The 260623-nt window shown below is 41.0% G+C and overlaps 9 protein-coding genes across 14 annotated transcripts; 7 read left to right on the top strand and 2 right to left on the bottom strand.

Annotated features, from left to right (window-relative positions):
* Positions 1 to 1310: 1310 nt before the first annotated feature.
* LOC311255735 (olfactory receptor 2AT4-like) lies at positions 1311 to 2276 on the top strand (the record flags this gene model as incomplete). The annotated part of the gene is made up of 1 exon (XM_084350383.1): positions 1311 to 2276. One exon carries the CDS (start codon positions 1311 to 1313, stop codon positions 2274 to 2276), a length of 966 nt encoding a protein of 321 aa, XP_084206509.1.
* Positions 2277 to 4666: 2390 nt separating this feature from the next.
* On the top strand, positions 4667 to 5629 carry LOC311255734 (olfactory receptor 52E8-like; the record flags this gene model as incomplete). Its single annotated transcript, XM_084350382.1, has 1 exon — positions 4667 to 5629. The coding sequence occupies one exon, from the start codon at positions 4667 to 4669 to the stop codon at positions 5627 to 5629; it is 963 nt and encodes a 320-aa protein (XP_084206508.1).
* Positions 5630 to 6980: 1351 nt separating this feature from the next.
* LOC311255733 (olfactory receptor 52Z1P-like) lies at positions 6981 to 7964 on the top strand (the record flags this gene model as incomplete). The annotated part of the gene is made up of 1 exon (XM_084350381.1): positions 6981 to 7964. One exon carries the CDS (start codon positions 6981 to 6983, stop codon positions 7962 to 7964), a length of 984 nt encoding a protein of 327 aa, XP_084206507.1.
* Positions 7965 to 8842: 878 nt separating this feature from the next.
* On the bottom strand, positions 8843 to 23173 carry LOC311255557 (protocadherin Fat 4). 2 transcript variants are annotated; one of them, XM_084350130.1, is made up of 15 exons: positions 23094 to 23173; positions 22517 to 22858; positions 20684 to 21597; positions 19791 to 19965; positions 19522 to 19702; positions 18488 to 18738; positions 14064 to 18380; positions 13873 to 13974; positions 13453 to 13754; positions 13256 to 13341; positions 12971 to 13147; positions 11372 to 11499; positions 11056 to 11267; positions 10709 to 10967; positions 8843 to 10602 (listed from the first exon to the last, which is right to left on the bottom strand). In XM_084350130.1, exons 1-15 carry the CDS (start codon positions 23146 to 23148, stop codon positions 9236 to 9238), a joined length of 8868 nt encoding a protein of 2955 aa, XP_084206256.1. In that variant the 5' UTR covers positions 23149 to 23173; the 3' UTR covers positions 8843 to 9235. The 2 variants fall into 2 exon arrangements, with proteins under 2 accessions (XP_084206256.1, XP_084206257.1); XM_084350131.1 differs by having other exon boundaries at positions 11056 to 11264.
* Positions 23174 to 26164: 2991 nt separating this feature from the next.
* Positions 26165 to 29041, bottom strand: hmgb1b (high mobility group box 1b). Of its 2 annotated transcripts, none has more exons than XM_084351721.1 (5): positions 28765 to 29041; positions 27428 to 27583; positions 27154 to 27299; positions 26871 to 27045; positions 26165 to 26735 (listed from the first exon to the last, which is right to left on the bottom strand). In XM_084351721.1, the coding sequence occupies exons 2-5, from the start codon at positions 27572 to 27574 to the stop codon at positions 26601 to 26603; spliced, it is 603 nt and encodes a 200-aa protein (XP_084207847.1). In that variant the 5' UTR covers positions 27575 to 27583; positions 28765 to 29041; the 3' UTR covers positions 26165 to 26600. The 2 variants fall into 2 exon arrangements, with proteins under 2 accessions (XP_084207847.1, XP_084207846.1); XM_084351720.1 differs by lacking the exon at positions 28765 to 29041 and adding an exon at positions 28488 to 28633.
* On the top strand, positions 27644 to 32494 carry tex26 (testis expressed 26). Its single transcript, XM_084351719.1, has 8 exons — positions 27644 to 28438; positions 30401 to 30548; positions 31037 to 31121; positions 31204 to 31366; positions 31466 to 31622; positions 31767 to 31940; positions 32034 to 32174; positions 32283 to 32494. Exons 2-8 carry the CDS (start codon positions 30536 to 30538, stop codon positions 32393 to 32395), a joined length of 846 nt encoding a protein of 281 aa, XP_084207845.1. The 5' UTR covers positions 27644 to 28438; positions 30401 to 30535; the 3' UTR covers positions 32396 to 32494.
* Positions 32495 to 32975: 481 nt separating this feature from the next.
* Positions 32976 to 54945, top strand: wdr95 (WD40 repeat domain 95). Its single transcript, XM_084350675.1, has 30 exons — positions 32976 to 33137; positions 34268 to 34511; positions 35653 to 35706; positions 35794 to 35877; positions 36021 to 36086; positions 37315 to 37545; positions 39028 to 39113; positions 39213 to 39305; positions 39393 to 39438; positions 39544 to 39590; positions 41101 to 41218; positions 41397 to 41466; positions 41917 to 42157; positions 42248 to 42353; positions 42968 to 43119; positions 43403 to 43505; positions 43644 to 43750; positions 43851 to 43930; positions 44322 to 44376; positions 44464 to 44509; positions 44901 to 44960; positions 49695 to 49857; positions 49946 to 50041; positions 50143 to 50201; positions 50919 to 51051; positions 51185 to 51224; positions 52405 to 52493; positions 54110 to 54294; positions 54422 to 54521; positions 54700 to 54945. Exons 1-29 carry the CDS (start codon positions 33070 to 33072, stop codon positions 54485 to 54487), a joined length of 2988 nt encoding a protein of 995 aa, XP_084206801.1. The 5' UTR covers positions 32976 to 33069; the 3' UTR covers positions 54488 to 54521; positions 54700 to 54945.
* Positions 54946 to 60820: 5875 nt separating this feature from the next.
* On the top strand, positions 60821 to 130377 carry b3glcta (beta 3-glucosyltransferase a). Its single transcript, XM_084351511.1, has 15 exons — positions 60821 to 61072; positions 72909 to 72952; positions 86922 to 86961; positions 97603 to 97712; positions 104598 to 104674; positions 105377 to 105488; positions 107509 to 107645; positions 107744 to 107807; positions 108753 to 108884; positions 114571 to 114640; positions 117636 to 117749; positions 126561 to 126660; positions 127109 to 127228; positions 128541 to 128685; positions 129779 to 130377. Exons 1-15 carry the CDS (start codon positions 61009 to 61011, stop codon positions 129944 to 129946), a joined length of 1497 nt encoding a protein of 498 aa, XP_084207637.1. The 5' UTR covers positions 60821 to 61008; the 3' UTR covers positions 129947 to 130377.
* Positions 130378 to 151481: 21104 nt separating this feature from the next.
* Positions 151482 to 212537, top strand: frya (furry homolog a). 4 transcript variants are annotated; one of them, XM_084350857.1, is made up of 62 exons: positions 151482 to 151557; positions 171014 to 171213; positions 175231 to 175284; positions 176114 to 176253; positions 176378 to 176468; positions 177679 to 177758; positions 177852 to 177932; positions 178821 to 178989; positions 180333 to 180425; positions 180520 to 180618; positions 181256 to 181357; positions 181663 to 181766; positions 182475 to 182583; positions 182686 to 182772; positions 182973 to 183144; positions 183244 to 183376; positions 183594 to 183701; positions 184561 to 184816; positions 185037 to 185219; positions 185316 to 185402; positions 185885 to 186144; positions 186600 to 186789; positions 187050 to 187174; positions 187607 to 187664; positions 187846 to 187937; positions 188539 to 188711; positions 189187 to 189347; positions 190867 to 190977; positions 191464 to 191618; positions 191964 to 192066; positions 192736 to 192907; positions 193248 to 193504; positions 193590 to 193736; positions 193850 to 194021; positions 195050 to 195140; positions 195233 to 195315; positions 195759 to 195909; positions 196352 to 196455; positions 196663 to 196848; positions 197636 to 197837; positions 198338 to 198459; positions 198560 to 198747; positions 199166 to 199260; positions 199351 to 199931; positions 200108 to 200205; positions 200631 to 200801; positions 200883 to 201023; positions 201532 to 201711; positions 202416 to 202580; positions 202885 to 202959; positions 203059 to 203229; positions 205476 to 205676; positions 206432 to 206572; positions 207412 to 207575; positions 207779 to 207986; positions 208610 to 208759; positions 208847 to 208945; positions 209044 to 209127; positions 210298 to 210315; positions 210592 to 210702; positions 210786 to 210991; positions 211087 to 212537. In XM_084350857.1, the coding sequence occupies exons 2-62, from the start codon at positions 171094 to 171096 to the stop codon at positions 211343 to 211345; spliced, it is 8889 nt and encodes a 2962-aa protein (XP_084206983.1). In that variant the 5' UTR covers positions 151482 to 151557; positions 171014 to 171093; the 3' UTR covers positions 211346 to 212537. The 4 variants fall into 4 exon arrangements, with proteins under 4 accessions (XP_084206983.1, XP_084206980.1, XP_084206982.1 ...); XM_084350854.1 differs by lacking the exon at positions 151482 to 151557 and adding an exon at positions 164524 to 164853; XM_084350855.1 differs by lacking the exon at positions 151482 to 151557 and adding an exon at positions 168927 to 169575.
* The last annotated feature ends 48086 nt before the right edge of the window (positions 212538 to 260623 follow it).

The following is a 260623-nucleotide window of genomic DNA, read 5'->3' as shown; positions in this document are numbered from 1 at the left end:
TATAGTATATACACCGATCAGCCACAACATTAAAACCACTGACAGGTGACGTGAATAACATTGATCATCTCATCACAATGCGATGTTCTGCTGGGAAACCTTGGGTGCTGGCATTCATGTGAATGCCACTCGACATGCACCACCCCAAGTCCATGTCTTGACAGGTCAGAGCTGTTTTGGCTGGACAAGGGGAACCTTCACAATATTAGGCAGGTGGTCAGGTCATAATGTTATGCCTGATCGGTGTAAGATGCTGTATAGAGTTGTGTTTGGATGAGGATGTAGTGCCACTTTGATTCTCAGGTTTGTCATTTGCTTCCAAGCTCTTTAACTAAAAAATTACCCTTCAAAAGGCAACAGGAAAGAAACTGGATGTCTTAATAATGTCTGAATGATGACGATGACCATTTACAATCTTGTACATTTTTTCCACTATTTTGACACATATACTATAATGATTGATATGAACATAACAACAGTCAAAGACTTCACGATACTTGGATTCCCAGGACTTAATCAGAGCTTTGAGTTAGATAATCATAACTATAAAAAATAATGCTTTATGTTGAAAAATGAAATATGTTGACAGAGAACATCTGCCACATACTTTCAATACAATAGTTTCCTCATTATGTTTATAAAAAAGAATGTAATCCAGGCATGATTGCATTTGCTACAGAATGTACTTGCTTGTGCAAAGCACAGTAGTCGAATACGAACATACTTTTGATGGCATTTGTTTAAATGCATTTTCTGGCTGAAACACAAGCTAACTTGTAACGATGACTTATGTCTTTTTAATGATGTGCAGATCAAAACTAAAATAAATGATGCAAATGAGTGTTGGTGTGTCCTCTATTGATATCACTTTCCTAATTTTTTTCTTTACCAATATTTTTTACTTTACCTACACATTCATATATTAGAAGTTCATGCATGCGTTGTTTTCATGCTGTTTTGATGTGTTCCTCAAGTTGCACTCATGATTGGAAAGATAAAAAACAACACGTGACTCTTTGAATCGCATCATGATCCGTTGAGGATATGATGAACTTGATAAAAGGCTGATATTGCCTGGCATCCATTCATTGCAGTGGGAAAACAAGACCTGTATTCAAACTGCATATAGCAGAGCACAACAGTCATGAGATATACTGCTTTTAGATATACTGTATGTGTCTGTTCAGTGATGTGGTATGTTAATGTTACATTCTGCAATTAACATCTTCTAAGGTCTAATCATTGTTTGTGCCTTGCAGGTCTTTATTTCATGTTTTGCATCTGACAGATTCTCATTGTAAACTCAAATTATGATCACCAATTTTACAAGGATGAGAAGTTTCTCCATCCTTGGATTTCCAGGACTTTTACCTCATTATTATGGACCTGTGTCAGCTCTCCTTTTATTCATCTACCTGTCTATTGTAGTAGGAAATATTTTCATTTTAGCATTTGTTGCCTATGAGAAGTCCCTGCAAAAACCGACGTATCTGGTCTTCTGTCACCTGGCACTGAACGACTTAACATTTGGCACTGTGACTCTCCCGAAGATCATATCAAAATACTGGTTTGATCACAGCTTTATTTCATTTTATGGGTGCTTTACACAGATGTTCTTTGTTCATTATTTGGGATCAGTGACCTCTTTCATCTTGCTGGTGATGGCTCTTGATCGATTTATTGCGATATGTATTCCACTACGTTATCCGGTCCTAATCACAAACGACACCATATCTGTGCTCTGTGGGTTTGCTTGGTTCATACCTCTGCCTGTGATGGTAGCTATTGTTCTCCACGCTCTCACTCTGCCTTTCTGTAAATCAAATGTCATCGCCCAGTGCTACTGTGACCACATTTCTATCACGAGTCAGGCATGTGGTGAGGACGTCAGAGTAGTCACAGTCACTTCTCTGTGCTTGGCCATGTTTTGTCTTTTGCTTCCACTTGCGTTTATTATTTTTTCCTACACCTCCATTATTGTAGTTATTATGAAAATGGCCAATGTTGCAGGGCGCAAAAAAACCTTATCAACTTGTACGCCACAAATATTCATTACATGTCTTTTTTACCTACCCAGGTGTTTTGTTTATGTAGCAAATACTGTTGGTTTTTCTTTCAGTTTAGATGTTCGGATTTTGTTGATACTGCTGTATAGTCTTCTTCCTCCTGCTGTTAATCCAATCATATATTGCTTCAAGACTCACGACATTAAGCAGATGTTGATGAAGAGGCTGAGGAGAACTAAAATCGGCATAGAGATCAAGCTTTCATACTGATGTGAAGCTGACAGATGCAGCTGAATGCATCGAACCTCAACTTTTAACCGTTGCCATTTCCTCAGATTTGAGTAGTGCAAAAGAATCAGTCAATGTCCATCTAGTGCACTGAGAAACGACACCTGTGTGAAAAAGAATGTGATTTAACATCTTTAGAAAGTTGTAATGAACCTATTGCATTTAAAATGAGAGCATAGTTTTTTTTTTTAAATAAACAAAACTTGTAATTGAAGTCCATAGAATTGCGAGCCATGTTCGACCCAGTGATTTAATGTCAACTCTGACAAAAATGTTTTGACACTTTCTGTATCTTTGTGTTAATAGTCAATTAAGATATAATTATATTATTATACTTGTCTTTTAATGTTTAAAAATATGTCTCAACCAGTGTTTTTTTATTCCGTTTAAATATATGTTTTATAATCTCAAAATGTAAGATGATCTCATCGACGTGGGCGAACGTGGACAGACTGATCAGATGAGCATCGTGTCTTAATATGTTGATATGGTATTTGTGTGTAGGTTAATGTGAGAAGAGGAGAAACAGACAAAAAGAAATGTTATGGTGTGTGTGTTTGTGTGTGTGTTGGTGTAGCAATGCAGAAGAAATCGATAACAATTCCTAAATAACCAGTCTCTTTGTCATTAATTAAAATGTTCTACTGTAACAAAGTCAAGGCTCGCTTTTTTATTCATTTAATCTGTATGAACTTGTATGCATCCAGTGTGATTATAACTGACTCAACTGCCTCAAAGTTAAGATGACACAAAGCAAAAACAGCGCCTTACATCCCACCGTTATGAACAGCGATCGCTTACTGATGTACATACTTAAGTTTATGTGGCTGATGTTACCACTTAACTTAGGAAAAAAACACAACAGCATAGTCAGTAATTACAAAAAACATTCAAATCAGCAAATTCATTCATCATTTCTACCCCTACAATCGTCATCAAACTCTCTAGAGAAGCAGCAGGTGTTTCACATTTTTAAGCAGAACTTCCTCCGTCTGTACTGTGTTTCTGATCTGTTTTACAAGTATTGATTAAAGTAGCTGCAAACTCTCAAGTCAGTCCTTGTAAACAATTTCTCAGCTGTCTAAGTTTAAATTTTCTTGAACGCTGCAATTCAGTGGTCGCTAAGCTGAAGTCTTAAATCTCTCTCAGGCGCTCAGGTTTTCTCATCTTTATATTATCTATATAGGAGGTTATGGTTAAGTGCACATTAACCATTGATTGAAACTGTCAGTCATCACTTCCCTTATATCAACACAACCCTATTTGAGAAAAGATAACCATTTTAGAATTAGTTCTAACATTTGCTTGTACTCAGCGAACAGAAACCAGGACATAGATGACAATGCCAGTGGTAGTGCATTACAATTTCTATTATGTTAATGTCCATTTTTTGGCACCTGTGCAGTGGCACAGCTATGGTGTTTCACACAGGCAGCACAGTGCAACTTTGGGAATGACTTTGGCATGAAATTCCACTTCTTTGTGTTTTTTCAACTTCCTGCACTGGCACGATATTTCCCTATTAGACATATTAACATAAATACATGACACTGCTAAATTAAAATGTGCTAACAGTTACACTATTGCTTTTTCTGCAATTTTTAAAAAATGTTTTACCTCTGAGGGTTTTGAGTCAGAGCTTTTCAAACTGTACACATGGCAGCATTAAAAGACAACTCCAACAGCTATACACGTTAAAGGATATTTAAAGGTCTTGGGGAGTACCACTGAATACATGGACAAAGAGGTGTAAAGCCTTTTGTGGCTCCAGAGCAAGCTGCATGTAATCAGATAAATTGCCTCCAGTGATGTCACTCAGTGGTTGCGTTGCATTGTGGGTAATGTAGGTGTCTAACTTACCAAAATGTTTTGAGGGCCTTAACAAAACCACGAAACATTTAAAAGTTCTCAAGACAGAGATTTCAACAGCTCAACAGCTTTTCAATTATTTTTTATGAAACATACTTCCTTATCAAGTTGATTTAAAACATAACTGGGGTTGAATTAAGTCTGTTTTACTGGAACTGCACACTGGAACTGAGCCTCTGGGGATCTGCCTGTTTACATAAAGTGTAGTATCCAAACAAGGCGTTCAACAGATATTAGGTGGCAGTGCTCCCATGAGTGGAGATCCGCTTGTGGAGGCAGAGTTGTGTTGAGTTTCACAAGGTGAGATTTACACTTCAGGAAACTTGTAATCACACTGTGGTGGCTTTTGCTTTGTTTGCTTTTTGTTGCATAGCCATCAGATTTGAAGTAGTTTGGTCTCTTGTTAATGCCTCCATGTTATTTTTCCTTTTTGTAAACTTGTAAAATGCTCTAATTGCTGTGTTTTTTTATTTGACAGGTGTTTTTTGGGAATTCAACTGATTATGTTTGACACTAATGTAACGAGGATAAATGATTTCTTCATCCTTGGATTTCCTGGACTTTTACCGAAGTATTATGGACCTGCGTCAGCCCTGCTTTTTATACTCTTCCTGGCTATAGGTGTAGGAAATATATTTATTTTAGCGATTGTTAAATGTGAAAAGTCTCTTCACAAACCTACATATCTGATCTTTTGTCACTTGGCATTAACTGACTTACTGTTTGGAACTGTTACTCTGCCAAAAGTCATTTCAAAATATTGGTTTGATGACAGCATTATTTCATTTTATGGATGCTTTGCACAAATGTATTTTGTTCATTTCTTAGGAGCGACTCATTCTTTCATCCTGATGGTGATGGCCCTTGATCGTTTTATTGCAATCATATCTCCACTCCGTTACCCAGTTCTTTTCACAAACGGCACTGCCTCTGTGCTTTGTGGAATATCCTGGCTGATGCCATCATCATGGATGGTGGGCATAGTTTTTGATGCTCTCACGTTGCCTTTCTGCAATTCAAACATAATTGTACAGTGCTATTGTGACCATATAGCAATAACAGTGCTCGGATGTGAGAACGTACGAGGAGTTCAGCTGGTTGCATTCGGTCTCGCCATGTTCAGTTTGTTGGTGCCACTGGCTTTTATTATCTTCTCTTATTTTGTCATCGTTGGTGTTGTTATGAGCCTGTCCAGCTCAGAGGGACGCATCAAGACTCTGTCTACGTGTTCGCCGCAGATTCTCATCACATGTCTGTATTATATGCCCAGGTGCTTTGTGTACATGGCAAATAATGTAGGATTTAGTTTCAGTGTTCCTGTTCGCATAGTTGTTGTGATGCTGTACAGTCTTTTACCTGCTGCTGTCAACCCCATAATATACTGCTTCAAAACCAAGGACATCAAAGAACACTTGAAAAGGAAATTCTTCATGAGGAAGATAAATATGAGCACAAAAACTGGATAAAATACAGCACGGCAATGTGCAGTTGATAAAATAATAAAGCAGAGGCATGTGCAATAATGAATCATGTAATAAATAGTTTTCTACTGCTGACTGACTAAATTGTAATTTAAATATTTATCACTGCAGTTGATACAAAATGTGCTTTTAATTTATGTTTTAAATATAAAGTTATTTGCAACTTTGTTTTTGACAGGTGCAATAATAATATTTTCATACAATCCTCTCTGAGCCACAACACAGGGGTCCTGATTCTTCCAGCTACATGCAGCATTGGTAAGGGTGACTGAGCCTTTTCTCTTTGGGTCTCTCAGCTCTGGATCTATTAGCAGAGGGAGGCAAATCAGAAAATCTCATTTGTTCTTTCCAGGTAACTATGTTGCTTTATTGTAAAGCACTTTGTTTGAAAAATTGCAGAAATAACATTTGTTACAATTTTGCATTTTTGTGAACATGTTTTCGATAAGAATCTTGTGTTTAAAAAACTTTCAAATAATGGAAAGGGCTAAGCTATTATTGTTTATAGGGGTTATGTGCGAGACATTTTCTTTGCTTGAAACAGGGTCTTCCTGGAGTTGCAAGGCAACTGGCAGAGACTCCAGGACAACAACAACATGCTGAATATACACTTGGACTTTTTTAAAAAATGTTTTATTTTATAGATTAAACAATTAAACAAAAAACTACAAGTAACATGTGCAGAGGCCTTTACCAGGTCAGGTTTATACAGTCTGTATATATGAACTGATTTCTGCTTCTGTAAGATGCATTTAACACTTAGTAACCATCATTAATAAATGATACATTTATAGTAAATAAAACTTTAGTTAATAGTTATTTAACTTTTAACAAACAATGAAATGAGCAGTCATTTATTGTTAAGTTGCTACTAATGTTGATATTACATTGTAAATGTTTAATAAATACTGTGTAATTCATCTATGAACATAATGTGGATGTTCTTTATGGAGTTGCAACAGATGTTAGTTTTTTAACAGAGAAATAGCTATTAACTGAAGTTTCATTAACTTTAAATTTAGTGTCACTACAACTTTTCCAAAATATCAGTCAACAGCACAGGATAGAGACATTGAGGTCACATGGGTGCAGGGTCCTCTGAGTGTTAATCTCCTCTTACATCATCAGATCAGACCCTGCAGATGGTCTTTACAATATAAAGTGACACGTTAGTGGAGCCAGACTGTCGTGTTCAGAGTTACAGTAAGGGTATCATGCAGAGCAAAGTAATCATAGCATCAGCAATGACACTAGAGTGCTATTAACTCCATCTCTCTTCTCTTATTTAATTTCGAGGCTTCATTGTTTTATTTGATTTTCATTGACTTGTTTCACTATGAAATATACCAATGTTACAACCATCAAAGACTTCATCATCACTGGATTCCCTGGACTTCCGTCTGAGTACTATGGACCAGTGTCTGTTCTTCTTCTTCTCCTCTTCCTCGCTATTGTGATTGGAAATGCCTTCATTTCAGCTGTAATTATGTTTGAGAGGACTCTTCACAAACCAACATATCTGATCTTTTTCCACCTTGCGATGACAGACATTGTGTTCAGCACTGTGACTCTCCCAAAAGTCATTGCCAGATATTGGTGGAATGACATGATAACTTCATTCGGCACCTGCTTTGCACAAATGTATTTTGTTCATGCTTTGGGAGCGATTCATTCTTTAATTTTGTTGATTATGGCTTTGGATCGCTTTGTTGCTATATGGCTGCCTTTTCGATATCCTGTTACATTTACAAACAAAACAGTTTCTATTGCTTGTAGCACGTGCTGGGTTGTAACCTTCATACGGATGTTGGGCGTTGTGCTTCATGCCTTGACTTTGCCCTACTGTGACAAAAATATCATCACACAGTGCTACTGTGATCATATATCAATAACTAAGCTGGGATGTGGTGAAAATGTTGCATATGTTAAGAATGTTGCACTCGGAATGGCCCTGTTAGGTCTGTTGGGTCCTTTGACATTCATCATCTTTTCTTACTTTTCTATAATTGTAGCTGTTCTGAAAATGTCTCATACGGAGGGGCGATACAAAGTCCTGTCCACCTGCGCTCCTCAGATCTTTATCACCTGCCTTTATTATGTGCCCAGATGTTTCGTCTATATCGCCAACAATTTGGGATACAGATTTGGCACAGATGCTCGTGTTGTTATCACCATGATGTACAGCCTCATACCTGCTGTAGTCAATCCAATCATCTACTGTTTCAAGACTAAGGACATTAAAGAGGCTTTGATACGGAGGTTTAAAACAAGAAAAGTAAACATTGCAATTGCAGTTAATCATAAAGAATATATCATGTGATTTCTAGTTTCAAATGGAAAATAGTGTAGTATGTGTTGGTTGTCATAAAAGTGCCATAACATGTAAGATGGTTGACAGAAATTATGTTATTACCATTTGTTTTATTTCTACAATGAGTTTTGTTCATGTTTATTCCATCATTTTCTTGGCCAAGGTAGCAGTTGTACAAAATCTCAACATAGCATATTGCAACATTAAATTAAAAAAACAATACAAAAATTCACAATAAAACAGAAGAACAGCTATTCAACAACCACATGCCTCCTTCACCAACTCCTTCTCTATGATGCCCTTAAATTCATCAATGGATATAAATGTACTGTAGTTATTTTTATTTTAAATGTTCTTTTAATCCCATGTTTTTTTCCTATAATCATTTATGTATCTGATGAAGATCTTTAGCAAGTCAAACTGAGACAGAATGACAAGTGCTAAAAGTAGAATCCTCCTGTTCATAAATTGATTCAGATGAATATAAAATCAACTTTCTTCTGATATAAATCCATCTTGACTCTGAATCTAAATCTGTGATTGTCCGCACACTTAAACGCAATATAAAACCCCCCGTACTGAGAACATCATGTTGACGCATAACAATTGATTAAAAATCTCAGTTTTTACAAAAATGCATCTGATAATTTTTTTACATGATTATTGATTATATCAGAGAAATCATTCTGCAGGCTAATATCATGGACACTGTGCAGAGTATCTGAGTGCTTTTGACGCTTCACCACAACACTGCACTCCACTGATGTACGTGTGCTTCTGTAAATAAACACAATCTATACAGAGTGCCTCTGGATGTAGGCTTGAGTTTCTCCACTAGATAGAGCCAAAGTATCAGGACATGTTCAAATAAAGTGAGCACAGAAGAGTACAATCACATCTTTAATTTTAAATCAGAAGATGAACAAATCTGGAGGTGGGTGGCAATAAGGGAGGTTTTGATAAAAGCTTTTGAATGTTATTGAGTCAGTATTTCACCACCATTGTAGCCACTAATGAATCTAAAAACTAATGATAATTACATATTTTTGGTATTTCAGTAAATCTAACCAGGCCACAGGCACATCACTGTCACAACATTGCACAGAAAATCAAACCTAAACAAACACAAAGTTGCAACCAAAAAAAAGTACATTTGCAACATATGGTGGTGGTTTACGGAAACGTCCATTGCCAACATTTATTCTGGCGATTAGACTGCAAGTAACAGACTGCATATATATTTAGTATTTTTCCAACTGACTACACAGAGAAGAAAAACATCAAATAATTTCCTCTATGTCACTTTGCATATCATAGCTATGACTGGGTTCAATGGGAAGACGTGCAATATCCTCAAATACTGGAGCATAGCAGCAAAAAGGAAGGTGCATGCTTGAAATATTCTCCCATTGTTCAAACATACTGGAGGGAGGACCCTCAGCGTCCTGCTGACCAGCAGCAGACTGAGAGGTGTGTTTGAAGAATGAGCTGACAGGCAAGATGCCTTGTTGTCTGAAGGGTGACTGCTCATGTATGTATTTCCTGGCACGGATGATTGAAAACTGTCCGCACTCGGACACTGTGCCGGTTATTGTGCTGTCTGTTTCACTGTCAGATGAAACATCATTGATCATCGCGGTGCACCGATGAGGGGATACTCGATGCGACATTGTTTGTTTCAGAGGAGTGTTCAGTTTACTAATTTCTTCAAAAGTCAGGGATTGTACAGGTTCCAGGTACTCTGGTTGTAGGAACATCTTCATGTGACAAGGCTCTGTATGGTGAGACGGCTCTGCATCAATCTTATTCAACAACTGCTTGTTTAGAGAGGCCACATTTTGAGGCTTTGATGCCCTCTCTTCACTGGAACGTTCTTTCTTAAATCCTGCTAACAGCATCCTCAAATCTCCCCACCGTCTAGGTTCAGCTTTCACACGCTTTGTGCTGTAAGCATGCTTGTGCCAGCTGAGCTGCAGTGAGGCAGTGTCTGAGTGAAGTGCACTAGAGATGCTGCCGATTTCATAATACTCCAGCTCACCATTGGGCACTGGCTGAATGCTTGACAGACTGGCATCACAGTAAAACTCCACACTTTCTCTCTGCTCATCAGCACTCACTCGGTCATGTTGTTTCTGTTGTTCTGCAGCACCTGTGAGCGTTCTGTTGTCATCAAAGCAAAACCCCACGTTGTCTGCGCCTTGTTCTGTTTTCTCTGGCGGGCTCTCGCTCTGACGCTTTGCGTTCCATCGCCTCACTCTGTAAAGAGCAACAAACATTCCTATGATCACCAGGATGGAGATTAGAGGAAGGATCACAGCTATGAGCCACAGCGGCACGCTGCTCTGCGCCTCAGAGCATTGATCGCGGCTCTCATTTGCAGAGACGCAGATGTCACAGGAGTGGTCAGAGACATTATGCAAACAGATGCAGGAGGAGCTGTTCTGCACAGCACGTCCACAACTCCACCGCTTTTGACTTCTCCTCGGTGTGTCCTCCTCAGAGCAGGGCGAGGGGAGGCAGACGCCCGGAGAGCTGCAGCTCGACTGGATGAGAGTCGAGCTCGGCCAGACGTCCATCATCACACTGTGTCCACTGACAGGCAGAGTGTAACCGGTCATGTTGAAATACTGCACACATCCAGTGAATCCTGTCATAAAGAGTAATTACGTATTATTTATTTATTAATTACTTTAAGAAAGAATTCTTACTCCAAAACATATTTAAGTCATCAGCAAAGATTCCTGTATGTTTACCTGACTGCTGGAGCTTTAAATCACCCTTCAGAGCTGCACCAATAATAATCTTCTCCACACTAACAGGCGTGAGATCCAGACTCCGGTCAGTGATGTTCAAGGCTGGTTTACCATCCAGAAGAAGAAACGTTTTCTGTCCATTGCTGAACAAGGAGAGGACATGCCAGACCCCGTCAGCCACAGGAGAGTGCACAGTGAACTCTGACACGCGTCCTGATAATGTGTCTTCGGAAATGTACACAGGCTTTCTGTCTTTTATCTAAATTACACAGAAAATAAACAATTTTACATTCCAGACATAAATGCAAGGTGAATAAATATTTGGATTAAAAGAATTTCATACAAACCTTAAGCATAGCATATCCTGTCTGTCCAACAACAAACATCAACACACCATTATTTTGGGTCATGAACTTGATGCTAATTGCTGTTTGGTTTTCCTCTTTTTCATCTCCCAGCAGGTCTTTTAGCTGGTAGTCTCTCTTGAATCGCTCCTTGATGACGTACTCAATGTAGTCATTCCCATTTAATCGCAACACAAGGTCCTCTGACATTTCTACTTAAAGAGAAAGAACATGGAAAACAGAGTATTAAAGTTAAAATGCAAACTAATCAAAACTCAACCCATCACAAATACACAATACAAAAGAAAGTATTTTTTACCTTTGGCACAGTTGCTTCCAGTAAAAGGGCTTTTGCACTCACAAAGATAGTCAGACCAAAGGTCATGGCACATGCCGCCGTTCTTACATGGGCTGCTGTGACATGGTGATGGTGTTGCCCGAGGACACCTTGATAGAATAAAAATGAGTCACAAAGGCAAATTGGTGATATCTAGATACGTATATACAAAAGTAAGAGAGACATTTTGGTCACACTTAATGATAAGGGTACAAATCACATACTTAAGTAGTGATTAACTAATGCATGATTGACATGATTGGCAAAAGTTATACTAGCAATAAATACTGATTTTACAGTGCAATGGCTGTAGAAAAATAACATTATCGCATAATATATTGATTGGTTCCCTTGTTTTTTAAATCTTCCTTTCACTTTGTTATTCGTCCTGCTACTGGACTGGACTTGTTCCGGAAAATGAAGGTTAAATTATGTGTATCTGCCATTGTGCAACCAAAAGAGGAAGAGGCATGGCTTTCCCTGTCTGCCACCTCCAGATAACGGTGGAACAACTGGACTAACTGGGGAAAAATGGCCCTGCCAATGGAGGAGGCAAAGAAGGTTGTGGCGGTTCTGGCAGTAAAATGCTTACAGGCCAGCCCAACCTATATAAAAATATAAACAAAAACATGTAAATCTAGGGGGAATGCCCAATGTCCGCTACTTGGACAATAAACCAATAAACAAATGGTATAATAAACAAATGTGCTCCTACAAGCCCCAAGGGAATAAAATATCAAACTGAAGGTGAAAGTGGTTTCCTCACTAGAATAACGTGGGGCAGCCAAGGAAACACAATAAGGCCTTAACAGACCAGAGTTTCTGGCTGACAAACTAAGGGGAATGAGGTTCTCAGTGAGTCAGGGACCAATTCAGAATGGTCAGGGACCAATTCTGAATGAGTGTGAGAGCCCCATGGGTGCCATTCCCCACCTCTTTTAAGCCTTCACAAAAGGGCGTTGTCACACCATCATTGGCTTGGAGGGAAATGCCCCAAGCTGTTTCCACTCCTGAATCAGTCTCTCCACCCTGCACACAGGTGATCTGAATCCCCTGCAATTAGTCCAGAGGGATTTAGGAAAATCAGCCCAACACAAAGAAAGACAGCAAGTCTCAAACAATGGGACTGCTACAAGGTGAAGAGGGAGAGTGATAGAAACCGCGATAAAACAAGAATGAACGGATGAGCATTCACGTTGTGTTAAAGTCTGTTCTTTCACTGAAATGTGTTCCCCCTAACCAGTGATGGTTTAAAATGAGCATTATTTCCAATAGATCTATAGTAACAAAACCTGCCTACTTACCTACGACCGGGTGTTTTACTCTGCCTTTTCATGGCACTGAGATCAGGGTTTCTAGGTTTATTTGGGATTCCCACGTTTGTCTTTTGCTTTGGACAGTAGCCAGGCTGCTAGTGGTAGCCATGTTGCCAACACTGTCTTTGTGACAGTGACACCAACAGTAATACCATAGGAAAAGACTTCGAGGGGGGAATTGAAAAGTTGTCTCCTTTATTATTAAGTGCTGCCATCATTTTCTTTGTCATCTTGTGTATATTGCAAAATGATTTAAAATACATACGTATCAAGGATGTTATATGTTGCTAGGGCCATCGAAGGTCTCAGCAGGATGCCATTCACATGAATGTTGTGAATGCATCCAACGAAGTCATGGGTTTTAATCTGAGCGGGATGCAATAAAATGGATTCAAAAGTCCTCAGCCCTCCAAACGTCATATTACTGCCAACATCCAATGTCCTGGTTGTGGATAAAGACAGAGACAGACAATCAATGAAGGTTAAACAAAAGGTTGAAAAACAGAAATGTTGAATTATGGGAAAGTAGTAATCATTAGTTCACAGCTACCTCTCTAAGCTTCTGCCATCACTCTGTGAAAAACAAAGTCCATTGTTCTCAACATCTGTGCAGTTGTCCACGTGTAGAGAACCCATCTGTTAAATGCAAATAATAAATCAGTCTTTTCAGGTTCACTTCTCTAATTTCCAACATAGAAATCCCTTCTTATTTAACCTTGTTTATGTGCTGACATATTTAAAACTCACATTTCCAATCCTCCTGGCTGTGACACTGTGAAAATATCCATCTGCCACTTGCTTGTTTGTCTGCAGCCTCACAGGTCCGGAGCCCAGGTCGTAAGAGAGGCGCATGGCCCCGTCCAGTATCTCCAGCGCGAAGAACTCCCTGCTGGATGATCCTCCAGGATTGTACAGGAGCAGGGAGTTCCTCTGCACTGTTGCAAACTTTAGAGAGATTAAATTAGTCCTGCGATCCAATGGGGGAAACTCCATGAAGGACAGCTCCTCAAAGCCATAACTGTGCTCCTCACAGTGGACTCCACCGACTCCTGAAATAACACATTTGAATAAATAAACTGTTTTCTGTTGTAGCTTATATGTCATGAAGTTTAAAGTAATAGCACAAATTTAGCTTATTTGCTACTTAAGGTAGATGAGAGCTCTTACCAAAGGGACAGTTACAAGAGAAGCCTGCCTGTGAATTGATGCAGCTGCCTTGAACACAGGGGGTCGATCTACAGTGGTCTGTGAACTGTTCACACATTTCTCCTGGAAAAAGCAAATAAAAGCCAAACTTTACAAAGACTCTGGAATCTAGTTAAGCAGAATAATGTGAAAAAAAAAAATCCAAAGTCTACCTTCAAATCCAGGCACACACTGACAGTGATGTCTGCCTTGTGTGGGAACACAGTTTCCTCCATTTTGACACTTCAGCTTCAGGCATTCATCTACATCAGTAGAGCAGACAGATCCAGAGAAGCCACTCTGACAGTGACAGTAGAAACTTCCTAAAGCATTCACGCATGTGCCGTTATTCTCACAGGGATTCACTTCACATTCATCAATGTCATCTTCGCACAATGACCCGGTGAAGCCGGCTGGGCAGGTACAATTAAAGACCTCTTTCTGCGGTGACACAAAAATGACCGCCATGCTCTCCAGAACAGCGACATCCTGGCTGATGTAAATGTTTTTGTTGCACGTTGCCCCATTTTGACAGGGGCTGGTGAGACACGGGTCGCTGGTGATGTGAGAAATGGTCACGTTGCTCTGAGCCTCCAGTAATTTCTTGTGGCCTGCAGAGATACCACTGGCTACCTCTCTGCTGAGATATTGGCCATTGTAAGTTTTAACTGCAGCCAAAAGAAGGATTTCACTGCCTATATGCTTTATTCCAAACACATGAGTCTTAGACGCCTGAAGGTTAAAGAGACTGTCCAGAGCCTTCACAAATCTCACGTATTTACTAGACAAAAACTCTTCCATTGAGGATGTTGACACGTCAAAGAATATGCAGCTGTCAATAGAAGCGTTTGTGAAACCTTTGTAGTTTACATAGATGCTGTTGTTGACTGGGAAGTGAAGATGGTCTGTAGCTTCGATAGTGACGTTAAACGTCGCCTCACCTTGAAAAGGAGACGACCACAGCTCACATGATCCATTAGCTATTGTAAACATATTAAGCGCTCCATTTTTGATGGCGCAGGTGAATGTATCCGACTCATCCGGATCCTCAGGATGGACGCTACCAATCATGCCTCCTTGGAAAGAACTGCCGAAATATTTCACCTCGATGAAGATATTTCTCGGCAATGATGGGTTGTCGTTTTCATCCACAATCTTAATGTGGATCATTGTTGTTGAAGACAGCAGAGGAATCCCTGCATCGCGAACAGCAACCGGGACTCGATATGCAGAGATTTGCTCTCGATCAATAGTCCGTGTGGTGAATAACACTCCATCAGGAGTCAGGGAAAAATCTGCTGAGGGATTTACCAACCAGTAAGTGAAAGGTCCCTGGTTTGGCGGCAAATCAGAATCGGATGCAGTTAGTCTGGCGACTATGGTGCCTTGAGGCTGATTTTCCTGCACTTGAGCCTCAGTGAAAGTGAGTGTGGGAGCGTTGTCGTTAATGTCATCAATGGTCACAATGACATTAGTAGTCCCAGTGGCTGGTGGAGAGCCATTATCAGTGGCTGTAACAGTCAGATTGTAAACTGCCAATAGTTCTCTGTCTAGTGGAGCGTTTACTGAGATAACACCACTGGATGGATCAACAGCAAAAGAGATGTTTGCATTTCCGTTTTCAATACTGAAGAAGAAACGATTCCAGTCCAAGATGGAGTCCTGATCCAGAGCACTCACAGTAATCACAGACGTCCCAACCTGGCTGTTCTCTGTTACATTGGCCAAATAAAGTGTAGAGGTGAATGACGGTGCATCGTTTGTGTCGATCACACTGACGTGGACCAAAGTCTCATCCACATCCATTCCAGTAACAACACCTACGTTCCTCGCCAGAACTTTTAAAGCCACCTGACTGTTGCCTTGTTTCCTCAAACTGCCTGTTGTGTATATCTCCCCAGATAGTTTGTTGATTTCAAAACCCATATATTTGTTTTGACCGAACATCAGGTACAACACCTGACCTTCAGAGCCTTGATCATCATCTGTCGCTGTTACTTTTCCAATCCCCGTTCCAACAGGCACATTTTTAAACACTGAAAAGTTAAATTGTTTTTCCCTGAAGGCTGGTCTGAACTCATTGACATCTGAGATTTGGATGACAACATGTGCCAAACTGAATAAACCTTTGTTTGAAGCTTTGATTGTTATATCAAAGGTCTGCTCTTGCTCATAATCAAAGATGTCCAAGGTGGTGATTGTGCCGTTGCTTGAATCAATAGCAAATTTATTCACATGGCCAGCGACAAGAGAGTAGGAAATGTGTGCATTTGTGCCTGAATCAGCATCAGCAGCCTTCAAATCAAGGACACTCGTTCCCATTTCTGAGTTTTCAGGCACTGAGGTGATATACTCAGAGGATGAAAAGACTGGAGGATTGTCATTCACATCCATAACTACTACTGTAACATTTAACATGCCAGTTTTAGAGACCCAGCCACCATCCGTGGCTTTGATCTGGAGCTGATAAATGCCTTCTGTTTCAAAGTCAAGCTCTCCGATCAGAGTTAGCAGCCCAGAAGCTTCTCCCACAGAGAATGGTAAATGTTTATTTTCTGGGGTAATGCTGTACATGATGGCACCATTGGGACCATAATCTCTATCTTCTGCTTGAATTTTCCTGATTACTGATCCAACTGACAAGTCCTCAGGGACAGAGAAAGTGATGTCTGACTCTCTGAAGCTTGGAGAGAATTGATTCCTTCCAGTAATTTCAAAAGTGATTTCAGTCTGTGATGACAAAGAAGGGAAGCCCTGATCTTTTGCCATAACTGATAGAGTGAGAAACAAAAGTACGCTCTCCACAAGACTTTGATTTAACATCAGTTTCCCATTGTCCACTTGGATCCAGAAGAAATCAGACGCATTACCTCCATTTGAAACATACTCAATACCAGCGCTGCTGTTATTGACATCCTGATCTATGGCTGTGAACTGGACTACCTCAGTACCAACAGCCATGTGATACGGGATAGCAATCAGAGGCTGAAAAGGTAAAAACATCGGTGGGTAGTAGTTGTATGGTTCTAGTCTCACTGTGACAGTGGTGTTACTGGACATAGGAACAATGCCACAATCAAACGCAATGACTGTTAATTGATAGATTTCAAAAGCAGAATTCAATAACATCAGTGGCTGCTTGGTATAGATTTCACCAGAGGAGGTGTTCACCCAAAACTCCTCATTTGGAGGTTCGATAACATACAAAATCTCACAGTTGTGTCCCAAGTCTGCATCTGTAGCATGAACTTGCACAACAAACACCTCTTTATCTTTCATTTCAGACAGGACAACAGTGTATAAACGATCAGAAAATACTGGTCTATTATCATTGACATCTGTGATGTCTATAATGACGTCAGTGCTGATGCTCCAAGCTGAATCATTTGCGTTTACTTTCAAGATGTAACGATCGTGCATCTCCCTGTCCAGAGGTCTCTCAACAGTGATGTAACCAGTGGTGAAGTCAATATTAAATGGCATATCATCACTTTGGTCGATTATGGAGTAGTTAATCATTGCGTTTGCACCTGTATCATCGTCACTTGAGGTGACTTGTATAACTGTGTGCCCGACAGGAGAATCCTCAGGTACCTCTGTGAGAAAAACCCGTGAAAAACGAGGTGCGTTGTCATTTCTGTCTAAAACAACGACAATAACAGTAGCTCTGTCTTTATGAAGAGGGTCGTTCAGCTCTGTAGCTTCGACTGTTAAATTGAATTCGGGGATGTTTTCTCTGTCTAAACTTGCAGTGGTGCTCAATAAGCCACTTTCAGGGTCAACTGTGAAAAAATTATAATCGTTTCCTTCTGTTATGTTGTACTGCACTGTGCCGTAGCTGCCTGAATCAGCATCAATCGCGAGAACATCACAAACCCAGGATGGCGGGGAGTTCTCAAAAATCTCACATCTGTACTCAGCTTGGGTGAACTGAGGGAAGTTATCATTTACATCGCTGATGTTTATGTGAATTTCTGCAAATGAAGAGAAAGGAGGCGAGCCGGAGTCTCTGGCTTCCATCAACAAAGTAAACTCCTTTTTGGTCTCATAATCCAGAGGGTTCTCCACTGTCAACCCTCCACTTAATTGCTCCACATGAAACACGTCTTCAAAGTTTCCAGAAGCCAGATAAAAAGAGACGGGTTCAGCTCTGATGCTCGCTGCAGAGACAACTGCCACTAATGTTCCCACAGGCTCGTCCTCGGAGAGGGAACTCCTCAGAACATCCACATTCATCTCTGGAAACTCAGACATGTTCTGAAACCTGATGCTGATGGTGGTGAAGTGAAATTTTGGACTTTCTCCAGCATCTTCCACATGTACATTGACAACAATATCCTCTGTTCTCCAGAGAGCACTTGAAGTAAATACGGTGCCACTGTATGGATGGATGAAAAACAGATCTGAATTTTGTCCATATAATGAATATTGTAGTTCTGCATTCATCTCAGCATCTCCATCTGTGGCTCTCACTGCACAAACAACTGAGCCTGTGAGAAAAAAAAACAAAACACAAAACACAGACAAAATGAAACTCCCAATCCTTTCAAGTCTGCATTATCCAGGATGAAATATATAAGCGGAAGTTAAAACTCACCTGCAGCCAACTCAGTGGGCACATATGCCACATATGGGCTGTTCATAAACTGGGGCCAGTGGTCGTTGATATCTCCGATGAGCACCGTAACAAGCACTGAGCTTGACAGAGGCTGAGTAGGATGTTTATCTGTGCCAATCACCACCAACCTGTAGATGGCTACTGTCTCCCTGTCCAGGACATCGGTGGTAAACAGCTCTCCGGATGTTTCGTCAATGGCAATAGGCACATCGAGGTTCTCCATGGAATACCTAAAGGACAGTTGAAAGATGAAAGTGCCTTTCAGTTTATTATGATGATGATGCATCCAAGAGTTTTTCCAGCAGCTCTCATGCAGCATATTCAGGAAATACTCAAGGAAGACTATTGGGTAGGAAATATTTATCTGATGTTCAGCTACTCAAGAAACATGACAACAAAGAAGACTAAAAATTAGTAACTTTAGCAGCAATTTCTTAAGTATAAATTATACATAGCAGCTCCCAACACTGCTCTCAAATTGAGATATTTCTGTAGGTTTGGAAACCATTTATTTCTCACATTTTAATCCAAGCTGTTGGGATATTTTTCTTTCTTCTATTTTTCTCTCTTTCTCCAATCTTTTTATTTTTATCTACTTACATTTGTATCATCAACAATGTCTATGATTATTGCTGATATTAATTTAAGTTAATTTTGGTTTTTTTTTCATTTAAATTTTTGTTAATTTCTCAGACAAAAATGCCGATGGAAAAAATCAGGCACATTTAGGTGGCTGGTATCTACAATGTCATGCAGATCGAAATAAAAAAAACAGATCTAGAATGGGCCATAATATGTTTCATTTGATATTGAATGAGACATTATTGAATTAAAGGGGACTATTGGGCCTTGGTGGAGGTACCAGAGATGATACCGTTGTTCTTTTCTTGGTGGAAAAGTATAGTTTTGTGTATATGGGTAACAGTAATGTCTGTTGTGCATGTAGTTTAATCAAAAAGCAAAAAATGAAGTTCTATTAAACTCTTGAGTGACTTTTTGCTGTGACATTTTACCTTACTTCCCCACTGACACCCTCATCAGCATCAGATGCCGTCATCATGGCGAACACAGTGCCTGTAGGACTGTCCTCAGATACTATGGTGTTGTAGGCCTCCTCTGTAAACTCTGGACGGTTATCATTAATATCATCCACCGTGACATGCATGGTTAGAGTTCCTGTTAGAGATGGCAATCCTTCAAATGACAAAAAGAAATAATGACTTATCAAACAGTTTGAAGTGACATTAAAGAGCAGCATATTGTAAGGTTTGTTCAATTTTACCAGAATCAACAGCAATGATGGTCAGTGAGTACACCGATTCCCTCTCTCTGTCCAGGCTGTGTAAAATATGAAACATGCCACTGGGAGCGATGGAGAACAAACCATCACTGTTTCCTGTCTGTATAAAATATGTAAGCTGGCTGTTGACGCCTAAATCTTCATCCAAAGCTGACACCTGGTAAAAAATAAAAAGAAAGAAAATAAATGTGAACTAGTGATTAACATCAAAACATTCTGCAATCAACATTTGGAAGCACTTTACATTACAGCTCTGTAATGGTATGGTAATAGTTGGATAATAAAGAGGTAATTAAGTCATTAATAATAATTGTACAATCTGGGTAATATAATGCTGACATTTTGTAAAATAAAAGCAAAAACAAAACAAAGGTAATGGAGCAACCCATTTAAAGATAGCATTTATAAGTAGTTTATTAATAGCATTTAGTAATAGTATAGTAACATTTTGGTAACCTGCTAACAATAAAATTGTTATCAGTGGAGGTTTGTTGTAACCAGTATTACCTCATTATTATCACCATATTACCACTTTTTTAATCCAAATGTTGGACTGATCATTGAGCACTGAACATTATATTGTTAGCAGGTTTTTGTATTGTTACCAAAACATTACTAGACTATTACTAAACAGTTTTGCCTCTGTGCCATCGAGATGTTTCCTCATTATTACCCTTTGTTTTAGGCCCCTTGTTACCCTTCTGCATAAATTTCATTCCAACATTACTCTATCAAGCTAATACCTGGTCATAAGTTTGGTAATTACATGGTATTACTTAATTACTACCTTGACTATTACCCAACGATTACCATGTTATTACCAAGCTGTAATGTGAAGTGTTACTCAACATTCAGTGAACTCTTCGAAGCAGTACCTGATGTGTTAACTGAGATGGATCCTCCTCATTCTCCATTACATGTATGGTGAGTGTTTCTGGAGTAAAGATGGGAACAAAGTCATTAACATCCAACACTGCGACACTGATAGCAGCAGTAGCAGATCTGGGTGTATCCCCCTGATCCACAGCTGTTATGATTAAGGTGTAGTTTGAATCCTTCTCCCTGTCCAGTTTATCCATGACTGTGACGACACCTCGAACAGTGTCCACCACGAACGGACTCGCCGGGGTCAATATGTACCGCACTTGTCCATTCGTCCCGATGTCTCGATCAAGAGTCTGAACCTGAAACAGGCTCGTTCCTCTGGGGATGTCCTCTCTGACAGTCAGGCTGTAGGCCCTCTGTGAGAACTCGGGGTCATGGTCGTTTGCATCCTCAACGTGCACTGTGAGATTCATAGTGGTTGCCATCCTTGGTGAGCCTTTATCAGTGGCAGTTACAGTTACAGTCAGGGTATCTTCCTGTTCTCTGTCTAATTCCTCCTCCAGGTATATGTTTCCACTTGTGTTATTGATGCTAAACACGCCACCAGACGTGTTGTTCAAATAATATAACATTTCCCCATTGGATCCAATGTCTTCATCCTCAGCGCGTACAGTCATTACAACAGAATGAAGAGCAGCGTCCTCTGGTACACTGACTATTTTGGCTGACACAAACAATGGCGCGTTGTCGTTGACATCATCAACCATCACGATAACATGCGCCGAGCTGGTGAACCGTAAAGACACAGGCTGGACGCAGTCATTGGCTGTCACAGTCAGGTTGTAGAGGGGTTGTCTCTCTCTGTCTAACTCTGTTTTCAGGCACAAAATACCAGCTGGGTTTATGAAGAAGACTTTGTCTTCATCTCCTCTGACCACCTTCAGTTTCAAGTGTCCGTTGTCACCTGGCAAAGAGGAAAACAATACATGACGTTATCACAAGTGACGGCTCATAATGGCTTTATGTCCTACATATAAACCAGTGAGGAAAACCTTACACTTTGCTCATGACGCAGTGATATTAAGATCTGTTTGTTGCTATGTGCATATGCTAATTATATGATTTAATCAAGTATTTATTAGCAATGAACAAAAGAGGCCACAAATAGGAATTCACTGGCAAATTCTTCAACCACACGAGATTTTCAGGCAAAACACAATCAAATAAACACATGAAAATAAAGATAAACAAGATTCATGTCTCGATTTGCCAACTGTGGCATGTGTAGCCAAGAAATGTGTGAATGTTAATTATGCCTTCTCACACTCATAACTTGGAAAATGTAATTTTCACAGTCGCCCATGCTTTCCTTCGCACTGGACATGCAGACTGAGCTCGACAATTACAGGTCAATCAAATTAACGGGGCGTCGTCTTCTGCAGCTCTCAATTTTATTGTTGTGATAAGATGAAAAATGTGGATGAGTATGATTGTATAAAACTTTTGAAAAAAAGAAACTTTGCTATCGTAGATGGATTGTAGCTTTTCATTAGCTTTGTCTGAACTGTGCAATGCAATAAGGATTTGACCCCTATTAATTGCATAGACGTGTAAATCCCCAGCTGGAGGGAGATGTGAAAAAGAGGAGAGAGATCATAAAGCTTGTGTTTGTAAAATATGTACAGTGTAGACTTCAAACTATACATGCAAAAATAATATTTAAATCTTGATCTAAATGTGACTTCCTGTTTAAAATAAAGTGTAATTATGGGCGCAAAGAAGTGTTCAGATTTAACGCCCTTAAATGCCACAGGAGCCATAAAAATGTGAAATCTGCTGAAATTAGGATGAATGCTTTATTCCAGCGTTACTTCTGCACTTACCATCATCTTCATCTGACACATTCAAGGACAGGAAGCAAGTGCCAGCTCGTGCATCTTCCAGCAATGACGCAGAAAAGGTATCCCGGCTGAAAACAGGGGGGTTGTCATTCACATCCAACACATTGAAGTACACCCTGACACTGGACACCTGTGAATCCCCCTGCTGCACCACCACAGTGAGTACGTAGAGGCTTTGTGCCTCAAAATCCAGGCTGCGGGATAATAGGAAGTCCCCTGAGAGGGGGCTGAGGAGGAACAGGTTCTCTCCGTCATCCTCCTGCACTGAGTATGTGATAGGCGTGAGAGTCTCAAACACTGCTTCCACCTTTCCCACAACTGTTCCTGTCAACACAAAATGAAAATGTATATTCACTGGCTGACATGGTGGAACGAAAAGAAAAACTTTTTCGGCAACATTATCGTCCTTAGCTATTCTAAATGAGGATAGTTTGGATGGAAAATCACAAATGAGATGATATTTAAAACTGTGTTAATTAAATTAACTGTTTTTAGCAAATATTATGCATTTGTGCCTAATTAACTCGAGGGGAAAGGCTTTGCTGCACAGATGACTAACCTGGTACTGTGTCTTCTTTCACTTCAAATGAATAAACAGTTTTGGAGAAAGCCATCTGTGTTCGCCATCTGTTATGAGACTGTAAGCTGACCGAGCCATGCTTGGGCACAGCATCAATAGATGTATAATACCAGGAGGGGAGCGTATGCTGCCCTAAGACGATATCTGCAAACTGCCTCTCGCTGCTCACATTCACTAAGTTTTCAGACGAAGGTTCATGAGAGGACACGGGATGAAACACCTGAGGAACCAAAGATAAAAGAAAGAAATTACTCTTAAGATTTTGTTCAAGTGAAATGTGCATAAATAGACGTTTTAAGCATTTAAATGATAGTTTGTACTGCCCTGCAACCACATACACATTTTGTAAATGATTAAAATTGATCCCTTTAAATATAAGTTGGAAAAACTGCTCTTGCTGCTGCAACATCTAACTAACAGGCCCACTTACCAGCAAATTAAACAATAAAATTGCATATTTCCTCCATCGTCCAGTAGATTCCATCATAAAGTTCACTTCTGAAGTGCCTCTTACTTGGTCATAGTTGCAAAATCAAGTGAGAGAATAAGATCTTAAGCAAAAACAAAACAGAGTCGGCAGTAAAAAAGTGAAGTCCAGGAAACTGCACAGCATTACCTCCACACAAGAGCAACAAATGGAAAACTATAAAAGCTGTATCCATAGTGATTACTCAATCTTCTCAGCTTGTAATCCTGACTGACACGCCCCTTTGACATCACTCTATGCAAATCCAGCAGCGGAGAAGAAAAAAAGCTCTTTGGGGGCCTAAAAAATGCAGCAGAATGAAAGTTTGTTGTTGTTTTTGTTATTTCAAAAGAAACATGCCTCATACTGGATAAAATAATTAGTCTGCATATCCTCGCTTTCTTGAGGAAATAAAACAAAAATTCAAAAAAGGGGTAACCTGCTTTATATTCTCTCGGTGGATTTTGCTGCTGAGGTTCCTCAGTGTAGACATGAAACAGACTCTTTGAACGGCTGCCTGCAGTAAGGTGGCCTCGAGGAAGCCTTTCTTGCTGCATGTCAGACGGAGGGGATTCATTCAGAGACTGCGAGGCGTTCGTTCAATCGGTGAAAGGAAAGAAAAAAAAATCCTGTCGCCCTGAATCACAGGTTTCCAAAGAGAGCTGACATGACACTGTAGCACTGAACGTTCAAACTGAATCCAGATTAACAGATTGTTGGTGTACAGAATCTTTGATATTCCAAATTAAATTACTGCCTCTTATGTGATTATATTTATAGTTTGATTAATTATCGTTGCCATAGTACACAAGGGGGAAAAACCTACTGTTGTAACACTAATGCAGGAACACTGAGGATGAAAGCCTGTTTCTGTGGCACATTGAAAGGAGACCAGTGTGCCTTCATTCATATTTGCAAACACTTTAGAGTGCAGGGCCGCTCTTTGTGTGGCAAAGGGCAATGCTGCTGAGAAAAGGCCGATAAATGGACATGTGAACCCCCTTTAAGTGACTGTGAGGCCACCGTGACTGTGGGACAGTCTCCAATTACACGCAGGGGGAACTCTATCCCAGCAAAGGATCACAAAAGGTCTCCGCCAGGACTCACTGGGGCAAAACACAAAAGCACTTTTCTCTGGACTCTAAAATCGACATGTAACACTTCATTTTGAGTTTTGGAGATTCAGTGTGTCCGTGTCATGGATTGAATTATACCCCTTCAATAACACAACATGGTGACATTAGGAGACAAACAATACGGTAGGAACAGGAAGGCTCGCTGTTCGTCTGCTCTGTGATTCAGCTGAGACTGAAAATGAAGTCATGTCTGATAAATTAAGGGCTGTCTCTTTTTATCTCTAATTTCTGATTGGTTTTTCTGGATGAATGATTATAAGAAACTTCAGCTGTGTTTTAGGAAGGCATAGTTTTGTTATTTGGCTGATTTCATTCATTTCTTTGCAATGGTATGCATGAAGTCGTGATGTGTGTCAAAAGCTGCAGTGTTTTGATGTCTTACACGTCCATGTGGGAATAACTGACTAATTACACAGTACTAGAAGCTTTTAACTTCATTTCCTGTGCAGTTTAACTCATTTTGGCGCCACCTGCTGGAGTTATGTTGCTCAAACTACAGTCCATAAAGTCAACCAGGGATTACACTCATTTTTCAAGGAAATTTGTGTAAAAGTGATTGTGTAAACCTCGCCCAAGCTGGGATACAAATTACACAATTAGATAACACAACCACACGCGTATTCCCAGTTAAATATGCAACAGCCCTGCAGGGCACTGATTCATTAACACTTTTGAAATAACAGCCCTCAGGCCATTATGTTTCAGACCCAACAATCTTTGCTAAAGCTCATAATTTAAGCTTCTAATAAAACAAAAAACATTTAATTGTGTTCACATTTTTTTGGTGTTGTTGCCAATTTTATGTTCTGATGGTAAAACGTTTCCCTGAAGTCATCTAGTTTTTTCTAGGGAAGCACGATATGGTAGGGAAATATATACATATATATATATATATATAGATAGATATATATAGATTATTTTTAGATATTTCATTATATTACCAATCATGTGCTGAGGGAATACACATTTTTGTATCACAATTTTGATTTTCACTGAAAAAAACTACTAAAATCATGATGCTGTGACATTTGTTTGGGTTTATACCAAACATGTGGAGAACATCTGTAGGCCAGGACACCTCTGCAGCCTCACAGTACTTCATTATAATGCTATTTGTCTTCATCAAACAATGTATTACATTTATTTCAATTCATTTAAATCCAGAGGCTGTTTCACTGCAGACTTACAACACGTCAGAAACTCTGTCTAATCGTCATTGACTCATTCTGAAACAGTTAACAGAGCGAGCTACGTATAACCTCACAGCAGAAACAAGAACAAAGAGCTGTCGTGCACTTATTCACCGTGCAGCCATCAGCTATAGTCTTTAAATGAAGCGTGCTTAAATTATTCATGTACATACTTGATATGCTACACGTTCCACACGTCAAGTCTTTGATAACAGACCGGGTGCCTTGGAGATGTTGAGATAAGAACACACAAACGTCTTAAGAAAAACGACCTTTATTGAAGACATTCTTGAATGTCGACAGCTGCATTTGATATTAGAGTGGTATTCAAAGAATAAAAAGACATTGGGACATCACATAAAAAAATATTTTTCAAAACAAAGAAAAATACACTACCAACCCAGAAATCTCATTTTTGAGTTGAAACACCTAAAGACTAGTTACCTTCGTACTGATTTGCAGTCCTTCTAAATTGTTACGTTGTATGGCGAGGATAAAGAACTACCACTAGAAAATCTCAAACTTAAGATATGTAGTGTTAACTTTACAAAAAAAGGAGAATAACACTGTACATCTTAAAAACATTAAATATACACATGTTCTTGTTCAGTCTGACTTCTGTTTCAAGATGGTGAATTGAGTATATTAGGATTATATGGCATAAACAAAACTTCAGGTCCAGTCCCGATGCAGTCTACTCATCATCATCATCGTCGTCTTCCTCCTCGTCCTCTCCCTCTTCTTCATCTTCTTCCTCTTCATCGTCGTCATCTGCTGTCGCAGCGGATTCTGAATCCACTTTGCCCTTTGTGCGGTAGGCGACGATATCCTGCGGAAAGCACGACAACACGTGTTTTTAGTGCTTCGGGTAAAATGAAACCAAAATCATTCTACTTTGGACCTCAAAAACAACAAAATAAGATCATCAAATTTGACAAAAACAAGTCGAGGTTGGCTTATTTACCTTGTCGTACTTCTCCTTCAGCTTGGCAGCCTTCTTCTCATAAGGCTGCTTCTCCTCTGCAGACGATCTGTTCCACATCTCACCCAACTTCTTTGCCGTGTCCCCGATGGAGAGTCCGGGATAATCTCCTTTTACCTTGGGGCGAAAGTCAGCACAGAAGAGGAAGAATGCAGACCTGTGGGGGGGAAGAAAATATGTCAGTGATTCATGTATTATGATCTACCTTGTACTTAATGTCAGAAAAAATAAAAACAGTGTGGAGCGGGTCGATAATGGCACTCACGGTGGTCTCTTGGGGGCATTGGGGTCCTTGAATCGCTTCTTCTTGTGGCCCTTGGGGGGAATGTAATTCTTCATTTCCCTCTCATAACGCACCTTGTCTAGTTTGGCCATATCTTCGAACTTGCCTTTCTCTTTTGGTGACATCGTCTTTGGAAAAACACAATCAATTTCAAGCGATTCAGAAGATTTACACTGCTTAAAAGAAAATTTGGGATTTTGAGAATTAAGATTAACAAAAAAATAAAAAAAATTAAATTGACAGCAATTAATTTTACCCTCCAACGCTCGGAGCATTTCTTGGAGAACTCTGCGAAGTTGACAGACGCCTCGGGATGCTTCTTCTTATGCTCCTCTCGGCATGTCTGCACAAAGTACGCATAAGAGGACATTTTGCCTCTCGGCTTCTTTGGATCCTTTCCCATCTTGGATTTCTAAATGGAGAGAAAATATATATATATATATATATATATATGTTATGAGAGAAATCCATTCAAGTCTAATCATGCAGAGGCAATATCTAAATATCCCCCAAATTGTCTGCCTCTTGCTTTGTCAGGTCCATCTATTGTTTCAAATGGGGAGGTGGGAGGAGGAGGAGGGAGTCTGGGGTGACTGATGAGCCATTGTATGCAGAGGCCAACATGATGCTTCTTTTAATACTGCACGTTTGTCAACTGCTGCTTCACATCCACCATTCATTCACAGTGATACAGTGCAGAGCATGTAAAAAAACAGCGCAGTGCGTTATAGTATCTTGAAACGTTAGCCTCTCATTGATGTGACATGTAGTCAGCCGGCTTGGGGTTGTAATAAAGCCCAGATGAATACATTAGCATTAGCCTCCAGCGCCTTTGATTGTTCGCTAACTGTTAGCCATCTTGCTTTGTGTCGCCTTGCCTTTACCGTTAGCCTTTTAGCTGGTGGCTAGGCTAGCTGCACAGTGCTCATTTCATGATGACGATTATTAAAATGGCTGATTTGATTGCTAACAATGGCTAGCGGAGTGCTTTCACACACCAGCCTTTCTTCTAGCACATTACCCGGCCTGGTTTTTAACACCAACAGCCTGTGTGGATAACTCAGACTGTCGGATTTGAAGCCTCAGTGACAGTGAGAGTGATCTGAGGGAAAGATGCTCCGCCTGTATCACCTCACACGGGCTGCCTCAGCACCACTTCGCGGTGTTAACCTACGTTCACCTTCTAGCTAGCTGGCTAGCGCTAGCATTGTGATAGCACCACGGCCAGAGCAAGCAGCCACCATTGTCAGATTTACATAGACGGCTGGTGAGTGAAGTAGCTGGAAACACATCAGGCGTCCTCACGTTAACCCTACCGTAGACATTAGCTTGGACATTGGGGGGAGTTGTCCGTTGTTTTGGACGTTATTCACGACCGCGGACTAATTTCCCTCTTCGCTAAGTTAGCAAGACAGCGTTAGCGTAAACAGCAGGAGCTTCGTCCCGTGTTAGCATCCCATCCAGCTCAGTCACGCAACTGAACCCGCACAACGCCGATGCATACCGTGCGAAACGCATCCCGAACCCCCGTTTCATTCATAACATAGCGCTACAAGTCAGCTTTGTCAGTAAGTTACCATTTGGGATGCTTACCCCTACTGCGCTACAGGAGGCCAGCTGAACGTCGGTACGTCTCAAACAATGGGACGAGGGGGCTCCGTCAGTGCGCGGTCTCTCGGCTGTGAGGATCCCTCTGTGTTTACACCGAGTGTCGGGCTCCGGCTGGCGGACATTGGCTGCCGTCAGCTCCGTGGAGGATCTTATTGGACACTCGGTGTCTCAGTCATGCATGTTGTGCAGTTGGTTGTCCAAAACACGACGGAGCGATGGCGCTAAACTTGAATCGCAGACGGGATGGGAGACAAGTGCAGAGACTCCCTGAGCTCAGCAGCAGCTCGCATCCTGTACCTGGTGCAGTGCGACGTTACTGCATCAAGTACACTGAAGTTAAAGTGGAGAGGAGCCTGTGATCAACTATTATAGGACTGCATGTTGACATTAAAACTGTATTATCTTATTAAAGGACAACACAACTTCATCCTGTTTCAGTCTGTTTATATGTGGCGGACCCTGCCACCTTTCTAGCTTCAAACAGTGATCTTATTTTCCTCCAAGAACAGCTTGTTTATTCAGTTATATATGTCTGAGTTTGTATTATTATCTCATTAATATTATGATTTTTTAAAATTTTGAGTTTGAATTTCCTCTTCCAAAACTACATAGTGCGGCTTTAAGTACAAATGAGTCTGTAAATTACTGAAGATAAGACTTAAATACATTATTTTTCTGTGAAGCTACATAAAAATTATTATTATTATTATTATTATTATTATTGTTATTATTATTAAATTATCTGGAGCATTACCTTCTCTTGATTCTGCAAACACTTCCATATCTGAAAGATATACAGTATTAATATCATAAATTGTATAAAATCATTCCTTGTTTTTGTTAACATGTAGGCGACTGTAGGCCTATTTCTCTCTTAGCTGTGCATTGAAGATTATTGCATAGAATACATGAGTACACTTCTGTTATTATACCATGCACATTTGCTTATCTTGAGTATTTTTTTTCTTTAATTAATAAATATATTTTAAGATTATATCAAGTTTCTTGTCTGTCAGGACATAAGACTTATGAAGGGGAATGATGAAGCAAAAGCCCTTCTGTTTTCGTTCCTTTAAAGGTCACTGATATTATTAATAATAATAATATTAATAATCAATTAATTAAAAAATAATAAGGTAAACATGTACAGAAGATGTACAAATGTAAGAGTGCAGATAAACAGTATAATACAGCATCATAAACACATGTACAGTATCATTGTAGTATACATTTATTAGTGTAGTATGCAGTGTCCTTTAAGAAGTAGAAACACACAGTGTGATTATCAGTGTGCCAGTGATTAATAATAATTTTAATCATGATACCTTTAAACTAATATTTCCTGAGATGGTTCTCGTGGTGAAAATGTCATACTGTTGCAACCGTAGTCAGCAACAGACATCAATAAGGCATCTCTGGTAATGTTGAATTTTTTAAAGCCACATCTCCCCTGCTGAGCAGCTTCACTGTGGCCATTCAACACTGGCCATTGTTGTAGGTCTCCATAACCACAGCACCTGGAGACATCCTGCAGGGAGCAGCTCTGCCTCTGGACAGACAGACGAAGCCAGCACCCGAAACTAAAACAACTTTTTTTTTTTTTTTGTTAAACACACAGGCTCAACTTTAGGATCCGGAGATGTCAGTTACACTTTTCAGCAAGCCGTCCCAGAGTGAACTTTATACTGGAGATGGAAAAGTTTTCATTACACAGAAAACAACTAGCCTGTAACACAAGGGACTGTGGTCACCGATGGCAACCAAAGGTAATGTTAAATATGTAAATAGATCTATTAATGAATTTGAAAGTTTTGGGTGGTACAAAATGTGATATTCAATGTAACAAGCATCATATCATTAGACTGTATGATAGACTGTGGTAAATTACTGTATATTTTTAGGAGAAATAATTCCACAGTTTTGTTTTCGACTGTTGCGGGGTCAATTTTTTATTATAATTACTCCTGTAGTTCTACATAAAATTGGCACATTTAATTTCCCTAGTCGTGCCTTGTTGGTACCTGCCTTCTGATGTGAATGTGTGTGTAAGCAAAAGCAAAAATTTCCTGTGGGGATGACTTTCCAAAATCTTCTCTTTTATAGTTTCGGGTTGGCTTCCTGTCTGAAGTCTCTCTGACACTCTCCTACTGAAAAAAACACAGAGAGAGTGCACCCTGCTTATTATCTGTAACCTGCAGTGACTGGTGTACACAACATATCAAGAATTCAGGGTGGTTGTTTTTGTTTTCTTTAGAGGGCAAACAGTGGTGGGATCCTTACGAAACATCCAATAGACGACAATTCATCTACCGGCCAAACTCAGCTGCAGAAATTCTGCTGTAAGTTTAATTAAAGGGCTTCTGATTAGCATAATTTGTGTTTGTTTATGTGTAATTCTTTAATATGTTGGTGCATATGCAGGTGCCCGAGGTCCACTTCATTTATAGACTCCTATTCGCAGTCTGAACCTTTCGGTTCAACTGTGTACAATAAAGATTTTGACTGGAAACCAGCCTGTAGACCTGAATGCATTCGTACAGGGACAGCCTCGGGCCAGAGGAGAAACAACCCGCATCCCGGTCAGGTTGGTATTCTGGTTGCTTGAATATAACATTTATAGTTGAATCCCATGCTTGACCTCTCACAGTGTTTCGTAACCTTTAAGTCAAACCATATTTTCAAGTCTTTCATGATGTGGAGGCTGCCGAGGGACGCTGCTCGAAGCTCCGAGTATGTCGCCGTCCCTTGGAAATGTCTCCCGTCTGAGGGGGAGATCCGAAAGGCCTTGACAGCACAGTACCGCTCCACCTACAGATGTGACTTCATGGGTATGCCTCAAGGTAGGACGGGTCTGTCGTTTCAGTCTCGTGTTTGTGAAAGCATGTACTGAACTCATGACATGCAAGCACGTTGGCTCGTCCGCATCGAACCATCACCTTAATATTTCTCTCCACAACTTGTTTTCCTTTTGTTGTGTCTGACAGGATGTGAGCGTACTAATAGTGCAGAAAGAAGACTTACAGCTAAGCACAGCAGGCGTGAGGTGCCGCCCTCTGCTGACACAGAGATGAGGGACAATTACCGCCAGCCGAAGCAGAAACCTGAGCTGCTGCACTACAGACACGACACAGTCCCTAACGTGACCTGTCGTGGTATAGGTACTGTATTACTGCTATAAAAATACTGTAAAGTGCTTGCAATTCATCAAGCGTGATGCTTTCTATCTCCCTGCTATCCTCTGTGTGTTGCAGTTCCAACTGTTGTGCAAAGACACATCCACAGATCAGATCTGACAAACTGCGACAGGTTTTGTGGGAAGACAGTCACACGTGTGAGAAGCTCTCTGCTGCCCCGGGAGCTGCAGCAGCCACACAGAACATCACCAGAGGAGGGTTAGCATCAACTCATGCCTCTCAGTGTTTGAGCATTTTAACAGGTTGTTTACTGATTTAGATTTTGACTGACAGCTCATTCGTCCGTCATGTCTTCTGGCTTTGCAGGAAGGGACGCTTTAAAAACGACAAACAAAGAGGAGAAGGTAGATAAACTTCCGGCAGTCGTGGTTAACTCCTGCACGCCAGAGAGGATATCAGGCTGGCCAGGACCTACCTGAACCTCACTGCTTGTGTTTGTTCATCTGTGTTTGTATTTGTGGGTTAGGAGATGAAATAAATGAAACATCATAATATAACAAAATACATTGTAGCTTAAAAGTGTCTCGCTGAATTCGTTTACTGTCATTATTTTGTGTGGTAATTAAACACCTCCTGATGAAAAAGGTATTTGTCTGCCTTCATGTTTCATCTCCCACACATTCTGCTATCTGACATTGTGCGCTCTGTTTGCAGCATGCTCCTTTGCATTTTGAAATTTCCCAAGTCTACCCAGCTGGAATATTAATCATCTTTTTGTTTAATTTATTCCCTCCCTTGGTAGCTGCAATGAAAATGTAAATATGCGTCAACATTGATGAAATTAATTAAACTTTGATTACCTTGAAAATTGCTACAGCGGTTAACTGATTAAAGTACAACTTAAGCAGTGCAATTTTTAAAACGTGGCGACAAAGCTGTTTGTCAGCTCGCAAGGTCTTGTCTTTAGTTTCTCAGTTGTCACTCTTGGTTTCTTAGTTACCATGGGTCCACCTGCTCTGCTCAGGTGTAATGTTAGAGTGAGTGTCAGGTAGGCTAATGTAACATTTGTGTGGAGGCCAGGCTGAGGAAATGTGCTGCACTAAAGTCTGCTTTTTGCACCATATCAACCTTTAAGATACACCATCTAACCAGGATGCCACTGGGGAAAAAGACTCGCTCCTCTTCAGCTTCAGGGAGATTAGAAACCCAACATGTGAGCAGGTAATCTGCTGTGTTGTTGCTCTGCTTACTTTCACTGTAAGACGTGTTTTTGTTGAATTAGATTTCTATTCAATACCACGTTTATCTTTATTTCACACTAAGTGTTTAATGTCTTGACCGAGACTGAGGCTGTTTCTCTGTCATGTTCAGAACATGTTTACTGTTGTCATGGCACTTGAGTTGCTACCTGAGGCAGCACTGAGCAGTTACCATGAATCACAGGAAGTCAGGTCACCTGGATCATAGTGTCGTAAAAAAAGTTACCCAAAAGTCATACTTGAGTAAAATTAAAAATATTGAACTGAAATATTACTCAGATAAAAGTGAAGGTCACCCAAACAAATATGACTAAAGTCTTAAAGTTTCCGATGTTGCTGCACTTAAGTATCAAAGGCAATTTTCTGAGAATAAATGTTAAGTATCAAAAGTACAAGTTAAACTATAAATGTAATCACATGCATGCATATATTATGTACTATGTATTGTCAGAATCAGTGTTTTTCTTTTCTTTTCTTTTTTTTATGTTTGCTGTATAACTGTATAGCTCTACTTTGGCTCTGATGCACCATGCAATCTGCAAAGTAACTAGTAACTAAGGTTAGCAAATGTAGTAGAGTGGAAGTTTAAAGTAACAGAAAGTGGAAACACCCAAATAAAGTACAAGTAACTCAAAATTGTACTTAAGTACTGTACCTGAGTTAATGTACTTACATGCATATCCACCTTAATCCACCTAAGTGAAATTTGTTGCATTATGCTTTCCAAATTGAGTGTAGTCGAACAAAAAATAGAAATGCTGTGTAATTGTTGTATTATTACTTGTTACTTACTAAAATCACATTTTCATCCCTGCATTCATAATGATTTTTGTAAGAAATATAACAATGTCGGCTACTCAAATAATGTCCTTCTAATGTACTTTAAATGAGAGATCAAACAATATCTATGGAAAAATTTGCGAAATCAAAACAATGGCAAGTGCAATGTCCCCATCCCATGTTGTTTTCAGTAAAAATCAAAATTTGTCAAAAATAATTGCAATATGATTTGTTTTTACCATAGCATGCAGGTCTAATAATAACAATACTCTATCAGAACATCCAATTAAAATAACATATCAAATCCTCCAGCATCCTCTCTGACCTGGGGGGTCCAGGGGAGAGGATGAGAAGCAGTTCTGGGGCAGGTAAAGTCACGGACGACTTCCCAGCGCTGAGACGAGAGGGTGTCAGCGAGGACAGGAAAGAGCAGCCTGAATGGTTGGTTCGAGAGCTGCTGAAACAGAACAGGAGAAGACACTCTGTCACACTCGGAGACCAGGCTCAAATCACGAAACGACAACAGCACAGTATTGATTCAACTTGCAGCCTTCAGGTACGGTCTTCAAAACATCTTTGTTTCAAATCAGAGAAGTAAATGTGACCTTAATGACCCCATCTGCATCTTAAAGGGATTATCTTAGTGCCATGGTAGATTGTCACCCTTTCCCAGTAGGTCTACTTTCTGCTTTTCGCCTCAAGGTGTCACTAGAGTGCCTCATTGTTACTCTTCTCAGCCTATAGACTATTTCAAAGTCCTGAAACTCAACTACAGCTGACGGTATCTCAGGAGCAGCAGAATGAATGAGAGCTAATGCCGAAAAATGCCGTTTTAAATCAAGTTGATGATCAATTTGCTGTCAGCCTGACAGTGCATGAGGCCGAACAATCTGTCCCGGAGCTCAGGACGGCCATGTTTCAGGCCACAGTAAAACAAGCATATAGATGCTGACTATTTTAAAGGACCATAGTCGACTCAGATTCAAGAACTCAGGCTGACAGCGATGATGGCTGAAGTTTGTGGGATTCAGCTGAAGTTGTCAGTCGCACTCCTCGTGCTGAATGTAATTACCGATGTGCCATAACGGATGAGGTGGAACAGGCTCAGGAGTTTAAAGTTATGCAGCTCTAATAAAAGGATTCGGAGAGCGGTCGAGGTTATGTGAACACTTTCAGTACTTCCATCACTCTGACTGATTAAACTATTATCTCAGCATTTCAGGAGATACCGTGGGGGAAACCTCGACCCTACTTACACCCTCCAGGCATTAGGCCTGTTTATCCCTGTTATTTATTAATGATAGATCAAAGAGTGTCATGGATCGAGGACCTGTTGCTAGGAGACCGTGGCAAATTGACGAGTGCCCATTAACACGAGGGCCACGTGCGAGCATCTCGGAGACAAGTCCTGGCTGGTGGTGGGTGGCCATCACAGATTGTCAGTATTACTCAGAGGTGGAGCCCTAATCATGTGTGCTGATAATTAATCAGTGTTCAGTGTTAGCATGCGCTGTTCACTCTGCTCTCTAACCTTGATTTGTATTTTTAGCACTCAGACTTTATGAACTGCCTGGTGAGTGGAATGAAAAAAGAAAAGAAGTTTCAAGTCCAACTGGTTTAATTGTCCATGTGCTCTCTTATTAAGTCTATAATCAACCTGCAACGGGCTCATGTTATGACAAATTCTTTCCAATAAGATCGATGAGACGATAACGCTCGACAACCTCCAGAAATTGAAACTAGCATTTGAGGTAGAGTATAAAGTGCACCTTTTGAAAGCACGCTGACAGCCTCGATATTCATTTCTGGATGATTTGACTGTATTTTTCTTTGCAAAGGAATTTGAAACGGGTGGCTTGAGATCCATTGATGCGAAGAATTTTGGACGTATAGTGAAGAAGTGTTTGGCCTTGCCTCAGACAGTAAGACAGTGTGACATTTCTCTTTATATCTTACTCTCGCTCAGATTCTCTCATCTGTGTCTCACTTCTTTTTCAAGCCTTTGCAATTACCTGACTAATTTACCCTAAGTGTGATTATGCTTTTCTCTTTTGTTCTTTCCCAGAGCAATGCCCAGACTCAAGGGTTATTCAAGAAGATTGATTACTCAGACCGAGGAAGGATTTCATGGGTGAGATGAAATTCATATTTGTTTCTCATGGAGCGTACAGCCTTTATATTCAGTGTAAGGAGACATTTTCTATGCATGCTAACCAGGGATCTGCAATAAAAAAAATAAATAAATAAAAGTCAGGCCACTGTGATATATGACAGGATTATTCCCACAACTGAAATTCAATCAGGATTTGTGGAGCAAGTGTAACTGAACACGATGATTCAAGCTAAATCAGTTTTCAACTGCCACGGTGACTGTACACTAACACATTTGTCTTGTGCCGACTCCAAGGTGAAGGTAATAGCTTACGCTGGTATTGACTCTTGATGCTTGACTTAATTCTTATTAGCTTTTCAGTGTTTTGTTCCTCGGCTGGATAGTTAGTCGATTTATACAGGCCGTGTGGATTGTGCTGCTGCAAACGTTGCTCTGGTTTGTTTGTAATAAAATTATTAGAATATATTTCTAGATACCTGATGTAACTCTGGAGTAGGATTTTATTTTTAACAGCAAGACTTATTTTGATTTTGCAATATAATGCAATACAAGAGTATCATTTTCACAGGGGATTGGGAAGGCATGTAAGGTTAGGGTTACTTTCTTAAGTCCTCTGCACATTTTTCAGACAAAATAACAATTAATAAATTTTTTAGATTCAGTATTATTCCAGAAATATGCTATAATCAGGCAGTCATATTAGCTGACTCTGCCCGGACTGTGAGCTCAGAGCACTGGAGAAGCATGGGTGTTAACTACTATCACTTCTTGAAGCGGCTAGGGGCTAGCTGGTTAGCATGCTAACTTCAAAAGATATCTCTGCAACACAATACATATACATAATGTCAAAACATGTCATTTCTTCACATTCTGTTGAAAATTTCAGTTCATTGTTGTAATGTTTTAAACTAATATTCGTACATATTGCACCTTAAAAACAATAATCTAATAAAAAAATATAAAAAATGTGATTTAAATGAGGTACTAAGTTATATTACAACAATTACACAGCATGATGTAACAAATCTAGGTTGATATGCATACATGTATGTAAAAATGTAGAAAATAGCAGTCATCACCTGCACACTTTTTTGTTGTCTTTTTTCGTTTTCCACTTCTGAAACCAAACATTCGCACTTGCTCACACCCCATTTCTAAAAATAGTTGGGAAGCTGTGTAAAACATAAATAAAAACAGAGTGTGAACCTGTACAATAACAGTCCTAACACTAACTGATGTGATACAGGGGGACTTCTGCACACATGTGCTGCAGGAATACAACGAGAGGCAGGAAACTGTAAGACGCAGTAAGCAGGTGGCTTTCACTCTGCCGGCCACTATGAAGACGTTGTCTCACGGCATTCCCATCATCAACATCCACTCCACCCACGATGGCACCATCGTCACTGTGCGGGAAGACGGGGTTGTTTGCTACTGGAGCCCTGAACTTAAACCACTGAAGACCAAACCCATGTTTGTATGTTCAAACTTTTGTACATTTACTTTATTAATCTGGCGTCAGTCTATATTCTTCTTATTGTCAACAACTCCCACATATAAGTCTAGCTGTCAACACTTCAATACTGTCTGTGGTTTCTCTTTTTTTTTAATACAATCAGTAATTTCCTAAAATAACAAGCCTGGATTTGTCGGGGACTATTTTAAGCTTCTAATTAATACCCCAGGTGCTCTAGGCAGTATTTACAGCAGGAGCACGTGCACTCTATGTGACAGTGACTCAAAATAAATAACAGTGTCCATAATGTTCTTTGTGATAAAGGAACATGTCATTCAGCGCTCACTGATGAGTTTTTAATAGTCTTTGGACCTAAATGGAGGTCTGTGGACGAGTAAAATCAGACATATTATTTGTTTGTTTGATGCTGATTCTGATGACACTGTCGCCGCTGGATGATTTTGGTGATGTATTTTTATTGGAGTGCTATTCTGGTCACAGTTTAAGTAGAGAGATAACAGTATAGTCATCAGTGTAATGTTGTTATTGCTGTCCTAATGATAATGTGTGTTCACTGATGCACTGCTTCTAAGTCCATGTTATTTCATGTTTGTTTTTTATGTTGCACTTTATGCTGCAAAACCAACTGCACTTAGGGGACAAATGAGTTTCTATTGCTATGCAGGCAACACTTGTCCTTGATCAATTAACTGTTGGTTTGCTTCTTTTCAGTGGATTTTTTGATGATAAGAAAAGTTTGGAATATCACCAGATTTTAAGGCTAACTAACTCCACCAGTTTTACACAGTAAAGTGTGTTTACAGGTCTTGGGGGGTAGCTACTACTGCATGTGTGAAGAAATAGTATAACGTTTTTTGTGGCTTCAGAGGAAGCTGCATGTAATCTGATAATTGTTGCACTCTTGGTAATGTAGTCGTCAAGTTTTTTTAAAAAAGGAAGAAGAATGCATGACATTAGAAGTTGATATCTCTGGTTCTGCTGTATCATTTGTTTTTACTGCCCATGAGTCCAACAGTGTTGTAGGAGTGCAATGCTAGACCAGCGACTGCTTTTCAAAACCTGTAACCTACATTACCCACAATGCAATTTAGCCCCTGACTCGCATCACTGGATGCTGTTCAGCAGATTGAATGGAGCTTCCTCTGGTGCCACAAATGGCTTCATTTTCACATATACAGTAATTCTCCCTGTAAAATTGCTGGAGTTACCCTTTAATATTATCCATATGCACAAAAGGGATTAAGATGTTTGTGTTGCTTTGACACTCCTCTATATGTAACGTAAGGACAAAATATAAAAAATATAGTAAATGTAACACTTTATGCTTGATAAAATACGACAGGATAATCTTCACATATATTTATTTCAGGTCTGTTGTATCAGATGGCATCAGTTTATACAGCTATCATACCATCTGTAGTTACATATTGAATTTGGTGAAGGTTTTTAACATTTTATTTATTTATTTATTTATTTTTGCAGAATGACGGTCCTGCAAACAGGAAGTCAAAGTGGGCGAGTGATTTTACTGTGATGACAGAGTACAACAAGCTGATGATCGCAACTGGGTAATATGAGAAAAGTTGTTTTTTAAAAATGACCAAATGATTTATTCAGTGTAACGATTACTCTCTTTGTTTATCGTGCACGTCTCCTTTATCTTGCAGGGACAGAGAGATCCAGCTTTATGAGCTCTCCACTCTGGATCCTTATTGCCAGATCAATGCACTGGACACAGTGCCTTTGACATTAGACTACGGGTGAGCAACAAAACTGCATGTAAACACGTCCTCCAAATGTATTGAATAAGTCAACAACATGTGCTGGTTTGTGTGTTTCCTCTATAGCTACACTGGCCCTGATAAATGCTGTATTCTGTATGGAGACACTGAGGTGAAACCTTTTGTTTGAATCTGATCTACGTATAGAACATAAATCATTCATTACATGCCACTTGATTACCACTGCGAGAGGTTAATTATTGTGTTTGTGTTTCAGGGATGCGTGACTATCATTTTAATATCCTCTGTCGGAGATACCCTCAGGTAATCGTGCCTTTTCTAAAGACTTGCTACACATATTCATTCATACTCATACTCACTCACTTCAACAATCATACACACATAATCAGGGTATATAGGCTTCCGTTGTGCAGGCACAATCGATACAAACACTCTTTTGTTCCTGTATCAACTAAGCTTCGTAACAGCCTGAAATGAATGCGATGGTTCTGCATATGGAAATGAATGTACATCATGACGCCAGCTAGTGTATGGATGTATGCGAGTGAATGGATCAATGAATGTAGGCTGTGATAGAGTGCTGGGATGTGTGACTGAACCTATATTTATGACAGAATGAATGTTTTGGTAGGTTGACATGGTGTTATGGTGAGGCGATGTGAGGCGAATGCTTATGTGAATGCTGGTGTGGATGTATATTTACGGCAGTATATGTGTCGGTTCATCCAGTGTTTGTCCGTGTCTATTCCACCACTGTCTTAACCTGATGTACGTTGTACTGCATGTTGTTTTTTATGTATTTTATGTATTTTTATGTCCGTTTTTGTGCTGCAACTTCTCCCTATCTCCGAGACAAATTTCTCCCTGGTGGAGACCAATAAAGTAACCTTAACCTTATTTGAACAAGAATTGGAGGACGGCATAGCAAGGTATCATAAACACATTGCAAGGGTGTAATTAGTACAATATACACTATTTTTACTAGATCAATCATGACTAAAGAAAACTCAACTGAGTCTGAGGGAGACATCAACTTTTAACAGCCAATCAGATTTGTGTACTTCCTTCTTTCCATCCAAAATCATGTTCTTGGCTGAGTGTTATTACCGATGGGAGTCAAGGTCAAGGCTTATTTTTAATGTTCATTCACATTTGAAGTGAATGAAGCTTCTCTGGTCCTCCAAAGATAATGCTGTTTTTAAAATCTTTTCTTTTCAATATAATACTCTCTTGAATATGTCAACAACTTATGAAATATTGAGATATTCAGAGCAGTTTAAAGAAATATGTTATGTCATATCATATTGAGGATCAAAATCTTTGGTCTTCAGTTCAGTAAGAGTTTTTATCTTTTATTTTCGATTTTATTATTTTTCCAGGTTGTAAAAACCTTGTCTTTGTCATATTGTATATTAGCTGTTCAGGTGAGTCAGTACTTCATTGATTAATTAACTTGCAGGTCATTGTATTGCTGCCGTATTGTGGCGAACACCATTGAAAAAGCTCCCTTTTGTGTTCCTCCTTTTTCATTTAAATGTAGCACTTTCACTGCATTCATGATGAAAGCACACGTATGTGTATGTGTGTAAGTCGTGGTTATGCAGTCATTTTATCCTGCTTCTACTGGAACAGAGTGCACGGACTCGAGTTGCATTAGCACAGTGAAAGATGTGGAAGAAAATTATACCTTCTGCTTCCTATAGGTTCCGAGGCAATCATATAAATTATACGGTCGTTATGTATGTGCGGCTGTGTCTCCGAAAATGACACCAGTTTCTGCTTTGATTGTACAGCTCTTCTTTTCATTTCATAGGTTGTGGAATAAATTACCAAAGATTGAAAATGTTCCCAGCATAGCAGTTGACAATGCAGTGCTCTCTCCGAATGTGACATTTGTCAGATGGAAGGTTCATCAGGACTGGGTGACACAGGTGACATTTTACCTCTCTATGTCTATGTATACTCACCTTTTAAAGAACTATATTTAAGTTTGGCTAAGTGACAACTCACATTGTCTGCAGACGCCGCGTAGCATTAAATATTCCTCCTTCACTATGAACAGATAATCCTGAAATAGAGTGAGAAACTAACTCTCATCTCAATATTTAGGCGAAATATTTTCAAAGTTTTCAAGCTGTTGTCTCCTCATCAAATGAAGAATCTTCGTCTCTTGTTGTCGGTAAGTTGTGTGTCCCTTTTTATTTTTATTGGTTATTTTCTTTGCCCATCCCCGTCTTCTTCAGTTGTTTAGGAGAATGCTCCTGACTTTCCACCAGCATGAGAATAATGACTGACTTTTTATTTCTGGGCGAACTGTTCCTTTAACTCCTTTTACTCTACGACAGTAATTGAACTTGGTGTTGAACAGCAGCAGCCTGGTAGGGAGCTGTGAAGGATGACTCTTGATGACTCATCTTTCACAAATTCACCAATCAGTGCCAGCATGTCTATATGTGTGTGTGTGTGTGTGTGTGTGTGTGTGTGTGTGTGTGTGTGTTTGTGACCGCCCCTGTCCATTTGCTGCCATGGTCATTTATTCTGATAATGACGAACCATTGCTTCAAAGGCATGTTTTGATCGATGCTCGTGGCCTTGTGATGAAGAGCTTTGTGTTTTTCCCCCTCTTGAGGTTGCGTGCTGCCTCTGACAGATGCCGAGCAGCAGTTGAGTGAGATCAGAGAGGCCTGCTACGAAGGCAAGACCAAGAAGGTCCAACTGAGCTGGACTCCACAGCTCCGGGCATCATTTGACCAGACAGTTTTTAGCATCCACAAAGGCGTCAAGACGTTCGACCTCAGTCAGAAGCACAGCCTGCTGGTCACTGGAGGCATGGACAGACTCATACGCATGTGGAACCCACATTTTTCTGGGTGAGGAACCAGAACTCAATGGGCTTTAATTTGAGACGGGTAACATCATTTTAAAAAAGCAACTTCCTCTTGGTTTGTTTTCTTTTTTAGGAAACCAACTGGTGTTTTGAGGGGCCATTGTGCTCCTATTGTCTACCTCTGCGTCACCACAGAGGACAGTCAGATCTTCTCAGTCTCCATAGACGGCACTGCGAAAGTGATTCATGACTCGTTTTTTTATGTCTCACTTCTGGTTTTGTTTCTTCTAAATATCCAAATGACTGTATATGCAGTGCATTAAATGTACAGTGTGTAGGATATTCGAGGCTTTAGAGACATTAATGGAATATAATGTATATAATTTTGTTTTCATTAATGATTTCCGTTCCTGCAACACATTTCTCTGACTGAATGAAACACTACATTTATGAACCGGGATGGAGTCGCTGTACAGTGTTCAGGACTGTAACACCAGAATCCATAGTTCACATCTAGCATGTCATTAGGTTTCGGCGATAAAAACAGTTTGGTTAAGGTTAGAAAGAAGTCATTTCAGTCATATGTTGATATTTTACATTAGTGAAATTCTGATGTAATCCAACCTTCGGGTTTTGTCGACATGGAAACAAAATTTCTATTTTGAACTCATGCGTCATGAAAAAATGGGCGAATCCTGCTACCGCACTCGAATCCTTTAAATTAAATCTTGTCAGTATTTCACCAACTGCTGTGAAACTGGGTTGGTAATAGAGCACTCAGTGTGATATTTATTTTCCTTGAATAAATTATGTGACTACTTCTTCCATCACTGTTCACCTGTTCCCATTTCAGATCTGGCATATTCAAGATCAGTGTTGCCTGTTTACAGCAGAGCCCAAAGCAAGTGGGATTCATGGTGACATATGTGCATGCTCGTATTCCTCTGCGATGAAATCCCTGTACGTCGCGGCAGACTCTATGGCTGTGCTCTCCCTGAAGATAAGGTTGGCTGTCATGCCTTTGTGCTTTATTCATCATAGAATCCAAAGTGCTCTGAAGATATTTTGGAAATATTCCTCCGCTGAGCTAATTTATGGATGTTGGTTTGTGAAGTTCTGTGACTGAAGAAAGACGGATGATGATTTTGAAGACTTCCTTTTAAAGGATTAAATATCCCACTTTCACCCAAAAGATATAGAATTTGCAATTTGTTCTTCTTCAGGGATGACTGTGGCTCCTTAATATTCATCTCCCTGTTACTCTTCTTGTTATCTTTCCCTCTGTAAGGCCACGGCTTCACAGCCGTCTGACTGTTTCACATAATGAGCCTGTAATGTGCTGCGGCTACAGTGAGGAGTTTCGTCAAGTTGTCAGCTGCACCGATGGATCTGTGAGTCAATTAGTCTCTTACAACGCCGTAGACACGGATGACCACCTTCACATTCCCACTGACAAATTAATACAGTATGTATAAAGACAGGAACATGACCATGACACATATCAGCTGGTAAAATGTGACTGCTTTCAGGTGGTGAAAGTCTGGGATTTTGACTCAGGGCGACTGGTTTTTGAGTTTGGTGGCACACCTGACTCATCTGTCATCACCTGCATGACTTTTGACCACAAAGGGAGGAGGTACAGTACATGAGGCAGCATGTGAAATGTTTTCTCTTTTCATCATAACATATATTTAGACACAACTTCGTCTCACTGCAGTATGTTCTTGTGTTTGCAGACTCATCACAGGTGGGACGGATGGTTGTTTAAAGATCTGGAACTTCAACAACGGTCAGTGCCTGAAGACACTTAAGAAGGGTATGTATTGTAAATGTCCATTTCTCCCTCAAAACATGACGTTTGAAATAAATAGCCAAGTCGCAGAATAAAATTTGTTTTTCTGTAGAGCTCAGAACATCTCCAGTTGTGTTTGTGGTAAGAAAAACAGATATTTTTGACGAGACGTTGGAACTGGTTTTGTCACCAAAATCACAGCTGGAGATGTACATGTAGGAACTTAAAGCCACAACTTCAAAATCTTTATTTTTAACCCTAACTAAAGAAATGAAAAGTCGCAACATCAATACATGTGAAATGTTGATATATCAGCGGTTTTGCAGAAATGCACATTGCCATCAATTATTCTGCTGACTGGGTTGAAATAATGTATTCTCAGTAATTGTGAAAAATCCATTTAATCTTCCTGCAGATGGTGAATGTCACGAGGTTTGTGATTGTATCTTCCTGAAAGTTCACAGGAATTTGTGAGTAATGATGTGACGTCTGGCAAGTTTTTTTCTGCTCAGTATAAATTTTAATCCATGTTGAGTCTGTGCTATTTATGTTTGAAGCTATGTGATGTCTGTCGGCCGGGACCGGAAGATTGACATTTACTCAGTGAGTACAAAAGAGGAGACATGAGCTCTGGGTATTATATGAGTTTCAGAAATCCCATTCCAATTATTTCTCCAGTTCCTCCATCCTTCCAAGGTAGTGCATCCATTTGCATTTGTTTACATTGTTATTACCAGCATAAAAAAAAAAGAAGATAGTTCTCGTCACATACAGTATAGACCGCTTTGAATTTCATTAGAAATCCAGATGATTGAGAAAGGAGTGTGCACATTTTTTGCTGCATGGCAGGTGTCCTCATCCTTGCCTGGTTAATAAGCATTTTAATGTGCTAATAGGATTTCCCACCAGCCATTATTTTTATTATCCGCACATAAAACAATGTTGATGTACAAAATGTCTCCTGTTTGCTGACTGTGAATCTCTGTTCTGTCAGGACATACCTGAGGACCTCCATCACGTCCAGAGGCCGCAGCCTTCGTGGCAGGATGATCTGGTGATTAATGAACAGAAAACTGTCTTGACAATAACTCGGAGAGAGAAGACAGACCAAAATAATCAGTAGTTCAGTGAGCTCTGACTGAGAGTTTCTTTTCCCCCTGTGACATTTATTTCAGGCAGACTAGATGACAGCGATAGAAACATTGGATGGATTCCATCATTATTCTTCCATTTCTAAAAAGCACAGCGTTCTGTGTTGAAAGTGACGAAAAGACAAATTGGATCTTTTTTTGGTTGTGAACTGAATGCATGATCAAATACACATCAGGCGAATGCACACTGTGTTGTAGCTCTGTAGTTTTATTTACCACTTTGTTTATCTATTTATAATCATCATGGTGAATACAGATGCTCTTTTGTAGCTTCAGTTTCTTTCTTTTTTTTTCTAAAAAAAATGAAATTCTGTATTTCCCAGTGGTGGAAAGTCACATATGATAAAGTATATCATATTATACGTGCTATTAAATGCTGTTTTTAAGTATAATTTCAAGGTACTGCAAATTAACGTTTAATGTCACTAAATAGTTCTACTCCACTATTTTTCAGAGACAAATATTGTGCTTTTTACCGCACTACATTTATGTGACAGCCCTGTTTACAGTAACCTGACGTGCCGTGCCAGATGGTTTACTTACACAGAACCATCTGGAAAGGCTCTGCTACAAACTGTTTGGAAAAGGACGGCACTTTATAAAAAAATACGTGGCAGATTACTGGACAAACCATCTGTCTATTACTATCAGGCTAACTTCAACCAATCAGATCTACAATAGGACAGTGCTGCACCACCAGAGCCAGTCGAGAGAAAAGTGAAACCATCTTTCAATGATCCTTCAATGTCGTTCTTTGCTCTTCTTTCAATGAAATACACTCTGCAGTTCGGATATAGCTGACGGTATAGCAGCACCTGCGCTAACCTCTCGAGGAGCCGCCATTAATGTTTTAAATGAACAGCTGCTTCTCTCGCTGGTCGTCACACCTGAAACACACCTGTAGCTGCCGGTAGTTCCTCATAGGATGCTGACTTGGTTGAACCGCTGTGTGTTCTGCCACCAGCTTGAAGCCGTGGAGCTGCGTAATGGTTACAAGCTACTTACAAAATGTGTGATCATCATTTTTTAAATAGAAAGCAGCCAGCAGAATATTAAATAGTTAAATTAGCTTCACACTGACTTGAATTATGCAGTGGGTGTCCGTGGCCAGTGAGTCCATGCTCAGCCTCGGTCAGTGGTGCACCTGCCGGCCTCTGAATATAAAGCTTCACTGCTGCTTCTGTGTTCATATCAGATGGACACACGGAGGACACCGTAGTCTTTGGTCCTCACAATTGTTTTTGCTGACTGGCTGAAAAGAGATAGAGAGAGATGTGCAACAAAGCCTCCCTGATCTCTGCCCCACTGTGCTGCATCGCCTGCAGAAAAAATCTGAACTCAAGCAGCGAGTTACCCCAACCCCCATCTCCCTTTTGTTCTTCCTCTTTCCTTGTTCAGCTTTTCTCAGTTTAGAGGTTTTCTTTCACATATTTTGAAACGCTTTCTTTTTTTAAATGTGCTATCTTCCTGTATGCATATTGTATATACAGGATACTAATTTATATTTTATTGATTATTTTTTAGTAAAGTTTTCTCTGGATGTCCTCACATCACACAGATCCCCTTTGTCTAAGTCCCGGAGCAGCCAAGCTTTGACCTGTCAGTATACCTGTAGTTTATGACAGGCTCTGCTCCTGAGCTGTCACTGAAATGATGGCACGGTTTTATCACTGACTGAGTTCAGAACACAAGGTGTGCACCAAATGCCCTAAGCACCCCCACTACTCTGTCATATAGGGTCACATCAGTATTTTATCCCCTGCGATTTTTTCTTTGCACATGTTTTTGTTTGCACATAAAATGATTTCAGGATTAGTTTTGGAACAGAAGTTCAGCCACATGATTATTAAATACTCAAAAAAGCTGTTCGATTATTTCAGGAGAAACTGTTCAATCCTCTGAAATGTCAAAGTTTTCTAATCCGAGGCACTTAGCTGCCAACACGATTGATGTTCCTGAGGGATTTCTATTTCTCATCATCGATCATCTTGTCAGAGTAGGTTTTAGATTTAATGATTTGTGAAAGAAGCCACTGGCTTGATTTGACTGCTTAATTGTTGCACTACAATATCTGTAAAATCAGGCTAAATGCAATATGTTTCAAGTGAGGCTGAGGCTGTAGTCAGGCAGAGTGATGGATGGAGCTGAATGCTAACATCTGCACGCTAACAAGCTCACAATGACAACTCTTATGTTGCTACCAGCGCACGCTTCGGTGAGCTCCTTGACCGTCTCAGCCCGTGCTCTGACGGCACGCTGTTTTTCCAATCATAGACCTTGTCTATGTGCTTGGAAAGTGAGAGTCTGCCTTGTAAGACCTTTTGGGCGGTTATATGAGAAGTTTTTCTGCTGGAAAGCCTTTAAGAAGTCAGGTGATATATAAAGATGGATAAACACAAAGACACAGCAAGTTGTGTTGGATTCATTGATTTTGTTGTGTTTTTTTATTTTGAATGTCATGTTGGCAATCAGGGTTTGTGTCCTGTGAGTGGTTAGAGGTTTCTATTGACCTGGCTTTTTATGTTTTTTTAGTACCAGTGTGGTTAGGATCAGCATCAAAAATACCTGGTTAGGCTGAGGAAAATAATGAAAATAATCCTTGAAAATACAAATCAAACATCAGACACAGAACATTTTGTGTGACACAGGACGAAGGATGCCAGCCGGCCGAAATACCAAGTTTTTAGGAAGTCCCATGTTTAACTAAACGAAGAATTTTGTTTCTCCCAAAACAACAAATATCACCAATCCCAAAACAACTTGGCTGTAGCAGCATGACAGCTCTAACAGCGTAACATGCACTACTAGGAAAACAATGTCTCTCTTCCAGGTTAGGTTGAGAAAAAAACCCATCATTGTCCATGAAAAACGGTCTACTGAATTAGAGTCCTGTCCTTGTTCGACACATCCACCACCCACGACCCTTTTCCAGCGTGGAGTTGTCGCTCCTTCTACTACTTCTTTTCACTTCCTCCTCCACAGCTTTAATACCTGCTATAGCCTCGAGCGGTTGCCATCTCTTAACATCTAACAACACACGTCGATATGGGTTGTAATGACCTGCTTGATTATACACCATCTTATTTTAGCATGTGAGCATGCTAACATTTGTTAATTAGCACTAAACACAAAGTACAGCTGAGGCTGACGGGATTGTAATTGGTTTTGCAGGTATGTGTTCATAAACGTTGGTGGTGGCGCTAGATGAAATGTCAGGAGATCACCAAAAATCAGTAGGATTTATTGTATGCGCGCAAAATTTCATGGCAATCAGTCAAATCGCTGTCAGGATATTTCAACGTAAAAATTAATTTTCCGAAGACATATCTGCAATTTATATGATGTAGTATAACATACAGTACATCACTCAAAGCAAAACTCAACATTCAATAACCATCACAGATCATTATCAGGCAAACTCATCAACTGCAATAATGAATGCAGCCTCATGCTGTCAAAGCTGTACAATCAGTCCCCAGTAATATCACACAGTATATTCCACTTCCTTTATCAGATCCTGCCTGTATAATGTGGTCACGTTACCTTTAAAGGCTGGGAATCTCTGTATTTACACGAGCTGTAGGAGGGAAAATGGATTCTCACTAATGCTGTATGATCCATTGGAGGAGGTGACGCTGAGTCCCCCTCCATCTCTTTCATTATGGCGGGTGGTTCCACTGACCCCCAAAGAGGCCCATTAACAGAGCAGAAAGATTGAATTACACTGGCCAGTAAGAAAAGTGACCCCTTTGATTATCTACAAAGCCCTTTCTCGAAATTGTTTTCCATTAATGGCCTGCAGGAGGAAGATCAATGGGTTGCTCTATATATATTGGTCTCTTTCCTTTATCTGCTGAGCCTCGGGTTCACTCTGAATTTGTCTGTTCCTCCAGATGGTCAGTGTTGTGTTGCATCTCATAAAACATTGAAAACATGGCCCAGTTCAGCTAAATATTTCGCTTTGCCTTGGAATACAATTTGTATTAAGTTGCACTAATCAGCGCCTAAGTCGAAAATGCCATCTGCTTTTTTCCGGAGTTGTGTGCAGTCTTGTTGGCAGCATCGCTCCGAGCAAAATATTCCTGTTGAGTTCAGTGAGAAATAAGCACATGAAGCACAGGATGAATTGCTTTGTCTCAGCGTGAAGTACAGAGGCAGGAGTAATGTTATGTCCGCTCGTTCAGGGGTTTGACATCAATTCAGTCGTTGATCCATAATGTGTGACACACTTGGACAGTACTGTGGGCAAAATCAAGACTTCAGTGGAAACTCACACATGACTTCAGACAGCCACAGGTTCTTTTCATTGTTTAATGAGACCCCTTAGGTTTTTGGTTAACAGACTGCTGATCTTTAAAGATGTTCTGTGAGGTGTGAAAAGTCCATGATCGTTTCCCAGCTGATAAGGTGACTTGTATAAAATTCCATATTTCTCTGGGCTTGAACACTGTTGCAAATACACAACAAAGGTCCAGTCTTTTTAAAAAAAAAAAAAAACATGCTGAAGTGATGGGAAATCCTTCAGAGTACCCTTGTCATGGCGGAAATGGAAGTGAAACTACTTTGGCCTGTTGAGCTGCAAATTCATCATTTATCCTGAAGTTGATAAAAGAGACTCACACTTTGTCTTTCCTCAGAAAAATGGCCATAAGGAGGACATCCTTTGTGCGGCGCAGTGTCCCCCATCTCTCCTCGCCACCAGCAGCTATGATGGAGAGATAATAGTGTGGAACGTGGTTTCTGGACGTATACAGTGTCGGTTTGTCAGCCCACTTCTAGCTGAGCAGCAAAATGTTGAAGGTGATTTGGGAGCCTCAATGTAAATGATGAATGTATTCAATAAAACCTCTGATGTGATTAGATCATTGCATTTTTTTCTGTCACACAGGACTGGATGTGAGTGTCCCCTGCCTCATTTTCCTGAAGAACTCCAAGTTACAGCAGTTTGCCTCGGCTACAGCCCTCCTGTCATCTGGGGTCATGGGTCAGTGTTATGAAAGCATTAATTACAGCTCACAGTTGCATTTTACAGCTTGCAACAATGTCTGTCAATGCACTGTTAATTATGTATCTTCTCTTTCAAAGGTTGTTTAAATCTCTGGAGTGTGCTCAGTGGAGGAAAGTTTGTGGGCAGCTTCAAAGCTGTAAGATATCTAACTCATTTCTTGGTTTCACTTTTGGATATCAAGGGATTAGATTCTAGTATTTCTTTACTTTCTCTTACCTTCAGACTTGCTGATTTAACAGGAAGAACATTTTGTGGTGCACTGTTTCTTTGCTTAGTTCTCGTTTTTGGACAACCAGCAGGTATTTTCCTTGCAGCCATGTAATGCAAAGCAGAGATAGGGAGGTGGGTGAACATAGCATGAAGCTGAAATAAAACATGTGCATATATAATCTTCCTAAAGAGGGTAGAAAGGATCTTTTTAGGCTATACGACTGTTAATATTTTACACACAAAGCTCTAAGAACAACACTTTTTTTTTTATCAATCCCCACTTTTCTTTTGTTACATAGCAACAATGGCTTAACTACTTTTGGACTCTTTTATCATCATGTGCTTTTATTTCTTCATTATTAGTTTCTATAATTTGTTTCCTGGCACGTTTTGCATAACATTACATATCGGATTGTTTGGAGGGGACTGTTATCTAAGGGAATGTATTAAGTCCGTCTGCAGGGAGGGTAACGTTTGCTCACCACAGGGGAGATAACTATTTGGTGTTAATGTTTGATTCTGCCTCTTTTATTCTGCTAGTTTGAGTGGAGCCATTGCCAAATAATGAATATGAGTTGCTGATATTTCAGTGCTATGATTGAAAATTACATTTGCACATTCAATTTTATTTTTCATTGTGCAGTCTAGATTCCATCAAAAGATTACAAAACTGGCTAAAACAAACAAGACGACGTTGCTGTATGCTGCTGACCGAATTGGTTACATCTATGTTTACAACATGGAAAAGTTTGCCCCTGAGATCAAATCACCTCAAGGTTAGCTGAATTATTTTTCTTGTTATTGGCTTTCATTTAACATACAATAAATATATGAAGAAGTACTGTCTATCAGAACATGTAAAATCACCTTAATGATGCTGTCCCTGTTTGTTTTTTCACATTCATTCAGCTGAAAACTTCTGGCGTGCCCATACCAGCAGGATCACTGGGTATGTAAATACACAGCATGCTTTGTCACTTTCAGTAACAAATTCATTGTGTTTTGAAGGAACACTACGCAGGATTTTCCATTTAAAAAATATGTGCGTTGGTGGCTGTATCTGGAAAGAACCTGCCTGTATTTTCTTATTTGCTTAGCATTTTGCTGTGTTCGGGGTGTTTCAGGCAGTTCAGAGTAGTCATGTGTAGCTCCCAGCCAATAAGGTCGGGGCTCTACAAAAACACAGCCAGGTTACATCACTGTCTCCACCTCTCTTATCTGCTCTTGGTCTGTGTGTCTGTTTGACTGTGGGCGGGGCTGAGCTACACACACACACACACACACACACACACACACAGGCAGAGCAGAGGCAAACAGCGGACAGGATGACGTGTGCACTCTGGCTGTATTCTCACAACATCTGGAGGGTTGTGCAGAGGTGTGGCCCTGTTTTTGTGCAGAAGTGTATTTAGAAGTTAACCGCTGTAAAAATCAGAAAATAACATATATTTCTCTGATTCACTGCTTTGTGTTCTCTTAAGCTGCTCCCTCTCTTCATTCACTCAGCCAATAACAATGTTCAGGGTGTGAGGTTGGGACTCTACAAAAACATAGCAACAAGGTTATGTCACTGTCTCAGTCTCTCTTGTCTGCTCTCAGTATGTTAGTCTGCTTGACTGAGGGTGGGCAGGGCTCAGCTACACAAATGCAGGCAGAGCAGAGAGGAATATTGCAGACTGGAGTAAGCACGTACCTCGTCTGTATTTGCACAAATATCTGGAGGGTTGTGCCGAGGTGTTGGCGTGTTTATTATGTGTTTATCTGTGTTTACATACAACAGGCATATCATGCCTTTAAGTTTCAAATTACTGGGCAACTACAGTGCAACAGAAGTAGGACTTTGGGTTGTGTCCTTAACTTTTAGCAAGTTACTGTATGTACTTAAACTCCCTGTGAGTACATCCTTACTGGAACTAATCATCCTCAGTCTGGGGCATTCTGCTGCAGTAAAACGTGGAAAAAGTGTAAAAGCGACTGTGTGTGGGAAGGTCTTACACAGACGATCAGCATAGGTGAGATGCTGCCTGGGGTGCATCTGCCATCAGACGTACAAACACAGTGGATGATTTAGAGCGTTCTGCCAGAAATGTCTTCTCTTATTTCATCTCGTCCCCTTTATTCTGGCCCAGCCTGCAGATTGTTGACAATGATCAAGTGGTACTTACTTCATCTACGGACTGCACTGTGCGCCTTTGGAGTGCACATGGAGAATTCATTGGTGAGTGTCACCATGCATCTGTCAATCTTCTCTTTCCGGACATTATTGATGTTCATGCAAATAACATTAATCTTTATCGTGGTGCAGCGATTAAGGTGGAAATGCTGTTATTCATGGGCATGTTCAATTCAGTGAGACAGTAGACGTGGATGGATTAACCTTCTATGAGACTCCCCCTGACGTCCTTCCACTCTTCATGTGTTTTGCATGTGCCCTGTCACCTTCAAGTACCTGTCAAGTACAGTGCACAAAGCAAACTACATGAAAGCTTAATTACGTTTTGCTTAGAGAACCAGTAAACAACCAATACTCCCACGCTGCATCACTACCTGGCCCCAGGTTAACAATGTATTAATTACATTTTGTGAACAGCAGATTCATTTGGGAATATTCACCATGTGAGCACAATATTACTTAAATACACCTTTAAAGCAGATTCAGAGTAGAGTATGGACATTCAGTCAGGTCGTGATGCAGGAGCTGCAAACAGGCCATAACATTTTGGTGAAAATTGTGATTTTTCTCAGTGCATTTTTGCAAACAAAATAATTACCACAGACCAACTGACACATAGTGAACCTGGGGCTTTCAGGAGCTAGTGCCCTTAAGAGAATTTTTAAACGGTAAGTTCCACTGAGCCATGTCAAGAAATAGATAACTCCGTAAAACCACACACTTTCATTTAATAGTTTGGTGATTCTACAGATTAAAAGACGGAGATATGACATATTGACTGGTAATCTGATAAACTGTCTGAAGTGCTGTCATTAGTGGCTAAGTTGCATTGTGGGTAATGTCGGTGCCAGGTTTGAAAAGCAGTCCACTGGTCGTGCATTGCACTCCTACAACACTGTTGGACAGTTTAAAAACAAATGATCAAAAGTGACTCAGCAGAACCAGAGATATCACCTTTTTTTTTTTATTCCACACAGTCTTCTTCCTTTTCAAAACCAGACACCTACATTACCCACAATGCAACTTAGCCACAGAGTGACATCACTGGAGGCAATTAATCAGATTGCATGCATCTTCCTCTGGTTTTATACTACTTTTTGTACATTGGTACTCCCCAAGACCTGTAGACACACCTTAAAACTGGTGGAGTTACCCTTTAAGCCAAGCTAACTGGCTGCTGGCTATAGCTTCACGTTTACCGCACAGAGATAAAAGTGACATCAATCTTCTCATCTAACTTTTGTATTTCCCAAAATGCTGAGTTATTCCTTGTAACAGCTGTCACCTTTGTCAAATGGTTGTTTTGTTTTGATGTGCATTCACTGCAAAAGTAGACAGAAAAAAGAAAAAATGAAATCTATCTTTGTACACCTTTATGAAAAATAGTCGCACTTGACATAATGTCAGTAAAACGTTCATGTATTGAAAAGCAATAATTTGACATTTATTCTTCCACTTTGGAGATATGGATTTGATTTTTTTCTGTGGGTCTGTAGGAGGTGTGCTGCACAGTGGAGCCCTGCTGCAGAGAAATGATTTCAAATGGATTCAGACATTGTGACATTTTAAGCAGCCACAGTTTTCACTGTGTCACATTCTTTCAGCACCATGTCTTGCAGTTCGGCAAAACATTAAAATGGAGATGTGGTGTTTATCCACAGGGACCTTTGGACAGTCTGAGAGCTGGAGCGTCCACATCTCCTCCTCTTGGAAACATCCTGCTGTCCCCTATGAAGTCCTGATTGATCCACTGAGCATGCCACATCATGAAATTCTGAATTCAAAAACACAATTTTCAGAAGCCATCAATCCTGACAAGACTGGGGCAGACAGAGGGGAACTAAAGGTGAGCTGCTTTACTTCACAAATGATTGTCTGAGCTGTGTAAGGTTTGTTTTTTCTCTCTTTCTCTCCCTGCTCCAAATGTTGAACCGAACTGAACCTTGCCTGCACTTCTTGCAACATAATTGCAGTCAGAGACACACAGTCGGCTGAGACTTCCTCCAACACCCGGTGATACTGACGTTGAGGAAGATTAAAAAGCCCATTTTACTCAGAGGAACACAAGAGTGGGTGAGTTACAACCATTACAGCAAAGACAACTGTACACACAAATGCAATGCAAGTCTTACACCAGACCCAGCTTAAAAAGTGACACATTTATATTTCGAGTGTCCTCTTTTGCATTTCATTCTCTGTCGTGAGATTGTCAGGCACACTAACAAGCTATCGAACCACTGCGCTTTGAAAGGTTTGGATTCTGTGGAGATACCAAGCAGCAGTGGAAGACCTGACCTCTCCCTCGCTTGTATTGATCCCTTCATAAGCAGCACTGAGGAACTGGAGTCAACTGAATAAGATGAAACTGTATTGATCACAATATGGAAACTGGGTCATGGCGACAGCAAACGCTTTAGCGACAGAGCGAGGAAAAATTAGAATAGAATGAAATATTAGTGAGAATTAGGACTGTATGCAACCCAACTTTTTTTTTTCAATGAAATGGATGAATGAAAGTGTTGAAACAGAAAATGTGACCAAGACTGAACTGATTTCAGGAGCTCCCTGGGAAAGTTCACAGGATCCACAGCTGCTCGTGTTAAAAAAAGAAGCTGAGCTCCGGCTTTCCAGAGCGCTGCTGTGCAAAATTGCTCTCTTATGCATTTTGAAGCGCACACAAGTAGAAAGGCAACAGTGATAATTTTGACATAAGAGGACACTGAGAAAGAGCACATTTTCATCAGTATCCAAAAGACTTAATATTACCAATTTGTGAGTGAAGCACTATAAAGAGTTTGATCTTAAATTATTACGACCATGCAAAATATTTAAACCACGCATGTAATTATTTCTGCAGATGCTGATTTTGAGTTTGTCTTCTATTTTTATGTTAACAATGGTTAATAGGTCAACGGCTTTCCTTTCAGCTCCACACAGACACTTACAGAATCTTTAAGCTCGGTGTTTTGGTTCAGTCTCAGCTCCCATAGCATCGCAGCTCTTTTCAGTGACAAAGCTCTAAAAACCTACTGCAGACTACCTGCTCAGCACCAAACAACAGACAGACAAAGTTAGTGACTAGCTGGTGAACATGGTTGAGCATTTAGTGAGAAGGCAAATATTTCCCTCAGGAGCTGGTGAGTTGAAAGGAAAGTGAATATTAGAGTTACAGTCACAGGTTCGATTCCTGGCTGTGTGGAGGTTGAATGTTCTCCCTCAGCTTTTAGGAATATTCAAACTCACTTGAGCTGGAGTTTGTCCCCTCAGGCACCGTGTGATGGCTGCCCACTGCTCCTCAAGGGTGACTTAAATGCAGAAAACACACTGAGTATTACTGAATGTGACAAATAAAGATTCTTCTCCTCTCAGAGTGTGATGTTACTGAGCCAGCTGTCCAGACCAGATGCTGAAAGAGAGAGAGAATAAGAAGAGAGTGATGATTGTTGGTGTATTTATCTTCAAGATATGATGAATTATCTTTGTTATAATGGATTGTTATATATGTCAACCATATACTTTATAAATAAATCATGTTCAAACACTACAATGTAATTATCTTGTTTTTGCTGTTCTCTGTCTGCTCTAAAACTATAATCCGGTTTTAACAGGATTTAACAAAGAGATATCGAGCTGAAGCTGGAGAGTGCCACATTGTAAAGGCTGTAAGGAGAGGATAGAGACTATCATGGTGACTAATAATACCACATATTCAATAGTAGGGGCAGTAGCATGTGACAGTGGAGATTAGAAGGCTGTTAGCTCAACATTTTAGGCATTAGAAAGGGGAAGATGAGACATGAGTTCAGACACAGCGAGGCCGGTGATAGCGATGTGCAGGGGTGTGCTGTCAGAGAGCATAGCCCTGATATAATGGACAAATTTCAGCATATCTGGTTAAAAACATCACAGGGCTTACCTGTTGTGATGACATTAGAGAGCAGTGTGAATTTCACAGACGTGTGAGCTTATTTTACTAGTAAACTTAGAGGGAACAGTGTCTGACAATCACATTTTCAGCGGTCAGGAAGTGTTCTCCCTGATATATTGGACACATTTTAGCATAGCTGGCTCAAAATCACAGGGCTTACCTGTTGTGATGACATTAGAGAGCAGTTATTATTTCTAAGAGCCCACACTAAAAAAGCGGGTGAAAACCAGCACTGAGACACAACCATGTTCAGGCAAGCAAATGAAAGTGTAACAAAATATTTTTCGCAGTCAATCAAGGAAACTATCACTGTTCTATCTGAATATTGTTGAGCCACCGGTCACAGAAATCACATGGAGCTCTTGAAAACCTGCAGTTCATCATCCCGTGAACACTCACACACACTCACCCGAACACTGCGCCTCCTTCTCATACTGGGAAATATGAGGCCATGCAATTAAATGTTTGTAATAATAATTACAGCAATAACTCAGGGGAGGTTATACACACCACATGTATTTTTTTTTGATTACACTAACTATTAGCACTTGGCCCTCCCCTGTAACCTAATTACTCACACAGTTTCCAAAGCAGTGGGACCTCTGAATTATTCAGAAAAGCTCAGTGAATATAAGCACCTCTAAGAGAGAGAAGGAGTAATTTTGAACGTGAAAGCCAGAAATATTCTGGGTGGGAAGCATCATAATTATAGCTCACAACTTCCCACAAAGTCATGTGCTCCAGTTCCACCCAGGCTGGAGGAAAACAATGTGATGTCGAAGTGAAAAAATCCATCTTAGAACACTGAAATCTGATGTTAATTACACTGTGATTCTTACAGTTCGAGGCAGATTATCAATATTTATGGACATGAACAACTCTCCGAAGGCTACAGAGCCAAGGCTTTCATCACACAAAACATGTAGCTGTGTCAGTGACAGTGAACTGCAGACACTCTGCTTCTTTTGCCAGCAGACATGAAGCAGAAAATGTGACTGTGTCTCTGTGAGATCAAGTAACCGTCACTGTCCACAAATCTGCTCTTTCATTTACTGTCTGGAGAAACATTCAGGGTGACGCTGTCTTGGTTTTTCCTTGTTTCTAGCTGTGAGAGAGACTTGTTCATAGTCACAAGTCTGGACTGATCTGTCAAAGCACGTTTGAATGAATGCTGCATTCACAGGATGTCAGAAATACTGTTGCTGCAACTGCACATAAGCTGTGATGTTGCAAAAATGTGTGAGTTCTGCCAGAATTAGACCATGCTTTCATTTTCTCAAACTTTAATTGCTGCATGTTGTCCTGCTGTTTTCAATAAATTACAGTCAGTAAAGCGTTCTTACACACCTTCCTTTTGACCATTTAAGGCTGAAAAAGGGATTGAGTCCTGAAACCCAGAAATAAATTTACATTTTTACACTTCCTGTTCCCTCGTTTCAAAGTCGATTGGTTTTTTGAAGAGGTTTTCGGTTAGATGAGTGAAATAAGGTCTGTTATTCACGCAAGTTTAAGAGATTTTCACGTTTAGTTTTTTTTATGACATAAAATACATCAGTTAATACCCCACTTGTAAATTTTTAAGCTTTTAAGCTTTTAACCCACATTTGATGCTAATGCTAGCTGTTGTGGCTGAGACCTGATTCATAAGGTTTTCTCCCATTTTGACATGGACATCAACTGAAACGATGTATTTCTTTGGTCAAACAGACATTTTCACAGGCGGAAGATTAGTTTTTCGAAATTTCTGTGCACATTTTTCAGCCAAAAAAATTGGTGCTTGGTTCTGAAAACGCCTTAAATGAGACCACAGAGGCTGTCGGGGACATTAAATGTCATCAGGCTGAACATGGAAATTCATCTAGTCGCTAGTCCGACTTTACAGATGGACTCAAGTTGCAAACTATTCTAACTCTAACTTTCCAACTTGCAGATTGAGCTGTGTTTATAGTACAGTGTAGTAGAAAGCTAAGTAGTGGTGATGATGGAGTCATGCAGCCGTGTTGTAGTTTGTTTATAGCCTAACGTTAGCATTGTACTTCTGGCAATTCCATTTACGCTTCAAAAATCATAAAAGTGGTGTTTTGTGAAGATTATCTTACTGAACAAAACATGTAAGTTTCATAAACTTGTGTTTGCCCCACGTGCCCCCACATCATCTCTTCAGTGCTCACTGTACAAATGAAAGAAATGATGGTGTATATATGACAGACGATGTGCACGATTTAAGTATAAAAAATAACTTGTATTTCCTTCACTGAGTTGTGAAATAAGAATTTAATGGACTGGTTTTCTGTGGGCAGTAGAGCTTAATGATCCTGTAGAAATGAGGTGTCAAAGTTTAACCAGCAGTGGCCTGATTTTGCTTTTAAATGACGGAGAATGAATATTAATTTTCATGCCTTAGCGGAATATCTTTGCATAGGTCAGGTAGCAGAAAACACACAGGTGCAACTTAAACCACAAATGAGGCTAAATTTAGGTGTACCACTGAGCCAGCATGCAAAACAGCCCAGCAACACCTGAATGCAATGCAGCCATTATTAATACCAATTACTGGTGCACTAATGCAAGCAGCTGTTGTTCTGGGATCACACGTATCCCAACATTAACATATTCTCCAGATAACAAAATAATGCAATTATGCAACTTGTAACTAAGTAACTAAGTGCATTCACAGTCCCAGTACACCTACACAGATGTTTTCAGTTATTGTGGGAATAAAGGCTGAGAATAAATGATGTAACCAGTCTAATAAGATGATAAATGTGTAGGCTGTCTAACTCTAACAAGTTCCACTGAACTCAAAGCAAAGAGAGACGGATGTCAGCGCACACACCTACACAGTCCAGCAAAGAGGTCTAAGAAACCTGTGTGGGTGTATCGAGGATGTTACAGGGGATTTAATGAATAATTTGAATAAGACTTCCAAAAAGAACTGTAACAAAATATGTGGGTCTTTAAAATCAACAAAAAAGGAGTCGGGGGGGAAAGGAGTTTTGATAGATTGTTCCCTGTGGCTTCTCCAATTGCAAGTGTAGCATCCAACTGAGTGCGTTTCTAACGTGAAGACACCGAGGTTAAATCATTAAAACTGTTCAGGGACAACCACTGGTGTGTTCTGACTGGATTTTTTTCTAGACAGACATTTTGATTTAATGTTTTGAAAAAGAAAAAAAAGCATGAATAAATGCAACTAGTTACACCTGTGATAAAATGTCTGGTATGTCAGGGCTTAAAGTAACAACTAAGAAAAATGCACATGGTGTTTCTGAGGCTGATTCAAGGATTTATTTATATCTATTAAATTATTGAAATGTGAAGAAAACAGTACAATTATCTAAACATTTCAGAGACTCTTCGGTGGCAAGTCAAGAAAGATTTAGGGAGTGGACTCTTGTGTGGGAATTTTGATTTCTGACTAGAACTTGAAAAAATAATCAATTAGTTCTTAATCAATTTTTATGGTTTTAAGTTATTTTTCAGCGATAGGCCAAACATGGCTGGTTCCAGCTGCTTTGCTCTGTTTTATATCATTATAAATCGAATAGGCTCTATGTGGGTATATCTGTATGGAAGAGAACATCCATGCTTGCAATAATGTTTTTAATGCCTTTATCTCTAAATCACAAGTTAAAGGCACAGTAGCTACACTCAAAAATTAACTACACCTCCTACACAACTGAAGTACATGGGGACTTAAAACGTAAAAAAAAAAAAAAACACCCAAAAAATACATAAAAACACAAAATGGATCCTTACTGCCTGTCAAAGTCTCGAGATTGACCCCCAAGATCAGAAATTGATTTCGACTTCATTTACATTCTCAGGGCGCGGTCGAGATTTTGCACCCACTTCAGACGAGGTGCGCACTAATGTTTTTTAGCTTAGCAGCAACCGTAAAGATATTGTCTTAAAAGAAAGCTGTAAATAAATCTTTTCAAATCAATTTTGGATCTTGCTTCTAGAGCATCAGATTACGCTGGACAAGCTGCACAAAGCAGCTGTATTTTATTTATTTTTTCTTCAGTTGCGTTGTACATTTTAAAACAAGTCCCCATCTACTTCAGTTGTTTCTGAGAATTCTGCGACACTGTTTTGCTGTGAAGCTCCAGAAACGTTAAGTGGACGACGAAACTTTGCTTGACTTTTGCATCAGCAAGGCGGGTGAGTGGATAATGACTGAATGTTCATTTTTGGGTGAACTCTCCCTTTAAGAATCTCTCAACTATAGAGCTACAGCTTGATTTTTTTTTTTTTTTAAAACAAAATGCCAATAAATAAATAAATCTGTCCATTTTGTCATTATTTTCTCCCAAAAATTAAAGTGCTCAGTAACAGGACTGTCACAAGAGCACTTGAAGGCAGCAGCAGCAGCAGCAGCAGCAGCCTCCCTCTGGCCCGCCTGTGTGCCTGTAGGCTGGGCTCAGTGAACTCATCCCGCCAGCAGAGCGCGTCCCTGCGCCTCGGACAGAAAATGGGGAAGCCTCCTACCGGAGCACAAACCCACTCCCCGTTTTTTCTCTGAGAAACTGTGAAAAGGAAAAGCCCTGTTGTTTTTTTCTAACACTGTCAGAAAGCCCATGCACTGCGAGCTTTCTCCACCACCTCCACAGCTCACAGGACTCTCCCAGGATGCTGTCGAACAACCCTCACATCGGGCACAAAGTGGCAGGCTGTTGGATTTTCCTCTCCCTCTGTAAGTACTCACTTTACTTTCTAATCTTCTCGTCGGGGGAGGGGGGGGCTCGGACCGGGCCAGCTGTGAGGGGACGTAACGATCCTCCACAGTAAACAGTTTGTGCGGCGTTCAAAGGTGAAGCTTGTGTTTGGAGAGACGCGACAGTTGTGGCGCTGAACTCGGTGTTTGCAGCGTTCAGGGGAGACGAGCTGCGAGTGTTATTTCCAGAAGTGTTGGAGAAGTGCGGAGCCATGATTCAACCTCAACTTCCTGAGGAGTTGGAGGGCGATTTTTTTTTTCTTTTCCTTTTTTTCTCCTTCTGGTTGCCATGTGGGTTTATGCAGACTAACAGCTGCAAGTTTTACATGAGAGTTAATCGCAGGGAAAAAAGGGGTTTGAATCAGCTCTGGCATTCCTGCTGAAATCTGTTCCGCGCCGCGTTAAGTAGCTTCTTCCTGACACATCGACGTTGCGCTGGTGGGAGTCAAGGAAGCCCGAGGATGAATGCACCTCAGGCTACAGCTACTGTAAGCTTCAACCAAGTCAGAATTCCCTCTGTTGCTCTGGGATGTGCTCAACACAAGTAGAGGATCACACCACAGACATGCAGAGATGTTATTCCTCTTCATGTTGGCATAGGAGGAGGAAAAATCATATCCAGTCTTAACAGTGTCATGTACTTTAATTTTTTAAAAATCAATTAAGTTTGCTGATGAAAAGTAACATTTTTACTTCCTGGGGTGGACTTGATTGGTTAATTAGACGAACACTCAATGGCTTAAATATCAGATATGTCAGGTGAAGCACCAGGAGCCTGCAGCTGTGCATACAGTACGTCCATGCATATGATCTGCACATACAGAGTGTACTCAGTGATGTGTCACGTCCATTGGGTGGGGTGCAGCACACAATATGTGGCTGCAGCTGTGGAGAGAATTACAGTGAGTGGCCAATATTGCATCGGCCCAGCGTACCATGTGGACGTCCTCCTGCACAGGATGAGATAAACGCTGAGCGCAGGAGAAAATTGTCACAATTTATGAAAAAAAAAAGAGAGAAAGGGGCCAGAATAGACAGATGGATCTGCAAATATTTCAGTACTGCAGGACAGAAAGGGCAAAGGAGGAGCTGGGTCGTGTTTATGACCACAGACCAAGCACAGGTTACAGGCTAACAGAGTATCTATGAATGTTAATGCTGCAAGAAATTGCCTCCGGTCACACTGATTTATTATTAATTGGATTCGACCTAGGGTGATCAGTTCTTAACCCGCAGTTCTCTGCTTGCTTTACACCTCACCATGCTTGTGTCATGTAATAAAAAATCTTTTTATCTGACAGACTTTCATTTCTAAATTCTCTCAAAAAGCAAGAAAGCTTGTCATGTATCGTTTAAAGATCGCCTCCCTCTCTCTCACAATTTCTGGTTTGGGATCAAAAAAATTCAGGCTTGTCTCAGTTTGATCCATGGGGAAGTTCATTCTAGCTCTCCTGGAAAAAAACATATACCTCAGAGCTACTACACAAGGTTCACGGATACGTCAAAAATACATCACAGAGCGGGCAGTATGTGGAGCCAGGGTCACTGCTGCAATCCACCGCTACGTGCACAGAGTACAGCTTATTTGGCAGCGAGTCAAGCACGTTTAGTTCGGGCATCAGACTCTGACAAGGCTGCTTGTCTGCTCTCCCTGTATGTAATATTCATGGACCCAACATCAAGGCGCAGCTGAGCTCTGGAGGGTGTCCAGTTCGGTGACATTAGGGTGCCACCTCTGCTGTTTTTTCAATGATTTCATCCATCAACAGACTCCCATCTCTGATGTGCACTGGAGCGGTTTTGCAGCTGAAGGTGATACTGTCGAGATGAGCGGCTGCACCTCCAAGTCCAAGTCTGAGGCTTTCGAGTCCACACGGGCTGCATCACAAGTGTGGAGCGATATCGGTCGCTCCACAAAGCCTCCATTTGATTGATTATAAATGGATACAATAGTGACATACAATATTTGGGGTAGAAAGTGTATTGTGCAGAAACTGTGGGTTAGATTTTTAAACTGAAAAAAAGCACTGACATGCTGTTATTATGAGAGTGGTGAAACACTAGAAATGGCACATTTGCTGCTGTTGGAGATCTTCTCTGCTACCGAGAAATCTCAAAAGTTATTGCTGCTTTGTGGTTTGAGCTTTCCAAAAGTTACAGATAATCATTTTCTCTCCAAAATACAAGAAACGTTTGCTTTCCCTGTCTGCGCACCCAAGAGACGCCTCAGCTCAGGTGTCCTGGGGCTTAACTCGGAAGCGACAGTCAAGAGGATGTTGAGATTGATAAGCTCAGCCGAAACCTCTCAAACAGCTGTCTTTGTTCCGACCGTCAGCTGTGGTCACACGTTTCGGCTGTTGACTGAGGGAATGAAATCGCAAACAGGAGCCGCCACGTCGAGTTTTCTCCGCAGGCTGGATGGCCTCACTGTGGTTGAGAGCCTGAGGAGGTCTGTGCGAGAGCTCTTAGTGAGGCTCCCACATATTGAGAGGAGCCAGATTAAGTGGATCAGGCACCTGGTAAAGATGCCATCCAGAGAGGCCAAACTCTTTCTGATCTAGGATGTGCTGAAGAGATTAGTGTGTATCTGGTCCGGGAGTGCTTGAGGATCCTGCAGGGAGAACTGAAAGGAGCCCTGAATGAGCAGCTATCGGTGGAGGGATGAGCGATGGATGGAGGTTGTAGTCTACTATCCAAATGAGTTATGATCGGAAAACTTGAATTTAATTTCATTAAAAAAAAGTTTAGTGGTTCAAGGATGCAACATTGACTTCCCTGTATCCCTCCCTTTAAGTCGGTGTGGACAGTGCTGCAAATCGCGTTTTTATTCAAATCGGCGAAAAGTCATTCAGTCTATGAAAAATCAGAAAATTATGAAAACTAAATTAACCTCCAAAAACCCAAGGTAACATCCTCAAGTTATGTTTTTTGTCAGCAGTCCAGAATTCAAGGAGATTTAGTGTATTATCAGGTAAGATAAGAAAAAATATCAAATCTTCACATTAAAAGAGTGTGAAGAATGTCAGAAGAACTCAAACAAGAAAATCGGTGCTCTGACATTCACATTTAAAGTGAAATTTCAAACCTTTATGTAAAAGCATAATAACAACGAAAAAGCCACTTTTAAGATTTACCGTATTTTCGTTTTCGGGTCAAAATCATTTTCAGTGGCGTGCTAGGAGCAACATTACGGTAGCATCAGGAGAAGAGTCGATCCCTGAGTGCGGCGCTTTAGGAGCTTTCCACCTTTACTCTCCTCCATGTTATGTACACAAACAATGTTCTCAATGCTCGTGTTCATGTGCACAGACCCTGGTGATACTACGAGCAAAGTTTCATGTTGTGTCAAGGCTTCTTAGTGTTTTAAAAAGAGCGATTTTGCCCCTAGCACGCCATTGAAAATGATTTTGACCCGAAAACGAAAATACGTTAAATCTTAAAAGTGGCTTTTTCGTCGTAATTATGCTTTTACACGAAGGTTTGACTCGGGTTCCTTCACAAAAAAAGCCTAGGTTGCATTTTGGCGAGAGTTTCACTTTAAGCTCCGCTCTAACAAGCAGGACTTGTTATGTTTCGTCCCCATCAAGTTACTCACCTGTCGAGAAGAGGAAAAACCAGCTCCGAGTCAAGTTGAAGCCCTTTAGCCGCTTGTAACACATAACTCACGTGCACTAACGTGCCCACATGGCCAGCCCGGCCACCAAAACCACTGAGAACCTCGGCTCCCAACGGACAATTAGGAAGTGTGACTTTATTCTCTGGTCAAGATGCCTTTACTCCACCATATCTTTATCTTTATGTAACAAAACTGTAAATGTAAATTACAAAACAAAAATGTACATAATAAGTGAGTATTCAGTCACTGACAGTAACTGAGTAAGTAATGTGCAACGCTGGGTATCGAACTTTCATACTACAGCGACCGAATGAATACTATCGAGTATATTATATATGTTATATATGTACATATATTGTAATTCAATACATAAGTAGTTAATCTCGTCAGCGTCAGTGAGCCAGTAAGCATGCAGCATGCCAAGATCTAACATTGCTGATGATTGCAGGATGCAGGACAAACACTGTGTTATGCATAGAGACGGGGCTCACCACATGTATGTGTAATGTAATCTTTTGATGATACGGATTTCATGAAATTGATATAGAAACGTGTTGTTCAGTATTCAGTATACTGTATTTAAATCAAAAGATATTCTTTTGAGACAGAGCTCCAACCAGAAGCTCTGACTGGGGAAGAAGTTGCCAGTGTGGGTCCTAGATGGCTGCTGGCGCTGCTCGAGTGTGAAAAAAAAAGTTTAAATTCAATATGACACAATGCCAGATGAAGCCTGCGCTTCCTGCATGCCGAACAGTTCGCAGAGCAGTTTTCATAAAACACAAATCAGATGCATTATTACAACTGTATGTGCAGCGCAAACTGTGTGCCATCTGTGCCAGCTCTTTGAGGAGCCACTTTCATTATAATAGTGTTTACTGCTTCTGTCCACACAATGTGTTTGGTTTTTTTGGTTTTTTTTTTTCCATTATAGAAAGAAACAGAGGCATTTTGCAATGGAAAATGACTTAAAGCTGCCTAAAGTGGTTTTTGATTAGTGACCAGAGAGTGAAATCTGAAGTCAGAATAACAAACCTTGATGTACAATATCATCTCATCGTCTCCTTCAACACAAAGCTTATTTTAAAGGGAGAGTGATTACACTCACAGAAAGAAGCAAATAGACATAGGTTTGTCCGAGGCACGACACAAATTGAGGTCAAGATCGGTCTGCATGAGTCTAAGATGTTTCTGATGGAGCTGTGTGACTCTACTTCTCGAATGCACAGAGAGAGGAGTAAAACTAAGAGGGGGGTAGAGGACAGCCATCACCTGCTTGAAGGGTGGACTTGCTACTCATCCGGCCACCACCCCAACCTCCACAGTCAACCCAATCATCAGAACAAATGTCAGCTAAGTACATTTCCCAAAGCTACAGTTAAGTTAAAACTGAACGTTTCAGGTTGAATTTTCTGTTTCTCTCTTGTCGCAATGCTGTACTAAAACCCACTTGGTTAGGGTCCGGAAAGCATCATGGTTTGGCTTAAAAACATCAATTTTGGTTGCCACGATCAGTCCAACTTCCTGCTCGCTAGTTTTGGTCACCACAAAAAATGGAAAATATCCCCTGGTCTCCTTCAAAATAATACATGCTTTAGACACAACAAAAACAGATCGATATATCCCCAGGCAGCCTTAAAAATATCCACTGGTGTGACTTGAATTGCGGTCAGCTGTTCGGCTGCCTTGTTGGCACAAAATGTCTCTATAAAAGTGTCATATTTAATGTTTATTACAGTCATTGTGCTGTTCTGTCTGAAGCCAAGGAAAGAGAAGTTGTCTCTCATCATGTTGAGCTTTGTTATATTTATCCTTATTAAAGGCCCTCAATGTTGTGTCAGTTTTTCCCCGTGGTATCCATAACTGTTTTTTATGGGTGTTAAGTCATGGTGACCACACTAATCTGCACACACACTGACTGTGCTAGCAGCTAACCTTTTGTGCAGTTGGTGCATGTTGGCTGCTGTGAATGTTGGACTGTAAAAAGCTCATCAAATTTGCATGAGTAAGGCAAATTAACTCTGTGTTAAATTTTAACAAACCTTAATGGCAGGAACACAGCAACATGAGAATCCCATTTGAGTCCTTTTTGTCACCTCAAGTAGAATTTAAGTCCACTATCCACTGGCCTTTTATCTCTCATTTTCCCGCTCCAGAGGAAAAGTATGAGTCTATGTGGCTTGCTGAATGTTCGATTGTCCTCACCAGCCACTCTACGCCATTTTTGTGCCATGCAGATGGCGTTCTCTTTTGAACTCGAGTGCTGGGAGCTGCTGTGTGGTTTGAGAAGGGCTTGGTAAGAGGTGAATCCAGGTTGAATGGTCCTTAGCTTGTGGATGTTTGTGCACTGGTCTCAGAAGAGTTTGTGGATAGCAGCCGCTCCGTAAATATCAGCACTGCGAAGCTAACGTGATTTTAGATCTTATTGCCTTGGCCAGATTGAATAACTTTGTTTTTTGGGACCGCTGCAGCTGCAGCAGCCACTCTTCAGCCTCTTTTGAAGCCTTTAGTTGTCTCGTTTCGCTTTGAACCATCACACATGGACGCAGTGATTATCAGAGCTCTTTTAAAGCTGACACTGACTGCTAATTAGCATTCAAGTTAATATAATACACCTGCGTAGCTGCCTTTCCTAATGTGATTTACTTCAAAGTACTTTCATGTGGTCTCTCGATTTATTTCTGCTCCCTCTGTGCACATTAAATCCTGAATGAAGTGGGAAGTTAAGTAAGACACCAACCAACAGTGGAACAAGCAAATTGTTGCTTAATTACTATGAATTCATCAGGATTTTCATATTTAAGACAAGAAGTTTCCCTTGAGGAAATGTTGGAAGAAGTATTCAGGTCCTTTGCTTTTTGATCTTATGCTTGCTCGTGCTTATTTTTGTGGATTGCAGGACTTTTGTGTTTGCTTGTAATGCGTATTGAGGTGAGGTTCCTTCTATAAGCTCTTATAGGAAATTTTTACATCTCACATGCACAGTCTGCTTCTTTGTCTTTTGTTATTGTGTTACAGCGTCTTTGTTTGACCTTGCAGAAGAAATAAATTAATGAATCGCTAAATTAAACTGAGGGATCATGAGATGATTAATGGCGGAGAGAAGGAAAAACAAAGTCCTGATCTACAAATGTCTTTTTAGTTTATGGACACGTGACAAGAAAAACAATTTTATCATATTAAGTTTATCAAATGTGTTTTACCTGACTTTTTTATTTAAAAAGTAACTATGAAAACTGTCACCAAAGACAGGGTTTGATGATGTGGCGATCAAGAGAGTTGTCACCATTGCCATTTATATTTTTAAGTTAGTATTCCTTTAGTGTTCATTGTCCGGGAGGTTTTTTACCAGGAGTCGAATTATCTGCAGAGGTTTTCTCTTTCTGTAGAAAGCTTTGATTAAAACCAGTACAAACACTAAATAAAGCAGATTTATGTTAAAACCAGTGTTTCTTGATGCTGTTGAGTGGACACAGGATGTCAGGATCGGCTGCAAGCTGTTATCTTCTGCTCAGCTTGTTTTTAAGTGAGGATGTCTTGAGTGTTCATTTTCAAGGTTTTTACTGGGAGCCAAATTATCTGCAGATGTTTCCCACTCTCCAAAACAAAGGGAGTAATTAAAACCAGTAAAAAATACAGCATAAATCAGTTTCATGAGCCGAGCTGCTGCTGATGTTAGCTTGACTTGTTTCTCTAAAAACTCTAAGATCCAGACTTCTGAAGAGTAAAATCCTTAATCCGGTTAAAGTGATGTAACAGAGTCCAACATACCCCTCGCTTGCCGGGGTCCTGCGCTCTGGTGGCTTGGAAAAACGGCACCTCCCATCAAGTGCGACAGCTCGACCCGGGATGCTGTGGTGGAGACCAATCTCTGCACAACAGTGTCTGACTTCATGCTTTTGTCCATTTCATTTTCCTGCGACCAGACATTAGCCAGGAGCAGGCTGGTCTGGCTGAACGGTCGAAAGTTGCCGTGGGCAGTGATCATTTCAAAGTCCATTTCAAAGCTTTTAATCCTAAACATAAGTGAAGTACAAGTACCTCAAAACTGTACTTAAGTGCAGTACTTGAGTAGTACTCTCTTTCTACCACTGCTCCTTGGATAATCGTACACCTTGAACAAATGGGAACTGTGCATGTTTTCTTTGTCAGATTCTTTGAATTCTGCTAAGATACCAACCTGACTCCCTCCCATTGTAATGAGCACAGTGTTTCCCGGCTAATTGCATTGGACGTCTGCTTTGATTACAATGACAATGTAAATTTAGACTCTTGTTGAAAAGCGTTCAGCTAAACCATTCAGAGCTTTCAGCATGTAGAGTGATTCCCAGAGTTTCTAAAATCAAAGCAAACAAGTTCCCTTCGGTACGGCTCAATTGAAAACATGGTTGGAAACAACAGACTTGATTATGCAGGCAGAGGAGGCGATGAGATGGAGGTGCTCCCATCAGCACTCCTGACATTATGTAGGGAGTTATTCCCACCCACTGTCTTCCTCCCCCCCTCCGAGTGTCTCTGCCTCTCCCTCTCCAGAGTGAGCCATGAAAAGATTGGAAGTTTGAGCAGCTGTAGCAGAATGTATCGTGAACTTGAATGTATTCCTGTAGGAGGCTTCATTTCACGCCAAGTGTTGCATTTTTAATACTGACAGAAATTGCAAGGCCAGATGACAATGTAGTCGTTTAACTCGCTCTACAGAGCTCGTGATTGGCCCGATCGGATTTTATAGTTGTGACCTTTGTGAACGTTTGTGAGTTAATAGGGTTCATTGACATTATCTGAAATGTGCTAAGTCGGAATTTAGTTGAGTTGGCTTTTTGTTGATGATTAACAAAAAATGGTTGCAAATGGTTATTGCATTTCCCACTTTGTACAGTTTAGTTGCTCCGTTTATCAGCAAGCACCGGCTTTTTTTTTTTTACTTCATCCTGCAAATGTGGAAAAAGTTGTTTCATACAGACAAATGGCATGCACTACCATCCTCTCCACCTCCCATCATGAAAGTCAGCTCATACGCATGTAATGTGAACGTGATATGACACGTATTATAGGAATGTAGATATGATAGATATGAACCATACAAATGTTATTTTGGCGACTAGGCTGAGAACACTTGTACTCTAGGAGCGTTCAGGTCCACACTTAAGGTCTACTAGTAGACTCACTGTGGGTATAATCTTGCCATTGGCCAATTTTTTGTCAGCATCCTCTTCCCTTTCTGCCATCTGCGTTTTAGCATTTTTCGAATCTCTGTCTCTACGGGAAACGACAACAGCTCCCAAGTTGGCAACCTATACATGCTGAAAATGGAAATGCACACTAACCATAACCTTGTTGTGAACAGTACGGCCGTAAACAAGCAAGCAGTTGTTTCCTTTTCTGATGTGGGGATTTAGCCATTTTAATGCACATATTCCACCAAAACAGGTCCCCTGGCGCTAGTTTGCAGGGGCACGGTTGCTGCATCCTGGGTTTAGCGGCACCCCAAGACGATTGTGATTGATTTAAAGACATACAAACAAGCCAGATGTTTTTTTCTCCTATAGCAGAATGATAATGGGTGCAGAGCTGTGTAGAGCTCTGGTATAGTTTTGCAGTTGATTCAATTATTGATATTGTCAATATTATTTTTATTCTTACTCCCCTGTAAAACATGTTACACTAGTTCAAAATGTAATTTACAGTGCTAGCTCAAACAAGTTCAATAAACTTATGATATTAAGTTGAATCACCATTCACCAGCTGATTTTCTGTCAGACTGGCTCTTTTTGCTGCTTTTCTCAGTCTCGGCTGCTGTTGTTCGAACCGACCTCCGTCTGAAACAGAGTGCCACAATGTGAGGCTGCTCCCAGTGACCTTGTTATATTATAAGAGGAAGAATTATAAGAATTCAACACTAACCTTTGTCCATAGTTCACATTGTTTTCATTATAGTAAGAAGAAACCACCTTGACTTCACACATACTTAGGACCCAGAGTTCTCCAGAGAGTTTTTACTCTCTTTTCAACTTGTGTTACGTTCTGAAGCAGTCTGAGAATAGAAAAGGGATAGAGATAAAAGAACAAAAACTCAAAATTTTAGGTTAACAACTTACTGACAAAAATGTCAGAAAAAATTACAAAATGCCAATATCACAGCTGAAACATAGTTTTTACTCTCTTTTTCTTATTTTTCAAGTGACTTTTTGTCTGCAGGGTAACCAGGAGTTTTTTTTTCCTGTTTTCTTCCTATTTTCTCTCATTACTTCTCTTATTGGAAGCACTAATGCAGTGCTCATTCAAACGTGCCTGTTCGGGCCGATTGCTTGGCCTCCAGTATTGCTGCTTGTGGCTTTCTCAATATCATCGACCCGCAGTGCCGGAGAACCCCCGCAGCTCCAGACACAGCAGTTTCAGACCCAGTTCCAGATTTAGATGTTTATGTGTGCCGCCATTTTTATTTATTTATTTATTTTTACCTTTGTTCAACTTAACAACACAGTAATATCACAATATGCCACCAGTGAGACAGATCTTTTGAGGTGTTCCCAAAACATTAGCCTACATTCTTAATAACAATCATCACTTACGTTATCTTACCATGTGAGGCAGCTGGATTCACATCATCTCCTGAATCCATCTTGTGAAACACACAGTGGTTGAATCAATCAGTTCGCAGCTAGTGGCGTTGCGACCAGCGAGAGGTGCCACTGTTCGTCTGAAGGCAACAGTGGCAGCCTCTTAAGATGCTAGCGTAGATGCTGCTATAGCATCTGTCATATCAAAACTGGAGGGAAGGCTTTTTCTTTAGTGAAAGAAGAGCAAAGAAGCACACTAAAGGTCCTGCTGTTGATCTGTTAGTCCTCGATAGACTGTAGTAGACAGATGGTTTGGATGTTCCTGCCCCTTTCCAGATGTTTCTGTGGGTCTGGAACTGCAAGGGCTCTCCAGCTCTGCAGGGTGTTGTCAGCTGATGTTTGTCAACTTCACTGAGAGCTGCACTTCAACACTGCACTTCCTCGGGTCCTCAGTGAAACACCTGCCAATTATGAAGTCGATCGGATGAATGGTAGTTGAGAAAATTATAGGGACAGACAGATGACAGAGATTCCTCATCACTAAAAGACTCTCAGCTGCACATCAGCGTCCTTGGTGCATCCTTCTTAGACGGTCGGTTTGAATGCGACCTTAATGAGGATATTTTCTGCTCTTTAAATGACGAATGTCTTCTTTTGAAACGAAACGTCGAAACATAGTGTTTCTTTGGCTTAGTTGGCAAGTTTTGGACTTTTTCAAAACTGTCTTGGCTCCATTGTTTATCGGGGGCTTTCAGGACTAACATAATTAGGCTCATTACATTGTTCGTTTGTTCTGAACCGGTGGCTTCACTCCAGGCTTTACACAGTGAAGTGTTTTGAAGTTAACTCAGCGCTTTGAATAATTTAAGAAATGGGTTCCTTTGCATGGATGGAATTAATATCTGACCAAATTACTGCAGATTGGGTCATTAAAGCAAAGTCACAGAGATCATATCTATCTTATGAAATATGCACCTTTTTATATTGGATCTGTGTGTGTGTGTGTGTGTGTGTACTGTATATATATATCTTGGATATTGGATATTACACCGTAGCAGTAATTTTAGTGGCTTGTTCCTAGAAAACAAATATGCTGCTTTTTAGGGTTTAATCAACACTCTCGTTGCCCTTTAATAGCTGCTGCAGAGTCAGGAGTGTACTTTAACTCTTTCTTTTCGGCTCTATCACCTAATTAAAGTCAGATTTAACGCTGACCGATGTTGGAGTGCAGGCAGCCTGATTTAATATAAACTGCTTTATAGATTCATTCTCAGCGACACTGCTGTTTTTGATGTATTGATTTGAAATCCTGGGAATCTCTCAGCGAAGATTTTCTTGTCTCGGAATCGATAGCAATGTGATTGGATAGAAGCTCTCCTGGCTCTAATTAAAACCTTGGATGGATGAATGGTGCTCTTACAGACTCGGCTCGGAGGAATTAGGCTCTGAGTTATCGTTATAATATTTAATTAAATATTGATAAAATATAATATCAGATAAAATAACATAAAGAAGGTTGTTTTGTCTAACCTTGTCTGTGTTCGGCAGCTTTTGGAAGGATAATTGACTCATCCTGAAGGAAAAGGGGGGACTAATGATTAACTGCTGTTTGAATTAATATATTTTTCTCTTTCTGTTCTTACAGTTCACATCAACTTTTCTGCTGGCAGCTCAGGAAAAGGCTCACAGGTAAGAAAAACACGTGTGTGTGTGATTCTGTATTTCCTGTCTGCAAATGAGTCTGAAACCTGCTGCTGGTTTCTTGATAATTAGTGTTAATCATTCGCTTCCTGATCTCCTCACCTCCATTTAAACCCTTAATCACCTGACCAACCTAAAACAAATGACCGTGTTTTTTTATTTAAATGGATTGATCATTTGGCCTCCAGATAGGAACTATCAATTTGCTCTTCCACACAAATCTATTCACTCTTTTCCTCAAGTGCAAGATGATTTTCTTGCTGTTGCATTTTCTACATAAGTCTGCAGTTGCTGCGCGATAAATAATTAACATGTTCAGTTGCTCTACTTCTCCTTGGTGTGAGGAGATGTTGACAGTAAGCCTCCTGGCAGAGGTGCTTAGCATCACAGAAATGGGAAATTACTGTCTTGCCTTTTACTGATGTCAACCGCCTCTTTCCCTGCGAGAGGATATTTAAAGTCTTCGCTTTGTCACTTTTTCATTTTTTTCTCACATTGTTGTAAATGATGTTTGGCAGAAATTGCATTCGTCTGAACTTCCCAGTGTAATGTAGGTGGATATTGAAACATCTCGAGTCTCTGGCCTCTAATTTGAACAGAATCAAGTTTGCTTAAGTCAGTTTTCTTCCCTGAAATAATTGTATCACATCATGAGTGTTCCTTCAATAGCAGATACTCAGTCAAAGCGCTTCTCTTTCTTTTTCTTTTTTTTTCCTTTTTTTTTTTTTTACATTTTTTATATAAAAGAGCGATTAGGGACAGCTGCCTGTCAGAGTTATAAAGCAAAGATTTAAATGACATCCATTCAGGAGAAGAAACTCTTTAAGGGAATGAAAAGAGTCGTGTTTTCGCAACAATGGGAACATAATCGGGAATAAAAGTCATGTTTAATGTGCTGGAAAAAAGATATTAAGAAAGCAGAGAATGTTTTATGAAGTTCATTTTTGTCTAAACTGTTACATTACATCTATTTTTAGATTTAAGTGTCTCCTACAAGCTTCAGAAAAACATATCTTCTGATTTCTCCTCCTTTTTTGACCCTGACATGTGGCTTCTAGTGCTTCTGAGAGCTCGTGGGGGGGTTGTTGCCTAGTTACCGCGGGACCACGGCGGTGCTTGTGCCCTGTGTTTTTTAAAATGTTCACATCGCATTTGAATTTTTTAATGTCACCAACTTCTGACAGGTGTTTCTCAGACAGAGTGGAGCCCAGATGTGCTCTACACCTTGCGTCAGACGTGCGTTGTGTGCTGCAAAGTGGAAACCAGGTTAATGCCCCCTTTTTAGATCTCCTGAGCTGAAGAACAACATTAACAAATTAGAAAGGAATGCAAATTTTTAGGTCATGGAAGCGCTCCAGTTCAGTTATAGAAAGTCGTTGAATTTACATCGGGGCCATAGCGGGAGGCCTGGCGCTGGTTTACACGCTGAATACAACATTTTACAACACATGCTCATACATCTGTGAGCACACTTGATTTATTATTTAAGAAGTAAACCAGTCGCTGAATAAAGCAATTAATTATTGGTCTTCCCACAGAGGATTATTGACTTTCTAACAAAGTTGCGATGCAGAAAGACCTTTTTGTCAGCGTAGCAGTTTTGTAGCCAAGAATCAAGAACTATAACGTCAAACACGGTACAATACATGCATATATTAGCAAATCAAATATCTAAATTATTTTTGTCCTTCCTGTCTTTCCAAATCATGTTAACAAAGATACTTTCCTCAAGAGGGCTTGGCGTCCGATATGTCTGAGCTTTGATTCTCGAGAACTTCAGTGTGCAACGGCCAGAGCTTAGTTGTTGAGCATGATTGATATTCCTCTCAATTATACAGACTCACCACACTCACGTTGGGTTAAACACAGGGTATGCCACGCATGTTACAAAGGTATAATATGTGACATTTCTGCATTGAAAAAATGACAAAACCTTTGTTATTTAATGAGTTGAGTTGTTCTCACATTATCCTCAATGTTTCCATCAAATGTCAAACCCAGTGAACTCTATAATTTCACATAATGTAATTGTGCATTTCATTTGGCCGCGTGCCGCTCTAAGAACCCATTAATAATCACAAGCATGTGGTTTATCTACCTGCCTTCTGAGAATGTCAGAAAGTATATTCATGTGCCTCAGGCAGGACTCACAATATGGGAGTTTTAAAATCTTAATCAATTTTGAAACTGGGTTCCATCATGCACACAAGTATGATCTTCACAGATGTTTTCTCACACGTGCACACGATACAAGATTTGAAAAATAATGGCGCATCTTTAAGATTATCATGCCAGAGGGAGCGATGCACCGGCTCACGTGATCTCGTGGGGGAGCAGACATAAACAAATGGCGACCGCACCGTACTTGCTGCGGTACCGTATATACTTTTGCAGTGAGGAAAAACAAAAGCAGAACAAATGATGTGGTCGACATGGGTCGTCTATTCTACAGCGAGAAAGTTTAACTGTAAACTGAGTGCGTGCCATTGATTGGCAACACTGTCAGCTGCTTCAGAAAGCACTGATAATCATCCAGATTCTAAATCCTAGATATCAAACACTTCTGATATTTATCTGGACAGCCACCATGAGTCTGCGAGCAGTGGGGAGGTTTAAGAATGGATCTGTAAACCCCTCACATCACCATATAATCTGTGCCAAACTCCCAGGCCAGATTTCTCCTCTGATTGTCGGGAGGGGCAAATCAGGATCAAACAGCCCAAAACTCCTGTAGTAGTGTGATCCCAACCTGAAAAATTATAGTGTATACAGTGCTTTGAAGAACGGTGACGGGGATTAAATTGCATTCAATGGAGTCAAACAGTCAATCCAAACCTTTTAAAGTAGTGTTTCATCAGAGCGTATTTCACATGATTTTTGTGCCAGTGGTCAGAATAGAAGATCTGGCACTGAATAAAAGAGGGTTCACCATCTGACTTCAAACAGCTGTGCTCATCCCATCACCATTAAAATCTGGCTAAATCTGCAGGGGCTCCTGTAGCGTGTGATATGGGTAACGCTGATCTCAGAATGCAAAGTAGCAACTGTCGAGTCACATTAAACTTCCAGCAACAGATTCATAAGAGTGTGGGGGGGGGAAGCATATTGAGTGTGATTCTGCATCCCGTGGCTTATTGTTTGTTCCCTTACAGCGGAGGAAAAGACCATCTGTTCCAATTTTTAGTCGGGATTTGAAAAGTTTCACCCTCTTTGATCAATATTGTTGCATATAACACTGATTACACAAAAAGGCTCATGAAGTGTAAAGCAGGAAATATGGCTGTAAGTTTCAGTGGCTGTCTTTGAGCACAGTCCGTGGCTCGCATACGAAAAACTGTCAGCGTCTCCCCCCTCCTTTGAAGACGGCCTGAAGCCTGTGATGACTGGCATCAGTTTGAACTCGGAATGACTTGGAGAAGTTGGTGAAGGCAGGCGCAGGTACTGTGATTATTCGCCGCTTCAGGGCTTCATAAACAGCCTAAACAACAAGTGTGCTCCAAGTTTGCTAATGTAAGCAGAAGTGCCTTGATCTCATGCACTCAGAGGACTCAGAACAGCGAGATGATGCATGAGCACTACACAGTGTGAGAAATTATTTACAAACTTCCTGCTGAAGGTCTTGCAAAGCCAATGAGTAACTTCAACTTGTTAAGAGCACACCTGACAGTTCCTGTCACTTTGCCACCATTCTGGTCCTCTCAAGATACATGAGGGAACTTTTAAAAGACATTTCAGGGCTCAGGCTTTATTCTGAAAGTGGCAGCTGGCTTCACCTTCAGGCGATGTTCCTAGATGTTGGAAAACGCAACAAACAGTGCTAGGACACACACAAGAACACAACCAGGAGAGCAGAAGTAATTAAAAGTGCTGATCTTTGTGAGTCACCTGAGTTCTTTCATGTGTTTTCAAGGCTAAATGGTTGCTTTACAATGTTATGTAATGCCAACATTCTCTTAGGTTCGTCCTCAGGCTGTGCAGTGTCCTTGTAAACTTGTAACCCAGATAGGAACCTGAACGCTTCTCTTTTGCCATCATAGCCATCTTTGTTCAGTTCCCTTGACCATTGAAGGATATAGATCTTCATCTCTGTGGAGGCACTCAAGTGCCAATCAGTGAATGACAAAATAACCAGTCTTCAAGGAAAAGTGCTCTTGCCTTCCTTAACAACACACTCTGATCAAGTCATTCATCTCTAACTGGAGGACAAAATCATCTATGTTGCTTGAAGGTTGCAGAACTTTCTGCAAAACATCGTTTTGCAAAGATTTTGTGTTTAAGCTCACATCAGTGCTGCCTAAATGGCTTTAACTACAAGCAAGAAGATCTACTTGGGCTACCTTGGGTTGTTGAAAATCAAACTGAAGCGGACAAGTGTGAGACTGACGTCTGAATCATTGCTTTAACTCCTCTGCAGTGACCTTATCTCAGCAGGAAAGATTATTTTTCTGAAATTGCAAACGTGCATGAATGCTGCTGCCAATGTGCACCTGAAGATCCGATTTGACCAAAACTGTGAATATCAACAGGTGACCAGGTGGCGCACACTCATCCTCCATCCCAACATGGATTCTTAAAATGATCTCGTTTAGCTCACAGCATTACAACAGTTTCATATTTGTCTCCGTTTTGGTTTCTGATTCTGAACAACCAAACGTAAAGATGTGATTACAGAGCAGAGCGTGGGCTGTGAAAAAAGAAAGAAACACGGAAAGAAAAGAAACACAAATTGGGAAATCAATTGGTTTTCAAACTTAAATATTTCTTAGATCCTGACAACTCTTTAGTTAAAAAAAGGTTCTTTGAAACTTCTGTCTTCACCTTGTTATATTTATAAAAAACAACGCTAGTCTGTTTCTTTTGAGTTGGAGTGATGATAAGATACAGATTTGAATTGCACATAACACTTGGCAGCAATCTTTTTTCCTTTTGTAACTCGAACAATACAAGAACATTATTTCTGTGTGAACAAACTCTTGTTTTCCAAAGTGTTCTGGTCAAAAATATCTATCAGCCATCTCATGTAGAGACAAGGGAGCAGCAAACTGTGACCCTAAATAACTTACACAGCAGGGCTTGACAGTAACGGTTGCCCCGTTGCCCAAGGCAACCAGATTTGGACCACTGTCAACAATTTTGTGCTGTCTGGTCGCCTCTGTTGGCAACAGTTGTTCCTGTGCTAAGAAAAACAGAGCCGAATCCCTCTGTATACAGTCTTCTTACTAAGTGAGAGTGCCCTCGTTGAACTGTTTCACTGTGTGAGAAATGATAAAAATATGGATGAAAAATGCTAAATATTACCCCAACAGATTGTTAGTATAACAGAGTGTTACTGATACTGAAATATGTGGACCTGAAGAAAGGGGAAAGGCAATGAGTTTATTTCTTTTCTTTTACAAATAGAAAAATGTGCCACAACATAATTCGAAAAACAAGTTTGCTCTTTCAGGTAAACACAACATTTAGTGTCACAGGGCTGATGAATAAAACAGGGCAGATAAAACATGTTGGAAGAGTAGGTGCACAAGAACTATCACAAACTGTGGGAATATGAGCGGAGAAAATCAATCCAAGAAATACTTTCTACATCCTGTGTGGAAAAGAGCCTTTCTCAGACTCTCCTATCATCTCGAGATCAAAAACAACTCAGATTTTCGAGCTGTAGATTAAACCAGGCTTGCAGGATTTAAATATTCAGCGTATTATATAATTTTTCCTGCTAATTATGTTACCTTGCTAATGTGAAATTTAAATGCAGTGACATTAGCCGCTCACTCTCACTGCCGTTGTGGATTAGTAATGAACCTGTAAGCCACTTGTTCTTAATCAAATCCATTTTAGGTGCTGGTGTGTCTGTTACACGAAGAGAGAGACAAATGTTGTCATTTAAAGTTGAACCCACAGATATAACATGATTTAAATAGTGCCTTCAGTACTTCAGGGTTCACTGCTACCTATTCCACTGGGGGGGGGGCAGGATGATGCTTGTTGCTATGGTTACCATCCAGAGCTGTACACACTGCATCTTATGCCAGTTTAATTACATATTGGCGTAACCTTGGCTGGATGCATATAATTACTGGGTGTCAATTGCTTTGGTCATCTGCACGGTAAAACTGATTACCAGCAGCTGCGGTGATAGCCTAGCATAAACTAATACCGCTTTTCCACCAAAATTAGCAAAATTAGTCTACACAGGTTTTTCAAACACAGGTCAACCTGCTAAAATTACCTATTGATCCCATTCCCACTTCCTGCAGGCAAACAGAAGAGAAAACAACAATAAACCCATTGTTAAAGAAGTGTCTGTAAAACAGGGGAAAATTATTTTGAGCGTCACAACCCCTGCAAAATGACTCATTTCACGGCCATAATTTGAGCCATTCCATCCAATGACATTGGGAAAGTCTAGAAGAGCAGCACAATTACATTATTTTGTCCCCATTCTGGTAGTCGGGCTTTTAGTTGGCAGGTATTTTGATAGCCGGGAAGTCGAGCTTTTTTGGCTTCAAAACACCAGTGAGCAGCTTTCATAGGAATGAACAGGACTCCGCCTCCAACACTATGTCAAGTAATAAAACGTCCTTTAATAGACTGCATCCCAAATTCCCTCCTTATTTACGCGCCACCACCGGATGTTGATAATGCATCATCACTTTGCGCTGCGGAGTTTAGCTAATGGCTTTCTCGCTAGATTGAGCAACCTTGTCTTAGGGTGACTAGTGTTTCGGATCATCTCTTTTAAAGTCCATACAGCCCTCATGAAAAGTAAGAAAAAAAAAAGTTTGTTAGTAGTTTGTTGACCCCTCCCCTAAATTGTGGTTGCCCAATTATAGCTCAGCAACCATGCACAGCAAGTTTGTTTAGTTACGCCGTGTGCACGGTTCTGTTGTGAAAGCAACAGTCAGCATTTATAGGGCTTAGGAGGTGGGTTTCTTTATTTAGCCTTTCCAAAACCAAAAACACAAGAGTGTAAGGAATGGATTCAACAGTGTTTTTATCTGCTCAAATGTGCATGCAGTAGCAGCCCAAGTGAGCATTGCTTTCATAGTTAACTATGCAGTGTGTATTATTTCCCCACTGTGTGGAAACCAGTCCTGGATGCTGTCAAAGTTTAGGGCTGCCTTTCATACCCTGCCAAACACATCTATTGGTCCAAATTGTAAAAGCTTTTTCTCTCGTGATATAAAAAATTGAAAACATAGCCTGTTGCTTGGAAATAAAAAGTAAATAGGATAGCTTTCCACCCTGAGCTTGACATCAGAGGAAAATGGCCACTGTGTGAATGAGAATCAGTGACAATATAACCATGTTTACCTTTGTAACATTTACTTGAGTCTCTCTTTCAAACTCTCAATTGAAGAGAGTCAATTGAACACTGTTCGATTGTTGCTTGCATGGAGACAGATGATAAGCTATAACATCACACTGAAAAATGGATGGAAACTAGGTTGTCCACCACGAGGTCATGTCTCCGTCACTCTGCCAATCGGAGCCAGAGACGATTATTGCCGTTGACTACTGCAGAATCTTTTGAATGAATGCTAATTGTACCCTGTCCCACTGACGAAAAAAAGCCAGATGTGAGTGTCTGTTAGTGGGTGTCTTTTTTTTTATCCAGTGTAAAAGGGGCATAACTAGGCAGCATTGTTCCATGCAGGCACATGCAGCTTTAACCTCAATCAGTGTCAACTAAAACCAAAAGATAATGTTTAGTCGCCAGGTTGGCAGTCAGTTCTACTGTCAGGCCCATCATGGTGCACGTCATGGGGAAAATTGCTCCTGTTGTATCATTAACAGCAAGTTAATAGAGTAGTTTTACTTGTCAGTTTTGAGACTTTCTGCCCTACGGTGTGTTGGTGTGTTATCAACAGGTTTTTCCCCATAATTTCCGATTGAAGTCAACAATTTGCAGAAAGAAGGTATGAATACAGCTTGACAAGAATAACCTGCTGATTTTCATAGGCAGCAGACCTTTTAAGTCATTAAGTCATTACACATTAAGAGCTTTCGCTTGTGAATGAAAAACGGCTATTGAGTAAAATTTTTAATCTGTCAGTTCTTCTGGCACCCTGACAGGGAGGAGGGACAGAAAAGGCTTTTTAAGTCTTAAAGTGCTCAGTAGATCTGAAAGCGTCGTCAAAATGAAGCGGTTGATTTGCACTTTACTAAGAAGTAATTTTACTCCTTCAATATAAAGTAAACCCATGAATAATAGAGATGAACTCAGGTATTTGAGGTGCTCAGAGTCCTTCCAGACAGCCAGCTTCTGTAAACATCACACATTTTTCTCCAACATGTCAAAATTCATAAAACCACGGCAACCTTGAATCATTCTTGCCATCAGTGAACAGAGAGCTAATGTGACCTGACGGGTCACTCACATCAGTGGAGCGTCTGTGCCCTCGGGGACTGAGAGATGCAGCAGAGGGCCGGGGCTCCGGCGTGTTTGTATGTGAAGAGCTTCCAAATGAAAGGCAGGGATCAAAGGGTTGTCTTTGCGGGTGTCCTTGATTACATAACGGTCACATCATGTGGGTTGAGCATCGTTCTCAAGGAGTTTACACATGTACACCTCAGCGGGGAAAACCTTTGGCGCGGTGCTGCCGTTGTTCTGCGGTCAAACTACACGAGGCACAATCTTCCTGTCTGTCTGCATCAGCGCCGTGGTGCCACAGATCAAACCCACTCAAGGGATGGTGAAACTAACCCCTTCAGATGGACAGTGTAGACTCAAAGCAATTCCTTTTTAACACCTATGGGTGTCTGATTCCTGCTGCAAATGGCTGACAGCCTGCTGTCAGATGGGATTAAGGAGAGCTTTACCTGCGCGTAGTAAGCATTGAGGGCCAAGAAGAGCCGAGTCCTATGCGAGCTGGGAATAATTCATTGCACAGTAATGGCAAAAATGATGTTAGACCTGTTCTGAGTTCACTCTGCCGCAGAATATTAGATCATTTACCAGGGAAAGATAGCCCTCCTGCTACCCAACTGCAAGATAGTGCAACCAAGGAACATGATTTAAAAGGGTATTTGTTAAATGTCCAATGAGTCACCTTTTGACTACAAAAATCTGAGGAACAGATGGACGACAGAAGACTAACATAAAGTGTTTTAGTAAGATTGTGGGCCACCAGAACAGCGTCAGCGCTTCTTCAGATTTATCCTACAAGTCTCTGAACTCTGCTGGAGGGATTGAACACCAGCGATCTGAAATCAGACACATTTCTATCCATTGAATTGAATTGAATTTAAAGGCACCACTTGGAATGTAGTGAAGGAGGCAAGTTGTTGTGTTTCTTGTGTTTGAAAACCTGTTCTCCTGTTTTATTGTGGATGTCTGTATATCAAGTTTTATATGTTGCATTTTATGATGTTGTGACTTTGATACGGTGGCTACCTTGGCCAGGTGTTTCTTGTAAAAACGATCTTGATCTCAATGGGACTTCCTAGTAAAATGAAGGTGAAATAAAATAAAATAAAATAATGAATAAATGTAGCTGTCTGCTCGTTTTCAGGTTCAGCAAGGACACAGCTTGTGTGCGTCTATACTGATAGAAAATATATTATTGTACGCCTCCATAAAAATAGATGTATGAGTTCAGAGAGCTCCTGCGGATGGTAGTAGAGGGAGAGGAGGAGAGGGAGAGAAAGGAGTGTCGGCTTTCATTGGTTGCAGCTCATTCAAGGCTCCCCGACCCGTCGGCGACACACAACCAGATATTTAGCCTGTTAGATATCCAGCAGGCGTAAGCTCTGATATGCTCTGATCTGGGGCTTTATGTTGGCGATCTCCAAAAAACGTTGGCGAGTGGAAAATCAGAACAAAAATCCTGTAGTGTGAACTGAGCTTAAGGGGACAAGTGGACCCAAACCCGCCAGTGAAGTGCCAACCACAGCATGACAAATCCATCAGATACCCCTCTGTTGGGGTCAAGCATTCAGGCCTGTACCGTTGTCTTGGAGCTGGCCACACATGCACTCGCCCACTTGTCTGGAATATCATGAAAGATGACTCATCTGACCACTTTCTTCCACATCTCTGTAGACCCCTGCCGATGGTTCTTGCGCCACTGGACTCTTAAATGTGCATTCATCTTCGTAATGAGGGGTTCATGCACTGCCACCCGACTATAATATCCCTCTCTGTGTAATTGTTGATGGATTGTTCCCACTGACAGTCTGCACATCCTGCACCGACACTCTCAGTCACCTGAGAGTCACTTTTCTGCTTTTCCTAGATATCACACTAATGCACAAGCATCGCTGTCGTCAAATGTGTGCTGTCGACCACAATATCCAACCCTATTTGCTGATGTCTTTCCCACAGATCCCACTTTAGTTCCTCTTGAAACATGAGCCAGCCGAGCAGTGTTTATGATTACAGCTCCTGCCATCCATGCCCTACGATGAGCCCTCTTTCAAAGTCACCATCTTGACACAGAAGTCGTCTTCAGCATTTTTAGACTTGCCACAGAGAATGATTGGTTGTTAATTCCTTAAATATTATGCTTATGATTGCTTAATTGTACCATGCAGTGCACCTCCGAGGAAGCATTTGCATGCGTTATGTTTCTGCACTCAACACCAAGGGCAATAGAAAGAAGTCTGTTTTTCCATAATTAAGTTTGACAGTTAGTATTTTATAAATATGTTCCTAAACCCTTTTTGTCGTTTAATGTTGTTATTTTGGGTTTTACTTCTATTGGTAACAGGCTCAATGAAGATGAAATGACATATTTCAATCTCTCCTACAGCACACTGGAGTAGGGATCGACCAATGTTTTTTTCAGGGCCGATACCGATAACTATTATTGATAAAAGGAGACCAATAACTAATAATTGGAACCGATATACATTGGCAGTAATTCAAGTCTTGGTGTCAAAGTTTAAATACTGTACTTAAGTGCAATTTTGAGCTACTTTACTTGAGTATTTCCATCTTCCGCTCCTGAGTACTTCCACTCCACTAAATGTATTTGACAACTTAAAGTAGTAGTTCGGGTCTTTTGATGTTTGGTTGCAGGAGGTACTTATCCTGAGTCGGTGTATTACCTGCAGCAGATGACTGTCAGCTCTCCCCCTGTCAGACAGCCACGTAATACAGTGCGCGTCAGGCAAAGCTGTGCTTGTGCGTAGGAATACGAACGTTGTGCGGTTGATGGCATGTAGTCCCAATGGAAAGAGCTGTGTGACGGCAAAGTAAAGCACCAAAAATGTTCAAAATACATCCTACACTTAAAGGGATAGATTTTTTTTTTAGGTGTGCCTTCTTTTAGGTGGCTAAAATATGTCTTTCTGTCGATACCCCTCGGTGCTGTACACTGCTTCTCCACACAGGGGGAGAGCTGATGGTCATCTACTGCAGGTAATACACTGATTATGGATAAGTGCCTCATACACTCTACATCAAAAGCCCGGCACTATCACTTTAAGTTACTAGTTATTTTGCAGATTTAAATTATTCAGTGTCGATAGGCTGTTACTCATGACTTGGAACCAATCAGATAGTGTTGTGGGTGGGACATTTTATTGGCAATCAGACACATAAAAATCACAGATACAGATAATCGGAAAAATGCTGAATATCGTCCCCGATAATCGGCCGTGCAGATAATCGGTCTACGTCTACACTGGAGGTTGAGAGCTCTTTCATGTAAAATATCACTGGTAAATGTAAATGCAGTCTGAAAAATGTAAGAACGCATTAGAATGAGTTCATCATCCAAGTATGTAGAGGTGTTCAGACACAACAGTAGAAATGCATTAAGAAACACAAAGATCTGCATCGGTGGGGGCGTGTTGCTACAGCTACAGGTGAGAGGAAGAAATACGGTCCCTGAAGTCCAGGTTGAGTAATGCATCACTGAGTTTGAAGGCTAAACAGACAGCAAAACACTGCTTTCAATACTGCAAGACGGGGTTTCAGGGCTCCCAATCGCCAGGCAGACATTAATCAGTGAGAATAAAAAGTGATCTGCAGTACAAAGAATGTGCACTCGCATGTGATTGATTGTTCAGAGTAGCGCCTCGCTGGATGATGATGTGTTGTGGAGAAGCTTTTTTTTTGCCCAGATGACCCTGTGTTTTTGGCCGGAGGCAGCTGCGTCGGAACCTCCGCTGTGCCAAAATAGTGAACTAATTGAAATGAATGAGGAGGCTGGATTTTTCTGGACTCCTTACAGCCTGTAAAACAAAAGCTCATTAGAAAGGAGCTCTTGAAACACACTGAACATCGCAAACCGCTGTACAGCAGCGTAGGTTAGATTCAGAGATCTCATTAAAGCCTTGTTAAAGTCTGTCAAAAAACGTTAGGTCTTATTTAGAGTGATGTGAACTAGTAGACACACATGCACGCATTACAAAGGCACACCCAGTTGCACACAATCAATTTAATTGGTAACATTTCCTGACCACTTAATTCATCACACCGGAGGTCCTGATTTATTTTGTTTGACAGTGACGGTGCAGTGATTTACTGTCAGGGCACTTTCCTCTCTGAGAGTTGAGTCGTGTTGAAGGAGACAGTGAGGAACTTTTCACCTGCCACTCCTCTGTCATCCAGAGAAACTTCCACTTTCCTTCATTTGTTTTATGATTATTTTCATCCTCTTCCTAGATTAGTTTTCCCTCTATATTAACCTGTTGTCCTACAACATATTCTCCGAGTTGGAAGGTTTTTATACAAGTCATTATCTGATAACGAGTCTGATTCTCCTGGCTTGTGAGATGCATGTTTTCCTTGAGGCACCTTCTCTCTTCAGCTAAGGAAATGATTTCAGAGGAGCGGTGTGTGATAAGATGAGACAGAAACCTTTTGGGCATGACTAATGCTACTGAGTCCAATTAAGCTGATGTCTTGTACCCACTGAATTAAATCACCCTGATATGATCTTGTCTGCCTGTGCATATATTTGCTTCTAACTCTGATCACCTGGAAAAATAAGAGAAGACAGTCAGCCTCACATATACATGAATCATCGCTGCACATATCTTTATAATTGGTGAACTTTCTACTATTATTTCTACATCTGAAAGTGTGCTCGCTCGATGCTTGTCAAAGCGCTCGATTCGGGATTTGATGAATATAATAAGAAAGACAGGAAGTGCGGAAAACGAGCCCTGCGAGCAATAAATGATGTTCAGTCGTGACAGTTGCAGGATGGCATTCATGGGAGGGGAAATGACTAAATTTATAGTTTATTCTGTATTTCTAAAATTGCGAGTCCTTCAAATTTGCTGAGATAGCGAGATACGTATAGGCAGGTTCACACAACTGCCACCAAACTCCTGTGATTCCCTGTAACCACTGCACCACACCCGCTGAGAGTGAATTTATGACTTAGTTAAGCTCTCTGAAGGCTGCAACAGCTTGCCAGAGAAATGATTGTTAGTCTAGAGGAAGTCATAAATCAAAACAGGCCTCGGTTTGTCATTATCTATTAATACTCTGCCGCTCTAGAGCTCTGGAAACAGCCAGAACTCGCACATTCTTGCCTTTTCCTCCAAGACTGAAAGATTTCCTCTGAAAGATGGAGGTGAAAGACAGCTCTTCAAAGTTTGCTCAGCTTGTGATTGATTTACTCATCCCTCCATGGTCTGCCGCGTGCACTGACAGCTCTGGAGGTGGAACAGTGTTGAACGCCTTAATTGAGCCGAATGCGCAGAGCTTAAATGCTGCAGGCACAAAACCCACACAATTAGGGAGGACTAATGACGTGGGGTATCACCCATTATTTCTCCAAATAACCCACAGGGCTTTCCATATTTAGCATCACTAAGTCTTAATTAGTGATTAGGAAGAGGAAATAAAGTATTTAGTCGAAACTGTGCGTCTTCACATGAGCAAGTTTTGACAGTTTCTGTCGCTTGTTTAAACAAAACAGTGGATGTATATAGGTCATTATTTGAAGACCTTTTTTGTTGCTGCTGTTATTAAAAAGTTTCTCTGTCTTTTCAGAGCCAAGATGATATGCACGTCATCCACAACAATCAACTGGGTAAGTCTTGTTTTTGTAATTACAGTAGAGGCAAGAGTAAGAAAGTCAGACGTCAGCTAACTGTTGTGTCTTTTTTCAGAAAGATGTTTCACATTAAAGATGAGATTTTTAAGACTAGTCCACTAATCTCAGCCTGAACTTGCGCTTAAACATCAGGAAAATGTCACCTACAGTTATTAAGTAGTTGTAAATAATCTCAGTGTAAGTTTTTTCAAACTGGGAAGCTACAATTCAGAGCTTCATCTTTGACAAACTGTCATGGCCGTCTCACGGGGATGACAGTGCTGCATTACGTTTTTTAAATCTGCACAATCTAGCAGTCAAACCTTATTAAACGATCGTCACGTTCTTCCACAGAGCCAGACCAATAGACTTAATGATTTTAATACTTCTGCTATGAAGGGACTTATGATTGAGAGAGTCACAGGGTATAACTATCTATCATCATGATTGGACAGATTTGGATGAAAAACTTCAAATTTAATTTAGATTTCACGTCGATAATCTTGCATGCCAACTCAGCCAAATTGTTGGCTCTTTCTCCAGAAATAAAATCATCCGCCCCATGTTGTGTTGTGTGGAGAGTTAGGAGTTTGATGTATTATTGTTAAGGCAGTTTTCACATCAGTCTTGAACTGCTGTTATTTATAAGCATGCTTCCTCTTTTGCTCTTAAACTTCTGGACTTTTCTGTCTTTCACTCTGCCTTGAGATTTATTACCAGTGATGTTTATGGTACACATCACTGTATTTTATTTGACAAGGTTGGGTGGTCTTCTCTCGAGGAGAGACGTGATACTCACTGGTATCTTTTTATCTATAAAGACCTTCCGGGAAAATTACCATATTACCCTTTCAGAATTGCTTCACCACTCAGATGGGCTTTATCAGACCCGCTCTACTGACTGGCTGTCGCTTCATGTTCCAAGAGTAAGCTGTGAACTTGCAAAGACTGCTTTTAATTTAAGTGCACTTGACTCATGGAACAGAGTATAGCAGAGACGTTATAGGAGAGGAGACAAAGCGCCTAAAGCATTTTGATTAGAAAAGTCGATTACACTATAGATGAGAGAGAAGGGAGATGACATGCAGTGAAGGGCTGCAGGTGGGTCTTAAACCCTGGGCCACTGCAGCGAGGACAAGGCCTCTGTATCAGCTGAGCACCCTGTGACGTGTTTTTGACCTGATTCGACTGATGACTCTGACCCAGTGACCATTAAAAGTGTAGTTATGCCTCTCTTCCATTCATTCAGAGAGGGACATGGTCTTGTTAGTCTGAAATAACTGCCCCAGGGTGTTGCCAAGATGGCTGCCAAGGACTTCCAATATAGCGCCTCCTTAAGATTAACACTTTATATGTTTTGGCCACTTTAGAAATTTAAACCTCACAAACTCTACTTGCGAATGTGTCATATAACTGTATTTTATTTGACATTTCAATTAATCTATCAAATGATGTGCCCTAATCTGAAAGCTTTAATGGCTTTTTATTAGTTAATTCTGGTACCGCCTCTTCTTTATTCATCTCTTTCTTTAGTTTTTACCTCCACCGAGGAGGTTGGGGATGGATCCAGGAATGTTTTTCTCACTTTCTTTAACATTGTGAGATATTGATGGAAAAAATGTATTTAGGTGGCTGGTATCTATGAGTGAGTGCAATTTGATGCGGATAAAGGGGACTGTTGTGCCTGTTGGGATGCACTCTTTAACCAGTATTGTTAACAAGTAACAATAAGAATGTATCCTATTATTATTAAGTAGCAGTAGTTGTAAATAATTTCAGTGTAAGTCATTTCCAAGTCTCTCTCAGACACAAAGTTGTTATCCTCTTGTTTGATAAACTCTGTAATTATTTGCTGCATCGCCCATTCATACTAAATAATTGAATTGTTAGTCGCAGGCTGTAATCTCAGAATAACCAAAGACCGTTGTATGTGTGTTCATATTTGTATCCATTTATATGCAGCTGTATTTGATAGTTCCAGTGTTCAAAGCTGCTATTCAGGATACGGGTCATCCTTTGGACACTTTTGTTGTTTGATATTTGGATCAGTCTGCTTCAGTGGAACTAATTTGTAACGCTGGATGACATTCAAAGGGATGAACTATTAGTGAGTATTTTGGAGAACTGCGTGCTCAAAGGATAGAACGCATTATCAGTCGATATAATCATGTATAGTAAATTAAAAATGTCGGACAGTGTGAAATCTAAATAGCAAAAGCTTATTAAATGAAAAGCCTGGTGAAAAGGGCTTTTGTCTGACGCCTGCCTTGAAATTTTAATCGTCAGAGTTCCTAAGATTTTTTTTCATAAATATAGTCCCATCTCTTTATTGATTTGAGAGCCAGCAGATTCATAAGTAGAGCAAATAAAAAGATCCCATGCATGCCTTTCATGCTTCAGGGGGCTCACACAATCACCATCTGAAAGTGATTTTCGGGAGCCTGCAGAGGAGTTTGCAGCCAGTTTTCTGGACCTCTGCCTGTTGTTCATTCAACTGGGTCACCGCAGACGCAAAAGCACACAAAAGCAACTTCATAATGCTCTCATTTGGCACCTCTGCACAGAGAGGAAATACAAACAGACAGCTATCTGAAAAATGGAGCTTCGCTATCTGGCACCGCCGCAGTAATTCCCTTTGTCACACCAGAAAAAGCTACGCTCGCCTGCAGAGAATATTGTTTGTGGGCAGAAATTCAGAAGATGAATAAAGGATGTCGGACGTTCTTTTGTCTTAACAACACAGCAAACATCAAAAGATATAACTGGCTTGTTTATTTTAAAGGAGCGGGTGACCTTTGAGGAGGTTTTGGAGGTAATCATTCAAATGATGTTTCTTTAGAGGGAACACAGGGTGACTAATCTAAATCGAACGATGTCTCATTTAAGTCTGAATAAAATGAGCCACTAAATGCGCTGTCCATACTGCAGATATACATTATTACTTCTTATGAGCAAACAAAAGCAGTGTGAGTCCTCGGGCCATATTTTGCTGCACATAGTGTTTTTAAAAATGCAACATGCTGCATCTGAAAGACATTGAAACCTTGGAGAACATCACGTGTACCAAACTGCCTCAAGAGAAGACATCACTCAAACCAGCCACAATATAAAAAATCGTAAGTGCATTGTTAAAAAAGTGAAGTCACAGAATAATCAACAGCAAAATGCTCAACATTTTTATTTTTAAGATATTGTTTGTTCTTTCGTTGTACAACCCCAATTCCCAAAAAGTTTGGACGCTGTATAAAACATAAATAAAACTCAATGTGATGGTTTGCTAATCCTTTTTGACATACATACTTTAACGTTTAAACTTATCAGCTTCATTGTTTTTTGTAAATATATGCTTATTTTGAATTTGATGTCAGCAACACATGGCGGCAAGGCTTAATGAATGATGTATGGTTTTGCGCCGGCAGCAAAGTGTGGACAAGGACTCCCAAAGTGTAAACATAAAGCAGACGATGACTCTACACCAAATGTGACAACTACCAAAACAAAGACAACAAATCTATATCTGGTGGGTAATAAAGAGAGATTTTCATGTCTTTTTCAGCCAAGCTCAGATTTTTAAGTGGGTGAATCCAAAGCAATAATGTCCTTAGTCAGTGCAGATACACATTTTGATCTGAGATATTCTTTAAAAAATTTCACAACTTGGTCCTAAAGGATTTTGTTTTAAGACCCACTGAGACCTGCTGAGGAAATCACATGAAAAGGCACAAAAATTCCACTTTTCTATTGTGTTTTGTGGGTCAGCTGCGTCTTCATCTACCGATAAGCAGCCAGTTATTGGAATATAAATTAGATAGTAGAAAGTAGACATGAGGTTAAAATCAGATTCTTATGCTACACACTTAAGTACTTAAGAGTACACTTGCCAGAGTTTTGTGCAAACTTTTTTCTCTGTTTCCAGCTGTTAGTTGTATGTGTAGGTGGAGAGAATCCTTAATACAGAGATCATGCAGCAAGATTTGATCTCTTGATTTACAAACTTGGCTACATTACATTATGGTCTGCTTTTTTCTACAGTTTCTTTCAGTCACGGCCAGCTTTTCTTTAAAGCTTTTCGTAAAAATGCAAATGTAGAAACAAACCCTTGCTCTCTGGCTTTAAGGGAACAGCAGTAAAAACAGATGTTTATTGTTCATGTTGTAGAAAAATAAATGACCAAAAGATTTGGTTCTTTAGCCGTGGGAGAAGGAGAAATGTTGCAGCAAACAGCAGATGCTACAGTAGGTACAATCCCAAAAGCTGCTCTTTTTTGGTGGATTTCATTTTTCAATGAATAGCTTTTGGTAGTTGAGGGTAGAGGGCAACTCCGTACCTCCAGAATTGAAATCAGATTATCGCTGTAACAATAATTAAGCCCAGAAAAGCAGTGCTACTGTCCCCTCTGCACCTGTATTATATTCATGAAGTGTCTCGGAGCCAGCTTCTTGAGACCAGAGGGATACGCATTGTATCTTCAAGAAGGTACAATACTCAAGATGTTGAAGTATTCCTGTATAGCATCTAAAATTCCCTCTGTATCTACTTTCCCTTGCCCTCTCATGTTTCCAAGCGCCTGGCTGCATGCCAACTCTATTGTCCTCGCTCTTCTCTATTTTTTTATTCCAGACACGTCTGATGACTTTATATTCCAAATTAAAAGCACACCGCGCATTAATCCTCAGTAATGTCACAATGCTGGCATATATTGCCTTTTGGGGTATGAAATCTTTCAAATAAAAAAAAAAAATAAAAAAAAAACCTTTTCAGAAATTAGGGAAAAACAAGTGGTTTATCATCCATTTTCCAAATACTATTATGGCTAATGAATGGAGTTCATAAGCAAAACCAGGAATCTGCTCTGCATTAATTGCCTGAGCTTCCTGAATTATTGATGCTAAGTGAGGTTTAAGGGTTGAGCTCAGCACTCATTAGTCTTCAGCAGAGTCGTCCGTGGAGTCGTGAACTCTAGAGAACCTCTAATGAGTGTGATTATCACAGGTTGGAGACCCTTTTCTCCAACCTTTACGTGTTGCATCTGCTGTGTGATTGTTTTGTGTTTTTCTGTGTTAGTACTTGGAAACGACTGTAATGAGCTAATTTATACAGGAGAGCGACTTTTCCCCTTGTGCATACCACCCCTTTTCACACACAAACACACACACACACACACACACACACACACACACACACACACTCATCCTCGTTTTCTTCTTTTGTAATCAAAGTGTGTCTTTCTTTCTCTCTCCGCTGGTTTGCTTCCTCATTTCCCCTCCTTTCCGTCAGCCCCCTCTCTGCTGTTTTCCTCTCTGTTTTACTGAGAGATATTTATGACACTGACCTTTTCAGCGGTAAGCTGAAAGTTAAATACACCATGCTCACTATTGATCTTGTGCAAGGCAATTAAAAGTCTGTATTAATATGAGATGCCAGCTGAGAGAAAATCGTTCCACTTGCTGCATGACACATAGGCCTGTGCCACACTCGATGATTGCCTATAGGGAAGGTGAATTATTTTTATATGGTGAAATCAAACTCTCCACAGCCGTTAAAAAGTTGGCTATATTGAATTTGGGCTTCCCAGATTGAATATCACCGGATGTCTGTGGATTGGCTATTAAATCCTGGTGCTGTGTGGTGTGACGGTCATGCCTAGTTTGGTCTGGAAACTGCAGCCCAATTCTCTTGGGGGGAGTGTGTCTCTCGGATGCACCGTTTTGGACGTGGGGAAGAGAGATGGAGGTGAATTTTTAGGGAGAAGGGTAATTCTGGGCCATCTTGTCTCGGGGAGTCCAATGATGTGAGTCATTGGAGTGGAGCAGGTTTTACACCGGCACAATCAGCTGCTGGATGGGGAGCCAGCGCTGCCGATGATGGAGACGTGCTATTGACATCCTCTGTCATCTCTGAATGTGTGCCGGCGATGAAGAGCTCTGGATCTGGATCTGTCGTGACAGCTTCATTGTTCCCACAACAGCCTAATGGCCCCACTTGCAGAATTGGATCCCTCTAGACTTTCACAGACATTTATCATTGAAATTGGGCTATTGATCTGCTTTCCATCCGTATTCTCCTCCTGTTTCCTTCAGAAAACGTATTCACACATTCATTCGTGCACTTGCCACGGACGTGTGTTTATTTAACTGCGGGGAATGAGACACTCTAGGCTGAAATGAACTGTTGCTGTGACAGCTCCGGTGACGACACACACCTGCTCTGTCACACTGATGGAGATGACAGAGCTGCAGGAGTGCCTAGAGGTCAGCGTGCTCTCAGTTCCTCTGCCACTTGGCAACGTCTGCAATCCCGCTCTAAGGAAGTGTCACTATTGATTTGTGTCAATGAGGTGACAACACTGCAGGGCCAGGCCACTCCGAGAGCACACAAGCTATATTCAGAAGCAGATATTTACTACAGCCTCATGTATCTGTGCACATACCTCGAAACACAAATACGTTTCAGCGCTTTGATTCTTTGATCAGTCTGGTCCTCTGCCCTCGGCTTTCGGTGAAGGCGATGAAGTGAGTACATAACAGTCAAAGCCTTCACAGCCTTCACACAGAGTTTGCAATAGACCAGATGGCGATGGCCTTTAAACAATGACTCCATGCATTGAGAAAAGCATCAGATCAGAGAGAGAAGGAGGCACAATTCTCCTGTGTCTCATTCTATCCAATACATTTCAAGGCTGATACAGTCTTTTTTTTCCCCTTTGGAGTGGCCTCTGTGGAATACTGAATGAGTGAGGGGGGATAAACGAACACTAGACTGGTGATTTCTACTTCCATCAGCCTGGCAAAATAAAATCATCTGTTCCGAGGTGACCGGGGCTTTGGCTTCATCTCCGCGGGAACCTTGACTCTCTTTCATTAGAGGATTACTATTATCCAAGAGGCATCCATTGATAATTTGACTTTAGCACTGAAAAAGAATGTGTTTTGCTGTGTGTTTGGCATCAGGGTGCTACTTCACATCTTTACCCTGTTATTAAATAGATTAATCGATTGCAACTTTCACCTCTGGGAATAGAGGTGCAGCTGCAATCTGTGATACAAAATCACCTCTGTGACAACTGTGAAAATAGACCATCCAAACAAACATTAAATACACATATTCAAGCCCCAAGAGTCACACTAACAAACACTGCAGTGACCACAGACTCCCTAGCAGACACCTAGAAACTGCCAAGTAAAAAATAAGCAAGCAAGCTAGTTTTATGTATATAGCACTTTGTAAAACAGAAGTTAGAAAGTAATTAGAAAGGAAATAGAAAGAGGGAAACAGCCACACTAGCAGCTCTGTGAGGCGGTTATTTGTCACAGTGGCGCTAAAAAATGCTAATGTGAGGATGCTAACTTAATGTTGTTAAGCAGTATAATGCTAAATATTTGTCGAGACCATATTCGACGTCACCCATCGTTTTTTGTTTTTTTTTGGAGTTTTGCATTACAACCGGCGCCATCTTTCTTTGATGACCATATTTGGACGAGTGGGTGGAGCTGGGGAGGATATCTTGAATGGAATTGGCCCAAGAACCCGTGGACACGGTGTGATAGCAACTTGGCAATCACAACATCGCCACGCCCTAGCGCATACCCTACATCATCCTCTATTTTTCACTAAATCTAACCATCATTTACAAAATGGATATGATGCTGTACTGAGATGGAGACTTGAAACTAGCGGCTCAGAGCAAACCCCATGAGGTCACTGAAGACGTAGGGTCATTTACTCATAAGCTTACATAGAACTGGCCTTTTTTTTTAAACCAGTGGCATCATCCCCTGATAGCCATCGGAAAGAATGCAGGCTCAGGGCTGTTCCTCATTGACTTCACTTTTTAGACCTGGAGGCTTGGTCCATATTTTATATTTCCAGTCAATGTTTTCAATGTTTTAATTTATTGTGTTAGCAGGCTAACATTTGCTGATTTACACTGAACACAGCTAAGGCTAATAGGAATGTATGTTGGCCACAAACCGAAGCATTGCACAAATTAAACTTGGTCAGGGGATCACCAAAGTTATTACCATTTATCCTGAGGTGGACATTAATGTCTGTACCAAATTTAATAGCAATCCATCCAATGCTGCTGTTGGGACACATGAATTAAAACCATGAATTGCAGACCTTGTCATTGACGGAAGAGCAAAGAACAGCACTGAAGGCTTTTCTCAATGGATTCGGTCAAGGTTTGACCAAATCGGCCTCTGCTGGTGATAGTGCTCTGCTACTCATGATGTGTGATGTGATTGGTGGAAGTTAACCGGTGATAGACGTGATAGACCAGTCTTTCCTGTTTCCACGACAACTTCCCAGATGGTTCATTGTAACAAACAACCTGGTGCGTCAGGTTACAACAACAAAGACCTACAGGTAGCAGCCAGCCACAGTAGTTACACCCTAGCAACGCACATTTTCAGAGCAAATAATGTCGCAAAATATGTAGCAAGCACCTAACGACCATTCAGAACATGCTAGCAACCATTGACCCAGCACCCTAGCGACCATATGATAATCCTGAGGAATGCAAGGACAAGCTACATATTTTATTTTTCATATTCTTCTCAGCCTTGAGGCATCCTTGGATAATCTCATCTATTGTCTAAAAAAGTCCTTTGTGGCATCCTTGGCACTTCAGGCGTTACTTTAAATCTTTGCACTATTAAATACAGGTAGATATATTGATTCTACATTTTCAATCTGGTATGTGCTGCCATGAGTGTCAAGATACAGCACAAAGGTGATTTTTACCTGAATGGCGAAGGACACAGGAATGATGGAGGTGAAGGAAGAAGGGCGCTGTAACAGGATTCTTCCTCTTCCCCTTTTCTCCCCGTTGTTTGATGATTAATCGAAACCCATTAGTGTGGAGCCAAGGCCAGTGAATTCAGTCTTAATTAGTTTCTTTTTTTACCCCTCATCCTGCTTTGCTTTGACATGGGCTACGCGTTATCTACACAATGAGGGATTGGCAAACTGCTTATCTGATTCTGCTGTTAGTCTCATGCAGCTGGCATTATTGCTGTACGGTGCAGTATCAGGAGGCGGGTACCTCACCTGGGGCTTTAAAATGCACCGCTTTATGTGAAACCAGATGCACACACACGCGCACTCACGTAGTCATTCATTTAGCAAACTCAGCAGAAGGACGTTTAGAGGTGGCGTAGTGGTATTCACTCGCTAAGCTTGGCTCTCGGCGGAGGGTTAGATCTGTTGGGAGATGGACATGCTGAGATTTAGCAAGTAAATCCCCCCCACACTGGGGCTCGAGGATCAATGGGATCTTTGTTATGAGCGGCGCAGAAAGGAGCGACACACCCACCAACACTTAATTAAAAAGATCTGACACAGATACTGTACACTGACATAGCGTCTACCCCTGACCCTCGCTGCTAATATCTGAACCGAGGGTGGGAACAGGTTCGAGTAGTGTAATTGAGGAGGAGGCAATCCATCTAATCCTGCCATTGTCAGCACTCGCCCTTCCCCTCTTTCCTTGCTCTATTCCAATGGGGAGATTATAGACCTGCTAGCAGCGGCTGGTACTTTATTTATGTTTTGAAACGCCAAAATACACTTACTCAGCAAATTTTGAAACACTTCATGGGAAAAACACTCCCTCTGGTAATCATTATTTATGGCATGTTATACCCTTTATGACTATATTCTGTACAAATACTTAAATAGCTAATTAAAATGTCAAAAGCAAGTGTAAATTATCTGTCACAAAGCCGGTTATGTTCGTTAGAGCTCAAATTAAGAGTAAAAGAAAAACCTGCACGTTTCATTACTAGAAAGCATCCTGTCATAGCAGGTAAATTCGAACATTGCTCCTGCTTTTCGTTTTTATCTCTCAGCTCTAAATCCTTGAAAAGCCTTTCTGTTGTCACAGTCGCTCCAGCCAGGAGCTGCAGACTTCATTTTGATGTGAGGGACAGCTTACAGGATTTAGGAGTTGTCAAATGTAATTGTACCGAGCGAAAGACAAAATGACAGATTTTTTTTTTTTCTAGTCCCTGCCCCCTCTGGTCCGTTGGTCTGGTTTTGATTGTGCTGGCCGTGAGAGCCACAGGGTTTATGTTGACATTTCGTTACAGCCAATGTCATTCTTCACTGAGCTGCGTCACTATTACTGCCCTGCAAATGGATTTCACATGAAGAGGAACTGCAGCAAGCCGAGTCAATGACAAAGACGGCATCTAAGCATGTTGAAGTCGCAGGTTTTAAAGCGGCTTTATTGAGCGGGTGGCTGCCTGTTAACCTTGGTCTTAATATGCAGCAACAATACCGAGTTTTACTGACGAAGCAGTTGTGTCATTTAGCCTGAAGTGGACAGCTGGGCCGTGTCAACCTTTTGGGTGTTATGCTACCTCAGAGAAACACTCTTCTGACTGATAATCTTTTATTAAGTCACACAATCTGTCCTTTGACATTTACATACTCTCTTCCCAAGCCAATTAAGCTCTTGATGTGCCTGTTATCATCGCCAGGCCAGTAATGGAGATAAGTAAAAAAAAATTCACCTCAGCCATCCCGACAGTTGCTCTTATCTTGTTTTGCTCTCAGAAGGTCATCGATTGCCATGATCCTCTTTTCACAGTATGTGAGCCGCCTCACATCTCTTTGTCCTTTGTGTTCCTCCAGACCTTCGGGAGATAGTGTTCGTCCTCCAGAGTCAAAGCAACTCCTACCATGAGAGGCAGGCAGAGAGACGGAGAGCAGATTTACTGAAGCAGGCACACGGCCTCACTGAGGTAAGATTCAAGATTTCCTCTCACACACAAGGTCTTATTTTGCCGCATGGAAGCTCAGATAGATCGCAGAGGAAATATGCGTAGATGACGATCATCACCAGCAGCAAGCGTTGGAGCTGAATATGAGTCGTTGTAAGCTGTATGTGTTGCCACATGGTGTCAGCACTGATTTTTAAAAACGATTAAAAACCAATTTTTTTTTTTTTTTTTTATCCATTAGGGAGAAAGTACACATTTCACTGCATAGACAAACAGCTGTGCCAAGTGTTTGCCATTTGTTACGCTATTACTCAATTCTCCTCATTGTAAATATTGAATGATAGTGAGAAGAATTATTCATGCTGCCCTTCAGATTAAACCTCTGAAGTACATCTAAGTCCGAAATATGAAAGTGTAGCTTAAAATATGCAGCGTTCTCAGCTCCTTGCGACAGTAAATCATGTGCTTGCTCATCATTTTATGTATTTAGAAAAATCCAGACGTTTGCGCAGCTTTGATGTTCAGATACACAACAGATCAACCTTGCATTTCTGGCCTTTTGTCCGTAAATGTATAATGAGAAGTGATGATGTGCTCACCGTAATGAATATTGTTATTCCTGATTATGATTCCCGTTTCAAAACAAAAAATCAAACAGATGACATGTACTGCAATAAATGTGGTTGTAGTCCATTAATGCAGCATAACTAATGACAACATTACAGTAAGTCAGCGGAGGAAACTGCTCGTTGTGCCTCCTGTATCAACAGACCTATTGAGATCTCCTGTTTGGGTTTATATTTCTATCATCCTGGATTTGTCTTCGCTGTTGTTGTTGTTGTCTTTCTTTGCCACTGCTGGATGTCACGTCCCTTTTATCCACAGTATTGACTGCCTGTACCAAACTGACAGAGAAGAATATATAAATAATCATCATTTGCCTTTATAGTGGTTGAAAGTAATATCCAAATATTTAGTGTGGTTGAATACCATGCTCTTGGAAAAGTACCAGACCCCATGTTATCTATTTTTGCCTACAACAATCAAAAAAACTCCACCTGAAGCAAAACAAAGTCCAAAATAAGAATGATTTAAATCTGATTTGTTAAATTTCATCCACAATTGAAGGATTGTTCCATGTCTCCTGAAATGAATAGTGGCGTCAGGTCGAGCCAGTAGATGAGATTTGTCATGCACAGATTTAGTTACACTAATGGACATCAAGATTTATAAGATGAGACAGACATTATGAACGTCACATCATGTCTTGTTTGCATTTATGATCTCAGAGATGTCTGCCGTTTTTAGTACATGTTGCATGCAATTACACAAAATAGATCCAGGGAGAATTTTAATCAGCGACTTCTCAGAGAGGCAGGCAGCAGTAAAGGTTTGACAGCTTTTTAAAGAGATATACAACCCAAAGACTTGTGATTAAAATGATTTATCTTCACAGAATCACAGTGAAAACACTTTTCGCCTCAGGTGTGGGTACAGCCTTCAGAGAGTACACGCTGTACCTCCAACCAAGGCTGCAGAGTCCTCACAATTATTATTTGCTGAATAATAGAACAAGTTAAAATCTTGTATTGAATCTGAATCCATTTCTTCAAAGAGGATAATGTGCCTTGAACACAACTTCAGAAATAAAAAAAAGCTCCTTCAATACAGAGAACGTCTTTATCGTTGTGTGTCTGGATGAAAACTGACTATGATGTAAGAGAACACATATTAACCATTGACTATTGGCAGCATATTGGCTGCTTATTACTCATCATAAACCACTTATGGATACCTTGTTCTCCACGACAATATTCTACAACTGATAATAAGTTAACTAGTAGATCTAATACAGACTGAGGTTGGACACTATTTGTAGTTTTATTAAGTGTTGAAGTAATGCCCGTGCTGAGCAAACCAACAACTGACTTACTATTATCAATAAGTGGTATTTAAGACTTTAGTATTTGCATTTACATTCAAGAGCTTAATTTTTTATCTTTTCACTTTCAAATCGACTCTTCACAATATCCATGTGTAAATATCTAATTTGATTTTAAATTATGGGCCGATTGTCATGAGTAGTATAAGTTGTTTGGGGTTTTTTCTTTCTTTTCTTTCATATATCTGATCTAGTGAAGAATAACTGCTCCAACTCTCAACTCTTTTAAATCAAGGCTGAAGACCTTTTTGTTGGCCACTGCCTTTCACTGAAGCAATTTCAAGGCTTTGAACTGCACTGTGACTTTTATTCTTTAGTCTTGTCTCTTTTAAACCTACTCTATGTATGCTTATTTTCCTATTTTCATAACTTGTTTTGATGTTTTGTTTCTTGATGTCTTCCTACTTGTTTTTAATGTATTTTAAATGTAATTTTTATGCCCTTTGAGTTGCCTTGTGTCTGAATTGTGCTACACAAATAAACTTGCCTTGCCTGATTTTTTTTTTTTTTTTATTCGAGTAAGAGCAGCAGTTGAAAAACATGATAGAAACGTTGTGTCAGACAATGTTAAACAATCAAAGATCTACAGCAAGAACTGAATGGCTGTATTTTTATACCATGTCCCAAGTGTACACAACACTTTATTGAAATTGCTTTTTGAGATATCCTGCAGAAACAAAAAAAACTTCAGTTGCAACTCCAGCCAGAAAAGCAGCTCTGGAACTGAAATTAGTAATTACCAGCTGTTGTGAGAACTGTCTGAGTTGTGGCAGAGTGCTGGTGGTGTTATATTTCACAGAATGAAAATCCAGCAAACAATATAGCAAAAGCAAAAAAACTGTGATTACTTTAGTAACATTTGAGTTTAAAGTATGAAACTCTCCAGGTCATCGTATTTACTTCCACCCCCACCTTTACAACCAGCCATCCAACACTTCATCCCACCTCGGAGGCACAACAAGCTCATAATTCTGCTATTTAACAGTCTTACAGGGTGTTCCTGGTATGCTGGAGGAATAACATCAAAGCCAAAACACATACGAGATTTATTTAGTTTGCAGCTGTTAAACATGTTTGATGTACAGTATGTTGTGGTGTTTTTGCCACTGAAAGTCTTGTGAACAGCTCTGTAATGTTTTGAAATCAATTTCAGACATGAGAACTGAAATAACTTTTGATTCTCAGGGAAGAAGGTTTAAGGAATAAACCATTGGACTTCATATGATTGAAAAATTGCTTCTTAAATTATTTATTGCTGTATTAGTAACTAAATATGCGAGATTTCAGCTCAACATCAGTGATAAGATGAAGATTTGTGGTGTGATCGTTGCACATCCGAGATGGGGAACACATGTAGTATCGCTATTTGTGTCTCGGAGCCTTTTTTCGTCCTGATAGCAGATATTTGTGTTTTATCCCCGCCTGACTGTGATATCCGCAGATTCACAAAGACAGGAATTTGTGTATTCCATGTGGCGACTCGCGGTGCATTTTCCTGCAGCTTGACATTCTGCCTTCTGGGAGGAATTCACATTACATTCATATAGTATTTTTGTCGTTTAGCCGATGCTCATATCCACAGAGACGCGCAAGTGCAACAGAATGAGATTAAACTCGGAAACCTCCAACAGCAGCAGTGACATGCACTGTTTTTTAAATGATTTCACATGCATCATCTGACAGTTTCTGCATTTAAGAAGGCACGGTGATGAAAATGTTCTGCTATAGAGGTTTGGCTCTCATTGGCTCGCCTTGCTTGACCATCAGAAAATGTCAATGTTGACTGCAGCTCATCACTGGAGCGCCTCTGACAGGCTCTATATCCAGCCTCCCCTCTAGCCTCTCCTCTGGTTAAAAGCATAGCTTCCTGTCCCTCCATGACAACCAGGTCTCAGTGACCCCCATCTTCTCCCAAGTCACCAAGCAATCAGTGTCCTATTCGTTGCGAGCGTGTCCACACGAGCACCAGCTCTTATCTGTTGATTAGGAGTCTGCCGCTGGCTCACAATCGCCATAAAAGAATCAGCCTCTTCTTCTGCCTCCTTTATCGCAGGAATGTCAATAGCTCTTTGAAGCAAAAGCTCTGTTTTTTAAGATTGCATTATTATCTGAAGACTGCGTGTCTCTCTTTTTCTTTTCAACTTTTCTCTCAAGTTAAATGGAATAGGAGTTATTCTTTTCATATCACAATGCTGGTGTGAATGTCAAGTAGAGAGCCGTCTGATGAAACACCGTACGTGTCATTATTAGCTTTAAGATAAGGCTCATATTAGAGCAGAGCTAACAAACCTCGACAGACTAATACGGTTTAATACGTGTAAACAGCGTCAGACTCATCGCCTAAATCAAACAGGCTGCCGTTAGACAGAATGGCTCAGAGGAGACTGTTCCCCCTGACTTCCTGCATGATGAGTGGACCGTGCAGTAATGAACCACAGGGTCTCACGCTCTGCTGCTTTGTTTTCCTCGCAGTGTGAAACATCGGCTCACTCAGACAATCTTCACACACCTTCTACTCTCCGTCCTCAATACGGAGAATTTTGCTGAAACAGATTCCTCTCGTTTTGAAGTGATTGTGTGCACTGTCCGTGCCCTCAAATACCCTGCGCTTGTTTCCAGCGATATTTCTGTCTCACTAGCAGTTTATTTCTTAGTTTAAGGACCAGCAAGAGCACAAACCCTGAAGGCAAAATGGGTTTTTTGAAGGATCATACCAGTTTGTTTACAAGTTTTTATCTCCTTACAGGATAAGACTGCCATTATTCTGGCTTGTTCTTATTGTCAACTCTTCACATGAAAAGATCCAAACCACAGCACCTAAAGCTCAACAATACGAGCTATGATAATGGTCGAACCCGACAGATGTTGGGAGCCAGAATGAGCCAAATTTGGAATATTGTAATTTATGATTGACCAGATGACACACAAGCTCTCCAAAAGTGAAGACTAAACATCTCAATTGCTCACTGATGGCAGGCTGCAGTACAGCTCATAAATCCCTCCTGCTTCATGTTGGCAGGTGGGACATGGACCAAACTTAAAACTCAAAGAACACATCAACGAAATCTTGCTCATGACTGAGTCAGGCAGGTGTATGGGAGGGAAATGGAGACTAGTGTTGTCAAAAATGTTGATTTTTCATCACGTACTGATTTTGAATATGTGAAACGGTTTCAATACTGATTTTCTGCTGTATCGGTACACCCATACCAGCTGCACTTAATCCCTCGCTCTTCTCAATTACTGCGAGTTGTCGCACACACACAAATTATTGTATCAAAGTTAAAAATTCCAGTTTTGTGACAAGACTAATGGAGACTTGTTGCCCATCTTTAAGTAAATTAAATGTGCTTTGCAAGTAAAATTGACTTAACTTGAAATGAGTGTCATGTGCAGCAATTGCTCATTTTATCTTATGAAGTGTGATAAAGTGGAAAACCAGCATTCTGCTCTTTAAACGTCTACCTGTTCCATGACATTGCCCTGTAGGCGAAAATAATTACATTTTATTTCATTTTAGTGAACCTTCAGCCACATAAATATCACCCTCTGGTCTGGAGAATTATACCAAATTAATCATGCCACGCAAGTGCAAGTCAGATCGCAGACACCTTCTGTATTTATGCTTCACTGAGTGGAAAGAAGAAAAGAAAGAGCCCAGGTTTACTTTCATGCATTAAAGTGTCTTTACAAATGTCAACATTCATCGTAGTCGCTGTCAGGTGGAAGAGTAAAGTCAATTCCTGGCACTTTAACGATGATCGTTTGTCATGTCCTCCAGCCAGACCACAGCAAGTATTTATGAGACAGAAATGTTCTGTTGTCTGACCCATTGATCCTAAAAAGTGAAGAAGAAAACTGCTAATGAATTAAAAGAGCATTATTATCCCGCTTAGGATTCATTGTAATAACTTTAGTGATCTCCCTGACAAAGTTTAATTTAATACTTGGGTTTAACCTCCCAAACTAACTGACATTCCCATCAGCCTCAGCTGTGTTTAGTGCGTAATTACAAATGTTAGCACCACTGGTTTCAAATTGAAGTCTGATTGCATTTAAGCTTATGAGAAAATACTTAGCACTTAATTTATTACCTCAGTGAACAGTTTCCTCATGAATTTATGGACTCAATCACTAGTTTCAAGTCTTCTTCAACACAGCATGATAATCATTTTGTGAATTATGGTCCTGTTAAGAGGTAAAGAGAGACGCTAAAGCAGGGTAGGTTTTAGGGCGTGGCTACATTGTGATTGACAAGTCGCTACCCAGGTGTGTCAGGTTCTCAGTCAGATCCAATCAGGAGATCCTCCCCAGAGACGTTGATGGCTGTTATGCTAAACTTGACATTTCAAAACGAGAGTTCACAAATCAATAGGTGAGGTGACGATGGGTTTACAGTTGGTCTGATTCAACATCATTCCATCTCAGTTTGTTCTCCACCAATTCTGTGGCACTCTGGACGATGTAAATCCTTTAAAAACAGGTCACAAATATGTAGCCATTTCTTTAAAAAGGCTAAATAATGTCTTCATAATGTGTCGTCTCTTGTAGCAAATTTTAATTATACACTTAACAACTCCTTTTTGCTGCAGTTTAAAACACACTTGGTGCTCTAGTGAGTATTTAAGGAAACAAGAAAAGTGTGGGGCATCAAAATAAATTACAGTGCTCATCTGTGGCACATCGGACTTTGGCAACACAGGCAGTGCTCGTAGGATACATTTACTGTTTATTTTGGTCTATTCATCGGATTTGTTGACACTTAAATGAACACAGTCTGTGTTCATTTTTGTCAGCGTTGCGCAGTTTTGCTGTGAGGTCAAGCAGCGCAGCCTTCTTCCAATTTCCCCCTCGGGTTCACTCTTGCAGAAAAGTTCCTTTTATTGTCTGTAGCTGCTTTGTGCAGCTGTTGTGCAGTTAATAAACATGTCTTTATCTCTGGTTTGTGTGGTCTTTTCTTTCAGAAAACACCGGTGGTTTTGCTTCTTCATAGTTTATCAGATAATGAGGGAGACTGGAGCATCCTTCCTCTGCTGCCTTAGTAAGTATCCCAGAACTCTCACAGTTGAACGAGCATGTGATTAACCAAAGATTTAAAACGTCAGAAACATTTTGTCTTCCTACAGTTGAGATATTGAAGGTTATATTTTGGTTGTGAGGATATTTCCTTAGCCTCTTTTTAGGGCTACAGATTGCTCGGAAGCTATTTCTAGCACAATATCTTTGATCGATTGCCCCACATTCTAATAAAAGCCGTCCGAATGTGTCTATAACTGTGACAATAAGCCTATTACCGCAGTTATTCAGTGGTCTGAACAGCTTGATAATGACATTAGCTGCAGTCGGCGTCATGACTGGGCCTCCTGAAAAAAATCCAATATGTGTTCCATAATTGTTTTGGTGGGATGTGAAGTAACATCTGAATCTGTTTTCTTCTTCCACTGTAAAGATTTAGGGACCTGGATCAGAGAAAGCAGCCCATATCATTACAGAGCCGCCCTCCCTGAAAGAAGCCTTTGTGCTTGTGATGTGTTTTTTTTTTTGTCTTTGTGCCCTCAAGGGAAAAACTGTGTGGCTGCCTTGATCTGACTGGGTCAGGAGCCTCAGTTAGATAGTTCCTCACACTGGACTGGAATAAAAAAACTGTTTTATGTAGTTTCTGTGCATGGCAATGTTCCATTTATTCTTATTTCATTATTCAACTCCAGTTTTGATGTTACTTTTTCTTTTTGTCTTTTCTCAGCTTATCGTACTCCTTCGGGAAAAACTCATCCTGGATTGTATTTCTCGAAGAGGAAACAAATGTGAGGATGTCTAAGCTCGTTCAAGTGCTTGCAAAATTTGACAAGAATAAAGTGAGTATATTTCCTCTGAACCTCCGTTTCTCTTCATCTATCTATTTTAAATTCATCAGTGAGATTACAGCTTCCTGTTTGCAGCTCCGGCTCAGCTGATCATCGCTTCAATTAAGAGATATAGTATCAGGTTGGCTCCGGCTCTGCTGCACTGAGCCCTGCCAGCTCACAGTGAAACCTGTCAGACATGTCACTCCGTTCTCTGCTGTAGATATAATTTAATCTCTCCACTCATGAAATTATATTCTTGTATATGGGTCGGTGAGGTAGGTCAAATATAAATATGAGATAAATGCTGCAGTCTTAAAATAATACTCTGGGGTTGTTATAAAAAGATTTTTTCCTACTCAAGCTTTCTCCATCGATAATGTGTTTGTTTATTCATTTTTAAAATAATCCATTGTTATGGTTCTTGTTGCCATGTGCACCTGTTGTCAAGCATTCACAACACAAGTTTGGCTTTCAAGTTAATCAGGGCCAAAAACATTGTTAATTCCACTTTGACGTTAAGCCGACAAGAAAGAAAAGCTTATTTTTATCAGCTGAAGTTTGCTTTGGTCTGAGAAAAACTCTGCACAACAATTACAGAAACCCCTTTTATTCATCTAGGACTATTAAGACCCTGCGTGGTATTTCAATTCCAAGTCAGAGATTGAAGTCATTATTGTGTGGATATGAACGGCCTCATCCCGAGGAAGAGACGACCCTGGACACATCACCATTCATTACAACACACCCTGAAGCACAGACTTCTCTCTCAGGTGTTACAGTGATGTGGTCAGCTTCATATTGTGATAAGCGAGACCAAATTAGATTTTTTTTTCAGAAGTGATGGCCCTTTACAGGAACTGGCTGCCACTGTCCAATTTAAGTTTTACCAATTAGACACTGAGGCACTAAAGCGTGACAGTAATTAAACGTAGTATGACGTGTGATACATTAATGATGTGTTGATTTATTGGCAGATATCATTCATGAAGGGGAAGAAAGGGTCTTTCTTTCATACCTCAGCATTTAAACGGCAATCAACACTTAATACAAATACATGTACACAGATTTTCAAACGCCTCCTGCTATAACACAATACAATTGAACAGCGTTGCAAAAACTTTCTGAAAATCAAAGCTAAAAGTTTGTATTTTGTTCGCCTGTTGCTTGTTTTTGTTCCAGAAAGTCTTTAGCCTGACTGACAGCAGCCGCGCTGTCCGGTTAGCTAACTGTTTGTTACTGTCTCATCCACATTTTCAACGCCCATCATGCTTAGATGCATCGTGACTCTCTTGAAAGATGATGTCTCCATGCAGGAAAGTCAATAATCAGAAATGTGAAACCCAATTCTCAACATTAAGATCACCTGTAACAGTTTTGTAAGACTGAGCTGTTTCTTAAAGCTGAACCAACTGGATAGTGAAACATAACGAATGTAGACATGTCGTGTTTACTCTCTAAGCTGGGCTAATTCTAGTAGAAATAAATAAAGCAAAAGTTTTGATGTATGGCATTAATTATGGCATTGTAACCCTCTGAATCATAATTTAAACCTTGAGACAGCTAGAGACTGCTACTCCTGGCTGCAGCCTTTTATTTACCATACACAGACACCAGATTGTGGTATCTGTCTTCTCATCTGAGACAAGAAGCATATTTTGCAAAATAAAACTGTTGGAGTTCTCCACGGTAAGATATGTTTTACTCCAGATATATCAGGAGTTATGATGAGAGCCTTTTTGGCTACAATTTGTGGTATTTTTAAAAACTTTGTTCTATAAAGAGATCTCATTATTTCCCAGACAGTGAGGAACTTAATCACCAGAGAGAATTACAAAGATTTTCTGCCAAGTGCAGTGTCAAAACTCCCAAATTAGGCCAGATGCCTGAATGTGCCTTTTTTTACAGTAATATATTAACGGTAAAAAAGAAATATTAAGTGCAATATCTTTCTGAAGTGTAACATTGTAAAAATAAAGAGAAGTAACCTGCACTTGTGCTGACAGCCTGTCACTTACTTCTCTTTTATCAGGAGTGGTTTCTTGGTAAGCCCCTTCATGACGAGGAGTCCACCATCATCCATCACTACGCCTTTGCCGAGAACCCCTCCGTCTTTAAATATCCTGACTTTGCTGCTGCCTGGGCCTTAAGCATCCCCCTTGTTGTTCGGTGAGTTTGTGCAGTAAAAATTGAGTTGTTCAGTTCTTCTCACGACAGTATTCCCAAGGTTTGAAAGGTCGTATATGTATTTATATTTCATATTTTAGGCTCGCAAACAAAGTGAGAGATGAGCCACTTAAGTCTGACTTCACCATTGACCTGAAACATGAGGTAAGATAACGCGCAAGCCGCTCGGTTACCTTCAGACCTGTTTTGTTTGGAAAAGTGATGATGAGGCTGCTAGTTTTCAGCCATTTTCCGACAATTTTCCTGTTCGTCACACTCAAGCCACACCGACCTACTATAAGTTATTTGCACAAAGAGAGCGAGGCATGAAATCCATCTGAGCTTGAAGTGAAATCTCATTACTTTGGAGAATTGTCATGGCGCGGCGTTGAGGTTCTTATTTTTATCACTGAAATTCAGTCAGGGAGGCATCGAGGGATTTTTGTTCAGTAAACACGGCATCAGACTTATCAGACTCAGTCTGGTAAAGTGGTTCAGTTAACGGCATGTGCTCAGTCCGAGAGAATTAATTATAATACCGTGTATTATTATAATGCTATGTTTCAAATACAGTTGAGGGATTTTAAGCGTTTTGTATTTTCAATTCACTTGACAAACGTGCACTTCCGACCTCACGCAGACGAAAATAAAGATCACAGATATGCAAAAACACAGACGGAGCGCATGAATGCTCAACGTCAATCTAGTTCACCGTCAGTTGATTACCTCCAGGCTGCAAGTCACAAAAACATCACAGTTTACAGTTTCTGTCGATCCTGATTCTTCGGGACAGTCCTCATCACGTATTCTTTTACTGTAACGTCTCGATCTCCCCCCTGTAGAATAGTTAAACTAAACCCTAGATTTGCTGAGGTACAGCAAAATACGCCAGCTCTGAGTTTCTCCTTCTCTGTCATCCCCTTTATCTCTTTTGTTAGCAACCTAAATATTAAATATGTCCTCTGGAGTTTAGTTGTGGGAACAAAATTGTGGTATTTACTATAAACGGAAACATCTCCTCTGTTAAGTTGCTAATAAAACATTAATGTCTGAAAGATTGCATCTCGACTGTAGCTTGTAAACTCCAAAGATCAATCTGTGTTATTGCAGGTTGCCTTGTATATCTGGGACAACGGGAACGGTCCTCATCTCACTGCTGTTCCTGAGCTGTGCACTGAGCCAGACGACTCTCCTCAGTCCCTCAGCCACTGTGCTACCTCTGTCAGCGAGCCTCCACTGTGTGTGAGTATCTGCCCCGTGCGCTGCCTCAATTTGATCGTCCACACTTGCCAGGAAACGATAAGGGGACCAAAATTAAACAACAGCATAAAACAGAAGGTGCTTCACAGTGAGCTGTCGCCACTTCTGTTCAGCCTCTGTGCCCACGGTCACGTGAAAGCAGCAGCCGGTGCAGCACAACCTTGAACGTTATTGCCTTCATACGCCATGAGATACAACATTGTGTATCAACCTAAAAGGATAGACGTTCGGGTTTGTTTTACTAAATTTAATTTAGTCTCCCGCCAAGGAGGAAATACTCCTCCATTGCTCAGCAACACCCTTTTGAGTCCTCTCACAGTCTAGAGTTACATCTGACAGTCATGTCATCTATATGTGTCCAGGTTGGTCCGTCTCAAACACTGACTGAGTGTGAACCTGTACTGACATTACAAGTGTTTTGGCTCATCCTCTGCATGTGAATTCACATTGATGACTAACCTTCTTCTTTATCCTCTTTATCTCTTTTGTCAGCCATCTTACACACATTGTCTGGTTTTTGTTACATGAGCATAATGCCAAATATTTTGGGATGGATTTAAAGTAAAACACATGAGTGTCTAAAGCGCTTTTCACACAGCATATTCTTAGCCCGGGGCTATCCTTAATGCTGAATCAAGAGTCAAGAGTTGACCCTTTTCACACACATTGTTTACCAAAGGTTAACCTAAGCCCGGGGCTGTATGATTCACATTGCATTTCTAGCAGCTATGGGTTAAATGTCTGTTTGAACACGCAGCTAATATTCATTATTTAGCATGACACATTACTACTCTAGTTTAATTTAGCCCCATGTTCTTTAATCTTTTCATTTTTCTCGCTGCTTACGGCCCCTGGGTACCTCACATTTTTCGATGCCCGGAGTGGCTGCCGTGTTTGCAGGAGCGCTCGCAACACCTCAAGTTGAAAAAACTTAAACTTAGAGCAGAACAGTGCCTGACATCATTGTCCAACTGTTCCCAACTTACCCTAAAATCAATATAATAACAATAGCTTCATAGCTTTGAACTGAACATTACTCCCTGTGATCTCTCCTCGGATCTTCGATTCCCTGTGTCCAGTTCAGAGAACAGCTTCTCATCCTAAATCAGAGCCAGAGCTTTTTGCTGCGGATGTTTTTTATTTATTTACAAGGTGGATAACTATCGAACTAGGAAGTGAAGTTCTTTCAGCTAGCCAACATAAAAGGGACAGATCAGCAGGTTTATGTCAAGGGAAAATCACCTTCATGCTAAGAACAGGTGATTCAGTGGTTGCCTAGCAATAATTTTTTTTTAAAAATGTACTGCACTGCTCTTTCTTTGTGCGTTTCAGCAAGAAAAAGATGAGTGAGAAGACAGTACGGTGCACGCCCAGTCTGATCAGCCCTAAGGAAGCAGTTAGCGCAAGTTTAATCCAAAGGAGGTTCATCAGCCGATGCCATAGGAGGGTTAGCCAAGAGTTTATGGGCTTATCTCCTGAATATCAACTAAACACGGGGCTTAAAGGTGCCAGCATGAAAAAGCTGAAGTAAACAGAGTAATCATGTGTCATTCTCGACTGAAAACATTAGTAGAAACATAGTATAAATCTTGCAGCCCTGGGTTTAGGTTAACCCGGGGGTAACAATTTGTGTGTGACAAGGGGCAAAGTTATCCCGGGGTCAACTCTCAGCTCAGGGCTCACAATATGAATATCATGAAAGCTTTCTTGACCCGGGGCTAAGAAGGTTCTGAGGTTCTGGAATGGTTGTAGCCGTGGGCTAAGTGCAGTGTGAGAAGTCAGTTTGTTGCTCCTGAATAAACTGCCTGTGTTGCTTCTCAGAAAATGTGGAGCACAAGTGTTTGCTTAGTTAAATGAGACTAAGGGGAGTAACAGCACTCACACTGGTGCTACGCTGCAATATTAACAATACAATGAAGGTCTTCTCTTGTGGTATAATGAAGGCTTCATTATAAAATTAGTATTGATCTCCAGTAATTGATCTCATGTGGAGTTGCCTATTTAGTAGATAATACAGAGAAATGATATTACAGTCGGTTTTATGTGCATGGGAGAAATATCTAGCAGGAGAAAACACCTTAATTGGTTGACAAAGTAAAATCAGAACAGTGTCATGTGAAAAAAAACACTTCAAGTCTGTTTTAATCCTGGTTGCTGGTCGACATTTTGCGTTGTGTATAATTTTTCGGACCGTGTCGGTGTGTTGAATTATTAGCATGCTCTGCCACACAATACCTGATATGTAATGTTTGCTCAAGCAGAAAGAAGTTTGTTTTCTGAGCCGATGAGCAGGGTCAGTCAACCTTTAGCCAGCAGTTGTCGACCCTGCGTGCAGCCTGAGACAATCAATAATGCTGAGAGGAAGTGATGTGTGTGCTACTATATGTGTGAGTTGAATTTTGGATGCAAGAGCTGCAGCTGAAAGTGTCCCAGTTCTGTTTTTCTTCCCTCTCAGTTTTGACAGAAGAAATCTTAATCTCATCTTTTCATTTGGGATTCAAATCACATCCTTGCGTGTGCACGTGCGGTCTGTAGATTGTTCTACATGTTCGTCGCAGTCTGAACCGTCAGATTTATATTCGTGTGGTTTTTACCTCCCTCTCGACGAAAATCACTACGCTCATAAAACTGCAGTCATTTGACAAACAACAACCGGAGCAGCCAGCTGAGAAACGCGAAGGTCGCAGGTTTAATAAGTATTCAGGGAGAAGTTTCCATTCAGAACAAACAAGAGGGGACGTATCGTAATCCTCCAGTGGTCAAAACAGTTGCAAGACAAATTGCCAAGCGGGGCCACAACAGCACTTGGCTGCACTGTCAACAAGGAATCAAGAGCCTCAAGAGGCAGATTCAAGGAGGCGAAGGACGATGATCAACAAAGTGGCCGCGGCAGCAAAACATGTCCTTTTCATTTGAGGCAATAAACTTGCTGTGGAGTTGCTACTCTCTGCATGTCGGACATTTGAGGACAGAGGCTTAAATAAGTAAAACAGACAGAACAGAAGACAATGAGCGCCGTGGAGACAAGTGTGAGTGAGCAGCACAGCTAATGATAAAAATGTATTCTGAGCCATCTTGAGGTTTTCGGGGTCAACAAAGAGTGAGTGTGCTTACATGCTCAGTCCTGTCAGATTGGTGGGCTGCTGTCTGTCTGTCTGTCTGACAGTCCTGTAGATGACTGTCGGCGCCGCCTGATGTTCTGAAGTGGTTGACATTTTTAGGTTTCACTAGCGCTGAATTGATTAGTCAGAAATGTATTGTTCATTCATTATTTATCAAACAACCTAAATATGCTCGTTCCCAATTCTCAAACATGAAAGAGCTTTTTTTCTTTCCTCTTTTTAATCATTATAAATGTAATACTTTTTGTTATTGGACTGTTGGTTTGATTAAAAAAGCAATTTCAGACATTACTCTGGATTCTCTGAGATTGTGATGAACATATCCGACTATTTTCTGCCATTAAAGCGGCTGTAACCTACAATAACAATTATTCAAACAGTGTAAGGGTATAAAAGGGGTTACTGGTAATGATGAGCCGACAGATAAATATCAGCTGAATCTGCAGCTCCCCTCAGCTTTATAAAGCTGTGTAGTGAGTTTCAGCTCATTGTTTGGCTTCACTGTTTTGGTTCACTCTCGCTGCTCTCATGGCATCATTTTCTGCTGAAAACCTCTTCAACCCCCTCTGTGCACTATCTGCTCAGCTCATTCAAATAGCAAACAGACACACTCACTGACCAGGGCCACGGTAGCTGCTGGATACCAAAAGCTAACAGTCACAAAAACAGTAAAACAGCATCTACAATATTCAAACAGTATACTTTTTAAACATTTTATAAGGTAAGTATTTAAACAACATACTGACATTCACCCTCTCTCTCATCCACACACACGCACTGTCTCAACACACACATCTTATGCTCATCTGGAACATCTTCCGGCTGGTTAGTGCCTTCGTGGCAGTCGTATCCTCGGGGGCTGATTTTCTCTGTGCCATCTTTCTAAAATGGATGTGGCATTTGGACAATTTGCGGTCTTTTATGGCTTCCAATCTTAGGTTTGTAGTCTCAATAATGAAACTATTAATTCTCTTACTGGCATCGTGTTGACGACGTACCGAACAGAACATTGTCTGGCTTGTCTCCTCTGGCTTGGAGAGCAAAAATAGCACAAGAAAAGAGTCAATTTTAGCCTCACATTCATCAGGTGGAGAAGGAAACACAACTCCAGCACTGCTGAATCTGTAAATAAACCTCTGTTAGCTCACATTTTTTTTATATCAACTTAAAGGAGACATATTGTGCTCATTTTCAGTTTCATAATTTGACTACTAAAATAGGTTTACATGTTTTAATGTTAAAAAAAACACACATTTCCTCATATTGTCGAGTGCTGCAGCACTTTATTTCCCCTCTGTCTGGCACACTCTCTTTGCGCTTCTGTCTCTTTAAGGCCCCCCTTCTGAATACCCAGTCTGCTCTGATTGGTCGGCCCACACGCGCCTGAGCCAGCACCACTTACAGTTTCTTTGGCCGGCTCTGTCGTGGTTTTAGTTTCCAGTTAGATTCACTTCTACCGTGAATGTAGGCAAAACTTATGCACATGTGTGACGTGGTGACGCAGTGTGATGTCAGGAAGACACAGAATTAAAGGCGCTTCAGGAGATTCAGGAGCTTCAGTAGCTTCAGGAGCTTCAGTAGCTTCAGGAGCTTCAGGAGCTTCAGGAGCTTCAGGAGTAGTGTTTTCTGTGCGAGAGAGGAGCTCCCATTGGTGTGGACTTGGGGTTTTTTAAACTTCAAGACCTTTTACACACACGAGAATCTATAAAAACACACTGAAGAGGAAAACACAGAGAAGCATAAAAAGTCTCCTTTAAAAGATCATGATATGTTCGTGTTTTGTTCACTGCTTGTTTCCACCTCACCAAAGTGGCCAAAACAAAATCAGTTCATGCAGGATTAAACAATTCATGGAAAATGTATTCTAACTTAAATGATTGTTTAAATGTCCAGCTTTTGGTGTCTGTGTGATGTCCAGGTTTGATCATAGCACCAGAGATTGTCACTGCACATCACATCCTGTCTAAAAATGTTGTGTTGTGATGGTTTTTGCAGCCGCTGATGACATTTTAATGGAGCGCACACTCTTAATGCATTCTGTCTGTTGTTGATTTAGTGAATCTTTTTGTGTGATTGTTGAAGCACAAGAAAAAAATAATTTGAGCCTTCCTTTTTGGACTGAATGTCATTATAAGGGGTGCGGAGACGCACACGGAGATGTTCCATTTTCATTTATTATCCCGTCTCACTTGTTGCTCGTCTTTTTTATCTCCGAGGCTTTTAAATTTGTCAAATGCACACCTCATTCAGTCCTGAGAATCCTAAATGTGCTGCAGTGTTATCAGCTGCTGTATGTCTTTCATTTCAGAAGGAGAGCCAGAGGGCCAAATGATCTCAGACCATTAGCAGAAATATCCATTTCTAATTTTACTTTGAAGATAACAACTCCCACTGATCACTCTGACACTTAATATCGCCTGAAAAACTCCATCACAACCATTTGTCTGCATCTAATATAGATTCGGTTTTAATTACGATGATTTATGATTTATGCTGTGTGATCCTGTGAGCATTTCTTTGATTCATGTCTCCTGTTTTCATCAAAGGGGGAGCCTGTAAATAAAGAAGATATATTTGTTGCTGTGAAAACGTGTAGGAAGTTTCACAGTGAAAGAGGTGAGTCACACTCCCACTCTTACAGAATCTGCCAAAGATACACAATTTCTTTCTGAGTGCCAAGTGCTTTTTCTCCCGTTGTTTTCTCGTCCTGGGATTCATTTTACCTTTGACACGTGTGACTGGATAAGAGCTTTACCTGATTATCATGATAAAGTCTTTCTCCTGATAATTCCGTCGTCTCGTCGGAAAGGATTTAATGGCATTGTGTCAAAAAAAACTACTTCAGAGTGCTTAATTGCGAACCCCCCTCGATGCTGGAAATGTTAAATCATCCAACAATAATGCAGATGTTAAGAAAATCACTTAACGGTGCTTAGCGGTTTATTTGCAAAGTCAGCCTGACATTAAGCGTGTCCTGTAAATCCACTTCTCTTTTTAACCTGATAAAAATGAAGCGGGTTCAGTCAACGGATCAGATTGCAGAATCATCTCAGAGCGATCAAACAAATTGTACAGCGCGCTCAAAGAGTGTTACTCCAAAGTAATTCCACTAATTACCTTAATTACCATCTCCACTGCCAAGCTGCCATTATTTCAAATGAATATTAGATTTATATATCAAAGGTTAGCTCAGATCAATAAGCAGTCGACATGAAAGAGCCTCACATTTAATTTATGATGTCACTAAGTGTTTAATCTTCTTATCTGCAGTGATTATCAAGCGCAAAAACAATTATATGAACATGCAGTATGCACAGTCATCAGTTCAGAAATTAGAGTTGATATAAAAATAGTGTGACTAATACTGTGTAGTAGAGTCGCAGTGTTTTTTATTTGTTATGGTAGCTCAATGTAGTTTTATTGCTGTAACGGTGTTTTTGTTTGAAGCTGTGCTACTGCAGCGCTGGGAGAACTACTCTGCACGAACACAAATAGAAATGTGAAGCACAGGTTTCCAATATTACTTGTTGTGTTGGAAAATTATTAATAACACTCGCAGAGAGTTTTATTCAGAGTTTTTATTTACTGGTGCGAGCGGAGCCACGCATGGATACAGTTCACAGATGAATGTTTAAAATCAACTAGTGCGCTTCTTCTGTTTATGATTAAGTCGTAGCCGAGGAGGGAGGGCAGCCAATAGGCACGGAGGCAGCTTACGAATTAAACAGAAAACATCAAAAATCATAGAGGCGCTGCTCCTCTACTGTGCTCATCATCAAGTGAGATACAACTTAATGATATTCGCTCTTGATAAGCGAGCCTCACCGGGTCAGGCTGAACTTTTCCCGCTCACAATATGCAAGTACAGGTTGTGTCTTCTTCCCATCACACTTGTGTTTGAGTTTTCATGACTCGTTTAACATTTTTGCATATTTGAAACACAAAAAATGAAAATTGTGGAAAGTTTTCTCAACTCATTTGTGTGTTTGTTCTGGGTTGAAAAAAAGCTACAAGTGGCAACGTTTTCCAAATCATTGTGTTCTGCACACCTCACCTCAGAGTGCTGTGCCTCTGCTACATTAGATTTAATGCAGATTTAATTGTATTGTATCATGTTGTGTAGCGTGGTCTGCAGGAGTAATGTAGTGTAGTCTTTGAGTAGCTATTACTCATTATGCAAATGGTGCTTTTTTACTGAAATGTTACCTTTTAATAGATTTAAATAATAGGTCTTCCCTTTTCAGCTTCTTTAATAAGAAAGTTTTACATTTACACCAGTCGACACTGAGAAAATAAAAGATAATTGCACATTTCTATATTTTAATAAGAAGTTCCTAACCTGTGGTTTATTCACACTTTTCTTCCTCCTCCTTCTCTATATTTTGGCTAGAATATCACTGATATGGTTAAATAGTCAATAATATAAATGTCACAACATCGAGTGGATAATTACGCGGTTTAATATCCTTGTCATCCTAAATGGATCTCATCTTGTAACGTAGTGTTTGCTGTATCCGTAATCTGCGATAAAGTTTTACTTGGATGTTTAAATGGTATTCGGTTAACGCAATCACATTTTATATACTTAACATTGAAGCTACAGTCGTCTTTCTCACTAACTCTTATCTGTAGGCTGCTCTTCTGTTTTAGTATCCGTCTTCAAACTGTTATCTACTGATTGTCTGCTGCGGTACGGCAGGAAATCAACATCTGACCTGCATGATGCATTTGGAGCTTAATTGTATTTCCTCTCTGGTCGTCAGTTTCTAAGAGCCCTGTAGAGGCGGTGCAGGCCAGCCAACTCAACTGTTTTGCTTTTTGGTTCATTCTTCCAGGGTTAAACAAGCCACTCTGATTCACTATTGTTGATTTATGAGAGCTGAACACAGCCTGGAGCTACGGCTGCTGCAGATCTCTGGATATTTGGCGCCTCTCAGCCCTCGAACGTGCTCGCCTCGACAACCCAGAAACTCATCACAAAAACCTCTATAAGTCATCAGTCAGAAAGCAATTAAGTCTATAGGAAAACTTCAAAACTTTGATGCAGAGGATTAGGTCACTGACTGGAAGACTGTGTATAAATAGAAGGAAAAAGTACACGCTGGCACAGTAATGTGATAACCTACAATACTTATCTGCTGTTTTCCCACAGAGGACAGAATCCCTGACAGAAATCTGAGGATTCAAAGCTCTGAAGTTTAACTGCTTTTTGTTTTACATTATTTAAAAGGTTTTGTGATATTTATTTGATGAAACCATTTCCTCAAATGACAGGTGTACACATGAAAGGTTTGTACACTACTTTGTATGTGAGTCATACAGTCTACCTAGTTCTGCTCAGTGGGAGGATTAAAGAAACATTTTATCTTATTTTCCTCTTTTATTTTTGTATTTTCCATCTCGTCTCCACTGATTATTTATTTCTTTAAAAAACTCCTCTTTTATAGAATATTTGACTAAAAAGAAGATGAGAACATCAGAGAAACCACTTATCGCATTCAATCTGAAATACTCATTTGCTAGGGGAGCAAGTCTACATCACACAGAACCAGATGTCTGCTTGTTGTGAAACTTGGTTAACAGAGTATTGATTTTCTTCCCTGTGTACTAGTTCCAGTGATAAAGAAGACCTGGGAGAAGGATGCCTTATTTCTCGAGTACTATAGTGACCATGCTGATCCTTCAATACCCACCATTGATATAGGAGTACCAAATACTGAAAGAGGTAAGTGCTTGTTTTGTCGTCTAAACTCCCTCAGCTTCAGGGTCAGCCGCATGCTGCACACGAAAAAGACAAACACAGTGTGAAGGGGCCGGTAGTGTATATGATAGTTATTTCAAAGCCTGTGATTTGCAGGAGAATTTGAACGTAAGCGAGTAGGTGACGCCGTTGTTCGGTCCCCTGTGCTAAAAGCAAATTGCAGTCAATTATGTTTTTTAATGAATATGTTTGAGTTAATGTTTTTTGTAATATTTGCATACTTTCTTATATTTGTTCTGAGAGTAATTCTGCTGCGATAAATGTGTCTGTACCCTCTTTTGTCCTTGAATTTGAGCAGCTTCGCTCTGACTGAGAGCTATAAACTGAACATTTCCCCACATCACCTGCTGATCTCCACAGACTCTGACATTTTATCGCTTGTTATAGTTTATTTTTAACCATGGCTTGCTTGGTGAGAGTTAGACAGAAAATTAGCACTCTTATGTCTGTACATTAGATGTCTAGCTGCAGTGAGGAGCTTGCTGGCTTAGTGTGATCACTGGAAGCCTGTAGTAAGTAGTAAATAGATCAGGATACAGTGCTGCTCAGCCTTGCTCCCAATTTACCCCTGTGGCCACCCACGGTATTGCAGGGAAGAAGCCGTTGACAGCGCACCTCAAACTGCAAATAAGGTGTTAAGATGATCTATTACGAATTTTTGACCCAAGAAGGTTTTATATTTGTAAAACTTTCCTGAAGACGAGGAAGCAATTTAAAAATCTGTGACTTCATCACAATGTAAAGTTTAGTTGGCTGCAGAAACCTGAAACTAGAACATTTTTTTGCCGTAATCAGCAGGCGAACAATTCTCATTATCCTGAATAGGCGCCAACCTTATGTCTGGTATGTAGTTCTGTTATAAATCTATGCTGGAAACAGCAGGACGGAGACAGTCTAGCTGTTTCCCTCTGTCTTCAGTCTCGAGCTAAGTTATGCCAATTGGCTCCTGGCTGTATCTTTATTTTTAACAGATATGAGAGTTGTATTTATTTTTCTCGTTTAACTTTCTCTCCCAAAATGTCAAACTTCAAATCCACAGGAACTCATTTAAAGTCCCAAATGTTATCAAAGATATCAGAATCTGAGTTTGAATAAATGTGATTTTCATGTGTGTAAGAAAAAGCAGAGCATGTTTTTTTTAACGCAGTATAGAAACACAACGTTTACAACCACTGTTGCTCTGCATTAAGAGGCTGCACATGTATCAAAGCCCAGAGGTGGCTCTTTCTGTCTGAATGGGCGCTGACCCTGGGACAGACGAGGCTTCCCTCTACCGAAGCAAATTCTATGTATGTGAAAACCAACTTGGTAAGAAACCTTATTCTGATTCTGGAAGGAAACACATCTCCCAGCTGGTCTGAGATCCTGCTGATCCCTCAGGAGAAACTTTAACCCGACAACATCCTCCAGCTTCTCCTGAGGAAAAACACTGGAAACGCATAATGTATGATAATCAGAAGCAAGTACAACAACGTGTACACAGAGCGTAAGACCCCTTAAAGCAAACCAGGGTACTTTGTAAAGAAGCAGCCGCTCTTTGCTTCACCACCCTCCTGGTTGCCTGAGGCAGAGGCCGTTTGGGCGCGAATTATTTTACAGTCTGATGGCTGTTGGCATAAAGCGGCACCTAAGCCCTCTCATGTTGCACCTTAATGGGATGATGCATCAGCTGTAGCCACTTTCAGCCCGCTGTAGGAGGGCTGAGGGATGTTGCTGGAAAGAGTCTGGTTTAGTCTCCAGCCTCCCTTCGCTTACTGTCTCCGGGTCTGCTGCAGATTTGAGCCTCGTCAAGAATAAAAGTCGGCCTCCTCTTTAGAAGTTACCTTGTTATCAGTCCACTTTGTTGTTGATATGCAACCCTCGTACTTGAGGGTAGCCTCATCTCCTCCTCCTCGTTGTGGATAGTGACAGGTCTCCGCGGCTTCTCGCTCTCTAACAAATCCACTACCAGCTCCTCTGCCATCCTGACACTGAACTACACGGTTCTTCTTGCACCGACTGTCAGTGCTCTCAGATGTCAGACATACTGTATCCTTACTGGACCATCACATTGGATCTTTTTAATCAAATGTTAAATAGGAAGTATCATATATCATATATGTAAGGCGAGACATGTCTGTTGGACATGTTCAATATCTGAACGTCGGATTAGGACTCTTTTTTTAATCTCTGTGGATGTGCAAGAAAAGCTAAATATCTTGACATCTAGCTAGGACCCCTTCTGGACATCTAGGGACATTTAAGACTAATGAATGCAAGACATTTTTTGACAAATAGTCATGTGAAATAGCTTCCTGTTACATAAATAAAATAATTAAATTATAATGAAAAAATTTAACAAAACTGCTATTTGATATTATGTAATTATTTCAAAACTAATCAGTTATTTGCAGGTAGATGTGGGTTGCAAAGGGACAGACGTTCTGGAAATGTTCTATGAAATCACGTACTTTGCCGAATTTCAATAAAAATCTTACCTCAATTGTAAAAAGTGTTGGGACGCTGAGTAAAACATCAATAAAACAGAATGTAATAATTTGTCAAATCACAAGCAATCGCGAGTTGCCTTCACAAGATGAGTTTTATTGAGCACCCTGTTTTGTCCATCCAACCTTGGAACATCGCCTACCTGACAATGGTTTGATGATTAAAAGAAAACAAAAAACATTTTTTCAATAAAACCAATTTTATGAAGACAGAGTAAGACTCAGTTAATCATTGTGGATTGTTTGAATCAAATCATTGCAATCAAAGAAACCCCAAGTACCTGAGCATCCAGATGGCTCAGCTCACAACAAGGATGTCTGAAGTCCAAGAAACAAGCAATGAAACCTTTTATTTTGCACCACGAGAAGCCGTTCTATGGATGGCTTTGAAAAGCTGTCTAAAAATGGCTTTCATTTTGAAGCCTGTAAGAATAGCACAGTGAAGACGGTGCAGAAACTTTCATTCTGGCTCCTCAGTGGACATATTTTGAAGGTTCCACAAAGACGTTGAAGTGAATCTCTTTTGGACGTGTCTTTACTCATCATTCACAGCCGGATGTATGGTCTTTTTTATAAAGGCTGTTGACGGTATTTTCTGATTCATGGAGTGATAAAAGAAATATCCCAGATTCACTTTTTGATTCACAAGAATTCTGAACCTGGTATTAACTTATGTTCAGATTTCTGTGTCTGTAGTGTCTGCCCTTAAGACAATTTCATCTGGTTTAAGAAAGTTTGATGACATTTCTGAAGTTATGTCTCAGCCCAGCTTCTCAAATCAGATTTCAAACTGACACAGGCAGATTGATGTCACAGCTAACCTCATGGCAGCAGCAGGAACCAGCAGTGATGGAGGAGTTTCACGCTGCGATGAGATATTGTTGATCTGTGACTATCCGATACATCTGTTTTTTTCATCCAGCCTATTGCTTGTTAATTCCCTTCCGCATTGATAAAAGTGTAGAGTTTACACTTAACAACAACAAACTAGTATATCCTGACCTCACTGATCATAAAACTGGAGCCAAACTGCAGAAGTGGTGTAAAGTTGTAGGTCTGATATTTGGAGAGAAAGGAGGAAGGTGACAGTGGTGTCCCCGAGGCCGCCGCAGTGCCGCTCTGCAGCTTATATTTCATCACCGATGTGTAATTGTTTGGAGTCGGGCCATGTTTGACTGAAACCGGCCTGCTTTTCATTTTTTTTTTTTACAAAACATTAAAATCCACAAGAAAGGGCCTGATTGCATCATCAGTTAATGACTGCTTCGGGTTCAGTGTGAATGGAGAAGTGTTCACATTCTGCAGGGATAGTTTTAAAAGCCTTGTCGAAATTACCTTAATAGAGCCCCTTGGTTTAAATAAGGAATTAAACTCTGGCTGCTTCTTTGTTTACCTTTTCTAATTCTCTCATTAATCCGTAGCTACACTATTATATTGACTTGAGTGACTGCGTGGTTTTTCTTCTCACTGGTGGTGTTGCACTAGATTTCATTATGCAGAAATAGTTTCCACCTGCATTTACACACATGAGGATATTAGAAATGCCACTGAACATAATGGAGTCCACTTCATCATCACTGCCTGCAGCCTAAAAACTGGCCAAACATGCAGGTATGGTAGAGTTTGGAAAAGAAACATAACCTTCACAAGGTTTATAGCAGAGCTCTTCAAGTGGATTTGCATTCGATCACATGTAATTACAGGTAAAAGAGCAACCAAATGATGTTTTTACAGTCAGTAAATATGCTGAATATTTTTGCACTTAGTCATCGGGTCCATGACATCGCAGAAAGTAATTAAAAGTGTTAACATTTTTCCGCAGCCTACAGAGATCTGTTCAGATGGCTTTTTGTACTCGCCCATCAATCAAAAATATATGAATAAAGATGTAAATATATTAAGTTTACTGCTTGTGTTGAAATGTTTATGCCTCTTAAATTATTTCCTTTTCTTTCGGTTCTCACTTTGTCATAGAAGGTGAATTAGCAAATGTTTGGCATTTTTCTTGAAATATCAATCGATTAATTGACTAGTTATCTTGGCTTTAGTAGTTAAGTTAAAAACACTAATTGGCAGCACAAAGTCCTGCATATTTATGATACATCATGTTTTTCTGAATAAATTCCTGACAGTGTTGATCAGCCACACTGTTTGCCAAATGTTTTTTGACAGATTGATTTTGTGTTTAAACTAAATGAAGCTCTTGCTTCAATGAAACAATGACGTATGACTATCGTAGAATCTGCGAGTCATCCACCAAGCTTGTGCAAGCGCACTGAAAGGAGAGTTTGAGCTAATGTGAGCACAATGTGAGCTGTTAACTCAAGTGAATGGCTTATAAAGGTAGTGTCGCTCCTTTAAGAAGAGGGCAGGGCGTAGTATCTGTGTGTGGTCGAGTGTGAGAGACCTTATGTTAGAGTGACGGCTATCACTATCCCTGCTAATGATGATCATCTTGCAAGAACAGCAATTTATTTGCGATGGCTTGCGATGGATTACATCCAACTTTTAGCCATGATCTCATTAACGCTAACCGCTAAACAATTAGTTGCACTGGCTGGAGTGGTGCTCTAAATGGCCTTCTAATGAGTCATTTCCACTGAGCAGAACAACATTAATGTTCCAGATTTGTAAATGATGTTTGTCAAGTTATTCTCCTTCCACACGACAGATACTTGGGTCCGGGCACAAGATGATGTGTGCTCCCAGTCACAGTTTGCATATTGCCAAGCTGACAGGCTGGCAGCTGGTTATGCCACGACAAAAAAAAAATCAAGTAGACTTGCTTCACAAACTCGACACACTCCCTAACTCGGGGTACCGAGAGTTTTGCTGACTTGCTCATGATTTTGACGTCTTACTCCAGAGAAAGCCACGGCCCCGCTGCTCTCAAGCGATTAATGATGTTAGTATTTTTTCAAACCAGTGTTGGACAAGTTTGTCTCATAGATCATCCAGGAGAAAGTGTCTCCCTCCCTTTAATTTTGCCTGCTTCTGCATGCCAGGATTTTTTACTTTCAGGAGACAACAATTAAGTGTTGTAAGTTTGGCAGCGATCCACAGTCGTCATCAAGGCAGGGGGATTTTCTCTAGTTTGGTCAGCAGCCAAACACTGAAGGTACTCTCAGTTTAGTAACTGTGCACACTGTCAATCAGACAGCAGCCATAATTCCTCCTGCATACAGTAAATTGGAAATTCTTTACAGTGGTTTGAGTCTGATGGTGCAGAAAAGGGGAGATCTTAAACAGCGCCATGGCAAGATAAAGTAAAATGTTATACTGCATCTTTAAACGGAAATATGCAATGGAGGCAGTCACATAAGGGCATACAGTTAATCAGATAAACTACTTATTTTTCATTTGACCTCAATCATATTTCAGTGCGTGCTTATCTGTTCCTCAGCACTAAATGCCCACATGATACTCAATCAGTTATAGGACTTATATTGAGTTTAAGTCAGGCCGTGCATAATTTCTTTCTCTTTTTTTCACCTCTTTCTGTTCTTTTTCCAAGACTTCAGGCTTTATGCTAATGACTGCTGAGAGCAGCCTTTGAGTTCATCAAGGGTCGACAGGCGTCAATATGTCAGGAATCTGTAGTGACCTTCATGATTCTTTTATTGTTCACCTTTCACTGACTTCATTGACTTACAACACACTCACTGATGTATATTATTTATATTATAAAATACAGCATTTTAGGTATATTTTGAGGAGAAAGTTCAGAATTTCAAGCTGCCAAATCAGTTTTAAACAGCTGGATAGATTGATAAATAATTCTAGCGAGAAAACCAACACTGAAGCTTATTTAAACATAAAAAAGATTCACTTTGTTGCCTCGAAAACCTTCTGATGGGGTTATCATGCTGCCATCTGTAGTCCCAAATAAATGTTAAGCCTGCTGAAAACACACTCGAGCTTTATAGTAAATATGTAGTTTGACAATGGAAAAATAAAACTCAACAGTCTGAGGTTAAAAGTTTTCGAAGGGTGATGCAAGACCTTGAAATGGAAAAAATTGCAGTAACTATCAAGTAAATAAACTATTCGCGGTCAAGTGTGGAGCATGTCGGAGGACAACGACGTGATGACAGGAGACGTTTCTGAGGCCAAAGAGGACCTTTCTGTCACATTATGTAGCAGTGCTAGGTAGGACGCTGTAATGATGGATACTGCATGAGACGTGAAGCCTCCTCCGACTAGAAATAAGATTACCGGCTTGTCTGGAGACCCGCCTCTAAAAAGTGTGATTTTGGATTTTATTCTTGTCAGCAGTTCAAGGTGTCCTTACTTATTCTATATTCAGATACTAGTAAAAAAAACACCTTGGGTGCCTTTATAAATAAAACAATAGGGCTTCAGTATTCTTGTGATGCTTGCCACCAGGGATTTCCATGTCTCAGCTCTCAGTCCTGATGGTGTGCAGATATTTGATGGGTATATTTCTTTGGGTTCCTTGTATTTGTTCTGTGCTACCACATCACCGTTTCTGTTTTCGGGAGTTGGCAGAACATTTTGTTCCGCCTGGCAGCCATGTCAAACATGCCAGAGTAAAAGTTTGATCTTCCTCGCCCATCATGCCAAGCATACCTTATTATTTGTTTGGGATGCCCGAATATAGACAGCAGCTTTCTTCCTGCTCGAAAACATCTATAGGACACGTCCCCACGCTGAAAAGTTTGCCTTCAATGCTGTACAATACAAATCAAAAAGGTGGCAATAAGGTTGTTTGTTTGATCACTGCAGTGACTGATGTGTCCGCCTACAGCCTCGTGTGCTTTTGAGGCATCCTTGAGCAGCACGTGGAGCCACTTGTTCACTCTTTGTATGATGCACACAACAGTCGAGTTAATGCTGCAATGAAAAATGAAATTTGCAAATGTATTGCAAGGTTATTGTTCAGTCTCAATAGTGCCACTCATTCTTATTGCTTCATCAAAGGCTCCTATCAAGAGAATTAAAGTTTCATTAAAAATGTTTGGTTGCAATGGGTTTCATACTGTTTGCCACATCTAATGATTCCTTATCGTATCGTTCAACCCAGTCGGAAGAATAAATGTTGGCAATGTACATTTTCTCATTTCTTAATGCTGTTTCTTGTTTTTTTCGATTATATTATAATTGTTATGTGGTGACAATACTGTTCTTATGGTCTTGCAAAGCACTTGGCACAGGTTGGAAAAAGATTTTGTTCTGGCTTACCTGGATCCGTTGCCACCAACACGGCTGGAAATTGTCCCGACATCCAGTTACAAATACCTGGTTTTTCAGCTGGAAATTGTCCCAACGCTCCATCGATAGCGTTTGTTGCCTCTAACACAGCTGGAAAATGTCCCGACATCTCATTAAAAAATATGCAGTGAAATGTTGAAATGTCGTCCTTAACAGTGGTCTCTAGTTAAAAATATCCTCTAGTTGCTTACAATGATAAAAACGCAGTCTCGACAGCAGCCTCACTGAGTCATCAGGTCACCAATATCCCCTCTTCCTCCTGGCATGAAATTCACCACAAACTGTCTCAGCATCGCTTCAAAATTGCCACTAAAACAGCTTGAAAATGTCCTAACATCTCATTTTAAAAATATATCCAGTGGTTTCATACCTACAAATGTTTAAAAACCATCTCGAACAGTGGTCTCTGGCTTGACAGATCAACATCTGTTGCGTTATCCTTCCAACATCCCCTCCTCCTCCTCCTCTTCCTCCTCCTCCTGACAACAAAGTCAGCTCATAACATGTAATCTGAAAGTGACATGGCATGTATTGCAAAAATGTTTATTTGACACATATGACGGGTAATAATTTAACATATCTGTGGTTTTGCAGAAATTTCAAATGCCAGCATTTTATCTTGGCGACTGGGCTGTTACATTTGGGCACATTGCCCGGGCTGGATTTCCAGGAGCCAGTCATGCTGAAAAATGTATTCACTCATTGTTCTGAGTGGAGCTGTGGCATCTAACTTCAAACTGAGGCCTTATGTCGTCTCCTAATAAAGTGTTGCTGTTTTTATAGTCTCTTCTTGTGACTTTCGGTTAGCCTGCTACCTTTTAAATCCTTCAGTGTTAGCATAATTTATGACTGTAATGTTGTCTTTTTGTGGCAGAGCTGTTATGTATGCATTTATGTGTATGCAGGCGTGTGTGCGCATGTAAATACCGGCTTATGCTAAGTGTGTGTTTCTCCGTTCAACAGGGTCATTTATCTTTGTAAAGCAGAATACAGCACACGGTCAATAGGTGATTAAGTCGTACAGGCCAGTCTATTGATACCATGTCTCTATTTGCAGGCCACTGCGGGAAAACGTTCGCAATCCTTCAAAGATTTCTGAACAGCTCTGTCCCAAAAACCAAGTGGCTCATTGTTGTGGATGATGACACACTTATCAGGTAAAGTTCCATGATCTGGAAATGTTTTTTTTTAACTGGGACACAGTGTCTCGTTTTTAAATGCCAGGCTTTCATCTTGCTCAAAGTTTGACTGACATTTGTTCATAAATGCTCTAATAGATTCTGTCTGACAGCCGAGAAAAGGTTTGAACAGTGGAAGAGAGAAATGCTTGGAATGAAGTCATTTTGGGGAAATGAGCTCCAGAGATATTACCATCCTGTCGGACATCTAAAAAAACTCAGTACATAAATTCAAGTCCAGCTGGCTTCACTTTATATCTGTCAGGTTGCCCCTTCATGTGGAAATCTCTGGATGTGTAATAGTGCCTGAGGGGGAGCAGTTACTTCAGCCCCTAAATGGACAGTTTCATATGTATGTATGCACAGGCAAGTGTGTGTGTGATGATGATGATGAGGGTGTGATGAGTTTGATCTGTGCTTTCTGCAGCATCCCCAGACTGCAAGTCTTGCTGAGCTGTTACAACCCCTCTGAACCAGTGTGTCTTGGAGAGAGGTACGGCTACGGCCTGAGCCAAGGCGGCTACAGCTACATCACGGGAGGTGGAGGGTGAGTCTCACAGCGAAGATGCTCGGGGAATAATGATGAAAGATACAGACGCAGCGGAGGGACTATAAAAGCTGTAATGGAAAACCTGTAATCTGTAATTTACGGATAAACTGTTTAAAGTCAGTATTAAAGCATGTCACTCCCTTCAGTGGAATTGTGTTTTGCAGTAAAGGTACTTCATAAAAAATGGAATAAATCACAACGTAAAACAACAGGTGATCATTAGATCATTAGATTCAACTTCTTTACTCAAGTAAAAAGTAATAAGTGTCCCTCTGAAGGACATTTCTACCAGCCATTTCTGTGCAAAGCTAACTGAACCTCACATCCAAGCTGCACCACAAAGATTGTCGATTGTTGAGTCTCGGGGTCTCTGCAGCTAAGAGACACTGACACGACTTTTTTTCACGCCTGTTTCCATCTTGTTACGTTGCTTCGTCTCGCCACATCTGCTTTGCGTAATATGCACTGATAGGTTGAAATCAGTCTTGTTGATAATCGATAATTCCCCTCAAAGACCGTTTTGAAAATTATTGGAGTAGAAAGTATAGGTATTTGTGTTAAATTGCAGGGAGTTGTGTGACACCTGAAAAATATACTTTAGTACAGTAACAAAGTATTTGTTCTTTACTTCCCACCTCTGAATATTATAGTAAGAAAATATTCTTGTTCTAACGTGAAAGCATCTTGTAATAACATACTTTTTTTCTAGCATGGCAGCAATAGGTGTCCGTAGGTCACCGCAAATAAACACATAGCACAAAAATAATTGTAATCCACAGTATCCACATTTTAAAGCCCTCGTATTATATACAACTAAAAGTGGGCAATAAGCACAAGTCATGTGTCAGCTGTCAGTGCTGGGGGAAAGCTGCACCGGAGATAAATCTCGAGCTGTGAGTGAGCTGTGTGAGAAACTCTATTTAGGGACACTTCAGTTGCTGTGACACTTTACAGCACTGCAACTGCCAGTTTTCTCAAAAGAGACATCTCCTAAAACCTGTTTTGAGTGGCAATGAGCGATTTCTTTGGCGGCTTGAGATTTGTTTTTTCATGTGTAATTGCCTCTTTTCTCAGAGAGATGTCACATCATTGTTGTGCAGAAAAACCACATCTGCCTCTCAGCTTGATTTGCAGTTTCACTCTCTGCTCTGTCGCCCTCTCACCATAAAATAAGCGTGGCGGACTTTACGGTGATCGCTGAAAGACAGCTTGTTTTCTGGCCATTTCTATCATTTGCTTCTAAGATTCAACTCAGCTAAATTGACTGTGTTGTGCGTCTATTTTGTGTCTTGTGTGTCGGTTGCTGCAGGATGGTGTTCAGCAGGGAGGCTGTGGTGCGACTTCTTGACAGCGGCTGTAAGTGCTACAGTAATGACGCTCCGGATGACATGGTGCTGGGAATGTGCCTCAACGCTCTCGGACTTCCTGTGACACACAGTCCACTCTTCCATCAGGTCTTACTCACAGTCTTACAATACATCCATGTGTGTCTCTCTCTCTGTGTATTTGTACCTCTGGTGAAAAATACCATCCAAATATTTTCTTGCCATAGGAAAAATCATTTGAAATCTCTTCAGCCCACTTTTCAATGAAGGGGGAAGTTATTCAGTTTGATACATGGTGCCTTTAAACTAATAAACTGTGCAGAAAGTCAGATGTAATCACAGATTTTACAAACCCTTCATCAGACAAATATAAACTTTTATCTTATTGGTAGTCGAGAGCACAACTGGCCGACCTAGGTGCTCATTAGACCGCCGCTTACATCACATTTAAGTCATGTCTTGGATTCCATAATTACAAGCAGCTGAGCACGAAATCCCCATTTCTCTCTGCAACTGTAGCAAGATATGAAGAATCTCTGTCAGACACAATATCTCCCATCGGGGAAAAAAAGATCTACATAAGAAAAATGGACACAAATTGGCTGTCATGTGGGTATTTCCCATTCTGCTGACATGATGTAAATGCACCATCATGTCACATTCACGTCATGTGGGATGGATCGTAAAGATGACAAAGATACCCGTGGGTGTGACTTGCTCCTGTACAGCTCACGATGACTGCAGAATTTGTTTTGTGAAGGTTGGAAATACTGTGCAGTGACATTAAAGCATCAATGAAATATTACCTGGAATGATGGATTTGATACGTCGTATTCTGAAGTCGGGGCTGAGCTCTAAGTTAATGTGTAATTATGACTTGAATGTTTATGTGAACAGTATTTACCATCAGAGACTGGTAATTATGTGGCTTATGATGTTTGTGAACGCACTCTGTTTCAACTGACCTCAGACTGAGACCAGACTCCCTTAAAAAAATGTGCGATTTTGAGATTTGTCGGAGGAGGAACTTAAAAAACTTTGCAACACAGCTACGAGTAAAAAACAGCCTCCGAGGATCAGCCAATAAAACAAACAAATTGTTACAACTTAATAATTGAATTTTTTAAAAGTATGCAGTGACATAAACTTAATGCAGCACTCGCACGTAGTCTCCTGTGACGGCTTCCACATTGAAACGACTGTACTTAATCTTATCTTTCAGGCACGCCCAGAGGACTACTCCAGAGACCTCTTAGCTCACCAGGTGCCCATCTCTTTCCACAAACACTGGAACATCGACCCGGTCGCTGTTTTCGACAAATGGCTCAGAGATGACTTGGTGGCAAAAGCTTCAGATGGGCTCGATAAGAGTGCTAAGACGGAGTTATAATAATTTTAAGCACACAACTGGATAGATATGTATGTATGTACGTGTGTGTGTGTGTGTGTGTGTGTGTGTGTGTGTGTGTGTGTGTGTGTGTGTGTGTGTGTGCGTGTGTGTGTGTGTGTGTGTGTGTGTATTATGGAGTCATGGAGCTGAGTCCTTCACAGATGTAAATGTTTTTGTATTGCTGATGTTGAGCTGTCATTAAGAGGGACCATGCGAGCGTGTGTCCATGACTGAATGTTTTCATGACTGATCTGCATGTTGGGGTTTCTGGCATTTTGGAAATCTGGATGTAATATGTCATATTTATATCATATGAATAATCTGAACCTTACAGAGGAGAATCTTCCTCTGTGGGAGTTACTGTATCTTTCAAAAAGTATTGCTTATGCTGTACATTGTGCTCTATTTTGACATAAAATTATTTGAGAATGTTTTGCTTTATTATTTCTTCAGAGGCCTATTAGTTTAAATCAATGATGTGCTGTTGAAGGTTAATTGGGGATAAAAGCACAGGCTGTTTGGCTTTGCTAAAAGGAAGAATTAAAGCTCTCTAAAGCATGCTGAAAGTTTGTAATTACTCCCAAAATGTACCCAACATTCAGTCTTTAAAAGGGTCCAACTTTTAACTTTAAACTCACCTAAACACCTCATTACATTTTGGGAAAAAACATCAGTTTCTCAAGGCTCGCTTTGACCTCAGTCACAGGAGAAAAACGAGCAAAATTTGATCAGACTTTTTTTTGTAAAACATTAGCTGATATCCCGAGGTATAAGATGGGAATTAGTTTTATCAACATCAGTAGCAATTTTTCATTTTCACTTTTTCCCCTCACGAAAATCAACTGTCTCAGATAATTAACTGGCAGACGCAATGATTTGCTGACCATCATTAAAGGTCTTTCAAAGACCTTGAGCCTCTGGTGAAGAATGATTTCTTTCTCCTGGCTGTATGCCATTCTAAAAAATTAATTTGCGGCTGCAATTCTTCATTCTCCAAAAAAAAAAAAAAAAAAGCTGGAAGTGACTGCTGCCTGGTAATGGCCACAAAAGCTTTAGAAAACCTGAGGATTATGAAGGGCTTGATATTAATTGAAACGAATGTTAATATGGGAAAACTCATTACTGCCTGTCTGAAATGCACTCTGTAATACAGAGATGTTCCTCCACTCGCTGATTCTGTCGGTATTGTGGTGCTAAATTTACACTGTCCTTATAGCACACCAGGCCAGCTCGAGTTCATGAAAAGTCTATTAGCCTCAGGCATCTGGAGCAGTGCAATAAGTCAAATAGACATCTTCTAACACACCTATGAATTGTAACCTATTTGCAGGAAACAAGTTAAAATCCTGGTGGGACTCACCCACACATGAAGTAAGTGATGAGTGGTGGTAAGACAGTGCTTTACACTGAGGGAGATCCTTGATTCAAAGTAGGTCCACACAGCATGCTTGTTCTGCCAATATTTCCAGCGTGTCAGCAGCAACGTCCCAGCGGGGCTGGACTGTGTCTGGTGTTGAATTTCATTCTTTAATCCGTGTCCAGAACATTAAAAGGAAGGAAGATGAGCGCATTTCCCTCAAAAATAGAAAGATACATTGTCCATATCCTAAAAAAATATATATGTTTGTATAAATTAGGCAAAATGCATGGTTACATTATTTATTTCCCGACATGATTGTGTGAAGTCAGATTCAAAGCCTCTCCACACTGCCTGCCAGGTATAAAAACTGAATGCTGAATATTTTATTGGCCTCAAGATATGGAATATATAACTGTTTAAAAAAAAACACAATGTGTAACTTTGAACTGTAAACTCCCCTGCAGAGAAATTCAAATTTTGACTCAAAAAAGACTTCAGAGCGGCACCCAAACCTTCCTAAAACAACTGCTATGTAAATGGCTTTGATGAACATTTAAGGGGATTTTGCATCATGTGCTCCAAAAAACCTTCACAGATGCCAGCACTACCTAATTCCAGTCATTTATATTGCTATGTGAAGTGTTTTTAGGCTTCATAACTCACACATTTCATCAAGTTAGGGGTTTGTGATTTATTTATTATTGACTCAAAATAATAGATGTTTGAAAAATGTAAGAGTTGGTCCAATTGTGGAGAAGAGGCAAAATCTCTTATAGGTCTGTAAAGCTTAACATGACAATAATCTTCCTCTGTTACACTTTGTGTGTGACTGTTTTTTACTCAAAAATACCAAAACAAAACAGTTTTCGATTCATGTCTCCTCAGATGTCTTCCTTTATACCCCAGTATAGTGGACGTTAACTAAATCTTATTTGTGTGGGCTTAAAGCTCTGACAAATTACACTGGAAAGAAAATTAAACTTCAAACTCTCTCTCCAGTGTCCTGGTTTTTATTGGAACTCTACCAAAGCAATATCCCCGATGAAAACTGTTGTCAGCATGTTTTGTAATTTGAGTGACCTAGCCCTTTAGTAATGCAGCGGGTTAAGTTGAGAAAAGGGGGCTCCTCTTTACCTTTATTTCTCCCTTTTAAGCAGTTAATTAGAAAAATTACCTCCTTACCATCATCTTTCAAATCCCTCCTTTACCTTTGTAGCTAAAGATGTGGGCCCACATGGCTGGATTATTATTCATAAAGCTGTGTTTGAATAAAAGCATGTGTGAGCCGTGGCCAGTCCTGGCTGGAGAGCAGCTGGAGGGTTTTGAATTTTCAGTTGGGGCTGTTTGAACACGAGTGCGTTCTCCACAGAGGATTCACTGTGATCTGCGAGGCCGCCAAAATGAAGCAGATGAGAAGAGCTGCCGCACTCAGTGCCATCTCAAATCTCTGTCACAGTCGGCTGAGCTGAGGCTTTTATCATCACTCAGTTTTCTCACTTGTTGCCAATCTGTTTTCCGTCCCTTCAGGGGAACAACAGAGAAGGCAAGGATCCTCAGCTAAATAATTATGAGACTTAGTTTTCCCCTGCTACCATAGGTGATCTCAATAGGTAAAGATAAAAGCTGTTCTGTGCAACACAATGACCTTGTTTTTGTTGTAGCATTTTAGCTTGATTCTGTGATTCAGTCTCTTCGTCTGGTCCAGTCTAAAATATCTTAAAGCTGCTGTTGGTAAGACAGTTGATTTTGAGTCTCATTACCAACTCTTTTTTATTTATTTCTGTTTTTAAGTGTAGCGCTAATTAGCAAGTGTTAGCATGCTGACACCCTAAAATGAGACGAGAACATGGTAAACATCACTGTGGTAGCATTGTAATTGTGAGCATTTTGCTAACATTAGCATTTACCTCAAAAGCACCGCAGCCCAACATAAAAGCATATTGACTTATATCCTTTTCTCTGGTTCCATTCATTTTAATCAAATCATAAACCAATTTTGGCAGTTTGTGACATTTTAGAAACAGTATTTTGTAAATGAGAACAAAAAATACACACAAAAAAAAGCCATAATTTAAACTTTATGGCCACACGGATTTCTATGTTACCTTGTGAGGCAGTTGGACTCACAAGATCACATGATCATGTGATATCGCAAATCTGTCTTGCCAGACTTCAAGCTGTGTGTTTTAGGTGTGACAACCGGTGAGAGGAGCAACTGTTAATTTGAAAACAACAATGGCGGCTCCTCATGAGGTTAGCATAGATGCTACATCAGTTATATCAGAACTGGAGAGTATATTTCATTGAAAGAAGAGCAAAGAACGATAGCAAAGGCTTTTCTGGATGAAAAAAATGTTTTCGCTCTTCCTTCGACTGGCAAGAGTTTGACTTTCCAACTGGCTCCACTGGTGGTAGTGCTCTCCTACTGTTGATCTGATTGGTTGAAGGTTGCCCATGGTAGACAGATGGTTCATCCAATCCCCTGTCAAGTATTTTTTGCAGGCGCCTGTCCTTTTCCAAAAACTTTCTCACGGTCTCTTTCAAACAGGCATGTCAGGTTAATATCTATGTCTACAGAAATGTTTTTCTGTGAATAATTGTCATCGTCCTCCTGTTTTGATTCATACTTGTAGGTCATTCTAGAGTCGTGTTAATATCATGATTTATGCCAAATGAAATCTTTGAGTAATGAACAAAAAGGAAGCAGTGAAGGGTCATTGTTTGCATAATTTCAGGTGAGTCGTCGGGTTCAGAGTGCCAACAGATTCATTCATAACTAATGACATTTTAATGTTTTCTCTTTAACGTGAGACTACTGACAATTACACTCCCACCTTAACTTTACACACAGGGCCTGAAATTAGCCACACACTGTCTGATGTGCAACACTGCTTGTAAATCAACAGTGTGATATAGATGCAGACACAGAGGCTTCGAAGGTGTCTGAAATCTTGTTTCGCCCAGGGGAAATTTCACTGATACTGAACGATTTTGCGCTGATTTTGAACATTATGCATTCAAAAGGTGTTCCCCAGCAGGAGCCATCTCTGTGCTTGTCTATTTGAAATAAGAAAATCATGATAATGAATGCTGGCAAGGCTGGTGAATTAATTATTTTCAATTATATGTTTAATTCAGCAGTGTCCTGTAAGGATAATATGATTGTGCCTGCGATACTTAGCCCCCCAGAATAAACTCTGTGTCAAATAGAGGCTGAAGGTGTTAAACTTGTGCAGATTTACTGGTGAATGGGCGGGCTGCTGTTGAAGCCAGGCCAAGGACAAGTGTTGAAAGTCAAAATGCTTGCAGGTCTTTAACCACAGGTTACACAAGATTGGTTTTATAGCTAGTTCAGTGCTAAAATAAATAGTATGCTGTCATAGTGTCAGGCTACCGATAGTGATTAAAATATTTCTGAATACCTACCCTCCGCCAGCTGCTTATTCCAAGAGAAGATTAGATTAGATCAAAATATATTTTATTGCTCTTGCAGGGAAATTTGTCTTGGACATGGAAGTCACAGCGGCAAGGACACGAAAACAACCAAAGGAAACATAACAAACGGCACAAAAACACGATATATCATAGGGAAACTGCAATTAATGACATACACTATGGCAACAGATCTTTTCCAATTACTGCACATAACCAGTCACCGTAAATAAATAATAGGAAGTAAGGAAAGGAAGGACAGAACAGGAATGTGAAGCAGTGTGTGTTTGTGCAGTGGGGACCAGGACTATCATTCTGAGTTAATCAGTTTTATTGGCAGGGGAACAACGGGCTGCTTGTATCTGTTCAGGCTGCTGCACGGGAGGCTATCATCTGCCTGATGGGGAGAGATGGTATTAGCTGTCCAAGATGTGAGCAGAGTCGACTGATTTATACACGTCACAGCAACTGTTACAATACAAGTAAGTACAGACAAGATAGAAACATCAGCAACATCCAACAAACGAACAAAACGGGAACTTTCAGATGTTTGCGGCATGATCTTAAAAGGGACATTTCACCCCAAAATTAAAAAAAAAAAAAAAAAAAAGTTTTCCTCTTGCCTGTAGCAATGATGATTCATCCACCTATATTATTTTCATGTGCGTTGCCGAGTCTTGGAGACATTGGACTTATGGATGTCTGCCTTCTCTTGAATGTAAGGAAACTAGATGGCACTCGGCTTGCAGTGCTGCAGTGTCTTTTTCCACGGTTATATAATCCACAAACCTTGTGAGCACTTTAATTCAGGGACAGTTTTCTTTTAACTGAATTACACTGTATCCCACTGTCAAAGAAAGAATGCATCTACTCGTGAAAGAGAGGCTAGGATGTAAATATAAATGGCCTCTTCCATGGATGAGCTGTATTGTTAGCTAGCTAGTTATCTTGCCTCTTGTCTGTTAGTAGATGTATGTGTCCTTCTATGTAGTGATAAGGTTTGTGCGTGTAGTTCAATGGGAAGGAAACAGTTCCACCACGAAACGAAAATTAGTTGATAAAAACAGAGGTAATGAAAATGCATGAGAAATTAAAAAAATAGAGGGGTAAATATGAATTTGAAATGAACAATGGAGCGATAAATTATCAAGTGATTTACATTCGTCAGCCATCATTCACTGAATAAAAAGTGCCATTCATCATTTAAGTCAGGTTGCCTCAAGGGTGAAAGAAACAAGTAAAAATGGAGGTGATTATTTTTTTAAATCAAATCAGCTTTAACTTAATCAAATCACTCTATTTTTCAATTCACATGCATTTTAATCACCTCCATTTTTATCATTTAATTGTTTTTCTTCCACTGCTCGTTTCTACAGCTGATATCTCCGAAACTCTACAACTCACATCAGAACCATCAAGAGAGGAAAATAGCACTATAGAAACAAGGACAAATATATTTTTTCTTGTTTTTTACTTTGGGGTTAAATATCCCTTTAGGTTGCTGAATGAACTGAATTACTTTTTGGCCTTCTACACTATAACAGCAGTTGTCGGTTTATTGAAAGCAGTACAGACCGACCTTGAATGTCTTTACCTGCTCTTCTGCTGCAGAACATTTCATTCGGTTGGTGGTCTTTACTTAGGAGCACTTAAGGGTTACTCCCATGATTTAGTATAGCACTTCAACCCACCAGAATAAATGTTGACTTCATTTAACATAATGTAACTCAATTGGATCTTTCAGTACACCTTCCCTGCCTGCCTCTTCTTTGTAACTCAATGCCTCCAGTTTATAATGCAGGTCAAATACAGTATTTGAAGTCTTAAGCCTGACCAAAAAAAATTACAAAAACCTATTGACATCATCAGTTATTTTTTCAAACTTCAGAAAATGCCCCCAGACCCACAGAGCATATTATGCAACTGTTTTTTTACATGATGAGGGGAACTCAAGAAATGGTCTTCACAGTCCGGAGCAGTCGGTCGGACATGTATAGAACCTGAGGCTTTAACGACCAAGATGTTGGGAGTGTTGGCTTTTATTATTTTTTACAGGCATTAGTGTAAAAAGGAACACAGATGGGGGAGAGGCTGACAGCAGCTCTGTTGATAGTCATGGACTCAGGGAAAGTATTAACTTTAACAAGCTTAGTTTGTTAAGTGGGAAAGGAGTGGGAGTACTTGATTATGGGAGCCTTCACCTCCAGCTCCCTGAAACTGTATGTGCTGCACGTCTGGAGGTGTGTCATCGCTGCAGGATTAGTGGAGAGTTTTGTATTACTGTCATAGTGTGCACTGTCTGAATTTGCTAGCAGTATCACCCTACAAGTAACGACCATGTCTGTCATCTTTTACTGCAGCATGAGGCCTGTAATGCATGTTGTCTGTGACAGTAATGTACAGCCTTTGCTCTTAAATTAATATATGGTGTATGTACGGTATGGCTCTGTTATTGTTCAGCGGTTCTGTATTCATGCCTGAGGGTTATTTTGTCCTTCCAAATGTGACCCGACCTCAATTTTAAGGGGCAGTGGGCAGCCACTCTGCTGCACCTGGGGAGCAACTCCAGTTCTGAGGCCACTGTCCTTGACTGAGGCACACAATGTATTCAGGCAATGCATGCGAGAATAATACTGTTCAACGCAGGTCTTTCTATAGAAGCCCATGGAAAGAAAATAATATGAACAGGATGAAAATTCAGCTTGACGACAAAAATATTCCTATGGTATGTCACTATAATGACATAAAATGTCCAATATAACATATTAGTTAAATTAAAAAGGTAGAAATTCTGAGCTGAAAGGTCATAATTATTAAATAAAAAGTAATAATCATGAGATAAAAAGTCCAAACTATAACATAAAAAGCAAAATTATGAAAAAGAAAGTCAAAAATAGGAGATATAAAGTCAGAATAGTTAGATAAAGTTTCAAAATGATATAAAAAGTCAGTATAATAAGATATAACGTGAAAATTATGATAAAAGGTCATACATATGAAATAAAAAGTCATAATTATAAGATAAAAGCCAACATTATGTAATAGAGTCAAAAACAGGAGATATAAAGTCAGAATAATGAGATATAAAGTCAACATTTATCTCTTTTGTCTCATAATTGTAATTTACCGTGGGAATATATAATTATACATTTTATTTTATCAAGGCTACGTAGTCAGTTATTTCATTTCTACTACTGGCAGATATGGGTTTTCAAAAGCTTTCATATTCTGTAAGTTAAAGTACCACCATTATAACGATGGCGAGCATTAAATGACCAGGAAATAAGGAGTGCAAAGCAGCTCGGCGTGCAGGTGCCTTGATGCTGTAACTGTGCAACGAAACAACACACTGTGATGAAAGTAGTCAGAATTCCTCCCACACATGTTAACCCTCATTTATCTTGGAGACACAGAAAGCGGAGAAAAATGGCCACCTGTTCACTTTCATCTCCGCATGAAATGTAATTATTTGGAGAGATGTGGGTAAGTCTGAGCAGAACCAGCGCCGTGTTCAGCAGCTATAGTCTCTGATATGTGAAGAGAAGTCTCGAAATACTGCGCCAGCCAATTTTACATTTTTGGATTCAGAAATGGGAGGAAGCTATTTGAACTTCTCACTCCAAGTATTTCATTACCTAGAGAGCAACATGGTGTGAGCGTCACTCAACCAGACTTCCTTTTTAATCATTAGTAAGGTGACAGGGCTGACAAAAATGATTCATTTCTTTCACAGGGAGCTCATTCAAGGCTGTTTAATAGAAGTTTTGTAGAAGCCTTTCACATAAGCGTACTTCCTGTGCACTTATGTGACCCCGCATTCTTTATACAATGATGCGTGCTTAAGGTCAATTTATTTATGCTTTCAGAATAATGATCGTAATTATGTACGCTTGTTTAAATCTCCACGGTTGAATTCAAAACATGAAAGTCTCTTTACTTTGATGTCAGAGGTGAAAAATAAAATTGGAATCGTTTCAGAGGAGCTCATAATCCTCTTATGACATATAGATGGTGGCAGGGTTTTTTTAATATGATATGCAGAATTAAATAAGGAGAAGAGAACAGGTACAAAAATGGGACGGAGTAACCAAAATGCTCAAAAACCCAGATGAAGTTTGTCTTTTGTGATAGAAAAATAAATACAAATAATCCCACTGGAAACCAATAACATCAGCTTTGCTTTCAGCACAATACTCATTCAGTCTGAGCCTTTATATCACCTTCTGCTGCCTTGATCACCTGTTGATAATCTATTGATATTTGTTGTTGCAACCAGAATGCACAGTAAATATATAAAAATACTATTTTCGATTAAAGGAGAGTAGCGCATAATAATGACTTTATTGATATTTGTGAGGCTGTTCGCAGTGAATGTGTTGGACATGATGAATAATAATACGTTGAACTTCTGACCTGAAGGCTGGAGGCCAGAATAATGTGTTGTGGAGGAGGAGGAGGGGAACATAAGGTGTAATATGCATTATAATGAAGTGCAGAATTAAATGTGAGCAACCTGACTACCGAGGAAGAATTCTAAGGATAAACTGGAATAATTGTGTTTTGTGACCAGCAATTAGTATGGGTCTGTTGTTGCTGTTGGTTCGTTGTCTTTCTTGTGCATTTTGGCTTTTCACAAAGCTCGCCAGACTAGACTCTTTAATCAGTTGTTAATTTGTGAATCTGCGCTGTGATGGTGGCACCATGCAGTGAAAGCAAACCTCATGAATACACCCGCTCCCACTCTCCATGTTGACAGCTGTTGGCAAATATCAAACAGCATGGTAGCTACAACTGAATAGCAATGTCTTTCGTGCACAGTTGATCTAGATTTTCTGGCTGCTCTGGTCCTAGTACCATCCTATTATGAGTTACGTACGTGTTTTAAGTTTGTTTTATGTTAATCTGGTTAAGTTTATGGGAAAGGTGCAGTGAGATCTGGTAAAGCAAGGTTTCCTATTTAACTCTGAGCAAATCTATGTTTTTAATATATGAAATTTTATGGGCTCTTTTATCCAAAGTGCTCATGAGTATATATTTTTTCTAGCATGGGTACAGCCAGTGGGAATTAAACCCCTAAATATTGCACTAACAATATCATGCTGGAGAAGAACAGATCCAACAATGCTGTACTGAAACATAAAAGCAGCAAACAAACGTGAATAATCAAGCACAATAAAGGGAAAACATTAATTGCTGGATCCATATAAGTGCCGACTCAGCCAAACTAAAATAGCGAAGTACAAATATACAAAGAATGCTGCACATCAGGGGTTCAGGGGTTGATTAAAAACAGCTTCCCATCCGAGAATGACTAAAATTGCCTAAAACCATAGATTTTATAAACAAAAACAGTCATGACTCTGTAGAAGCTGGGTTTTCTAGGTCTGAACGCCTACCTTAGAGGAGCTCTGTGGATCTTCTGTGTTGTTCTTTTAAGACGGTTGTTAGTCTGCGTTAGCAGACTCCGTTTATAAACTAATGCTCAATGCTTTTGCTCTCTGTTAGTATTTTAGGTTTGGGGTGTGATAGAAACATATTTCCTAACTGCAGTGGGAAAAAATCAATGCTTATCTTCGGATAGGAAGCTTCTTCAACAAGCCAAAATCCGATTCTCCAACAGTTAGGCTAAAACTTGACTAGTATTCGGGCAAAATGTATTTCTTTATCTTAGGATAGAAGTGTATTAAGCTGTCCTAACTGTAAGATTTCCTTTCTAAGAACTACTTATAAGGTCAGTGTTAGCTCCTCCAACAGGCTAACAGTAATGCTAGCTCCTCCAACAGGCTAACATTGGTGTTAGCCTCTCCTTAAGGCTAACATCTATGTTAGCTTCTCCAACAGGCTAAAACAATGTTATCTTCTCCAACAGTTAGCCTACCATTTGAGTAGCACTTCAATCATTTCAGTGTTAATGATGTTCCCCATCTTCATTGATAATGCTATGTATACATAGCAGTGCTGCCATTGTTTGTCAGTATTTTAGGATTGGGTCTACGCCATGCTTACTTTACAGTTCTGTATCGCAAAATGGGAATTTGTTATGTAATATTTTCTCCCAGGAAGCATGTTTTTGTTTTAGTCTCAGATGACTTTTGGGATTTTTGACAGTCTGAGTTGAGATAGGATTTCAAACTTTGGGAAGTTCCTGTGATGAAGCCCCAGTTTCCAATTGTTTTCATTTCCCGAGTATGTAGGAACATACTGTAGATGTAACAGCTGTAGGCCTATTTGTGCTTCAACAGTATGAAGAAAATATGATCAAGCACCTGTTCTTTTCAAAGGAGATGCCTGTCAGCTGTGCTATGAACCTGAACCTGTTCTATTTTATTTTTTATACCACGTCAGTTTTTAACCTTCACAATCCTCTCATACCAGTGAACTGAGTCCGTGTGACAGAAACAAGTGGTTGAAATTGTTTGGCGTGAAAGCATTATTTCCCTTGAGTGTTTGCATCTCCAGTTTCACCATATGATGAATGTGAAAGATTAATTATGGTGAATCCTCAAGCGTGTTTGAAATTTTAATCAAAGCAATGAAACTGTCAGTGGCTGCCGTGGATGTAACTCTTGTAGCTATATTTCTTTTTTAGGCAGCCAGCCAACATGTTGGTAGAGAAAACACAGATGACAGTATGCTATACACTAACAGTTTATGTCCCATGTCTGTGTTGAAATAATTCAGGAAGCTGTGGGATAAATCTACCCCGTCATTCAGTTTAAATCTTCTTATATTAGTCCAGCAGGAGAATTTCTACAGTAATGTGTCCCAGTGGTCATTAATAATAACTTAAATTGCTGTCGGTATTACATTATCTTTACTGTCTCCATTATTATTGCTCCAGCCTCATGAAAGTCAGGCCTCATGTAAATTTAGCAGCGGAGAGCGCACAGCTCAAACTTTCAGCAGATCGGTAGAAAAAAGGAAAAGATGTAATCAAGCGTGACATTTAAAGCCGAATGAAGCTCTGTTGTTTCCTCTGTCCGCTCCGCTCAGGGGCTTTGAAGGCAGTCAGACACAGACTCTCTCCACTTCTGCTTTATATAGTTATCTCACTGTGCTCAGTTCAGCTTACATTCCTGTTACAAATCAAAGATGTGTTAGCAGTGTGTGACTCCTTGTGTGGCACTTTGAAATGCTTTTTAAAAAATACAAAACTAAGAATCTGCTGCTATGGTGCCTGCTCTGCTAGGCTTAACGTAAGCACAGCAGTACTTTGTGCTAAGTACAGCTCAATAATTTAAAGATGGAGTGTGTTGTTGTTTTCAGCCATTTTGATGCAGAATTTCGACACCTTTCTTGTGTATTTTGCAAAGTTGTGTACTTACACCATGACAGTTACCTTGAGTAAAATTGTGGATTTGAACATTGTTAGAAACATTTGGGATCATGTCCTGTCTATTTAAGCATCAGCATAGTCTGCTGATCTGCTGATTTCTTCTTTAGTTCTCGGACTTTGCCCCTGCCTGCTTCTGGTGTTTTTTTGCCTTAACTTAAGGGATCCCTTAAGTTAAGGGATCCTAGCACTTAAGGGATCCTAGCACAATTAGGCCAAAAGCAAGCACCTATTGTATTGTATTCCTGAGACATTTCACTAAGAAACAGAAATGTCACTGTCATAGTAGTGCTAGAGCATCATCAAAGTAAGTAGCATTCATGAATGTCTGTACCCAATTTAATCTTGTAAATAGTTGAGATAATTCTGTCTGGACGAAAGTGGTGGATGGACCGACGGATTGCCATCCACGCCTCTAGCAATGCAAAGAATCATATACCATTCAGTGAAAGGCAAACAAAGTTCAGATGCAAGTAAGCAAGTCCTTATTGCTTGTGTTAACCTCCTCACCCAGACATGATTGCTTTGCCAAAGTTGTAATGGACTTTTATTGTATTTCAGTCACCTCTGGACTGAAAGGCTTCGCAGTCTGCTGGTTGTTTACACTACTTATCTGAAGCAAAAGTAAAAAAACAAACAAACATCACAAATGTAATTAGCAATGCATTCGGTTGTGTTAATGGGAAAGGATATTGCACCGTTAGAAATATGAGACAACTGATTCTCCAAGATACATGAAGATTAGAAACACTGTTCAGCTGTTTGGTTTCCTGAATTTCACATCATGTTATGAGTTATAGCTACACTATAAGCACTGTAAGGACATTGAGAACGTATTGTCTGTGATGTAGAGTAATTTGTCTGCATTTGCTCCCCTGCAACTGTACTCTGTGTGGGAGAATGTCTCTCTCAATAACATAACTTTCAGCTTGGCTTCTGTTGGAGATGTATAGTCGCTGATAGAGGCTCTGATTGAAGTTATCCAATCCAGTTATGTGAAGCAAATTGGTGTAAAACACAAAAGGCTGATGCACATTCCTGCAGTTAATGATTTGAAATCACTGCCCTTTATCCTTTAGATCCGGACACACTAATCAAATTAGGAGAAAGCCAGAGGATACATTTCACGCTTTATGCTAACAAATTTTCAGAGAGTAGCTTATGCACAGCAAAACGTGAAGATACTGAGACTGATGTTTGCGCTCTTTCAGTAGCCTGTCAATCAATGGAGTGACGAGTTAGATTAAAGATTCATTTTAATGTTATCTGAGGCAGTCTGCAACATAAAATCATTTAGAGTAATAAACCAGCAGCTGTGGTTGCCAGAATTTCACCATAAAAATATGGTGACAATGTAGAAGATAATAGGCTATGTTTTTTTTTGGCGACCATCAATTACACAGTTTCTCAACTGTTTTGTTTACAGTTGATTACTGTGAAAAAACAATTTGCTTTAAAAATAATGACGATAATTAAACTTGTTTACGGTAAACCATTTTAAACTCACAGTGCAACTGTATTATATATTTTGGTATTTTCCCGTGAATTTAACCAGAATTTTGTAAATCTGTGTGTATTCTACATATAATGACAGTAAAAATTTAAGCTAAATACTGTTTCTTGATTAAGGGTAATTAAATCTATCTGTTAAAGTGACTGTTATTTACTGTTATTTCTAAAGGCACATTTATCAACAGTTTGTGACATTTCTGGTGTTGTGTTGTTTTTGTCTGTGATGCCTTTCAGATAACATGCCTGTCTACATTTGAGAGGCATATATGGTGTTCAGGCAGATTTGATCACCTGTTTGCAATCTTCTGCTTCTGGGGATGCATCACACTTATTTTGAGTTGTACCATGCCCGCGAGTAACCTCCTTCGAAAATGGTTTGATAAGCCCATCTGCGCGTCCTCTTCTTTTTTTAATCTTGCAATTTCGAGTGGTATTTCTTACAGCCGACTCATAACTTGAAGCCGTGTCATCCTTTGGTGTGTTATATATCCAGAGGAGCAGATTGTTGATAAAATCAAAGATAAACAAGCGGCCTTCGCTCGTGCTTTTGTGCCAGGCCCAGGCCTGCTATCACTCCTGGGGGAGATTAGCAGGTAGAGGACAGATTGAAACCAGACAGAGAGAGGATGATAAATTGGAGCAGGAGCTCCAGGAAAATGATACACAGTACTCATTTCTGTTCTCCCATAGAGTCCTAACAGCGAGACTGATGCTGTTCATACACACACAGATGTCGCAGCTGCTTTCACATCCATATAGTCTCTCTGTAAACTCGTGCTCATTTAGTATAATTTGATTCATTTTTGCTGCCTCACATGTGGAGCAGTCAAACAGAATAACAGTGCCATCATAACAACAACAGAAACATCAAGGTCAGAGGCAATAATCACAGATTGTGCAAAATAAGACAGAATCAGACACAGAGAGATAAAGGTCATTATATTTATTATATAATAATATGAGCCCAACAGCAGTGAGGCAGCAACACTCAATCATCTTTAAAGTTTACACAACAGTGATGTTCAGGGTAAGATGATACAGAACAGACCAGCTTGATTTGTTTTTGTAATGTTTGTAATCAATCATGTAAATAACATTACATTAGCAGTTTGACAACCCTGCCTTATACATTGCTAATAAACAATGACAATGTCCAGATTGGCCACCAATGGAAAACATGCAAATTGAACGGATCCATCATAAGTTTACAGACATGAAGTTAATGTGTCCCTGGAAGCCCGCATAATGACCTCGCCTCTTTCCAAACCATTGGGATGCTGGCATAATCGCAGCTTATTATTAATAACAGTGCCTCTGTAGATTCACTTAAAGTAATGAATGTGACTTACTCGTGTCTTTTTCACAATCATCTGCGACAAATCGTTTTAATGTGTATGTTTGCAGGAAAAGCGCACAATTAAAAGTAAGTGCAGCAGAGTTTCTAGCAGCTAATTACTATCTGTTGTTCCGAGGCAAGTAGACAAAAAACCACAAAACAGGAAATACACTTCATAAAACAGCACATTAATTAAAAAAGAATCAGTATGAAAGATACAATAAATACAAGGCAAGGAAAAGCCCAGTCTCCTCTAATTGGTCAGCTGTCGCAGGCCTGAGCAGACACCACCCACTGTGTTTTTTGCAACCATGGCCGTGCTAGGGCCACAGCTGAGGGTGTTGACTGTGTAGTTGTGACATCACAACCTTACGGCAGTCCTGACAGCTCGTTTGAAGGCACAGTTTCTGAATATTAGCTGTTTGTATTTCTCTGTCGTTTGAGCATTTTGATACTTTCACAGTATTTACAGTATATAGCACCTAGACCTGCTTTATAATTTTAAAAAAGGGAGAGTCTCCAATGTTCTTGCTTCAATTGAGAAAGCAGATTCACCAAAGGCTGTCTCTCTGAAGTCCGGTACCCGCTCACCCCTTGTAGATGCTCTAGTCCTACTGACTCTATGATGGGATGAGCCAGGCGTTCTCAAAGGAGATGGTGCAAGATTATGAGTGATTTTAAACATAAGGCAGGCTATCAAAATTGAGGAAACAATATTTTTTACAGTACTGATGATCTCCTGGATTTTTATCTAGTACTTTTTGACTACAGGCCCAACAGCTATGAAAAAGCCTAAACAACTAAATAAGCAGATAGACAGAAGTTCACAAGTAATCACTACCTCTTCAATGCCAACGCTCAGGGTGTAAAGCTACAAGTTGCGTGTTAATCGCTGACCATGCAAAAAGCATTTAAACGAGGCAGGTGTGACTCCACTGATGTCCTGACCAGCAAGTGGCAGTAGGTTTTGTTGCTAAACCTAAAGTGGAAAGAAAAACCCATTAAAGTCCTCTTAGCTGTGCAGAGCATTGGGGCTGCAGTGTGCCGTGCACAGTGTGCCAAGTGGCTAGCTGTGCATAAAAGGAAATCGTGGCAGTGGCTGAAGCTGCCAGCTCCTGATTTGCACTTACGTCAATTGTAACTAGTCTATCTGAATAACATAAAAAACTGTCTTTTGATTTCTTACTGGCTCTTGTCCTTCCTTGACCTCTCTATGTAAATTTCAGGCTCTTCATGAGAGAGAGTTTGTCTCTGACCACTGTTGTGAGGGAGAACGCTATAATGTGGAGGACAACTGGTGTTTTTCAAGGTCTGGTTGCTACTGAATGCATTTTAAATTCACTGTTTTTTGCATTGATCATCGCTCTTGAAACATGCCTCTGCTGTGATGCCTTTAGACCCCATAATGAGGGTGGCAGACCAGCTTTAATGCCACACTAAGATATTAATGGGAAAATGCACATGTTTTAGCAGCCCGGATTAAAAAATAGGGCTGTGCGGTGGAGAGAGGCCTCCCACCCCTGCTAAGTGAAACCTGCGCCCAAATTTAAAAACAAAACACAAAACAACAAGCAAAGTGACTGCTCCATTCAGTCTCGGCCTCATTAGATCTTTTCCCTCTCTCATCCCTTTGGTATCCTTTGGCATAAAGCGATCACAGCCCTGGTTAGTAAACATGTGCGTGCTGTGTGCAGTTTACTGATGATACATGAATTGTGGGTATAAACAGTTACTCCTTGCTGCCATTTGGAGCTGACAGCTTGCCAAGAGAGGCTTTGGAGAGGGTTCAAAAATCAGCAATTGAAAGGCCTGTTTGAGTTTTTAGCCTTTAAGATTTTAGTATAAACACATCAGTGGTGGAAGGTCTCTGCAGCTCCCAGGGTCCTGTATGCAAATCATATGAGTCACTTTATACACTTTATACCTGTCTGATAACCATTAGTCGCATCGACCAGCTGTTTATCACACTTTAAACCAGACATTAATCTCTGGCTTTTCCAAGTAGCCTTGAAGTTGTGGCTCAGTGTTTATAAATATCCACTCTCACTCTGGGCAAAACCTGTTCCAACTTCTCCCCTGGGTGCTACAGAAAGCAATAAGCCAATACGACCAGACACAAGAACAGTTTCTTCCCTAAGTCTGACAGACAGTTAAAGGAAAAGATCACCCAAAAATGAAAATTCTGTCATTATCTATTATCGATGGAAAGCACAAAACATTTCTGGAGTTTCACAACAAAATAGTGTTGCAGCATTCTCCTAAACAGCTGTAATAGATGGGGACTCCATACAGCTTGTCCAGATGTTATTTTTACCCTTTTTTTAAACCAAACTCTTCACTGGAGCTGCTTATCTAAAAGCGTTAGCGTGCACCTCGTCTGAAGAAGTGGGTGCACAAGTTAGACTGCACATCATGGGTGTGAATAACGTACTTTCCAAATGAATTTTGGCCGGACGGAGACTTGTAGTACACCAGATGAGCTGTATGGAGCCATTCAAAGTCCCAATCTACTTCCGAATGCTGAAACGTTGTTTGCTGTGAAGCTCCAGAAATGTTTTTGTGGACTACAAAACTTCACCCAACTTTCCATTGGCATCAGGGTGAGTAGAGATCATTTCTGGATGAACTTTTTTATTTAAATCATCAAGTTCCAATTAACCTCTGACAGCAAAACATCCACTTCCTGCCACTACAGATAAAAAATACAAGGTTTTTATAATGTACATATCTTCATGCAGGGTCAATGTCAATATTTTGCGCACTATACATCATTTTTCAATAGAAATCCTGCATGCTGCACATAATGTATGTATACATGTATAAATGTATGTAGTAACCTTCCACCCCATGTACGCTTATTTGTCAAGTGTTTATTTCTTTATATCTCTGCACTACTTGTGCTGTTTACAACATACAGAACATTGACTTGCATACAGACTTCGAGGTCGTTGACCATGATGCTCTTTGTATACCGAATACACATCTGCTTTCCTTTCACATGCTACACTTCTAACCATAATTGGCAAATAAAGCATATTCAGATTCACCTTATTTCTCATTCTTCCTCTTCTCCATTAACAAGAAGAATCACATGCTGCTTTCAAGCGTCTCTCCACAAAACCTTTGTTATTCTTGCCGAAGAGAAACTTGGCACAGTTAACAAATACCTCAGTCGACTCGCATTATCTGAACATGCGTGTTAATGATGTGTTTTGTTACCGATTCAAATTATGAGGCTGTAACTGCTGGTGGAAACCAGTATGTTCTAAAAGACAAACCTGACACATCAACCATCTGTTCTAACAGCGTACATCCATTACAGGACGTCTCAGTGTGTCCTTGTTCAAATACTTAACAGAGCTCAACCACACAGCTCATCTGTGGCCTCATCGATATTGTTTGTGCAACCGTGCAGTGCAGCCCGATCCGTGCAGTCAAAGCATCCCTGCAAGACATGAGAGCTTTGATCCAGCCTCCTGACCTGCCGCTTCAATGACTTCGCCCTCTGCAGCTGCCTCTCTCTGTGGTGGACCGATCTTTTCTGCTCTCACTCAAAGGGTTCAATTCTCCATTAAAAGAGCCAAAGTATAAATCAAGAGTCATCATGCCTCAGACTCTGAGCTGTGGGGCAGGTCCCAAAACTTTGACATTATAGCAAGAAATTCACCCAACATGGAGTTGCCGCAGGAGTATCGGCATCCACATAATTCTTTCCTGAATAATGTCAAGACTGCATTGAACCTACAGCCCGCAAGTGGAAAGCAAAAGATGACTCACTTTGAAGAAGATGGGGCTAATGTGATTTTATGCATGTCTGTGTGGGTCATGGCTTTCACAAGCGGTTTATGGAATCTCTTTTTAATTGGCTTGCAGACTTTCATCTGAGCTGAAAACTACCTGCATGTGCATCCAGGCGCTGCGCCGTGACAATCATCCACATCCTCCTTTATCCTGGGTTTTCTCTTTTCCTTGAAGAAATGAGAAAGGGGCACTCGGATCAGGTCGGAGCTGCCGTGCTGAGTTTTGCAACTGTCTCTCTTTTGTGCTGAGGCACTGATGTGTTATTTCATCGTTGGGTAGCCTTGCAGAATTATCACCACAGCCAATATGCTGCAGTCAAGCACACCTGGCTCACTTTAGGAGGAAAAAAAACACATTTTCCAAAGCTTATTACAATTTAGATCTCATTGCACCAGGGATACTATTTATTCAAAATGCTGGGTTTATCAGGACAGCGCAGCATGCACATGTCTGTTTATTTCCTGGTTATTATCAAAAATATCTTTTTTAATGTCCTGCCTTGTGGTGCACCTGGTGCTCGATAACTCAGCAGCACTGTGGAGCTCTGCTGTCATTGTGACAAGCCCTAGTGTGCATACAGTTGACAAAGCAATTTTGTTGTTCTGGTTTGGACAGAGCTCTTGGGCATGCTATCATCTTGAATCAGTAGCATTCCTCTCCTTGAGTGCTATCTGAGAGGTTGATGGCCAGCCATTGAACTCTGTCCATCCTTGTCAGGGTTTCTGCTACCATCAACAACAGCTGTGTCTCTCTGAGGCGTTCGCCTCGCACATCACAAAGATATTTTTCAAGTAGCAACACAGACCTTTAATTTTATCTTCTGACACATCCCCTAGAGCCGAAAGATATTTGTGGATGGCATTTTCTAAAAAGTGTAGCCGTTTGATGCTCTATTGTAAACTAAAGAAACATCGAGTTTTTTCAGACTGTAAAATGTGCTCTTTGAGAATGATTCTCTCACACTTCTCAATCTTGTTCTTTTCCAGAGGTACGTTCAGGTGGTGCTGCTTTTCACCGCCTCTTCTTCAAAAGATATTTTCACTCTTATCATGTTCTTTGACGCCATCTGCTGGATCCTCATTAAACTAATTTCACTGAGAGTTCAAAGTGGCCTTCACACACACATCAATGCAATACACATCCTACTGTACTTGCATATTGTATTGTTTGAGGCAAAGTAATAGTGGAGCAAATTCCCTGAATTATGTCACCTAAATGATTTTGTATTATTTCATGTTACTTTCTTTTGTTGAACTCAACTGTGGAGTTGAAAAGCCCACAGGAAGCCAGGAAGCTCATTATTAAGTCTATCAACCAAAACTAATGTATATATATATATATATATATATATATATATATATATATATATATATATATATATATAGGATTCACTCATAGTCATGAATCAGGTGTTTTCTGAGCTTTTATAATAACTTCAACTTTCCATTGACCCAATAACTTGTACTCCCTTTCTTAAGCATTGTGATATCAGGAAAAGCCTATTTTTATGGCAGAGTGCAAGAGGAAGCTGCTGTGAAATCTGGTGGTACAGCACTAAAACAAAGTAGACTTTGTTTCACCATTGTCACCTCACATAGCCACATCACCTGGGCAGGGACCTGTTTTTCCAGTTCTCTCTTTTATTTCCCCCATATTTTTGTACTTATTCTTATTTCTGTATTTATCAAAGTAGGAACTTATTATTTTTGTTTTTCTCATAATTCTATTCAAGAATCTCCCTTGGGGTTGATGAAGTTATGTCTGATTTTATATCATCTCATGTTATCTTCAAATACATACATTACATCATTACCATGCATCCTGCAAAACAGCTGTGTTCAAAACCAAGAATAGTAGGCCTATTAAAAAAATATGTTGCCTTTTTCTTTCACCCGATGTCAAAATAAATGCACACTTAGGAAGATCAAGATCTTTAACACAAGGCGATGACAACACTACCGCTTTTGTCCACAGGGGGTGCCAGAATCAAACAAATAAAAGCTCCTAGGCACAACTTTAAGATTTTACATATTTCATGTTTACAAGTTAATTCTTGTTGGAATTCATATACATGATACTGGGCATATTAAAGGGGCACTGTGTAGTTTTGGAGAAGAAATTCAAACTCAGAATGTTAATGAGCTAATAATACAAACTCACAATCACAATCACTGTATAACCATGCTGTTCTCAGTGGAAAATAAGGTCCCCAGAATGCTGTTTGAAGCTGGAAAGGTGGCAGGGTCCGCCACATAAAATTAATAATAAAGTAAATTTGCTTTTCGGTCATTATAAAGAAAAGAGTTTTGTTTTTTTAGGCATAAAAATTCAGCCAATAAAGATCTTTCTCTTCTGATTAAAATGTGCTCGCTAAGACTACATAATGCTCCTTTAATGTTCCATATGAACATAGATCATACTTGATGATATTTTTAACCCTATGTATCGTTGCTGTAGCCTCCACTGTAACATACCGGGGTCTAAGTGTGTGTGCTTGCATGCGTGCGTATGCGTGCACGTGTGTTTCCCTGTAAAACTAACCGCAGGGCAGCAGGTGTGTTTGGAAGCGTGCAGCCTGCAGAAAGCCAATGCTTCGCATGTTTTTCATTATTCAGGAGGACAGGAGGATGAGGTGGTGGAGGAGGGGGAGGAGAGGGGTGAGGGGGCTGCTGGGGGCGGAGTCTGTCTCTGCAGAGCTGATGGAGGGAGACCGAGAGGGGGAAGAAGTGCATCCGAACAAGTGGATCGCCTGGAGGGACGCTGGGACTGAAACTTGGACTCACTTCACAAGTGCAGATGGAGAAAGAGAAATAAAAACGCACCTGCAGTAGTGGAAGGTATTTATCATCTTTTCACATGTTGACACGTCTCCTGCAGCTGCTGCTTCTTCTGCACTTCATCTTTCTCTTGTTTGTTTTTTTCAAGCTGGAAGAAAACTGTGAGCCAAACTTAGTGTTTGTGCTTCTCGGTGTTGTTTTTCAGTAACCCGAGGCCTTTCATAACCTTGCAATTACACCACAGTCGCTATAAAGTGCTTTAAATTGGACCTGGCTATTAAACTCCTGGTAAAATCGCGTTTTGAGGAGTTTTAAATGAAACAGTTATCACTCGAGAAAACGTCGCCAAATTTAGTTTTGACATCTTTTTTTTTTTCTGATAGAAAACACAACTTTTGTTCCAAAGTCCATTTTTGTGGCAGGTGCTGTCTGAAAACTGAAAAGTTACAGTGAGGTTAGTATTAAAGCATCAAGAGTTTGGCTGTAATAGTGCGTGTTGTTCTGTAAAAGTGGCCTAATTACCCATAGAGGGCGATGTGTCACATTGATCCAAACAGGAGCCTATGTAGCACTAGGAGGTTCATTTATTGTCTGTATTTGAAGCTAATGGAGTAAGATCAAACCTTGATTTCTTATATAAATAATCAAATAAAATAATAGAATAAAACCCCATCATTAGTCATTATGAAGAAGCACCTGGTTTAAACCTGGCCGCCTCTTAGAAGTCTGTCTGTGTGTAGTTTACTTGTTTCCCCATGTGTTTGTGTTTTCTCCAGGTTTTTCAACCTGCTGTCCAAACACTTGCAGCTACTATAAATTGAGATTTTTTTCCCCCTGGCGTGTCCATAGGTGTGAAGTCAGGTCAAGTCAATTTTATTTATACAACCCAAAATCACAAATCAAACTGCCTCAGGATGGTTTATAATCTTTAAAGTGTAATCCATGACTTATAACTTTAGCTCTGCTGGGGAACTGTCCCAGGATGTCCCCTCTGGCCTCATGCATGCTGGGATAGGCTCCAGCCCTCTGGCGACCCGTAATGGATGTTTGGATGGTGTTACGTTTTCTTATTTCTGTTGTAAGAGCAACATTTTGCAATGGTGGAGTGTCTGATATGTGCACTCATGGCTCGGTGATATGGCCTTCATTTGCAATGTTGGTTGGCTGATTTTATTGACCGATATTGGCCTCTCACAGATATCCTGTTGATGCACTATACGCAACATAAGAACATAACATTAAGTATATATCTTTGTGAGTTTTGATAGCCACGTTTGAGGGATCATTGCCAAAAAAAAAAAAAAAAAATTACGTGTATATGCAAGAATATCAGCCGATACATCATTATCAGAATTTTTTACACACTAAAATCAGTATCGGGATCGGACCCAAAAATCCAGTATCAGTCAGGCTCTATTTTAAGCTATATTGCAATCGACAATACGTATATGGATATTTTAAAATAAGCATTTCATAAATAACTGGGTGACAAAATCTATCCAATAAAAATCAGAGGTGACCGTCTGTATGCGCTCTCAAAATCAACATTTTAAAAAAGGGACACTTTGAATCAATAAGAATGAAAGCATCAAACAAATATATATAACACAGTGGTTACATTTTTAACCTATGGCAGATACATTTTCTGCTCATTACATAATTGAGATTATCCAACACATTTCCAGAATTGTCTCCTTTACATTAGAATGAACTTTGCATTAAACCAAAAAACAGAGGAACTTCTCTGCTCTTTGGAATAAAGTGACAAAAATTCAAGCCGTGCTGTACCCCACATGTGTTACATTAGTCAGTCAGAAGTGTGAAGACCCATATCTATTTGTGTATCTCTACAGATCCATCATCACAAGAATAATGTCACAGAGTCACTTCTATTCTCAAACTGCGATTCTCGGATGAATAAATGAGGGCTTTCCCACTTCGTTCTGCACGCAGATTTAGTTGACACTGTTATTTTGGTTAGCTCCGATTTCTGCAAAACAAACAGAACTTGTTTGTGCAGTTCTCCATAAATAATGTTGACTTGAACTGACTTGACACTGTTGTCACTCCAGTGAAACTCGTACTCCGTAATTTAATGTGAACCAAAAGCGTCCCTCACATAGTATTATTTTTGTAAGTAAAGATGGAGTTTCTATCACTGCGGCGAATGCTGACATCTAAAATAAATAAGACGGAAGATTTTCATTTAGAATTCAGTGTCGGTAGTTAGATGTGATCGTTTCATAAAAAGTGACCAGAAATAGATTTTTTAGTTTCATATTGAACCACCTCCAAGAGTTGCTGGCACAAGAATTATCGAGAGTAGAAGAGCAGTTTTAAAAGATTTTCAGCCCTCCCTCGTGAGAGAGGCTGTGAAAGCCTGTAGGCAGCAGATGTAATAAAAGCTTTAACAACTCAACACAGTGTTTCTTTGCTTTTTCATATTTATAATCCATGAGTTAGTCAGATAAGCCCCTGGGCTATCCACCTGGCAAAAAAGGCTGAATCGATAAAGAACGGACACAAGATTCAAGATTCCCACATTGTCAGAAATTTGGAACAGGTGTCCAACCGTGCTGCATCCATAAAAACAATCCACATGTATTTATAAAAACATGGCAAGACAGCGACAGAGAACAGGAAACATATCTAAAGATATAATGTTGTGTTAATGTTAAGGGGCAATATGTAAGATATGGAGAGAATTTTAGTTTAAAACATAAAAAATAGAATTAGAAGAAACAGCGTTGATGTTATGTCAAAGACGTCTCTGTATTGTGTTGCAGAGATACCTACTGAGGTTAGCATGCTAACCAGCTAGCCCTGGCCCGTCCTGTCTTGTAATACCATGTTGTACCGGCAAGAGGCAATAGTTCAATAGCCCCTGTACAGTAGTTTCAGCTGGGAGGTGTAAAAGAAAATGTTAAAAAAGGAGATTTTTCTTCTATTTTCCTTAATAATAATAAAAAAATACAACCTTACACCGTCTGAATTTAAGTTTCTCTCTTTTACTGAACTAAGATGGGATAAATTGCCTCGTTAACTCGTTAACAAGTAGAGTAAGATGTGAAAATATACCAGCACTATACAACGTTTTCACCTGCTGCTGATGCCGTACTCTCTCTCTCTCGGCCCTCTGCAGCTTAACGCCCCTCATGTTCCTGCCTGTCGTGTCTTCATGTCCCCGATCATCTCTTCAGAGCCACTGTAAATCACCTCTGTACTGTATCCCCTCTGTTGGTGGTCTCGGAGGCTGTGTTCAGTCCCGGTCTGGTGTCCAGCTGTGTGAGCCGGGTTGAGCTGAGCTCCATTGTGGTGTGGGCCACTTAGCACCACAGCTACTTACTAACAGCAGCCAGGAGCTACAGCAACGATTATATTCAGCAGCAGGAAGTGGTTTTGCAGCTCCCTATAGTTTTGGAGCTACCTTTGAATTCTGGCCATTTCTTACAAATTACACCTTTAGATAAAAGACGCTACAACTGTATCATTAATAAATAAGTAAAATAAAGCCTTTAAAAATCCATTGGGACAAATAAATAAGTAATGTTTCCCCAAAATCCACAATACATAAGAACATACTGTAACTGGATATGCGTGGCGCTCACCCCACCTGGACTCTGTGTTCAGTTTGAAGCCCCTCCCTCCTCAGGTTGATAATAGGCAGGCAGAGGGAACAGGTGCAGGTGCAGGCTTTTTTCACAGCCCTTGAATGGCCCTTGTGTGTGTTGACCCAACCAGGAACTGTAGAAAACAGGTGACCCGTTGAGTAATTACTCACTGCGGATGCTTTGTCTGTTTTTATCTGTCATGTGACATTAATATATAAAATGTGCCTGACCTGGAAGAGTGGTTGTAACGGCTGTAAAAGGTTGAAAGTCTTGACCCCATGTGGTATCACGTTGTCATTATGCAAAGTCTGTCCACTTAATATTCAAGGAAAATGTAAATTTTTAAACAGCAATCTGTACAGTATGTTCAGACTATGTTCGTACTTCCTCTCTGAGCATCCTGAGAAAACACCGATATGTAAAAACTTAAAGTTGTTAGATAACAGTCGTCTGTGTCCAGGTTCCCACGGTGCGCTGTGTGTGTGTTTGTCTGCCTGTTGCAGGAGAGTCCATGAGCAGAGCAGGAATTAACCTTCAGCTGGTTAGTGCTAACATTAGGGTCTGATATCTATCAATTATTCATCACGTTCTGCTCTGCCTGTGCGAATCTAAATGTGTCTCACCATGGAAACAGCCTTCTGTGTCGGCCGCAGGGTGTTGGTTTCAGCGGCTGACTCCAACCTCGATTCTCGGCCGGGCGGTCTGTCCCACATTCTGATACTGGACATTGCCTTGTGTCGTTTTTGGTTCAGTTTGTTTTCAGAAAAGTTGATGAAGGAGTATGGCTATAGTAGCTGATTTCTGTTCACCTTCAGAACTCTGCAGAGAGTTTTAGCTGCAGTTTCGTATTCACTTACATTTACAAAGTGCCGAAGGTCAAGAGGATGTAATGTTGTAAATCTACTTTTTGTTTTTACATATATTTTATAGATTGACATAAACTTGTAAGTTGCTATAACAACCATTATCACATTATAAAATCTGCAAAATCCTTGTTTAATATAGTTCAGACAATTCAAAAGGTAAGTTCAACACCTTACACAAAAGCAGGAATGTTCTCTCAAAAGGTCAGATTGTTGTTGTGTCTTTTGAAAAGCTAAACATCCAGACTTGGGATGTGTGCAACTAGTCAGCTAGTGGATTACATGCTGCTACCTTGACTAGTCAGCACCAGAAAAACTAATAATAAATAAAAATGTATCATTACATAATTTGCTCTGAAAATGTCATGTCCTCTCAATCAGATTTTGCAGTATAAAAGTTTACTGTTGTCTAAAATTTTACTCGGTCACCCATCACTGCCAGCTGCATTTAAAATACTACTTCAGTTATTACCTCCTGTTTGTTGCTGCTTGGTTGGTTGGTTTGTCAGCAGGATTACACAAACACTACTGAATGGATTTGGAAAACTTGGATGGAGGATGTGTCTCGGCTCAGAATAGACCCCATTAACATTTGGTAAAGATCTGGATAAAGGCACAGATCCAGGAATTTTGTTTTCACTTTCTTTAACATAGAGAGATATTTCGACATTTCCATTAATTTCTCAGGAAATAATGCATGGATCTTGATGAAAAAAATCCTGCCTATTTAGATGGCTATGAGTGAGTATAATTTGATCCTAACCATATATCTGTTGTGCTTACATTATGGTGAGGCAGTTATAGATGGGTTTTAAATTGAGAGTGATAAAGGCCTATTGAGTTTGATATTGGATTAGGCTTTATTGAGATGAAGGGGCTGTAGGGCCTTGGTGGAGTACTAAAACATGTTTTGGATAATACCTACCCTTTTTTTTTCACTTCAAGACAAAGCGACTAGTCTAAGTTTAAGGATTCAGAAAATTGTGTCATCTTCAGTTGCATCAGTCAATAATCAGAAAGGCCAACTATTACTTGTAATAGGGAATTCATTAAACTAAAATAGACGTTTGTCTTCTGTTATCATGGTGGCAGAATGCAGATTTTCTTTAGCCAGATTCAGGTCAGTAACTGACTCAACGATCAAGTGACAGTGCACATTTTGTGTGTGTGTGCATGTGTGTAAACTGCAGGACTGGTTGTGAAGCAAGAACTCTTATAGTGACTCACACTATCAGAAGCTCTGTCTCAGATACAGTGAAGTGAACTGAAATGATGATATTACATGTCGGTGTGTTTTTTGTTTAACACTAGAGGGTGCACTATTACTACAACATCCTTTGGTAGTTCAAGTCATTTAGAGTAATACTATATTATAGTAGCCTCTGTGTCAGGTCCTTAGAATCTTTGAATTTTCAGATTTGTCATTATATACATTTTTTTATTGTTGTTGAGGCTTTACATACAAACCAAACATGAATATGCAGAAGAATAAACAATAAGTGGCACATGATGTAGCACTTAATGGAGCCCTTAGAGAGAGAGGGCGATCATTTCTGATAAAAGGGAAAGTTCAATTATAAAGTCAACGCACAAACATAATCATAACATTAAATGTGCATATTTGGACACAGAACAGAGCAGGCTCATTTGTAACTGGACTTTACTGAGCGTAGGCGGCTGTGACTCCACATTTGTTTATGTCTGAGTGAATAAAGCCCACATATGTGTATAGTGTTAATAATTTGATCATTTACTGACTCAGGTTCCTGCAGTTTAACTCCAAACAGAGAGCACATCTTCAGCTGTGGTGATGACATGTATTTGCCTTGCCTGTTATTTACTGTGACAACATGATGATTCTTGTCCTGCAGGATGTTTTAAAGTAGGTCAGGACGGTGCTCATAGGAGATTGTTGAAACACGATGATGTCCTCTGTTGTTTTTGACAGTTTTCTCGTGTGTGTGCTGCTGCAGAAGCATTCCTCTCAAACGGTTTTCTTTAGGCTACCTTTTTCTCTGACAGGTGGATGAAAAGTGAAATTACTGTTGGACTCTTTGGATGAGTAAAAACTCGTTGCCAGGGGCTCCCTGTTGTGCAGGGTTTGTCATGTTTGGTGTGATGCTTGACATTTTGATTTTGGCCACATTGTTCCTTGAGAAAATACATGAATGACATAAAGAACAGGGTGTATAGGCTGGTTGTTCCATGTGCTAACTGTGGTTTCTTCCTAAAACAGAAAACGCCTTCACTTCACGTACATACACAGGCTGTTTGTATTGCTCATGTAGGTCAGACTAGGAAAAACTGGTTCATGTGGTAGGTGTGTCCAGTTAGTGTTCACTTCAGTGGTTGAAAAAGACTCAATAGAGCATGAGCTGAGAGCTGTGTGAAAGTTTCTGTGGATTTTAACGTCTTGAGTTGATGGTTTCACACCTTTCACTCATTTCCTGTACGACGCCAGCCGTGGAAATAATGCAGCGGGAGGACAACACGGGCCTCCACACAGAGGAGTGGTTGTAGAAGAAAGTGTGCAGCGTTGAACTGATGAGGATGTATTTCTATGTCAGACATCTCTAAAGTCTGCAGTTTTTAAAAGGCTCTCATCACGGTAATGAGTACACGATCATTTAAGTAATTAGTTTGCGTCTCATTAACGCCGCCAGAGGCAAGACACGTCTGTTTAGACTTTGATGTGTAGACTCCAAGACAAATACAGGATATTTATACAGGAATGCCTCGTGGGCATTCAGTAGGCGGGGATGTTGTAGCTGTCAGAGTGGCCTCTCTCCCCCCTCTCCTCCTCCCTCTGCAGTTATGACTTTGCCCCTCTCTTCTCTGCCTCTTGCCTTTTTGCTGAAAAGAGGAGGGGCTGTCTAAGTAATCCAATACCTGCCCAATTCATGAATGTTACTGTAACTTGCTGAACTGCCCTGACAAGTGCAGGGGTTAAAACACATTAGCAGGAGCGGAGCTCTGGCTGCATCTCCTTGAGACAGAGTTTATAAGGAAGGAAAAGGAAGAGAGAAATTAAATACTACACTTAAAAAAAGAGAGAGGAAAACCTGGCAGAGCTTCAAATGACTCCTTTGGAAGAATGATAGAAGTAGCTGTGGGCTCCCTGCCATCCAACATGTCTTCAGAGGAGAGTGCTGTGAGAGACATGGCTGAGAGTGAGACGGATTGCTCTGAGGGACGGGATGAGGTTGTCCTGGGGCGCATTGCCAGCTTACCTCTGGATCCATTCCCACCCAGGGACTTCAGAGGGAAGTTTAAAAAGATGCGCCACAAGAAGAGGCCCACCATTCTTGAAAGTAGGTACTGCTTGTGGTAATCACCTCGAGAATTCAGTTTTTCAGCTGGGAGAAATGTGATTTTGGAACGACGTGGTGCAGACCCAGTACCAGCACTTCAGCTACTACCATCAGCACTTTGTGAAATGCCTCACCTTCCCACTGCATCTGTCAGAGTCACCACAGAATCTGATGGCATGTTTTCTGTTTTTTTGATATGATGTAGTCGAGCTCACTTACCCAAGATCCCTGCACTGCGTGTGTGTGGAGAAAATTGAGTATATAATAATGGAAACAAATAATGACTTGAAATAAAAAGTTTAAGACCAGAATATGAGAGGAGAAAAGAGCTGGAGCTGAAGAAAGTTGGGGGCACCGGGGTGCAGTGAGAAGAGGGAGTCAAGTGTTTGAGCTTGATAACCACAAAGATGGCTGAACTGGACAGGCATACCTCACATTCCTAACCTTCATCAGAGCCTGATAATGCTCTTAATAAGTGCTTAATGTGTCAGAGAGGCTTCGCCCAGCAAAAGCCTCATTAAGGAGAAATGTTTACAATCATTTGCGATTTGTTTCTGGTTTACTCTTCTTTCGCTTTGAGACTTCTGCTGAAGCTGCCGATAAACAGACCTGCAAACCTGCTAATAATGAGAGTATAACTGAAGTCATCAGAAGTGACACTGATCCTATCCAGGCTGCCAGCAGACTGTCAGAGCTTTACGTCTGAATGTTTTGGCAAGACAAGATTTAAGATATCCAGATCAAGTGTTATGCCGTAAACATCGTATTTTCGTCAGATTGACATCAGGTCTGATTCTTTCCACTCCTGGCTGTTATAATGCGCTGCGATACAAACATCAAGGTGTCTTCTCTGGCACATTCATTACACATTCTTCTGATCGGCTGCGACAGTTTAGATATCTGTAAAAGCGTGCAGTCTGTTTCATGGCTTTAACCTCACCCCTCTCTGAGAGACAGGTCCATTAGACGAGTTATTACTGCGAGAGGAAGTCCGGCCGGTCGGGACGGGAGCCACCTGTAAACCTCACCGCTTTGGATTAGTGGTATTTTTGTAACAAGGAGCCTCATGTAAACTATTTTACTGCTGTCTATGCAAGTTTTATAGAGTTTGACACCAAAAGGTTAACTTTGCTTCAGCTGCACAGTGTTGCGATTTTAGACTCATAACACTGCTGCGGTTTCATATTTTAGCATCATAAAAGCAGCCAGCGGTGGTGTTGGTGTTCGAGACGTCTCCATCGCTCTACTGTACTTTGACTCTTTCCTGTTTAGCAGCCTTGTCCAAAAAAAAAAAAATCTACAATTATTCAACTGGGGGATTACATAACTGTTTGCCCTTCAGAGGGGCCTCTTACTGGACAAGTCAGGCCAACTAGATTATAACTGATGGGTAAGTCAGGGACGTAAAAGATGTTTGTTTAAAGAATCCATTTGGGCTAATCTCTGTTTTCGGTAATTAAGTGTTTTGCTGTAACCATAATAGGCCAAGCAATTACCCATAATTAGTCAAATTAGACTGTCTTGTTCCTTACGGCTGTTTGTGTTAAGTTGGTGGTTAGTTCAGGGTGAGGAGATGTTTGCTGATAGGACAAAGGCTCTGGCAGCATCTCATTTACTTATTAACAAAATATTTAGGCAAAACTAGAGGAAACTATTATGCTAATCAAGCGCCTGTGCAGCTCTTCACTCCCTTCCCTTTAAAAAGGCGTGTTAAAACACACCACAGATGTATTAAACAATAATAGAAGAAGCATCAAGATTTGTGTGAAAGCAAAAATATAAGTGTAAAATATCTTCACATGAGAAGTGTGATAGCACCACTTTACATAAGCTGTGACAGCTGCTTTCTTAATGTAACATTTAAAGTATCTGTGGTAACGTGTCCATATACTGTCCCGCCTACGTCCTTTATTACACTATCACACTACACTGTGCTAATTGTTGCATTGAACAACAGATATCGAAACAAGCGCTAAACAAATGGTTGCTACCAAGTGAACTTGCAATCATTCCCCTTTAATGCAGATTTCACAGATGCAGAGTACACTTACTCAAGAAGTATGTGAGGTATTTTTCTCGAGTACACAGTATTTCCATTAAATGATACATTCTGCTCCCACCCCACTTCATCTTGGAAGCAACTGTTGACTTCACTACATTTAGTCATAAGTTACTTTGCAGATTCAGATTTTTAATACAAAATATAAAACATGATGTGCAACTATAAATTCATCAACACAGAAGTATAGAAAGTAGCTGGAATTAGCTCCACCTTTATTAATGCATCATGAAATATAGTACACATAATTCTGAACAATAATAATAATAATAATAATAATAATAATAATGTATATGTTATGAATCTAAATGTACTTTTGGCACTTTATTTCAATGATAATGCGTACTATGTACTACAAGATTTTGAATGCGGGGGCCTTATTTATAAAAATGTTTTTATAGATTTATACTTGAACTGAAACGTGCTTATGTTCAATTCATAAAAGATGCTGAGCATAAAAAAACCTTGTAACTTACTCACCTGTGATCTATGCAAACAAGTTTAATCAGGAAAAATCAAACTTTTTGGATGCAAAGAAGATACAAAGTTCACAACAGGCTCGGACACATACAGTATGCATCCCAAACCGTAATACCCCTTCATAACCAGCAGAAAAATCACTTAAAGTCTGGACTTTGCTTAGAGATCATTGCCACGTCACAGTATGGTTATTGAAATAACTACTTAGGTGTGGTTTTATGCTAAAGTCATACTTCAGATCAAAAGTGATCACAAGCCCATTTTATAAATGGAGGCCTCAGGACTTTAACAAAATATTAACACACTGTGTTATTGCTACTCAAAATATCTGAGTAGCCTCCTTCTCCCACCACTGCAGATGCAACATCTTTATGAGTATAACCAGCAGAGCTGCTCTGCAAACTGTCCACATTATCACTAGTTGGGTTCTTCGCATATTTAAAAAAAAGAAAAAAAAACAAAGCTCTCCATTCCCTGGAGTGTTCATCTGTGATGGTGGGACAAAATGAACGAGTGTGTTGGAAACCAGACCCTCATAAATGATGGCACAAGTCACAAGAGCGCCTTTGTACGAGGTGGTTTATTTATCTGCTGTGAGAAGAAGGGAGGGATTATACACAAACATACTGTCTGCTATGCAGTGTTTGTAACTAGTTACATTTGAAAGCCTAATGTTAATACATTAGAGTCAATGGAATTGTAATCTGTTACAGAGAAATACTTAATTTCCCTTAATTTCCAGTTACAAATGAAAATGTTGGTTGCTTCAAATCTTCAAAGTGGGTGAGCTGAAGCTTAAACTTTTATGGCCTAGTTTAAAGCATAGGGTTTATTATGAAGTAAAAAAGTTTGATTACTTGTCACTTTTTTAACAGGGTAACATTTCAAACGTCACTTCTGCTACAGTATGTTCCAGTGCTCAGAACCAAAACGTCCCGTATGACTCTACTGCACAGACTCCAGATCAGTGCAGGAGCAGCCAGGCGGGACTGTCCTGGGTATACTCAGGACACCTGAGCCCCTGAAATGTGTGTTTACCAAACAGTGCGAGCAGCGATGGCTCCTCCATCACAGAGTGTATTATGTAATGAAGGTCAAGTAGCTGTCGCTTGATGGACAGACAGAGTTCTGATAGGATTATACTAAGAGCGCTGAGAGGCAGCAGAGGAACGGGGGATTGAACGATGTGTTTTATCGTCCATATGGTTGACGACACGCATCTGCTTTTTACATTGCAAATGTTGTAAATACTGGATTTAAATTTTAAATCACATGTCCGGTAAATGCAGCAGGATTAAAAAAAAATAGTTTCACGTATATATTGATTATCTACTCAAGTTCTGACGTTTGAGGCTTATAGGCTGAAAATACAGATGTTGAAGTGCTTTCTTTCCCATTTTCAGCATGTCTGCAATACATATTTCTTAATTTTTTCTTTATATGTTGTGCAAACAAAAGTAATGAGGAGTACACTGCTGCATGATTTAACAGATAATGAATGATAATAGTTCTGAAATGTATAAATATGTAATTGTATTAGTTATTTAGTTTTAAGTGAGTTAAAAGTAGACAATAAGCAGAAATTCCGTCTTTTGGTAAAGGGTAAGTTCACCTAAAAATTTAAATTCTGTCATTATCTACTCACTCTCATCCCAATGGAAACAGAATAAACAAACAAAAACCAAAAAAAACACACAAAACAGTGTTGCAGCATTCTCCTTAACAACTGAAGGTTTTAAAACAGCTCGTCTGGCGTAATCCAAGTCTTTGGAAGCCACGACATCCCAAATTGATTTAAAAAGATGTTATTCGCACCTGTTTCAAAGCTGAAGTCTTCAATGTAGCCGCTAAGCTAAAAGCATTAGCCCAACCCTGTCAGAAGTAGGTACAAGTTCGACCGTGCATCTAGGGTGTAAATAACGTCTTTTCAAATCAATTTGGGTTTAGATTATGCCGGATGAGCTGTACGGAGCCATTTCAAGGTTTTATTTTTGATATTTTAGAACAAGTCCCAAGCTACTTCAGTTGTTTAGTGTAGAGTAGATAATGACTGAATTTTAACTTTTCCTTAAAGTTTCTAGCATTTTGCATGGTTACTTTTGAGTTTGGACCGATTTTTAGACAAAATCAGCACTCTGATTATCTCAGTTTGTGCTGTGGGAACTTGTGACTGACCCTTATTTGACCCTTTATCAGATAAACAGATTAATTTAGTAATTTTATGATAAAATTACGGTTAGATTATTAGAATATAAGCCCCTTTATGTATGAAAATTTAGATGAATGCAAGTTTTTATATGACAGCTGTTTGAAGTCGGTGAATTTAAGAAATAAACGGGTTAAAAGCCAGCCGTCAGCCCCCGCTGCCATGCAGATCCCCTGTGTGCAGTTAATCCCGTCTGCCTGCTGATCACTTTAGTGTCCTCTTCTTTCCACTGCTGTCCCAGATGTTCCCTGTAATATGTCATACTTCCCGCCCTCTCCATCTCCTCTGTCAGTGGTGGTGAACTGTCAGATGCTCCCAGTCACGCTGAAAGACGCACAGGCTCGGCGCTGTCATCATTATCAGGCCCTGCACGCAGACAAACAGTAGTTATTATTAACTGCGCTCCGCTAAGAGGATTGCTTCCTGCACTCTCAGCCTCCGCGCAGTTATTTAAAGGGAGCTTGCATTGCCGCCCACTGGCTACCAGAGCTTTAGAGAGGGAGAGAGAGAGCGAGAGATGTTAAGAGAGTGTGAAGGGAGGGAGAGAGAAAGAGAGAGAGGGCTGATAGCCAAGGACAGGACACAAGAGGAGGGGTAGAGCGGTGCTAGTGTGGTCTAGGGTCTCGTCAGCACAGCATTGTGTGCGTCACAGAGAAGTGACAGCAGGCACTACCTGCTGGTCCCGGCTCAGCTGCTGCTGCTGCTACTGGAGGGAAACACAACTCGAGGGGGGACACTCAACAGGAAGCTGCAGCCATGACCAGCCAGCAGGACTCAGGCTTCTTCGAAATCAGCATCAAGTCGCTGCTGAAATCGTGGAGCGGCAGTGAGTAGCAGTTTGTCTGTTGTTGTTGTTGTCGTTGTTGTTGTTGTGGTGGTTTCTGTCCTCAGCTGACTGAGGCTGCAGCTCGCCTCTTGTTCCTGTTGTGGTCAGTGACGAGGATGTGCTGTTGCTTATTGGGTGAGATTGTATTGTTCAGTCAGCTACTGCAAACTTGGAAGCATCATACTTTTAGCAACACACTCAAAAAGGTCTCAGCTGTCTCATAGCAACAGTCAGGGACATAACTCCAAGTATCTGGCGAGAGTTATGCAGGCACACAGTTAACATTATGTGTACTATAACTTCTGCTGATGGTGATTCAGCAGCTCTGCTTCTCTTTAAGGTCCAGCCTTATTTCACTTCAGTCTGTGAGCCTCTGACAGAGTCTAAATAGCTCTTGTTAAGTGCGAGGACACAGTAATAGGATTAGTGGAGGTTGAGCTCAGTTGCAGGGCTGTCCAGAGCTCACAGCTCTGGGCCCATGAGGATCATGGGATAGGATGCCTTTTTTGTATCTGATCGCGGTATTATTCTGTTTTATGTGAGATATGAGAGGTGGACTGTGCAGAAGGACTTCCTTTGGATGTAAAACAAACAGAAAAGTTAAGTAATAGGCAGCAGCCACACCAGGAAATTGCATCTTAGCCGATGAAACACTTGCAGTATAGATCCTGAATTACTATTTCAGGATCTATACTGCATTTAAAGCCTTAAATCTGATGCCAAATACTCAGCTGCACCTCCCAGGCAGTGCAGTAGCATGTGTATATTTATTGAATGTGAATGTAAAGAGATGCCACGGAACATGCTGTCCCTGTCCACACGCTCAATATTGAGCCATCTCCTGATGATGTTGCATAATTCTCAGAGTGGATCACTTTGCTGATAAAGGCACAGGCGGACATTGTACTGTATCAGCAGCGGCAGCAACCCAAGGCTATGCATTTAACATTTTCATTAAATATGTGATCTCCTAATCTCATCTCTCCGCTCCCGTTTACATGAGCTGTTATGTAATGAATCGCAGGAGCAGCAGAGACAGTGAGGTTAATGAAAAGCAATATAGAAACACCAGGATCTCACACATAATGTTGTTGGTATTGGGATTTATTGACAACATACATATTAGTTTTTAATCTTTGAATATTTAAGAACTGATCAGTTGAATGTGTTTCTGTCAGATAGTGTTTGCACATACTATTACCACAAGGTAAACAAAGTCAAGGCCCTTTAGACAGTGGTCCCTCAATTAAGTCAGTGTGTCCAGCTCTAATAAAACAGCGACATACAGCAGCACAGAACTGGCATTGTGCAGCAGCGGCGTCAGGTCTGGCGTTCAAATTGCCTGAAGGCCGGTCCGCCATCAGCCAATCAGAGCAGGGGCTGAGCTGCAGAGAGCCAAGCACAGCGCTGCTCCTCTGATGAGCAGTCAAACACGTTGTTTACCTTAGCTGCCATTTATTTTCTGTTATGAATTGCAGTTATGATTATTTTCTGTTAGGTTTGGTCGTTTTCTGTGTCACATTTGCTATGATTTTTAAATAATTTGTCCTCCATGATTCAGCTTTACACTGTAACACTTCTGCGCTATTTTGGAGGAGCTAAACGTAGTATTTCAACAGTCAGTAAAATTGCAGAAGTTAAAGTCGAATCTCTTCCATTTAGCAGGAAGAGACAGCAGGCGTTTTAACAGGGTTTTATATAAATGGCCTGAAACGCTCTCTCACAGCAGGCGACCGTTTCCAGCATGATGTCAGCTCGCTAAAACAGGGCTGATGGTCAATAGTTCGAGACCGACATTTTAATCTGCTTTTCACAGAGGTCTGTAATCACTCTCTCACTCCACTCTCCCCTATTTTTTTTGGAGACACTCAAACTGTGAACTTGTGTTAATGTAACAGCATTAGGATGTTGTTGCTCCATTAACTCCAGCTGTTGCCTCCCTTTTTACAAAAAATGTTTCAGCAAAAAGTAGTTCAGCTTCAGCTCCAGCAGGCTTTCCATGAGATTTGCAGCAGTTATTGTGGAAATGTTCAGGGTTTTTTTTTTTTACTGTAGGTATGAGGTCATAGATTAAATGCAAGCTCTGGTGACTTATTTTCATATAGTCAGTGTGACACATCTGGCTTTTAACAGAGAGACTGTTTGTTTTCCTTTGACCTTAAAATTTATGATCCAAACCAGGCGACAAAACTTTCCCACTTATTACGTCACATGACGCAAACTTTTTTATTAACTCCCACCTGAGAACAGTGTGCCTTTATTCCCAGCCTGGACATATGACACACATGTACATTCAGTATATGTTTATATAGTTTATTTGAATCAGAGATACATTGAGATCTTTGAGAATCTGATAGTAGGACGTAGTGTTTTAGTACTCAAACTCCGTCTTGTTCTCAAGACCATTTTTGGAAGTCTCGGTCTCGTCTAGGACTTGATCACATTTTTACTCTGACTTTTTTTGGTCTCAGATTCTGGATTTTATTTCAAGACCAGTCAAAACCATGACTGCAGGGGCATCACTGTATTATGTAATTGTTTGATATCTTCTGGTTTCTATGAGACATGAGTCACCTGGAAAACCTGAAGCTTACACAAAAAAAAATGTGTTATGTTAGGTGGAAGGTAAATCTATCCATCTCTCTATCGTCAATTTTTGGGGCCCATACCAATGCTGATATAAGGGTGTAAGGAATTGTTGTATTGATATATCGGCCAATAGACATTTTTGCAATGATCCCTCAAATGTGGTCATCAAACACCCAATATATGTAACAGAAACAGGATATTTTACAGATTAAACAATAAACTTTATTAGAGTTAAATGACATCAACGCACTGAAACGGTAAACTTCACTGGAAATTTAATAATTATAAATGATCTCAAGCAACTTCTTCTGGATTATAATCCATTAAAATAAAGTTAATATTGGTGCATATTGGAAATATTATTTCTAAAAACAATAATGTAAATGGTAATGACAGAATATAGACATACAGGAGCATGACAAAATACATTCTAAAATGTCCTTGGTGTAGGTATAAAATTTAATATAAAAATACAAGAATATCCTGTAAAAGAAAATGTATGGAAACTGTCCAAAACATGGCCAAAACACTCAACTCAGATTTTCACTCAAACAGAAAACACAGAAAGCCAACTGATGGTGTTGACTCCCTGAAGACACATAACCAACCGATCAGGGGAACTGCATCCCCGTTACATAGTCTCCTGATTGCAGTCAGCTGAGGGAGAACATCACAGGTGCACCCAATAGCTCCTGATGACCTGTGACCTAGATCTTGAGAAATCTCTATTCATAACAGGACCTTGGGGAAACTCTGATCTCTGTCCATAACAATATGTAAATAAAAAAAAAAAAAAAGAAGAGAGTATAAAGAGTGTAATGTCTTAGGCACAGGAGGGATGATAAGTTGGGTTAGGGTTAATTTCTGCAGTAGTCCCTGATGAATAGATATAAATACTGTACGCGGTGGTCTGGAGGAGAGGATTAAATAGTAACTTCTGCTATTTCAAAGCCTGCGTTGCCCACCACTCTCTCACAGAAATGCAGAGTCAATGTTTCTCACAGCAGCTGGACAAAGTGCTCCCAAAGGTCTCTGTTGACATTAGAATTTCTGGTCCAGTTAAAGAGGTCAGTGGTATCTAAATATCCACCCACTCTGTTCACAAACGCCTGCTAAAGTGGTTGTTTACTCAGTGGTCTCTGTGGATGCATATAGGGAGCTGAATTCTTTGTGTGTGCGTGTGCGTGTGTGTGTGTGTGTGTGTGTAAGAGGGACACTTGTTAGGCTGTTTGCATTGTCCTCCAGGGAGCACCACCATGCTCAGGGTGTTTCCAGTGTGGCGATGATGTAATGTGCCCGAGCTCGTTGTTTGCAGAGTCACATGTCGCGCCTGAGTCTTCGTACAGCGCCCAGAGCACCAGAATGGGCTTGAGATGCACACTGGGTGCCTTCTTCACCTCCAATCTCCATTTTAAGTCACTGACATGGCAGAATTTACATAAAGTGATGTGTTGTTTGCATCCAGATTCTGGGAAGTTGCCTAAAAATCAGGTGTTTTCCTTCATGATAGTGCTTAAAAAAACTCTTTTATAAGCCTTCTTGTCTTTGGGAACCTGTCTGAAGTGAAGTGAACCGAAGCAGTGCCTGATCAAGAACGGTGTTTACACTCTGGTGGTCTGAGCCTCGTGCCGTAGGATCACAGAGGTGGAGGAAAGGGGAGGGCTGCTCTGTCAGTATAGTGTGTACCCCGGGACAAATATAGTCACACAACTATGCCACCGTAGCATGTTGGACCTCATCACTGTGCTGTGCCTCAGCTAAAAATTCCTGCCTGACCTTCACTCTTGGACGGCACCGGTTGGTCACAAGGGTAGAGGAAGCCATAGCAGGAGCAGCTCATAGAGAGAGAGAAAGAGAGGGAGAGTGAGATCTAGAGATTGCGTGGTCTCCCGTACCAAACACTACTCCCACTTTTTAAAACACACCCGCCGTTTGGCTCTGTGCGCCATGGAAACTATGCCCAGCAGGACAGAGCTAGCTGACAAACAAGACATGGACATTGGTGGATTTTACTAGCAAAGCTCTTGTCTTGATTGAGGACAACCCTGGATACCATATCCTCCTTCCCCACTATGGACGGGACGGCTGTGTGCTGGAGTAAGGCCAGCGTCATCAGCTTCATCAAGGGCCTGGGTAGGTGCTGAGTCGCCACGAGTGAGGGAAGCATGTTCCACACGAGATCGTCACACATGCTGGGCGTTCCTCGAAGGATATCCAGACCTGTTTACTCACACCTCGGCATTGCATGTGCAGCTTTGTCGAAATGCATACGCTTAATGTACAGAGAAACTGTCTTTTCCTGCTTTGCACGTGTGTTAATGTGTAAAATCTCCATTCCTCATCCACCTGTGTGAATTTGTTTCTTATAAAGAGGTCATAGCTTTGAGTAAAGCAGTTAATTAGAGCTGTTTTTATCCTCTTCACCTTTGATCTGCAAGAAAATTGATGTTTTTGCTTGTGATTCTTCGTCTGACAGATCACAGAAGTCATTAAATTAAATTACCACTTGTCTGCTCCCTCTGCTTAATACACGCTGTGGGTTTTTGTCTAGTCACAGCTTGACTACATGAACATAAATTACTTTAGTCCAAAGGAAATATCTCAATATGACAACTGCACCATGCACAAATATTTAGCAGACTGAGGTGTTATTATAGACTGTGTTTTGTTAGAATAATCTCTAACCTAACTGGTTCTTTAATGAGGATTTTAAGCTGTTTTCGATCCCGAATTTACAGCTAAGAAAACAAGACTCGTGCTGAGCACAAAGTCTGGTGTTTGATATGTGATGCTGACAGATATAATGTGTTCCTGATACAGTGCATGTGATTTCTGTCCAGTCATTTTTATTTATTACATGCACACACACAGAATGCAGTAGCTGAGGAAAATGTGGTTCTCGCTGTGAGGCAGTAAGTCTTTTCTGTCCTCTCTGAATATTTTACACTTCAGATTTATGACACTTCCCTGAGGTGGACGTGCAGTTTGAGGCTGCAGAGTTTCAGGCTAAATAAAAATCTCACAGTTCTAATGAGATGTTTGTATGCACTTCTTTACTATATTTAGCACTTTTGTGTCTGGAGGCAGCCGAGTGTAACGCCGAGGTAAATTTTAACTTGTGTGTTAGTTTCGAGGGTTTTTATGGCCTCGGCCTGGCCGTCCGTAATTAAACGTGGGCCACATCATAACACTGGCTGGAGGACGGTCACATGCACAAGATTTCTGCTTCCCTCAAAAGGGCAATGACATCTTTGGTACGAAATGAAAACACCAGCTGCTGGCCACGGTGTTTTAATTTCCATACGCGCTCAGTTCACTGTAGCAGTAGGAAAGAAAGAGCAGACTCGGGGCAAGCCGGTGCCCTCTGGACAGTCTCCCTCAGGAATGTTCAACATGTTGGGAACTTTATGTCCATGTTTGGAAACTTCTCAGTAATACTCTATTCGGTGATCTCTTTTTGTAAACACATCCGCTGACAGCTGATCCTGTCCCGCTTATTTGTGCTTGAATTGCCAATGTTTGACATAACAGAACCGTTTCCCATCTCGTGCTTTTTGTGTTGTTTCCGCAGCCTCGCCCGTGGGGAACGGATACAGTAAACCCCCCATTCCTCCAGTCTGCTGTCCTCAGGGAGAGAAGGGTCCGCCGGCCATGATGCCCATCAGCATCGACCCGGAGAGCAAGCCGGGCGAGTACGTCCTCAAGAGCCTGTTCGCCAACTTCACCACCGTGTCAGAGCGCAAGATCCGCATCATCATGGCTGAGCCGCTGGTGAGTTGACGGAAAGTGACAGACTGAAGGGTGACTGCTCTTTGTGTGTCTAGTTGTGATTGGTTGGTTTTTTGGTCAGTTTCTCTTTGTAACGACGTGTGGAGATTGTTTCGAGTAATTTGCTTCAGAAGTTCACACAAAATCGAAAAGTAGGCTGTTGGTATTATCAGGGGGAAGTCAGGTCATGACCTCAAGTCTACTGGACATGCAACCACTCATTAAAGTGTGCATGTTTATGAGTTGTTTGCAGTTTAATCAAAGCTTGAGTCTAGTTGAATGATCATAGAGGCTGATTAAAAAAAAAGCAAAGATTAGAGAAAAGTCCCCAAAATAGTCGTCATTTTCTGTGGGAGATTTCTTTTTCGTGTTTGCTGCTGTTAATCATCCTGCGACCCCTTGTGGGTGTCCTGACCCAGAGGTTGTGATCCACTGAAGCGAGGTCAGACAGGAAGCCTGACAGACAGGCCCACAATAGCTGGTCTGACAGTAATGAATTACAAAGAATGGTGCAATAAGTATTTCCATTCTTTCTTGAGTAAAGGTAGAAGTAAAGGTAATCAAATCTGACTGTTGAGTTAAGTTTGCCATAGCTTTCTTTGTCAGCTACATTAAGACGTGTAAAATGTCATGTCGGCATTTGACATGAATCATCAGGGAACTTGGAAGGCTGACAGTATCTAGCACAGATTTGTTTGGACAGTCAACAGATAACGTACCTGTTGACCAACACGTTGGCTTGAACTCGCTGTAGATGGAACAGCATCAGGCTCCACTGTTTTCTGTGTCTGAGTCTGTTTTTATGTGAAAACAGTGTTATGGGAAATGACTCCTGCAAATCTGAGTTTTCTCTAGAGGTTTGGCTCACAGATTTTCAGATCCTTTGATAATACATGAAGGCTCACCATTTCCCCTTCTCTAACTTTGGAACCAACATCAGAACATGTTTCTGCCATTATTTTGAAAGTTTCAAACTTATGGTAGAGTGAAACATACTGATATGTAGCTACACCTGGCTTCTGTTGTGATACACCTCGTTTCACCGACGGTGAGGAAGCTGACATGATTGGTTCCTTAGATATGTGACGTGTTGTTGTCTGAATACATGTTTCTGAGACTGTCATTGGTACACTAAGGAGGAAATGCTCAGCTTAGGCTGCTTATTTTTCTCATTCTATATCCGTAATATACATTACAATATTAGATTGTTATTACATGTGGTATTATCCTGTTGTAGCCGCTTGAGATGGAGCTGGCTTTACTACTTGTGTAAACTTATGGAGTTTAGTCCAGTGGTTCTACCTACAGCAGAGATCGGGCCCTTTCACAGGGTCACAACACAAATCTGAGGGGTCATAAGGTTATTAAAGGGTAAAAAAGAGGCATGTTATTTGAATAAAACTTTGTAAGGAAGTTTAACTCTTTGGTGCAACAGCTAACAGCTGACAGACATCTGAAACTAGATGCTGTGATTTGTAAGTGATCGCAAGCCATTAAGGACGAGCTGGTTTATATTTTAACAAGTAACCACATTTTATAAGCTGAGGGTAATAATGAAATTCTTAAACAGTCTCTCACTTAGGCTCAGGCACACAAAAGGAGGGGTGTTAATTAGCTTGTCCTGTTTGATGGCTGTCAGCTGAAGGACTGGTGATTTTTGTGTGAAGCAGCAGCTCCATCAGCACAAAGAGGGAGGAAGCCTTGCAGTTTTTATACCACTTGTAAACTGATTAACTTTAAGTTCTGGTCTTTGGGTCGGACAAACATTTTAAGATTTCACCTTTGACTCACATTTTTCACTCTAATCTGACCTTTTATTGATCAAATGATTCATTAATTAATTGAGAAAATAATCAACAGATTTATCACTATCATTAATAATGAAAACAATCACTAGTTGTAGCCCTGATCACAATTGAATAGACACAGTTATGAGCTTTTCAGGCTGGAATATGAATCTCTGACCAGTAACCCGATAGTCTTTTCTATCTGCTGTTTCTTGCCCTTGCATTTATATTGAGATATTGACTATTTGAAAATGAGTTGAAGCTAAAAGCTGCCATTAAAATCTCTGAGAGACGTTTTGTCCAGTGGAGGTTGAGGCCGACCGGTAGAGCCAACAGCAGCTGTCATAAATAATTCTGTTGACAGACAGTCAGGCAGACGGGGAAGAGCCACTGTGTGTTAATGTGGACACCACTCACCACCTGCTCCCAGCACCACATTAATATCTTAGAAGTGAAAGTCAACTAAAAATGACCCACTGATCCACATTACTAAGAAGAGAGCTGTAGTGTTTGTAGGCTCTTTGGTACACCCATGCAGAGGTGAACTCCAGACGAGCTAAAACCACCAGCAACCCGTGACTACAGCCCAAATCTCTTACCTATAACTCCTGACTTAGAAGAACAGGAGAAAACAGAACCCAGGGCTGTTAAAGATACTTGCACAATATTGTTTACAATAAGTTTATGTAGGTTGTTGGTCTGATTCACTGTCCGTTTACTGTTTGCTGCTACGGACAGGCGGCCTCCAGCTTTCGGGAGTGTGATTTATAGGAAGCTGTTAGTCATTGGGCCGGTCTGCAGGGAAGTGTTAATTACCAGAGGGAAAGTGTGCAACCCTTCGTTTTAGTGTAACTCCCTCCAGAGAGCTGCAGGGAGGATGTGTCTCTCTTTGTTTTTCCTCTCAGTGAAGAGCTGGCTGAGTAATTTGTTGTAGCCCTGTCGTTTAGGTATTGGCATTCGGTTGTCCCTCCTCATCATCTCGGTGAATTTTCTCAACTGAATCCATCCTGTTCAGCGATATGTAGTCAGTATTAATTACTCAGTGGCTAAATAAAGAACAGAGACATGGTGTGTAAGATACAGAAAATAAATAAAAGCCTGCAACAAAGGGCAGCAAATTTTGACTTTCCTCTCGCTCCAGCACAGATGGGCTACTCAGGTGCAAGCATTTGTCCAAAAACTAAAAGGTCGAGCAGAACTCAGGGCTTAGCCCGCGTCCCAGCTGCAGGAGGGAGAGCGAACATCAGCCCACGCAATGTCAATGTCAGACACATCAGACAGTGAGTGTTTTAGATTAATCATCAAGTAAGTGATGTGCTGTGATTTGCTGTCTGGCTAACGAAGCAGCAGAGGGACGTATCTGGCAGAGCAGAGTAGCAAAAAGGTAAACAACAGCAGATGCTTTGATTTGTGCGAGGACAGATAAGGTCAGCTGTTCCCATCATCAGCAGCCCCGGTTGTGCTCCAAATTTCTATGTTTAAATTGATTTCAAACTGGATGTTATTTTGCTGTTTATCATATAAAAGTGGATAGTGGATGTGAGCATATTTTTCATACAGGTGAACTTTCACTTTTTACTTCAGTTTAGTCAAGTACATTTTCGCATGGAGGGGTTTTGTTTACTGTCCAACCATCACCTCTAAAGGTACAAGGTGGCGAGTGGCTGGCTGGTTAGCATGCTAACTTTAATGTTTGAATGTTTTAAACTAAAATTCTTACATATTGCGCCTTTTAATTGACCGTTAAAAGGAATGCATCATTGAGCCAGTTGAAAATATCTTAAGGCTCAGGTAGGCAGTGTTTAATATTCAAACTTCAACTTCAACAACAACCTTCATTTACTGACAAAAAGGATGTGCTGCTATGAAAAGGTGAACAGGAGTCAAGAAACCATCTACTGTACTGGACGGTCTTACAGCAGGAGTAAAGACACTACTCCACCAAAATCTCCCCATGAAGGCCGATATCTCAGATGATAGAGGACTGTAATAATGGGAGCTGTCATGAATGTACCATCTCTAAAATCTGACCCTGCCTGGCGTCAGACTGATTGATGGCTCTCTCATTAGCCGGGATGTAATGAGTTCAGAAATACTCCACACGCTCCTCTGACAGGGCCGACAGAGTTATGAGCTGTGGGGGAAACTTCAGAGAACTTTTGCCAGTTTGAATTTGTGGAAATAGGAAAACATATTGAAATTGTAAAATGACAACTCTTTCTTGTGTTTTCAGGAAAAGCCATTGACAAAGTCACTGCAGAGGGGAGAAGATCCTCAGTTTGACCAAGTAAGTACTGTGAAAGCTGTGTATTGAGCTGATATTTGCTAAATATTCATGTTCAGTACATGTTTTACATTATAATCTGCAAGTGATTATGTGAAAGACAAACATTTAACTGTTTGGCTTCTCCCCGTGAGCACCTACGCAAGTTTTCATATCTTGAATACTGCTCTAATGCACTGCAGCATGAAAGAGCTGATGGGTGAAAACCCTGCTCACATCCCAAAAAGGCCTTTCAGCTCCAGTCAAGGGCAGGAGTGTTTACCTTGAGAGCTGGCACCGGCTCTGCGCTAGGTGTGTCCAGCAGGTCTGTGGCTCTGCAGAGAAGGCCCTTTCACAGCCACAGGGGTGTGTTTGTGCTGCTGCGTGAGGCCATTCAGCAGCCACACAGAGCCAGGATTATTCTCCAGCCTCGTGCTGAATGAAGGGCTCGCTGTGTTCCCCCGGTCCGACCAGACTCTCCTCCCTTCCTGTGTGCCCAACCCATCCCACCCGTTCCTTCCTTTCCCCTCACCCTCCCCCTCCCCCCAAGACCGAGGGAGGCTGCCCCCATGGGCACCTCGTCTCTATGAGGACCAGCTCACCCTTCAGTCTCACCTCTCTCCCTTAATGTAGCTTTTTACTTAAAAGCTGCCTCATTTAATTCAGCCCTGTTTTCTGTTCAAATGTAGAAAATGTGATGAAATGTTAATGAATTCTTCTTTGCTGTTTGATTTTTTTTGTTTAAATTGCCTCACAAATAAACAAAGGAAACGCTGATTGCTATCTCTCACTTTGGTATGTTAACTGCCAAACATAAACATGCATTTGCACGATGTATGTCTCCTTCTTGCAGCTGATAAGCACCATGAGCTCTCTGGCTGAGTACTGTCTCCCCTCCATCCTGCGCACTTTGTTTGACTGGTACAAGCGACAAAATGGACTCGAGGAGGAGCTGCACGAGTACCGGCCGCGAGCCAACACCAAGTCCAAAAAGTGAGAGTCGTTAACTTGATTTCTGCGTGCAACAGTGTGTCACCTATGGAAAATGTGTTAAAAAAACAATGATGTTCTGTGTGATTGTAACAAACCTGTTTCTCTTGTTGTCTCTTTCTAATAGCGACGAGCAGCAGAAAGATTACCTACTTGAAAGGAGGGATTTGGCCATTGACTTCATCTTCTCTCTTGTACTTATAGAAGTTTTGAAACAGGTGACCTGACTTGACTGTTGTGCACATAAGCTCTGAGTTTATCTTAGTAGTTTATGATATAAATCACAATTAAAGGGACAGTTCCCCCCAAAATCAGAAATAGATATTTTTCCTCTTACCTCTAGTGCTGTATTAACATCTAGATTGTTTTGGTGTGAGTTGCAGAGTTTTGGAGATATCTGCCTTCTCTCCGACAACAGTGTCTCTTTCCAGAAATAATGACCAGGTTACTCGAGATAATCAAAAGATTTTGTTGTACCCAGTTTGGTGTAGGAACTATTTTCTGTCTGTAATTAATGCGCAGAAGAAGCTGCATCTACTCGTGGACCAGAGGCTGCAGCTGACTAACATAACAAGCTCACATGAATTAATTCAAGAAGGAGAGGTACGACTCCACCCGACGCACCGCAGCTGGTGCTTTTTAGTTTCCTGTTTGTTGTTCGGTTTCCCACAATTATTTTTATCCATCAATAATTTATCCTCCCTGCCCTCAAGGGTTGCAGCGATGCACTGTTTTCAAGGTATACTGTGAAATGAAAGTTGGGATTAAAAAAGAGTATCATACGTGTAAATTTGCTTGTGCATGATACATGATATACTGTTTATATCAAGTTTCATGTCTGTCAGGACATAATATTTTGAGAAACTCCAACAGATTTGAATAAAACAAGGAAAATCACTGAGCTAAGCCAGCATAGAGAACTCTATGTTTATACATACTGTGTGCATTTTTATAGGAGTCATTCAAGTTTTTGAATCTAGAAATCTTAAGCTAGCTACTGTGACAGCTCAGCCAAGGAGGACGCCATTAATGTTTACATCCCACGCTGCCATGAGCACGAGCCTCTTGTCCATGAGTAGCTGCACGCTTCCTTCGGCACAGTGATACGGTTGATGGATGTAGTTCGGCAGAAAGAAAATAGTTCCTACATGAAACTGCTCACAACAAGATCTGTGAATTATCTTGAGTAACATTGCTGTTGAGTGTTTCAAATGTATATTTTGGCGCTTTGGGCTCCAGAAAGAGAGAAGGCAGACATCTCTTTAGCCGATATCTCCAAAAGAATCAGATAACAGGCACTACAGGTAAAGGGAAAAAAGTATTTCGCCTTTTGGCTGAAGCGTCCCTTTACTTCGACCTAAAGTAACTTTGTTCCCAAAGTTTGTGGATATTATGTATTGAACATTTATTCTCCTGATTCTTAACTAGATGCCGCTCCACCCGGTCCTTGACAACCTGGTCAATGAAATCATTAACTTAGCCTTTAAGCACTTTAGATACAAAGAAGGGTAAGAGATTGTCTTTTTCCACCACTGTTCCTTTTTTCTGTCATATTTTGAATGTCTCCAAGGTTTGATTTCTTTGTCTCATGTTTCCTGCAGGTATCACGGTCCTAACACTGGCAACATGCACACTGTAGCAGACCTCTATGCTGAAATCATCGGAGTACTAGCTCAGTCCAAGTAAGTAGCGAAGACAGAACTGTGATTACGTAATTGAACATCATTGTTTTTCTCTTAAACTCTCAGTCTCTGCTCTGTTGGCTTTTGGTTTCATGCCACATTATAATGGTGTGTTACCATTCCTGATGCCTTCCTGCAAAACATCTCGCGGTTCAGGAGACTGGAACATACTGTAGAGACGACACACTTTTGGACAGGTCCCTTTCACACCAAACTAGGACTGGAAATTGATGTCTGTTTATTTGAAGTTTTCAGATTATTGCAGCAAGGAACAAACCCTTTAAATAGAGATATGGCTGGTGAGCACACTGCATACCTCTGTTCCAGAGTGCGCTCTGCTTAATTTCCTCCACTGAGCGGCTTTTTATAGCGGTCTTTACTTTTCTCTGAGGTCAAGAAAGAAAGAAAAGAGGTCAAGATTGTTACGGTAAACAGAAATTATTCAGATAAAGATGTGGTTTCTCAATCATTAGTTGTGTCTGTAGAGATAATAAACAACACATGAACAAGCAGCAGAAACAGCTGTTTTCAGTGGCTGGAGTACTCTCCTAGCCAAAAGTGAAGAGGTTAAGGGATGAGCTTCCATGATGAATTGTCTTCTAAATTTAGACCAGCTGAAGAATCCCATCTCTGGTTCAATTTGGGCGAGGGATCAGGTGCTGGATGAGGGGTTCATCTTGGGGCACAGACTCGCAGTCCGCATTTTTGAGGATAAGGCGAGGGGATGATATTTTAGGAGGCGTGCTTTCTGAATATTGTCACCATATTCTCGGCGTCACGACTCCGAGTCGAGGAACTTTTTTGTGAAAGTGCTGATTTAGGACTTGTCTGACTGAGCTGTGCAGGCATGTCTTTATATAGAATCTCATTTTGGGTTTTTTCTCTCAGGTTTCCTGCTGTGAAGAAGAAGTTTATGACTGAGCTGAAGGAGCTGCGGCAGAAAGAGCAGAGTCCATATGTAGTCCAGAGCACCATCAGCCTCATCATGGGGGTCAAGTTCTTCCGAATTAAAATGTATCCTGTCGAGGATTTTGAAGCCTCTTTTCAGTTCATGCAGGTACATCAGATTCCTTTGAATGGGTCCCAGATGTTTATCATAAACCAGCTGCAGTATAAGCTGATTATATGTCATAAACTACACATTCACTTTGCACTTTCTTTACTCATTTACTGGCTGTCTTTTGATTTGTGTATTTCAAGATGAGACCTCAATATAGGCTTCTGTCAACATTGTGCATACATGCTACCTAGGGATGGAAATTATTGGTTTATCATTAATAATATATGAAACATGATGGACGTATTTCCATCACCAAACTGTTCCAACCACAGCATCTGTGTTCGTGCAAAATCAGAATAGGCTCATTAGGAGTTAAAAGGACACATAAACTAAACCCCAAGTCACTCGAATGATAAACTGAATAACAAAATAATGACTTGAGCTTAATTGCAGATCTCCCGTCTGTCTATTCAACAACTGGCCCAACAAAATCCAGCCTATATTGAGGCTACTGAATGGCTCAAATGTAATAATATCAGTTTGTATAGAGTCTTTTTGTATTTTTTAAATTGCAAATTACTTTTATAGTTATTAAACATTTTCTCAAGTATTTGTAATGTGTGACAAGATACTTTTTTGTGTATTTGTGCCCATCGCTGTATGTCGATTAATACATTTGTAAATTCTTAATGGCAATTTATCAATTAATGATTAATCATTAACATGCCTATTGCCAGCTTTGAGACCTCAAAACTAGGAAGGAGTTTGAAACCAACCTCCCCTCAGAGGAGATTTTACTTTAAATTCTCTGGAAAGAATGCAGAATATTTCTCCCCTCTGGTGTGAACTTACTTGAATCTCTGGCATTACACTAATATTTCATTCATTCATTCATTTTTTGTGAATTTAGACTGTGATTTTACCAATTGCACTCCTCTTTCCTTTAAAGCTTTGCTTAAGAAACTGGGATTCTTCTTTCCAGCATTAGCTCGAGTATTTCTTTGACTTCTCCATCTTTCACTTACTGAGGAGGATGAGGCACAACAGCAGGCTACAGTGGGGGTGAAAATTTGTCATAAACTGGGAGAAATACTGGAGAATTATGACTTCGGGAGGAAACTGTTTGAGGGCAATGAAAAACAGGAGTGTTGGCAAGTTTGCCATCGTGTATAGAAATTGTACAAAACATTCTCAGGATTGTCAGGATATGCTGCCCTTTCACTTTGACTATGTTTCCTATTAGCTTTGGCATGCAGTTTGTGGATTACATTCAATTCTGACCATACACTATACAGAAGTCTGTTTATCTCTTGGCTAACTCTTTTCACTCTCTTAGATTTGTAGCAGATTTAAAGTGACAGGTTTTTTTATTGTACCCTTCACTTTTCTCTTTTCTGCAGGAGTGTGCCCAGTATTTCCTGGAAGTCAAGGACAAGGACATCAAACATGCCTTGGCTGGACTCTTTGTGGAAATTTTGGTTCCTGTTGCAGCAGTAAGTCTTTTTTCCTCTAGTATGTGTTGCATGCATGACAAAATATTTGATTTAAATAAGAAACAAGCACCACTTGTGTGTGATGTTGTCCTAGGCTGTGAAGAATGAGGTGAACGTTCCCTGCCTGAGGAACTTTGTGGACAGCTTGTACGACACAACCCTGGACTTGTCCTCCAGGAAGAAGCACTCGCTGGTTAGTTATCCTGCAGAAAACAAACTGACACTGATTGTTGGCCCTGTCTGACAACCTCTGCCGCATGCTTAGATTGCCTGGATGCCTGTGGTCTCTGTGAATCCTCAAGCATTTCAAGGTCACTCTTGTGTAATGTTCTCTTGCGACGTCACTGTCTGCACTAGAAATAATTTATGACGGAAGACAAGCTGCCTTTTCAGAGGATAAAATATGAGCATGAAAGCTGCGCAGGATAAAGAAGAGTGTGTAATGGACCTTACCTCTTGTGTGTCTTCAAAAAAGCATTTCAGCACAGCACTCCACGGTGAAATAGAAAGACAACAACCCTTATAGAACAGCAGTTGGCTCTTAAAGAAGGTCTACATTCCCCTGAGGCAGCGATTATGCCTCAAAGCCACATTTTATGAGCGATGCGTCGTCAGCGAAAAGCATAAGAAAAGGAAAAAAATCTTCAAAGGGAAACGGGTTTACATCTTGAATTGCACTTATGCAGATATGGTTCAGAGATAATGCATAATTCCTGAAATTATCCACTCAAAGGACAACCTCAAATATTAGATGTGGAAACTATAAGTGTTCAGCCTATTTTTAAATCAATGTGAAGCTGTTGAAACAATAAGATCTGTTCTCTACGCAGGCGTTTTACCCGTTGGTGACGTGCCTGCTGTGTGTCAGCCAGAAGCAGTTCTTCCTCAACAGATGGCACGTCTTCCTTAACAACTGCCTCTCAAATCTCAAGGTAATGTAACCTGGAAACCATCAACCTTTCATTCAGACTACAGCGGTCTTTGTGTTTAGGAGTATCTGGATACACAAAGGCTCAAGGTTGCAGCTCTGTAGCACCAACTATTTATCACCACTTCAGTAATTAAACAGAACCCTGATAATCTACCTGTTTTTTTGGTATTTGATTATATGCAATAAATTAAATAAATGACATAAGCAACATGTATGACAGTATTTTTTTTTTTATCTATGATAATCTACTCACTTTTAGGCTGCCACTTGTCATTAATTTCCTTTTAAATTTAAATTTCATTGCAGAGTCGAGACCCTAAAATGGCGCGTGTTGCGCTGGAGTCCCTGTATCGACTGCTGTGGGTCTACATGATCAGAATCAAGTGTGAGAGCAACACTGCAACACAGGGGTAAATATCACTGACTGTGTAAAAGATTGACATTGTCTCCGTGATGTCACCCACAGGTTTCTGAAGAGCCGTTGTGAAGCTCAGTATTTTGGCTCCGGCTGGTGTGATCTTAGCGATGCCTGATTCCACTTAACTCCCGGCTAATTCAAAAATGGGCAGAAAAGTGTAGAGTGGTGGCGCTGACGCAGGCTGAGTGAAGCATGGCGACAGCTAGCTAGATGTTGCTAGATGTTTTTACGGTCTTGTTATGGTGTTTTTGTAAATAACTTTGAGAAGCTGATGAAGGTCATGACCTGAATCACATTTCACATGAAAAATATTTGTGAAAATACTTTGGAACGAAAAGGTTAATTGAACTAGCAGTTTTACGCAAACCTTCCATCCGTCTTATTGATCTTAGTGGATAATAAGTGACAGGAATGCAGGCCTGGGGTCAGGACTACACCAGACTGTCAGTGCTGGTGGGCCACAGGTTTATCAGCAGCTTACAGCCGTTATTATGAGGCTGAGCCCACATGAGAAATCCCAAACAGGTCAAGCCAGGCTTTTTAAACCTGTTTATTAGGCCCAAAATAAACTCGTCCTAACAATAAACCTCCTTCGAGACAGAGGAATACTACACAAAGAAATTTAACACAGTTTTCTGTGTAATTTTACGCAAACTTATAAAACTTTCCTCATAATGGTTTCTCTTCTCTGTGTCCACAGTCGCCTCAACACCATAGTCACAACACTATTCCCCAAAGGATCCCGCAGTGTTGTACCGAGAGACATGCCCCTCAATATCTTTGTCAAGATCATCCAGTTTATTGCACAGGTGAACACACTATATTTTTCATGCAATCCTCAATTAAAACCACTAATCTCAAGTCATTCGTAATATCATATTAAACACACTTGTCTTCTTATTTCTTTACAGGAAAGACTTGATTTCGCCATGAAAGAGATTATATTTGACCTTCTTTGTGTTGGAAAACCTGCAAAAGCCTTCAGTCTTAATCCAGAGGTGCTCATTCATCATTCACTTAAATTATGCATTTCTAGAAAACTATTGAAAGTATGCATTTGCTATGTAACTTTTTGTAACAGCTGGTTGAATTGTTTTGTCCTCTGCTGAAGTGGTGTTTCAGCTTTCCTGGAGGACTAACAATGCAGTATTGGAAATTGATAACAAACATCTGAACTTGAAGTTTCTTCTCTGTGCAGAGAATGAATATTGGTCTGAGAGCATTCCTGGTCATAGCCGATAAACTGCAGCAGAAGGACGGCGAGCCTCCCATGCCTAACACTGGTTGCACTTTACCCTCTGGGCACACACTCCGAGTGAAGAAGACGTACCTGAGCAAGACTCTGACAGATGACGAGGCCAAAGTCATTGGTGAGTGAGACACACTCTGGTCAGGGATGTTGGAAATCACTCACAGAGCATTATTTTTGAAGAGTAACGGCGACACTTTCCCTTTCTCATCTCCTCCAGGGATGTCACAGTATTATTTTCATGTGAGGAAAGCTATTGACAACATCCTCAGACACCTTGACAAGGAGGTGGGGCGCTGCATGATGATGACTAACGCTCAGATGTTGAACAAGGAGCCGGAGGACATGATTACGTACGTGCTCACAGCACTTTGTCATCCCAACTGTCAAAACATTTCAAGTTGGCAATAATCCCGAATGACTCAGCAGAGGAATGTTAAATGTGTTCCCAGCCCCGTCATTAACTCATCCTTACCTTAATTAACTCTTCACGACCATTTATCACAATACCCGATCTCTTTTCACTTGAAAGCAGCTTTTGCAGTTAAACTTGAAATCTGACCTTTCCAGAGGTGAAAGGAAGCCCAAGATCGACTTGTTCAGGACGTGTGTCGCTGCCATTCCCCGCATCCTGCCCGACGGGATGTCTAAGCCAGAGCTAATAGACCTGCTCTCCCGGTGAGTCATTTCTTTAGAAATCCACTCAAGTGTTAAATTAATGTTTGTTTGGAGAAAGGAGAAGGTGAACCTGAATTTCCTGCTTCCCAAGTTTGTGTGACAAACTTTTTTTTTTTTTTACTGTTTACTGCCCAATAAAGGTGCAAAATGTAAGAATTCTAGTGGAAACATGAAAAAATAAATCAAAACTATCAACAGAATGTAAAGAAATAACAGTTTTGACGTCAGCTTAGGACTGCTAACTGCACAGCTAACTGAGCTTACTCACTAATAGCAGTTCTTACATATTGCTCCTTTAATATGCAGTATGTTTTAAAAACAATGTCTAAAACAGTGGTCACTGGACAATCAATCATGCTCATTATCTTGAGAAGTGGTTATTTTATTGTTTTCTTTTGTTTTTGTACTTAAGTGCTAATGTTTATTAAATCAGTGTTTATTAATGTGCACTATCCCCTCTTAAATGAATAAAACATAACAAACATAAATATAAGAACTGAAGTTTAAATTTGAATTATTCTGTGTTTGAAGACTTTATTAAATCTCTATCTAAATAGCATTTGACAAACCCTTTGTCTGACAAAAAATGTGCTTTCAAACTCTAAAACACCATAGCTTAAATATTGATCAGGTCTTTTAGTTCATTTTCTTACACTAAATGATTGTTTCTGATGTGAGAAAGCTTGACAGTTTATCTTGCTTTTTGCAGCCGACAGATTTAATTCTTGTTTCTGCGCGTCAGATTTGTATCACAGATGAGACCGATAAGATTTTTGCACTGTAAAAGTCCAGTCTAAGGGGGAGTAGATAAGTTTTGTTCCTATAAACATGCCTGTTACATTTATGTTTTCTCTGTCAGATTAACGATCCACATGGACGACGAGCTGCGACTCATTGCCCAGAACTCCTTGCAAAGCCTGTTGGTGGATTTCTCCGACTGGCGTGACGACGTTCTGTTCGGATTTACCAACTTCTTGTTACGGGAGGTCCAAGACACTCACCAGGGACTGTTAGACACATCCCTCAAATTACTACTGCAACTGCTCACACAGTGGAAACTAACCCTGGCTGCCCCAGGGAAGAGCTATGACACCGCTAAAGTACACACTGCAGAGGTACACAGCTGTGACATGTTTGTGTGCCTATTAACGTGGGAAAGCCCAATTATGATGTGACTCATTTGTGTTTTGTTTCTGCTATCTGCTCTTCTGATTGCTGCTGCTATCAACTGCTTTCACGCCCGCTGTAGAAATAGAAATGTAATGTACTTCGGTGTCATTTTAATCACGCAACCGCGAAACCAGCTTCTGTCTTATTTTGATGTTTATGTCACAGCTGCTGCAGACCGGCTCGAGTCTGAAGATACCTGCAGAGCGCGGTCCTCACTCCACCGTGCTGCATGCCGTGGAGGGACTGGCGCTCGTGCTGCTCTGCTCCTGTCAGCTGAGCACCCGCAGACTCGCTGTCGCCATCCTCAAAGAGATACGGAGTCTCTTCATGACCATCGGGCAGTCTGAGGTAATAAAATGAGATGAGAGTTAAACTCGGCTGACAGAATACAGGAAAGATTGATGACTGTGTTTACAGACTGCGATTTTCTGCATTCACCTGCAGGATGATGACAAACCAATGATAGAGATTATGGACCAGCTCAGCCCTGTAATCCTGGAGAGTTTCGTCAACGTTGCCGTCTCTGACACAGTGAGTTGTTTGGAGCTTAACTTTGTGATTCAGTCTCACTTGAGATGTGTCTACAGTTGATTTGCTTTTGTTTTTATTAACACTTTATTCACAGGATATGCTTGATAGCTACTTTTATGAAAAGACCAAGGGTCGTTTAAACATGACAGAACAGCAAATGCTTGTTACGTCGACTGCAAGACAGAAGCTCAGTTTAGTTACGTGATGTAAAAACTGAAAGAACATCTGGAACTGAGCAGCTGTTGGCCTTTTGACTCTCATTTATGTAATCATCAAGCTGTCATCATGACGCTAGGAATACAGATTTATTGAGAATGGGATAATAGTGTCCTGACATGCATTATTGAACTGTGTTTCTAAATATACTTTTAATACCCTCCTCATTCACATTTAAATAATTATTCTTAAGCATGCGGATGAAGAGTCTAATTCAGTCATGACCCCTGACCTTTGACCCTGCTGTGCCACTTGCTTGTTCGCAGGCCGCCCTGCCAGCTGGCCACCACGTCGACCTCCAGTGGCTGGTGGAGTGGAACGCGCTGCTCGTCAACAGTCATTATGACATCAGGAGCCCCTCACACGTGTGGATCTTTGCCCAGTCTGTGAAGGACCCCTGGGTGCTGTGTGTGTACAGCCTCCTCCGACAGGACAACCTGCCTAAGCACTGCCCCACAGCTCTCAGCTATGCCTGGCCCTACGCCTTCACTCGGATGCAGATGCTCATGCCCCTGGTAGACCCAAAGTAAGTGTCAACACTGCGGTCTGCCATCACAACTTCTATAACATTGTGATGTCTATACAGTCACCACCGTCAGCCATGCCCCCAGCAGAAACAGCGGCAGAGCTCATGCAGAAACATGGTGGGCAGTGCCCGCTCAGGCCTGTGAGAGCTGACCAATCAGAGCAGACTGGTTTTGGGAAGGGGGCAGGCAGTATAACAGACAGGGGGGTGAATGGAGGTGCTGCAGCAATGGACACTATGAGCAAAACACCCAAAATAAAAAGCATGAACCTGAAAATGATAATATGGGACCTTTTTTCCAGTGATGAAACACTTCTTCCATTTTCTATTTTCTGTACATCCATACTTGACCTGACCACCTGACCCCAGTTCCTCATTGCGTATGAAAAAGACACCCCCTGTTAAAAACAGCTCAGATAAAAATAATCTTCTTTTCTTTCTGTGTGATTCACCAGTAACCCAGTGTATGCAAAGAAGACCAACACGTCGGGCGGCGGGGACAATTACGTAACCCTGTGGAGAAACTACCTGATCCTTTGCTTCGGGGTGGCCAAGCCCAGTATCATGAGCTCCGGCCATTTGAGAGCATCGACACCTGAGATCTCCGCCGCCACACCTGACAGCGGCGTCAGCTACGATAACAAGGTACCTACCTCCTCGCCCTCTGGCCTTATTAATTCTCCCCAGTGCTTTGTCTCTCCAGGATCAGGTGTTCATATGGAGCTTGTTGACATTCAACCTCAAAGCATCACATTTCACAGCAGCTACCTTACATGAATAGAACAGGAAGCTGATATATTCTCAACTGTACACACTTATCTCCATGCAGCCCTGTGTAATTAGCGTGTTCAAGCAGCGTTAGAGGTTTATTTGTGTGACTGAACCGTCAGTGTTTGATGTTTCAGGTTATCGGGAGCCCATCTGTGGCTTGGCTTCTGAAGCAGTTGGTTCCACTGATGAGGGCAGAGAGCATCGAGTTGACAGAGTCTTTAGTTCTGGGCTTTGGTCGCACCAATTCCCTTGTGTTCAGGTATATCAAGAACCCTGTTTTATCTAATCTGGGGAAGTTCAATTCAAATTTTCCTCTCACAAATATGTTTTTCTTCCTAAAATGTTTGCATATGATTGACTTCTTGGTTTCAAGATGGAGATTGTGTTGTTTTTGTCTCATTTAATGGGGCAAGACCAGTCAAATGAAAGTTAAGAGGACAATCCATTATTAAGTGCGTGTTGACCTGTATCTGTGTGGATTTAAAGTGGAGAGAGATAAACAGGGGATTATACTTGAGTGGTGCCTTGTTGCCATTTACAGCTTCATCTAAATTGTTCCCTAAAAAAAATCTGATTTTATTTTAAGCTCAAATCTCTTTTTCCTGAAAAAGTAGCAATAATCTCATTGCAATTAAATTTTGTCCATTTACCTCAGCGTTAACTTGTTTGTATTTTCACCGTCTGCACACAGGGAACTTGTGGAGGAGCTGCATCCCCTCATGAAAGAAGCGTTAGAAAGAAGACCTGAGGTTGGTTCATTGCAATTGCAGCATTTACAATATTTCCGTTTGTTTTAATTTGTTAATGAACGAGATAGCAGGCTGTAATTCTACCAGAGAGCTGACGCATATCTCAGTCGCTAAATATAGATTAATGATATTGTTACCAGGAATTCTGTCGTGAAAGATTCTCCGTAATGATTTTTCGCAGAACAAGAAGCGGCGTGAGCGACGGGACCTGCTGAGACTGCAGCTGCTGCGGATCTTTGAGCTGCTGGCTGATGCAGGTGTCATTAGTGACAGGTCAGTATGGCATTAGTTGACGTATTACAGATCCACACTGCACAGTATCACACTCATAGTTCACTGAGGGGGGAGAGTGAGTAAAGCTGTTTCCACCGGAGGGACCAGGGTCTGAATTAAGTTGTTATAATTCCCCCTAAAAGGTTCCTGTAGTTCTGGAAAGTACTTTCTAAAAGTACAGGAACTTTTGGGGTCTGGCTTGCAGCACTCAACATTTCTGATTGATTGTGTACTTGCAGCTTTTTAGTATATTTTTTTTAACAATTTTTTAAAAATCTGCAGCTGCAAACCAGTTTTTTTTTTTTGTTTATTGTACTTTGACTCATAAACACGGAGCTGGCAGAAGGAGCTTTTACTTCCTTAAAAATAAGTTGCTCCTGGTGCTAAAAGTTCCAGGTATTTTGGTTGAAAACGTAGTTTAAAATGACAAAATATGATCATCAGGATATAACCTTGATATAACCCCTTATGATGAATGGCTGTAGTATTATTTGCATGTTGACAGATGTTGAAAAAGCAGCTGAAATATTACTCTTACCTACTGTTTGGTCTGTGATTTCTTTTCATTGGGCGTCTCCGTGTTTTCTCTGTGATCCTACAGTACAAACGGAGCTCTGGAACGTGACACCCTCGCTCTGGGCGCTCTGTTCCTGGAGTATGTGGATCTAACCCGGATGCTCCTGGAAGCTGAGAATGACAAAGATGCAGAGATCCTCAAGGACATCCGAGCTCACTTCAGCGCCATGGTGGCCAACCTCATCCAATGTGTACCAGGTAGACTCAGCTCGAAAGGGCTCTCTTGTCACTAAAATGCTCTGCAGGTCAGATTGAAACATATTGAATACAGTTCTTTTATTTCAATAACTAAAACAATCCATCCGTCCTTGTCATCAATTTGTGGATTGTGAGTTATATAACAGGCTTCCATTTGGCCTCTGTTAGCTCAGCACATGGAGCACGAGACACTTGACATTGATCTTGATTTGGACGTCGCCCAAACAGAGCTGCAAAAGTAGTGCTGCTTAAGGACATAGCAGGCCACGACATGTGATGAGTCATGGGTTGCCAAGCATTCACAAGTCCCCACTGAATGGCTAATGATCCGTCGAGGGACAACAACACCTTATTATCATACTGGAAAATGCACTTTTAGTAGTTAGTTAAGAGTTAAGATGCTTCAATATTTTTGCTGACTTGTCACTCTCTCAATGAGCAGACCTGTAACAGGTTTTCTTGTCTCCCTCCCCAGTGCACCACAGGCGCTTCCTGTTTCCACAGCAGAGCCTGCGGCATCACCTCTTCATCCTCTTCAGTCAGTGGGCCGGCCCTTTCAGCATCATGTTCACCCCTCTGGACCGCTACAGTGACAGGAATCACCAGATAACAAGATATCAATACTGTGCCCTGAAGGTAAACACACTTTCTGCAATGTACTGCCTTCCACAAACTTTTTTTTTTACTCCAAAATAAGCACTTATCTGCTGTTTTATTACACCTGCTAAAAATGTAAGATTGACTCCTCTCCCATTGCAAGTAGTTTAACTTCACAAATTTGCAGAGGACAGGGGACAGCAGAAAGTAACAAGGAGGCGAGTTGACAATAGTTCAATGGTTTATTTTAACATATTTTACTTGAGTCTCTCGTTCAAACTCAATGTAGAACTGAGCGATGTTCAAACTGCTGCTACGTGCCAACGTCCGTAACCTCAACATGCATCATAGCATCATGCCAGAAAAGGGACAATTAGCGTGTACACCTGGGCGTCATGTTTCCATTACAGCCAATTAGAGCCGATAAAAATACCCATGACTACCGCAGAACCATTTGACCCAAGAATTAATGCCAATTATAACCTTTTGCACTGAACACAAAAAGCCAGATTTTAGTGTGTGTTACATGAACTTAGCAGTGGATTGTTCTGGATTTGTTTATGAAATTACAACGCATGCATTTGAGAAAGAAACTGCAGAATAAGTCCACATATTTCTTGTGTCTATTGTAAAAATGAAATATGCTTTTTGTGTCTTAAGATTTAACTTATTTCGTTGAGCATAAATCTTTTGTGAAACGAGCCCCCGGATCACCAACAATCTGCTGCATTAGAGAAAATCCCTCCCATCCTATCTCTGCTAGCCAAGATATTTCTTCAAATGTAATTCTCTTGTTTGGTGTGGACTCTTCTCCACCCACAAGACAAATACAAACTTGCATGAGAAAGTGCTCCACCCAGACAATCCTGGTTTCACCAACATTAGGTTTTTGCATTTCTCAGTTCTATCTTTAGTTCTGAAGAAACAACAGACTTAGGTTAATCTCACATAATATGAGTAACCATCCTGAGCTGTGTGCAGTGTAAACAACACAGTTGCCAGTCAGATATTCAAGAAAACTTTGAGGCAGCCACTTTGGCTTGGCCAGAGATGGAATGTAACTAAGTACATTTACTCAAGTACTATACTTGAGCACAATTTTTAAGTTATTTGTATTTTTCATTTTCTGCTACTCTATTTCACTGCACTACTTTTTTGAGGCGAATTTTGTACTTTTTCCTCCACTAAATGTATTTTTATAACTTTAGTTTGCAGATTGCTTGCTGCATCAGAGCCATGCTAGCACATACTTAATTAAATTAATTTTATTGCAATAGGATAATAAAAAACACTGATTTATATTTTCCAAATTTATATTTTCTCTCCATACTTTTACTTTTTCATATTTGATTCTTTTGTTTACAACACTCTGCTTGGCCAGTGTTGTGTTGAAAGACCACATTGGGATAAAATATGTGTTATTTTGCAATGATTTACAACATTTTTTCTGGGGGTGGACCAGTGTAAGATGAATGGAAAAAGTAGGACTGTGAATATGTTTCTCTTGGGTATTAAAATCTATAACAGAGTGAGTGATGTTGACTGTTTGCTCTTTCAGGCCATGTCTGCTGTGCTGTGCTGCGGGCCTGTGTTTGATAACGTTGGCCTCTCTCCAGACGGATACCTCTATAAGTGGCTGGATAATATACTAGCCTGCCAGGATCAGCGGGTATGTGGCCAATACTTTACCACTGCACTGCATTGAAACAAAGAGCTGACCCAGAAAGCCCCTCTGATAGCTTGCTGAAGCCGGCTTTGTAAAAGCCCAACACTCGACTTTGCCAAGTGCTCACCATTATCTTGCAGGAGCACTGGCAAGTAGTGAAAGAGAGTTTTGTTTCAAAATAAATTTGTCTAATATTGTCTTTACTTCAGTTTACTGTGATACAAGATAAAGTACCTGCTTGTTTATTTTACACATTCGCCCTCATGCTATCAGTACATGCTTTGAGTAGTAGCATTACCTGGGCAGGTTGCCCAGAAAATGCAATTTATTGCCTTTTTTGTATGATGGAAGTGGAGCTACTGGAATCATTTTACACTCAATCCCTGAATCTGTCAAAAATAGGTCATGATAAAATCAGGTCTACAGGGAATCCTTAAAAAAAGACATGAAATTCAAGAGAGTCTGTGTTGTTGTCTGCTCCTGGCTCAGGTCCACCAGCTTGGCTGTGAAGTGGTCATCCTGCTCCTGGAGCTCAATGCCGACCAGGTCAACCTATTCAACTGGGCTGTGGATCGCTGCTACACAGGCTCCTACCAGCTCGCCTCAGGCTGCTTCAAAGCCATCGCTACAGTCTGTGGCAGCAGGTACAAAACCTCACAATCTCCCTGTCATCTGTTCAGCTAGTAGAGGTCAGCTGCCTGTGAACATGGTTTTTAAAAAGCACAGTTTTGTTCTCATCTTCATTTCTTTTTGTGGAGTCCTATTTAGTTCAGATACTGTATTCTCAGGATCACGCAGATTTCTTGTCTAAGTGAGGAAACCACTTAGACTCTAAAGCCTCACCTCAGCTAATCCTCCTAAAGAGCTCCCTGTTTGTCTGAAGTTCTCTTGCTTTATCTCAGAAACATGAACTCAAGCACTCAGCACTGATTTCTTAATGCAGAAACATTACTTCATAGTTATTTTTGCCCTCTCTCCTTCCTTACTAGCCGAAACTACCCAAGTGATATAGTCACTCTGCTGAATCTGGTCCTCTTCAAGGCGTCAGACACCAACAGAGAAATCTATGAGATTTCAATGCAGCTGATGCAGGTGAGAAACACAAGCACTGTTGCCCAATGTCCTGTGTAGATTTCTGTGATGAAAGTGGCAATGTGTAAAATATGACCAGGATTTTAGCTTAAAACATGCACATTTGTATGGAAGCTGCTCAGCACCTGGCTAACTTGAATGGGGACAAAATAATTCAATCATGCAGCTCTTCTAGACTTTTCCAAATTTTATTGGACAGAATGGCTTAAATTATGATAGTGAACAACATTATCGCACGGTTTGGCCACTACAAAAACTGGCTTCAAAGCCTGCCGTGCTTCCTGGAGCATGGTCCTGTCTCGTAAAACCACTTTGTACCTCAAGAAGCGATAGTACTAAATGAACTTTCAAAATGTCAAGAAAGGAATTATTTGTTCATCTGTTTTTCTTACTAAAAAAAGAAAAACATTCAAACTCGACATAAACAAAAGAAAACTCACCACTGGTTTGTCTCATCCACAATAACTTAAGCTAATATGGCCACTAGCTTCATGGACAACCAAGGTAATAACCTGATGGAAGGTGGCTACAGCAAAGAGTATACTGAGCTGCAGCTCTGGGGTTATGCTGCCCCCTATATTTTTGCAGCTACTTTCAAATTCTGGCCATATTTTACAAAAGACACCTTCAGATGGATAAATCGCATGTTTCTCCTCTTTCTTCGAACAGATTCTGGAGGCTAAGTTGTTTGTGTACTCTAAGAGGATCGCAGAGCCGAAACCAAACAGCATCCTCTATGGCACCCACGGCCCACTGCCGCCTCTGTACAGTGTCTCCCTGCCTCAGCTCTCCAGCCAGCTGGCCAGGATGTACCCTGAACTCACACTTCCTCTATTCTCAGGTTTGTGTCACATGTGTGCTGCGCGCGTGCGCATGTGTGTGTGTGTGTATGTTGTGTGTGTGTGTTTGGCCACGGGGTATTTCAGCGTGCAGGCTTGTCATCTTCTTATGGCTTGCCACTAAATGCTGGTTGTTCATTTTCTAAAGATACTGTATCTATGGACGCTCCACTAACCACAGAAACACTGAGAGTTTAAGTCGATTAAGGGACGCTCAGATTTAAGTTGAAATCATATGTGGATCACGATCAAACTGGCAATTATGGTTAAAACTGAGTATGCAGTATGTATTTATTTCCATGCAGGATATAAACACTGATGTTTTTTTTGATATTGTTCCAGAGGTTAGCCAGAGGTTCCCCACCACTCATCCCAATGGGAGGCAGATCATGCTAACCTACCTCCTGCCTTGGCTCGGTAACATCGAGCTGGTGGATAGCGGCCTGCTGCTCCCGGTCTTTACACCCTGCACCTCAGATTATGACGCTTCAAGCCGCACGATCAGCACCAGTTCATCCCATCAACTGAAGGGCACAGGCTGGGGCTCCTTGCAGGCCACATCCATGGTGCTCAATAACCTCATGTTCATGACCGCCAAGGTAAAGCCACCTCAGGGAAATGTAAGCAAATCTAGGATATCGGTAATTTATGGTCAATGCAACTAACATGTTCTTTTCTGGTCAGTATGGAGATGATCTACCTGGACCGGAGATGGAAAACGCATGGAATGCTTTAGTCAGCAACGAGAAGTGGAGCAACAATCTGAGAACCACACTGCAGTTTCTCATCAGCCTATGTGGTGTGAGCAGTGACACCACCCTCCTGCCATATGTAAGATATCTTTCCTATATAATTTCGGCCAACCGGAAAATGTTATGTAGCTGTCTTTTATGTTTAGCTTTTTCTAGTTTCTCACGAATATATCCTGTGACATATTTGTTCAGATCAAGAAGGTGGTGATCTATCTGTGCCGGAACAACACCATGCAAACTATGGAGGAGCTGATATTTGAGTTACAACAAACAGATCCAGTCAACCCGGTGGTGCAGCACTGTGACAGCCCTCCCTTCTATCGTTTCACCGCCACGAGCCACAAAGTCTCCACAGCAGCTTCAGGTACATTTTAACGACTCTGTCTCTCTGAACAGAATGAACACCAGTTGAATTTGTTTTAATGGGAAACTCGACCAACCAGGAAATCCCAACTGATCCAGTGGAACCACTTAGTAGCCAACCGTAGAAAAGTGTGTTTGCTCTGGATCCCAGTAGTGATTGTGAAGCAGCGTTCATGTTAAAATTCATTGTCGTCTTTTTGACATTAATTGGCGCAGGCACTGATGAAGTGGTTGCTTCCAGCTCACTTCTCGTCACTTCAAAAATCAGATTTATTTATTTAATTCACTCAAAAGGGCTTTTCATACGGTGTATTCTTGGCCCAGGGCTGCAAAAGAGCTGACCCCAGGATAACCGAGGTTAAGCTGAGGCCAGCGCTACATGATTCACACCACATTTCTACTAGCTCAGGGTTAAATGTCTGTTGAAACATGTGACTAATGTTCACATTCTATAATGATGTGTGATGATGAATGATTTTCAGGGGAAAACCCCCCAAACTCAGGAATAACCCTGCAATGGAACAAGGCTGGCAAGCAGAGACTAAAGTCGGGTTTAGCCCAGTTTAGGCACAATTCTTGTAGCCCAAGTGCAGTGTGAGAAGAAATGAAATGAATGAATGAAAGAAAGAGCTTAAATAGTGAGCAAAACACTGTCTCAACCACAAATTGAGTTCCCAACATTCACCAAAAACCCTCCCACGTTACCTGCGCCCAGATAGCAAAAGGAGGGCCGGTACCTGACCAGCGCCCCAAATCTATAATAAAAGAAACAAATGCAACTTAAAGCTATAACAAACATATAATAACAATACAATACAAACAGTAATAATTAGCAGAAGCTGGTATTAGTCACAAACAAGACGTGATCTCATTAAACATTGTCAACTTAATTGAATCCAGTCTGAGCTGTTTGATTGGTCCATAAGGTTCAAAAAGGAAAACTTACAATGCAACTTTCCAAATGAAAATGTTCAAGTTCATCAGACGACCATTTGACTTTAAAATGCTCTTCTTTGGTCTCATTTCTAGGCACCACATCGAGCAGCAATACTGTCGTCCCAGGCCAGGAGAGCTTTCCTGACACAGATGATGCCAAGACTGTAAAGGAGAATGAAGAGAGGTAGACCTAAGTATCTTAGAGCTTATCATTAGATTAATTACAGTCCCAGTGAGACTCATCATTAATTTTTTTTTTTTTTTCTCTGACCTCAGGCTAAGCCACATAATGCGAGCCCACAACCGCCTGGAATCACGCTACAGCAACAGCTCAGGAGGATCGTACGATGAAGATAAGAGTGAGTTTATTTCTGCTCCAGACACCCTGTTAAAAAATGTGGCTGTCATGGTCTGGTGAGTGTGGAATACACAGGCTGTGGGGCTGGAGGGTAAGATGGTGAGCGGCATGGTGTCATTGATAATGCATGAGCAGTGCAGAGTCGCCTGGGGTTCTTAAAAGGCTTCTGTGAGAACTGGCACTGAAATAAAAGTAGTCAGGCCCAGGGCCTCTTCACTGCTGCCAGTGACCCAAAAACAGCTTTGTTACACTCTGTTGGTCTGAATTAGTGACTGACTATTGTGAGTCAGAATAATTAAGTAATTAAGGAATAATTAAGAATAAAAAGTAGTTTTAAATGCAACTCTTGTCTTTCATTTGCTACAGAGCGTCCACACACTCTTATTTTTTAATGAAATGTGTGTTTGTGTTCGTTAAATGTCATCGGTCTCTCTAACCATTTAGGTGAACCTCTGCCCCCCTATGCTGATTGGCTGATGGTTGTCATTGAGACCAACCAGCCTCATCCTCTGCCCATGCCTCTGAATGGAGGATGTTGGGCTCCGCTGGTGGACTTCTTGCCAGAGACCATCACTCCCAGAGGACCACTGCACAGGTTAGACTGCTGCACACATCCGTGCAAAATTTGGTAGTCGAATATAAGATGTCAAGACAAAACTACTGCTGGTCAGCATGAATGCATTATTTAGACCTGGATAAGGTGGCGCTGCTCAGCCTTGCGAAAGATTCCCCTGTGGTCCAAAAAGGACAACTTGAACTGGTTTCATCTTTGAATCCGGTATCCTTTGTTACCTTTGGTTTATACACACACTCACACACTAGGAGCGATTTGGGCTTCAGCATCTTGCCCAAGGACACTTTGACATGTAGTCTGCAGGGGATGGGAATCAAACCATAGACCCTGTAATTGGTGGATAATGGCTCTACCTCCAAAGCCGCTGCAATCATACTGATCGTTGATCTTTAATAACCTCCAAAGGCCTGCAGATAAAACCAGCACCCCTCAACTCGTCAGTACATGTTTTTTTTTGTTATAGGTGTAATATAGCAGTCATCTTCATGACGGAGATGGTTGTGGACCACAGTGTGAGGGAGGACTGGGCCATGCACTTGCCTTTACTGCTTCATGCCTTGTTTTTGGGTGAGTTAACGCTATGATCAGTTACCCTGTAAAACCATCTGTACAATATGAATATCATGACTGAGATAAAGTTAGGACTGTGAGATAAAGGTTGTGAAATCAGGAGAAGAAACTTCAGCGTCAGTAGTCCCCGCTATAACAAAGAGCAGCTTGTCTTTGAGTTCCCAGTGATCTGAAACAGGCCGACTGCTCTGTTCCTCTCTTCAGGCATGGATCACTACCGTCCGGAGGTGTTTGAGCACAGCAAACGTCTCCTCCTCCACCTGCTCATCACGTTGTCCTGCAACAACAACTTCCAGGCCATCGCCTCAGTCCTGCTGCAGACGCGTGAGATCAACGGCACCAAGACCCTGACCTGCAAACCAAGTCTGCAGCCAGAGTATTTACCTTCAGGTAAAAATTCACCTGTTTGTGTTTCAACTACAAATACTTTCACACTTTGCCAAAAGGTTGGAGTAGTTCTCGGTCCAGCTGACAGAGCAGCCTGGCATTTGACACATTGCTCATCTCTCTGGCTAATATAAACTCGAACATCAGGGGGGAATGACTAACATTCTTGTCAGAGGATGGATAGGTTTCTTATCTGTGGAGAAAATATTTGGACACCGTGCCAAAAGCAATATTGAGCACAGAGGACATCAAAGGTCTTGATTAAAGCATTCCTTTCTGCTATTTTTATCCTCTTGCCCAAATTGGGGCCATCTGCTCAGGGCTCAGATACGCTGGTTCGGCTCCCCTCCTCCCCCTGCAGATAATTTGTTTTGCAAACGTCTAGACGTTTTGAAATGTGAGTGTCCTTTGTCCGTTTGACCATTTGAATACAACTTCCGTGCTAAAAATAGTGAATAACGCTGCCACTGACATCCAAAGAAAACATCTAAGTTCTTCTCAGTGTTCGCAACAGCTTCACTCCCATGTTTAATGTATTTGTACAGATGTTTGTAAGTTAACAAGGAGATAAGCTGTGTAGCAACTTAGTTCAACTCGTCAGCTCCACCACATCAAATAAATACAGTCAGTAGGCTAATTGGATTCAAATTCCAGACATGTGAAAACACGGGTCATGCTGCTCTCTTCATACATTAACTCCTGCCATCTCCAGCTGCAAGTTACACTCACACACTACAAAATGAAATCAAACCTGATTCTGATCACACTCCTGTTTATTTGTTGCGTGCAGGAGGATGTGTCGACTTCCTGCGGGAGTGTCAGGCGTCTCCTGTGCCAGATTCTGGTCTGAGCTCTTCTTCTACGTCATCCAGTCTGAGCCTGGGCGGCAGCAGCAACAACCTGCCGGAGATCTCACACGAGGTGGAGGAGCTGGTGGCCTCCAGTAAAATGGACGAGAAGACGAACAAGCTCATTGAGTTTTTGACGACAAGGTGCTGATGTCGATATGCTTTCAGAGTCATTTCCAGTTCTCAAGCAAGGATTTGGCGATCACTTTGTGATTGTATAAAGGATATTACTACATGGGCATTCTGTTTTACTCGGTCCCTACTTATTTGATTTTACATGGTAAATGAATATCATATGGCAGAAATATCCCTCTGATTTACTTACTCTATATCTTGATGTAGATTTCCACCTAGTGGTGCTGTATGCAAAGTGCAATGGATCGGTAGATTAGATTTGATATTTAAATGAGTTGAGGCTGCTGGTATTTACCAAGATTACATAATGGAAATTGCAGTAAAAACATGTCATCTTGTTAAGTCTTTTGAAATGTTTTGGAATTTGTTTATTCAATTTCCAGTTTAAGTCTGACAATACTTTCAAACAGAAGCACAGGAATGCCTGAATACATGCTTTGTACCGCTGTTAACACAGACTAGAGAATATACTGTGTGTTGTTAATAACTAGGAAACTGTTGTTTTACAGAGCGTATGGACCACTGTGGTGCCACGAAGACATTTCACCAAAGAACCAAATTTCAAAAAGCACTGGACAGCTGACGAACTTTCTGCGACATGTTGTATCTGTGTTCAGAGAGTCCAAGTCAGGTAACCCTTCAATATCTTCTTAGCAGTAATTATTAATTAGTTGATTGATTAATTTAAGACCACTCAATAATTTGTGTTTTCATTGCTCCATCTTTGTTAGATTTCCACCTGGAGCAGCAGCTAAGCGACGTGGCGCTGCAGACGGCCTTGTGCAGCTCGTCGCGTCACTATGCCGGCCGTTCCTTCCAGGTGTTCCGAGCCCTCCGCCAGCCCATCTCTGCCCACGCGGTCTCTGATCTGCTCTCGAGGCTGGTGGAAGTGGTCGGTGAACATGGAGAAGAAGTGCAGGTCAGTGCTTCATGTGTATGTGGAGCTAAGTGTTTTGTTGTTGGTGAACTACAAACAGTTTATATTGATTTACTGGATCATTTGTGTTCTGAGTTTGTTTTTAAGGAAGTATCACATGAATGAATTCAGTGGCTTTCAGTTAATGACTTCGATGCCCTGGATGTTTGACCCTCTTATGAGCACTTGAACGCAGCATTAAAACCAATAATCATCTAATGGCAGAAATCCTAGATCATCATCAGCTAATCCTTCAACCTGTCCATCAAATCCAAACCCAGCATTGAAAACAAAACCTCTCTCTACCTTCACTGAAGCTATATTTGTCAACAATTAACTAATTCATACTCTGTTCTAATTAAATGATACAAAAATACAAGAAAGTCCTCGACAGCTCTGCAGTGTTTTTTCTCTCCTGCAGGGCTATGTGATGGAAGTTTTACTTACACTGGAGTCTGTGGTGGATAATTTGGCTGACTGTCTCAAGAACAATGATCTCATGGCTATATTGACAAGGTCTGTGTCTCCTCTACATATATTTATGACGAAAGAAGGTATTTTTTCATCAAAATGAATTGAACTAATTTATTGTTTGTTTGATTGCAGAGCCTCCTCTCCAGATTTCCTCACCAGCCTCAAGCTGCTGTCCAACAGGAAGAGCACCGGGCAGCTTAACCTCAGAAGAGAGGAGAGGAGCCGACATCAGAGGAGCTCTTCTGTCCCCAAGAAGTTTGGAGAGGCGGACAGGTGTTCTGATCCACCTCGCAGCGCCACACTGGACCGTATCCAAGCCTGTGAACAGCAGGTTTTATTAGCCAGGACCCGCAGCTCGTCCTCATCTAAAGACAACATCACCGACCCAACCAACATCAACCACCCCAGCAACCTGCTAGCCACCATCTTTTGGGTGGCGGTGTCGCTGATGGAGTCAGACTTTGAGTTTGAGTATCAGATGTCTTTGAGACTGTTGAATAAGCTTCTGGGCCACTTGTCGCTCGACAAACCGGAGAACAGGGAGAAGCTGGAGAAACTGCAGAGCCAGCTTAGATGGAGCAGCTTCACTGGACTGCAGCAGCTGCTGCTGAAGGGCTTCACCTCCGTGTCCACCACTGACCTCACGCTGCAGCTCTTCTGCCAGCTCACACCTGTGTCACGAGTGCCTGTCGTGGACACTTCACAAGCCATAGGTACAAAGATAATCTGAACATTGTGATTCTGTTATTCAGTGCAGGTGTTACATTTGGTAAAAATCCACACAAAAAACTAAATTGCTGCAACCTTGTATCCATATGATTTTACACAGCTCGTGAAGTGAATATTTTCACGTTAAACATTACATCAACTTGTCTGTTTCATCCTGTAGGTTTTCCCTTGAATGTTCTCTGCCTGCTTCCACATCTCGTGCAGAACTTTGACGGCCCATCGCAGTTCTGTCGAGATGTCGCCGAGAGGATAGCGCAGGTTTGATTCATGAATGTTCTTTTCCTCATTTTAGCTAAAAGATAATTATGTTTTAAGTAGGGTTGGACTGAACAGTTCAAAGCTTCAAAGCTTCATTCATACCGTTAACATTTGACCTCCAAATCAGCATTTGAATGCTGCACAGCGTCTTTTTAATGTCTATTCATTCATTTCCAAAATTCACAACATGTTTTTATCTAATGAAATATTCTGCTTCAGTCCATATTTGTTGCCATTTAGCCTTTAAAAATATTCAATAAAGAAACTTGGTTTCATTTAAAAAGGACTCTCAACTAATTTAGATGAATCGCTTAATGATGATGTCATAAAACATGACGACAGATGTTCCAAGCTTCAGTCGGAAAACTTCAGTAGAAGCTTGAAATGTAAAAAGCTGGTACAACTGATGCACTTTTTGCGTGCAGGTCTGCCTTGAGGAGAAGAACGCCAAGCTCTCCAACCTCGCTCATGTCATGACTCTGTACAAAACGCACTCCTACACGCGAGACTGCTCCTCTTGGGTCAACGTGGTGTGTCGGTATCTTCACGAAGCTTTCTCGGATATCACCCTCAACCTGGTCACTTACATGGCAGAGGTTTGTCAGCCAATCACATATTTAATGAGCAACAGTAGAAGGGTTGTACAGCAATAATTACTTTTAATTCTGTTGTAACAGTTGTTGGAGAAAGGTCTCCCCAGTATGCAGCAGACGCTTCTACAAATCATCTACAGCCTCCTCAGTCACATGGACCTGAGTGGGATTCAAGCCAAACCCTTTAACATGGAGGTGCTCAAGACCATTGAAAAATTTGTTCAGGTGAGTGAAAACACCTGAGCATGTGTCCCACTGCAGATAATTAGATAAAACATGCGGTGACTTTATACCTTATATTGATTCTTAGTGAATGGTTGTTTATATTTTGAGGATATTTCTTTCAATGTGTTCAGAAAGTGAAACCATTCAATCACTTGCATCAGATGTGATCATTGGAAATCTTTGGGCATGGCGCTCTGAGTAAGAGTCTTGTTCATGGGGAAAAAAAGGGAAAAAAAAATGTCCTGTGTCAGCACAGTAAATTTGTAGACACACCCAAACTATAAACAGTCTGCCTTTCTGCCACAGACCAGGCCTCTGCTCAGCTTCATACTGAATCCATTTTCCTTTCGCTTCCTTATGTGAGCTTACTGCCAGAACTACTTCTCTCTAAAAATAGAACTGCATTAAACCACACAGAAATATATCTGTGGTTGTTTCTTCCTAAACATGCGGTTATGTTGGTTTTTGTGGTGGTGATTTGGTGTGTGCATGTCTGCGTTGGCTGTAGACCGTCCATTGGGGGGAAGCGCTGAATATCCTGAAGCTGGTGGTTTCTCGATCAGCCAGTTTGGTGCAGCCTTCATCCCCACACAGTGACCTCTCCTATGAGGACATCAGCCGTGTCTGGGACCGCTCCTCCAAGGCCCTGCCTGGGAAAACACTGGATTTCCACTTTGACATATCTGAGGTAAGAGGCTCCGACTTTCTTTTTATCGTGTGAGAGTGTAATGCTTTTATATTTCCCCTTGTATTTTTTCCTGTATTTTCCAGGGTGTGGTGCTGATTGAGGCAATGTGGAATCTTGTTAAGCTTTTTCGGAACGGAAACAATTTCTTCCCCTTCCTCAATGCTGATATTTCTTTTTGACCAATCCCCTTGAGATTAGCTTGAAAGCTCGAAAGGTAAACACAAGTAACCAAGCAGTGCAGAGCTGGAAAGTGATGTCAAAGATACAGAGTGGTGCATGTGTGGGAACTGAACAGGGAGCTATTTGTGTAGTTCATGAATGGCAGGAAATGATGTCAGCTCTTTGCTGCCGTCCTTTGTATGTGAATCAGTGAGTTCTAGTGGACAGCCAACCGTGTGTGTATTTATACTTGAGACACGCAGGACAAACCAGTGATATGTCTTAAAATATCCAGATATTTTTAAACTGATGGATACAGCAGAGGAAATGTAGGGTTATTTTTCCACAAAGGCTTCACGCAATTGGAATGCCAAGTGGAATAAACACTGTGCACATTGATAAAAAGTCAGTGTCAGCTTATGTTGAAACTTCACTGTACAGTCATCGTGGAACTGAAGAAGCAGGAGCAGCCGTGGAGTCATTGCCTGACTAACCTCCCCTGACTCTGCCTCCACGTGTCTGTTTGTTTTTGTCTGTGCTGTTAGACGCCGGTGATTGGCCGGCGTTATGACGACCTGCAGCGCTCTCCAGGCCAAGATGTGAAGAGCAGGACGACAGCGGTGACCCGCAGCACCTCCTCTACCTCCTCGGGATCAACTTCCAACAACGTCCTGGTGCCGGTCAGCTGGAAGAGGCCTCAGTCTTCACAGGTGAGGAGTTCTTCCTATTTCTTCTGAGAATTATGCTCATAAGTTGAAAACGTTTCAGAGGTGCATTTGATGCATATTTAACACATTATTTCAAATGAAATTAAAATGGCATCTATGTCTGGATTTGTTATAAAAACACATGTTGAATGCATGCATGCAAGAAGGTATTGTTATTGGAATGCGGTCAGATCAGCTTGACCCTGTTTGGATGTGTTCAGGCTCACATTGTGAGACACACAGTGAAATTGAATTGTGGCATCTGAATTTTGCTCAAAATGTTTCCCTTTCCTCTCGCCCTCTGCAGAAAAGAACACGTGAAAAACTGGTGAATGTTTTGTCTCTGTGTGGACAAGAAGTGGGGCTCACAAAAAACCCTTCGGTAAGACGCACTTCCTAATCGCAGTGGGATTACATTTTTATCGTCATGCATTGAAAAGTCAACATTTTTTCATTTTTGTCTCTTTGTTTCTCTGTATAGGTGATCTTCTCCAGTTGTGGGGAGCTGGACCTCATGGAGCACCAGCCCAGCCTGGTGTCCTCCGACGATGGGACCCGGGAGCCAGACAACATGGACGACACCACCTCAGAGCAGCAGTTCAGAGTCTTCAGAGACTTTGACTTCCTTGATGTGGAGCTTGAGGATGGAGAGGTGAGTGTCAGTACCTCAAAAGTTTTAAAACAGTGTAAAAAGAACATGATTTATCCTCCTCGCTTCCTCTCACATTGATTTTTGACCACATTGTCAAACACAGAGTATTTTCCTCCAAAGAGCACTCTCATACTGTGTTGGCTCAGGTCTGCTTGCTCTGTGTAACAGGGTTTCTTTTCTCTGTTTTCCCTCTCTGCTATCTAGGAGCTACAGGTAAGTTTAGTCATGTCACATTTGTTCTTGCTGTGTTCTTAAAAGGCATGTTTGCTTGTTCGGATAATTTAGTGAACTGCCACACCGGTAAAGAGTAGCAAATGTGTGTGCATGTTGTGTAAACAGATTCTGCTATATTACTGAAGTGCAAGAGATAAATTCACTTAACTCTCAAAGGGTAACTAAGCATAATTTTACACATTAAAGTGTGTTTACAGGTCTTGGCGAGTGCTACTGCATGTTTGAAAAGAAGTAGTATAATGCCTTTTTTGGTGCTGGAGTTGCATTGTGGGTAATGTAGGCAGCAGGTTTTGAAAAGGAAGAAGAATATGTGAATTGAGGAGGTTATAGCTCTGGTTCTGCTGTACTGACTTTGGTCATTTGTTTTCACACCATCCATAGCGAGTGTTAATAGTGATATAGGAGTGCAATGCTAGACCAGTGGACTACATTTCAAAACCTAGTGCCTACATTACCCACAATGCAATTTAGCCTCCAAGTGACATCACTGGAGGCAATTTATCATGTTAACTTCAGCTTCCTCTGGAACTACTCTTTTCACACGTGGAAATAAGTCTAATGATCACTAGTGAAATGCTGTAATTGTATCGTAAGAATTTTTCCTTTTAATGAGAGAAAACAAGTATTAGTTATGATATTTTACACACTTATCCCCTTTGAAACCATTATATACTCAAAGCTTTTATACACGTGTATGTTTTGAGTGGCTGAATTTTCACTGATGTTGATTTTCCAACATAATTGCACATTATAATAGTAGTCTTTGTGCATTTTGCCTTACAAATTGAGTATCTGAATATAGAATCTAACCTATAGTAGAGATTAACTTTTCACTTCACCAGTATTTTTTATTTTCCTTTCAAAAACTTTGGGAATGCGAGCAACATGATGGGATTTTGAAACATTACTCAGTCATATGTCTCAACTTCATCTGGGATAATATCTCCATCTAGAGACACAGTAGAAGAAACTGCTCATTTTCTGCTTTTCTCATAAACATCACACTGAAATCATTGTGCAAGCCAAACAGCAAGTTATACACAGACCATTTCACGTTCATGTAGTGATCATTTTTGTTGGTTTACATAGAGGAGAAGATATGAAACTTTGCTCAGGTCAGTTCTGTCAAATTACACAGAGGCCCACATATTGAGGCTGTACACGTTGTTGTTCACATTTTTACAGTAATTGTTAACTGGTGGCATTTAACAACACGCATGTCACATTGTTTGATTATGAACATCTTTTTATTCAATTTAAGTAGCCATTTGATGCTGTAGAAGTAACTGTGTATCTGTATCCTGGAACACCCTGTCAGCGGTTCTCTCTGTCCCTGCTGAAATTTCACACAGACTGAAAACTAAAACAACTGCAGTGGTCAGAGAAAGTGCCTAACAGGCAGTTTTATAAGTGACACTACAAAAAGTAACAGGTGTGAGGAAAGTTTTATGATCATGTACAATGTTTTTCAACTAAAGTATAAAGTGGTTTCCTTTAAAAAAGAATCTGATAGACCAAAGTCAAAGTCTGTGCGTTCTGTCAGTGTAGTATTAATGTTATCACCACAGGAAGTCTCCCTTATTTCATCTGTCGATGTGGAGCTTCAGTGGAATGTGGAGGTTGGCCGACATCTCCAGTCATGTCCTGTTGAAAAGTCACTACAAGAAGCAGCCAGACTCAGGGGGATTAAACCTGTAAATATTTAACGTCTGACAATATCAAGGTGTTCTCAAACCCAGACATCTCTGCCAGTTTCACCAGCATCTTGGGTAGTGGTGTGAGGAAACTCTCTATGTGAAGATACACTGTGAAGGACTCGCAACACTATGTCAAACTCCATTCTTAGCTATGTGGGGGAAAACTCCCTGAGAGACTGCCCACCCCCCTCCCTGAACATCCACAGCATGGGTGTGTGAATGTGTGTGTACAGTATGTGTGTGTGCATGTGTTTGTGTTAGAGATTGTTCTGTACTTCTTGCTACCTGGTAACTCAAGGCCGTTTTCTGTTGCAGGGAGAGACTATGGACAACTTCAACTGGGGCGTACGCAGACGCTCCATGGACAGTCTGGACCGGAGTGACCTGCAGCCCCTGGAGGAGAGTCAGCTGTCCAGCAGCATGCCCAGCCTCAGCAAGATCACCCATGAAGACTCAGACGAGTCGTCTGAGGAAGATTCACTCACTGCCAGCCAGATACTCTCCCACTCACAGCTTGTAAGTTCACCTTTGTTTGTATACCAGTAAATAAGCATTAAAATAAGGGGAAAATGTAGCTGGTGGAGCCCAAAAGCATCAGATAATTATCCTTATCACAGGCTGTCTTCTGTAGGGTGAAGAATGCTCACAGCTGCGGCTTAAATGTATTTAGGGCATTCTGAGGATAAATTCCTTCCATCTTGGACCCTGTTGTCTCATGAGCTCTCCTCTTGTGCCACCCTCAGGTTATTTTCAACTTTGCACACAAGATAATTAAATTTTCTGAGCACATCCATGCTCCCAAGGAGATACAGCATTTGATTTTAATGACCATGTTGCTTTTCGTCTTGTGTCAACAAGAGGAAAAGTAACCAAGCTCCAAATGAAAAATTAAAGTAAAATCTCCCACATGCACCCTACAGCTGCTAGCAGAAAGTTTTGCATCATCATTTGTCTTGTTTGCGTCATCTTTCTGTTACTCCGTGACTAGTGGTCCTCACGCAGTGTTTGAGGAAAGTTTGGTAGCAGATGGAAAGCCCATGTGTCCATGCAGCTGTCACCCACTCCCCTCCCGTTCCTGATTTGACAGCCACTCTACCACCGTTACTGCTTACAGGCATTTCAGGAGTGTTGTAGATTTTTCAGTGTCAAACTTTTCAATCTGGTGTCTTTAGCTCAGCTTTTTTTTTTCAATATTCCTAAAAAGCTTGATTGAAAAATGACACATGCGGTTTCTAGAAGATTCCAACAACTTTGACTTTGTCTCTTTGCAGACTGTCAACTTCTCTCCGACAGGAGAGATCAGTATGGACTCTCCCTCCGCCTTTTACGATACAACTTCGGCTGAGTCAACTCCTCTGAACACCAAAAATCCTAGTTTCGAGGTCCAACTGCCAGAGGACTCGAAGCAGCGGGTGAATAAGGGCTTCAGAGTGTCTGAGATACTGGGAACTACTAATAACTATCGCAATTCCATACTAGAGTTCTTTACTAATTTTGCCAAATAGGAGCTGTTCTGCTGCATCTTCTCTTGTGAAATGTCTTGAATGTTTTATGTGCTTTGGGTTCAGTCTATGTTAAGTTTTTGGTGTTGTCACTTTTCTACATTTCCTCTCTTCAGAGTAGAGCATGAGAGGGTCTTTTCTTGATATTTCAGTAGCTGCATGCTAAAGTCGAATGAGCAAAAACCTGCAAGCAGCCAATCCATAACGCTTTGGGCCTGTTTGTGCCTTATTTTAATTGTGGCAGAGGTTGTCTGGGGATGTTAGGGGGTTGTAGCCAGCAATAGATAAAAAATAAATATATATCTTCCTTTCTGTGTCTGTCTGTTTAAGGCAATGTGTATACCTATTGCTTCTGTGTGGGTGGCTCTAAGCAACAACTAAAAATCTCTTGGCATGTGGGAGGTCAAGAAAGGTTTACACATTGCCTGCCCCAAAACATGAGTGTGCAGGGCCACAATGCTGGCTGCATTAAATTATTTTATAATCAATTAAATTGGCGCAATTCATGCACACTAAATTTACCAAATGAAAGAAAACACGACAAGGAGTGTCCATAGGGTCCCGTGCCAAGGTTAGTGTATCCATTTTACCCACACGATTACTTATGTACCTAATGATTCAGTTTAACAGAGGGAACACATTTTAGTTAATAATAACCTTTTACTGCATGTTGCCTCAGTATTTGCTCATGATTCTAGTTATTTTTGCCAACAGCTGAGGAAGTATGTGTCCCTCTTGCTCTCTTTTAGCATGAGGTGTCCCAAGAAGATGAAGACACCAATGCCCATGAGGAAGACATCTCTCTCTCCATCACTGAGCTGCCACCTGAGTTTCAATGTGGTGACAGTCTGACAATAGACATGGTTCACATTGATTGTCAAGGAGAGCTAGACATTGACGGCTGCTTACCAAGGTACCTCCTCACAACACTGGAGAAAATGCTACTTCTGAAACAATTTTTCTTAATGAAATGTTATATATTGATGTCTTTTATGTTACGTGTAATGAGATGTTTTTGTATAGAAATGAGAGAAATGTACTTGGTAAGATAACTTCTCTCAATAATAAATAAAGTAACAGAAATGTGTTAATAACCTGGCTTTTACCTCCGCTCAGTCTTGCCGAGGAGGAGAGAGACGACATGCTGGAGTCCCGTTCCTCGCCACCGCCGTCACCCTTCTTCTCCGCCATCCTCGCTGCTTTCCAACCAGCAGTGTGCGACGACGCAGAGGAGGCTTGGCGAAGTCACATCAACCAGCTTGTGTCGGACTCCGATGGATCCTGCGCAGTCTACACTTTCCATGTGTTTTCTACACTATTTCAGGTATGATAGCATCGTACGATAGTCGTCGCCAGCATACACCTGAAAAATGAAAAGGGGAGGTTCTTTTTTTTGATTCCCGGCTGGGGCAGAACCTTTCTGTGTGGAGTCTGCATGTTCTCCCCATGCTTGCGTGGGTTTCCTCCTTCATTATTTAGGGTAGCAATATATCAGGTTTATTTCTCCTGTCAGTGCCCTCAATTGAGGGGCTAGGCAAGAGGTGGAGTTTGTCCCCCTGGGCTAAATAATGGTTGCCCACTGCTCCCCAGGGATGGGTTAAATGTAGAGAGTACTGAGTATGATTGTATAAGACAAATGCAGATTCTTCTTCAGTGTGCCTGGTCCAACTGAATAACTAAAGTGAAAGGGTAACAGGATTAGTTATCTGGCTGATTAACCTTTAGAGAAGAGGTCTGATTAATGACAAAAAGAGGGCACTGTAGATGCTCTCAGCTTGAAAATCTTCAGAGATTCGTTAACCAGATGTTGTCCACTTCACTGACCAAAGCTGACAGGGAAGAATTTCAGAGAGAAACAGAAAAAATGACAGATTGTAAGAAGCTTAAATGATATAATGTAGGAGTGACATTGACAGTATCACAGCCAGATTTTTGTTTGCTTTGCAGAGTATTCAGACCAAATTTTGTTCCTTGACCTGTGACGCTGTGAGTTACCTCGGTGACAGCCTGAGAGGATTAGGATCAAGGCTTCTGAGGTCGTCTCAGATGCTGACATCATGCTCAGAGTGCCCGATGCTATTTATTGATGCAGACACAGTGAGTAACCACAGAGTTCCCCGTTTCTGATATGTTTTTAACAACTGGTAATTGAACAAATTCAACATCAAAACTCTTTTTTCACAGATTATGTCTTATGGGCTGCTGGAAAAAATGAAATTCAGCGTGCTGGAACTTCAAGAGTATCTTGATACTTACAACAACAGAAAGGAGGCAGCTCTCTGTGTAAGGAGATTAAACAATGTGCTTTCCGGGCGGAATATCACCTGTATGTTGACACCAAGTTGTTTAAATTGTTATTATGCCGTGTCTTTCACCCACAGTGGTTGAGCAACTGTAAGGCCACCTTTCCCAGGAGTCCTGGCGGAACCGTGATAACAAGTCAACCAGCGGAGCATGAAAAAAAGGTAAAGCCTTATGTTTTTTAGGAATTTGAGCAACAACTCTGACATGCTGTCATATCAATTGAACGATAATGTAAATTCTGTATTTTCTGTGGTTTAGTTTCATGCATTCAGCCTAGAGAAGAAAATAGTTGTTCTGGCTGAAAATATTAAAGATTCCACTTCAACTGACCTTTCACACTGTACTTTCTGCATTACGATTACTGTGTGCTACTGTAGCTCTGTGAGTGTTACCTCTAATTCTCTTGCACTATGTAAATGTCAAGGTTCTGACAACCTTAAGTTGCCGCACGTCACATTGATTATCTCATTCCAATGTGCATTGTGATTATTTTCAGCTCTGCTGAGCATGGGAGCAAGTTTTCTTAAGTTGCATTTTTAATCTAAGCAGTAAACGGTTACGCTCACTTTATAGGAAAGAAAAGGAAAACAGCAAAATGGAAAGTTTTGCTGTTAAAACTTTGTAATTATATAGCTAAGAGATTCCCACCAAAGTGAGTGCATTTGTGCTGATTGACAGGCAAAATTGTGCTTGGCTTGTTTCACTTGGCTTTTTAATTAAAGGGGCCCTGTGGAGTTTTCCTGTAAACAAATTTAAATGTCTTTTAGTTTTCTCACCAAATGTTTTGTGTGCATTCTGAGCTCTAACAAATGTGTCGAGTGTATTTTCTCCCACATGAAGCATTTTCATGGTAGTATAGTTATTTAAACCAGCCTTGTTTACATCCATGTTTACATGCTCAAAGTCTTCTTCTTCCCTGTCTTTATTGGCATATTGCAGTGATGTCTTGGCAAGTTACCTGTTGATCAGTATAATAATGCAACACCATTCGTAGGACTATGTATCCTGTCACCCACAGGTGTGTGTGTTCATGTGCGTTCCCTTGCTCGTGCACAAGATAAGCAAAAACAGGGACCCACTCCGTAGCGCTACTAGAGGTCAAAAACTCCACAGGGAACCTTTAATTCATGGCGACTTCCAGCCCTCCTTTGAATTCTAATTTACACATACATCAACCCTCACTTTTCTCCCTCTCTGCATGCCAATAAAATGACCTGTGCTAATACTTTTCAACCCCTCTGTACTGAAAAATTATGAGGAATTGCATGCCCGTCTTTTGATTCTCTGTTTTCCTTACTTCTTCTCTGTCCTGTAACATGCTTGCTTTGTAGCAAATGGAATCACTGGCTGTAAGTTGGAAAGACTTGTTCCTCTTTGTTGTTTGAAATGGTCTTTTTCTGCTTCTGAAACCACATTTTAGACTTGCTGCAATCCCATTTTTAGTACTTGTAAAGTCAGTTTGACATCTATTTACAAGTAGTTCTACTGTAGTTACATGTGAGTTTAGTATCCACCAAATGCAGAACTGAGAAGCCCTGATAAAGTAGAAAGTAATAGAGGAATAGAAAGAGAAACCCAGCCCAATAAAGAGGCCTTTTGCTCACATCCACTTTTCTGTCTTTCAGCAACTGGAGCTCTGTCAAAGACTCTACAAACTCCACTTTCAGCTGCTGCTGCTCTTTCAGTCCTACTGTAAGCTGATTGAACAGGTCCATGCAATAAGTTCCATTCCCGAGGTAGGTACATAATGCATTTGCTTGTTCTCTCTTTTTGGAACCATGACACCCACCATCTAATATGAATCTCTCTCAACCTTTAGCTGACAAATATGTCCAGAGAGCTAAATGAGTTGAAGAGCAACCTGAGGGTAGCAGCAGCCTCCGTGACGAATGATGAGATCGCCGCCCGGAAGAGCTCCTGCTCTGAGCCCACCTTCAGCTCCTCTGAGGTCGCTGTCCAGGCCATCCTTGAATGTCTGAAGAACAACGAGTTTCTGACTGCCATCCGCTACATTCGTGAGTGCAGGTGAGAAAAGAAAAAGGTTTATTTTTCTTTATATGAAAGGGGCACACAAGAAATGCCCTCAGTCAAACAAGTAACATTTTCTTTATTTATTACAGAACAACTTGGCCGAGCGACATCTTTGGCAGCCCCTCTGAGGATGAGGTCCAGACCTTACTCAACATCTACTTCAGACATCAAACCTTGGGTCAGATGGGAACTTTTGCTCTCGTGGGCTCAAAGCAGGACTTGACAGAAATCTCTGTCAAGCTGATGGATCTTAACGGAGAGATCCGGGACATGATCCGGCGAGCCCAAGGCTACCGAGCCATCACGGCTTTCCTCCCAGACTCCAGGGTCTCAGGCTCAACTCTTTGATGGCGGTCCAGCAGCGTGTGACATCAGCTCCTGCACAGCACCCTGTTCCATGCCTCGCCTCTGGTCCTGTCTGGGGTTGCTGCTATCATCTCAGTGGTTAACAAGTACTCTGCTCTCTCCTGGGAATAACCAAACCCTCTCATCTTTGTGCTCAGAGCATGTCAGAATGTCACAGAGTCAGATCTTCAGATGTGCAGCAATACTGTTGTTTTTTAGAGAGATGAGAGACTTTGCTGTTGCAAAGAAACTTAGGCTTTTATTGCACTAATAATAGAAAATTGTCACAAAGCAACCACTTGCTACTAAGGGCAACAACTTTCACAGAAACAAATGACATACCAAAGCTAAGTGATTCTCCTTCAGTTGTGTTGTTTTAATTGTTAAGGGAAAATGTGCAATCCTTCACAGAAGTGGAAGACTTTTACTGTATCCTGAAAGAATGTATTTGAATATCATAACATTAGAAACATTGTTAGTTCAGAAAAAGGGAGACTTCATTACGCAGTGAAAGTAGTGGGTCTTTGTGTGTGTGTGTGTGTGTGTGTGTGTGTGTGTGTGTGTGTGTGTGTGTGTGTGTGCGCGGGGGGGGGGGCTTGAGTGTGTGATATAAACCCGACGACCATCACAGATGGAATCATGGATACTGATTTATATAAACTGTTCACATTTAACTACATTGACATGCTGCAAAACTACTGTCTCCCAAACCTACACTACATGCTGCTGTGGGTTACTGAAAACATCTTACTGTACCTTTTAACTGTGCAGCTTTTAGCATTTAGGTAAATTATTTATATTATTTGCAAGAGAAAAACGTGCTTTTATCGGACTAGATTTATAGAAAACAAATATTTTATTTCATCATTTAAACCTGCCAAGCTTGCAAATCCTATGTACTATAAAGTGTAATAGTAATGTTTATGAACAAATACAGAAACTATTTTAACTGAATAATTGTACAGTGCAATGGGGGCTTTGCGGAGACTCGTGAGATTGTATTTTTATGAACTTACAATTTGAGTTGCATGTAGAATGAAAGAGATAGCTACATATTTGTAAAGCTTCCACAAGAACTGTTGTAGCCTCTCGCCTTGTAAATACTACTGCCTTTGCAATGTACTGTACTTCTTTGGTGTTCTGTACATTTATGTAACAACAAAAATAAAACTTACATTTGTTAAATGTTGTTTCATTTGGTGACTTGTGTGATATTATTATAATTATTATTGGTTGTAGTAGTAGTAGTAGTAGTAGAAGTAGAAGTAATAGTAGTTTATTTTTATTTCTGTGTCATGCCAATATCTGGCCCAAAAGTGAATACAAGACACCATCACATTTCATAGCATACATCATCTTCCTGTAGGCTAACATAAGCAGCAAAAAAAATCAGAAATAAATTACCACTTAAAGTTGGCGATTACTTATTTCTTGCTGCATATTTGAAAACACAAATTTCAACAGTGAAAATTGACTTTTACAAATCTACATTTTTATTTTTTAATAGCTTCCAGGTCATTTGACCCATTGACTCAAATGCAATTTTTTATATTGGATTTTGGTGGAATTTCTAATTTTCATGATTTTTTTACAGAAAAATCACCACTTTTCATGAATACATTGCCCAGTTTTTTCAATAGCTTCTAGGGCATTTGAGGCATCGACTCAAAATCAATGCCCAAATGTCTTGTTATACTGGTAGAAGGAGACACACCTGTTTTTATTGGATTTTAACAAAAACAAAACATTTTTGTGAATATTTAAAGAAAGATCACGATTTTTAGTGAATACACCCGCCGTTTTCTTCAATAGCTTCCAGGTCATTTGAGCCATCGACTCAAAATCAATGCCCCGAGATGTCCAGTTATACTGGTAGAATGAGACATACCAGTTTTTATTGGATTTTAGTGGAATTTGTATTTTTCATGAATATTTTTAAGAAAAATACAAATTTGTCATAAAAACCTCGGTCGATTTTTTCAATAGCTGTAAGCATTCAGCATCTACTACTTAAGAGAATGACTGTTGCCAATTTTTTCCAGGGCGTCTTGGATGTTCAGGACAAATTTAAACCCCATGCAGTGCAAAATCAGCAAATGGTTAAGTTCAGAATACCCATACAGCAAAGGGCCTCAGGTAGGACTTGAACCAGGGGCAGCTGGAGCAAGGATAAAGCCTCTGTACGTGTGACAACCACCCTACCAACTGAGCTGATGGGCTTCTCTTCTTAAAGAATATGTTAGACCAAATCACCATTTTCGATGAGAATATTTAAGACATATGACCATTTCCTATGAGAATATCGGCCGATTTTTTCTATAGCTTCCAGGTCTTTGGACCGATTGACTCAAAATTTCTCCCAGATGTGGTCCTATACTGGCTGAACGAGACACAACAGTGTCTCTCATTGGATTCTGGTGGAATTTGTATTTTTTGCTGGCTTAAGGCTAAGGGTTACGGTTAGGGTTAGGGTTAGGGTTAGGGTTAGGGTTATGGGGCTAGGGTTAGGGTTACTGTCGTCTTTTGACCGATTGACTCGAAATTGAACACAAATGTTGTCCATACTGGCGAAAGAAAGGCCAGCAGTTTTAATTGGATTTTAGTGGAACTTGTATTTTTGGTGAAATATTTTAATGAAAAAAGTTGCCTTTTTCATGAAAACGTCGGCCGATTTTTTCAATAGCTGCCAGGTCTTTGGACCGATTGACTCGAAATTTCTCCCAAACGTGGTCCTATACTGGCTGAACGAGACACAGCAGTCCCCATTGGATTCGGGTGGAATTTGTATTTTTGGTGATTATTTTAAAGAAAAGCAGTCATTTTTCATGAAAACCTCGGACGATTTTTTCAATAGCTTCCAGGTCTTTGGACCGATTGACTCGAAATTTCTCCCAAACGTGGTCCTATACTGGCTGAACGAGACACAGCAGTCCCCATTGGATTCGGGTGGAATTTGTATTTTTGGTGAATATTTTAGTGAAATGAAGCCATTTTTCATGAAAACCTTGGCTGATTTTTTCAATAGCTTCCAGGTCTTTGGACCGATTGACTTGAAATTTCTCCCAAACGTGGTCCTATACTGGCTGAACGAGACACAGCAGTCCCCATTGGATTCGGGTGGAATTTGTATTTTTGGTGAATATTTTAGTGAAAGAGGGCCATTTTTCATGAAAACCTCTGGCGATTTTTTCAATAGCTTCCAGGTCTTTGGACCGATTGACTCGAAATTTCTCCTAAACGTGGTCCTATACTGGCTGAACGAGACACAGCAGTCCCCATTGGATTCGGGTGGAATTTGTATTTTTGGTGAATATTTCAGTGGAACGGGGCCATTTTTCATGAAAACCTCTGACGATTTTTTTCAATAGCTTCCAGGTCTTTGGACCGATTGACTCGAAATTTCTCCCAAACGTGGTCCTATACTGGCTGAACGAGACACAGCAGTCCCCATTGGATTCGGGTGGAATTTGTATTTTTGGTGAATATTTTAGTGAAAGGGGGCCATTTTTCATGAAAACCTCTGGCGATTTTTTCAATAGCTTCCAGGTCTTTGGACCGATTGACTCGAAATTTCTCCCAAACGTGGTCCTACACTGGCTGAACGAGACACAGCAGTCCCCATTGGATTCGGGTGGAATTTGTATTTTTGGTGAATATTTTAGTGAAAGGGGGCCATTTTTCATGAAAACCTCTGGCAATTTTTTCAATAGCTTCCAGGTCTTTGGACCGATTGACTCGAAATTTCTCCCAAACGTGGTCCTATACTGGCTGAACGAGACACAGCAGTCCCCATTGGATTCGGGTGGAATTTGTATTTTTGGTGAATATTTTAGTGAAATGCGGCCATTTTTCATGAAACCCTCGGCAGATTTTTTCAATAGCTTCCAGGTCTTTGGACCGATTGACTTGAAATTTCTCCCAAACGTGGTCCTATACTGGCTGAACGAGACACAGCAGTCCCCATTGGATTCGGGTGGAATTTGTATTTTTGGTGAATATTTTAGTGAAATGCGGACATTTTTCATGAAACCCTCGGCAGATTTTTTCAATAGCTTCCAGGTCTTTGGACCGATTGACTTGAAATTTCTCCCAAACGTGGTCCTAGACTGGCTGAACGAGACACAGCAGTCCCCATTGGATTCGGGTGGAATTTGTATTTTTGGTGAATATTTTAGTGAAATGCAGCCATTTTTCATGAAACCCTCGCCCGATATTTTCAATAGCTTCCAGGTCTTTAGACCAATTGACTTGAAATTTCTCCCAAACGTGGTCCTATACTGGCTGAACGAGACACAGCAGTCCTCATTGGATTCGGGTGGAATTTGTATTTTTGGTGAATATTTTAGTGAAAGGGGGCCATTTTTCATGAAAACCTTGGCCGATTTTTTCAATAGCTTCCAGGTCTTTGGACCGATTGACTCGAAATTTCTCCCAAACGTGGTCCTATACTGGCTGAACGAGACACAGCAGTCCCCATTGGATTCGGGTGGAATTTGTATTTTTGGTGAATATTTTAGTGAAATGCGGACATTTTTCATGAAACCCTCGGCAGATTTTTTCAATAGCTTCCAGGTCTTTGGAGAGATTGACTTGAAATTTCTCCCAAACGTGGTCCTATACTGGCTGAACGAGACACAGCAGTCCCCATTGGATTCGGGTGGAATTTGTATTTTTGGTGAATATTTTAGTGAAAGGGGGACATTTTTCATGAAAACCTCTGGCGATTTTTTCAATAGCTTCCAGGTCTTTTGACCGATTGACTCGAAATTTCTCCCAAACGTGGTCCTATACTGGCTGAACGAGACACAGCAGTCCCCATTGGATTCGGGTGGAATTTGTATTTTTGGTGAATATTTTAGTGAAAGGGGGCCATTTTTCATGAAACCCTCGGCAGATTTTTTCAATAGCTTCCAGGTCTTTGGACCGATTGACTCGAAATTTCTCCCAAACGTGGTCCTATACTGGCTGAACGAGACACAGCAGTCCCCATTGGATTCGGGTGGAATTTGTATTTTTGGTGAATATTTTAGTGAAATGCGGCCATTTTTCATGAAACCCTCGGCAGATTTTTTCAATAGCTTCCAGGTCTTTGGACCGATTGACTTGAAATTTCTCCCAAACGTGGTCCTATACTGGCTGAACGAGACACAGCAGTCCCCATTGGATTCGGGTGGAATTTGTATTTTTGGTGAATATTTTAGTGAAATGCGGACATTTTTCATGAAACCCTCGGCAGATTTTTTCAATAGCTTCCAGGTCTTTGGACCGATTGACTTGAAATTTCTCCCAAACGTGGTCCTATACTGGCTGAACGAGACACAGCAGTCCCCATTGGATTCGGGTGGAATTTGTATTTTTGGTGAATATTTTAGTGAAAGGGGGACATTTTTCATGAAAACCTCTGGCGATTTTTTCAATAGCTTCCAGGTCTTTTGACCGATTGACTCGAAATTTCTCCCAAACGTGGTCCTATACTGGCTGAACGAGACACAGCAGTCCCCATTGGATTCGGGTGGAATTTGTATTTTTGGTGAATATTTTAGTGAAAAACGGCCATTTTTCATGAAAACCTCTGGCGATTTTTTCAATAGCTTCCAGGTCTTTGGACCGATTGACTCAAAATTTCTCCCAAACGTGGTCCTAGACTGGCTGAACGAGACACAGCAGTCCCCATTGGATTCGGGTGGAATTTGTATTCTTGGTGAATATTTTAGTGAAATGCAGCCATTTTTCATGAAACCCTCGCCCGATATTTTCAATAGCTTCCAGGTCTTTAGAGCAATTGACTTGAAATTTCTCCCAAACGTGGTCCTATACTGGCTGAACGAGACACAGCAGTCCTCATTGGATTCGGGTGGAATTTGTATTTTTGGTGAATATTTTAGTGAAAGGGGGCCATTTTTCATGAAAACCTTGGCCGATTTTTTCAATAGCTTCCAGGTCTTTGGACCGATTGACTCGAAATTTCTCCCAAACGTGGTCCTATACTGGCTGAACGAGACACAGCAGTCCCCATTGGATTCGGGTGGAATTTGTATTTTTGGTGAATATTTTAGTGAAAGGGGGCCATTTTTCATGAAAACCTCTGGCGATTTTTTCAATAGCTTCCAGGTCTTTTGACCGATTGACTCGAAATTTCTCCCAAACGTGGTCCTATACTGGCTGAACGAGACACAGCAGTCCCCATTGGATTCGGGTGGAATTTGTATTTTTGGTGAATATTTTAGTGAAAGGGGGCCATTTTTCATGAAACCCTCGGCAGATTTTTTCAATAGCTTCCAGGTCTTTGGACCGATTGACTCGAAATTTCTCCCAAACGTGGTCCTATACTGGCTGAACGAGACACAGCAGTCCCCATTGGATTCGGGTGGAATTTGTATTTTTGGTGAATATTTTAGTGAAATGCGGCCATTTTTCATGAAACCCTCGGCAGATTTTTTCAATAGCTTCCAGGTCTTTGGACCGATTGACTTGAAATTTCTCCCAAACGTGGTCCTATACTGGCTGAACGAGACACAGCAGTCCCCATTGGATTCGGGTGGAATTTGTATTTTTGGTGAATATTTTAGTGAAATGCGGACATTTTTCATGAAACCCTCGGCAGATTTTTTCAATAGCTTCCAGGTCTTTGGACCGATTGACTTGAAATTTCTCCCAAACGTGGTCCTATACTGGCTGAACGAGACACAGCAGTCCCCATTGGATTCGGGTGGAATTTGTATTTTTGGTGAATATTTTAGTGAAAGGGGGACATTTTTCATGAAAACCTCTGGCGATTTTTTCAATAGCTTCCAGGTCTTTTGACCGATTGACTCGAAATTTCTCCCAAACGTGGTCCTATACTGGCTGAACGAGACACAGCAGTCCCCATTGGATTCGGGTGGAATTTGTATTTTTGGTGAATATTTTAGTGAAAAACGGCCATTTTTCATGAAAACCTCTGGCGATTTTTTCAATAGCTTCCAGGTCTTTGGACCGATTGACTCAAAATTTCTCCCAAACGTGGTCCTAGACTGGCTGAACGAGACACAGCAGTCCCCATTGGATTCGGGTGGAATTTGTATTCTTGGTGAATATTTTAGTGAAATGCAGCCATTTTTCATGAAACCCTCGCCCGATATTTTCAATAGCTTCCAGGTCTTTAGACCAATTGACTTGAAATTTCTCCCAAACGTGGTCCTATACTGGCTGAACGAGACACAGCAGTCCCCATTGGATTCGGGTGGAATTTGTATTTTTGGTGAATATTTTAGTGAAAAACGGCCATTTTTCATGAAAACCTCTGGCGATTTTTTCAATAGCTTCCAGGTCTTTGGACCGATTGACTCGAAATTTCTCCCAAACGTGGTCCTATACTGGCTGAACGAGACACAGCAGTCCCCATTGGATTCGGGTGGAATTTGTATTTTTGGTGAATATTTTAGTGAAATGAAGCCATTTTTCATGAAAACCTTGGCCGATTTTTTCAATAGCTTCCAGGTCTTTGGACCGATTGACTCGAAATTTCTCCCAAACGTGGTCCTATACTGGCTGAACGAGACACAGCAGTCCCCATTGGATTCGGGTGGAATTTGTATTTTTGGTGAATATTTTAGTGAAATGAAGCCATTTTTCATGAAAACCTTGGCCGATTTTTTCAATAGCTTCCAGGTCTTTGGACCGATTGACTCGAAATTTCTCCCAAACGTGGTCCTATACTGGCTGAACGAGACACAGCAGTCCCCATTGGATTCGGGTGGAATTTGTATTTTTGGTGAATATTTTAGTGAAATGAAGCCATTTTTCATGAAAACCTTGGCCGATTTTTTCAATAGCTTCCAGGTCTTTGGACCGATTGACTCGAAATTTCTCCCAAACGTGGTCCTATACTGGCTGAACGAGACACAGCAGTCCCCATTGGATTCGGGTGGAATTTGTATTTTTGGTGAATATTTTAGTGAAATGCGGCCATTTTTCATGAAACCCTCTGGCGATTTTTTCAATAGCTTCCAGGTCTTTGGACCGATTGACTCGAAATTTCTCCCAAACGTGGTCCTATACTGGCTGAACGAGACACAGCAGTCCGCATTGGATTCGGGTGGAATTTGTATTTTTGGTGAATATTTTAGTGAAAGGGGGCCATTTTTCATGAAAACCTCTGGCGATTTTTTCAATAGCTTCCAGGTCTTTGGACCGATTGACTCGAAATTTCTCCCAAACGTGGTCCTATACTGGCTGAACGAGACACAGCAGTCCCCATTGGATTTGGGTGGAATTTGTATTTTTGGTGAATATTTTAGTGAAAAACGGCCATTTTTCATGAAAACCTCTGGCGATTTTTTCAATAGCTTCCAGGTCTTTGGACCGATTGACTCGAAATTTCTCCCAAACGTGGTCTTATACTGGCTGAACGAGACACAGCAGTCCCCATTGGATTCGGGTGGAATTTGTATTTTTGGTGAATATCTTAGTGAAAGGGGGCCATTTTTCATGAAACCCTCGGCAGATTTTTTCAATAGCTTCCAGGTCTTTGGACCGATTGACTCGAAATTTCTCCCAAACGTGGTCCTATACTGGCTGAACGAGACACAGCAGTCCCCATTGGATTCGGGTGGAATTTGTATTTTTGGTGAATATTTTAGTGAAAAACGGCCATTTTTCATGAAAACCTCTGGCGATTTTTTCAATAGCTTCCAGGTCTTTGGACCGATTGACTCGAAATTTCTCCCAAACGTGGTCTTATACTGGCTGAACGAGACACAGCAGTCCCCATTGGCTTCGGGTGGAATTTGTATTTTTGGTGAATATTTTAGTGAAATGCGGCCATTTTTCATGAAACCCTCGGACGATTTTTTCAATAGCTTCCAGGTCTTTGGACCAATTGACTTGAAATTTCTCCTAAACGTGGTCCTATACTGGCTGAACGAGACACAGCAGTCCCCATTGGATTCGGGTGGAATTTGTATTTTTGGTGAATATTTTAGTGAAAGGGGGCCATTTTTCATGAAAACCTCTGGCGATTTTTTCAATAGCTTCCAGGTCTTTGGACCGATTGACTCGAAATTTCTCCCAAACGTGGTCCTATACTGGCTGAACGAGACACAGCAGTCCCCATTGGATTCGGGTGGAATTTGTATTTTTGGTGAATATTTTAGTGAAATGCGGCCATTTTTCATGAAACCCTCGGCAGATTTTTTCAATAGCTTCCAGGTCTTTGGACTGATTGACTCGAAATTTCTCCCAAACGTGGTCCTATACTGGCTGAACGAGACACAACAGTCCCCATTGGATTCGGGTGGAATTTATATTTTTGGTGAATATTTTAGTTAAATGCGGCCATTTTTCATGAAACCCTCGGCAGATTTTTTCAATAGCTTCCAGGTCTTTGGACCGATTGACTCGAAATTTCTCCCAAACGTGGTCCTCTACTGGCTGAACGAGACACAGCAGTCCCCATTGGATTCGGGTGGAATTTGTATTTTTGGTGAATATTTTAGTGAAATGCGGCCATTTTTCATGAAACCCTCTGGCGATTTTTTCAATAGCTTCCAGGTCTTTGGACCGATTGACTCGAAATTTCTCCCAAACGTGGTCCTATACTGGCTGAACGAGACACAGCAGTCCCCATTGGATTCGGGTGGAATTTGTATTTTTGGTGAATATTTTAGTGAAATGCGGCCATTTTTCATGAAACCCTCGGCAGATTTTTTCAATAGCTTCCAGGTCTTTGGACCGATTGACTTGAAATTTCTCCCAAACGTGGTCCTATACTGGCTGAACGAGACACAGCAGTCCCCATTGGATTCGGGTGGAATTTGTATTTTTGGTGAATATTTTAGTGAAATGCGGACATTTTTCATGAAACCCTCGGCAGATTTTTTCAATAGCTTCCAGGTCTTTGGACCGATTGACTTGAAATTTCTCCCAAACGTGGTCCTAGACTGGCTGAACGAGACACAGCAGTCCCCATTGGATTCGGGTGGAATTTGTATTCTTGGTGAATATTTTAGTGAAATGCAGCCATTTTTCATGAAACCCTCGCCCGATATTTTCAATAGCTTCCAGGTCTTTAGACCAATTGACTTGAAATTTCTCCCAAACGTGGTCCTATACTGGCTGAACGAGACACAGCAGTCCCCATTGGATTCGGGTGGAATTTGTATTTTTGGTGAATATTTTAGTGAAAAACGGCCATTTTTCATGAAAACCTCTGGCGATTTTTTCAATAGCTTCCAGGTCTTTGGACCGATTGACTCGAAATTTCTCCCAAACGTGGTCCTATACTGGCTGAACGAGACACAGCAGTCCCCATTGGATTCGGGTGGAATTTGTATTTTTGGTGAATATTTTAGTGAAATGAAGCCATTTTTCATGAAAACCTTGGCCGATTTTTTCAATAGCTTCCAGGTCTTTGGACCGATTGACTCGAAATTTCTCCCAAACGTGGTCCTATACTGGCTGAACGAGACACAGCAGTCCCCATTGGATTCGGGTGGAATTTGTATTTTTGGTGAATATTTTAGTGAAATGAAGCCATTTTTCATGAAAACCTTGGCCGATTTTTTCAATAGCTTCCAGGTCTTTGGACCGATTGACTCGAAATTTCTCCCAAACGTGGTCCTATACTGGCTGAACGAGACACAGCAGTCCCCATTGGATTCGGGTGGAATTTGTATTTTTGGTGAATATTTTAGTGAAATGAAGCCATTTTTCATGAAAACCTTGGCCGATTTTTTCAATAGCTTCCAGGTCTTTGGACCGATTGACTCGAAATTTCTCCCAAACGTGGTCCTATACTGGCTGAACGAGACACAGCAGTCCCCATTGGATTCGGGTGGAATTTGTATTTTTGGTGAATATTTTAGTGAAATGCGGCCATTTTTCATGAAACCCTCTGGCGATTTTTTCAATAGCTTCCAGGTCTTTGGACCGATTGACTCGAAATTTCTCCCAAACGTGGTCCTATACTGGCTGAACGAGACACAGCAGTCCGCATTGGATTCGGGTGGAATTTGTATTTTTGGTGAATATTTTAGTGAAAGGGGGCCATTTTTCATGAAAACCTCTGGCGATTTTTTCAATAGCTTCCAGGTCTTTGGACCGATTGACTCGAAATTTCTCCCAAACGTGGTCCTATACTGGCTGAACGAGACACAGCAGTCCCCATTGGATTTGGGTGGAATTTGTATTTTTGGTGAATATTTTAGTGAAAAACGGCCATTTTTCATGAAAACCTCTGGCGATTTTTTCAATAGCTTCCAGGTCTTTGGACCGATTGACTCGAAATTTCTCCCAAACGTGGTCTTATACTGGCTGAACGAGACACAGCAGTCCCCATTGGATTCGGGTGGAATTTGTATTTTTGGTGAATATCTTAGTGAAAGGGGGCCATTTTTCATGAAACCCTCGGCAGATTTTTTCAATAGCTTCCAGGTCTTTGGACCGATTGACTCGAAATTTCTCCCAAACGTGGTCCTATACTGGCTGAACGAGACACAGCAGTCCCCATTGGATTCGGGTGGAATTTGTATTTTTGGTGAATATTTTAGTGAAAAACGGCCATTTTTCATGAAAACCTCTGGCGATTTTTTCAATAGCTTCCAGGTCTTTGGACCGATTGACTCGAAATTTCTCCCAAACGTGGTCTTATACTGGCTGAACGAGACACAGCAGTCCCCATTGGCTTCGGGTGGAATTTGTATTTTTGGTGAATATTTTAGTGAAATGCGGCCATTTTTCATGAAACCCTCGGACGATTTTTTCAATAGCTTCCAGGTCTTTGGACCAATTGACTTGAAATTTCTCCTAAACGTGGTCCTATACTGGCTGAACGAGACACAGCAGTCCCCATTGGATTCGGGTGGAATTTGTATTTTTGGTGAATATTTTAGTGAAAGGGGGCCATTTTTCATGAAAACCTCTGGCGATTTTTTCAATAGCTTCCAGGTCTTTGGACCGATTGACTCGAAATTTCTCCCAAACGTGGTCCTATACTGGCTGAACGAGACACAGCAGTCCCCATTGGATTCGGGTGGAATTTGTATTTTTGGTGAATATTTTAGTGAAATGCGGCCATTTTTCATGAAACCCTCGGCAGATTTTTTCAATAGCTTCCAGGTCTTTGGACTGATTGACTCGAAATTTCTCCCAAACGTGGTCCTATACTGGCTGAACGAGACACAACAGTCCCCATTGGATTCGGGTGGAATTTATATTTTTGGTGAATATTTTAGTTAAATGCGGCCATTTTTCATGAAACCCTCGGCAGATTTTTTCAATAGCTTCCAGGTCTTTGGACCGATTGACTCGAAATTTCTCCCAAACGTGGTCCTCTACTGGCTGAACGAGACACAGCAGTCCCCATTGGATTCGGGTGGAATTTGTATTTTTGGTGAATATTTTAGTGAAATGCGGCCATTTTTCATGAAACCCTCTGGCGATTTTTTCAATAGCTTCCAGGTCTTTGGACCGATTGACTCGAAATTTCTCCCAAACGTGGTCCTATACTGGCTGAACGAGACACAGCAGTCCCCATTGGATTCGGGTGGAATTTGTATTTTTGGTGAATATTTTAGTGAAATGCGGCCATTTTTCATGAAACCCTCGGCAGATTTTTTCAATAGCTTCCAGGTCTTTGGACCGATTGACTTGAAATTTCTCCCAAACGTGGTCCTATACTGGCTGAACGAGACACAGCAGTCCCCATTGGATTCGGGTGGAATTTGTATTTTTGGTGAATATTTTAGTGAAATGCGGACATTTTTCATGAAACCCTCGGCAGATTTTTTCAATAGCTTCCAGGTCTTTGGACCGATTGACTTGAAATTTCTCCCAAACGTGGTCCTAGACTGGCTGAACGAGACACAGCAGTCCCCATTGGATTCGGGTGGAATTTGTATTCTTGGTGAATATTTTAGTGAAATGCAGCCATTTTTCATGAAACCCTCGCCCGATATTTTCAATAGCTTCCAGGTCTTTAGACCAATTGACTTGAAATTTCTCCCAAACGTGGTCCTATACTGGCTGAACGAGACACAGCAGTCCTCATTGGATTCGGGTGGAATTTGTATTTTTGGTGAATATTTTAGTGAAAGGGGGCCATTTTTCATGAAAACCTTGGCCGATTTTTTCAATAGCTTCCAGGTCTTTGGACCGATTGACTCGAAATTTCTCCCAAACGTGGTCCTATACTGGCTGAACGAGACACAGCAGTCCCCATTGGATTCGGGTGGAATTTGTATTTTTGGTGAATATTTTAGTGAAATGCGGACATTTTTCATGAAACCCTCGGCAGATTTTTTCAATAGCTTCCAGGTCTTTGGACCGATTGACTTGAAATTTCTCCCAAACGTGGTCCTATACTGGCTGAACGAGACACAGCAGTCCCCATTGGATTCGGGTGGAATTTGTATTTTTGGTGAATATTTTAGTGAAAGGGGGACATTTTTCATGAAAACCTCTGGCGATTTTTTCAATAGCTTCCAGGTCTTTTGACCGATTGACTCGAAATTTCTCCCAAACGTGGTCCTATACTGGCTGAACGAGACACAGCAGTCCCCATTGGATTCGGGTGGAATTTGTATTTTTGGTGAATATTTTAGTGAAAGGGGGCCATTTTTCATGAAACCCTCGGCAGATTTTTTCAATAGCTTCCAGGTCTTTGGACCGATTGACTCGAAATTTCTCCCAAACGTGGTCCTATACTGGCTGAACGAGACACAGCAGTCCCCATTGGATTCGGGTGGAATTTGTATTTTTGGTGAATATTTTAGTGAAATGCGGCCATTTTTCATGAAACCCTCGGCAGATTTTTTCAATAGCTTCCAGGTCTTTGGACCGATTGACTTGAAATTTCTCCCAAACGTGGTCCTATACTGGCTGAACGAGACACAGCAGTCCTCATTGGATTCGGGTGGAATTTGTATTTTTGGTGAATATTTTAGTGAAAGGGGGCCATTTTTCATGAAAACCTTGGCCGATTTTTTCAATAGCTTCCAGGTCTTTGGACCGATTGACTCGAAATTTCTCCCAAACGTGGTCCTATACTGGCTGAACGAGACACAGCAGTCCCCATTGGATTCGGGTGGAATTTGTATTTTTGGTGAATATTTTAGTGAAAGGGGGCCATTTTTCATGAAAACCTCTGGCGATTTTTTCAATAGCTTCCAGGTCTTTTGACCGATTGACTCGAAATTTCTCCCAAACGTGGTCCTATACTGGCTGAACGAGACACAGCAGTCCCCATTGGATTCGGGTGGAATTTGTATTTTTGGTGAATATTTTAGTGAAAGGGGGCCATTTTTCATGAAACCCTCGGCAGATTTTTTCAATAGCTTCCAGGTCTTTGGACCGATTGACTCGAAATTTCTCCCAAACGTGGTCCTATACTGGCTGAACGAGACACAGCAGTCCCCATTGGATTTGGGTGGAATTTGTATTTTTGGTGAATATTTTAGTGAAAAACGGCCATTTTTCATGAAAACCTCTGGCGATTTTTTCAATAGCTTCCAGGTCTTTGGACCGATTGACTCGAAATTTCTCCCAAACGTGGTCTTATACTGGCTGAACGAGACACAGCAGTCCCCATTGGATTCGGGTGGAATTTGTATTTTTGGTGAATATCTTAGTGAAAGGGGGCCATTTTTCATGAAACCCTCGGCAGATTTTTTCAATAGCTTCCAGGTCTTTGGACCGATTGACTCGAAATTTCTCCCAAACGTGGTCCTATACTGGCTGAACGAGACACAGCAGTCCCCATTGGATTCGGGTGGAATTTTTATTTTTGGTGAATATTTTAGTGAAAGGGGGACATTTTTCATGAAAACCTCTGGCGATTTTTTCAATAGCTTCCAGGTCTTTGGACCGATTGACTCGAAATTTCTCCCAAACGTGGTTCTATACTGGCTGAACTAGACACAGCAGTCCCCATTGGATTCGGGTGGAATTTGTATTTTTGGTGAATATTTTAGTGAAAGGGGGCCATTTTTCATGAAAACCTCTGGCGATTTTTTCAATAGCTTCCAGGTCTTTGGACCGATTGACTCGAAATTTCTCCCAAACGTGGTCCTATACTGGCTGAACGAGACACAGCAGTCCCCATTGGATTCGGGTGGAATTTGTATTTTTGGTGAATATTTTAGTGAAAAACGGCCATTTTTCATGAAAACCTCTGGCGATTTTTTCAATAGCTTCCAGGTCTTTGGACCGATTGACTCGAAATTTCTCCCAAACGTGGTCTTATACTGGCTGAACGAGACACAGCAGTCCCCATTGGCTTCGGGTGGAATTTGTATTTTTGGTGAATATTTTAGTGAAATGCGGCCATTTTTCATGAAACCCTCGGACGATTTTTTCAATAGCTTCCAGGTCTTTGGACCAATTGACTTGAAATTTCTCCTAAACGTGGTCCTATACTGGCTGAACGAGACACAGCAGTCCCCATTGGATTCGGGTGGAATTTGTATTTTTGGTGAATATCTTAGTGAAAGGGGGCCATTTTTCATGAAACCCTCGGCAGATTTTTTCAATAGCTTCCAGGTCTTTGGACCGATTGACTCGAAATTTCTCCCAAACGTGGTCCTATACTGGCTGAACGAGACACAGCAGTCCCCATTGGATTCGGGTGGAATTTTTATTTTTGGTGAATATTTTAGTGAAAGGGGGACATTTTTCATGAAAACCTCTGGCGATTTTTTCAATAGCTTCCAGGTCTTTGGACCGATTGACTCGAAATTTCTCCCAAACGTGGTTCTATACTGGCTGAACTAGACACAGCAGTCCCCATTGGATTCGGGTGGAATTTGTATTTTTGGTGAATATTTTAGTGAAAGGGGGCCATTTTTCATGAAAACCTCTGGCGATTTTTTCAATAGCTTCCAGGTCTTTGGACCGATTGACTCGAAATTTCTCCCAAACGTGGTCCTATACTGGCTGAACGAGACACAGCAGTCCCCATTGGATTCGGGTGGAATTTGTATTTTTGGTGAATATTTTAGTGAAAAACGGCCATTTTTCATGAAAACCTCTGGCGATTTTTTCAATAGCTTCCAGGTCTTTGGACCGATTGACTCAAAATTTCTCCCAAACGTGGTCCTAGACTGGCTGAACGAGACACAGCAGTCCCCATTGGATTCGGGTGGAATTTGTATTCTTGGTGAATATTTTAGTGAAATGCAGCCATTTTTCATGAAACCCTCGCCCGATATTTTCAATAGCTTCCAGGTCTTTGGACCGTTTGACTCGAAATTTCTCCCAAACGTGGTCCTATACTGGCTGAACGAGACACAGCAGTCCCCATTGGATTCGGGTGGAATTTGTATTTTTGGTGAATATTTTAGTGAAAGGGGGCCATTTTCATGAAAACCTTGGCCGATTTTTTCAATAGCTTCCAGGTCTTTGGACCGATTGACTCGAAATTTCTCCCAAACGTGGTCCTATACTGGCTGAACGAGACACAGCAGTCCCCATTGGATTCGGGTAGAATTTGTATTTTTGGTGAATATTTTAGTGAAATGAAGCCATTTTTCATGAAAACCTTGGCCGATATTTTCAATAGCTTCCAGGTCTTTGGACCGATTGACTCGAAATTTCTCCCAAACGTGGTCCTATACTGGCTGAACGAGACACAGCAGTCCCCATTGGATTCGGGTGGAATTTGTATTTTTGGTGAATATTTTAGTGAAATGAAGCCATTTTTCATGAAAACCTTGGCCGATATTTTCAATAGCTTCCAGGTCTTTGGACCGATTGACTCGAAATTTCTCCCAAACGTGGTCCTATACTGGCTGAACGAGACACAGCAGTCCCCATTGGATTCGGGTGGAATTTGTATTTTTGGTGAATATTTTAGTGAAATGAAGCCATTTTTCATGAAAACCTTGGCCGATTTTTTCAATAGCTTCCAGGTCTTTGGACCGATTGACTTGAAATTTCTCCCAAACGTGGTCCTATACTGGCTGAACGAGACACAGCAGTCCCTATTGGATTCGGGTGGAATTTGTATTTTTGGTGAATATTTTAGTGAAATGAAGCCATTTTTCATGAAAACCTTGGCCGATTTTTTCAATAGCTTCCAGGTCTTTGGACCGATTGACTCGAAATTTCTCCCAAACGTGGTCCTATACTGGCTGAACGAGACACAGCAGTCCCCATTGGATTCGGGTGGAATTTGTATTTTTGGTGAATATTTTAGTGAAATGCGGCCATTTTTCATGAAACCCTCGGCAGATTTTTTCAATAGCTTCCAGGTCTTTGGACCGATTGACTCGAAATTTCTCCCAAACGTGGTCCTATACTGGCTGAACGAGACACAGCAGTCCCTATTGGATTCGGGTGGAATTTGTATTTTTGGTGAATATTTTAGTGAAATGAAGCCATTTTTCATGAAAACCTTGGCCGATTTTTTCAATAGCTTCCAGGTCTTTGGACCGATTGACTCGAAATTTCTCCCAAACGTGGTCCTATACTGGCTGAACGAGACACAGCAGTCCGCATTGGATTCGGGTGGAATTTGTATTTTTGGTGAATATTTTAGTGAAAGGGGGCCATTTTTCATGAAAACCTTGGCCGATTTTTTCAATAGCTTCCAGGTCTTTGGACCGATTGACTCGAAATTTCTCCCAAACGTGGTCCTATACTGGCTGAACGAGACACAGCAGTCCCCATTGGATTCGGGTGGAATTTGTATTTTTGGTGAATATTTTAGTCAAATGAAGCCTTTTTTCATGAAAACCTTGGCCGATATTTTCAATAGCTTCCAGGTCTTTGGACCGATTGACTCGAAATTTCTCCCAACCGTGGTCCTATACTGGCTGAACGAGACACAGCAGTCCCCATTGGATTCGGGTGGAATTTGTATTTTTGGTGAATATTTTAGTGAAATGCGGCCATTTTTCATGAAACCCTCTGGCGATTTTTTCAATAGCTTCCAGGTCTTTGGACCGATTGACTCGAAATTTCTCCCAAACGTGGTCCTATACTGGCTGAACGAGACACAGCAGTCCCCATTGGATTCGGGTGGAATTTGTATTTTTGGTGAATATTTTAGTGAAAGGGGGCCATTTTTCATGAAAACCTCTGGCGATTTTTTCAATAGCTTCCAGGTCTTTGGACCGATTGACTCGAAATTTCTCCCAAACGTGGTCCTATACTGGCTGAACGAGACACAGCAGTCCCCATTGGATTCGGGTGGAATTTGTATTTTTGGTGAATATTTTAGTGAAATGAAGCCATTTTTCATGAAAACCTTGGCCGATATTTTCAATAGCTTCCAGGTCTTTGGACCGATCGACTCGAAATTTCTCCCAAACGTGGTCCTATACTGGCTGAACGAGACACAGCAGTCCGCATTGGATTCGGGTGGAATTTGTATTTTTGGTGAATATTTTAGTGAAAGGGGGCCATTTTTCATGAAAACCTTGGCCGATTTTTTCAATAGCTTCCAGGTCTTTGGACCGATTGACTCGAAATTTCTCCCAAACGTGGTCCTATACTGGCTGAACGAGACACAGCAGTCCCCATTGGATTCGGGTGGAATTTGTATTTTTGGTGAATATTTTAGTCAAATGAAGCCTTTTTTCATGAAAACCTTGGCCGATATTTTCAATAGCTTCCAGGTCTTTGGACCGATTGACTCGAAATTTCTCCCAACCGTGGTCCTATACTGGCTGAACGAGACACAGCAGTCCCCATTGGATTCGGGTGGAATTTGTATTTTTGGTGAATATTTTAGTGAAATGCGGCCATTTTTCATGAAACCCTCTGGCGATTTTTTCAATAGCTTCCAGGTCTTTGGACCGATTGACTCGAAATTTCTCCCAAACGTGGTCCTATACTGGCTGAACGAGACACAGCAGTCCCCATTGGATTCGGGTGGAATTTGTATTTTTGGTGAATATTTTAGTGAAAGGGGGCCATTTTTCATGAAAACCTCTGGCGATTTTTTCAATAGCTTCCAGGTCTTTGGACCGATTGACTCGAAATTTCTCCCAAACGTGGTCCTATACTGGCTGAACGAGACACAGCAGTCCCCATTGGATTCGGGTGGAATTTGTATTTTTGGTGAATATTTTAGTGAAATGAAGCCATTTTTCATGAAAACCTTGGCCGATATTTTCAATAGCTTCCAGGTCTTTGGACCGATTGACTCGGAATTTCTCCCAAACGTGGTCCTATACTGGCTGAACGAGACACAGCAGTCCCCATTGGATTCGGGTGGAATTTGTATTTTTGGTGAATATTTTAGTGAAATGAAGCCATTTTTCATGAAAACCTTGGCCGATATTTTCAATAGCTTCCAGGTCTTTGGACCGATCGACTCGAAATTTCTCCCAAACGTGGTCCTATACTGGCTGAACGAGACACAGCAGTCCCCATTGGATTCGGGTGGAATTTGTATTTTTGGTGAATATTTTAGTGAAATGAAGCCATTTTTCATGAAAACCTTGGCCAATATTTTCAATAGCTTCCAGGTCTTTGGACCGATTGACTCGAAATTTCTCCCAAACGTGGTCCTATACTGGCTGAACGAGACACAGCAGTCCCCATTGGATTCGGGTGGAATTTGTATTTTTGGTGAATATTTTAGTGAAATGAAGCCATTTTTCATGAAAACCTTGGCCGATATTTTCAATAGCTTCCAGGTCTTTGGACCGATTGACTCGGAATTTCTCCCAAACGTGGTCCTATACTGGCTGAACGAGACACAGCAGTCCCCATTGGATTCGGGTGGAATTTGTATTTTTGGTGAATATTTTAGTGAAATGCGGGCATTTTTCATGAAAACCTTGGCCGATTTTTTCAATAGCTTCCAGGTCTTTGGACCGATTGACTCGAAATTTCTCCCAAACGTGGTCCTATACTGGCTGAACGAGACACAGCAGTCCCCATTGGATTCGGGTGGAATTTGTATTTTTGGTGAATATTTTAGTCAAATGAAGCCATTTTTCATGAAAACCTTGGCCGATATTTTCAATAGCTTCCAGGTCTTTGGACCGATTGACTCGAAATTTCTCCCAACCGTGGTCCTATACTGGCTGAACGAGACACAGCAGTCCCCATTGGATTCGGGTGGAATTTGTATTTTTGGTGAATATTTTAGTGAAATGCGGCCATTTTTCATGAAACCCTCTGGCGATTTTTTCAATAGCTTCCAGGTCTTTGGACCGATTGACTCGAAATTTCTCCCAAACGTGGTCCTATACTGGCTGAACGAGACACAGCAGTCCCCATTGGATTCGGGTGGAATTTGTATTTTTGGTGAATATTTTAGTGAAAGGGGGCCATTTTTCATGAAAACCTCTGGCGATTTTTTCAATAGCTTCCAGGTCTTTGGACCGATTGACTCGAAATTTCTCCCAAACGTGGTCCTATACTGGCTGAACGAGACACAGCAGTCCCCATTGGATTCGGGTGGAATTTGTATTTTTGGTGAATATTTTAGTGAAATGAAGCCATTTTTCATGAAAACCTTGGCCGATATTTTCAATAGCTTCCAGGTCTTTGGACCGATTGACTCGGAATTTCTCCCAAACGTGGTCCTATACTGGCTGAACGAGACACAGCAGTCCCCATTGGATTCGGGTGGAATTTGTATTTTTGGTGAATATTTTAGTGAAATGAAGCCATTTTTCATGAAAACCTTGGCCGATATTTTCAATAGCTTCCAGGTCTTTGGACCGATTGACTCGAAATTTCTCCCAAACGTGGTCCTATACTGGCTGAACGAGACACAGCAGTCCCCATTGGATTCGGGTGGAATTTGTATTTTTGGTGAATATTTTAGTGAAATGAAGCCATTTTTCATGAAAACCTTGGCCAATATTTTCAATAGCTTCCAGGTCTTTGGACCGATTGACTCGAAATTTCTCCCAAACGTGGTCCTATACTGGCTGAACGAGACACAGCAGTCCCCATTGGATTCGGGTGGAATTTGTATTTTTGGTGAATATTTTAGTGAAATGAAGCCATTTTTCATGAAAACCTTGGCCGATATTTTCAATAGCTTCCAGGTCTTTGGACCGATTGACTCGGAATTTCTCCCAAACGTGGTCCTATACTGGCTGAATGAGACACAGCAGTCCCCATTGGATTCGGGTGGAATTTGTATTTTTGGTGAATATTTTAGTGAAATGAAGCCATTTTTCATGAAAACCTTGGCCGATATTTTCAATAGCTTCCAGGTCTTTGGACCGATTGACTCGAAATTTCTCCCAAACGTGGTCCTATACTGGCTGAACGAGACACAGCAGTCCCCATTGGATTCGGGTGGAATTTGTATTTTTGGTGAATATTTTAGTGAAAGGGGGCCATTTTTCATGAAAACCTCTGGCGATTTTTTCAATAGCTTCCAGGTCTTTGGACCGATTGACTCGAAATTTCTCCCAAACGTGGTCCTATACTGGCTGAACGAGACACAGCAGTCCCCATTGGATTCGGGTGGAATTTGTATTTTTGGTGAATATTTTAGTGAAATGAAGCCATTTTTCATGAAAACCTTGGCCGATTTTTTCAATAGCTTCCAGGTCTTTGGACCGATTGACTCGAAATTTCTCCCAAACGTGGTCCTATACTGGCTGAACGAGACACAGCAGTCCCCATTGGATTTGGGTGGAATTTGTATTTTTGGTGAATATTTTAGTGAAATGCGGGCATTTTTCATGAAAACCTTGGCCGATATTTTCAATAGCTTCCAGGTCTTTGGACCGATTGACTCGAAATTTCTCCCAAACGTGGTCCTATACTGGCTGAACGAGACACAGCAGTCCCCATTGGATTCGGGTAGAATTTGTATTTTTGGTGAATATTTTAGTGAAATGAAGCCATTTTTCATGAAAACCTTGGCCGATATTTTCAATAGCTTCCAGGTCTTTGGACCGATTGACTCGAAATTTCTCCCAAACGTGGTCCTATACTGGCTGAACGAGACACAGCAGTCCCTATTGGATTCGGGTGGAATTTGTATTTTTGGTGAATATTTTAGTGAAATGAAGCCATTTTTCATGAAAACCTTGGCCGATATTTTCAATAGCTTCCAGGTCTTTGGACCGATTGACTCGAAATTTCTCCCAAACGTGGTCCTATACTGGCTGAACGAGACACAGCAGTCCCCATTGGATTCGGGTGGAATTAGTATTTTTGGTGAATATTTTAGTGAAATGAAGCCATTTTTCATGAAAACCTTGGCCGATTTTTTCAATAGCTTCCAGGTCTTTGGACCGATTGACTCGAAATTTCTCCCAAACGTGGTCCTATACTGGCTGAACGAGACACAGCAGTCCCTATTGGATTCGGGTGGAATTTGTATTTTTGGTGAATATTTTAGTGAAATGAAGCCATTTTTCATGAAAACCTTGGCCGATTTTTTCAATAGCTTCCAGGTCTTTGGACCGATTGACTCGAAATTTCTCCCAAACGTGGTCCTATACTGGCTGAACGAGACACAGCAGTCCCCATTGGATTCGGGTGGAATTTGTATTTTTGGTGAATATTTTAGTGAAATGCGGCCATTTTTCATGAAACCCTCGGCAGATTTTTTCAATAGCTTCCAGGTCTTTGGACCGATTGACTCGAAATTTCTCCCAAACGTGGTCCTATACTGGCTGAACGAGACACAGCAGTCCCTATTGGATTCGGGTGGAATTTGTATTTTTGGTGAATATTTTAGTGAAATGAAGCCATTTTTCATGAAAACCTTGGCCGATTTTTTCAATAGCTTCCAGGTCTTTGGACCGATTGACTCGAAATTTCTCCCAAACGTGGTCCTATACTGGCTGAACGAGACACAGCAGTCCGCATTGGATTCGGGTGGAATTTGTATTTTTGGTGAATATTTTAGTGAAAGGGGGCCATTTTTCATGAAAACCTTGGCCGATTTTTTCAATAGCTTCCAGGTCTTTGGACCGATTGACTCGAAATTTCTCCCAAACGTGGTCCTATACTGGCTGAACGAGACACAGCAGTCCCCATTGGATTCGGGTGGAATTTGTATTTTTGGTGAATATTTTAGTGAAAGGGGGCCATTTTTCATGAAAACCTCTGGCGATTTTTTCAATAGCTTCCAGGTCTTTGGACCGATTGACTCGAAATTTCTCCCAAACGTGGTCCTATACTGGCTGAACGAGACACAGCAGTCCCCATTGGATTCGGGTGGAATTTGTATTTTTGGTGAATATTTTAGTGAAATGAAGCCATTTTTCATGAAAACCTTGGCCGATATTTTCAATAGCTTCCAGGTCTTTGGACCGATTGACTCGGAATTTCTCCCAAACGTGGTCCTATACTGGCTGAACGAGACACAGCAGTCCCCATTGGATTCGGGTGGAATTTGTATTTTTGGTGAATATTTTAGTGAAATGAAGCCATTTTTCATGAAAACCTTGGCCGATATTTTCAATAGCTTCCAGGTCTTTGGACCGATTGACTCGAAATTTCTCCCAAACGTGGTCCTATACTGGCTGAACGAGACACAGCAGTCCCCATTGGATTCGGGTGGAATTTGTATTTTTGGTGAATATTTTAGTGAAATGAAGCCATTTTTCATGAAAACCTTGGCCAATATTTTCAATAGCTTCCAGGTCTTTGGACCGATTGACTCGAAATTTCTCCCAAACGTGGTCCTATACTGGCTGAACGAGACACAGCAGTCCCCATTGGATTCGGGTGGAATTTGTATTTTTGGTGAATATTTTAGTGAAATGAAGCCATTTTTCATGAAAACCTTGGCCGATATTTTCAATAGCTTCCAGGTCTTTGGACCGATTGACTCGGAATTTCTCCCAAACGTGGTCCTATACTGGCTGAACGAGACACAGCAGTCCCCATTGGATTCGGGTGGAATTTGTATTTTTGGTGAATATTTTAGTGAAATGCGGGCATTTTTCATGAAAACCTTGGCCGATTTTTTCAATAGCTTCCAGGTCTTTGGACCGATTGACTCGAAATTTCTCCCAAACGTGGTCCTATACTGGCTGAACGAGACACAGCAGTCCCCATTGGATTCGGGTGGAATTTGTATTTTTGGTGAATATTTTAGTCAAATGAAGCCATTTTTCATGAAAACCTCTGCCGATTTTTTCAATAGCTTCCAGGTCTTTGGACCGATTGACTCGAAATTTCTCCCAAACGTGGTCCTATACTGGCTGAACGAGACACAGCAGTCCGCATTGGATTCGGGTGGAATTTGTATTTTTGGTGAATATTTTAGTGAAAGGGGGCCATTTTTCATGAAAACCTCTGGCGATTTTTTCAATAGCTTCCAGGTCTTTGGACCGATTGACTCGAAATTTCTCCCAAACGTGGTCCTATACTGGCTGAACGAGACACAGCAGTCCCCATTGGATTCGGGTGGAATTTGTATTTTTGGTGAATATTTTAGTGAAAAACGGCCATTTTTCATGAAAACCTTGGCCGATTTTTTCAATAGCTTCCAGGTCTTTGGACCGATTGACTCGAAATTTCTCCCAAACGTGGTCCTATACTGGCTGAACGAGACACAGCAGTCCGCATTGGATTCGGGTGGAATTTGTATTTTTGGTGAATATTTTAGTGAAAGGGGGCCATTTTTCATGAAAACCTCTGGCGATTTTTTCAATAGCTTCCAGGTCTTTGGACCGATTGACTCGAAATTTCTCCCAAACGTGGTCCTATACTGGCTGAACGAGACACAGCAGTCCGCATTGGATTCGGGTGGAATTTGTATTTTTGGTGAATATTTTAGTGAAAGGGGGCCATTTTTCATGAAAACCTCTGGCGATTTTTTCAATAGCTTCCAGGTCTTTGGACCGATTGACTCGAAATTTCTCCCAAACGTGGTCCTATACTGGCTGAACGAGACACAGCAGTCCCCATTGGATTCGGGTGGAATTTGTATTTTTGGTGAATATTTTAGTGAAATGCAGCCATTTTTCATGAAACCCTCGCCCGATATTTTCAATAGCTTCCAGGTCTTTAGACCAATTGACTTGAAATTTCTCCCAAACGTGGTCCTATACTGGCTGAACGAGACACAGCAGTCCCCATTGGATTCGGGTGGAATTTGTATTTTTGGTGAATATTTTAGTGAAATGAAGCCATTTTTCATGAAAACCTTGGCCGATATTTTCAATAGCTTCCAGGTCTTTGGACCGATTGACTCGAAATTTCTCCCAAACGTGGTCCTATACTGGCTGAACGAGACACAGCAGTCCCATTGGATTCGGGTGGAATTTGTATTTTTGGTGAATATTTTAGTGAAATGAAGCCATTTTTCATGAAAACCTTGGCCGATATTTTCAATAGCTTCCAGGTCTTTGGACCGATTGACTCGAAATTTCTCCCAAACGTGGTCCAATACTGGCTGAACGAGACACAGCAGTCCCCATTGGATTCGGGTGGAATTTGTATTTTTGGTGAATATTTTAGTGAAATGAAGCCATTTTTCATGAAAACCTTGGCCGATATTTTCAATAGCTTCCAGGTCTTTGGACCGATTGACTCGAAATTTCTCCCAAACGTGGTCCTATACTGGCTGAACGAGACACAGCAGTCCCCATTGGATTCGGGTGGAATTTGTATTTTTGGTGAATATTTTAGTGAAATGAAGCCATTTTTCATGAAAACCTTGGCCGATATTTTCAATAGCTTCCAGGTCTTTGGACCTATTGACTCGAAATTTCTCCCAAACGTGGTCCAATACTGGCTGAACGAGACACAGCAGTCCCCATTGGATTCGGGTGGAATTTGTATTTTTGGTGAATATTTTAGTGAAATGAAGCCATTTTTCATGAAAACCTTGGCCGATATTTTCAATAGCTTCCAGGTCTTTGGACCGATTGACTCGAAATTTCTCCCAAACGTGGTCCTATACTGGCTGAACGAGACACAGCAGTCCCCATTGGATTCGGGTGGAATTTGTATTTTTGGTGAATATTTTAGTGAAATGCGGGCATTTTTCATGAAAACCTTGGCCGATATTTTCAATAGCTTCCAGGTCTTTGGACCGATTGACTCGAAATTTCTCCCAAACGTGGTCCTATACTGGCTGAACGAGACACAGCAGTCCCCATTGGATTCGGGTGGAATTTGTATTTTTGGTGAATATTTTAGTGAAATGAAGCCATTTTTCATGAAAACCTTGGCCGATTTTTTCAATAGCTTCCAGGTCTTTGGACCGATTGACTCGAAATTTCTCCCAAACGTGGTCCTATACTGGCTGAACGAGACACAGCAGTCCGCATTGGATTCGGGTGGAATTTGTATTTTTGGTGAATATTTTAGTAGAAAGGGGGCGATTTTTCATGAAAACCTCTGGCGATTTTTTCAATAGCTTCCAGGTCTTTGGACCGATTGACTCGAAATTTCTCCCAAACGTGGTCCTATACTGGCTGAACGAGACACAGCAGTCCCCATTGGATTCGGGTGGAATTTGTATTTTTGGTGAATATTTTAGTGAAAGGGGGCCATTTTTCATGAAAACCTCTGGCGATTTTTTCAATAGCTTCCAGGTCTTTGGACCGATTGACTCGAAATTTCTCCCAAACGTGGTCCTATACTGGCTGAACGAGACACAGCAGTCCCCATTGGATTCGGGTGGAATTTGTATTTTTGGTGAATATTTTAGTGAAAGGGGGCCATTTTTCATGAAAACCTCTGGCGATTTTTTCAATAGCTTCCAGGTCTTTGGACCGATTGACTCGAAATTTCTCCCAAACGTGGTCCTATACTGGCTGAACGAGACACAGCAGTCCCCATTGGATTCGGGTGGAATTTGTATTTTTGGTGAATATTTTAGTGAAAAACGACCATTTTTCATGAAAACCTTGGCCGATTTTTTCAATAGCTTCCAGGTCTTTGGACCGATTGACTCGAAATTTCTGCCAAACGTGGTCCTATACTGGCTGAACGAGACACAGCAGTCCCCATTGGATTCGGGTGGAATTTGTATTTTTGGTGAATATTTTAGTGAAATGAAGCCATTTTTCATGAAAACCTTGGCCGATATTTTCAATAGCTTCCAGGTCTTTGGACCGATTGACTCGAAATTTCTCCCAAACGTGGTCCTATACTGGCTGAACGAGACACAGCAGTCCCCATTGGATTCGGGTGGAATTTGTATTTTTGGTGAATATTTTAGTGAAAGGGGGCCATTTTTCATGAAAACCTCTGGCGATTTTTTCAATAGCTTCCAGGTCTTTGGACCGATTGACTCGAAATTTCTCCCAAACGTGGTCCTATACTGGCTGAACGAGACACAGCAGTCCCCATTGGATTCGGGTGGAATTTGTATTTTTGGTGAATATTTTAGTGAAATGAAGCCATTTTTCATGAAAACCTTGGCCGATATTTTCAATAGCTTCCAGGTCTTTGGACCGATTGACTCGAAATTTCTCCCAAACGTGGTCCTATACTGGCTGAACGAGACACAGCAGTCCCCATTGGATTCGGGTGGAATTTGTATTTTTGGTGAATATTTTAGTGAAATGAAGCCATTTTTCATGAAAACCTTGGCCGATATTTTCAATAGCTTCCAGGTCTTTGGACCGATTGACTCGAAATTTCTCCCAAACGTGGTCCTATACTGGCTGAACGAGACACAGCAGTCCCCATTGGATTCGGGTGGAATTTGTATTTTTGGTGAATATTTTAGTGAAATGAAGCCATTTTTCATGAAAACCTTGGCCGATATTTTCAATAGCTTCCAGGTCTTTGGACCGATTGACTCGAAATTTCTCCCAAACGTGGTCCTATACTGGCTGAACGAGACACAGCAGTCCCCATTGGATTCGGGTGGAATTTGTATTTTTGGTGAATATTTTAGTGAAAAGCGGCAATTTTTCATGAAAACCTTGGCCGATTTTTTCAATAGCTTCCAGGTCTTTGGACCGATTGACTCGAAATTTCTCCCAAACGTGGTCCTATACTGGCTGAACGAGACACAGCAGTCCCCATTGGATTCGGGTGGAATTTGTATTTTTGGTGAATATTTTAGTGAAATGCGACCATTTTTCATGAAACCCTCGGCAGATTTTTTCAATAGCTTCCAGGTCTTTGGACTGATTGACTCAAAATTTCTCCCAAACGTGGTCCTATACTGGCTGAACGAGACACAGCAGTCCCCATTGGATTCGGGTGGAATTTGTATTTTTGGTGAATATTTTAGTGAAATGAAGCCATTTTTCATGAAAACCTTGGCCGATATTTTCAATAGCTTCCAGGTCTTTGGACCGATTGACTCGAAATTTCTCCCAAACGTGGTCCTATACTGGCTGAACGAGACACAGCAGTCCCCATTGGATTCGGGTGGAATTTGTATTTTTGGTGAATATTTTAGTGAAATGAAGCCATTTTTCATGAAAACCTTGGCCGATTTTTTCAATAGCTTCCAGGTCTTTGGACCGATTGACTCGAAATTTCTCCCAAACGTGGTACTATACTGGCTGAACGAGACACAGCAGTCCGCATTGGATTCGGGTGGAATTTGTATTTTTGGTGAATATTTTAGTGAAATGCGACCATTTTTCATGAAACCCTCGGCAGATTTTTTCAATAGCTTCCAGGTCTTTGGACCGATTGACTCAAAATTTCTCCCAAACGTGGTCCTATACTGGCTGAACGAGACACAGCAGTCCCCATTGGATTCGGGTGGAATTTGTATTTTTGGTGAATATTTTAGTGAAATGCGGCCATTTTTCATGAAAACCTTGGCCGATATTTTCAATAGCTTCCAGGTCTTTGGACCGATTGACTCGAAATTTCTCCCAAACGTGGTCCTATACTGGCTGAACGAGACACAGCAGTCCCCATTGGATTCGGGTGGAATTTGTATTTTTGGTGAATATTTTAGTGAAATGAAGCCATTTTTCATGAAAACCTTGGCCGATTTTTTCAATAGCTTCCAGGTCTTTGGACCGATTGACTCGAAATTTCTCCCAAACGTGGTCCTATACTGGCTGAACGAGACACAGCAGTCCCCATTGGATTCGGGTGGAATTTGTATTTTTGGTGAATATTTTAGTGAAAGGGGGCCATTTTTCATGAAAACCTTGGCCGATATTTTCAATAGCTTCCAGGTCTTTGGACCGATTGACTCGAAATTTCTCCCAAACGTGGTCCTATACTGGCTGAACGAGACACAGCAGTCCCCATTGGATTCGGGTGGAATTTGTATTTTTGGTGAATATTTTAGTGAAAGGGGGCCATTTTTCATGAAAACCTTGGCCGATATTTTCAATAGCTTCCAGGTCTTTGGACCGATTGACTCGAAATTTCTCCCAAACGTGGTCCTATACTGGCTGAACGAGACACAGCAGTCCCCATTGGATTCGGGTGGAATTTGTATTTTTGGTGAATATTTTAGTGAAATGAAGCCATTTTTCATGAAAACCTTGGCCGATTTTTTCAATAGCTTCCAGGTCTTTGGACCGATTGACTCGAAATTTCTCCCAAACGTGGTCCTATACTGGCTGAACGAGACACAGCAGTCCGCATTGGATTCGGGTGGAATTTGTATTTTTGGTGAATATTTTAGTAGAAAGGGGGCGATTTTTCATGAAAACCTCTGGCGATTTTTTCAATAGCTTCCAGGTCTTTGGACCAATTGACTCGAAATTTCTCCCAAATGTGGTCCTATACTGGCTGAACGAGACACAGCAGTCCCCATTGGATTCGGGTGGAATTTGTATTTTTGGTGAATATTTTTGTGAAAGGGGGCCATTTTTCATGAAAACCTCTGGCGATTTTTTCAATAGCTTCCAGGTCTTTGGACCGATTGACTCGAAATTTCTCCCAAACGTGGTCCTATACTGGCTGAACGAGACACAGCAGTCCCCATTGGATTCGGGTGGAATTTGTATTTTTGGTGAATATTTTAGTGAAAAACGGCCATTTTTCATGAAAACCTCTGGCGATTTTTTCAATAGCTTCCAGGTCTTTGGACCGATTGACTCGAAATTTCTCCCAAACGTGGTCCTATACTGGCTGAACGAGACACAGCAGTCCCCATTGGATTCGGGTGGAATTTGTATTTTTGGTGAATATTTTAGTGAAATGAAGCCATTTTTCATGAAAACCTTGGCCGATTTTTTCAATAGCTTCCAGGTCTTTGGACCGATTGACTCGAAATTTCTCCCAAACGTGGTCCTATACTGGCTGAACGAGACACAGCAGTCCGCATTGGATTCGGATGGAATTTGTATTTTTGGTGAATATTTTAGTAGAAAGGGGGCGATTTTTCATGAAAACCTCTGGCGATTTTTTCAATAGCTTCCAGGTCTTTGGACCGATTGACTCGAAATTTCTCCCAAACGTGGTCCTATACTGGCTGAACGAGACACAGCAGTCCCCATTGGATTCGGGTGGAATTTGTATTTTTGGTGAATATTTTAGTGAAAGGGGGCCATTTTTCACGAAAACCTCTGGCGATTTTTTCAATAGCTTCCAGGTCTTTGGACCGATTGACTCGAAATTTCTCACAAACGTGGTCCTATACTGGCTGAACGAGACACAGCAGTCCCCATTGGATTCGGGTGGAATTTGTATTTTTGGTGAATATTTTAGTGAAAAACGGCCATTTTTCATGAAAACCTTGGCCGATTTTTTCAATAGCTTCCAGGTCTTTGGACTGATTGACTCGAAATTTCTGCCAAACGTGGTCCTATACTGGCTGAACGAGACACAGCAGTCCCCATTGGATTCGGGTGGAATTTGTATTTTTGGTGAATATTTTAGTGAAATGAAGCCATTTTTCATGAAAACCTTGGCCGATATTTTCAATAGCTTCCAGGTCTTTGGACCGATTGACTCGAAATTTCTCCCAAACGTGGTCCTATACTGGCTGAACGAGACACAGCAGTCCCCATTGGATTCGGGTGGAATTTGTATTTTTGGTGAATATTTTAGTGAAAAACGGCCATTTTTCATGAAAACCTTGGCCGATATTTTCAATAGCTTCCAGGTCTTTGGACCGATTGACTCGAAATTTCTCCCAAACGTGGTCCTATACTGGCTGAACGAGACACAGCAGTCCCCATTGGATTCGGGTGGAATTTGTATTTTTGGTGAATATTTTAGTGAAAAACGGCCATTTTTCATGAAAACCTTGGCCGATTTTTTCAATAGCTTCCAGGTCTTTGGACCGATTGACTCGAAATTTCTCCCAAACGTGGTACTATAGTGGCTGAACGAGACACAGCAGTCCGCATTGGATTCGGGTGGAATTTGTATTTTTGGTGAATATTTTAGTGAAAGGGGGCCATTTTTCATGAAAACCTCTGGCGATTTTTTCAATAGCTTCCAGGTCTTTGGACCGATTGACTCGAAATTTCTCCCAAACGTGGTCCTATACTGGCTGAACGAGACACAGCAGTCCCCATTGGATTCGGGTGGAATTTGTATTTTTGGTGAATATTTTAGTGAAATGCGACCATTTTTCATGAAACCCTCGGCAGATTTTTTCAATAGCTTCCAGGTCTTTGGACCGATTGACTCAAAATTTCTCCCAAACGTGGTCCTATACTGGCTGAACGAGACACAGCAGTCCCCATTGGATTCGGGTGGAATTTGTATTTTTGGTGAATATTTTAGTGAAATGCGGCCATTTTTCATGAAAACCTTGGCCGATATTTTCAATAGCTTCCAGGTCTTTGGACCGATTGACTCGAAATTTCTCCCAAACGTGGTCCTATACTGGCTGAACGAGACACAGCAGTCCCCATTGGATTCGGGTGGAATTTGTATTTTTGGTGAATATTTTAGTGAAATGAAGCCATTTTTCATGAAAACCTTGGCCGATATTTTCAATAGCTTCCAGGTCTTTGGACCGATTGACTCGAAATTTCTCCCAAACGTGGTCCTATACTGGCTGAACGAGACACAGCAGTCCCCATTGGATTCGGGTGGAATTTGTATTTTTGGTGAATATTTTAGTGAAATGAAGCCATTTTTCATGAAAACCTTGGCCGATATTTTCAATAGCTTCCAGGTCTTTGGACCGATTGACTCGAAATTTCTCCCAAACGTGGTCCTATACTGGCTGAACGAGACACAGCAGTCCCCATTGGATTCGGGTGGAATTTGTATTTTTGGTGAATATTTTAGTGAAAAGCGGCCATTTTTCATGAAAACCTTGGCCGATTTTTTCAATAGCTTCCAGGTCTTTGGACCGATTGACTCGAAATTTCTCCCAAACGTGGTCCTATACTGGCTGAACGAGACACAGCAGTCCCCATTGGATTCGGGTGGAATTTGTATTTTTGGTGAATATTTTAGTGAAATGCGACCATTTTTCATGAAACCCTCGGCAGATTTTTTCAATAGCTTCCAGGTCTTTGGACCGATTGACTCAAAATTTCTCCCAAACGTGGTCCTATACTGGCTGAACGAGAAACAGCAGTCCCCATTGGATTCGGGTGGAATTTGTATTTTTGGTGAATATTTTAGTGAAATGCGGCCATTTTTCATGAAAACCTTGGCCGATATTTTCAATAGCTTCCAGGTCTTTGGACCGATTGACTCGAAATTTCTCCCAAACGTGGTCCTATACTGGCTGAACGAGACACAGCAGTCCCCATTGGATTCGGGTGGAATTTGTATTTTTGGTGAATATTTTAGTGAAATGAAGCCATTTTTCATGAAAACCTCTGGCGATTTTTTCAATAGCTTCCAGGTCTTTGGACCGATTGACTCGAAATTTCTCCCAAACGTGGTCCTATACTGGCTGAACGAGACACAGCAGTCCCCATTGGATTCGGGTGGAATTTGTATTTTTGGTGAATATTTTAGTGAAATGCGACCATTTTTCATGAAACCCTCGGCAGATTTTTTCAATAGCTTCCAGGTCTTTGGACCGATTGACTCGAAATTTCTCCCAAACGTGGTCCTATACTGGCTGAACGAGACACAGCAGTCCCCATTGGATTCGGGTGGAATTTGTATTTTTGGTGAATATTTTAGTGAAAGGGGGCCATTTTTCATGAAAACCTTGGCCGATATTTTCAATAGCTTCCAGGTCTTTGGACCGATTGACTCGAAATTTCTCCCAAACGTGGTCCTATACTGGCTGAACGAGACACAGCAGTCCCCATTGGATTCGGGTGGAATTTGTATTTTTGGTGAATATTTTAGTGAAATGCGGGCATTTTTCATGAAAACCTTGGCCGATATTTTCAATAGCTTCCAGGTCTTTGGACCGATTGACTCGAAATTTCTCCCAAACGTGGTCCTATACTGGCTGAACGAGACACAGCAGTCCCCATTGGATTCGGGTGGAATTTGTATTTTTGGTGAATATTTTAGTGAAATTAAGCCATTTTTCATGAAAACCTCTGCCGATATTTTCAATAGCTTCCAGGTCTTTGGACCGATTGACTCGAAATTTCTCCCAAACGTGGTCCTATACTGGCTGAACGAGACACAGCAGTCCCCATTGGATTCGGGTGGAATTTGTATTTTTGGTGAATATTTTAGTGAAATGAAGCCATTTTTCATGAAAACCTTGGCCGATTTTTTCAATAGCTTCCAGGTCTTTGGACCGATTGACTCGAAATTTCTCCCAAACGTGGTCCTATACTGGCTGAACGAGACACAGCAGTCCGCATTGGATTCGGGTGGAATTTGTATTTTTGGTGAATATTTTAGTAGAAAGGGGGCGATTTTTCATGAAAACCTCTGGCGATTTTTTCAATAGCTTCCAGGTCTTTGGACCGATTGACTCGAAATTTCTCCCAAACGTGGTCCTATACTGGCTGAACGAGACACAGCAGTCCCCATTGGATTCGGGTGGAATTTGTATTTTGGTGAATATTTTAGTGAAAGGGGGCCATTTTTCATGAAAACCTCTGGCGATTTTTTCAATAGCTTCCAGGTCTTTGGACCGATTGACTCGAAATTTCTCCCAAACGTGGTCCTATACTGGCTGAACGAGACACAGCAGTCCCCATTGGATTCGGGTGGAATTTGTATTTTGGTGAATATTTTAGTGAAAAACGGCCATTTTTCATGAAAACCTCTGGCGATTTTTTCAATAGCTTCCAGGTCTTTGGACCGATTGACTCGAAATTTCTCCCAAACGTGGTCCTATACTGGCTGAACGAGACACAGCAGTCCCCATTGGATTCGGGTGGAATTTGTATTTTTGGTGAATATTTTAGTGAAAGGGGGCCATTTTTCATGAAAACCTCTGGCGATTTTTTCAATAGCTTCCAGGTCTTTGGACCGATTGACTCGAAATTTCTCCCAAACGTGGTCCTATACTGGCTGAACGAGACACAGCAGTCCCCATTGGATTCGGGTGGAATTTGTATTTTTGGTGAATATTTTAGTGAAAAACGGCCATTTTTCATGAAAACCTTGGCCGATTTTTTCAATAGCTTCCAGGTCTTTGGACCGATTGACTCGAAATTTCTGCCAAACGTGGTCCTATACTGGCTGAACGAGACACAGCAGTCCCCATTGGATTCGGGTGGAATTTGTATTTTTGGTGAATATTTTAGTGAAATGCGGCCATTTTTCATGAAAACCTTGGCCGATATTTTCAATAGCTTCCAGGTCTTTGGACCGATTGACTCGAAATTTCTCCCAAACGTGGTCCTATACTGGCTGAACGAGACACAGCAGTCCCCATTGGATTCGGGTGGAATTTGTATTTTTGGTGAATATTTTAGTGAAATGAAGCCATTTTTCATGAAAACCTTGGCCGATATTTTCAATAGCTTCCAGGTCTTTGGACCGATTGACTCGAAATTTCTCCCAAACGTGGTCCTATACTGGCTGAACGAGACACAGCAGTCCCCATTGGATTCGGGTGGAATTTGTATTTTTGGTGAATATTTTAGTGAAAAACGGCCATTTTTCATGAAAACCTTGGCCGATTTTTTCAATAGCTTCCAGGTCTTTGGACCGATTGACTCGAAATTTCTCCCAAACGTGGTACTATACTGGCTGAACGAGACACAGCAGTCCGCATTGGATTCGGGTGGAATTTGTATTTTTGGTGAATATTTTAGTGAAAGGGGGCCATTTTTCATGAAAACCTCTGGCGATTTTTTCAATAGCTTCCAGGTCTTTGGACCGATTGACTCGAAATTTCTCCCAAACGTGGTCCTATACTGGCTGAACGAGACACAGCAGTCCCCATTGGATTCGGGTGGAATTTGTATTTTTGGTGAATATTTTAGTGAAATGCGACCATTTTTCATGAAACCCTCGGCAGATTTTTTCAATAGCTTCCAGGTCTTTGGACCGATTGACTCAAAATTTCTCCCAAACGTGGTCCTATACTGGCTGAACGAGACACAGCAGTCCCCATTGGATTCGGGTGGAATTTGTATTTTTGGTGAATATTTTAGTGAAATGCGGCCATTTTTCATGAAAACCTTGGCCGATATTTTCAATAGCTTCCAGGTCTTTGGACCGATTGACTCGAAATTTCTCCCAAACGTGGTACTATACTGGCTGAACGAGACACAGCAGTCCGCATTGGATTCGGGTGGAATTTGTATTTTTGGTGAATATTTTAGTGAAAGGGGGCCATTTTTCATGAAAACCTCTGGCGATTTTTTCAATAGCTTCCAGGTCTTTGGACCGATTGACTCGAAATTTCTCCCAAACGTGGTCCTATACTGGCTGAACGAGACACAGCAGTCCCCATTGGATTCGGGTGGAATTTGTATTTTTGGTGAATATTTTAGTGAAATGCGACCATTTTTCATGAAACCCTCGGCAGATTTTTTCAATAGCTTCCAGGTCTTTGGACCGATTGACTCAAAATTTCTCCCAAACGTGGTCCTATACTGGCTGAACGAGACACAGCAGTCCCCATTGGATTCGGGTGGAATTTGTATTTTTGGTGAATATTTTAGTGAAATGCGGGCATTTTTCATGAAAACCTTGGCCGATATTTTCAATAGCTTCCAGGTCTTTGGACCGATTGACTCGAAATTTCTCCCAAACGTGGTCCTATACTGGCTGAACGAGACACAGCAGTCCCCATTGGATTCGGGTGGAATTTGTATTTTTGGTGAATATTTTAGTGAAATGAAGCCATTTTTCATGAAAACCTTGGCCGATATTTTCAATAGCTTCCAGGTCTTTGGACCGATTGACTCGAAATTTCTCCCAAACGTGGTCCTATACTGGCTGAACGAGACACAGCAGTCCCCATTGGATTCGGGTGGAATTTGTATTTTTGGTGAATATTTTAGTGAAAGGGGGCCATTTTTCATGAAAACCTCTGGCGATTTTTTCAATAGCTTCCAGGTCTTTGGACCGATTGACTCGAAATTTCTCCCAAACGTGGTCCTATACTGGCTGAACGAGACACAGCAGTCCCCATTGGATTCGGGTGGAATTTGTATTTTTGGTGAATATTTTAGTGAAATGCGACCATTTTTCATGAAACCCTCGGCAGATTTTTTCAATAGCTTCCAGGTCTTTGGACCGATTGACTCAAAATTTCTCCCAAACGTGGTCCTATACTGGCTGAACGAGACACAGCAGTCCCCATTGGATTCGGGTGGAATTTGTATTTTTGGTGAATATTTTAGTGAAATGCGGCCATTTTTCATGAAAACCTTGGCCGATATTTTCAATAGCTTCCAGGTCTTTGGACCGATTGACTCGAAATTTCTCCCAAACGTGGTCCTATACTGGCTGAACGAGACACAGCAGTCCCCATTGGATTCGGGTGGAATTTGTATTTTTGGTGAATATTTTAGTGAAATGAAGCCATTTTTCATGAAAACCTTGGCCGATATTTTCAATAGCTTCCAGGTCTTTGGACCGATTGACTCGAAATTTCTCCCAAACGTGGTCCTATACTGGCTGAACGAGACACAGCAGTCCCCATTGGATTCGGGTGGAATTTGTATTTTTGGTGAATATTTTAGTGAAATGAAGCCATTTTTCATGAAAACCTTGGCCGATTTTTTCAATAGCTTCCAGGTCTTTGGACCGATTGACTCGAAATTTCTCCCAAACGTGGTCCTATACTGGCTGAACGAGACACAGCAGTCCGCATTGGATTCGGGTGGAATTTGTATTTTTGGTGAATATTTTAGTAGAAAGGGGGCGATTTTTCATGAAAACCTCTGGCGATATTTTCAATAGCTTCCAGGTCTTTGGACCGATTGACTCGAAATTTCTCCCAAACGTGGTCCTATACTGGCTGAACGAGACACAGCAGTCCCCATTGGATTCGGGTGGAATTTGTATTTTTGGTGAATATTTTAGTGAAATGAAGCCATTTTTCATGAAAACCTTGGCCGATATTTTCAATAGCTTCCAGGTCTTTGGACCGATTGACTCGAAATTTCTCCCAAACGTGGTCCTATACTGGCTGAACGAGACACAGCAGTCCCCATTGGATTCGGGTGGAATTTGTATTTTTGGTGAATATTTTAGTGAAAGGGGGCCATTTTTCATGAAAACCTCTGGCGATTTTTTCAATAGCTTCCAGGTCTTTGGACCGATTGACTCGAAATTTCTCCCAAACGTGGTCCTATACTGGCTGAACGAGACACAGCAGTCCCCATTGGATTCGGGTGGAATTTGTATTTTTGGTGAATATTTTAGTGAAAAACGGCCATTTTTCATGAAAACCTTGGCCGATATTTTCAATAGCTTCCAGGTCTTTGGACCGATTGACTCGAAATTTCTCCCAAACGTGGTCCTATACTGGCTGAACGAGACACAGCAGTCCCCATTGGATTCGGGTGGAATTTGTATTTTTGGTGAATATTTTAGTGAAAGGGGGCCATTTTTCATGAAAACCTCTGGCGATTTTTTCAATAGCTTCCAGGTCTTTGGACCGATTGACTCGAAATTTCTCCCAAACGTGGTCCTATACTGGCTGAACGAAACACAGCAGTCCCCATTGGATTCGGGTGGAATTTGTATTTTTGGTGAATATTTTAGTGAAAAACGGCCATTTTTCATGAAAACCTTGGCCGATTTTTTCAATAGCTTCCAGGTCTTTGGACCGATTGACTCGAAATTTCTCCCAAACGTGGTACTATACTGGCTGAACGAGACACAGCAGTCCGCATTGGATTCGGGTGGAATTTGTATTTTTGGTGAATATTTTAGTGAAAGGGGGCCATTTTTCATGAAAACCTCTGGCGATTTTTTCAATAGCTTCCAGGTCTTTGGACCGATTGACTCGAAATTTCTCCCAAACGTGGTCCTATACTGGCTGAACGAGACACAGCAGTCCCCATTGGATTCGGGTGGAATTTGTATTTTTGGTGAATATTTTAGTGAAATGCGACCATTTTTCATGAAACCCTCGGCAGATTTTTTCAATAGCTTCCAGGTCTTTGGACCGATTGACTCAAAATTTCTCCCAAACGTGGTCCTATACTGGCTGAACGAGACACAGCAGTCCCCATTGGATTCGGGTGGAATTTGTATTTTTGGTGAATATTTTAGTGAAATGCGGCCATTTTTCATGAAAACCTTGGCCGATATTTTCAATAGCTTCCAGGTCTTTGGACCGATTGACTCGAAATTTCTCCCAAACGTGGTCCTATACTGGCTGAACGAGACACAGCAGTCCCCATTGGATTCGGGTGGAATTTGTATTTTTGGTGAATATTTTAGTGAAATGAAGCCATTTTTCATGAAAACCTTGGCCGATATTTTCAATAGCTTCCAGGTCTTTGGACCGATTGACTCGAAATTTCTCCCAAACGTGGTCCTATACTGGCTGAACGAGACACAGCAGTCCCCATTGGATTCGGGTGGAATTTGTATTTTTGGTGAATATTTTAGTGAAAAACGGCCATTTTTCATGAAAACCTTGGCCGATTTTTTCAATAGCTTCCAGGTCTTTGGACCGATTGACTCGAAATTTCTCCCAAACGTGGTACTATACTGGCTGAACGAGACACAGCAGTCCCCATTGGATTCGGGTGGAATTTGTATTTTTGGTGAATATTTTAGTGAAATGAAGCCATTTTTCATGAAAACCTTGGCCGATATTTTCAATAGCTTCCAGGTCTTTGGACCGATTGACTCGAAATTTCTCCCAAACGTGGTCCTATACTGGCTGAACGAGACACAGCAGTCCCCATTGGATTCGGGTGGAATTTGTATTTTTGGTGAATATTTTAGTGAAAAACGGCCATTTTTCATGAAAACCTTGGCCGATTTTTTCAATAGCTTCCAGGTCTTTGGACCGATTGACTCGAAATTTCTCCCAAACGTGGTCCTATACTGGCTGAACGAGACACAGCAGTCCCCATTGGATTCGGGTGGAATTTGTATTTTTGGTGAATATTTTAGTGAAATGAAGCCATTTTTCATGAAAACCTTGGCCGATATTTTCAATAGCTTCCAGGTCTTTGGACCGATTGACTCGAAATTTCTCCCAAACGTGGTCCTATACTGGCTGAACGAGACACAGCAGTCCCCATTGGATTCGGGTGGAATTTGTATTTTTGGTGAATATTTTAGTGAAAGGGGGCCATTTTTCATGAAAACCTCTGGCGATTTTTTCAATAGCTTCCAGGTCTTTGGACCGATTGACTCGAAATTTCTCCCAAACGTGGTCCTATACTGGCTGAACGAGACACAGCAGTCCCCATTGGATTCGGGTGGAATTTGTATTTTTGGTGAATATTTTAGTGAAATGCGGGCATTTTTCATGAAAACCTTGGCCGATATTTTCAATAGCTTCCAGGTCTTTGGACCGATTGACTCGAAATTTCTCCCAAACGTGGTCCTATACTGGCTGAACGAGACACAGCAGTCCCCATTGGATTCGGGTGGAATTTGTATTTTTGGTGAATATTTTAGTGAAATGAAGCCATTTTTCATGAAAACCTTGGCCGATATTTTCAATAGCTTCCAGGTCTTTGGACCGATTGACTCGAAATTTCTCCCAAACGTGGTCCTATACTGGCTGAACGAGACACAGCAGTCCCCATTGGATTCGGGTGGAATTTGTATTTTTGGTGAATATTTTAGTGAAATGAAGCCATTTTTCATGAAAACCTTGGCCGATTTTTTCAATAGCTTCCAGGTCTTTGGACCGATTGACTCGAAATTTCTCCCAAACGTGGTACTATACTGGCTGAACGAGACACAGCAGTCCGCATTGGATTCGGGTGGAATTTGTATTTTTGGTGAATATTTTAGTGAAAGGGGGCCATTTTTCATGAAAACCTCTGGCGATTTTTTCAATAGCTTCCAGGTCTTTGGACCGATTGACTCGAAATTTCTCCCAAACGTGGTCCTATACTGGCTGAACGAGACACAGCAGTCCCCATTGGATTCGGGTGGAATTTGTATTTTTGGTGAATATTTTAGTGAAATGCGGGCATTTTTCATGAAAACCTTGGCCGATATTTTCAATAGCTTCCAGGTCTTTGGACCGATTGACTCGAAATTTCTCCCAAACGTGGTCCTATACTGGCTGAACGAGACACAGCAGTCCCCATTGGATTCGGGTGGAATTTGTATTTTTGGTGAATATTTTAGTGAAATGAAGCCATTTTTCATGAAAACCTTGGCCGATATTTTCAATAGCTTCCAGGTCTTTGGACCGATTGACTCGAAATTTCTCCCAAACGTGGTCCTATACTGGCTGAACGAGACACAGCAGTCCCCATTGGATTCGGGTGGAATTTGTATTTTTGGTGAATATTTTAGTGAAATGAAGCCATTTTTCATGAAAACCTTGGCCGATTTTTTCAATAGCTTCCAGGTCTTTGGACCGATTGACTCGAAATTTCTCCCAAACGTGGTCCTATACTGGCTGAACGAGACACAGCAGTCCCCATTGGATTCGGGTGGAATTTGTATTTTTGGTGAATATTTTAGTGAAATGCGGCCATTTTTCATGAAACCCTCGGCAGATTTTTTCAATAGCTTCCAGGTCTTTGGACCGATTGACTCGAAATTTCTCCCAAACGTGGTCCTATACTGGCTGAACGAGACACAGCAGTCCCCATTGGATTCGGGTGGAATTTGTATTTTTGGTGAATATTTTAGTGAAATGAAGCCATTTTTCATGAAAACCTTGGCCGATATTTTCAATAGCTTCCAGGTCTTTGGACCGATTGACTCGAAATTTCTCCCAAACGTGGTCCTATACTGGCTGAACGAGACACAGCAGTCCCCATTGGATTCGGGTGGAATTTGTATTTTTGGTGAATATTTTAGTGAAAAACGGCCATTTTTCATGAAAACCTTGGCCGATTTTTTCAATAGCTTCCAGGTCTTTGGACCGATTGACTCGAAATTTCTCCCAAACGTGGTCCTATACTGGCTGAACGAGACACAGCAGTCCCCATTGGATTCGGGTGGAATTTGTATTTTTGGTGAATATTTTAGTGAAATGAAGCCATTTTTCATGAAAACCTTGGCCGATATTTTCAATAGCTTCCAGGTCTTTGGACCGATTGACTCGAAATTTCTCCCAAACGTGGTCCTATACTGGCTGAACGAGACACAGCAGTCCCCATTGGATTCGGGTGGAATTTGTATTTTTGGTGAATATTTTAGTGAAAGGGGGCCATTTTTCATGAAAACCTCTGGCGATTTTTTCAATAGCTTCCAGGTCTTTGGACCGATTGACTCGAAATTTCTCCCAAACGTGGTCCTATACTGGCTGAACGAGACACAGCAGTCCCCATTGGATTCGGGTGGAATTTGTATTTTTGGTGAATATTTTAGTGAAATGCGACCATTTTTCATGAAACCCTCGGCAGATTTTTTCAATAGCTTCCAGGTCTTTGGACCGATTGACTCGAAATTTCTCCCAAACGTGGTCCTATACTGGCTGAACGAGACACAGCAGTCCCCATTGGATTCGGGTGGAATTTGTATTTTTGGTGAATATTTTAGTGAAATGCGGGCATTTTTCATGAAAACCTTGGCCGATATTTTCAATAGCTTCCAGGTCTTTGGACCGATTGACTCGAAATTTCTCCCAAACGTGGTCCTATACTGGCTGAACGAGACACAGCAGTCCCCATTGGATTCGGGTGGAATTTGTATTTTTGGTGAATATTTTAGTGAAATGAAGCCATTTTTCATGAAAACCTTGGCCGATATTTTCAATAGCTTCCAGGTCTTTGGACCGATTGACTCGAAATTTCTCCCAAACGTGGTCCTATACTGGCTGAACGAGACACAGCAGTCCCCATTGGATTCGGGTGGAATTTGTATTTTTGGTGAATATTTTAGTGAAATGAAGCCATTTTTCATGAAAACCTTGGCCGATTTTTTCAATAGCTTCCAGGTCTTTGGACCGATTGACTCGAAATTTCTCCCAAACGTGGTACTATACTGGCTGAACGAGACACAGCAGTCCGCATTGGATTCGGGTGGAATTTGTATTTTTGGTGAATATTTTAGTGAAAGGGGGCCATTTTTCATGAAAACCTCTGGCGATTTTTTCAATAGCTTCCAGGTCTTTGGACCGATTGACTCGAAATTTCTCCCAAACGTGGTCCTATACTGGCTGAACGAGACACAGCAGTCCCCATTGGATTCGGGTGGAATTTGTATTTTTGGTGAATATTTTAGTGAAATGCGGGCATTTTTCATGAAAACCTTGGCCGATATTTTCAATAGCTTCCAGGTCTTTGGACCGATTGACTCGAAATTTCTCCCAAACGTGGTCCTATACTGGCTGAACGAGACACAGCAGTCCCCATTGGATTCGGGTGGAATTTGTATTTTTGGTGAATATTTTAGTGAAATGAAGCCATTTTTCATGAAAACCTTGGCCGATATTTTCAATAGCTTCCAGGTCTTTGGACCGATTGACTCGAAATTTCTCCCAAACGTGGTCCTATACTGGCTGAACGAGACACAGCAGTCCCCATTGGATTCGGGTGGAATTTGTATTTTTGGTGAATATTTTAGTGAAATGAAGCCATTTTTCATGAAAACCTTGGCCGATTTTTTCAATAGCTTCCAGGTCTTTGGACCGATTGACTCGAAATTTCTCCCAAACGTGGTCCTATACTGGCTGAACGAGACACAGCAGTCCCCATTGGATTCGGGTGGAATTTGTATTTTTGGTGAATATTTTAGTGAAATGCGGCCATTTTTCATGAAACCCTCGGCAGATTTTTTCAATAGCTTCCAGGTCTTTGGACCGATTGACTCGAAATTTCTCCCAAACGTGGTCCTATACTGGCTGAACGAGACACAGCAGTCCCCATTGGATTCGGGTGGAATTTGTATTTTTGGTGAATATTTTAGTGAAATGAAGCCATTTTTCATGAAAACCTTGGCCGATTTTTTCAATAGCTTCCAGGTCTTTGGACCGATTGACTCGAAATTTCTCCCAAACGTGGTCCTATACTGGCTGAACGAGACACAGCAGTCCGCATTGGATTCGGGTGGAATTTGTATTTTTGGTGAATATTTTAGTGAAAGGGGGCCATTTTTCATGAAAACCTTGGCCGATTTTTTCAATAGCTTCCAGGTCTTTGGACCGATTGACTCGAAATTTCTCCCAAACGTGGTCCTATACTGGCTGAACGAGACACAGCAGTCCCCATTGGATTCGGGTGGAATTTGTATTTTTGGTGAATATTTTAGTGAAATGCGGGCATTTTTCATGAAAACCTTGGCCGATATTTTCAATAGCTTCCAGGTCTTTGGACCGATTGACTCGAAATTTCTCCCAAACGTGGTCCTATACTGGCTGAACGAGACACAGCAGTCCGCATTGGATTCGGGTGGAATTTGTATTTTTGGTGAATATTTTAGTGAAAGGGGGCCATTTTTCATGAAAACCTCTGGCGATTTTTTCAATAGCTTCCAGGTCTTTGGACCGATTGACTCGAAATTTCTCCCAAACGTGGTCCTATACTGGCTGAACGAGACACAGCAGTCCCCATTGGATTCGGGTGGAATTTGTATTTTTGGTGAATATTTTAGTGAAATGCGGGCATTTTTCATGAAAACCTTGGCCGATATTTTCAATAGCTTCCAGGTCTTTGGACCGATTGACTCGAAATTTCTCCCAAACGTGGTCCTATACTGGCTGAACGAGACACAGCAGTCCCCATTGGATTCGGGTGGAATTTGTATTTTTGGTGAATATTTTAGTTAAATGAAGCCATTTTTCATGAAAACCTTGGCCGATATTTTCAATAGCTTCCAGGTCTTTGGACCGATTGACTCGAAATTTCTCCCAAACGTGGTCCTATACTGGCTGAACGAGACACAGCAGTCCCCATTGGATTTGGGTGGAATTTGTATTTTTGGTGAATATTTTAGTGAAATGAAGCCATTTTTCATGAAAACCTTGGCCGATATTTTCAATAGCTTCCAGGTCTTTGGACCGATTGACTCGAAATTTCTCCCAAACGTGGTACTATACTGGCTGAACGAGACACAGCAGTCCGCATTGGATTCGGGTGGAATTTGTATTTTTGGTGAATATTTTAGTGAAAGGGGGCCATTTTTCATGAAAACCTTGGCCGATATTTTCAATAGCTTCCAGGTCTTTGGACCGATTGACTCGAAATTTCTCCCAAACGTGGTCCTATACTGGCTGAACGAGACACAGCAGTCCCCATTGGATTCGGGTGGAATTTGTATTTTTGGTGAATATTTTAGTGAAATGCGGGCATTTTTCATGAAAACCTTGGCCGATATTTTCAATAGCTTCCAGGTCTTTGGACCGATTGACTCGAAATTTCTCCCAAACGTGGTCCTAGACTGGCTGAACGAGACACAGCAGTCCCCATTGGATTCGGGTGGAATTTGTATTTTTGGTGAATATTTTAGTGAAATGAAGCCATTTTTCATGAAAACCTTGGCCGATTTTTTCAATAGCTTCCAGGTCTTTGGACCGATTGACTCGAAATTTCTCCCAAACGTGGTACTATACTGGCTGAACGAGACACAGCAGTCCGCATTGGATTCGGGTGGAATTTGTATTTTTGGTGAATATTTTAGTGAAAGGGGGCCATTTTTCATGAAAACCTTGGCCGATATTTTCAATAGCTTCCAGGTCTTTGGACCGATTGACTCGAAATTTCTCCCAAACGTGGTCCTATACTGGCTGAACGAGACACAGCAGTCCCCATTGGATTCGGGTGGAATTTGTATTTTTGGTGAATATTTTAGTGAAATGCTGGCATTTTTCATGAAAACCTTGGCCGATATTTTCAATAGCTTCCAGGTCTTTGGACCGATTGACTCGAAATTTCTCCCAAACGTGGTCCTATACTGGCTGAACGAGACACAGCAGTCCCCATTGGATTCGGGTGGAATTTGTATTTTTGGTGAATATTTTAGTGAAATGCGGGCATTTTTCATGAAAACCTTGGCCGATATTTTCAATAGCTTCCAGGTCTTTGGACCGATTGACTCGAAATTTCTCCCAAACGTGGTCCTAGACTGGCTGAACGAGACACAGCAGTCCCCATTGGATTCGGGTGGAATTTGTATTTTTGGTGAATATTTTAGTGAAATGAAGCCATTTTTCATGAAAACCTTGGCCGATTTTTTCAATAGCTTCCAGGTCTTTGGACCGATTGACTCGAAATTTCTCCCAAACGTGGTACTATACTGGCTGAACGAGACACAGCAGTCCCCATTGGATTCGGGTGGAATTTGTATTTTTGGTGAATATTTTAGTGAAAGGGGGCCATTTTTCATGAAAACCTTGGCCGATATTTTCAATAGCTTCCAGGTCTTTGGACCGATTGACTCGAAATTTCTCCCAAACGTGGTCCTATACTGGCTGAACGAGACACAGCAGTCCCCATTGGATTCGGGTGGAATTTGTATTTTTGGTGAATATTTTAGTGAAATGCGGGCATTTTTCATGAAAACCTTGGCCGATATTTTCAATAGCTTCCAGGTCTTTGGACCGATTGACTCGAAATTTCTCCCAAACGTGGTCCTATACTGGCTGAACGAGACACAGCAGTCCCCATTGGATTCGGGTGGAATTTGTATTTTTGGTGAATATTTTAGTGAAATGCGGGCATTTTTCATGAAAACCTTGGCCGATATTTTCAATAGCTTCCAGGTCTTTGGACCGATTGACTCGAAATTTCTCCCAAACGTGGTCCTAGACTGGCTGAACGAGACACAGCAGTCCCCATTGGATTCGGGTGGAATTTGTATTTTTGGTGAATATTTTAGTGAAATGAAGCCATTTTTCATGAAAACCTTGGCCGATTTTTTCAATAGCTTCCAGGTCTTTGGACCGATTGACTCGAAATTTCTCCCAAACGTGGTACTATACTGGCTGAACGAGACACAGCAGTCCCCATTGGATTCGGGTGGAATTTGTATTTTTGGTGAATATTTTAGTGAAAGGGGGCCATTTTTCATGAAAACCTTGGCCGATATTTTCAATAGCTTCCAGGTCTTTGGACCGATTGACTCGAAATTTCTCCCAAACGTGGTCCTATACTGGCTGAACGAGACACAGCAGTCCCCATTGGATTCGGGTGGAATTTGTATTTTTGGTGAATATTTTAGTGAAATGCGGGCATTTTTCATGAAAACCTTGGCCGATATTTTCAATAGCTTCCAGGTCTTTGGACCGATTGACTCGAAATTTCTCCCAAACGTGGTCCTATACTGGCTGAACGAGACACAGCAGTCCCCATTGGATTCGGGTGGAATTTGTATTTTTGGTGAATATTTTAGTGAAATGCGGCCATTTTTCATGAAACCCTCGGCAGATTTTTTCAATAGCTTCCAGGTCTTTGGACCGATTGACTCGAAATTTCTCCCAAACATGGTCCTATACTGGCTGAACGAGACACAGCAGTCCCCATTGGATTCGGGTGGAATTTGTATTTTTGGTGAATATTTTAGTGAAAGGGGGCCATTTTTCATGAAAACCTTGGCCGATTTTTTCAATAGCTTCCAGGTCTTTGGACCGATTGACTCGAAATTTCTCCCAAACGTGGTCCTATGCTGGCTGAACGAGACACAGCAGTCCCCATTGGATTCGGGTTGAATTTGTATTTTTGGTGAATATTTTAGTGAAATGCAGCCATTTTTCATGAAACCCTCGCCCGATATTTTCAATAGCTTCCAGGTCTTTAGACCAATTGACTTGAAATTTCTCCCAAACGTGGTCCTATACTGGCTGAACGAGACACAGCAGTCCCCATTGGATTCGGGTGGAATTTGTATTTTTGGTGAATATTTTAGTGAAATGCGACCATTTTTCATGAAACCCTCGGCAGATTTTTTCAATAGCTTCCAGGTCTTTGTACCGATTGACTCGAAGTTTCTCCCAAACGTGGTCCTATACTGGCTGAACGAGACACAGCAGTCCCCATTGGATTCGGGTGGAATTTGTATTTTTGGTGAATATTTTAGTGAAATGCGGGCATTTTTCATGAAAACCTTGGCCGATATTTTCAATAGCTTCCAGGTCTTTGGACCGATTGACTCGAAATTTCTCCCAAACGTGGTCCTATACTGGCTGAACGAGACACAGCAGTCCCCATTGGATTCGGGTGGAATTTGTATTTTTGGTGAATATTTTAGTGAAATGAAGCCATTTTTCATGAAAACCTTGGCCGATATTTTCAATAGCTTCCAGGTCTTTGGACCGATTGACTCGAAATTTCTCCCAAACGTGGTCCTATGCTGGCTGAACGAGACAAAGCAGTCCCCATTGGATTCGGGTTGAATTTGTATTTTTGGTGAATATTTTAGTGAAATGCGGCCATTTTTCATGAAACCCTCGGCAGATTTTTTCAATAGCTTCCAGGTCTTTGGACCGATTGACTCGAAATTTCTCCCAAACGTGGTCCTATACTGGCTGAACGAGACACAGCAGTCCCCATTGGATTCGGGTGGAATTTGTATTTTTGGTGAATATTTTAGTGAAATGCGGGCATTTTTCATGAAAACCTTGGCCGATATTTTCAATAGCTTCCAGGTCTTTGGACCGATTGACTCGAAATTTCTCCCAAACGTGGTCCTATACTGGCTGAACGAGACACAGCAGTCCCCATTGGATTCGGGTGGAATTTGTATTTTTGGTGAATATTTTAGTGAAATGCGGGCATTTTTCATGAAAACCTTGGCCGATATTTTCAATAGCTTCCAGGTCTTTGGACCGATTGACTCGAAATTTCTCCCAAACGTGGTCCTAGACTGGCTGAACGAGACACAGCAGTCCCCATTGGATTCGGGTGGAATTTGTATTTTTGGTGAATATTTTAGTGAAATGAAGCCATTTTTCATGAAAACCTTGGCCGATTTTTTCAATAGCTTCCAGGTCTTTGGACCGATTGACTCGAAATTTCTCCCAAACGTGGTACTATACTGGCTGAACGAGACACAGCAGTCCCCATTGGATTCGGGTGGAATTTGTATTTTTGGTGAATATTTTAGTGAAAGGGGGCCATTTTTCATGAAAACCTTGGCCGATATTTTCAATAGCTTCCAGGTCTTTGGACCGATTGACTCGAAATTTCTCCCAAACGTGGTCCTATACTGGCTGAACGAGACACAGCAGTCCCCATTGGATTCGGGTGGAATTTGTATTTTTGGTGAATATTTTAGTGAAATGCGGGCATTTTTCATGAAAACCTTGGCCGATATTTTCAATAGCTTCCAGGTCTTTGGACCGATTGACTCGAAATTTCTCCCAAACGTGGTCCTATACTGGCTGAACGAGACACAGCAGTCCCCATTGGATTCGGGTGGAATTTGTATTTTTGGTGAATATTTTAGTGAAATGCGGCCATTTTTCATGAAACCCTCGGCAGATTTTTTCAATAGCTTCCAGGTCTTTGGACCGATTGACTCGAAATTTCTCCCAAACATGGTCCTATACTGGCTGAACGAGACACAGCAGTCCCCATTGGATTCGGGTGGAATTTGTATTTTTGGTGAATATTTTAGTGAAAGGGGGCCATTTTTCATGAAAACCTTGGCCGATTTTTTCAATAGCTTCCAGGTCTTTGGACCGATTGACTCGAAATTTCTCCCAAACGTGGTCCTATGCTGGCTGAACGAGACACAGCAGTCCCCATTGGATTCGGGTTGAATTTGTATTTTTGGTGAATATTTTAGTGAAATGCGGCCATTTTTCATGAAACCCTCGCCCGATATTTTCAATAGCTTCCAGGTCTTTAGACCAATTGACTTGAAATTTCTCCCAAACGTGGTCCTATACTGGCTGAACGAGACACAGCAGTCCCCATTGGATTCGGGTGGAATTTGTATTTTTGGTGAATATTTTAGTGAAATGCGACCATTTTTCATGAAACCCTCGGCAGATTTTTTCAATAGCTTCCAGGTCTTTGTACCGATTGACTCGAAGTTTCTCCCAAACGTGGTCCTATACTGGCTGAACGAGACACAGCAGTCCCCATT

Source organism: Pagrus pagrus (assembly GCF_965226575.1).
Source record: "Pagrus pagrus genome assembly, chromosome: 4".
NCBI lineage: Eukaryota > Metazoa > Chordata > Actinopteri > Spariformes > Sparidae > Pagrus > Pagrus pagrus.
This window is presented reverse-complemented; position numbering and strand designations above follow the sequence as displayed.

What these genes read in the sequence shown, in the direction of transcription:
- LOC311255557 (XM_084350130.1), bottom strand. Translation starts at nt 23,148, where the DNA reads ATGGCTTTCTCCAAAACTGTTTATTCATTTGAAGTGAAAGAAGACACA. An exon ending in TGTGTCAGATGAAGATGATG is followed by an intron (nt 21,598 to 22,516) that starts GTAAGTGCAGAA and finishes CCTCTTTGCCAG; the next exon opens with GTGACAACGGACACTTGAAA. An exon ending in ACATATAACATCCTTGATAC is followed by an intron (nt 11,500 to 12,970) that starts GTATGTATTTTA and finishes TATTCTATCAAG; the next exon opens with GTGTCCTCGGGCAACACCAT.
- hmgb1b (XM_084351720.1), bottom strand. Translation starts at nt 28,508, where the DNA reads ATGTCCAAGCTAATGTCTACG. An exon ending in TGTCCAAGCTAATGTCTACG is followed by an intron (nt 27,584 to 28,487) that starts GTAGGGTTAACG and finishes CTCTCCATTTAG; the next exon opens with AAATCCAAGATGGGAAAGGA. An exon ending in AATGCCCCCAAGAGACCACC is followed by an intron (nt 27,046 to 27,153) that starts GTGAGTGCCATT and finishes TCCCCCCCACAG; the next exon opens with GTCTGCATTCTTCCTCTTCT.
- tex26 (XM_084351719.1), top strand. An exon ending in ACAACCCGCATCCCGGTCAG is followed by an intron (nt 31,367 to 31,465) that starts GTTGGTATTCTG and finishes CATATTTTCAAG; the next exon opens with TCTTTCATGATGTGGAGGCT. An exon ending in CGTGACCTGTCGTGGTATAG is followed by an intron (nt 31,941 to 32,033) that starts GTACTGTATTAC and finishes TGTGTGTTGCAG; the next exon opens with TTCCAACTGTTGTGCAAAGA.
- wdr95 (XM_084350675.1), top strand. Translation starts at nt 33,070, where the DNA reads ATGCCACTGGGGAAAAAGACTCGCTCCTCTTCAGCTTCAGGGAGATTA. An exon ending in TCAGCTGCACCGATGGATCT is followed by an intron (nt 43,506 to 43,643) that starts GTGAGTCAATTA and finishes GACTGCTTTCAG; the next exon opens with GTGGTGAAAGTCTGGGATTT. An exon ending in CAGACAGAGGGGAACTAAAG is followed by an intron (nt 54,295 to 54,421) that starts GTGAGCTGCTTT and finishes ACATAATTGCAG; the next exon opens with TCAGAGACACACAGTCGGCT.
- b3glcta (XM_084351511.1), top strand. Translation starts at nt 61,009, where the DNA reads ATGCTGTCGAACAACCCTCACATCGGGCACAAAGTGGCAGGCTGTTGG. An exon ending in CAAAATTTGACAAGAATAAA is followed by an intron (nt 105,489 to 107,508) that starts GTGAGTATATTT and finishes CTCTTTTATCAG; the next exon opens with GAGTGGTTTCTTGGTAAGCC. An exon ending in AGTACCAAATACTGAAAGAG is followed by an intron (nt 117,750 to 126,560) that starts GTAAGTGCTTGT and finishes CTCTATTTGCAG; the next exon opens with GCCACTGCGGGAAAACGTTC.
- frya (XM_084350854.1), top strand. Translation starts at nt 164,784, where the DNA reads ATGACCAGCCAGCAGGACTCAGGCTTCTTCGAAATCAGCATCAAGTCG. An exon ending in AGCAACACTGCAACACAGGG is followed by an intron (nt 181,767 to 182,474) that starts GTAAATATCACT and finishes CTGTGTCCACAG; the next exon opens with TCGCCTCAACACCATAGTCA. An exon ending in AACATGGAGAAGAAGTGCAG is followed by an intron (nt 198,748 to 199,165) that starts GTCAGTGCTTCA and finishes TCTCTCCTGCAG; the next exon opens with GGCTATGTGATGGAAGTTTT.